At 40.8% G+C, this 288,358-nt stretch overlaps 2 protein-coding genes across 4 annotated transcripts; both read left to right on the top strand.

Annotated features, from left to right (window-relative positions):
* Window positions 1-14,201: 14,201 nt before the first annotated feature.
* On the top strand, window positions 14,202-34,977 carry LOC126425174 (glutaredoxin-related protein 5, mitochondrial). The gene is made up of 2 exons (XM_050088127.1): window positions 14,202-14,579; window positions 34,259-34,977. Exons 1-2 carry the CDS (start codon window positions 14,330-14,332, stop codon window positions 34,468-34,470), a joined length of 462 nt encoding a protein of 153 aa, XP_049944084.1. The 5' UTR covers window positions 14,202-14,329; the 3' UTR covers window positions 34,471-34,977.
* Window positions 34,978-116,165: 81,188 nt separating this feature from the next.
* Window positions 116,166-218,986, top strand: LOC126424816 (hypoxia up-regulated protein 1). Of its 3 annotated transcripts, none has more exons than XM_050087610.1 (17): window positions 116,166-116,467; window positions 132,393-132,524; window positions 149,965-150,230; window positions 156,981-157,186; window positions 161,320-161,497; window positions 166,384-166,570; window positions 172,552-172,701; window positions 175,252-175,449; window positions 179,051-179,229; window positions 180,964-181,223; window positions 183,103-183,451; window positions 186,313-186,478; window positions 189,884-190,138; window positions 194,226-194,333; window positions 194,434-194,500; window positions 200,226-200,480; window positions 217,971-218,986. In XM_050087610.1, the coding sequence occupies exons 2-17, from the start codon at window positions 132,402-132,404 to the stop codon at window positions 218,000-218,002; spliced, it is 2,979 nt and encodes a 992-aa protein (XP_049943567.1). In that variant the 5' UTR covers window positions 116,166-116,467; window positions 132,393-132,401; the 3' UTR covers window positions 218,003-218,986. The 3 variants fall into 3 exon arrangements, with proteins under 3 accessions (XP_049943567.1, XP_049943566.1, XP_049943565.1); XM_050087609.1 differs by having other exon boundaries at window positions 116,167-116,468; window positions 132,400-132,524; window positions 200,223-200,480; XM_050087608.1 differs by having other exon boundaries at window positions 116,168-116,467; window positions 200,223-200,480.
* The last annotated feature ends 69,372 nt before the right edge of the window (window positions 218,987-288,358 follow it).

A 288,358-nucleotide genomic window follows, 5' to 3' on the forward strand; every position in this document is an offset into this window, starting at 1 on the left:
ACTCATCCCATATCCATGACTGCCCTCCTGCTTCGTGGGATCTACAGAACACGATGAAAGTGTAAATGCAGAATAATGTATCATCTTCAGCAACACCACGTCTAGTGAATCGGTGTTGTGTTGAAGTGAAAATGCTTCCCGTATACTTCTGCTAAAGAAAAATGTCAAAAATTTCGGCCTCTTTTTTTCTCTGTTTCGAAACTGAAACAGATGCTAGCGCTATTGCAAACGTTGTCGCTCGACATAATCCTTTCAGGCGTAACATGGTTACAACATTACACCTCCTGACTAAAATTGAGAAGCTTTATTTATCTCTTACTGAAGTTCACATTGAAAACTAAAAAGTCGATAGTTTACTGAAAAGAAACGTGTCAATTTCTTCAAAATGTACTCAGTATCGCAGCTCACCTTTGTCTCTTCCAATTGGTGATCAATGAGGCACGGATAATGTGATTAATGTGATAAGTTTTCAATCTCATCTCTTTTTATAAGCAGCACTTACATATCAGTGCATCTTATCATGACTGCTATCAGGCGCTTCTGCGGGTGCTGTATCAATTACTCGAAACCCACTTCACTTATCGTGATTGAACTTCAGCGATCCATTTGGAAAGCTGTGTTTATACTAGATAATTTATGTCTCGTCGCTTCCTTCTGTTTCGTGACCATATCGTAGCTCTCTGTATTTCATCTTATACGACTTCGACATTTCAGGCGACATATTGCAGTCTGTGACTCTGATACCTATTCAGTCTAGTTCCGGTTCGACATCAAAACAAGTTTTGCATCACCCCGATTACCAGAACTCCTGAAGATAGACGTCGACTGTGGATACTGTATCACAGACATAGTCCATTTAACTGTTCAAAGATGACACTAAACCCGTCCAAAGATGTAAACAACCATGCATGAGCAGCGCCTATTAGACGTAGGGGGTCCGACAGCCGATCAGTTCCAGTCATTCCACTAGGAAGGAGGTACACGGCTCGTGTTCACTGTATTTTAACCATGCCCAGAAGGGTCAATACCGCGGTTCGATCGCGTCCGCGTCGTTACTTTGTGCCAGGAAGGACTCTCAACAACGAAAGCATCCAGGCGTCTCGGAGTGAACCAAAGCAACGTTGTTCGGACGTGGAAGTGATACGGAGAGACAGGAACTATCGATGACATACCTCGCTCAGGCCGCCCAAGGGCTACTACTGCAGTGGATGACCGCTACCTACGGATTATGGCTCACAGGAACCATGACAGCAACGCCACCATGCTGAATAATGCTTTTAGTGCAGCCACAGGACGTCATGTTACGACTCAAACTGTGCGCAGTAGGCTGCATGATGCGCAACTTCACTCCCGACGTCCATGGCGAGGTCCATCTTCGCAACCACGACACCATGAAGTGCGGTACAGATGGGCCCAACAAAATGCCGAATGGACTGCTCAAGATTGGCATCACGTTCTCTTCACCGATGAGTGTCGCATATGCCTTCAACCAGACAATTGTCGGAGGCGTGTCTGGAGGCAACCCAGTCAAGCTGAACGCCTTAGACACACTGTCCAGCGAGTGCAGCAAAGTGCAGGTTCCCTGCTGTTTTCGGGTGACATTACGTGGGGCCGACGTACGCCGCTGGTGGTCATGGAAGGCGCCGTAACGGCTGCACGATACGTGAATGCCATCCTCCGACCCATAGTGCAACGATATTGGCAGCATATTGGCGAGGCATTCGTCTTCATGGACGACAATTCGCGCTCCCATCGTGCACATCTTGTGAATGACTCCCTTCAGGATAATGACATCGCTCGTCTAGAGTGGCCAGCATTTTCTTCAGACATGAACCCTATCGAACATGCCTGGAATAGATTGAAAAGGACTGTATGGGTGACGTGACCCACCAACCACTCTGAGGGATGTACGCCGAATCGCCGTTGGGGAGTGGGTCAATCTGGAACTTGATGAACTTGGGGATAGTATGCCACGACGAGTACAGGCATCCATCAATGCAAGAGGACATGCTACTGTTTATTAGAGTTACCGGTGTGTAGAGCAATCTGGACCGCCACCTCTGAAGGTCTCAAATGGCTCTGAGCACTATGGGACTTAAGATCTGTGGTCATCAGTCCCCTAGAACTTAGAACTACTTAAACCTAACTAATCTAAAGACATCACACACATCCACGCCCGAGGCAGGATTCGAACCAGCGACCGTAGCGGTCACTCGGTTCCAGACTGAAGCCCATAGAACCGCACGGCCACACAAGCCGGCTCTGAAGGTCTCGCCGTATAGTGGTACAACATGCAATGTGTGGTTTTCGTGAGCAATAAAAAGGTCGGAAATGATGTTAATGTTGATCTCTGTTCCAATTTTCTGTACAGGTTTCGGAACTCTCGGAACCGAGGTGATGCAAAACTTTTTTTGATATCTGTATTAATAGAGCTCGGCGACTCCAATGGTTTATAAAGTAAAGAAAGCTGAGAAGTTAGCGATAAAATTTGGTTTGAATCTGCGCCCTCTGCTCTAACACAATTTCCAACAAAACACAGCTAGAAGGTTACATGAGTGCTGATAAAAAGCCCTAAATTGTTATAGTCGTAAGTTCGTTAACGGCTCTAACGACGCTGCTTGTGGGAAAAAAAGTGTGAAATTACCCGCTAAACGTATTAAGGCAAGACAGTTTCCTCGCATTACGTTATCTATGAAAAGAAAAGAAAGCTATTTTACCTGATTTAAAAGTTTTATACAAACGCAAATGTAAAATTATCTTCCAAGAATTGTTTAATCTGAGCAAATTGAGAGCACAACTGAGTTTCAGTTTGATTCGTGAATACGAAATTGTCGTACACGAACAGTTTAATGAGTCTTTGCAAGCAGTAAGTAATAAATACAACTAGACTCTGAATTAAAACACCAAAGATAACTTGAAGACATACTACCTGAACATAGGAATCAATGGAGAGGCCTGTTAAGTACGTGAGTTGTAATATGACCTGTAAGTAACTTTAAGTGTGGTTATGATACAAGCAACGTTCCTGTAGACATGGTCGTACTGTGATTGCTATGTTCGTTCCTATATCAGCCTTAACTTTTCGTACCCACCCAAGACATAGTCGCAGATTAAAGTTCACTGTAAGTGCCACAAAAAGATGTGACCATTGTTGAGGATAGTCCTCCATTGTCTGAAATTGAAGTTTATACACTGAGAAAGTAGGAAGGACAATGGAAATAAATGAAAATGTAAAATCTGCAGAAGCTATAAAATTCCTCGTCGTACACGAGCAAATATTGGAAATTGCGACATTTCTTGTCCACAGTTTCAGTCAAATGTTAACGACGCTTCTTGTAATATGGGCAGTTGATCTACTTTTCACATTTAAGAAACATTTTTTAAATTTTTTTCTCTCTTGGTATCATTTACAAATACTTCACCGGTTGTCTCTGACCACAAGGTTCTAGAACACAAATTTGTTGAAGGAGTTGGAGGTAAGGAAAATATGTGCTCAAGAAGGAAGCCGGATCGAGCTACGCAGTGCTTTTCTGGCATCCGCGTAACGGAACCACGTGAGCAGCGCTGACTACCCATCAGCCGCTTCGCATGTGCACGCGCAAGCACGCGGCCGGCAGTTTCCACACTCTATATCACGCGTTTTCACTCGGTATCAAGGCACAAAGGAATTAAAGACGTTAGCTGCCAATGGGCATTGAGTTATATCAATGGGGCGTGTGCCAGACCAGAATTCGAACCCAGGTCCCCTGCTTAGTAGGCAGGTACGCTGACCACTACGCCCTCTGGACACAGTGGTTACCGTAACTGCACGGAGTCCTCTAGCACACCTGCCGTCAAACCCAGATCCACAAGTTCTACCACACACTACTAACGTAGTGGCCCTAACCCATTAGCATCATTACCTGTGCAATCCCCGTAAGCGTTCCATTGGCAATGTCGTCACGGGACGCCCAAGTTTCACGCACCTTCAGGCGGTATGCGCGTTTGTAATAGGGCCGACAGGCGAAAGGCGACTCACTCGTTGTATTTTGGATGCAAGCAGCCAATCAACGTTCATCTGCAGAGATCTGACTGATAATCTAAACCTGCAGGTTATCGATACTCGACCTCTGTCAGTAGATGCGTTGGAAACTTCTTTGATGTCCGTGTCTCGCAGATTTGCGCATTTCGAGCTAAACAGCGCATGGAAGAACGCTCGTGTCTGGCTCAATGTTTCGAGAGTTTACGTATCACGAAACATCCGACTATGCCCAAGAATGTCAAGATAAATCAAAACATCGAGCATTTACAGTAGGCAGATCCCACTGAATGTGAATGTGACAACCCTGCAGAATTACTTATCGGAACGAAATAATGGACGACGCAGCACCAATACACATTACTCCGCCTCATGTATCACTTCTTGCGATAACGTTCCCAAACTAATGGGTAGGAAAAGTAGATTAGCGTCCATAAAGAAAATAACACTTACTAGCTTGAACTGCTAGGTGCCGGAATATTACACTACTGAAATGATAAATAAATCAAGACCCTAAGCTGCCGACAGGTGTTTATATACATCAACGGGGACAGTTGAAAATGTGCTCCCCAACCGGCACTCGAACCCGGGATCTCCTGCTTACATGGCAGACACTCTATCCATCTGAGCCACCGAGGGCACAGAGGACAGTGCGACTGCAGGGATTTATCTCTGGCACGCTCCCCGTGCGACCCACATTCCCAGCTTAATGTTCACACACTACATTCGATGTGCCCCTGCCAATTACACTCATTGCTCGCTGCAGATAATCTTACCGAGTCCGCGCAATGCGTGTGCATCCGCACAGAAGAAGGTCAATGACCGGTTAGCCTTAACTATATGAAGATGGCATCTTCTTATATTCATGTATTACACTACTGTCGCCGGAATATTACACTACTATCGCGAAGTGACAACTTCTAACCTAACAGAACGATACTTTGGATTAATTCTGTTGTTATCCTTGGATGGATAAACCGTGATCCCGCCATTGGAAAACGTTTGTATGTAACGGAGTGACAGAAACACAAACACTCATTACACCTTCTGAGTGGAGACTCTTTCAGGGCAAAGACAACTCATCAAATTTGGTTTCAAGAGGAGACACATCTCAGGCGTTGCAAACGCTGAACATCTGGTAGAGTATTCGACTATGAACTGTGATGTCGTCATAGTCATGGTGGTCCAATCATCACGCATCTACTACTCCTGAAAATTTTTTGGAAGCTAGGAAGTTTGAAAGTTTGTCGAGTCTGAATGAGTAAAGTCTGATTAGATTTATCTCTCAGAGACGTAAACAGATTCAGCTCTTACCGGAAACTATTACGAACCAGTGCTTCAGAAAAACTCCTTCACTGCAGAAGAGTTATCAGATGCTCGTCTTTATTGGATAGAAACTGCAGCAAGAAAGATCCTCCTCGTGATAGGTTGTAACATGTGCGACATAGTGTTTAGAGTTACTTCTTTAGTCGTTGTTCTCCCTAACAGCGCCAGTTTCCTCTGAAACCATAGCCAGAGCTTCTGATTTTCACTTCAGTGATACCTGTGCTGCAGTGTATCCATGACACAGATGTTGCATTTGTCGGTGTCTGTCAGTTTCACTCTGTGAAGCTTTTCCTCCGAGGCAGTTATTTAATTCATGACCCTGTACCAAGTGAATCTGACTTCCGTATCCAGAAACTTATTGTTTACGTTTTTCCATACTGTAGGCCACCGTATATGTGGATACTTGGTTTGCGTCCTCTTCCTTCTCACATTGTCATTCATATACTAATACAACTCTACAGTGGTTATATTTCCTAAAGTGTTGGCCTGCATACGAAGGACGTGGCTGAGCTATTGAGGGATGTTAGCCGCGTTGATAGGGGTCTGTAAACTAATCGGTCTGTAGACATTTATAAACGCGCTATGTGGGTGTTCGCGATAAAATTTATGTGTCCTTCTGATCAAGAGCGCTCTGCATTTACTGCCGACATCAACCACTTAACGTCCTGCTTTACTGAGTGGCAGTGTCGTTACATTTATTCCTACTCCAAAGATTCCCCCTTGCCAAAGGTCCCACCCCACAGCCCCCATAGTTCTGCTTGCTATTTTGTCGATTATCGATAGGATGCGGCGTACATACCACATTTCTCATAACATTTTAGTTTTGATGAAATTTGCTTTTTCTATTAAAATTTTTAGCCAGCTGTTGTTCTGATGTAGGCACGCTCTTGTCACTGTTAAAATATTCTTCCAGGCTGCAGCCGTTCTTTTCAGAGCACAGTTGTGTGTGTGTGTGTGTGTGTGTGTGTGTGTGTGTGTGAAATCTTATGGGACTTAACTGCTAATGTCATCAGTCCCTAAGCTTACACACTACTTAACCTAAATGATCCTAAGGACAAACACACACACCCATGCCCGAGGGAGGACTCGAACCTCCGCCGGGACCAGCCGCACAGTCCATGACTGCAGCGCCCTAGACCGCTCAGCTAATCCCGCGCGGCAGAGCACAATTATACATGGTTATATTAAGGGGTCTCAGGGTGTCAGTTCGATACTATTCTTCGCACTCATGTATGACGAATCCTTTCCGTAGTGGGATTAATTCTTTCCTGTATACAGAGTCGTGATCCCGACGCTTGTTCAGACTCGTGTCCTACAACCTTCACGTCACTTAGGTCCTGTGCAGAATTAAGCGTTACATCCACGTCGTCGTCATATGCGATGCATTTGATGGGACTGCCATTTATTCCAGGGAGTTTTTGGTTATGCCTCCTCACTAGTGGCTCTGGCAAGAACAAAAAGCGTCAGTGTCATTGAACAGCCTTGACGAACAGATTTCTCTATAGGAACTGGTTTTGTGAGATATTCACTTACTCTGATCTTCGATGTACATTCTGGAGTAGATTTTTGATCATTTTCACGTATTTAACCCCAAATCCTAGATGGGTGATTACTTCAAACAGGTAATAGTGTCTGATCCTGTCAAAGCCCTTGTTAAGATGTGGCGTCAAGTGCTATGTTCACTGACTGTGGACAGAAAAAGAGAGTTCCAAGTCACTTACAAAGATTTTATTACAAGTCTAATTGCAAATCAAAACGATTCTTCAGACACACATAGGCATCGTTCTACTAGCCACTTCTGAGGCCCACAATAAAGAAATTAAGGCAAAAAATTGTTCCAGTTCAAATACGAGTTACGGAAGACGGAAATTCGACATTGTCGTAAGTGTTAATCAACAAAACAGTTGCTCGAGTAAGCCTGAATGGGCACCGTTTGGGATGCTGATGGCGTGAAGACTTCCAGGGGGTCGCCGTGACGGCGCCTCGGCTGCTACCAGAAGCGGCTCACTCGATGTGAACACTTCCCGTGTCTCGGTGCCGACCTGTATCATACACCCGCTCCAAGATACATTGCTGACTACGTCCCGTCACGCGGTGTGCCGAAGAAAGTAGAACCGTAGATACCACGACCTCTGGTGGTGCACGTGAGGCCGCCTAGTGGCCGCCGATGAGAGGTTGCGTACACCGGGGGAGCGGCAAAGCTAACCCCTACTCGGTCCGGGACCCGCTTAACAGGTCCGTTCCGCGGGTGGCGGGTAATGCAGGCGCTCGGCGTAGACACGTTACTGAGAGATCTGCTTCTTCACTTGTGGCAGAGCATAGCCTTTGATATCTCTGTAGTCGGTCAAGCTTTTAAGAATCGTGCGCCCGGGAACCGCCGCTGTCTGACTAGTGCGTGTTATTTTATGAAGCACTTGTCTGATTCTTGCTGCCGTGATGCAGACTACAGTCTCGCAATTTGTGCTGAGCAAGGAATTTTGACGGATTTCGTTCAAGTCATTAGAGGGTTATGTTTAGGGACGAAGACTATGATGTCTTGCTGAAAACTATCGTTGTGTCCTTCTTTAACTTCGTTACATGTTTGGAGGAAACACGTTTCCAAAAAGTATCAAAACTGTCTGTAAGATTCTATTGGAAGTCCATCCCCCCCAGGTGATTTATTTCCCTGCGTAGCTTCGATCGCTGTTCTGATTTCTTGTGGGGTTACCTCCTCCACATCCTGTGTGTCCAGTCTATCAGATGGGCTATTTTGCATCTGTACCAGTGTAACAGACTCTGCATTGGTGGGTTACAAGGCACGGAGCTTTTTGTAGTATTCTGCTACGTACGTCTTTATTTCTCCTGGATCATTCAACTAATTCTCTGTCTGGATCACGAATCAATCTGCGCTGTGCGTGACGCTTCTCTTTCCCAAGATGCTATACCAAAGACGCTACTTCTGCCACGCGGTGATGGTCTCCTGGTTAAAATGGCTCTGAGCACTATGGGACTCAACTGCTGTGGTCATAAGTCCCCTAGAACTTAGAACTACTTAAACCTAACTAGCCTAAGGACATCACACACATCCATGCCCGAGGCAGGATTCGAACCTGCGACCGTAGCGGTTCCAGACTGTAGCGCCTTTAACCGCTCGGCCACTCCGGCCGGCGATGGTCTCCTGAGTGGCATAAATTACACTCTATTGTTCCCTAACTTCGCTTTGACTTTTTTAATTTTTTAAACGGTTTCTGCTGTCTAATTAGTGCTGTCATATAGTTCCCGGATTCAACGGAAGTAAAACTCGAACACATACTTTTCACCACGGTTTCGTTCATAGCAGTATCTTTTTAGGCAGCTGGCTGTTTTGGGTTTTCTCAGCTTTATGCCACCATGGGCACCTTCTATTTCTGTATTGTGCAATGGTAGTTTCGGCAGCATCTGCTGCAGGTATCCCATAGGTCTTCCACTTGCATTCTCAGACTATCGTCTTTAAGAATCGTTAAATTGAGTTTCCACGTATTTCTAATATGAAAGACATTTTGTCTGGTCATTTTCAGTAGACAGTGAGAAGCCAGGTGGTCAGAGAAATACACAGGCCATGTTTCAGTACCGCTAACATTTGCATTTAAGAATTGCATGACATAAATCCTATCAAGTCTACTAGATGATGTCGAGTTGTGGAATGTAAGATATCGATATTCTCCGTTAATAAGTTCCTATGTATCAACCAATCGCATCTCTCGTACTGTGCGGTCCAACTCCCCAATTTTATTAAAATTCCGGACTTGATCTTTTGGCTTGAGCACGCAATTAAAATCTCCGGCCAAAACTATTTGGTCTCTGGCCCTTCGTATTAAATAGAATAAGTCGCGGTCGTAAAAATGAGAACACCACTGCCCATTTTGGTGTCTTGAAGAGACGTAGATTTTTACAAATGTTATTCCGCTGATTAAACAAGACATTCTTCGGCCATTTTACATCTGTTGAATGTTAGATGCTATGATTCCATCTTTAATTAACATTGTGGAGCCAGATGCGCCACTTAACGTTGTATTTAAGATCGATTCATAACGCGTGATATTTATCTGTAGCCCACTGTCAACCTGTTGTAACATAGCGATATCAGCCTCAGCACAGTGTGTATAATTTCTTAGACTATCAACCTTCTGTTTCGACGTGATTTTAAGTATGTTTAAAGCAGCTATCTTATAAAATTGAAGACTTGACATTTAAGGCGACATGATCCAATTCATACCATTATCATAATTCACTAACGACTGCTTCAACTTCATAAACTTCATCAGTGAGTCATTAATTGGAAACTCGTGTTACGATAATTTGAAAATGAAAACCTCAGCAGTCAAGATTGTATTTATATCTCAGATCTTACAGTGGTTTCTGTATCAGCCACAAACATGAAATGGAAGAAATTTCAAATAAAATTATTTGTTTGAAATAGAATTTTTTATTTCTTTTTTATGTTCCAGCTCTCTAACTTCTGCAGAGTTCCTCTTCTCAGTGCTTTGTTGCTTATGCTGTTTATTTCGCAATCTTTTGCAATTGTTGTATACTTCTGTTTCACTTGCAATTTTGTATAGTTTCGGCTTCTCTTAACTCTGACGATGTTGGTCACAGAAAACACTGAATTAATTTTTTTTAGATATTGTATTGTGTATTTCATAAATGAGATAATAATTTCATTTCAATTTAAAATGGAAAATGCCTCTTCTATGACATCTGTTTAACTGCTCCATCATTTTCTTGTAAACTGATAACATTGCTCATGAGCTTAAAATAAAAATTATCTTATAAACTAGAGATTCCCCCTCTTAAATCACAATTACAATTTCACCATGTTCTTCTGTATGTTGTAGTGAGTGAGACTTTTTTCACTTATTTATGTATACACAGTTGATTGCTACATTTAATTTCATTGTAAGGAAGAGTTAAGTGTCGGCCTTTTTTCCTCTTTTTTTCCATTTTACCGTTTCTGGGTTCTGTAGTTCTTCATGAATATCATGGTGACTGTGGGGGTGCACGAAGTCTCCACTGTATTTCATCCTCAACAGTTGCCCCTACCTTAGCATGCATCAATGCTCAGCTATTCAACATTAGTTTAGGCAGTTTCTGGAACAGAATTTTTAATATGTTATCCAAAATTTTTGAAACATTCTTGTCTCAAGTATATCTTGTCACACTCTCCCTGTACATATCCATCATATTCGCATAGTCGATCGTTCCTTCTCTTGTTTATGACACAATTTCCTAATAACTGTAACATGGCATTATTTTTAGGACCAAAAAGAATGTTGCAACGTTCTTAAAGGAAAATCTTCTTTGTAATTCATTGAATGAATGCCTGAACTGGGAATGCATACAAAACTGGAGTTATCATGTAGCGTATTGTAGCTACAGGTGGTGTACTTCCTCTGTGTTAATGTTAGCAAAACCTTTATATGTACTGACTGGGCAATGCAACTCCCAATACCAATAAAGAAATACGGTCACTGCAAAATGCATTCCGCCCCTTAAGCACTGAGTCCTCTGGCCCTGTTCAAAACTGACAACTTCAGTCCCTGTGCACATAGCAAATAAATTAAATTGTCTTACCTCTAAAGCTGCAATGGTGGATTGCGATATATTCTGTTCTCTCATGAAGAAGAAGGACATATACTAGCTACAGGCTCAGTGGTGTGCAATCCTGGACGTATTACTTTGAAATGAACATGAAATTCCTTCGGCTGATAAATGAAAACATTTAAGAAAAATTCAATGTCTTTGAAACATATATGACCTGAACAGGGAGGTGGGATACTGAATTGGGTGAATTACTAAAACTAAATTGAATTCGAAGTATGGCTTTCCAAAACATCTGGCTATTGAAATTACATTACTCAGGAAAATTACAACCTTTTTCCTAATTGAGTCACGAACAGTGACATTTATACAGTAAGTATTATCTAAGCTCACTAAAAAAAAAGCATAAAGACAACTCATCAAGTTACATATACCTGTGTTAACAAATCTTAGGAGCATTACAAAAGGAAAATATCTAACTAGCCTTTACATCAAATCCGTTTAGGTACATTCTGGGGTTACTCAACAATTGCCAATTATCAGCTGACTCTTCTACACTAATGTGCGGGCAAAACGAGAGTCACAAATATTTAATAACTTTACCTTGCTTGTGGGAAGACTTCTGTTTCCACATTTGTAATTCCAATAATACATGTACTCATAATTCCTATATTATAATCCAACACTTGGTGGCTTCACAGAGCACACCACAAAAAATTGCCTCATTGCTATGAGCCAAGTTCTCTGTTACTCCAACACTACAACCTTAGACCAGAAACAATCTTTGACTCTGCGGTCGTGCACAGTCAGCGATCCACTTTATAGAGACCATCAGAGACATACATCACTTATAATTAATGGTTTCATTTCAGTTTACATTAGTGTCATTACAATATTGAGGCGCCACATATAAGTGTACGTCACTAGACTCCTTTTGATGTTAAGTTATTTAAGTTGATTTCCTTTCTGTTGCTTCTCTTGAGGAATGTAGCACGTTTCTTCACTGTGTTCCACATATCTCAAAAGCACTTACAAGTGAAATTATGAGTTAACATATCGATTGCATTGCATTTGGTACAAGTAGCAGTGTCACTTAAGCCTATTGACTGCAGCTTCCCAATAGTACTAACTATATTATTTATAACTTGGTACTGTGCCACTTTAACATCTATAAAAAGTAATTTGTTAGTTATATCCCTCCATATGAATTTCCAGTTTTTGCTTGGATACTTGATCTCCACCTTATTTCGGTTATCTTTTGATTTTAGTGCATCCATAAGCTGTCTGCTGTTCCTTCTGTTTCTTTCCACTATAATAATTTCTAAGTATCCTCAGTCTACGAAAATGTGCTAATGTGTTTGACCTTATAACTTTCTCTGTTTACATTTGCGGATGATACTATACTTTCAGGTTTAACTATTTCGGAAAGCTCTGCTGTTATACTACCCTGATACTTATCAATCACATGAGTAGATGGCTTAATAAATAAGGCTGCACTTTTGCTATGAATGTCAGTAAGACCGAGACCTCTGTATTCAGGTAGTAAAGTAGCCCTACTCGTTGCCACTCTAAAAATTTGCCCTTACCTGATATATCTGCAAATTTAACTGATGATACTTCTATTTCTGACGGAATAGGTAGCGTGTGTCCTACATATACTGGTCTAGACAGAACTGTTCAGCTCATAATTTCAATCTTTTGCGTAATGTTCAGATTAAGAGTTTTATATAGTGTTAAAGCCCCTTTAATTTGGTTCAACATTATCCTCCAGTGGAAGGTGACTGTATTAAGTGGGAATCTACAGAACATGACTCCTAATGATGTATGGTGGTCCACATTATTTTCCCATTCCAAGTGTGCATCCCTGAAGCCATTGAAGCTTAAGAAGGAACTCTTCACCTCGTTTATTTGAGTACCTGTCGCACTTCAGTAGAGTCATACAGTTGTAAGTCATTGAATGTCTTCCTCACTTCTTATAACAACTCCTACATCCTCAGTATAGGCATTGGTCACTCTACTAGCCACAGAAATCTTAATGCCCTCACATTCTCAGTAGCACTTCCAGTGCAGTTACATAAAGTAACATTGATAATGGGTCTCCTTGTGGGATGGCGTTGTTAATGTCAGCCGGTCGGGTATATTGCCCAGTTATTAATAGTCTTGTTTTGATTTCCTTCACAATGTTAGTTAAAGCGCTCACAAAATGTTTGATCGTTTACGTGTGCATTAAGAATCGAAATTAACATACACCACATTTTTCACTTGAACACATAACTTTTTTAGGTTAAGATCTAGGCCTCAAATTTCCGATATAGATGTTGTTTGTGTTGCAGATGATATGCTGCATATAGACATGAGATTAAAATGGTTAAACAGCCACAGAACGTTCATAATGTAACAATGAGTAACGTTCAATTAATTACTATTAAACTTCTAACTTGTTCGAAGCTTGTGGTTTCCAGTACAGTTACGGTTTCTGGCCACATATTCCGAGACATATCCCTGTTATTATATTTCTTATCCTCACGATGCCACTTTTTAGTAGTCAACTTAAAAATTTATCACAGTTCACTTTTCGTTTGCGGGAACGTCTCCCGATTCAATCTAAGAAAACAACTCATTTGAATTTCACAAATTTTCGACCTGTTCGGGCGTTGAGATCGGCTGGCCGCTGGACTGAGACCTTGTGCGAACTAGTGTACTAATTTGAAAAGATTGGTCATCTTCCGCCGATGCCGGAAGTCTGTGGAGTTCCTCAATACAGGTGCCATTGTGAACGCAGCCTAATGTGAAATTAAATTCGGTTATACTTTTTTTTAATTTCAGAATGTATTACGTTACCGGGATTAGAAGTTTTCTTTAAGAACTGAAACCACAACAGCCGAGAAAGTGATTACATGAGTAGCGGTAGACAGTTATGGTTACCACTGCTGCTCATAGGGTAACATAATACAGACAGCTGACACTTTCTGCACTCCGTATAAAACCATGTTTTCCTCACCCCCTTTGCGGAATTTATTTGAACTTATCGCTGTGTTGAAAGCACTTAGCACAGCATTACAGGCATATCGACTGTCGGTATTCTGGTACTACACACGACCGAAGTATAAGTAAATACAGCAACCCCGGATAAACACGTTTTATTAACGCTATATTATAGAACAGAACGGGCACATTTAAAGCAAGTCAATAACAAACTTGTGAAAGCCATCAGCCTCGGAGAGATGCTCGAGTTGGTAAGGTCGATAGTCGATATAATGTCAATCGAGCCATAACACAAATATACACTATGTTTACTTACGTAATGTTACATTACATACACTGATATTGGTAGTCAGCTGTGTTGACCGGCAATTGTTCAAAAATAGATGTTAAATTTGTGTTGTGTAAAGTTGTTGTGGGAGAATCGTTGAACAGATCCGAAGCGAAATGAATACAATTCTTCGTGCCACCCGTATTTCGAGACAAATTATTTTCAAACCAGCTTATTTTGCCACCAAACCGGCATCACAACCAGATATTGAAAAACTCGTAAAAAATAATAAAGTAGTTGTTTTTATGAAAGGCATACCAGAAGAACCGCGGTGTGGTTTCAGCAACGCTGTCGTCCAGATTTTGAGGATGCATGGCGTCAAATATGATGCTCATGACGTGCTTCAGAATGAAGATTTAAGACAAGGTAATGTAAAAAAAAGTAGTAATTTATTCACGCGTAGAAGGTTATATAATATGGATGAAAACAACTTAATCAACCAGTTGAACTATAGGTTGTCACACAAGAGCAGCTTTTGAGGACTGCAAATGTTGTGTGCATTAATAACTGTTTTCATTACAGATATACTACTTGACAGTCATTGCCATACTCTTTTTCGCACTTAAGAGACAACGCATTAGTTTTTGACATAATATAAAAAAACCACTGTGTTTCCAGAAAGGTTCTTTTTCTGTAATTATTCTATCCACTTTGACGCTATATGAATTTCGTGTCAGTTTCAACAATCTCTGTTCCTTTTCAGTGTCAAGGCCTTGATCCAATCCAGGTTAATATACTGAGGAATGTAAAAGTTAGTGCTACATTTTCCATTAAATTTCATAAGGATAATGGGCAGTTCAGAGCAGTCACTCATATACTATTTCCCGAAACTGCTCACAGCACCTGTGTTTAAAGTATTCAGATACCATAAAACAAAGAAGTAATTTCTGTTATGGGAATAAAGGTGTAAAATCATACATTTTGCTGGTGACAGTGTAGTTACTTCTAGTACAAAAACACCTTCACTGGAATCAACTAACAGAGGAAGTCTGAAAGTAGGCTGCAGCAGCAGTGTAAGGTAACCTTGTGTTACACATTGTGTCAACAAATAATATGCAAAGAATATCAAACTGTTTCAAATACGAAGTTTTTCTCACCTCTCATCAGGTGTTAGTACCCTTTCATTAACTGTGTGGCACAGATGAACTGCAGAGGGAAAGTGCCCCTGTTCTAAACTTTAGCGGCTCAAAAACCAGTAGGCATATCTGTTGAATACCTATTCCTCTAAAGTGATGTTAAAGTAAGAATTGCGTATCTGTAGGCACACCATGTGTCTTGTCATTTTCAAGTGTTCACGATGAAGGCTCTTATCTTTTATTTAAGGTTCTTTTGGATAAGATAGGATTGAAATAATGTTTGTTTACAAACTCAGTCCTGCCACACAGAGAGCTGGAGTATCAGTTCTGACATTGGCAGAGAGGGGACAAGGGTTCAGAACGTGTCCTGGCCATCTGGGATCTAGGATTCGTATGGTTTCACTGAACCGCTTGGGGCAAATCCTTTGAAAATGGCATGGCTTGTCTCCTTCCCCAAACAGTGCTCATTCACAGTGTGTGTTGTGTGCAGTCGCCAAATTATTTACCTGAGTCAGAATGTCTACTAATAAGTAAAGGTCAATGCCACATACTAAATAGATGCGAACTGCTATCAAGAGTTGCTTGGAAACCCCCTGTGTACACAGCTTATAAAAAGAGTAACAATGTAAAAATAATGTCACATAAAACATGAAATGCTAGAAGGTAGATAAAAACGTAATTAACAGAACAATGCACCCAGTAATGAAACATTAAGGACAGAGTAGCACACCCAGTTGTTCATCTGATTACACTGATAGGTTGACCTTTTAACAGCACCACGTACTGAAACCGTTAGTTGTTTGACAAATTAAAAGTGCGACAGTGGACTAATTTTTTTTCTCCATGTGTTTTACCAAGGACTGTGGGACGACAGCTGTTGCTATATATTTATGTAGTAGGGATGATACCTTTAGCTGTAATTGTAGGTCATATTTTGAGTCAGTTTCAGTGTTACATTAGACCATCTTCCGGTCTCTCTGTGATACCACATGTTTGTGTAGATACTGGATAATCGTCATTGTGCATCTTATGGTGGGTACAAAATAGCTATGTCTATGGTGCTGAACATTCTTTTGTGCCACACTGTGCCAGCACATCGGCAATCTCAAATGTACGACATAGCGTACTTAGATTTTTTATATCCTCTAGGAAATGTATGGCAATGATTACTCGGTATCCACATGATCATGTTACTGTAAAGAGAACTGAATATGGTGTAATATAACACTGAAATTGATTGCATGTAACATAAAAACTATGATTACAGGCAAAACTGTCATCCCTGCACGCAAAAAGAAACCATTCCCCCCCCCCCCCCTCCCCCCCCCCCTCCCCCCTCCGATCTCTCTGATTGTGTTGTTCAATATTCCAGCCTAAAGTGTCTTGGGAATGTAATCTACAGCATGTTTCCTTTCTGCCTTGTATTATGACTATTACTTTTTCATAATATACTACTAAAGGAATCTTTGTTTCTGTCTTTGTTCTATCGAGGCTGCCATTCATTCATTCGGCATGCTTTGTATACTCTATAAACAAGAAAGCACTTCAGGTGTGTGGATCAAGTCAAGATATAGAATACAAAGAGACAAGCAAATCATCAAAATTTAATCTGTATACTGTACTGATTATAAATCAGCACTGTACTGTTTAATACTTGTGCCCGCTAAATTTAATCAACCAAATTGGAAAAGAAAGCTGCTGATACTATGTCTTTAGTTTACCAAATAACTGCCCCAGAATGAATTTCCGCTGTGCAGTGAAGTGTGTGCTAATATGAAACTTCCTGGAATATTAAAACTGTATGTTGGACTGGGACTTGAATCTGGAACCTTTGCCTTTCACAGGCAAGTGCTCTACCAATTGAGCTACCCAAGTACAACTCACAACCCATCCTCACAGCTTTACTTCCACAAGTATCACATCTCATGCCTTCCAGACTTCACAGAAACTATCCTGCATAACTTGATGCAAGTTGCATAGGAGAATTTCTGTGGAATTTGGGAGGTAAGAAACAGGTACAAGTGAGAGTAAAGCTGTGAGGATGGGTTGTGAATTGTGCTTGGGTAGCTGAGTCGGTAGACCACTTGCCTGCAAAAGGCAAAGGTTCCAGGTTTGAGTTCCAGTCTGGCCCACAGTTTTAATGTTTTAATAGGCGCTGTTTACTTACAGCCCTTAGCTCAATACATTTTCTTGATTCCAATATTATTTTTCAAAGAAAATCTCTTTAAGTATTATGTAGATTGGATTAGGAAATGAGACAGTAAAAGTAGTGGATGAGCTTTGCTATTTGGGCAGAAAAATGACTTATGATGGCTAGAGTAGATAGGATATAAAATGTAGACTGGCAATAACAAAAGATTAACACTTCTGAAAAAGAGGAATTTGTCAACATTTTATATAAATTGAAGTGTCATGAAGCCTTTTGTGGAGTTGTTTTGTACTTCAGTCTTGTAGCGGGGAGAGAGAGAGGAGGTGGGGAAAGTTAAGGTTGTAAAGGGTGACCAATGCTTGAATGCAAAAAAGTAAGCAGCTTCAAAACAATGTAGGTTGTGGTAATTGTGCAAAGATGAAGGCACATACACAGGATAGAGTTGCATCAAACCAGTCTTCGAGTGGAAGACCACAACATCTCTAAATAAATACTGACGCATGTTTACACTACATAGTTGCATACTGTCCAGCTTTGAGTGAACACTGCTGCTTGCCTTGCAGCTACCTGGATATTACAATCTTAGAATCTTGATATTAAAACAGTTTATGAAATGAGTGGCTAATGAAGTATACTTTTAATTTTCTTTTGAATGGATAGGTATCCCCAATTTCATTTTACCTATTTCATCTTCTACTGCCTTCACTACTTTGTCTCTCAAAGGTATCCTTTCATCTGCTATTGTGTTTCTTTCCCTTGTTTCAGTCAGTCATTGCCTAATACTTCCTTTGAAACTATCAACTCTGGTTCTTTCTGTTTATCAGGGTCCCATCTCCTAAATTTCCTACCTTTATGCAATTTCCTTAGTTTCAATCTATAGTCATAACCAATGTCCGTACCTATCCCTAGAAATGTTTTGTAATTCAAAATCTGGTTTCAAAATCATTGTTGTACTATTATATAATCTGCCTCAAACCTACTGGTGTCTCTAGTCCCTTTCATGTATGCAGCCTACCCTTGTGATTCTTAAGCCAAGTGTTAGTGATGACAAAATTATGCTCTGTGCAACATTTTATCTGGCGGCTTCCTCTTTCATTCCTTTCTCTCATCTGTGCCTCCTACTATTTTTCCTTCTCATCCTTTCCCTGCTATCAAATTCCAATCTCCCCATCATTTAAAAATTGGTTTCTTCTGAATATTAGAGTAACTTCTTTTCTCTCATCATACATTCCCTTAATCTCTTCATCTGCAGAACTAGTTGGTAGAAACTTGTATTACTATGGTAGGTATCAGCTCCATGGAACTGTCTTTACTGTGCTGTCTATAGTCGCTTAACCACATTTCTGTTTCATTATTCATTATTAGACCTACTTTGCTTTTATATCTATACCATGCACGGGAGTCCTGTTCTTCATGCTACCACAATTCACTAATTCCCACTGTATGTAACTTCATCCTATCTATTCTAGCTTTTAAATTCTGTAATGTACCTACTTGCTTTATGGGGCAAATATTTTATGCATCTCTAGGATATTTTATCTGAACGGAGGCCATCACCATTTAACAATAAAGTAGCACTGCATACCCTCAGGAAAAGTAACAGCTCTCTAGTTTACACTCACTTTCAGCTGTTTGCAGTACCAGCACTGTGAGGCTGTATGGGGTAATGTTACGACACCAGAGCAGTCAGTCATCCAGGCTGTTGGTCCTGCAACAACTGAAAAGGCTGCTACCAAGAATAGATAGTGGTGGTCTTCATGCTACTGTGCAAGCCTCTTCATCTCCGATCCGAATAACCACTGCAACCTACAGCCTTCTGAATCTGCTTGCTGTGTTCATCTCTTGGTCTCACTCTATGTCGGGTGATAGTAGGTCTTTATTGTTTGTTTGAAAATGGATAGTGTGAGTCTTTGTGGGATTAAGAACCATTTGTATACCTGCTTAGCTATCATGGGTATGTTGCAGCTGAGTTTGATTAGTATGCATGTATCATTATCAAACATTACGTTTTTGAACTGCCGTTTGAAGTTACTGGAAGTTCACTTATGTGGGTTGAGTTGACCCAATATCGATCTCTGAGGCATTCCACATTGTGCAGTCCTCCATCTGAGATTGGTTTCATGATTGTGGCTCAGTCTGTTAATGAGACAATTTCTGTTATGAATTTAAGGCTTCCCATGCAAGAAGTATTCCATTAATGATCATAATGCTTTACTTTGCCAAGTAGAAAGCTGTGAACCACGCAATCAAAGGCACACAGGATACATCAGGATGGTATATTTTCTTTAGTTGTGCTAGCGCTTCGTCTGTGAGATCTTGCTGTGCTCTTTGTGTAGAGACATCTCTACAAAAGCCAAACTGAGAATTGCTTAACAAGTTCTGCTCAGTTAAATGAGTCAGTATTATATCATACCTTTCTGAAACACTTTTGAAAGGACTGGAAGGTGTGAATATGATAAAATAATAGGACCAGTGTTCTCACAGAGTAAGTATACGTGCGCCAAAGATGGAATGACCAGTAGCTGTGAAGCGTAAGCCTTCTCAGTAAAATGTGGTATCTCTGGTGCCTGTAGACTAATCATTGTTGCCCTAGCCTGCATTTAGAACTGTTTATGATGTTTTTCTGAAGGAATGATAAGTATAATAATAGAGCAACAAAATTATCATAGAGTGCCACATGGAACAAGTATTACTGAAACCTATCTTTTGCTAAAAGACGTGTATAGTGAAGATTGTTTAACGCAAACATGATCTTTTGAGTGCTTCAAGCATTTCCAAAATGGCTGAGGAGATGTTAAAGATGGTTCACGTGTAGGACATCTTTCAACATTAAAAGCAGATGAAAATATCAGAAAAGTAGGTAATCCAATTTTATCTGACCATCAGTTTAGTATTCAATAGATTTCTGAAATTTTAGGAAATGACAAAGAGTGTGCAAGGCAAATTTTACACAACCAATTTAACACGAGGACAGTATGTCCGAAACTGGTACTGAAAATTCTCAAAATCGAACAAAAATAAGCTCATCAAAATGTGATGAATCTTGATTGTCCACTAAGCACCAGTCCATGTATTAGAAGGGCCCAACTTCACCGAGAGTGAATAAAGATCACATGAGCAAATGAAGATTCACAGATATACATATTCACGGAATTGTGTATCTTCACCTGATTCCTGAAGGCCTAACCATTAATCAGCATTACTGCCTTGAGGTTCTTGCTCAACTCCAAGAGAAAAAAAGATACAAAATGAGGAAGAACAAATCATGGGTTCTGCATAAAGACAATACTGGGCTTATACCTCATTGTCTGTTACGAGGTTTCTAGTGAATTACAGAATCCTCCCCAGTAAAAGGAACAAGATTTCATTCTGTTGAAACAGTGAAAGAAAAAGCCCTATGCATCATCTACGATCTCACAGAGGTAGACTTCCAACACTATTTGCATCACATGTAGCATTGTAGGGGTATAGGAGGGAAGTATATAGGGAGTGCCAGCAACTAAATATGTATGTTTTTGAATTAAAATGTTTCACAGTAATAGAACAGCTATTTTATAGCCATACCCCATAAATCTATAATTAGAGGTAGTTTGCTCATCTCCAGTTTTATAGATAGATGCTACTCCAGCATATTTAAGGCTGTCAGGAAATACATTTTGATTCATTGACTCATTATAAAGAAAACATCAGGATAATTCTGTCAAGTCAGCAGAAGATTTTAATATTCTACTAGAAACATCATCATACTGAACACATTACTACTTTTTAGTGACATAGTGAATTCTGTAAACATATTAGCCATTGTGTTCGTGGAATTAGTGTCTGATGGTGGTGCACACAGTGTCTGCGTCTGTATTTGGTTGTTTAGTACTGGGTGCAGTGTTTGCAGCCAGATTTGAAAATATCCACCGTTTCTGCCAGAGTTATTTCCTGGGGGCTCAGTTGCATTTGTGTCACTATTTCTGCATGTTGTATGTTTAATAATATTCCAAATTGCTTTTGCTTAATTCTTGGAGTGTATTATTTCTGAAGCCTAGTGTGTGAGTGTGGCATCCCAGCCCTATGAGTTCAAAGGCCCCCAGAATGCATGGACCCAGAAGACAGCTGCTAGGCAGTGCTCCTGATATCTGCTGGCACTACTGTCACCACCTCAGCAGTAGGCATGGGCCACATTCCATGCGCCTACCTATTGGCGCCCATGGCCGTGCTATAAAGCTAGCAGTGCAGCGGCTCAGACCTCAGTCATGTTCTGACTGCCCTCTCATATTAATTGTTGTTTTGGTTCCCGATATTACTACGCACCTAGGCTCTTCATTTTACCTCTCTTTGGACTTGTCATTCTGCAACATTATCTCGGTTGTCCATCCATTGCTATTGTTGTCTTTCTGTATTTATTGGCAACTCACCATCGACACACTCATTCGGTCAGCCAGTGCCTCCTGGCCCTGTCCAATTTTGGTTAATGGGTGCAAAACTCGTGGAACAGCAATAGCAGCAACTGTTCCTGCAGCAAAAGTCACAGCAGCAAACCAACTTATTATGTCAGGAAATTCAGCTTTTATCTGAACATATGCAGGTTCAGGGTTCACAACTTATCCAGGCTGTGTTCGCTTGCCAGGCAGAGTCCACCATTTAATGACACAAAGAAGATTGGGTCACGTATTTCCAGCAACTGAGTAAGTGCATTTGAGGTTCCCATTTGATTCATCTCACATTTAGGCCTCAAAAGAGCCAGACATCTGACTTGACATAACCACAAGCAAAGATTGCAAATTCGTATTCCATCTGTACTGTTCAGAGGGCAATGGCTCACTACAGGATGCAAGCTCTTACTCTGGTGGCAGCATCGTACTTATGGTCATTCTGCTTGGCTCAGAAAAGTGGTATAACATAAGGTACCTCACTCTCTAGAACAAACCTTTCTGTATTGTATCAGGTACGACGGCCGTGTCCTCGTCCCAGACATTAAGACAGTGGGCCTCATTGAGTGCAATTTTCTGTCCACTCCCTGAGTCAGGAAAAATCAGTAAACTTTTATGAGAAATCATAAACTTTTCCCATGACCTTATCAAAAATTTAAGTGATGAACTTGTGATTCTTCTTTTAAAAGATGTAAGTCGAACCTCGCGTGACGCTTAACAACTTAGCAAACATCTCAATGCATTGCAAATGGATAGATGACATTCTTTCACCAGAATTCCACATTCTAGACTCCCTGGTGCAGTTTTATAGTGAAGTATGTATGTATGTATGTATGTATGTATGTATGTATGGGAGGGGTGGTGGTCTGTATGTGTGGGAGGAGAGGGGGGGGGGTGGGGGCAGTTGGCCTTCTATCAGTGGCACTCAGGTGTAGACTGTGTCATGAGTGATGTGAAAAACAATGCTGATAATTCATTCTAACACATTACTGCTCTGCCCCACCCCCAGACCAAACTACCGACTGGAAAGAAGGGGGAGGGGGAGATTGCCACATCGAAGCATTGCATTTCTGATCGCTGGCCAGCCATCCAAATTTATTTTTCCTATATTTCCCTCAAGTGCTAGTGCCAAGTGCCAGGATTGTCACTTTCGTATGTATGTGGCAGTGGTAACAATTTGGAACCATCACGCTCAGCACGAATGTAACTGTACTAGCCAGCTGGGCAGCTGATTCCCTGAAGAGGAATGAATCTCAATGCGTGAGTCAGTCCACAGTGGAGTAGGGAGTCTGGACAGCACATAGAGAACATGCACAGAGGAAAACACAACACCCCAGTGACAACTTCTTAGCATATGTAATAAAGCACTGCACGAAGCTGAGGCTCAGTCAGCAGGCATCGACATCAACATCAGAACTGCAGTGCCGTGCCAGTCATTGCTGGCAGGTAAACACCCAGATCATTGGTTCTGGTTGTGCCACGGTTTGCTTGCATCTCGTGTGGCAGTATTATTCCCCTGCAATAACTGCACCAGCTCCTGTGCACCCACCTCAATATTTGCTGGTGGGGATACTGAAGTTTCTTTGAAAAGGGCACAGCCAATTTTTTTTCCCCATTCTTTCATAATCTGAGCTGTTACTCCATCTCTAATGACCACACTATCAATGGGACATTTAATTCAAATCTCCCTTCCATACTTCTTTCATTAAATTTTCATCTGGCATAAAGTACAACATTAGGGATGCAAAAATATTTGGTTATGCACAGAATTCCTGTCAGCTGCATGAATGATTCTTCTATTCTTACAATGAGAGGTCCCCAGCAGTGCAGTAAACTTTTTTGACACTATACGGTGATGCATCACACTTCGCAGCCCTTCACCCTGGTACATCCTTGTTTGTGAGTAATTGACAAAAAAAACTGGAATTTTGCTTGACATTCAATAGACTTAAATAGTTGCACTATATAGTCTGGTTATGTGGTGTAATGAATAGTGTAACAGCTTCCCATGTAAGAGATTGGGGATTCGAATCCTATGAGATGCAAAGAATGTTCTTTTTAATTTTAAAATCTTTATCAAAATGACTTTACTTATCATTTTTATTCAATTAATTGATTTAAATATAATTTTTTTATTCCATTCCTTTGTCACATAATTTTAATTATAATATAATCTTCTTCATTTGCTCTCATTTTTTTCCTAACATTCTTTCTCGACTTGAAATCTTTTTTAATATGTTTTTAATTAATTTTATGTATTACTTCAATTTAATTTCTTTTGTTTTATCACCCAGTTTTTCCCGTCCCCTTTATTGTGTTCATTATATCTACTTCTCATTTTGCTTGAATTCTGTTGTAATTATATATATATAAAAACAAAGGTGAGGTGACTTACCGAACGAAAGCGCTGGCAGGTCGATAGACACACCAACAAACACAAACATACACACAAAATTCAAGCTTTCGCAACAAACTGTTGCCTCATCAGGAAAGAGGGAAGGAGAGGGGAAGACGAAAGGAAGTGGGTTTTAAGGGAGAGGGTAAGGAGTCATTCCAATCCCGGGAGCGGAAAGACTTACCTTAGGGGGAAAAAAGGACAGGTATACACTCGCACACACGCACATATCCATCCACACGTACAGACAAAAGCAGACATATTTAAAGACAAAGAGTTTGGGCAGAGACGTCAGTCGAGGCAGAAGTGTAGAGGCAAAGAAGTTGTTGAAAGACAGGTGAGGTATGAGTGGCGGCAACTTGAAATTAGCGGAGATTGAGGCCTGGCGGATGACGAGAAGAGAGGATATACTGAAGGGCAAGTTCCCATCTCCGGAGTTCAGATAGGTTGGTGTTGGTGGGAAGTATCCAGATAACCCGGACGGTGTAACACTGTGCCAAGATGTGCTGGCTGTGCACCAAGGCATGTTTAGCCACAGGGTGATCCTCATTACCAACAAACACTGTCTGCCTGTGTCCATTCATGCGAATGGACAGTTTGTTGCTGGTCATTCCCACATAGAATGCATCACAGTGTAGGCAGGTCAGTTGGTAAATCACGTGGGTGCTTTCACACGTGGCTCTGCCTTTGATCGTGTACACCTTTTGGGTTACAGGACAGGAGTAGGTGGTGGTGGGAGGGTGCATGGGACAGGTTTTGCATCGGGGACGGTTACAAGGATAGGAGCCAAAGGGTAGGGAAGGTGGTTTGGGAATTTCATAGGGATGAACTAACAGGTTGCGAAGGTTAGGTGGACGGCGGAAAGACACTCTTGGTGGGGTGGGGAGGATTTCATGAAGGATGGATCTCATTTCAGGGCAGGATTTGAGGAAGTCGTATCCCTGCTGGAGAGCCACATTCAGAGTCTGGTCCAGTCCGGGAAAGTATCCTGTCACAAGTGGGGCACTTTTGTGGTTCTTCTGTGCGGGATTCTGGGTTTGAGGGGATGAGGAAGTGGCTCTGGTTATTTGCTTCTGTACCAGGTCGGGAGGGTAGTTGCGGGATGCGAAAGCTGTTGTCAGGTTGTTGGTGTAATGATTCAGGGATTCTGGACTGGAGCAGATTCGTTTGCCACGAAGACCTAGGCTGTAGGGAAGGGACCGTTTGATGTGGAATGGGTGGCAGCTGTCATAATGGAGGTACTGTTGCTTGTTGGTGGGTTTGATGTGGACGGACGTGTGAAGTTGGCCATTGGACAGGTGGAGGTCAACGTCAAGGAAAGTAGCATGGGATTTGGAGTAGGACCAGGTCAATCTGATGGAACCAAAGGAGTTGAGGTTGGAGAGGAAATTCTGGAGTTCTTCTTCACTGTGAGTCCAGATCATGATGATGTCATCAATAAATCTGTACCAAACTTTGGGTTGGCAGACTTGGGTAACCAAGAAGGCTTCCTCTAAGTGACCCATGAATAGGTTGGCGTACGAGGGGGCCATCCTGGTACCCATGGCTGTTCCCTTTAATTGTTGGTATGTCTGGCCTTCAAAAGTGAAGAAGTTGTGGGTCAGGATGAAGCTAGCTAAGGTAATGAGGAAAGAGGTTTTAGGTAGGGTGGCAGGTGATCGGCGTGAAAGGAAATGCTCCATCGCAGCGAGGCCCTGGACGTGCAGAATATTTGTGTATAAGGATGTGGCATCAATGTTTACAAGGATGGTTTCCGGGGGTAACAGATTGGGTAAGGATTCCAGGCGTTCAAGGAAGTGGTTGGTGTGTTTGATGAAGGATGGGAGACTGCATGTAATGGGTTGAAGGTGTTGATCTACGTAGGCAGAGACACGTTCTGTGGGGGCTTGGTAACCAGCTACAATGGGGCGGCCGGGATGATTGGGTTTGTGGATTTTAGGAAGAAGGTAGAAGGTAGGGGTGCGGGGTGTCGGTGGGGTCAGGAGGTTGATGGAGTCAGGTGAAAGGTTTTGCAGGGGGCCTAAGGTTCTGAGGATTCCTTGAAGCTCCGCCTGGACATCTCCACCTGTCCAATGGCCAACTTCACACGTCCGTCCACATCAAACCCACCAACAAGCAACAGTACCTCCATTATGACAGCTGCCACCCATTCCACATCAAACGTTCCCTTCCCTACAGCCTAGGTCTTCGTGGCAAACGAATCTGCTCCAGTCCGGAATCCCTGAATCATTACACCAACAACCTGACAACAGCTTTCGCATCCCGCAACTACCCTCCCGACCTGGTACAGAAGCAAATAACCAGAGCCACTTCCTCATCCCCTCAAACCCAGAATCCCCCACAGAAGAACCACAAAAGTGCCCCACTTGTGACAGGATACTTTCCCGGACTGGACCAGACTCTGAATGTGGCTCTCCAGCAGGGATACGACTTCCTCAAATCCTGCCCTGAAATGAGATCCATCCTTCATGAAATCCTCCCCACCCCGCCAAGAGTGTCTTTCCGCCGTCCACCTAACCTTCGCAACCTGTTAGTTCATCCCTATGAAATCCCCAAACCACCTTCCCTACCCTCTGGCTCCTATCCTTGTAACCGTCCCCGATGCAAAACCTGTCCCATGCACCCTCCCACCACCACCTACTCCAGTCCTGTAACCCGGAAGGTGTACACGATCAAAGGCAGAGCCACGTGTGAAAGCACCCACGTGATTTACCAACTGACCTGCCTACACTGTGATGCATTCTATGTGGGAATGACCAGCAACAAACTGTCCATTCGCATGAATGGACACAGGCAGACAGTGTTTGTTGGTAATGAGGATCACCCTGTGGCTAAACATGCCTTGGTGCACAGCCAGCACATCTTGGCACAGTGTTACACCGTCCGGGTTATCTGGATACTTCCCACCAACACCAACCTATCCGAACTTCGGAGATGGGAACTTGCCCTTCAGTATATCCTCTCTTCTCGTCATCCGCCAGGCCTCAATCTCCGCTAATTTCAAGTTGCCGCCACTCATACCTCACCTGTCTTTCAACAACTTCTATGCCTCTACACTTCTGCCTCGACTGACATCTCTGCCCAAACTCTTTGTCTTTAAATATGTCTGCTTTTGTCTGTACGTGTGGATGGATATGTGCGTGTGTGCGAGTGTATACCTGTCCTTTTTTCCCCCTAAGGTAAGTCTTTCCGCTCCCGGGATTGGAATGACTCCTTACCCTCTCCCTTAAAACCCACTTCCTTTCGTCTTCCCCTCTCCTTCCCTCTTTCCTGATGAGGCAACAGTTTGTTGCGAAAGCTTGAATTTTGTGTGTATGTTTGAGTTTGTGTGTCTATCGACCTGCCAGCACTTTCGTTCGGTAAGTCACCTCATCTTTGTTTTTATATATAATTTTTCCCACGTGGAATGTTTCCCTCTATTATATTGATATCATTAATTTGAATCCAACAATTACGTTTGTTATTGTCACTGTTGCATTTCGAAATCTTTTCTGTCGTCTTATTTTCCTCTTTCTGTTTTCGCCAGTAGTTTCACTTTGTATTCACCTTCTCCTTTTTACCGTAATCTGCTATACTATTTTATCCCGCCTATATATGCTAAATAATACGTAACCCACTTCCAAACCATAACCAAAAAAATTTTTTTGCCGCTTTCAGCACTACCGCCGCTATAATATCCACCGTTTCTAGTTCACAAACAGCTCCTTTCACCTTTTAAACAACCAGTTCGACCAGTTCTAATAACTTTCGCTTTATTTCCATTTCCGTTTTTCCCACATCACTTATAATTTTTAGCCGCTTCCCACAGGTTTTAACGTCATTATTTCTTCGTCAGACAATTGTTAGCCTCATTTTCATAATCTGCCACCACAATACCACTCCTTTTAATATACTACACGCAGTTTCTTCGAAATTTTCCCGAATCTCTCCGTCCTTTAACGTGTTTTGGCGGCAACACAACCACCTAACCTTTATGCACAACGTTGTCTATCAACCCAAGTCCAGCATAGCCCAGCTGTAACCAACAACTTTTCGCCTTTTTTCATTCCAGATCTCCAGTTACTTTCCGGTTCACCTTTATGTCTCCCCATATATTTTTATTTTCATTTTCATTTCACCTCATGTTACACTTTCCACCTTCTAATACCATGTCACCCTCACAACACCCCCACAACGACCCCTTTAAGTTTTATTTACATTCCCTCCGCAAACATGCCTTCGCCCTAGCCAGATTACGCTCCCATATTCTATTTTCTCAGGCTTATCTGACATTTGGCATCACCCCCAAAGGCCTCACACTTAAAGTTCCCATCTCTGACTGCAACCCTTCCTTCCATCAGTCCCTATACCAGTTACAAACTGAACAATCCATTGCCCTCACCCACCTAATCCTTCACCTACACATCAACTCAGCCAATGAACACACCCGTCAACTCCTATCCTTAATAAAAGTCCTTAATCTTTCCTCTCCCACATCCACACCGGCTGTTCAGAGCATCCTCCTACAGGCCAACCGTAAATTAGAACAGCATGCCACCCTCCACCTCAAAAAACTATCCAATCTCCTGGTTTCCCACCTCCGGAAAGGCAACTCACTCACCCTTCACAACCTTTCCAGCAAACCTCAACCTCCTCTCATTGCACACAAACCCAGTCTCTCCCATCTACTCAATCTCCCACTTCCAGCTCCACTCCCTCCAAAACCTCAAAATTCCGATCAACACAATCTGGAACCACAACACCCTAATTCAGTAGTTAACCTTTCCTCCAAACCTCTCTCCCAATCCGAAACCTCTGTCCTGTCCAAAGGCCTCACCTTCAGCCCCACTCCCAGATTCAACCAAACAGCCCTCGTCAAAGATTTACTGTCCTACACTCGTACTCTCTGCTGGAAGTATCACTTTGCCACGAAGAAAAATGATCCTAATCCTACTCCTAATGATCCGACTCCCCAAGACACCATCCAAATTGAACCCTGCCTGGAACAGTTCCGTCCTCCGTCACAGCGGGACCCACCTCCTCTTCCTCAAAATCACCCTCTCCAAACCTTCCAGGAATTTCTGACTTCCAGCCTTGCATCTCAATCTTTCTTAAAAAACCTTAATCCTACACCCAACATCACCACTGCCGAAGCCCAGGCTATCCGTGATCTGAAGGCTGACCGATCCATCGTCATTCTTCCGGCGGACAAGGGTTCCACGACCGTGGTACTTGATCGTCGGGAGTATGTGGCTGAGGGACTGCGTCAGCTTTCAGACTACACCACATACAAAGTTTGCCAAGGTAACACCATTCCCGATGTCCAGGCGGAGCTTCAAGGAATCCTCAGAACCTTAGGCCCCCTGCAAAACCTTTCACCTGACTCCATCAACCTCCTGACCCCACCAACACCCCGCACCCCTACCTTCTACCTAAAATCCACAAACCCAATCATCCCGGCCGCCCCATTGTAGCTGGTTACCAAGCCCCCACAGAACGTATCTCTGCCTACGTAGATCAACACCTTCAACCCATTACATGCAGTCTCCCATCCTTCATCAAAGACACCAACCACTTCCTTGAACGCCTGGAATCCTTACCCAATCTGTTACCCCCGGAAACCATCCTTGTAACCATTGATGCCACATCCTTATACACAAATATTCCGCACGTCCAGGGCCTCGCTGCGATGGAGCATTTCCTTTCACGCCGATCACCTGCCACCCTACCTAAAACCTCTTTCCTCATTACCTTAGCTAGCTTCATCCTGACCCACAACTTCTTCACTTTTGAAGGCCAGACATACCAACAATTAAAGGGAACAGCCATGGGTACCAGGATGGCCCCCTCGTACGCCAACCTATTCATGGGTCGCTTAGAGGAAGCCTTCTTGGTTACCCAAGTCTGCCAACCCAAAGTTTGGTACAGATTTATTGATGACATCTTCATGATCTGGACTCACAGTGAAGAAGAACTCCAGAATTTCCTCTCCAACCCCAACTCCTTTGGTTCCATCAGATTCACCTGGTCCTACTCCAAATCCCATGCCACTTTCCTTGACGTTGACCTCCACCTGTCCAATGGCCAACTTCACACGTCCGTCCACATCAAACCCACCAACAAGCAACAGTACCTCCATTATGACAGCTGCCACCCATTCCACTTCAAACGGTCCCTTCCCTACAGCCTAGGTCTTCGTGGCAAACGAATCTGCTCCAGTCCGGAATCCCTGAATCATTACACCAACAACCTGACAACAGCTTTCGCATCCCGCAACTACCCTCCCGACCTGGTACAGAAGCAAATAACCAGAGCCACTTCCTCATCCCCTCAAACCCAGAATCCCCCACAGAAGAATCACAAAAGTGCCCCACTTGTGACAGGATACTTTCCCGGACTGGACCAGACTCTGAATGTGGCTCTCCAGCAGGGATACGACTTCCTCAAATCCTGCCCTGAAATGAGATCCATCCTTCATGAAATCCTCCCCACCCCGCCAAGAGTGTCTTTCCGCCGTCCACCTAACCTTCGCAACCTGTTAGTTCATCCCTATGAAATCCCCAAACCACCTTCCCTACCCTTTGGCTCCTATCCTTGTAACCGTCCCTGATGCAAAACCTGTCCCATGCACCCTCCCACCACCACCTACTCCAGTCCTGTAACCCGGAAGGTGTACACGATCAAAGGCAGAGCCACGTGTGAAAGCACCCACGTGATTTACCAACTGACCTGCCTACACTGTGATGCATTCTATGTGGGAATGACCAGCAACAAACTGTCCATTCGCATGAATGGACACAGGCAGACAGTGTTTGTTGGTAATGAGAATCACCCTGTGGCTAAACATGCCTTGGTGCACAGCCAGCACATCTTGGCACAGTGTTACACCGTCCGGGTTATCTGGATACTTCCCACCAACACCAACCTATCCGAACTCCGGAGATGGGAACTTGCCCTTCAGTATATCCTCTCTTCTCGTCATCCGCCAGGCCTCAATCTCCGCTAATTTCAAGTTGCCGCCACTCATACCTCACCTGTCTTTCAACAACTTCTTTGCCTCTACACTTCTGCCTCGACTGACATCTCTGCCCAAACTCTTTGTCTTTAAATATGTCTGTATGTGTGGATGGATATGTGCATGTGTGCGAGTGTATACCTGTCCTTTTTTCCCCCTAAGGTAAGTCTTTCCGCTCCCGGGATTGGAATGACTCCTTACCCTCTCCCTTAAAACCCACTTCCTTTCGTCTTCCCCTCTCCTTCCCTCATTCCTGATGAGGCAACAGTTTGTTGCGAAAGCTTGAATTTTGTGTGTATGTTTGTGTTTGTTTGTGTGTCTATCGACCTGCCAGCGCTTTCGTTCGGTAAGTCACCTCATCTTTGTTTTTATATATAATTTTTCCCACGTGGAATGTTTCCCTCTATTATATTGATATAATTATATATAAATATATGATTATAATAGAGGGAAACATTCCACGTAGGAAAAATATATCTAAAAACAAAGATGATGTGACTTACCAAATGAAAGTGCTGGCAGGTCGACAGACACACAAACAAACACAAACATACACACAAAATTCAAGCTTTCGCAACAAACTGTTGCCTCATCAGGAAAGAGGGAAGGAGAGGGAAAGACGAAAGGATGTGGGTTTTAAGGGAGAGGGTAAGGAGTCATTCCAATCCCGGGAGCGGAAAGACTTACCTTAGGGGGAAAAAAGGACGGGTATACACTCGCACACACACACATATCCATCCACACATATACAGACACAAGCAGACTTTTTTCTCACCATTGCACAAATATAAATAGATTATTTTGTCTTTTATTTTTTAACTGATAGATGGGAATTTTCAAATAATTGAATATTATAGAAGATAAACATAAGGAAATTCATTTTTATAAAAATTCCGATTGGCAAAAGAATTATATAAAGAAAAAATGAGGCAAATGAAAAAATTCATGCTGTGATTAAAGTGATGTGACAAAGAAATAGAAATGAAAAATTACATTTAAACCAATTAATTGAATAAAAATAATGATCAGAGTCATTTTTATAAAGATTTAAAAGTAAGAAAAGTCATTGCACCTCAGGAAATTCATACCCACAACCCCATGAATATCAAGCTGTTGCACTATCCATTATACCACACAACCAGATGATATATAATGCAGCTTTCCTTAACACTGTTGAGTGTCGCACAAAATTCTAAAGTTTTGTTCGTCAATTACTCACAAACGAGGGCCCACCCGTGTAAATGGCTATGATACCTGGGATTGTAACCTATATCACCATATGCATGGTTTCAAAGAGTCGATCACACTGCTGGAGGCCTCTCCTTGTTAGAATGTGTAGGTAATTGTTATTTGTGATAAAAGATAATTGTATATGTAATAAATGAGCTTTCCAACCAGTTTCACTATGTTAAATTTAGCCTGAGCTCAAATAGTTTTTAGCAGTTGCATGCTAAATAATTATTAATGCAGTTAGTAGCAGTTGACTCTGTTCGATGGAACCCCAAGAATCCAGTGGCTCACTATGCTGCGAGTTCACACAACAATGACTCTCCAATTCTTGCATGTCAAAAACAATGAAACTGACTGATTTTCATCTAAGTGACAGTTGTTTAAATTTATTTGACAGTGTAGCACCGTCCACACATTCGAAAGCCCGTAAGTCATGAGAGTCATGAGAAGCCTTTAATGTCTGCAGTCTTTTCAGTCAAAATCTTTTATCTTGTGCAAGTAGAAATGTAACTTTTGCAGCTTACGAGCTGTTGCTGCATCCAGACTAGAAGTTTGCTGAGCTGATCAACTTGTGGCTGCCTTTTCAGACATTTCTGAGGACACAGCTGACAGAGACACTGGCATGTCCTTGTAATATTTGTGAGCGTCCCCTTTCTTGTGGAGAGATATCATCACTGAGTATTTAGCTCTGTCTGCAAAGAGAAACCTAAAATGGTGTGTTACATAAGGAACTCAGTACACTGACAACATAGTTTGTATCATCCCTTACACTGCATTAATTCAGTAATTGTTTCAATTTCTTTGCTAGTTGTCCAAAAAGACCCATCTGGGTGGTTTCTTTACAAACTGTTTAATAATAATAATAATAATTGTGAAAAAGAAACTGCGATCAGATTTACCGTCATTTAAAGGGTCTGTGCAAGATTTCACATGTTTCCGTAATTTAATTCACATCTTTATTTTTACATTTCATCCATTTGTTGCCCTGACAAATTCATCATCTTATTTTATTCTGAGACTAGTATAGTGTTTTGCTGTGACTTGCTCTCTTAACCTTCTAATAACATTTGTTAGGGTTTTAACACTATTATCTATAGCTTTGCTACAATTCCTGTTTTATTTATTTATTCTCCATGGACAAATATGAAATATGTTTTGGATTGTGGATTCGTGTCATAATGCTCTGGGAATAATTACAAAACACACTACATCTCAATTGCTTATAAATAATATAGTGCATAAGGAGGTAATACACTCTTATAAGAGGTATTTTTAATACTGCATAAACTTTTATTAAAAAATACTCCCTCAAGCAGCTTCCCTCTCAGTGGTTATCATACATTTAATAAAGAAGTTGATCCTGATGTCATAGGGGCTGTTGCCTGCAGTTATGTCTTACCAGGTAATAGTCACAATCGTTTCTAGTGTTACAGACATGTACATCTTTCTTCAAGTTGTTGTACTTGTTGAATCAAATGATGGAAACTCAAGTGTTGGAATATCAACAGTATAAAGAAAAGATAGATTGCTACTCACTATAAAAATGACTCACTGAGTTGCAGACAGGCACAACATGTGAGAAGGGTGTTTGCTTGTTTGTGTTTGTGTCATGGTCATGGTTATCAGCTGAAATATTGAAAGGTGATGTCTTGCTGTCGGAGATGCACATGTGAAAGATGACATAATATACTGCTGTCTTGTTTTGAGCATCTCAGTGAAAATGACCCATCATAAATAATTGTATGTTACAGTATCTAATAAATACTTTGTTAACTTTCAGGCATCAAGGAATATTCAAACTGGCCGACTATTCCTCAAGTGTTCATAAATGGAGAATTTGTGGGAGGCTGCGACATAATGCTGCAGATGCACCAGAACGGCGAACTGGTGGAAGAACTACGCAAGGCTGGAGTCAAGTCTGCCCTCCTCGAAAAAGCCGAGAAGGATGCCGCAGCACCTGACAGTGGGAAGGGTCACTCTGCTGACAAGTAGTTACTTAGCTTCCAGTATGGTGCAAACGTATTTATTTTGCATGCTTGTGCACACTTTCCCTGCTGTGGTGTGACAGTTATTAAGAAACTTTGAATGTGTAGTCTTAGGGAAATTTAAGACTCAGAATGCATACATATTACTTTGATGGGAAGGATATTTTTTCCCAGTCTTTCTAAACCAAGTAATGTGTATATTAACTCAAAAAGCCAGTATCATATTACCTTTTGCCAAACATGTCCTTCAGTCGGAGATTGGTGTGTACAAGCAGTGATGTGCGCAAAATTGGGTTCCTAATAAACTCTCCTCTACAGTTGTGGAAGCTATTGTGTTTTCTGAGACATAAGGCTCTTTCTGATCTGGCTCAGTATGGACACTGTAGTAAAATGTCATCAGAGTGCAGCTATTTTGTTTGATTAACAAATTTGTACAAGGATCTTGGAGTCACTGTTATTGTTGAAGACTGTATGAACTTAATATTTATTGCGTTAAATAAAAGCTGATAAACTATTGCATTTGTTCTCTTCAAAAGTTCATCACACTTTCATCTTCCAGACTCTTAATATATCAAAAAAAAAAAAAAATTTAAAAAAAAATATTGTGTTTTTCAGCCTCGAATGGCAATGTAGGTATTCATACTTTTGACTGAACTGACCATTCATTAGTGTACAGAATGTTCTAATTCATGAGTGTAATGTAGACACAAATAAAAAAGAGCCATACAGGTTATGCGAGTGAGCTGAGGAGGTCCATTACTCGGGTTACACCCACAGTATTTAATGTTAGCAGGTCACTAGGCACATTATAGTGTGGACTTATCTGCTTAGTCCTCTCCCAGACAACCATTAACATGAAAACATTTTGTACACTGTTTCATTACCTCTGTAGAGATCTTTATGTGCAGAATTGGTACATTAAGTACCACATGAAAATCCTGATCTGATAGTAAATTTTTGCTGTTTAAAATATATTGTAATTAACTAGGGCTGGTGTGGGCAGATGTGCTAATGTGAGTGCAGGCGTTCTTTTGAACTTGTACTGCTTGCCAGTTGGCACTGTGAGCCAGCAGGTCCCCCTCCGCCTTGCTGTTAATGACACACATGTGGCAAGGTGGGCCCCTTCCCTGCTTTGTGCCGTTAATGTCAAAGTCTCATTGGCATTTGTGGTAGAGCAAAATTAATGAGAAGAAAATGGCTGAGAGGGGCTTAGATCCTCAAAACGGAAATGATGACCCCCAAGAGGCATTAGTCCTGCATTTACAACTGACCTTACAGTGTACCTGAATGTCAAGAGTACAATTTTGCAGGGTAGCCACCAAATGATCATAAGTGTTTTTGAGGCCATTTTGGGTTTTAAATGAAAACTGCTGTTGTGGATAAAGATACTTTCAGAAAGGTTGAGTGAATTGAAATTGATTTTAGTATATTTACAGCTCTTCCTGCAATGGGCACTTGAAGCACACCTTTGATTTGCTTTCTTCACGACATAATTATCATTGATCACACAGCACAAGGTTGATCTTTAAGGCTGCATTTCCTCAAACAATATGCACATGTAATGTTGCATCATACATATTCATTGCACTCTTCTATTGCAACAATTACAACAATGCAAAGAATACTTCTAACGTGATTACAACCTTGAGTGTCGGCTGTTGATTGTCCATTATCGGCAGTCTTCAGTCCTGTATGCGAGTAAGAGAATGCGAGCTTTGCACGCATGGTGCCTGCATGGCAATACGAATGCCACACGCCTGCGGGTGGCCTAGCCAGGCAGCTCCTGTGCCTAGCCCTGAACTAGAGATTAAACGGGATGATTTTGAGCAATGTCTAATGACTGCAGTAAAATACTCTTGAATGGAAGAATCAGTGACCATGTGTCCAGAAATGCATTGTCTCTGTGTTACTTTATTTGTACTAAACATCGCAGTGTAAGTGTATTCTAGTGGATCCACACTGCCGTGTGGCCCTCACATGTCTTGAGGCACCTGCGGCTGACATTTCGGCCAAATTCCTCGACTCCCCACACTCTTATGATCTCTGTCAAGCTCTCCTCTCCCAGAACTGCCCCACAGATCACGCCTCCTCTCACACTCTGCCAAATACAGCTCCCACTAGTCAGGTAGCTGGTATTACTGCACCTCAGTAAATTACTCCACTGAGGCCATGACTTTCCCACGGAACGAGATCCTTTCTCCTCAATGTTCTTCTCGCACTGTCCGGTCATCCTCCGTGACACCATAGTGAGATTTATGGCATTCTCAGACTGTTATCACTATTCCAAGGTTCCTGAGCCTGCAACTGTGCTCTACTGGTGTAAGTCCTACCTGTCCACCTGCTCACTGTCACTTTGGACCCAGCAGTGCCTAAGTCTACAACATCAACAGCAGAACAACAGATGAAACCACACATGTTGTTTAACCATTAAAATTCGTTCACTTGGTGGCTTGTTATATTGGAACAACCTACACTAAGTACAGTGGAGACTGGATTAACCGGATTAATTATTATTGTAAGTCATTTGGACAATTGAAAATCCGTATACCAATTTATGTACAAAAGCGATTTTTGTATTATTAAGTCTAGAAAGATAACCTAAGTCGTTTTATGTATGGTTATCTTTTAGGTATGTTGTAATAAGATTATCTTTCTAGGGTTAATACATAATGTTTATGCATTAATTCACGAAAAAAATAAACTTATTAAAATCAACAAAAATCAATGTATGTTTGTTAAGAGATTAGAGATGTTATCATAGATACGTATATATTTTCTTAAAATTACAGTGGTACAACAACCTAAATCAAGAAATACCTAAGAAAAGTCACATAGGACAGTCGATGTAGTTTAATTATGTTTAAAATATTTTATCATTTGATGTAAACAACTTTTTCTCTTCAAAAATCAAACAATGGAAAAATCCAGAATGAGGAAAGTTGCTGCTCACCATATAGCAGAGATGCTGAGTTGTATATAGGCACAACAAAAAGACTGTCACAAATAAAGCTTTCGGCCATTAAGGCCTCCATCAAATATATATATATATTTTGCACAGTGCATGGTGGGAGTGGTGACTTGGTGGGGGTAAGAAGGAGGCTGATGTGGGGGAGGGGGAGGGATAGCATGGTTGGGGCGACCAACTGTGAAGTGCTGCAGTTTAGACGGGGGGGGGGGGGGGGGGCGGCAAGGGGAAGTAGCAGAAAAGGAGAGAAGTAAAAAGAAAAAAGACTGAGTGTGATGGTGGAAAGACGGCTGTGTAGTGCCGGAATGGTAACAGGGAAGGGACTGGATGGGTGAGGACAGTGACTATCAAAGGTTGAGGCCGGGAGGGTTATGGGAACATAGGATGTATTGCAGGGATAGTTCCCACCTGTACAATTCAGAGAAACTGGTGTTGGTAGGGAGAATCCATATGGCATAGGCTGTGAAGCAGTCATTGAAATGAGGATGTCATGTCAGGCAGCCTGTTATGCAGCTTATCTTGTAGATCACATGACTGATTTCACAGGTAGCCCTTCCTTTGATGGGATAGGTGATGTGACAGAACTGGAGTAGGTGGTAGTGGGAGGATATATGGGACAGGTCTTGCATCTAGATCTATTACAGGGGTATGAGCTGTGAGGTAAGGGGTTGGGAGCAGGGGTTGTATAAGGATGGACAAGTATACTGTGTAGATTCTCTTTGTTGCTACTACATCTCGAATTTTTTATAGTTGTAGGAATCGGAGTGTCAACACACTGTTTTTCAGACCTTTCCAGGGCTCGAAATGCTTCCACATTAAATGGCCCTACCTCATTTTATGCATCTATGTTTTCTTCTGGTTTATCCTCTTGCATTTCCTACTGTTCATTTACCGTGCGGCGGATAGTACACAAAGTAAATAGTAGAAATACTTGCGCATGGTTGACACACTGGATAATCGCGAACCTGTACAACTGAGTTCTGGATACTCGAGTCTCCTTTGTACAACTGAACATGTGAGTGGGTGTAGAAGAACTATGCACCATGGCGATCCCAATACTCAGTTGTGGAGCTCGCTCTGTAGGCTCTGAGCACCTGCTGTTTGCTGCTGCTGTGCCATACGGGACATTTGGATTCTCTCACCCAATAGTAGTTTCCCTGAACACAGGAGGTGGGATCTGAACAAACTGATAATGTTCAGATACAGCATCAGTAGGGTACTGCTAGACACAGTCACATCATTTAAATATCTGGGCATAACATTGCAATGTGATATGAAATGGAACGATCACAGTTGGTTTATTGTAGTAGGGAAGGCGAATGGTCAGCTTTGGTTTATTGGGAGAATTTTGGGAACGTGTGGTACATCTGTAAAGGAGACCTCATATAGGACACTGGTGCAACCTATTCTTGAGTTGTTGCGATCTGTACCAGGTCAGATCAAAGGAAGATGTCAAAGCAATTCACAGGCGCGTTGCTAGATTTGTTAGTGGTAGTTTCAAACAATGCACAGTTGTTACAAATATGCTTCAGAAAATCGAATGGTAATCGCTGAAGGGAAGACAACACTCTTTTCGAGGAACACCGTTGCGGAAATTTAGAGAACTGGCATTTGAAGCTGATTGCAGAACGATTCTGTTGCCTCCAACGTACATTGCGCGTAAGGACCATGAACGTAAGATACGACAATTTATGGCTCATACGGAGGCATATAGAAAGTTTATCTCTTATTCAGAATTTGTGAGTGGAACAGGAAAGGAAATGACTAGTGGTGGTACAAGGTACCCTACACCACACACCGTAAGATGGATTGTGGAGTATTGATGTACATGTAGGTGTAGATACGTCTCCATTTTCTACATTACCACCCTACATTTTGTCAAAGGCTGCCTCTGACAACTACTTCTTGTTGCCATTGTAACAAAGGTGGCTTTTATAGAGCTCTCCACACTACTCTACCTGGTGCAATCCTGCTCATCTCTGATGCAACCTACATCCAATTGAGCTCATTTTTGCAGTCAAGTCTTCATCCTCCTCTACAGTTTTTACCCTCATACTCCTGTCCAATTGATGATTGATTATGCACCTCCTTTCATCAAGTTATGCGATAACTTTCTTTTCTCTTCAGTTAGTACCTCCTCATTTGTTATCTGATATACTCATCCACCCCTTCATTCAGCCAAGTTCTGCAATAATTTATTTTCTCACCAGTCTTACACAGTGCCTCCTCATTAGTTATCTGATGTACCCATCCAATTTTCAACTCTATTGTATAGCACCAAATTTAAAAAGCTTCTTTTCTCTGCTCATCTGAACTGTTTATCATCCATGTCTCACTTCCGTACAAGGCTACACTTCAAATATCTTCAGAAAATACTTTGTACCACTTAAATTTATATTGGTACTAACAAATTTATCTTTTACAAACTCTTTTCCTGCTACTGCCAGTCTACTTTTAATATTCTCTCAACTTTGGCCAGCATCAGTTATTTTACTCCGCAAATAGCAAACCTCATCTACTACTTTCTGTGCGTCATTTCTTAATCTAATTCTCTCAGCATCACCTGTTTGATTTCGCTACATTTCAGAATATTTTTGTCTTCAATCACAATATGTGATTGTCATACGTTGGAACTGCAGTTTCTTGTTCGATGACCACAATGACATTGTTTGATCACTGCATCTGCTTCTGTTTCGTCAGTTTCACAGTTGTTAGTCTTTACGTAGAAAAATGTCTCAAAGAAAATAACAAACTAAAACAAGGATTTTTTAGTTATTAGTTATTATTAGGTCATAAAACGTTCATCTGCTGCATTGGGGAAACAGTTCCACATTTGCACTTACACTTCAAATTGTGTTACATGTTTGTGGCTGTACTACATCATTCATGTGGCACATTTTAATTTGACATTCTAGGATGTATTACGCAAGCAAACATCATATCATTGTTGTTTGCATAAAAGATGAAATGAACGAAATTAAAGTAATTCAAGATAGTGCCAGTTAAAAATTATTTTTGTATTCACTCCTTGCTTCATTCATTATGTTCTGTAGATCCCATCAATAAGAAGACCATTCACAGACATGGAATGAGTCGTGTGTACATTACCATAAGATAGAGACATAACAGGAACTTAATCTGTGTACTGCATTGACAGTAAATTATCACTTTAATGCTTCATGTTTTTCACACTTACGCGACCTAAAATTGAGTACACTGGTAAGAAATCTTCTCCTTTTAAGAAAGCTGCTGCCCCCCCACCCCCCTCAGTTATACTATAGAGCTGCTGTTTAGGTGCCATTAGTAGCTTAATATTTACTTGATTACAATGGTATTTTTCAAGGAAAATATTTTTACATGTGTAAGTACTGAGTCCTGTTTATAGTACGCAAGCAGCAGACAGGCCCAAAAGTAAACACAATAAGTGCTGATTAAAAACTAAGGAGAACTGCGAGAAAGAGAATCTAAGTACGGAAAAATATGTTTTGTTGTACACAGCTTCAGCAGTACCCAAGAGCACTAACAAAGTAAAAAACAATAATATTCCTTAATATTTTATTACTAGCATAGTGCCCGCTGCATAGACTGTATGGTCAGTACATATTTACTTTGTTTTTTGTTAATAAAATTTTTATATTGTTCAAAAATTGCAACATCTAAACTTTCCATGCATATTAAAGCCATAGAAGCATGGTCTTTTGTGACTGTAACCGTGATAAAAATCGATTCTGGTAGCTGGAGTCTAGGGTTTTCATTAGTTGAGTTCTTGAGCTGATATTTCCATAAAAACTTTCATCCCCTAATTATATTTCTTTAGACCTAGCCAAGAAGTCAAATACCAGTTTTTCTGGATTTAGCTGTAAAAATGTTTTAATATAATGAAATATTTTCTTATTAATTTTCATACCCTATTACACCACCTTAGGGGTTGAATTTCCTAAAACAAATAAAAAGATATATGTTTCACTGTAACTGAGAAATCAAATACCTATTTTCATAGATATAGTTTTAAAAATGCTTTTGTAGTTCTTTAATAATGTGTGTGTGTGTGTGTGTGTGTGTGTGTGTGTGTGTGTGTGTGTGTACAGAGGGGCCCAAAAAAATGTATCCACTGTTTAAAAGTCCATAACTTGCATACTAATTGATGGAGTTGTCTCATTTTTGGTGAAAGTGTAGCTTAAAGTCCAACTTAAAGATATCACTATAGGTGTTCGAAATGGTCACCATTAACATCCACACACAAACGATGCCGCCAAACTGCAGCACGAACTACTGATTGCAACATGTTCAATTGGATATTTGCACATGAATGTACGATGGATTCCCATACATTGCTACACATTGCCATATTCGCTAGTCTACTACATAGTTTCCACAAAATGTTGGCTCATTTCAACTTCTGCCTTGTGTCCCATATTTTGATTTATAATGCATATAAAAGATGTAGCACGTAACATCAGTTGCTCTGTGAGGCTGTAAGCCGACAACCAGTATGATTACAATACCACAAGACCATATGAAATGCATCGAGAGATGAAGAGGACTACCGATTGGAGCAGGAATTTTTTATTTATTTACTTATTTATTTATTTATTGTTTATTTATTCATTGTAGTCTACTTTCTTCATAACCACAATCAACAATTGCATGTGAATCATAATGACAAATACAACCCCCCCTCCCAAATATGAAGCTAAATTTACACCTATTATATTACTTCTCTAAGACTCTTAATAATTATATGACTGTCAATACACTACTCTACATCCATTCAGTGGCAGTTTCTTCCACCTTTAGGCCTGTTCTTACCATGTCCAGTGAGGTAAGAGTAAGAATTAACCTCCAATAAACTTTACGGTCAGAGTAAACTTACAGTAAATTCACTTTGATTCTTACCTTCTAAAGGTAGAGTTTTACTGAATAAACCTGTACAAAATTTGTAGCAGTTAGTACAAATGTATATTATTGTGTACCAGATGTTTTCATTGTTTTGAAAGTTTTGTGAAGGAAATATATCTCACAACTGTTCGATCCAATGGCAAACTGTGAAAAGAGGACAAGGCTGGCTAATTTTGCTCCTAAGGAAGAAGAAATTCTACTAAAAGTTAGAGAGAAGAAATGTCACATCACCGAAAATAAGAAAATCATTTCTGTAGCATGGCAGTAGAAACACTAACTCTGAGATGAAGTGGGTGAATGGTTTGAAGCTCTAAGTGGCCCAAAAAGACCTATAAAAATATAATAGATATATATGACAACAGAAAGAAAATGGCAGGTAAAAAGAAAGAACTTTTTCTTTCGGGAGGGGTAGTAAATCAGCCACAAACATGACAAGATTACAAAAATGCTACAGGACTTAATGAGTACTAGTGCTGTTGGACTGGACAATACATATGATGGAGGTGCAGTTGATAAGTTTATTGTTACAGTTTCATTCATTTTGGTCAGTATTTTATGTTTTTGTCATCATCTGTCACTTTAAAGAACTAATACCTCACACCACTGTCTTTTAAATATTTGTGTATAGTGTTAGCTAATTTTATATTTTAATTTCAGATAGTGAAAAAGGAATGAGTGGTTGGTCTGCAAAAATCTTCAGCCCCACTGAGGTCAACAATAAGCCTATAAGTGAAGCTATTGTTATAGAAATGACATAGGAGCAGAATGAACAACACGTGTGGTCACTCTGGTTACCTGCACACTTTAAGGCTGTTACAAGTCGCACACTAACAGTTGAGGGTAGCCTGAAAAAATGAATATTGAGGAAGCTAATATAGATACTTTGCACAGCAGAAACGCATTTTATCAGAAGAAGAAAAGTGTGATAAAGAGAGACATTAATGGGAAAGGCAAAGACGCAAGTAGGAAAGAGAAAGCCATGAGTTGGCTTGGTTAGAATGTGAACAGAAAATGGAACTACTGAACATGAAAATAAATTTGAAAGAAAAGACAAGAACCTGTAAACAAATAATATAATTTACATTGTAATGGCACATCACTGTACTATGGATAACTACAGATGTCAAACAATTTTATATATGTTCTAGCAAGATACGATTTCACAAAATTGAGTGGAATAGTCTTCAATCAGTGAAATCCTTGCCATATCTTGCTGAATGTCCTCCACAGTGGCAGATGCGTGAATATTGTATGTTTGTAAGGTGATATTTGGCTCTTAAGAGGCTCATCGTCTACTTTTTTCTGAGCTATATTGTGTAACACAGCACAAGCAACAATAATAGTCACAATTGTTTGTAATTTAATTCTCAAGCCTAGTGATAATACCAGAAATCTTTGCTTTCAAACACCAAAATACCTTTCTATTACATTTCTGGTACAAATTTGAGGTTCATTATAGAGCCTTTCTGCTTCATTACTACAGACATCAAGTGGTGTCATTAAATAGGTTTTTAGTGGATACACACTGTCACCTAATATCTGTTATAGTCTCTTCTTTCTAAGTGTACTCTTAACCTTTAAATAAAGTTGTGCGGTCCCTGGGACTGCACTGCTTTCCACACCCCTGTTTCTAGAAACGATATTGAGCTGGTCTGCCCAGTAGCTTCCATATTCTCAGTCTGCTGCTTCTTGCCACAGTAGTCATTGTTGAAAGTGCTCTGTTAGCTTTCGTTTTGTTGAAACGATGTCCAAGGGACGGCAAGACTGTGTTAGTGTAAGTCAGCGACAGACTGAATATTTTTCTTGTTTGTTGTGTTTGTTTGTTTTGTTCTTCAAGTCTCTTGGTGACAATATCTCTGGAACTATGTCAGGTAACGCTGGTCCATCATATGTGAGACCATGCGATCAATATTTTGAAGAAAAGCTTTCATGAATTATTGATGAAGTGGGGCATGACATTTCCGTCTTTATGGTGATTTTATACACAGCAAACATGATTCAGAATCCAGCGTGTATGGCAAAATACTTCTATGGCAGAAATAGGTTCAAGTGGTCAGCAGTAGAACCAAACAGGAACATCAGTATTCCAACTCGTAATATACTGAAAATACCAGCACGTCAATACACTCTCAGAAGATACAGGTCGACCCACTCACTTCTTGGAGCTATATTTTCAGTGATGATATGCTGAATGAAATACTCACATGGACAAATGAAAAACTGAAAAAAATGGGGGGAAATACATGGATATGGAGAGAAATTGGCCTTCTAATGTACACTGCTGTATTCAAACCGAATAACAAAGACATACCATTCTCCCTTTTGTACTGATGGGACTGGCCATGATATTTTCTGTGTAACTATGTCATCAGTAAGATTTGCTGTAATTCTCAACTGCTTGAAATTTGACAAACGTGATGATATGGAGTTATGTAAGATTTCTGATACAGCGGCTGCTATAACAAACATTATACATAAATTCAATGAAAATCTGCAGTGGTCCTATATTCTTGGGGCTAAGCTATAGTAGATAAAATGCTCATCAGCCTTAGAGGATGCTGTAAGTTCAGAATGTGTATTCCATCTAAACCAATGAAGTATGGCCTGAAGTTTGAATGCCTTGCTGATTCCAGGAGTAATTATGTCTTCAACACCTATCTCTACTGTGAAAAAGATACTAATTAAGCAAGACATTCTCCCGATGAGAAGAAATAAGCCATTCCCACTCAGGTTGTCCTCAGATTGCACAAACCGACAGCACGTAGTAACCAAAACATTAACACTGATAACTGGTATGTGTCAATCAAACTTGCAGATGTGCTGTGGCAAAATGGTTTGAACATAGTGGGAATAATGCAAAATAACTGAAAGGAAACTGCAATATCTTCCCATGGACGTGAAGTTGCAACAATGCTGTATGCACTTACCAAACACTTCATGCTGTGTCCCACATACCTAATAAAGGAAGAGCAGTAATTCTTATATCAACAATGGGCCTTCTTTAAGCAAAAGAATAATGAAGAAAGACCTTCCACAAGAACTGAGATTTTCTATCAGTCGAGTTGTAGGCGCTGAGATACATCCCCATGAAGACATGGAAAACGAGGACAGACAACGTACGGATGGAAGGAAGACATGTCGCATTTGTCCGCCATAAAAGAAGAGGAAGACAAGCTATTTTTGTTGCATATGCAATGTCCTGAATTGTTTGGAATTCTTAAGTAAGATGTGTCTGCAGTGCTGGTAAGATGATGCAAAATGTGGCCACTTTTAGTAATGCAGAGTTTTTTCTGTATAATTCACTGTGAAGAACACTGACTAATTTCAGCACTGATGGTACCTGTTTAACATTAACCTGCAACGTCCAAGTTTCACATAAGGAACTGCGATTAACTATTTCAAAATGTGTACATCACAGTAAATTTCAGTGAGAATATCAGTGCAAAAGGAATAGTCCTTGACCAAAGCACCAAAACTATGTCTTGTACACATGTTACCATTTATGTATAAGTGAAGAATAAATACATCTAAAAACAAAGATGATGTGACTTACCAAACGAAAGTGCTGGCAGGTCGATAGACACACAAGCAAACACAAACATACACACAAAATTCAAGCTTTCGCAACAAACTGTTGCCTCATCAGGAAAGAGGGAAGGAGAGGGAAAGACGAAAGGATGTGGGTTTTAAGGGAGAGGGTAAGGAGTCATTCCAATCCCGGGAGCGGAAAGACTTAACTTAGTGGGAAAAAAGGACGGGTATACACTCGTACACACACACATATCCATCCACACATATACAGACACAAGCAGACCTAAACTTAGTGGGGTCGTTGTGGGGGTGTTGTGAGGGTGACATGATATTAGAAGGTGGAAAGTGTAACATGAGGCTGAAATGAAAATGAAAATAAAATATATGGGGACAGATAAAGGTGAACTGGAAAGTAACTGGAGATCTGGTGTGAAAAAGGCGAAAAGGTGTTGGTTACAGCTGGGCTATGTTGGACTTGGGTTGGTAGACAATGATGTGCACAAAGGTTAGGTGGTTGTGTTGCTGCCAAAACACGTTAAAGGACGGAGAAATTCGGGAAAATTTCGAAAAAACTGCGTGTAATGTGTTAAAAGGAGTGCTTTTGTGGTGGCAGATTATGAAAATGAGGCTAATAATTGTCTGACGAAGAAATAATGACGTTAAAACCTGTGGGAAGCGGCTAAAAATTATCAGTGATGTGGGAAAAATGGAAATGGAAATAAAGCGAAAGTTATTAGAAATAGCCAAAATGGTTGTTTAAAAGGTGAAAGGAACTGTTTGTGAACTAGAAACTGTGGATTTTATAGCAGCGGTAGTGTTGAAAGCGGCAAAAAAAGTTTTTGGTTATGGTTTACGTATTATTGAGTAGATATAGGCGGGATAAAATTCTATAGCAGATTACGGTAAAAAGGAGAAGGTGAATACAAAGTGAAACTACTGGCAAAAACACAAAGAGAAAATAATCATCTTTGTTTTTAGATATATTTTTCCCACGTGGAATGTTTCCCTCTATTATATTGAAGAATAAATACGTAATACTAAATGCAAAAAGTAGTGTTAGATGGTGGTTTTTATGTATATTTCCCGTCTCCCTGAAAGCAGTCCACAGGAACGCACGAACCGTAAGGTCCCCTTAAATGGGTCAGGTGTGCACTACACGTCAGAGGTTGCTCCTCAGGTACCTCACCATGTGTTGGGTGCACACAAGAGTTTTTTAGATTAGGTGACTCTGCATCCAAACCAGATAACAATAGAGGCAGGAAACCAAAAGGAACAATGTAAGATTGAAAGAAATACCTCCCATAGGCAAGCACTTTTCTCGCACGAAATACTGAAAGCTTTTGATCAAAGCATCTGGTAGATGCTGGCCATCACATCTGTAGTGGTGAGAGGTCCCTATCGAAATATACCGAACACCTCACTGAGGCCTTTACAGACCGTAACTACCCGACCAACCTTGTACAGAAACAGATCTCCCACACCTTGTCTCTCCAGTCACCTCCCCCCCACCCCCATTCCAAAGTCCCACTCTCTGGCCACAGAGGAGCATTCCCCTCGTGAATCAGTACCACCCAGGACTGGAGCAGCTGAATCACATTCTCCACCAGGGTTTCAACTATCTCTGATTGTGGCCTGAAATGAGGAATGTCCTACCCACTATCCTATTCACCCCTCCCACAGTGGTATTCTGCCACTGACCAAACCTACACAAGACCCTCACCCACCCCTACACAGCCCCTGCTCCCAACCCCTTGCCTCATGTCTCATATCCCTATAACAGATCTAAGTGCAGGACCTGTCCCACACATCCTCCCACCACCAGCTACTCCAGTCCGATCTAATTATCACCTATCCCAACAACAGCAGGGCTACCTATGAAACCTGATGTGATCTACAAGCTAAGCTGCAACTGCTATGCTGCATTCTATGTGGACATGATAACCAACAAGCTGTATGTCCGCATGAATGGTAACTAACAAACTGTGCCCAAGAAACAGCTGGACTACCCTATTGCTCAGCATGCTGTCCACCACAACACTCCTCATTTCAATAACTGCTTCCAGTCTGTGTGACCCGGGTCCTTCTCACCAACAGCAGCTTTTCTGAACTTTGCAGGTGGGAACTCCCCCTGCAATGTATCCTACATTCCTGTTACCATCCTGGCCTCAACCTTAGTTAGTCATTGACCTTACCCATCTTGCCCCTTCCCTTTTCCCATTCCAGCAGTGCAGTGCCTTCTGTTCCATCAACACACCAACAGTCTTACTTCTCTCCTTTTCCGTTACTCCCCCCCCCCCCCTCCTGCCCTTCATCTAACGTACCGACTGCACCTAGTTGCCCCACCTCCTCTCCACCTAATGCTCCCACAAGCAGCACTTTACCCTCTCCCACCCCAACCCTGCTATCCCTCCCACTTCCCACCCCAGCCTCCTCATTACCCCCACCATCTGGTAAAAAAAAAACCATCATGGGCTGCTGCTCCTTGCATCAGGCTTCAGCATCCAGAGACTATGGTCATGTGTGTGTGTGTGAGTTGCATTTGTGTGTGTATGTGTGTGTGTTTCCATTCTTTGATTTTAACTGTGTGTTATGCAATTTACTGTCAAAAGTGTTCATGTGACGGAATCTCAAAATACTGTCTCTTAAAGATTAAGCTTTGTGATAAATATGTTTATTTAGGTTAATAACAATATTATGAAAAGGCTACATTGCTACTCACCATATAGTGGCAATGCTGAGTCGCAGACAGGTATAATACACCTTGCATAACCACAGACAGACAGTGGTTTGTGTGTGTGTGTGTGTGTGTGTGTGTGTGTGTGTGTGTGTGTGTGTGTGTGTTTTGTTTTTTATTATTATTATTATTTAGAAGAAAGACTTTTGACTTTTGGCCAAAAGCTGAGTTGTTTAGCAACCTTTTCCTTTTTTTTTTTGCCCCCCCCCCCCCCCCATCATATGCACTGTATGGTAAGTAGCAATCTATTCTTTTCATAATATTGTCAATATTCCAACCTGGATTTTCCACTGTTTATTTTATGCAGGTTAAAAAAAAAACACACACACACAATTCAATTCTTGCAGTCTGTTTCTGCATTAAAATACGCCAAAAGAAGAGAAGCCTGCAAATGAGGAAAATACTAAATCACTCCATCCGAGCATTGACTGGAACAGACCAACACAGCCTGGGTGGAATCCATTTCCCAATAACCTGCACAGGTGTTCCAAGAAGGCACATTACAAAACTTGTGGCTTTAGAATTTCCCCAGAGTTTTCCACAAGTTTCCAGGACTGCAGCCGCATGATGCCAACTTCTCGCCTCCAGATTTTAGTTGACAACTGGGCAGCCACATCGAGGTAAGTTTTATGTCTAGAGATTGCTGCATTGTGTTGCAGCACTTATACCAGAAATTGGCACACTGGTGCACCCTAGTTTGGCTTCATATGCACCTTCTATCAAATTCAGCAAACTCTCTCTCAAAATTTTATGCATCTGATACATCACAATGCAAGCATAATAGTGATAGCACACATATGCCATCTGTCAAATTATTCATTTTTATTCGATGTTAACAAGTTACTCCCTTTATTAGTTTGCATTTTATATTCTCCCCAATTTGGACATTGCCAATAAATTTTTTGCCCAAATAGCAAAACTTATCTACTACTTTTAGTGTCTCGTTCCCTAATACAATTCCCTCAGCACCAGTGATTTAATTCAGCTACATTACTTTACCCTAGTTTTACTTCTTCTGCTATAATCTCTTTTGCAAGATGTTATCAATTCCATTCACCTATTGTTCCCAATCCTTTGCTGTTTTTGGCAGAGTAACAATGTAACTGAAAAACCTCTGACTGTTTATTTCTTCTTCCTGAAATTTAATTAATTCCTCTTCCAAGTTTCTCCTTGGTTTCCTTTGCTGCTTGCTCAATGTGCAGAATGAATAACCCTGGGGGTGAGGGTACAACCCTATCTCACTTCCTTCTAAACTATAGCTTCCTTTTCATGTCCCTCAACTCTTTTAACTACAAAAGCTATCAGTTCAACTAAATACCTAGGAATTACAATTACAAATAACTTGACCTGGAATTTTCACACAGAGAATGTCATGGGGAAGCAAACCAAAAACTGTGATTTATTGGCAGAACATTTAGAAGAGGCAACAGATCTACAAGAGACTGCTTATACTAGGCTTGTCCATCCTCTTCTGGAGTACTGCTGTGCAATATGAGGTCCTTACTAAATGAGATTGAGGGAGGACATCGAAAAGGGCAGATTGTTTCATGTTATCATGAAATAGCGGAGAGATTGTCATGGATATGATGGACAGGCTGGGGTGGCAACCATTAGAACAAAGGCATTTTTCAGTACAGCAAGATCTTTCCATGATATTTCAATCTTCAGTATCCACCTCCCATTGCAAAAATATTTTGTTGATACCCGCTCACATAAGGAGAAATAACCACTGTAGTAAAATAAGAGAAATCAGATCTCCCCCCAGAAAAATACTGTTCCCACACCTGCCTCCCAACAGTTTCCACCCCCTCTGCCCTATCATCTCCTTCCCATTCTCATCTCCCACCCTCTTTCCTTGCTGCCTTCTGCCGATACACCCGCAAATCTTTCCCCACTCCTCTTCATTTTTGCTCCTAGTTTCCCTACCTCCCTGCCTCACAACCTTCTGACACCGTGCCTGTAGCATTCTAGTCCCTGCACACTCTGCCAGACAGCATTCCTTTCTCCCCCCACCCATACACTACTATCCCCTCCCTATCCCTTCCAGATTGCTGCTTCTATCCCGTCATAGCTGCATTCTGGCTCGAGCTGCCAGAGTTGGCAGTCATGTGTGTGTGAGGTGCTTACTTGTATGTATGAGTGGTGTTTGTTTCTCTTTTGCTGATGAAGGCTGTGATCGAAAGCTTTGTGTAAATGTCTTTTAATTGTGACTGTCTGCAACTTAACGTGTCATCTTTTCAATAAGTAGCAATATTTTTTCTTCACTGTTAAAGTTTTGTTGTTGGGTAGTTCACATAGTAGACGTGTTGGCCAAATGTTGTAGGATAAACTAGGGTCAAGTTACCAGGTCACAAGTTTTTTTAAACCTAGTGCAAGTCTGGGTCAAGTGACAGAGGAAGTAGGTTCACTTTGCAAAGACTTCACAAAGGAAGACACCATGGTAATAGTGGGTGGGGCCGATAACAGCATAAACAGAAACACTAATTATTCAATTGAGGGTTACATGGTAAAGATAGGGCTTCAGCAATTAGACATACTGGTGATGGGCTTATGGCTGTTCTGATGTGCCATGACCTGCCTCATTTAAACTCTTGTGTTAGGAGATTTAATTTAGAGGTGGAACGGCTGCTTGGATCAGGTATGGGGTCTCATATTGGTGTCACTCTTGTTCACTCTATCTGTAGGTGTGACTATACTAGGCATGGCCTTCCACCTCAACAGGAAAGGGACAGGAAAACAAAACAGTTAGGGCTAATAGCAAATTACTTACGAGGTGCACTATCACACACGGTAATGTACCAGTGGTTATGAGTGACAGAACAGCAATTTTTGAAGGGTAGGGAGTACAAAAAGAAAAATGTTCAGAGGCAGGTTGAAAATGACATTCACACTGATAAAACAGGCGGCAAGAAGCAAATTTTAATGTATACATTTCATGCAAACGGCCTCTAATTGAAACCAAAGATGTACAGCAACTGACAAAAAAATTAGGTTCGTCCAGTTGTAATTCAGCCAGTGCACAAACTCAGTTACCTTCATTGCATCAGAATTATCCAAGGACTGATGGGGTAATGTTAATGAGCTGCTTACTTGTGTTGAAGAATTACAGTTGAACAAACTAGTTGATATAATCTGCCTCTCTGAACATCATGTGCCACTGGTATAGATATGTTAAATGTTACAGAATTTAAGTTAGTTAGAGTAAATATGGAGAAAGGAGGCATTGCCACATCTGTCAGAAACTGTTTTAATTTCAAAAATACTGATATAAACAAATTTTGCTAAGAGCAGCACTTAGAAGCTTGTGAAATAAAAGTAGTACTTCATAGTAAGCCCTTTATAATAGTAACTAAATACAGAGCACCTTCTGCAAACTTTAACCTCTTCATAAAAAAATCTGGAACCTCTGTTGTCCCATCTAACAGTAAAAAACAAGGAAATAGTGGTCACTGGTGATTTTAATGTGGATTTATTGAAAAGCTCTCAGTGAACAATTTAATTCCTACTGTGAACTTTGCAATTAGGGTATGTAAATGCTCTGAGGCTGCTATTGATAATATCTTTGTACAAAAATCTAGGGGAAAAAGTCATATCACAAAACCAGTAGTAAATAGGCTATCTGATTTTGACAAGCAATATTTTATGTTAAATTTGTCAGAATATAAAATCTATTAAACCTGAGTGCAATAGGGTGATAAATCAGTCAAAAATTGAGAATTGCTCAAAGACATGAACTGGATAGATGTTTACAATACTTCTGACTCAGATGTAAAATACAAAGGATCCATTAACAACATTACTTTCTTATTTCAAAATTGTTTTCCCCCAAAGGTAACTCAAATCAAACAGAAGTCAAAAATAAACCATGGATTACATGAGGAATAAAGGTATCACATGGGACAAAGAGGAAACTGTATCTACTATCTAGGAACAGCTCTGATGTTAGCATTACAACGCACTACAAAAAATACTGCAAAATATTGAAGCAAGTAATCCAAAACTCCAAACAACTTTATTATGAGAAAAAGATAATTACATCAGGCAACAAAATAAAAACTGTATGGGATATAGTGAAGATAGAGACAGGTGGGACCAGAAAGAAAGAGAACCAGATAACTCTAAAAATAAATGAGATGTTGGTAACAAGAGCATGTAGTGTTGCAAACCTCTTAAACAAATACTTTGTTTCTGTTACTGACAACTTGGGGTTATCAGGTTCAGTAAACGGTGCAGTGGAATATCTGATTCCAGTCAATACAAATAACTTCAGTAAAATGGAAATGACACTCAGTTCTCCCAAAGAAGTAGCATCAATCATAAAAATCCTTGAAATCAAAGTATCCTAGTGCTTATTATAACATATCAATGAAGTTAATCGAAGATCGTTCATGTGAAATGAGTTCTGTCTTATTTACGTCCCTTTACAAGAAGAGGGATAAAAAGATACCACCAAACTATCAACCAATTTCACTTTTCTACATCTACATCCATACTCCGCAAGCCACATGACGGTGTGTGGCGGAGGGTACCTTGAGTACCTCTATCGGTTCTCCCTTCTATTCCAGTCTCGTATTGTTCGTGGAAAGAAGGATTGTCGGTATGCCTCTGTGTGGGCTCTAATCTCTCTGATTTTATCCTCATGGTCTCTTCGCGAGATATACGTAGGAGGGAGCAATATACTGCTTGACTCTTCGGTGAAGGTATGTTCTCGAAACTTTGACAAAAGCCCGTACCGAGCTACTGAGCGTCTCTCCTGCAGAGTCTTCCACTGGAGTTTATCTATCATCTCCGTAACGCTTTCGCGATTACTAAATGATCCTGTAATGAAGCGCGCTGCTCTCCGTTGGATCTTCTCTGTATCTTCTATCAACCCTATCTGGTACGGATCCCACACTGCTGAGCAATATTCAAGCAGTGGGCGAACAAGTGTACTGTAACCTACTTCCTTTGTTTTCGGATTGCATTTCCTTAGGATTCTTCCAATGAATCTCAGTCTGGCATCTGCTTTACCGACGATCAACATTATATGATCATTCCATTTTAAATCACTCCTAATGCGTACTCCCAGATAATTTATGGTATTAACTGCTTCCAGCTGCTGACCTGCTATTTTGTAGCTAAATGATAAAGGATCTATCTTTCTGTGTATTCGCAGCACATTACACTTGTCTACATTGAGATTCAATTGCCATTCCCTGCACCATGCGTCAATTCGCTGCAGATCCTCCTGCATTTCAGTACAATTTTCCATTGTTGCAACCTCTCGATACACCACAGCATCATCCGCAAAAAGCCTCAGTGAACTTCCGATGTCATCCACAAGGTCATTTATGTATATTGTGAATAGCAACGGTCCTATGACACTCCCCTGCGGCACACCTGAAATCACTCTTACTTCGGAAGACTTCTCTCCATTGAGAATGACATGCTGCGTCCTGTTATCTAGGAACTCCTCAATCCAATCACACAATTGGTCTGATAGTCCATATGCTCTTACTTTGTTCATTAAACGACTGTGGGGAACTGTATCGAACACCTTGCGGAAGTCAAGAAACACGGCATCTACCTGTGAACCCGTGTCTATGGCCCTCTGAGTCTCGTGGACGAATAGCGTGAGCTGGGTTTCACATGACCGTCTTTTTCGAAACCCATGCTGATTCCTACAGAGTAGATTTCTTGTCTCCAGAAAAGTCATTATACTCGAACACAATATGTGTTCCAAAATTCTACAACTGATCAACATTAGAGATATAGGTCTATAGTTCTGCACATCTGCTCGACGTCCCTTCTTGAAAACGGGGATGACCTGTGCCCTTTTCCAATCCTTTGGAACGCTACGCTCTTCTAGAGACCTACGGTACACCGCTGCAAGAAGGGGGGAAAGTTCCTTCGCGTACTCTGTGTAAAATTGAACTGGTATCCCATCAGGTCCAGAGGCCTTTCCTCTTTTGAGCGATTGTAATTGTTTCTCTATCCCTCTGTCGTCTATTTCGATATCTACCATTTTGTCATCTGTGCGACAATCTAGAGAAGGAACTACAGTGCAATCTTCCTCTGTGAAACAACTTTGGAAAAAGACATTTAGTATTTCGGCCTTTAGTCTGTCATCCTCTGTTTCAGTACCATTTTGGTCACAGAGTGTCTGGACATTTTGTTTTGACCCACCTACCGCTTTGACATAAGACCAAAATTTCTTAGGATTTTCTGCCAAGTCAGTACATAGAACTTTACTTTCAAATTCATTGAACGCCTCTCGCATATCCCTCCTCACACTACATTTCGCTTCGCGTAATTTTTGTTTGTCTGCAAGGCTTTGGCTATGTTTATGTTTGCTGTGAAGTTCCCTTTGCTTCCGCAGCAGTTTTCTAACTCGGTTGTTGTACCACGGTGGCTCTTTTCCATTTCTTACGATGTTGCATCTAACGCATTATGTACGACGGTTTTGAACTTTGTCCACTGATCCTCAACACTATCTGTACTTGAGACAAAACTTTTGTGTTGAGCCAACAGGTACTCTGAAATCTGCTTTTTGTCACTTTTTCTAAACAGAAAAATCTTCCTACCCTTTTTAATATTCCTATTTACGGCTGAAATCATCGATGCCGTAACCGCTTTATGATCGCTGATTCCCTGTTCTGCATTAACTTTTTCAAATAGTTCGGGTCTGTTTGTCACCAGAAGGTCTAATATGTTATCGCCACGAGTCGGTTCTCTGTTTAACTGCTCAAGGTAGTTTTCAGATAAAGCACTTAAAAAAATTTCACTGGATTCTTTGTCCCTGCCACCCGTTATGAACGTCTGAGTCTCCCAGTCTATATCCGGCAAATTAAAATCTCCAACCAGAACTATAACATGGTGGGGAAATCTACTCGAAATATTTTCCAAATTATCCTTCAGGTGCTCAGCCACAACAGCTGCTGAGCCAGGGGGCCTATAGAGACATCCAATTACCATGTCTGAGCCTGCTTTAACCGTGACCTTCACCCAAATCATTTCACATTTCGGATCTCCGTCAATTTCCTTCGATACTATCGCACTTCTATAAACACGCCTCCCCCTTCACTGTCCAGCCTGTCTCTGCGGTATACATTCCAATCTGAGTTTAGGATTTCATTACTGTTTACGTCTGGTTTCAGCCAACTTTCTGTCCCTAGTACTATATGGGCGTTGTGACCGTTTATTAATGAGAGCAGTTCTGGGACCTTTCTGTAGACGCTCCTGCAGTTTACTATTAGCACATTAATATTGTTATTCCCTGTTGCATTTTGCCTACTCCTACCTTGCCGCGTCTCAGGAGGCGTCTTGTCGGGCCTAGGGAGAGAAGTATCTAACCTAAAAAAAAACCATGTGCATTCCACACGTACTCCGCTACCCTTGTAGCCACTTCCGGTGTGTAGTGCACGCCTGACCTATTCCGGGGGACCCTACATTTCTCCAACCGACAGCGGAGGTCGAGAAATTTGCACCCCAGATCTCCGCAGAATCGTCTGAGCCTCTGGTTTAAGCCTTCCACTCGGCTCCAAACCAGAGGACCGCGATCGGTTCTGGGAACGATACTACAAATAGTTAGCTCTGATTTCACCCTGCAAGCGAGGCTTTCCGCCTTCACCAATTCCGCCAACCGGCTGTACGAACTGAGGATGACCTCTGAACCCAGACGGCAGGAGTCATTGGTGCCGACATGAGCAACAATTTGCAGTCGGGTGCACCCAGTGCTCTCTATCGCCACCGGTAGGGCCTCCTCCACATCTCGGATGAGACCCCCCGGCAAGCAGACAGAGTGAACACTGGCCTTCTTCCCCGACCTTCCCGCTATTTCCCTAAAGGGCTCCGTCAACCCGCCTAACGTTGGAGCTCCCAATAACTAATAAACCCCTCCCCCCGTGTGCCTGCTCGGACCTTGCTGAAGGAGCAGCCACATGTCCACTCACAGGCAGAGCGGGCGATGCCACACGGCCAGCCTCCACATTGACCCTCCGCCTCGTGCGCCGCGAACGCCGCTGAACCCGCCACTCCCCTTGGGGATAGGGTGGCCCAACCGCGCCCAGTACACGCGAAGATGTCTCGACAGCAGGGACAGTGGGTGAAGCATGTAACACCTGGGGTGTACCTTGCGATGCACCAGACTCCCCACTGCCGCTACACTCCGAGGCAGCAGCCTGAAGACGGCTGACCGCGGCCATCAACACGCTCAGCTGTTCGCGAACAGTGGCCAGCTCCTCCTGCGCCCGTACACAGCAGTCACACATCCTATCCATCCTAAGGAATCAATTTACTGAAGAGAGTTAATCAACCTTTAACTAGACTGCTAATTCACTAAAGGCGGCTGTTTATTCACTAAACTGTGGTTGCTAGGCACTTCTTGTAGAAAACAATGAAAATAGCACTACCTGTCTCTGGACTGTATTGAAAACAAATACTAGCACTACTGGCACTATGGTTGACTAAAGGGACTCTCTGACTGTGTTCAAAACAAACACGAAATCTATGGAACTATTAATAGCACTCGACAATTAAAGCTTCCTAAAAGCAAATACACACGGAAGAAGAAGTGACAAGTAAGAAAAATACAGTTAATACTTAAATTAAGGTATCTCGCTGCACAGCAGACGTGAAGCAGACGGCAGTTACGACGACACTGACTCTACTGGCACTATGGCTGACTAAAGGGACTCTCTCTGACTGTATTCAAAACAAACACGAAATCTATGGAACACTATTAATAGCACCCGACAATTAAAGCTTCCTAAAAGCTGGCTTTTTCAAAAATATTTGAAAAGGGTGTATTTAAGCATTTTCTGAAGCATCTGACTGCAAATAATATATTGTCCAAGTCACAGTTTGGGGTCCTCAATGGTTCTGATATAGAGAATGCTATTTACACGTACAGTGAGAATGAACTTAATTTACCAGATAACAAATTAGAGGCTTCTGGCATTTTCTGTGGCCTGTCAGATGCCTTTCATGGTGTGAATCACAGCATTCTCTCAAGTAAACTATAATATTATAGTGTCATTGACAATGCAGGAAAATAGTTCAAGTCTTACCGAACTAACAGGAAGCAGAGAGTATCATTGAGAAATACCTGTGGAGTAAGCAATCATTCTTCATCTGATTGGGAATTAATTACATTTGGTGTTCTTCAAGGTTCCAGCTCAGTCCATCACTTTTTCTTGTGTCATTAATTATCTCCCATCTGTTACATTACCAGATGTTAAGTTTGTTTTCTTTGCAGGTGATACAAACATTGTAATAAATAGCAGGTCAAGTACAGATTTATAAATGGCACTAATTAAATTTTCACTGACATTAATAAATGGGTTAAAGCTAATTTACAGTTATTAACCTATGAAATGACCTACTATATGCAGTTCAGAACTTGTTGATTTTTCTTTCCAGCATGTGTATAATATATGAAGACATGCAGATAGAAGAGGTTGACAGTGTTAAATTTCTGCGATTACAACTCAATAATAAATTCATCAGTGTGAGAGATCAGATAGTGGAATTTTAGATTGCAGAGCATGAGAATTTTATGCACGGAGAAAAGGTATTGCAAGGAGGCTTGAGCCTCATTTACATGATTTTGCAGGACTAGGTCGTTGAGGGCTATAGACAGGAGTAATTTGAAGAGATGGCGGTCACTGTTAAAGGATATGGGTGAATTGAAAGTAATGCCATTTTGAGGGATTCCATGAAGCAGGCAACAAGGCAGGAACAGTATGTTGGACTGAGTTCTTACTAACAATAAGGAAACTTTTCTGTATTGGCACAGGTAGATGGAGGGGGAACTATGGTGGATGATAAAAATACATAAATTGCATAAAAATATGTGTGAAACAACTCACAAAAATACATGAGAAACATCACAAAAAAGATAAATCGGATGCAGCATGTGGGAAAAGGGTGAAACCTGAGGGAGTTGACCCAATGGTGAAAGGTGAAAACCAACTGAAACCGACATGAAAACACAATCAGATCAAAGAGAAAAATAAATAAAAGGTGATAATGAAGGATGCAGGTTGATGGGAGGATATGTATGAAGAGAGAGAACAGATGTGACCCAATTAGGAGGTTACTAAGTGCATATTGGAATAAGAGAAGTTTATGTGCTACAGGAATGTATGGAAAATAGCATTCAAAAGAACCCAAGTGTGAGGCATGAAGAGCGATTAATTTGAAAGTCTAGGATTAATTATATCAGCAGAAGTAATGTGGGACATGAGATGCTGAACCAACAATCAGTATGGTCTTATAGCCATGTGTTGTGCACAGATGAGACAATTGATACAGTGTTGCTCGTAAGTCAGAATGTGTGCAGTATTATTATTTATTCTGAAGTAGCAAGCTAAAGTAAAATTCTTTGTTAGAGTATCAGTTCTTACAATTAATTGAAAACTAAAACAATGAAAAATTGCTGGGAATCTAAAAAATGCCCACAATTTCATCAGATGAAAAAATTCCCCAGGTTTTCCTGGGTTTCCCAATTGACCCAGGGTGTATACACCCTGTCTATCCAACAAGCCACCTTCCTCAGCGTAGACCTCCACCTCAAAGATGGCTACATCAGTACTTCTGTCCATGCCAAACCTCCAAATCACAAGCAATACCTCCACTTCAATAGCTGCTCCCCATTCGATACCAAGAAGTCTCTTCAAAACAGCCTAACCAGCAGTTGTCATCGCATCTATACTGGTGAGTAGTCCCCTCCAAATATACCTAGGGAAGCCTTCACAGACTGAAATTACCCTCCCAACCTTGCACAAAAAAAGATCTCCAGTGCTTTGTCTCTCCAATTACCTACCACCTCCCACCATCTGGCCACAAAGGAGCATTTTCCTCACAGCTCAGTATCACACAGGCCTAGAGCAGCTCAATCACGTTCTCTCCCAGAGTCTCGACTACATCTTGTCATGCCCCAAAATGAGGAATATCCTACCCACTGTCCTTCCTGCCCCTCCCACAGTCTCTACAATATTCTTGTCCATCCTTTCTCCACACCTGCTCCCCAACATCTTGTCTTTATGGTCCATAACCCTGTAACATGCCTATATTCATGACCTGTCCCATACATACTCCCACCACCACATCCTCCAATCTGGACACAACCATCACCTATCCCACCAAAGGCAGCACTACCTGTGAAAGCAGTCATGTGATTTACAATCTAAGTTACAACCACTGTGTTGTGTTCTACATGGGCACGACAACCAACAAACTACCTGTCTGTATAAATGACCACCGACAGTCTGTGACCTAGAAACAGCTGGACCACCCATTTACTGAGCACGCTGACCAACATAATGTCCTTCATTTCAATGAGTGTTTCACAGCCTGTTCCATCTGGACCCTTCCTATCAACAGCAGCTTTTCTGAAGTGCACATGACAGAATTCTCCCTGCAATACATCTTTCATTCCCATAACCCCTCTGGCCTTCACTTCACTGTCCCTGTCCTTCACGCACATATCATCTTTCCTGCTCCCACTCCAGCACCACACAGCCTTCTATTCCACCAATGGGTTGTATGAATAAAACGGAGACTATACTGTATACTCAGAAGTTCGGAGAAAGTTTTCTGGTTGGCATGAATAAAGCGAGTCTGAGAATATACTTCACTCGAGTATGTTCACAGTGTGGGATGAAGGGTGGGGAAAGTTCCTCAAAACAAAGAATATTCTTCGATGAATAAAACCAGAGAAGTTTCTCACAAGCTGAGAACATTCTCTGTTTTTGTGAGTGCTCTCCATAGCATACTTTGAGCTGAGTAAGTAGTGTTGTGGTTAAGTGTTACCAAGTGTTTTTAGTGAAAATGGCGTAGTTTATGTTTCTTGAAAGGCAAAAAAAGATATACGGAGTATGAAGGAACACAGAAGAAAGGGACTGTAGGCGTTTATATAAGATTTAACACTGAAAACATTATTTGGCTGACAAATCGCTTTCTTCCCGAAAATCACGAAAGAGGCGGCGGCACCCTTTCCAACGAATGCAAAATGAAAACATTTTTGCGCTATTTAGCAGATCCAAGCTTTCAGATTGGTGTAGTAGAAGACTTGGGAATACATCCGACAACAGTATCACTAACATTTTTATATGTTCTGTAACAGGTTAATAGAAAAGCACCGTTGTGGATCTGATTTCCGAGAAACGTTAACGAACTAGAAACAGCTAAAGTTAAAGGGCAATCGAGATATGAGTCTCCATGTGCGGTAAGGGCCCTAGACTGCACTCGCATACCTATAACGAAACCTTCTGCACATGGAGATGAATATGTTAATCAAAAGAGCCTTCCATCTATAAATATGCAGGCCATGTGTTGTAAGGGTACAGTACCCATACATAGTATCAACTGTGCACTATGCAGCGATCATAAAATAAAGCAAAGACTGCAGTGCAGTCAACAATGTGCGAGTGGGTGAGTGGGAGTTGACTGTTGGAGTCCGTGAGTGGAATTCGGGTGTGTGAGAGGCTAGAGATAGCTGCTCGGTAACGAGGCTGGAGATTAGTGTCAGAATGTAGGTGTAGTGGCACACAGTGTTTGATTTCTGTTGAGTGTTTATAAATGTTGGTTTACAAAAAGGATGTTTTAACTAATAAAATCCAGTATTTGTGAAAGGAGATGTTATCATCTAGTAGTTTTCCTTAGATGTCACAAGAACAGAAGGGCACGACCATGAGTTTCATGACGATGAGCTATTACATATTATGCTAAATTAATTAAATATAACTTCATCTTCAGCATATGTGAATAATAAAGTTCATTGGGAAACTGGGGGGAGGTTATAGTGTGATAACAGTGAAATGTTTATGAGTGTAGATGCTTCATGGCCTGGGTCTGTACATGACGCAAGGATATGAAGAAACTCGAATGTGTACAGTATATTGCGAGAGAACCAGTGCAATGCCTTAATTTTAGGAGACGTAGGTTAATGATACCATTCCAAAATCCCAAAACACCCAATGAGAGGGCGTATAACATACATCACTCTAAGGAAAGGGTAATCGAACGGTGATTTGGACATGCAAAAAAGCATTTCCCAATTCTGCAAAATAAAATACAGCTTGTCCAAACAAAAATCTCCAGTGTGACAATAGCCTGTTTTGTTTTGCACAATGTAGCAAAACATATAGAGGATAAGGATTTTGAGGCACCTGGTGAAGATGACAACAACCTTCTAGTATTGGGAGTAGAGGAAGCAGCAAACATACGTGTACGTGGAACAAACAGAAGACGGGAAATCGTTAAAATAATATGTCAACTGTAGTGTATGGGAGTCTGTCAAAACTTAGAATAATGAAACCCAATTTGTGTATTTTTTGTAACTACAATAATTTTTTTCCCGATGAAAATAAAAAACAGTGCTCTTTATTTATTTATTTTATTTATCTAGCGTATGGCTATTACAGGTATCATACAATTAAATTACATATACATACTGACACACAAGGAACTTAAGTTTGTCTTTACAACTGAATATCCAGTCCTTCAATCCAGCGCACTGCATCTGGAGTTGCTAGCAGGAAGTCCCATTCAGCACCATGATAGGCTCGAATCCTGCATTCACTGACAATGTGGTGAACAGTCTGGTATGGAGCCCCGCAGTCACAGGCTGATTTGGGCAGCTTCTTTCACTTAAAGAGAGAATCTCTGCATCAGCCATGGCCGGTACGGATTCTGTTGTAGTCCAGGTCTTGCGTGGTAGATCAAATCCACTTGGAAGTTTAGCACCTGAGAAGGTGTTATGCAGGTGCACATCTGTCACTGCTTCCCACTGACCTTTTCATTCTTCGAGAGGTTTGAAATCCTTAGCAACCATGTCAGCAGCATCACACAGAGTTGGATGGCATAATTTCAGTCTCTTACGATTTAAAAGTGGCAGGTCGCTATGCACGGGTAGGTTAGAATTCCTGGAGATCTTGTGGAATTCTCTCATAACAGACAGCACATCTGCATAGATCAGGAGACATTATACCAGTTACAGTGGTAGCCAATAAACTGGAGTAGATCTGATTGTGCCAGATATTATGCACATTGTCGTGTTCAGCTGGGTGTCAACAAGCCTTGTATGATGACTGTTCATCCAAACAGGTGCACAATACTCAGCACTGGAGTACACCAAGCCCAGAGCTGAAGATCGCAGGGGGGTTGCTGAAGATTCCCAGGTAGTTCTGCATAGTGTATGGAGGATGTTGTTTCGAGTCCTCAACTTTTGAGCTATGTTAAGAAGGTGTTGTCTGAAGCATAGTGTACGGTCCAGGATGACACCAAGATATTTTGGTTTCCAATTATGATGAAGATTTCTGCCTCTGAAACTTACTTCCAGTTTTATGTTTGCCAACCAATTATTTAAATGGAAGCAACATATTTCTGTTTTACTCACACTAGGTTGGAGTCTCCAGATTTTGAAGTAATTATCAAGAGCAGACAGGTCATTGGTTAGAATCTCTTCTGTTATATTCATTTCCTTGTGTCGTATGGCTAGAGCCAGGTCATTGGCATAGTGGTATTTTCTGGAAGAACTGTCAGGTAGATCACATAGATATAGGTTGAACAGTAATGGTGAGAGAACTGATCCTTGAGGCAATCCATTGTTCAGCTTCCTCTCCTTACTTATGTTGCTTCCAGTGATTACCCGGAACTTCCAATCACTTAGCATGCTGCTAATCAGTTGAGCCATTGTTCTGCAGGGTATGATGCAGAGAAATTTGATGTTACATAATAAAATGCAGTTTAGGCCTACTGTTTTTCTTCATTCTCTATCATCGATTTTACTTTCAACAAAAATTGTTTAACATGTAACAATTCAGACTGGAACAGAATTTTCAGATACTACAGTAAATGCACAAACTGTCTAACCTGCACAATTTAAAATAGAAACAAGTTACTCTTTTTGTTTTACTTCCCCAAAAATTTTTCAAGGATGTGGTGAAGGTATTTGCTAGGTACTACAGTAAATAAGTGCACAAACTCTGTAACCTGCATCATTTAAAATAGTAATAAGTTAATCTTTGTGCTTTACTTTACCAAAAATTGTTTCAAGGATGTGGTGAACGTATTTGCCTGACACAACAGTAAATAAGTGCAAATTGGGTTACTGGTATGTTATTCCTATTGTATCATTGAAAAGAAATTTGTACTGAATAATTTCTGTAAGAGGATATGGAATTTGGTAAATGAGGAATATAAATGAACATTCACTTAAAAACAAAAGACACGTTTCTATTCATAAAAATCAGTGCTGTAATACATTACATAATTTGTTTTATTGTTTATCTTTTTCTTCATGTATCAATTTCTGCTGCTTTCTTTGCAGTATATCTAACTAGTATAATAGCACCAGCCTCTGCAGCTCTGAATTGGACAAATTCACGGTCTCATCAGTTTCCATACTCAATCTCCACCATTTAGACACACTCTCATGCTCCATGACAGGTGATTTAGCTGTTATGACAACTTCGGGCCCCATCAAATCTGTATGGTCTGCTGTGACAATTTGTGGTTGCTGCAGAATTGATTCTGGTTCGAAGAATGTGCAATCTTTATCAATTACCTCCGAACCCCCTTGGGGGGGGAGGAGGGGGGGGGGTGGATGTTAGAGGTGGTGGCACCTACTCCACAAGCTCCCAAAAAAAAAAGTAATAGTAGCGCGTGTCATGATTTGATTTTTAGTTAGTATATACAGCAAGCAAGTTTACACAGAAATGTGGGCGGAGTTTTTCCAATTTCATGCATAGTACACTGTGATACTTTCACAGAAAAGTGGTCAAATATCAGACGAAATTTACCAAACATGGTTTCATTTTCATGCGTTAAAAATAAGTATTTTTCTGATTCACAATTTCAAAACATTAAGCACACAAAAAAACGGAAAGTACGGGACATACCAGGAACTCTGTGGATAGCTGGGTTGCAGTCATCTCCGTCCAAAAACTTCAAAAAAATCGTGTTTCCAATTTTTTAGGAAAATCTTAATGTTGCCTGTCTTATTTACATCCATCTTGGCCTTGATGCGTGATTTCATATTGTGCAGTTTTTTCATAATCTGCCCGTCTGAAATTTCTTTCCCAAAAGTAACCCTGTAACAGTGCTGTATTTCCGTAATACAATCTGCCTTCTCCTTTCTTGCAGCTGGAGTTTCTGATTTGCTGATGATAGCTGGATAATCTTTTATAACATTCTTAATCTTCCATTTCGGCACAGAAATAATGTAAGAAAAATTTTTGGTATCACAAAACACACGCAAAAGAAACAAACTGAGAACCAAAGATGTTGGATTTTAATCCCTATGCTGAGAACTTACTCAATAAGGGAGGGGGGGGGGGGGGGGGGGTAGAGAGAAAGTACTCCCGGGTCAGACATTATACTTCCTAGTTTTTATTCACACAAAACTGAGAACTTTCTCTGAGAATGTGCTTTTGCTCTGAGTGTCTACTCTGGAGAATGTTCTCGTTTTTATTCATACAACCCAATGCACTCACTAGTCTTTCTCTCTCTCTCTCTCTCTCTTTGCCCCTCTTCTACTCCTTTTTTCCTCTCTCCTCCTCTAACATCCTCTCCATCCTTGGCCCCCTTCAAACCTCCCACAACAAACCACCCAACTGCACCTAGAATTCCTACCATATCTCCACCACATTCCCACATGCTCCCACAAGCAGCACAACACCCTCCCCTACCCCTGCCCTGTTATCCCTCCCTCTCCCCACCTCAGCCTCCTCCTTACCCCCACCATCCAGACTGCTGCTCCCATCAGGCTCAGTTGCCTGCAGTCCAACAATGTTGGGCAAAGACAGTGGTCATGAGTGTGTTAGATGTGCTTGGTGGATGTGTAATGTGTTTTCTACATTAGAAGGCATTTTTGCCAAAAGCTCACATGTTTAACAGTCTTTTTGTTGTGTCTGTATGCAACTCAACATCTTCTCTATATGCTGAGTAGCAGTCTACCCCTTTCATAATAGTATCCTACGAATATAACACTAGTGAATCACAGTTGTAATCTGTAAACTCATACAAATACTTGGGAGTAACTTTTAGTAGGGATACCAAGTGGGACAATCAAACAGGCTCAGTTGTGTGCAAAGCAGGCAGCAGCCTTTGGTTAATTTGTCGAGTATCAGGGAATGCAATCTGCCTACAAAGGAGATTGCTTACAAATCACTTGTGTGACCCATTCAAGAATATCATTCAAGTGTGTGATAGCCGTACCAAGTAGGTCTAGCACGGGATATTGAATGTATGCAGAGAAGTGCAACACGAAGGGTCACAGGTTTGCTTGACCCACAGGAGACTGTCACCTAGATGTTGAAAGAACTGAACTGGAAGATAGATAGAAGTAAATATCCTGAGAAAGTCTACTGAGTTTCAAGAACTGGCTTTAAATGAATGACTCTAGGAATACACTACAATGCCCTACATATTGTTCCCATAGAGATAGTGAGGTCTAGATTACCTGCAGAATGTGCAGTGGCATTTAAACAATCATTCTTCCTGCATTTGACATGTAAATGGAATGAGGAAAAAGCCCTAACTGGTACAGTGGAACAAATCCTTTGCCATACACTTCACAGTGGTTCACAGATTATAAATGTACTACCATGCTAACCTTGCTTGCTTCCTCTTTCTAGTCTGGATTTCGCATTATTCTTAGGAAGTCTAAGGGAGCTGTAGTACTACACATATCTGCTTCGGTTTATCAACTGTATCAAAAGAAAAATTCTTTTCACAAATTTATAAAACTGTTATTGTACTGGGTCCGAAGAATGGTTTGATGTAGCTCTCCACACTTGTCTATCATGTGCACACCTCTTCACCTTTGCATAACTTCTGCAACCTACATTCAGTTTATGCTACTTAGAATATTCAAGGTTTCATATCCCTCTATAATGTTTAGCCAACACACTTTCCTCCATTGTCAATTCAATGATTCTTTGATGCCTTAGAATCTGCCCTATCAACTGAGCATCCCTTCTAGTCAAGTTGTATCATAAATTGTATCATCTACCCATTCTTTTACTTGGGACATAAACTTTCTTCTTCTTAGATTCCCTTCTTCTTTATTAATTACACAGTCTACCCATCTAATATTCACTTCTGTACTACACTCCAGACAAACATGTCCAGAAACGACTTCCTAACACTTACATTTATATTTATATTCAGTGTTAACAAGCTCCTTGTACCAGAAATGCTTTCCTTGTAATTACCAGTCTGTGTGCTCTCTAGTTCATGCACTGTCATTTATTTCACTGCCCTAATAGCAAAATTAATCTGTTTAAAAAGAGCAGCTACAGCATACTTCATAAGTAACACATATTACGCAGTTAAGGATTGGTTAGAGGACCCAGAGAAGTGGATGACAATGAAAAGGAATAACTACAACACTCTGTCACATCACAATACATGATCACAATGCAATGCTTTTACAAGAAAATCGCGTACCAAGATCTACAGTGCACAATAGTACAGTCTTATCATTTTTCTGATCCCAACATCTCATTCTTCATGAGGTTATGTGACATTACAAGTTGTCTGGAACAAATAGTTTGTAAATAAGAGAGAACTGTACAACAGGGGCCAACCAAATGAGACGGAGTTCTTAAAACACCAACCTCATAAACAGGAGCATGGAGTTTGCCCTCTCCGTCCAATCTGACTAAAGTTTTCCTACAGCATTTCAAGCAAATGGAGCGCTGGTTCGTTCAGCAAGGTCACGGCTGATCTATCTGCATAAAATCATATTTATATATCTGCGTGTATGGGCATTTTGAGAGATCTATTTTAATTGCTCTGTGACAAATACTATACAGGGTGATTCAAAAATGCATGTAAATATTTCAAGGGTGTATTTGTGAGGTAAATATAAGACAAAAATGTTCTATACAATTTTTTCCATACTTGGCTTATTACAGAGTTATGAACAAAACAGGATAATACATTCAATACAACGTAAGGTATTTAATTCCCAGAGTTCACAGTTTAATTACAGTGCATTTGGACTAACAACGCAAACTGATAAATAAACGTGACGTAACAAACTGAAACAATTCCTCGCGAACACTGTATTAATTTAGGTCCTGTTGACCGAACTACAGCAATGCACAATAACTAAGGAAAATTGAAGCATTTTACAGACTGTACTGTACTGTATTTGCACAAATCTTAATGCAATGCATGTTCAAAATGCTGTCCCTGAACTTGCAGACAGACCCGTGCTCGTCGCATCAATGATCTCTGCACATTACACAGTCCGTTCAACTCTCCACGAATAATTTCACAACCACCTTCAATTCTTTGTTGTAGCACTTCTCTGTTCGGTACTGCAGAAGAATACACCAATGTCTTTAGTCGGCCCCATAAATAAAAGTCTAAAGGGTTCAGGTCAGGTGATCTGGCTGGCCAAGCAATTGGTCCTCCGCGACCTATCCATCGATGTGGATACGCAGAATTGAGGTACGCCCTTACGTTGCGGCTGTAATGGGCGGGAGCACCATCGTGCATAAACCACATGGTGGCTCGTGTTGCAAGAGGGACATCCTGTAACAATCCAGGCAATTCTCCCTCCAAAAATTCGCAGTACGCGTGCCCATTCAGCCTTGGAGGCAGAACATGAGGTCCGAGTAATTCCCCACAATACCACACCAAATGTTTATGGAGAATTGATGTTGATATCCACGCACAATTCTCGCGCCAGGATTCTCGACAGCCCACTGGTGCATATTATGCGAACTGATTACACCCGCACGAGTAAACATGGCCTCATCTGTGAATATCCGCCGAATGAACATTGGATCATTCAAATGACGCTCTTGTAACCACTGGCAGAATTGCTGACGGCGAGGATAGTCTTCAGGTGTCAATTCGTGCACTTTTTGCAGGTGAAATGGATGCAACTGTTGTCTCCGAAGCAGCCGCCATACAGTAGATTGTGGAAGTCGTACAGCTGCACTAATTTGTCTCGTACTGATAGATGGATCTTGGTCTACCAGGTCCAAAACATGTTCCTCGACGTTCACTGCATGCTCAAGTGGTCGACCTGAATGTGGCCCAGGACGAATGCCATACTCCCGCATACGTCTGTCCACAGATACAAACGTCTGATGACTTGGTAACCGTCTTCCTGGAAACAGCTCACTGTACCTTCGTCTTGCTGCAAGTGCATTTCCATCTGCTGCACCATACACAAGGTGCATATCAGCATACTCACTGTTTGAGTACATCATGTGCACGAAACCTTTAGCCTTCCGACGATGAATGAACGACAGGACGTACTTTTCCGTTACCAACAACATCAGCGCCATCTTCCGTACAGTAGGAGTAAATATCACGTGCAAACAAAAACAAACACTATTCATGCAGTTTCGAATCAACTGTTGGGAGATACGTATGTGAATTACGTACCAGAATATGGCATCCTGCTGCTTGCACTGCCGTCGTTTTGATACGGACATGACTTTCGTATTTAACGATAACTCTGGAATTAAACGTTTATGGAAAAACATTTATAGAACATTTTTGTCTTATATTTACCTCACAAATACACCCTTAAAATATTTACATGCATTTTTGAATCACCCTGTATTATTGTGAGACAGCTCAGCTGCTGGATGAATAAATGAATCAAATCAAATAACTTTTAGTGTCTCACTTCCTACTGTAATTTCCCCTGAATCACCAGATTAAATTCAACTAAATTTCATTACCTTTGTTTCAATTTAGTTGATTTCATCTTATAACATTTGTCCAGTACTTATCCTGCTGCCAATAAACACACATAAATATACATATTATCCACCCTTTTGGAACTAATAGTTCCTTCCTCGGCCGAGAAAGAGGAATAGGTTGTGTAAGGTTGAAAATGAAAGGCAGGTCACTCACGCTCCAGAATGAGAGTTAATATCCTTTAGTGCTACCGTCCATTTTGAGCAACGTGAAAATGTTGCAACATAACAAATATAACCTATAAATGATGGTATAATCTCACATTAGCTGAAGTATACAGTTCATAGAATAAAGATAGCTTTCACTGATGTGTTTGAAATCACTTCGCCAACTCCAAAACCAAACTGTCACCTTCAATTTAAACTAGACCATGAACTACGCTACAGATCCGTATGTCAGCACATCTAAAATTTCGTTTTGACATATGTTAGCTTCGCCAATTCACAGCTCATAGGCGGTTCTGCACGGGGCGTTGCAATGCGTATTTGACTAAGAAAGTCAGTAAATGTATGGGGAATAGACCAAGGTCCGTGCGCTTGACCTAATGTATGAGGTCAATTTTAAATGGCGAGTTGCTCTGCTCTTAAGTAACATACGTTTTTATTGACAAACCCCTGCCAAATATTCCCAAATTTTTCGAGAACTAGAACGTACATTGACTTCTTTTACAGCTCTTACTCTTGCCGTCCGTAATTTTTCTCACCGCTAATTGCTTTCCTGTTCACACTTGAAATTTACCAGAAACATATTCCGACTAAAACTCTTTTACCACGAACCATACTGTTGTCGGGTCTCTACCACTCTCACTCTGTCTCTGTGAGCTCAGAGCTGGGAGCTCACTGCCTTAAACCTTTATTATTAAACCCATTGCTACCCCCATAAGACATAAACGTAAACACACGCAACATTGGCAACAACTTCAAAACAAAACAAAGTACTCAAGATATAAAGATAAAACTATATCCAAACTAAGTCGAAATCTTCAATTTGCGGCCATGCTTACATATTTGCGAATAAATTTTCATGATTAATTACAAAAAAGTATTAATAAAATTACGCTAATATTACCAATGCTCTGTTATGGGATAACCAATAATTCTAATAGCTACAAATTGTTCAGTTTGGTAGTTCATCCAGAAAACGTCTTCCAGCACATAATAGCATTTCTTCCCCACAATGTCATGCAAATTTAATCATGGAGTGTCAGGTACACATGGAACCGATTTTGCCCATTCTTTTACTATAGATTTTCATTCCATATACTGTAAAGTCTAAGTGATCAATTTTTATTCATTAGGCTCTGTATTTTACAAGAAAGTCTAATTCCACTTGCTGTGTGGGAAGATTACAGGTATATTTATTTCTTGTGTTTGCATCCAAAATTATTTTAGTCAAATAATTTTACTTTACTGTATTAGAAAAGGATAATTTCGTAAATATATGAGTATAGGACACTTGGGAGTTGTAGTTATCGCAATAGTTTTGCAGCACTTTTCCTTTAGCAAGCGAAAATTATGTATCTGACAATTTCATTAATTAGGCTTCTCTAGAAAATAATACCAGTCCTAACGATAAGTCCAAACTAATTGTGGTACGCTATTTTCCGAGCACTGACGTCAATAGATTTGTGGTATTTCCGCTTCAAGGTCAAAAATGATAAATTTATTTGAAAGAAATTCAACTTACATTAAAATTCCTGTCTCAGTTTAATTCAAAAAATATACCTGCAATGAAATTTCACAATTTTATTGCTACAATACTTTTTTAATATTTTGGTGTTTTTCAGTATTTGCTTCTTTAATGTATTACATCGCTTTGTTGTGATGGTGGTTTTAATCAATTTTTTTTGGAACCGGTTTTCTAGGATATTGATGGCGTTCAGAACAGAACCAGGATGTTTCCGGTGTTACTGCCTTTAATTAATACAAATGTATCACCTGCAAACAGAAATGATGATCGATTTCTGTATATGGTCACTTGACTTAGACACAATATAAAGTTCGTCCTTTAATCGCTATGCAGACTTTGGATATGATCACGTAGCTACTAGAAACTGATTCCTTTCAAAAGTACTGTGGAATCTGGATGTGAATTTCATGTGTGTCTCGACAGTTTGCACTGGATATCTGGATTGAAGTTGAATTAGTGCTCTGAAGAGGTATATGCAAGAACTGATTACTACATGCAAGGAAAATGCCATCATTTAACTGACAAGACTCCAACAATAATGATATCATTTTGCACAACAGCCTAACAACACAGAGACATCTTTAGTCAGAATGGAGTATTTTATTCAGAATCATAGTGTCCACTCAGTATTAGAGAGTACATGGATGCTATATATTGAACCTTTAGAATAAAATTATAAAACGTGCATAAATCACCGTAATCAACCATTTATTACACGTTTCTACTTCTGTTTGAAAGTATTTCTGCTGTTTCTTTTTTTCTTTTGTCATGTACCTACGGAAGAAACGTCCTGAGGGAGATAGAAACGTAGACCAAGAGACGGACTAAGAGTATAGGAGAACAGAATGTATCGATAGAGCGTGGTGTATTAGTGACAATTCACATAAAAAATAGCGTTTTCATTTTAGAAAAAAATGATTGTTAGTGTTTCAGTAGTGTGTTATCCTAGCATAGCTTTTTATATACTTTGCTTTTATCTGTAAGGTTATTAGTACCTTCATCTGCCATTTTTTCTCATTAAAATTTTCTTCACGTATCTCTATACCTTGTTGGTAATTTATAAAGTGACTGCATATTTTGTTTAAATGCGTGTTAATCATGGAGCTAAAAATAAGAGGAGTTGTCATGACATCACAAACTTGAAGTCGACCCAAATGAAGGTCCACCATGTTAGCTACACCAAAACATTCGCTTCTGGTGGTTTGATTCCGTGTAGTCGTGAAGTGTTTTGATAAAAAATGCCGGCTAGCGACGCTTACGGGTGTACTAATCGTTCTGATTGTAGTTTTAAGTTTAAACAAATCACATTTCATTCGTAAGTGGACTTATTTAAGTGTTATTTTCTTATATACAGGGTGGTCCATTGATCGTGACCGGGCCAAATATCTCACGAAATAAGCGTCAAACGAAAAAACTTCAAAGAACGAAACCTGTCTAACTTGAAGGGGGAAATAGATGCCGCTATGGTAGGCCTGCTAGATGGCGTTGCCATAGGTCAAACAGATATCAACTGCGTTCCTTGAAATAGGAACCCCCATTTTTTATTACATATTCGTGTAGTGCGTAAAGAAATATGAATGTTTCAGTTGGACCACTGTTTTCGCTTTGTGATAGATGGTGCTGTAATAGTCACAAACGTATAAGTACGTGGTATCACGTAACATTCCGCCAGTGTGGACGGTATTTGCTTCGTGATACATTACCCGTGTTAAAATGGACCATTTACCAATTACGGGAAAGGTCGATGTTGTGTTGAAATACGCATATTGTGATCAAAATGCCCAACGGGCATGTGCTATGTATGCTGGTCGGTATCCTGGACGACATCATCCAAGTGTCCGGACCGTTCGCCGGATAGTTACGTTATTTAAGGATAACAGGAAATGTTCAGCCACATGTGAAACGTCAACCACGACTTGCAACAAATGATGATGCCCAAGTAAGTGTTTTAGCTGCTGTCGCGGCTAATCCGCACATCAGTATCAGACAAATTGCGCGAGAATCAGGAATCTCAAAAACGTCGGTGCTGAGAATGCTACACCAACAGCGATTGCATCCGTACCATATTCCTATGCACCTGGAATTGCATGGCGACGACTTTGAACGTCGTGTACAGTTCTGCCACTGGGCACAAGGGAAATTACGGCTCGCTGACAGATTTTTTGCACGCGTTCTGTTTAACGACGAAGCGTCATTCACCAACAGCGGTAACGTAAACTGGCATAATATGCACGATTGAGCAACGAAAAATCCACAATGGCTGCGACAAGTGGAACATCAGCGACCTTGGCGGGTTAATTTATGGTGCGGTATTATGGGGGGAAGGATAATTGCCCCCCATTTTATCGATAGCAATCTAAATGGTGCAATGTATGCTGATTTCCTACGTAATGTTCCACCGATGTTACTACAAGATGGTTCACTGCATGACACAAGGGCGATGTACTTCCAGCATGATGGATGGCCGGCACATAGCTCGCGTTCGGTTGAAGCAGTATTGAATAGCATATTTCATGACAGGTGGATTGGTCATCGAAGCACCATACCATGGCCCGCACATTCACCGGATCTGACGTCCCCGGATTTCTTTCTGTGGGGAAAGTTGAAGGATATTTGCTATCGTGATCCACCGACAACACCTGACAACATGCGTCAGCGCGTTGTCAATGCATGTGCGAACATTACAGAAGGCGAACTACTCGTTGTTGAGAGGAATGTCGTTACACATATTGCCAAATGCACTAAGGTTGACGGACATCATTTTGAGCATTTATCACATTGATGTGATATTTACAGGTTATCACGCTGTAACAGCATGCGTTCTCAGAAATGATAAGTTCACAAAGGTACATGTATCACATTGTAACAACCGAAATAAAATGTTCAAACGTACATAAGTTCTGTATTTTAATTTAAAAAACCTACCTGTTACCAACTGTTCGTCTACAATTGTGAGCCATATGTTTGTGACTATTACAGCGCCATCTATCACAAAGCGAAAACAGTGGTCCAACTAAAACATTCATATTTCTTTACGGACTACACGAATATGTAATAAAAATGGGGGTTCCTATTTTTAAAAACGCAGTTGATATGCGTTTGACCTATGGCAGCGCCATCTAGCTGGCCAACCAGAGCGTCATCTGAATTTCCCCATTCAAGCTAGACAAGTTTCGTTATTTGTAGTTTTAACGTTTGACGCTTATTTCGTGAGATATTTGGCCCAGTCACAATCAGTGGACCACCCTGTATACTTGAAATTTTGACTCACTGTCAAGTTTTACTGTATGGTTTTATTTCTATGATTTGACTTTAGATTTCCTATCAATCCAACGTGAAGAGCTCTCTGGGCGACTGCTTTGAGAATGAAAGATTGGAAACCAACCAAGTGCAGTAAAATATGTCCGTAGCACTTCCAGGTGGAAGATATTGATCGAACATTAGTTTCGTCAGTTAATTAAGTCTTCCGTAAAATGTGGGGAACACCTGTCACAGTGGTTAAATTATAAGTACTTAAAGGGTTATATATTTGTCAAAGCAAAGTTACCAGTCTAAGTCCAGGCTATTTAGATCATTACATTAATCACTGTGCTGTCGTGTTACCCTGTAAACTGCTGTTATTTAGCACACTGAATGTCACTTGGTAGGTACAATTTCAAAACAAAGCATATACGTAAACAACAATGGGCATGACAATCTTAAATTCCGTTCTTTTCCTTCATAATTTAACGAATTTCTCACTTTCTTGTGATGACATCTGGGTTATTTATATCACCCCTGCATATGTCTATGGGACACCATATGAAATAAGGTAAGTTTCTTGCAAACTTGAACCTTTAAAATTTGCATTTGACTTGAAAATGCAACGAATACAAATCGGTGCCTCTAAACTATCAATCATTGCTTTTGGAGTTCTGGCTTTATCAATTATCGACACAAACACAATGAAAGTGAATTGAAATGGATTATGAAAGCATGATTTTCATGGCACATACTTCTCTTCTCCATTATTCGAAGTGTATAAAGGAAGAGGAATCACAGTACTGAGGTCAGAAGCGTCATATTTTCGTGTAGTATTACTGTATCGAATACACGTCTACGACCAGAAAAACGTGTGAAGTTGCGTTCCCTAAGCTGTCTTGTTCACTAAAACAGTGTAACATTTACTATACAAAACAAATATCAATTCCACACGACAGAAATAACGAACAAGAATTAATTGTAAACACTAGTCAGCTAATGTTTTGGGTAATCCAAGATGGCGGCAGGGCCCGCCCACTGGCTTCAAAACAAGGTACAGCGTAAGTCAGTAGCGCCATCTCCCCTTATTCTACCTCAATGGTAGTAACATTACGTGTCTAATGTCAACATAAAACATGATCTGTAGATGAAGAAACTACAAGCATTTACATCTACATCATACTCCGCAAGTCACCTAATGGTGTGTGGTGAAGTGTACTTTCGGTACCACTATCTGATCCCTCCAATCCTGTTCCACTCATGAATAGTGCGTGGGAACAATGATTTCGGTAAGCCCCTGTATTGGCTCTAATTTCATGAATTTTCTCTTTGTGTTCAATATGCAAGATGTATGTGTGGGGGTGGGAGGAAGTAATATGTTGTCCGATTCCTCCTAAAAAGTGCTGTCCCAAAATTTCAATAGTAAATCTCTCCGCGATGCACAACGCCTCTCTTGTAACGTCCACCTGCAGAGTTTGTTTAGCATCTCCGTAACACTCTCCCGCCAGCTAAACGATCCATTGGTGAAAAGCGCCGCTCTTCGTTGGATCTTCTCTATCTCCTCTAACAGTCCTACCTGATAGGGATCCCAGACAGATGAACAACACTCAAGAAAAGGGCGAACAAGCGCCTTATAAGCCACTTTCTTCGTGGATGAGTAACGTTTCCTGAAGATTCTTCTGACAAATCTGACTCTGGTGTTTGCTTTTCCCACTATCTGTTTTATATTGTCATTCCATTTAAGGTCGTTCTGGATGGTAACGCCTAGATATCTTCTGGCAGAAGCTGTCTCCAGCTGTTTGTCATCGATAGTGTAGCTATGGATTTCTTTTCCTATGTATGCACAGCATGTTACAATTATTTATTTTCAGGGTCAACTGCCGGAGGTTGCACCGTTCATCGATTTTCTGCAGGTCGTTTTGCAAATTCTTACTGTCTTTTGGCGTTGCTACTTTGATATAAACAACTGCATCATCTGCGAATACCTTGAAGAGTATCCAGCGCTTTCTACTAAATCATTTATATATATTGTAAACAGCAACGGGCCTCTAACACTTCCCTGTGGTACTCTGTATATTACCTTTATATCTGTCGATTTAGTTCCGGTAAGAGCGACGTGTTGAAATCTATCTGCAAGAATGTCTTGAATCCAATCGCAGTTCTGCTCCGATACTTCGTAAGCCCGTTTTTTTTTTCATTAAACGGCAATGTGGGATGGTGTCAAATGCCTTACTGAAATCAAGGTACGCGGTATCAACCTGAGCGCCATTGTCCACTGCGCTCTGGACCTCATGGAGGAACAGGGTGAGCTGAGTTTCGAAGCATTTCTGTTTGCGAAATCCATGGTGGTTTTTATAGAGAAAATGTTCATTTTCCAAAAACGTGATACTTTTTGTTTTGTTGTGGTCTTCAGTCCTGAGACTGGTTTGATGCAGCTCTCCATGCTACTCTATCCTGTGCAAGCTTTTTCATCTCCCAGTACCTACTGCAACCTACATCCTTCTGAATCTGCTTAGTGTATTCATCTCTTGGTCTCCCCCTACGATTTTTACCCTCCACGCTGCCCTCCAATACTAAATTGGTGATCCCTTGATGCCTCAGAACATGTCCTACCAACCGATCCCTTCTTCTGGTCAAGTTGTGCCACAAACTTCTCTTCTCCCCAATCCTATTCAATACTTCCTCATTAGTTATGTGATCTACCCATCTAATCTTCAGCATTCTTCTGTAGCACCACATTTCGAAAGCTTCTATTCTCTTCTTGTCCAAACTATTTATCGTCCATGTTTCACTTCCATACATGGCCACACTCCATACGAATACTTTCAGAAATGACTTCCTGACACTTAAATCAATACTGGATGTTAACAAATTTCTCTTCTTCAGAAACGCTTTCCTTGCCATTGCCAGCCTACATTTTATATCCTCTCTACTTCGACCATCATCAGTTATTTTGCTCCCCAAATAGCAAAACTCCTTTACTACTTTAAGTGCCTCATTTCCTAATCTAATTCCGTCAGCATCACCCGACTTAATTAGACTACACTCCATTATCCTTGTTTTGCTTTTGTTGATGTTCATCTTATATCCTCCTTTCAAGACACTGTCCATTCCATTCAACTGCTCTTCCAAGTCCTTTGCTGTCTCTGACAGAATTACAATGTCATCGGCGAACCTCAAAGTTTTTATTTCTTCTCCATGAATTTTAATACCTACTCCGAATTTTTCTTTTGTTTCCTTTACTGCTTGCTCAATATACAGATTGAACAACATCGGGGAGAGGCTACAACCCTGTCTTACTCCCTTCCCAACCACTGCTTCCCTTTCATGTCCCTCGACTCTTATAACTGCCATCTGGTTTCTGTACAAATTGTAAATAGCCTTTCGCTCCCTGTATTTTACCCCTGCCACCTTTAGAATTTGAAAGAGAGTATTCCAGTCAACATTGTCAAAAGCTTTCTCTAAGTCTACAAATGCTAGAAACGTAGGTTTGCCTTTCCTTAATCTTTCTTCTAAGATAAGTCGTAAGGTCAGTATTGCCTCACGTGTTCCAGTGTTTCTACGGAATCCAAACTGATCTTCCCCGAGGTTGGCTTCTACTAGTTTTTCCATTCGTCTGTAAAGAATTTGTGTTAGTATTTTGCAGCTGTGACTTATTAAGCTGATAGTTCGGTAATTTTCACATCTGTCAACACCTGCTTTCTTTGGGATTGGAATTATTATATTCTTCTTGAAGTCTGAGGGTATTTCGCCTGTTTCATACATCTTGCTCACCAGATGGTAGAGTTTTGTCAGGACTGGCTCTCCCACGGCCGTCAGTAGTTCCAATGGAATATTGTCTACTCCGGGGGCCTTGTTTCGACTCAGGTCTTTCAGTGCTCTGTCAAATTCTTCACGCAGTATCGTATCTCCCATTTCATCTTCATCTACATCCTCTTCCATTTCCATAATATTGTCCTCAAGTACATCGCCCTTGTATAGACCCTCTATATACTCCTTCCACCTTTCTGCTTTCCCTTCTTTGCTTAGAACTGGGTTTCCATCTGAGCTCTTGATATTCATACAAGTCGTTCTCTTATCTCCAAAGGTCTCTTTAATTTTCCTGTAGGCGGTATCTATCTTACGCCTAGTGAGATAGGCCTCTACATCCTTACATTTGTCCTCTAGCCATCCCTGCTTAGCCATTTTGCACTTCCTGTCGATCTCATTTTTGAGACGTTTGTATTCCTTTTTGCCTGTTTCACTTACTGCATTTTTATATTTCCTCCTTTCATCAATTAAATTCAATATTTCTTCTGTTACCCAAGGATTTCTACTAGCCCTCGTCTTTTTACCTACTTGATCCTCTGCTGCCTTCACTACTTCATCCCTCAAAGCTACCCATTCTTCTTCTACTGTATTTATTTCCCCCATTCCTGTCAATTGCTCCCTTATGCTCTCCCTGAATCTCTGTACAACCTCTGGTTCTTTTAGTTTATCCAGGTCCCATCTCCTTAAATTCCCACCTTTTTGCAGTTTCTTCAGTTTTAATCTACAGGTCATAACCAATAGATTGTGGTCAGAGTCCACATCTGCCCCTGGAAATGTCTTACAATTTAAAACCTGGTTCCTAAATCTCTGTCTTACCATTATATAATCTATCTGATACCTTCTAATATCTCCAGGGTTCTTCCATGTATACAACCTTCTTTCATGATTCTTAAACCAAGTGTTAGTTATGATTATGTTGTGCTCTGTGCAAAATTCTACCAGGCGGCTTCCTCTTTCATTTCTGTCCCCCAATCCATATTCACCTACTATGTTTCCTTCTCTCCCTTTTCCTACACTCGAATTCCAGTCACCCATGACTATTAAATTTTCATCTCCCTTCACAATCTGAATAATTTCTTTTATTTCATCATACATTTCTTCAATTTCTTCGTCATCTGCAGAGCTAGTTGGCATATAAACTTGTACTACTGTAGTAGGTGTGGGCTTCGTATCTATCTTGGCCACAATAATGCGTTCACTATGCTGTTTGTAGTAGCTTACCCGCATTCCTATTTTCCTATTCATTATTAAACCTACTCCTGCATTACCCCTATTTGATTTTGTGTTTATAACCCTGTAGTCACCTGACCAGAAGTCTTGTTCCTCCTGCCACCGAACTTCACTAATTCCCACTATATCTAACTTCAACCTATCCATTTCCCTTTTTAAATTTTCTAACCTACCTGCCCGATTAAGGGATCTGACATTCCACGCTCCGATCCGTAGAACACCAGTTTTCTTTCTCCTGATAACGACATCCTCTTGAGTAGTCCCCGCCCGGAGATCCGAATGGGGGACTATTTTACCTCCGGAATATTTTACCCAAGAGGACGCCATCATCATGTAATCATACAGTAAAGCTGCATGCCCTCGGGAAAAATTACGGCTGTAGTTTCCCCTTGCTTTCAGCCGTTCGCAGTACCAGCACAGCAAGGCCGTTTTGGTTATTGTTACAAGGCCAGATCAGTCAATCATCCAGACTGTTGCCCTTGCAACTACTGAAAAGGCTGCTGCCCCTCTTCAGGAACCACACGTTTGTCTGGCCTCTCAACAGATACCCCTCCATTGTGGTTGTACCTACGGTACGGCTATCTGTATCGCTGAGGCACGCAAGCCTCCCCACCAACGGCAAGGTCCATGGTTCATGGGGGGGACGTGATACTTTATAATTCATAATTCTAGAAGAAATTGACATCAATGATATAGGTTTATAATTGTGTGGATCTGTCTTACGACCTCTCTTAAAAACTGGAAGGACCTGCGCCTTTTTCCAGTCGTTATGTTCCTTTCGTTGCTCAAGCGATCTAAGATAAATTACTGCTAGAAGGGGAGCAAGTTCTTTCACATAATCTTTATAGATCCTTATAGGTATTTCATCTGGTCCTGGAGCCCTTCCACTACTAAGCGATTGTAGTCGCTTTTCAATTCCGCGATCGGTTACCTCAACATCTGCCATTTCGATGTTCATACGACGACTGACAGGAGCCACTGTGTTACGATCTTCCACACTGAAACAACTTCAGAAGATCGATTTCAGTATTTCGGCCTGAAAGAATGAATAGATGATTTTGACCAATTTACTGATTTTACGTATGACCAAAATCTATTAGGGTTTTTCTCAGGTCGGTTGACAACGTCTTACTTTCAAAATCATTGCCCTCCTTACACTTATTTTCTCTTCGTTCAGCTTTTGCTTGTCAGTTAGGTTTTTTCTTCTTTTGTATCTGAGATGAAGTGCTCTTTGTTTATGTATGGCTTTTCTAACATGGCTATTAAACCATGGTCGATCTTTCCCACCCCTAAAAACCTTACTCAGAACATATTTGTCTAGGGCATATTGAACCCATGTCTTCGAATTTTTTTTCCGTTTGTTCTCGACATCGACCTCATCACCGAATATTTGATGCTGACTGCTGAGATATTCTGAAATTTGTATCCTGTCACCTTTGCTGAGCAAATATATCTTCTTACCTTTCTTAACATTCCTTGTAGGACCTGTCATCGTAGATGCTGTCATAGCCTTGTGATCACTGATACCTTCCACTATGTTAACTGACTCGATAAGTGCAGATCTGTTTGTTGCCAGGAGGTCTAAGACGTTACCTTCATATGTTGGTTCTCTAACTGTCTGCTCAAGGTAATTTTCAGACAAGACATCCAGAACAATGCCACAGGATTCCGTGCCTCTGACACCTGTTTTGATGGCATAACACTCTCAGTCTATACCTGGCAAGTTGAAGTCACCCCTTATTACAATGGCATGATCAGGAAAATTATTAACGATGGTTTGCAAGTTCTCCCTGAAGTGCTCTACAACTACAGGTCCTTACCCAGGTGGCCTATAAAAGCACTTGATCGCCATTCTTGACCTTCTTTGATACTTAATTTCACCCAGAAAACTTCTCATTCGGAATCCGTGATAACCTCGCTAGATTTTATTGAATTGTTTGCTGCAATAAACACACGGCCACCATTGGCGACTAACCTATCCTTATGATAAACATTCCATTCTGTGCTTAGGATTTCATTGTCATTGACATCTAATTTCAACCAGCTTTCTGTTCCCAATACCATCTGTGCATTATAAACTTCAGTAAGTGATACTAATTCTGGGACCTTTCCTTGGATGCTCCTGCAGTTTACTAAAATCATATTAATCTTTTCTGTCTCTGATCTGCGAGGACCAAGATTCTCTGAGGTCGCTATGCCTGATTTAACAGGCAAAACGTCTTTGATCCCAATGGAGCGTTTCCCTAACCTAAAAAATTCCCATGGGCATACCACACGTACTCCGCTGCCCTAGTAGCCACTTCCTGCATGTTTTGCACGCCTGACCTATTACAGTTCTGCACCTGATACCAGAGATCGAGCAATTCGCATCCAATACCGTCACAGAGTCGTCTGAGCATCTGGTTTAGAACTTCCACTCCGTTCCAAACCAGAGAACCTCGATTAATCCTGGGTACGATGCTACAAATAGACAGCTTAACTAACACCACGCTTGAGTTGCTAGTTGCCTTCACCATATCAGCCAACCACCGAAAGGAGCCGAGGATGGTCTCAGAACCCAAGCGGCAGGTGTCATTCGCGCAGCCATGTGCCACTACATGCAGCCAGTTGCACCCAGTGCGCTTGATAACTGCCGACAGTGCGTCCTTCATATCACGGATGAGACCTCCCGGCAAACATACTGAATGCACACTGGAATTCTTTCCCACCTTGCCTGCTATCTCCCTGAGGGGCTCCATCACCAGCCTAACATTGGAGCTCCCAATGACCAGCATACCCACCCTCTGTACTTGTCCAAACTGGACAGGAAAATCGACCGCTGGCCCAACAGGAGAGGCATCCTGTGCTGGCTCAGAATTATATTCAACAATGGGAAGCACCTCATACCTGTTGGTAAAATGTAGGGAGCTAGCCACATGGTCTTCTCCCTCTTTCGCCTTCCACCCAGTGACACACAAACCCACCACTGTCTGCCACCCTTCCTGGAGTGTGGACAAACTGGTCAGATGTCGCATATCAGAACCCGCTGTGACGTCTGGGCCACCAGGGTATTCCAGTGGCACCAAAGGTGTTGCAGGTCTCGTCACTGGCACGCCGACATCAACACAACTTTGAGCATTAGCTAGAAGCCTGTCGTCGGTAGCCAACACAGCTTCCAGCTGTTTACAGACACCAGCCAACTTTTCTTGTATCCGCTTACAACATGCACGGTCCCTAGCCGCATTGTGCTGTGTATAAATAGATATAAGGTCTCAAATGGCGCTACTGAGTTTGAAAATATACCATAGGAGGATAACATAACACTAAAAGTTGCAGTGTAGATTTCTCAGTGTACTCTGAGACCGTCAGCTATTAAACAGAAATAAATTTCTCTACTGAAGTTTAGTATTAAAGATACCTGATATTAGAAATCCTGTTTGCCGAAAAGTTACTGCATGAGATAAATATTCAAACTAGAATGCACTGATCTAAACTGTGTGCTGTCTACTAGCAGAAAATTAAAACTTAGTGGCGTGATGTAGGTTCTGGTGACGGGAAAATTTACACTATGGAGCTGCACTACACAAGGATATTCATAAGACTTACGCAAAAACAAAAACTATGATTAATTTTCTAACCACTAGTCTACACAGTAAAATACACACATACAGTTCACTTCTTTGCAGAAGCACATGGACAAAAAAACAAAGACTAAATAAATTCACAGTTTACCCGATAAGTGCTGCTGCTGTGCATATTCTCGGCTTGGCGACTGTCGCTATACCATTAAGGTATTTTGCTTGTTTGTGATGAGGACCGCAGCTCATATAACTCCATATTGTATTATGGGAAAAGAATAGATAACCAAATACATATTTGATGCTTTATACAATACTTGAACATGTATCATTGTTTAGTTCTTTGTTTTTAATTGTAAGTTTTGTTATTGTTATTGGCATCGTTGTGATTTAAAATGCAGTCAGCAGTGAGTATCTTGCTGATATAAGGTCCATTCACTCTTGACAAAGCAGAAAAAAATATTACAGAAAAAATAGTACACAATGAATTTTAAATGACAGCTTTCTCACAGATCATAAAAGGAACAGAATGGAATGGAACGAGATGCCACCATCAACATTTCCGGGAAGAAAGTTACGTCTTCGAAGGTGATGAGGGGAGAGTGGCATCATTTGCTAACGTTAGAAGATAAAGAAAGAAATTAGTTTCCTGTATTGACTGTTGTTTTTATCAGAAATGTCGTTGCATAAAAGATAAAATAGCTACAAAAAACAGCCACTGCATGAGACTGGCTTCTTTTAGGAAGTTTATCATGGCCGAGGACTCTATTTTAGCTACATTTAAGAGCTAATCAATTCTCGCAACGCTCACTAACGCTTAGTAGTGAATTTAGTACTTTTATGTCTTCTTAGTATCTATTTTATTGTTTGCTTTGGTTCCACGAGACTTTATAAAGGTTCCATTATTAGTGTTTCAGTAGCATAGCTTTTAGTGTAATTTACTTTTATCTGAAAGGTTATGTGTTTTTACTGTCTTTAGTACCTTTATCTGCCTCTTTATCACATTACAATGTTCTTCTTGTAATTCTGTGCCTCATGGGTAATTTATAAACTAATTGCATATTTTGTTTCAAAATTACATGTCTAATATCAATGCAAAATGTCTATCCTATGAGTATTTTTCCCAAAGATAGAGAATATATCCATTTGATTCTTCCACAAAATGGTCAAATACCTTCAAGTGGAAAATGATTTAGGTTTTATAATACCTGGGGAAACAAAGACCTATTTAACCAACTACAGCTCATCCCTGCCCGCTAAAGAGATTCAATGAAGTAGTTAGGCAATACCCTTTTGTTTTTAAGGTCAGACACCATGAACTGAAAAACCTAAGTTAATACAAAAAGTAGACAGAATAAAGAAGATTATCCATCCACTCGTCCACACAGAATGATGCTATGTGTCACTGTGCATGCACAGATGTTGTTATCACACAGCCCTCTCCTCCCCTCCCCCATCACAGGTACAGTGGAGCTCCAGGAATGTAGGGGTATTTATATTTCACCTGACGCCCAACTCTCATGTGTACTGAAGGCATTGCTTGGACAGTGGCAGTACCACTTCCTTTTATGGCATCAAGACAGGATCCTCCTTGTCCAGCAGTGTGGAAGGTGACACTTGGTGTTTGGCGTGTACGTCCTGTTTGTTTGGTTTCACCCGCTTGGCTCTTTCCATTTTGATCTATATGCATGGTATGTTCATACTGGGAGGGCGCTCTATAGGGTCCAGAATATGAGGGCTGCAGCAACGACTTGATAGCGTCCATCCATAGCATCTTATGTGTACATGACCGTAGACCACTGTGCGTAATCATGGTTACCACCTAATGTCTCAAGACAGCACATGGGCGAAGTCTGGCCATGTGCTCGATCACCGTTTTTGCAGTACATACGGGAATTCGGTCTTTCGTGCCCCGGTTTGATCAGCGAAGAATTCTGAGGGCATTCGTAAGCGTTTACCTTACATCAGTTCTGCTGTGGATGCTCCTAAATCCGCTTTTAATGCTGTACAAAGGCCCCACAAAACCAGTGGCAAAGCTGACGATCAAGATCACGCATGACACATTAATGCGGCTTTTAAAGTCCTATTCCAGCGTTCCACCATTCTATTGCTTGTTGGGTGCGACGTCATGGTATGATGATGGTGGAAACTCCAGAGGTTGGCCAATTCTTAGAACAATGTTGATTCAAATTGACGCCCCTGGTCTGTGGTGACATATGAAGAGCAACCGAAACGTGCAATCCACGACGAAAGAAAAAGAGGTGCCACCATTTCTGTGGAGATATCCGATAATGGAATCGCCTCCGCCCGTGTTGTGAAGCAGTCCACTGCAGTGAGGAGGTAGCGGTATCTTTCTGATGGCAACAGACGTCCCGCAATGTCCAGGTGCACTTGTGCAAAATGTCGCATCGTAAGTTGGAGGTCTCCTACCGGTTTGTACACGTGTCGTCCAACCTTGTCCCTCTGATGATCTAACGAGGGAACCTCCCCATCGCACCCCCCTCAGATTTAGTTATAACTTGGCACAGTGGATAGGCCTTGATAAACTGAACACAGATCAATTGAGGAAACAGGAAGAAGTTGTGTGGAACTGTGAAAAAATAAGCAAAATATACAAACTGGTCATCAGTCTTGGCCACATAGGCAACATAGGGGAGGATGTGAGCTTAGGAGCGCCGTGGTCCTGTGGTAGAGTGAGCAGCTGCAGAAGGAAAGGTCCTTGGTTCAAGTCTTCCCACGAGCGAAAATTTTACTTTCTTTATTTTTGCATAGTTATCTGTCCGTTCGTTCATTGACGTCTCTGTTCATTGTAATAAGTTTAGTGTCTGTGTTTTGCGACCGAATCGAAAACCGTGCGATTAGTAGACGAAAGGACGTGCCTCTCCAATCGGAACCGAAAACATTTGATCGCAAGGTCATAGGTCAACCGATTCCTCCACAGGAAAACACATCTGATATATTCTATACGACACTGGTGACGGCATGTGCGTCATATGACAGGTATATGTTGTCGACCCACCTAACTTGTATACTTGGCGAATGGGTAAAAAGATTCTTCTACCTTGCCCGATTTAGGTTTTCTTGTGGATGTGATAATCACTCCCAAAAAAGTGATGAAAACATAAGAGTTTGTCACATAAACTGAAAATAAAAAATTAAAGTTTTTACTCGATAGAAAATTTGAATCAAGGACCTTCCTTTCCGCAGCTGCTCACGTTACCACGAGATCACGGCGCTTCTGCGGTCCCAGCATTCTTAATGTTGCCTATCTTGCCATGAACTACTCAGTTTGTATATTTTGCTTATTTTTTCACAGTTCCACACAACTTCTTCCTGTTTTCTCAATTGATCTGAGTTCAGTTTTTCAAGGCCTATCCACTGTGCCAACTTATAACTATATCTGAGGGGGGTGCGATGGGGAGGTTCCCTTGTAAGTACGTTTTTATCTAACTATGGTAGTCCTTATTTATATTGGGCCACAAGAAACTGCCTGTCGTCAGTTTGACGCTGGGCTTTATTCCCAAGTGAGCCAGCCCGTGGATGCTGTCAAATAACTGCCATCGCAATTTCTCAGGTGCAAAAGGTCTCTGTTTTCCTTATGATATGTCGCACAAAACTCAGAAACGTTCACCGCAGACGTAACCCAGATGTACTATTGCAACGGAATTCAGAGAGTTGTTGGTCGGCCAGTTAAGAAGCACCTAACTCCTTGTAGTCAATAACCTGAGAGAGCAGAACCAGGTGGGAAAGAAAATCCGCCACAATGTTCTCAGCTCCTGTTATACGCTGCTGATCTGTCATGCATCAGACGATGAATTCAAGTTACCCAGACTGTCACGGTAAGCAGTCGTCCTTGTTCCTACTGAAGGTAAAAGCAATTACTTGTGGTCTGTGAATATTGTGAAAGGTCTGTCTTCCACTTGTGGCCAGAAGTGTCTGGCATTTTCCAAAATTGCCAGCAGTTCGCTACCGGAAGTGCTCCATTTAACTTGTGACGACATAAGCTTAGAAGCCCAGGGGCTCCCAGTGGCCTTTGACTTGCTGATGTAGAGCTATGCCAATGGTTTGCTGGCTAGCATCGACAACTATTGTCAGTTGCGCCTGATAATCCGGGTGTACCAACATTATTGCCTGATGTAGACACACCTTGACCTTATCGCATGCCATCAGCATCTCTGGTGTCCCATGCAAAGGTTGCTTGTCCACTGCTGACTTGTGCTTACGTCAAAGCTGCCTGGATCGCCGCCGCATTAAGCGGATGTTGCCTATAGACATTAACTGCTCCAAGGAACTGGCAAAATTGTTGATAATCGACGGGGCGAGCCATCTCTTCGTTAATGGTTGCTGTCACTGAGTAGCCCAAGAATGGCACCTGACATTGCGGAGTAAACACTTTGATTTATTGACTGAAATACCGTATACATTAATGTGTTGGAAAACAGCCTTTAAATGTCGTTCGTGCAATTTCTCAGACACCTAAACGACCAGGATGTCGCTGAGGTCTGTGCAGCGGTACAGTAAACCTCTCAGTACTTGTGTAGGCTTCCGCGGCCAGAGTTGGTCGACATAAAAGTTTTCTGGGTTTGGTACCGCGTCATAATGTAAACGTTGATTTTTCTCTAGCAGCAGTAGTTTTTACATTATGACACGGTACCAAACCCAGAAAACTTTTATGTCGACTCTCAGTACTGCCAAGTTTGTGCCACATTTTTCAAACGAAATGGCATGCAGATGTGTTCGAATAAGCCAAATGATATCTCGACAGCCATCTTCGGAGCAGGTGCAGCTGGTATCTGGTAAAATGCTTACTGGCAATCAATGACACTAAAAATGATTGCGCCTGCCAGTGCTGGCATAAAAATCCCTAAAAACGGGTATCTGATAAAAATCACTAATGGTACTGATATTGAGTACCCAGTAGTCTCCACATGGTTTCCAGGTCCCATTTTTCTTCTTTACTACATGTAATAGTGATTGGTTCTTGGACGACTCCAGAGTGCAATAGTTCTTCAAATTCTGCCTTTGCCACAGTGAAACGATCAGGAGCTAACTGGCGCAGACACTGAGATGCTGATTGACCGGGCATAGCCCTGATGTAATTGTCCAAATTGTGCTTAACTGTCTGTAAACATGGTATGGATTCGCAGTTTGCTAAGTGTGGCTTCACCCCCTGTATGTCATCGAATGTAAGCAGAGAACCTAGTCCTAGGGTACCTTTAGTGCACTGGGTGCCCTGACGGATGATCGACGAACCAATAGCTACTTCCACTGCATAATGGTTCAAATGGCTCTGAGCACTATAGGACTTAACATCTGAGGTCATCAGTCCCCTAGAACTTAGAACTACTTAAACCTAACTAACCTAAGGACATAACACACATCCATGCCCAAGGCAAGAATCGAACCTGCGACCACAACAGTCACGCGGTTCCAGTCTGAAGCGCCTAGAACCGCTCGGTCACAGCGGCCGGCTCAACTGTATAATGAAATAAGAAATCCGCGCCCAATTTTGCATCTGACAACAGCAATCACGAAAATCCATGATAAACGGTCTTGGAAACCGAAGTCTTCATGTATCTGGCATTTTTCATGAGTCATTATTGAAGTCTGATTTGCGACTGTGAGATTTGATTGGGTTGGAGGAAGCTTCACATCGCAACTTCCAACAGGCAGTGCACTGACATCCAAACCTGAGTCTATTAGATAACCATGGCCGGATATAACGTCTGTGGCAAAAAGTCGACGGGACAGCGAGGGTAAAGAAGAAAAGTTACAGACCTCTAGTTGCTCGTCATGCCTCTCATCTGACAGTGGTAGCCGGTGACAGTCGAACTCGAGATACTCCGCACCAATCGCCGGCTTCTGTCGCCTTCTTGGGTGGGTGCAGGGTGATGTGCATCACATCGCCTTGTTTCTGAAGCGACGGTGGCAAAAGCAGTTATGCTCCTTAGGCACGTTTCCGTCTTCCCTGCTCTTCCTGTATGTATCTGCATTGCCTCTGCGCAACGTTGATGTCTGCTGTGGCCGCAAGCCGTCAATGAGATTCAGGCTCGTTCAGTTGTTGAGAAACGTTCGGTTATTGAAGTCGTCATGTCGCTACTGAGGGTACGTACTGCTGAAACGTCACAGAGAATTTATGCCCTGCATCTAACGAGGCATAGACCTTGTCGGCTACTGAGAGCTGTGATGAAATATTGCATGCTTTTGAAAGCACCATAGCTGTTATAACTACCTCTGAGAACTATGCACCCCATAGACGTTGCAAGGTCGATCTGACAAGTCGGTGTCATCGACTAGGCTTAGCAGGTGCTACTGTAATTCCGACGGTGACTCCACTGTGTAGTGGTAGGTGGGTATGTTGTTCCACCAGCCAGTCAAAGAGTCACAGTTTAAAATGCGTATACTTCTGGATGTGAGGAGGGCGGGCGGAGTATTACATCTGAGCTGATCGTTACTGTTTTATTGTCGAGCACACTAACGGCGATCATAAATTTGGTATCTTCGTTTACAATGCCGTGGTGCTGGTAGGTCAGATCGAGCGTTGCAAGCCATAATTCAGGTATATCAACAATGAACTGCGGTGGGCTTGTTTTCATTTTGCTATCCACCAAAGAGCCGTTCCTTGATTCAACAGAAAAGCTTAACGCAACGTTTTCCTGGTTTTCAATGTCGCACCGTAAATCTTCGAAGTGTTTCAACAAAGTGTCGCGCCGATCCTTAGTACCCTGTTTCTCGCACGAATGCGCCGACTCTGCTGCGGATGATTGTGGACGTTGCTGCACTTTTTCGTTTACTACGGAATTCAATATACTGGATCACCACTGTAGACAGCTACAGCTTATCTCTGCACACTAAAGAGATTCAACGAAGTAGTTAGGCAATAACTTTTTATGTTTAAGTTCAAACACGATGGACTGAAAAATCTAAGTGAATACAAAGAATAGTAATAAAAATCAAAGAGTAAAGATTGTCCATGTGCTCATCGCCACAGAATAATAACGCACTTCACTGTGCATTCACAGAGGTTCTTCCTGGGACTCCCACACCTACACTGACGTAAATAAAAACATAAATGCATGAAACAATTTGCATTATACAATCTTTCTTTAAACAGTGAAAGAATCAGCTCTACTGGAGTATAATAATATGTTTTGAAATTATTAAGTGGTTAAGAAGAAAGAATACAATGGATGTGCTAAAAAGGTTGTATGCATTACCTATTAAATTCAGTGTGGTGTATTTTTTTGTATTTGTTTTCTGTGTCAAATAAATTTCAGTATTCCCAGAATGAAATTTTCACTCTGTAGCAGAGTGTGCACTGATATGAAACTTCCTGGCAGATTAAAACTTTGTGCCAGACCGAGACTCGAGTTCCAGCACACAGTTTGAAAAGTCTGGATAACACTTTTTCGATTGTTTCGCTTTTCAACAGTTTACCATTAGAAGTGTCTCAACTAGATCTATTGGAAATTTTGCTTTAGCCATTAATAATCTCGATCATTGCTAGTTTCTTAATTCTAATACTATTTTCCAACAGTTCATATCATTCACTCTTTGATGCTGTGCTAAGTGATCTGCTGTTGTGTTGACATTCCATCTAATGGGAACACACCTCCACATCACGGTTACATAGCTTTCTATTCCGTCCTGTCTACGTTCAGTGCAGTGTGAATCGATCTATATTAATGCATTTCTGACAAAATTGTATTCTTCACAATAGAGTTCATTAATACCTACCATATTCATGCAAGATTGTTTGAAGTAGAATCAGTATGAAAGATAGGCATAACAGATAATTCCGTTCTTTTGCCAAACCCACAATGCACGTCAATATGCATGAAAAATTCTGAGAAAACCTCTACTCGGTAATCCATGTTTCCCCTTGTCAGTGTCATCCTTGAAGGATAGCTTAATGATCCAACACTCGATTGCAGTAATCACAGTTTTGTAATTGGAGGGTATCAGAAGATATTCTGTTAAACAATACAGAATACTTCTTCTGCAAACGAGACTTAGAAGCCTGTTCACGAGAGAAATATATTACATTAGATAGCAACAAATAAACTTGACCTCTCTGAGGTACCAGTGACCTTTAGGCAGTTGTAGCAACAATGACTATCAAAACACAAAGAGCAACTGAACTAAGTAGAAAGATTTTTACGTTTCAAGTGAAATATGTCTCAAGTTTAAAAAGATAGTTCATGAAAGATATGTATCTAGCGGAATGCTTTGTGATGGGAAAAACTCACCTTGGCGTAGTTTTCTGCGAAAAAACAAACTACTACTCAAGAGCTGTAAAACAAAATGAATGGCTATAGATAGAGAGACGCTGAAATCCATCAAGTTCAGCTATCAAAGCGTCAATGCAGCAAGTTTTTAACAATGACCATAGCAGAATGTTATTAAAAGATCTCTCACAAACTGTAGGAAATTCTGGTTATATGTAAAGGCTGTCGATGGCACCACAGGTAGTATTCAAAGAGCCATGAATGTCAGAAGAAGTAAAACTGACGGTAGCAAAGCAAAAACAGAAATAAGAATGATTACAATGTGCAGCAGTAACCAACGACAATATAGTATTGGTTTGCTATTTTGAGAAAGAACGGTCACTGTTTTCGAATTTACACAGTCATCATCAAGTGACTTGTATATTTTTATTAAAATAGATGGTACACGGATTTATAGGTGATTTGCCATCAACTGACCACCTGAAACATTTGTTTTCATTGTCTGCCACCAAAAAATGATATTCACATTGTTCTTGATGTTTTTAAACTCATTCTCAGTGATAATTATTGATGCACATTCACGGGCAACAAGACAAATAATAGAGATGCACCACTTGCTCTGTTTGACCAATACTAGATAAAAATAAATACAAATTGCTTAATTTTGTTTCCAAATATTCCTTCACAAAAGAGAATCAAACAATACCGCTACACTTTAATTCTCACATCACTTCAAATATAAGTAATACACATATTAATGTCAACAGTTTGGAGAGACAGCTAAACTCGCTGAAATTGGACAGAATAAGATGACGAGATCAGATCCTTATCAGATTCCACAAAGTATGCAGCTATGCTAGCCTCTAAAACCACAGTACACTATAGATACTACAAACAAAGACTGTAATTACTAGTGAGAAGAAAGCAAAAGAAGGATAACAAAAGTAATCCATGAAATTACTATCCAGTATTACTTATACTATTGGAGAAGCTCAGAAAATCTTCTGATCTCAAAAGCAATAAGATATCTCAAATGGAATTACTTCCGCAATGTCGACCAACATGGAGTATGTAAACATTGCTCATGTAAAACTCGACTCGCGCTTTTGATGCATGACATCACTGTAATCATGAATCAAAACATTACACAAATGCATCATCTCTTGCCTTCGAAAAAGGTTTTGGTTCAGAACAACATCCTGTGGGATATCAAATGAAATTTGTTATTAGATTGAGGATTTCTTGGTAGGGAGGGCATAGCACATTACTTTGGGTGTACTAACTTCAGGTGTGCCTAGGGAAACGTGTTAGGAGCCTGGTTGTTCATGTTATATATTAGTAATCCGGTGGGCAATATTGGCAGTTACCTCAGATAGTGGAAGATCATGCAGTTATCCATAATGAAGTATTATTTACAAAAGTGACTTAAATCTTCAGACATGTCTTGATAAGATTTCAAAGAGGTGCAGTTATTGACAATTTGACACTGTCCAATAATGTAAACCTGTGCACTTCACAAAACACAGCCTATTGGGGGAGGGGCAGTAAATTATTAATTGTTTTATGTTCATTTATTTAAATGTTTAGTCTATCTGTCTCCGTTACGGTTTATTAAGGTATGTGCAATTCAAATTGAGAAACAGTAATACAAAGGGACAACTTTTATTGTGTCTCAATTACAAAGCAAAGTGTATTGAATGGAAGACACACCACAAAAAAAAACAAAAGGGGGCTAAGCCCAAGGAACATCAAAAGAAATGTGACTGATACCACCAGTATGTTAGGCAGGGAGACTTTAAAAGCGAATATAATGTTTCAGTTTTAACACTCCCAATGTTTGGTCATCTTAAAATCTATTTCTGATAATGTTCAAGTTTGTGCACAATATTACAAACCTCTCTTTGCTCAATGGCTTACTGAAATTGTCCCCATACTGCTTTTCCCTTGGAACATACTTGGTAATGATTGCTCCATCTTCATATTTTCTGTTATGAAATGATATCCGATAACAGTATGTTTCAATATTTTAAGATATTCGGGATTTTTTACGACTTTTATCTTGTCTTCACTATTTCTGTACAATATACCAAAGTTTCTCATGACTTGCATGTATTTGAAAATGCGTATGACGGTTTGGTCGTGATTATCATTGCAATTGTTCAAATATTTGCTCTCTGTATTCACAGCGAAAGCCAGGTCTAGTCAGCTAGCTGTCACAAGAAACAAAAGTGAGCCAGCTGCATCCCTGAACGGAAATTTCGCTATAACTGACACATATTCCTCCGTTGAGCGCAATTTCATATTTGAATCCGCTGGAATGGATAAAGGATTCGAATTTTCCATGTCAAAACGATTTAGGATTTGCGTCGTATTCGAATTTCGGTACACAAACGACTTTTTTTCTTGTCTGTTTCACTCAGTTTCCATTCCACAAAAGATTTTCACTTCGGAAACAGTTATTACAAGCGTTTTCGTCATTCATCTACAATCTTCTTGAGAGATTGTTTGCTTTTCCAACCAATAGTCCATCATCTGCAAACAAAGTCAAGACGACCAGATCATTTCCAACTTCCCCAGTGACAATACATTGGTTTGTGTCTCTGTCTTTGAAACTTAACTTCTTCAAGAACTTGCAAAACGGTTTATTCCAACGACAGGAAGCCAGCCTTTTTAAGTTTCCATTTATATTCGTTCTTATCTAGCATCAGAGCTTGCAGCACCAAATATAAATTTTCTTGTTTAGTGTCCTATATAAAAACGCTGATTTTACGTCGAATTGTAACATTTAAAAATCTTTTCGGCCTAAATCGCATCCAAAATAATAAAATTCGCAATCTGTTTGACATTTATGCGATCTAATCTTTCGAAACCTTTCGTCATACAAACACCAACACAACATAATTTTTTCCTGATTTTGTGGATGTACAGCATATACTCAATTCTCTGGTCTTCACAATGCTCATTTACGAATTTCTTTATTTTAATTGATCTGAATCCCTTTGATGGACAATTAACGTTATCTCCAAGTGAAATTGCAACCTTTTGCCATTTGTGAATTTCACTGAACTATTCCCGCGGAATATGTGCCACAAGGCCTCACCCTCAGTAATCCAAATATCACTGACATCAGCATTCAGCATACGCTCACAAATCGCTTTATCATTTTCGGGTGGCACTCCATTGTTAACCACGAGCGCATGTACTACATTACCGTTCTTTTGCTCACTACTTTGCTTCATCTCAAAACGACAATTTCTCGACACACGGTCTTCCTTTTGTAGGTACAGCAAGTAAATTTTCCTTTTGAATTTGCCTGATTCAGGTTCTTCTTCGTGCCCATATAATCTTTCTTCCAGTGTTGACATAAAATCACTGGCAGAAAGTTGGATGACTTGTCCATGTCGTTCAGTGGTTTTATTTGTGTTCATTCAGTACTCACAGAAGTTTTTCATGAGTGAGACCTTGGTTCACTTCGGATACTTGTTCCTGAAGCATACCCAAGTCCTCCCACATTTCGTGTCCAGTAGTGCATGTTATCAAAATTTCGAGTAACGTATACTCAAACACAGTCGAAATGCAAATGAGCATTTTCATTTCCCCAAAGTTTTCCAGCAGGGCCGTCAGATCACTGGGTATTTCTCTCTGGCCGTCCATAGGTGTTGAACAAAGCCCAAATTGAAATTTCCATAGATGGGAATTAGATCCGCCGAATTTCACTATGATTCTCGTGTTTCCTTCATTTGACACGGCACAGGAAACGACGCACTAGCCGCCTCAAATCACATAGCAAACATAAGACGTAATAAACTGTGCAGAGATTTTGCGACTATACTGGGCCCATAAGCTTTTAACGGTTATTTAATTCAAATTCAGACACGGGAATAGAAAGGAACTACTTTCACACTGAAGAGCCAAAGAAACTGGTGCATCTATCTAATATCGCGTAGGGCCACCACAACTACGCAGAAGTGCCGCATCACGACGTCGCATGGACTCAACAAATGTCTGAAGTACTGCTGGAGGGAACTGACACCATGAATCCTTCACAGCTGTCCATAAATTCGTAACAGTACAAGAACTGGTGATCTATTCTGAACAGCAAATTGCAAGGCAACCCAGATATGATTAATAACATCTGGGGAGTCTGGTGGCCAGCGGACGTGTTTAAACTCAGAAGAGTGTAGCAATTGTGGATTTGTGTCTTGTCGCATTGTTCTGCTGGAATTGCCCCTGTCGGATGCAAGTGATCAGAGAGAATGTTTACATACATGTCACCTGTCTGAGACGTATTAGCGGTCCCATATCACTCCAGCTGCACACGCCCCACAGCATTACAAAGTGTCCATCAGCATAAACAGTCCCTGCTGCCATGGGGGGGTCCATGGATTCATAAGGTTGTCTCCATACCCGTACACGTCCATCCGCTCGATACAATTTGAAACGAGACTATCCTGACCAGGCAACATGTCTCCAGTCATTAACAGTCCAATGTCGGTGCTGATGTGCCCAGGCAAGGCATAAAGCTTCATGTCGTCCAGTCAACAAGAGTACACGAGTTTGCCTTCTGCTCCAAAACCCCTTACTGAAGATGTTTTGTTGAATAGTTCACATGCTGACACTTGTTGATGGCCCAGCATTGAATTCTGCAGCAATTTGTGGAAGGTTTGGGCTTCCGTCACATTGAATGACTCTTTTCAGCTGTAGTTAGTCCCATTCTTGCAGGATGTTTTTCCAGCCACAGCGATGTCAGATATTTGGTGTTTTACTGGATTCCTGATGTATGCAGTACACTTGTGAAATAGTTGCTACCTCGGACATTCTGGATCCCATCGCTCGTGCGCCGACTATAACACTACGTTCAAACTCACTTAAATCTTGATCATCTGCCATTGTAGCAGCAGTAATCAATCCAACAGCTACGCCAGACAGTTGTTGTCTTATATAGGTGTTGACGACTGCAGCACATTATTCTGCCTCTCTACATATTTCTGTATTTGAATACGCATGTCTATAGCAGTTTCTGTGGCGCTTCACTGTATTACATTGTAATGAGTCCTTCGTCAGGCAGCAGTGAGCAAATATGAAAATGATAAAGTTAGGTGAGTCTGCTCAATAGTATGAAGTGCATAAACTAAAGGCTTGCCATCGAATGAGAACATCACATGAGCTATAGCATGATGTACTGCATGGGCATTCAGATATCTGAAAATATTAATTGCCTCGTTGGGTATTAATGTGAATTTCTGTAAGAAAAGGAAAATGCAATCACTGTTGCTTAGTGATTGGTGATTGTATCAGGTCGCAGGTGCTGATGGTTGTATCATTGTTCGATAAGCTAATTGATCATGAAAAGTATAACTTAAATTTCTACCATAAATAGTAGTACCAAAACTGAATTGGACTTCATATTTAAAGATGCAATTTCTGTTTGGAGTATAATACTACTTCTTGACACACCATCTCTAAACCAGGAAATAAACAACCCAAAAACATATATGAGGGATCCATAGGTGACCACATTAACGGTACTTTTGATAAATGCGAAAAGTTATTATTGAGATCTATATAAAGTACAAGATTTGCCAGTTACTCATACCAACGTTTATTTTGAGAGGATGGACAAATGAGAGTGAGTGACAGGGTGGAGCTTCTTCCCTCAACAAACTTCTACTGTTTGACAACTGATAGTTTTCATTGTATATCGATATCTTGCCTTTTTACTATTATTGAATCGTCTATTCTCTGTTAATTTCACACGTGGATGGGTGTACATTGTATAATGACAGCGTGAATAAATAAAATGGAATCCACAGGAATTTACTTCTTACACTTGAATGTCTTAACACAAAGCAAAGTGTATTGAATGACAGACACACAACGAATAAGCAGAAGGAGCATGAAAAGAAATCCAATTGTGGTGTCATGAGAAAGGGCATAGGAAGAAATGGTGGAACGCTATACCTAGTATACGCTCATGCCAGAATTTATTGAACAGCATACTGATTCTAATGCAGGGTTGAAATGGAAAATACAGCTCATGTGCATGATTAAATAGCTGATATATCCTTGTAGTAAAAGCACCAGTTCTCACTTGGAATAACCCAAAACAATATGTATCTTATAATTAGTCCGTTGAAGAATGAATAATAGTAAATATTCATAAAATGTTTGATGACATTAAAACACCATTGCCCTCAAATGTCTGAAATCTGTTAGTGGTGACATGCGATTTATATTCCACAGAATGGAATGCATATAAAATTGTCCTAAATTCCTCACTTTATTACATTTATCAAAATTATTTAGTTCTGGCTCGATGTAACTGCTTAAAAGAAAAGTTCAACACGGCTGCGATAGTTAAAGATTGCACCACAGAATTACTCAAAATGTCCGTACAGTGCAGCACACCTCAAAGAAAGTGTGAAACCTGCCAGAATATTTTAAAAGCACTTGTTCAACATGTCACTACTTGGCCAAAAATATTCTAAGTCTGTAACTTTTTCACTTCCCGCAAGTCAGAAAATGGAGAGGCATGGGCTCGATGTTGCTTCACTGCTGACTAAAACTCTGCTGCTCTGCCCACCACAACTCATATAATTTTATATTATACAAATGAGGTGGACCACATACAAAACGTTTCTTGCTTTTTAGGTTTGCACAGACCTTGTAACGGTCAAGCATTTGCATGATGAAGCACACACTACCCAATCCGATCATAGCTAACTCACTGAATTTCTGCTTAAAAAGATGAAACGTCCCCTTTGAACAATTTATACACGACTGTGCTTAACCTGACACACAATATTTTTAGCGCAACGCAATCTGACTATCAAAGATCCCTGCAAAAGAATATCCATGAGTAACATAAAAACTATACCTTTCAGAAATCACTTACCTCACAAAAATCTTCATTACTCGAACTACTGCAATACCGCTAGCGCCACTACTGCCAGCTAAATAAAAGATTCAAACTACGGAAGGCACTAACTACTGATAGGGATAGTTAGCAAATGAAAGATATTAATAGAGAACAAACAATGTATTTACCTTAATATCATCATATATCTAGCAGTTCATGACAAATTACAAAACTCCGCCATCTCTCTCCCCACATCCACCACTGCTGGCGGCTCACCTCCAACTGCACAACGCTACGCGCTGTTCACATCCAGCTGCCGCTGCTCAACACTACAATGGCAGACAACAATGCAAACTAGCCACAGACTGCACACAGCACAGCCAGTGATTTTCATACAGAGCGCTACGTAACGTTGCCAATAAGAAAACATAAACAGCCTACTTACATAGCCCCCATGCTCCCCACAAAAAATTTTACAAATTGTGTTGGGCAGTGGCCAATAATGATTTGATAAAATTTTTCATAATTACAATATCAAAGATATCAAATGCGCACACTTATTGATACAATGTTGGTCAACAGCTAAAATTTTCTCACAGTCCATAAAGACAGTCCTGATCGTTTATTACAGTAAAATAGCAGTGTTTCTCTCAAAGTCTGAGCAGTAAAAGAAAATGCACACAGAAGTAGTAGATTTCCTCACAGACTTGAAGAAGTAGTGTTGTCCTTCAAACGGAAAGACAGTACTGACTCTTGACATGCAGACAGGTAATGGGCCACAACAGAGCAAATCCACAGCAGAGTCATTCGACGTTTTGAAGAATATTGGTAGGTAGGTCATCACAGAGCAGACCCACTGTAGTCCTGGTAGAGAGTATGGTATTGGTGGGCCACCAGAGATGCAGACCCACTGTAGTCCTTGTAGAAATAATGGTATTGGTAGTCCTTGTAGAGATGGCTAGCAGGTGCACAATCGCCATAGAAGATTCTTGCAGAGAATATAGCAAGTCCATAACCACCACTTGTGCACTCACAAAGTTTTTGGAATTGTCCTTAGAACCAGCAATACTGTTATCCAGTCCCTTGCTGAATGATTAACACATGTGCAAACACTAACAGTCCCTACTTCTCACATATTGTCCATATACTATGACCAACAGAAACGTGTGCAGTGAAATGGAACTTACAAGTAACTTAATTTGATGACCTGATGTCAATTACAATTCTATAACATAAGAAAACAATAACAAAGGTACAAAATACATCATTAAAGACATAATAATACAGATAACATTTATAGTAATACAGGCTTTATAAAAGAATAGAAATAGATATATACATCAGTACTACAGGAATTATGACATAAGTAAATACATAGAAGATCAGAATAGCTTTTGAAACATCAACTTCACACATGAGCATTAAAACAGACCAGAATAAATAATGTCTAAACATCTTTACAAAGAAAATAACATATTATAAATGCAAATTTTTTTTTTGAGGATAACAGTATTCCTCATCATAGTGAATGTACACTCCTGGAAATGGAAAAAAGAACACATTGACACCGGTGTGTCAGACCCACCATACATGCTCCGGACACTGCGAGAGGGCTGTACAAGCAATGATCACACGCATGGCACAGCGGACACACCAGGAACCGCGGTGTTGGCCGTCAAATGGCGCTAGCTGCGCAGCATTTGTGCACCGCCGCCGTCAGTGTCAGCCAGTTTGCCGTGGCATACGGAGCTCCATCACAGTCTTTAACACTGGTAGCATGCCGCGACAGCGTGGACGTGAACCGTATGTGCAGTTGACGGACTTTGAGCGAGGGCGTATAGTGGGCATGCGGGAGGTCGCGTGGACGTACCGCCGAATTGCTCAACACGTGGGGCGTGAGGTCTCCACAGTACATCGATGTTGTCGCCAGTGGTCGGCGGAAGGTGCACGTGCCCGTCGACCTGGGACCGGACCGCAGCGACGCACGGATGCACGCCAAGACCGTAGGATCCTACGCAGTGCCGTAGGGGACCGCACCGCCACTTCCCAGCAAATTAGGGACACTGTTGCTCCTGGGGTATCGGCGAGGACCATTCGCAACCGTCTCCATGAAGTTGGGCTACGGTCCCGCACACCGTTAGGCCGTCTTCCGCTCACGCCCCAACATCGTGCAGCCCGCCTCCAGTGGTGTCGCGACAGGCGTGAATGGAGGGACGAATGGAGATGTGTCGTCTTCAGCGATGAGAGTCGCTTCTGCCTTGGTGCCAATGATGGTCGTACGCGTGTTTGGCGCCGTGCAGGTGAGCGCCACAATCAGGACTGCATACGACCGAGGCACACAGGGCCAACACCCAGCATCATGGTGTGGGGAGCGATCTCCTACACTGGCCGTACACCACTGGTGATCGTCGAGGGGACACTGAATAGTGCACGGTACATCCAAACCGTCATCGAACCCATCGTTCTACCATTCCTAGACCGGCAAGGGAACTTGCTGTTCCAACAGGACAATGCACGTCCGCATGTATCCCGTGCCACCCAACGTGCTCTAGAAGGTGTAAGTCAACTACCCTGGCCAGTAAGATCTCCGGATCTGTCCCCCATTGAGCATGTTTGGGACTGGATGAAGCGTCGTCTCACGCAGTCTGCACGTCCAGCACGAACGCTGGTCCAACTGAGGCGCCAGGTGGAAATGGCATGGCAAGCCGTTCCACAGGACTACATCCAGCATCTCTACGATCGTCTCCATGGGAGAATAGCAGCCTGCATTGCTGCGAAAGGTGGATATACACTGTACTAGTGCCGACATTGTGCATGCTCTGTTGCCTGTGTCAATGTGCCTGTGGTTCTGTCAGTGTGATCATGTGATGTATCTGACCCCAGGAATGTGTCAATAAAGTTTCCCCTTCCTGGGACAATGAATTCACGGTGTTCTTATTTCAATTTCCAGGAGTGTAGCTTAGTACTAGAACAGAAAAAAAATTCTATGAAACAGTACACAGAGACAGGAAGAAAAGAAATACACAAGGGTACACAAACACATAGCATAATAATACAAAAGGAAAGGACAGGGTTTGTTTTACTGCAGTATTTTGCAAATAAAACTTTCTTTACTTCTTGGAGATCTCCCTTCATTCATCATTATTCCCAAAAAGTCCTATCTATACCTGCTTTCTGTATTCTATTAATATTTCTTTCAAAATAATTATTTATCAGTGCACAATACTCATTTTTACCAAATCTGTTTCTTATATCTTCTCAATGCGTTTCTTCCAATTCATCGCAACTCATTCTCTTATATAGTCTACCCCCTCTTAAGCTAACTTAAATCTACTGAGCTCAGATGCTAAACTAAGGGACGAGGCAATGCAGCAGCACAAAACAAGTAACACAAACATCAATGACAAAAAATTCAAACTGGCAAAGCAATTGCAATATTACAACTAATATAAGGCAACGTGCAGCAAACAAGAAAAATAAATCTGGCTTAGCAGAGTAACACAAATTAAAATTCAGTAGCACTACGCCTAGCAAACAGCAGCTTATATCTAAACATGACAAAGCTCAAGCAGAAAAAATAGTACACTGAAAATGACAATGTCTAATACCTATGTCACATCTTAACACTAGAGTGATGCATCACAATTTATTCTAGAAAAGAAATTACCAAGTCATTAAAAATAGTATTTATGCAATTCCTGTGAAGGGAAATGTCTATTTGTGCTCTCTTTTCCAAGAAAGTTTATCAGAAACGTATTCTTTACTGGGTCTGTAGACAGAAAATAGTGATATTAGTACATCTATTAAATTTTATAATAAGCAATGCTGCAGTGCAGCTAGAAACTAGATATGAAAGAAAATGAGCAAATATGTACAAAGGAAGGCATGAAACATCATGCATTAGCCATATGGCATTTCATAAGGTAGTAAAAAATTCTCTCAATTCTCGAGAAAGACGCTTGTCATAATCAGGTGTGCAGATGCAGACTTTCCAAGTAATGAGCGTGTCGTATTTGCGGTGCTTTCTACAAAGGAATGTCGATAGCGAGGATAATGGCCTCCCCTTTTTTTTTCTTCCTGTGCTCTGAAAAGGCACGCGCTAATGGCTTTTTCTCCAGGTGTCTGACACAGCTGGGTGCCCACGAAGCATTACGTGCAGGTGGTCACTTAATTTTCTTACGGAAATATTTACGACAGCAGTTTCTGCTACAGTGGCAGTCTCATATAAAAAATTTCAGAGGTCGAGAATTTGCGTTGCAAATGTGTAGATACAAAATCTTATGAATATAACAGTGTCCAAAAAATTTTCACCGGCATTGTGATACATTCACGCATTTACACACATTTCATAACTCTTAAAGTACGATTCTTGGTTTCCATCATCCTTTTCCACAAATCAGAGTCCCTAACCACTACTCATTATTCCTTACCTTACTCGTCGACACTTCTACAATATTTCATCATAACAGATACGTAGCATAATCAAATAACTCATATAGCATCAGCTTATTGATCATAAACATACCGCAACAGCATAATACACATAGTCATCGTAATAATAACATCATAACACCTCAGTCAACTCTCAAAATCGTCGTAGCTTCCTCCAATAATTTCAAAACCTAAAAAAATTCACTGCTCATGTCAAAAGTGTCATCTGCCTCAAACGCACTTCAAAAATCATGATCCCATACCAAATACATCATTCAAAGCTCTCATAGTATCACAATGGTTCCGAAAAAATATGAGCAGTTTACAAAGTACAGTTTCATAAGTGTGAAGTTATCCAACTGTGTAATTGCGTAAACATCTGTCACTGACGTAGTAAAAAGAATGTTTGTTTCTCTGTCAAATAATCAGATAGCTGTGTAATTCTGTGTTATTTAAATATGGTACCGATGTGTAAAGTTGTGTAAGCATATACCATATTAGCTAGGGCTCCTTGTGCTTGCCAAACACATGATACACAAAGTAAGCGTGTACCCCCCTGAGGATAAATGTAATTATATCCTCAAGTGTTACAGATTACAGCAATGGAATGAAATGTATCACGGAAAACTTTCTTTGTAATTCAAAAATCTTGAAAAATAAATAGTTTAAGTACAAAATTGATCACTCAAATGCGTGTCCTGTAGCGCTAAATGTGCGTATTGCCGTAAGATAATTCTGTGGAAGTGTCGTAGTTATCGTCCTCTGTAAGCAAAGTTCTGCTGAAGTCAATGTACTTACCTCATCATAAACGAAAGTGAAATGCTTTGCGAATAGATATCGCAGTTATTATGTTTATTGGCGTGATGAAGAAATTACTGTACAGTAACGTATTGTTGTGCCACGAAAAAGGCTGTCTCATTGTTGTTGTACCACAAAAGTTACTACTAAAACATGTTTTACTTTCCAGAAGAATTCAGAAAAACTGTGCAGATATAAAACAGATACACCGCAAAAGCAACAAGGTAAATTGTGTCACACATAAGTAGCGTCGTGATATAGTCGTGTAGCTGTCACATAAACTAACCACTGTGTCATCTGGTATCTCACAGAAAGTACTTTAAATCCAGAATGTATTTTCAAGTAAACCAAAATGTTGCATTAAAATCTCATTAGCAGTACTGATAAATGTTCTATGTATGTGAGCCTTATAGTCATTACGTAAACGTGCAACTAACAAGCAAGAATGTACACACACAATAACGCTGTGTCGTCAGTTCACTATAACAATGCATTCGTAATTTCTGTTTAAATAAGTTCTCTTGGTTCTTGACTGGATATTTAACTTCAAACATTGTTGCGTATTAACAGATTCTAAGTCTGACAAAGCATACTAGTAATGTAAAGTGAAAAGTTATATGGCAAAGACAACGTTAAAAAGCAGATCATCTTTCAATAAACGGTTTTACATGTGAGATGTGGTGTAAACCTTTACTCTTCCTAGTACGCAGAGTTTCAACTTCAACGCAATTATCATGTGGTATACGTCGAATTCTGTAAGGTCCATTGTAAACTAGAAAGAATTTGTGACTCAAGTGTTTCTTCTTATGTGACAATGAATGAGCTTTAATGAGAACTTTCTGACCAATATATAATTTCTTTGCATTTTCTTTACTGTGTAGTTTTCTCCTTTTGTCTGCTGCAGATTTTATATTTATAAGAGCCAAATCAATTATGTCTTTGTGTCGAAGTTTACGTGTATTCGGGAAAGATACAAGCTCTCTGATTCTGTTCGGTGGTTCTTCATTCTTCAGTACAAGAATAGGTGGTAAAGCAGTGGAATCATGAGGCATTTCATTCAGCACATTTTGAAATAAGTGTAAATATCTGTCCCAATGTTGATGCTTTCTGTGACAATAAAGTCTGCAAAGCTTATTGATTTCTTTCATAATCCTTTCAGACGGGTTGCAATGTGGTGAGTACAATGAAATAAAAACAGGTTTGATTTTATGATTCCGAAGCATGCGTGACCAAACAGTAGATCTGAATTGAGGTCCGTTATCTGAAATGACTTTGCTGACATGTCCAACTTCACGTAAGAAATTTTTAACAAAGGCGTTGGATACAGACCGTCCAGTGGCTTTACGTAACGGTGTGAAAGAAACAAATTTTGAAGTAAGTTCAACAGCGACTAGGACATACGAAAATCCATTAGATGTTCTGACAAGCGGTCCCAAGAGATCAACAGCAGCAACTTCTTTTAATTTAGAAGGAATGATAGGAAACAACGGAGCACGATGTGAGATAGTACACTCCTGGAAATTGAAATAAGAGCACCGTGAATTCATTGTCCCAGGAAGGGGAAACTCTATTGACACATTCCTGGGGTCAGATACATCACATGATCACACTGACAGAACCACAGGCACATAGACACAGGCAACAGAGCATGCACAATGTCGGCACTAGTACAGTGTATATCCACCTTTCGCAGCAATGCAGGCTGTTATTCTCCCATGGAGACGATCGTAGAGATGCTGTATGTAGTCCTGTGGAACGGCTTGCCATGCCATTTCCACCTGGCGCCTCAGTTGGACCAGCGTTTGTGCTGAACGTGCAGACCGCGTGAGACGACGCTTCATCCAGTCCCAAACATGCTCAATGGGGGACAGATCCGGAGATCTTGCTGGCCAGGGTAGTTGACTTACACCTTCTAGAGCACGTTGGGTGGCACGGGATACATGCGGACGTGCATTGTCCTGTTGGAACAGCAAGTTCCCTTGCCGGTCTAGGAATGGTAGAACGATGGGTTCGATGACGGTTTGGATGTACCGTGCACTATTCAGTGTCCCCTCGACGATCACCAGTGGTGTACGGCCAGTGTAGGAGATCGCTCCCCACACCATGATGCCGGGTGTTGGCCCTGTGTGCCTCGGTCGTATGCAGTCCTGATTGTGGCGCTCACCTGCACGGCGCCAAACACGCATACGACCATCATTGGCACCAAGGCAGAAGCGACTCTCATCGCTGAAGACGACACGTCTCCATTCGTCCCTCCATTCACGCCTGTCGCGACACCACTAGAGGCGGGCTGCACGATGTTGGGGCGTGAGCGGAAGACGGCCTAACGGTGTGCGGGACCGTAGCCCAGCTTCATGGAGACGGTTGCGAATGGTCCTCGCCGATACCCCAGGAGCAACAGTGTCCCTAATTTGCTGGGAAGTGGCGGTGCGGTCCCCTACGGCACTGCGTAGGATCCTACGGTCTTGGCGTGCATCCGTGCGTCGCTGCGGTCCGGTCCCAGGTCGACGGGCACGTGCACCTTCCGCCGACCACTGGCGAAAACATCGATGTACTGTGGAGACCTCACGCCCCACGTGTTGAGCAATTCGGCGGTACGTCCACCCAGCCTCCCGCATGCCCACTATACGCCCTCGCTCAAAGTCCGTCAACTGCACATATGGTTCACGTCCACGCTGTCGCGGCATGCTGCCAGTGTTAAAGACTGCGATGGAGCTCCGTATGCCACGGCAAACTGGCTGACACTGACGGCGGCGGTGCACAAATGCTGCGCAGCTAGCGCCATTCGACGGCCAACACCGCGGTTCCTGGTGTGTCCGCTGTGCCATGCGTGTGATCATTGCTTGTACAGTCCTCTCGCAGTGTCCGGAGCAAGTATGGTGGGTCTGACACACCGGTGTCAATGTGTTCTTTTTTCCATTTCCAGGAGTGTAGATGGTTTAGCCTTTTGACAAAGTTTACAAATAGACAGGACTCTTCGAATTCTCTTTTCCATATTGATAAAATAACAAGTCGTTCGAAGAATATTATAACATTTTCGTGGACCAAAATGTGCGTAGCTGAAATGAATGTACCAAATGAGCTTATTAAGAAAATCGTCAGGAATGCAAAGTATCCGTAGCTTGTCATCAACAGTGCAGCGTTTGAACAGTATGTTGTTTCTAACCAGATAATAATGCCGAATCTGTGTGTGTGTCTTTTCATGCCATTTGCTCTTGATGTCTTTCCAAATCGGATCTTTATCTTGTTCATGAGCAATGTCCTTTAAACATGTGGTGATGAAGTTTTCAAAGGCGACTTTCTGAATGTAAAGAATACTGAAATTTTTCTCGAGGTTGCCTTCTGTGTTACTTTTCTCAAGCCCAGCCGGTGCGCGTGACAGTGCGTCTCCAACAATGTTATCCTTCTCGGGAATGTAGACTATTGTGAAGTGGAATTCTTGCAGAAACAATGCCCAACGTTTTAACCTGTCATGATTTAATTTTGAAGACATAAGAAATTGTAATGCACAATGATGACTGTATACTTTTACGTGCTTACCAGAAAGAAAGAAACGGAATTTGTTAAATGCCCAAACGATTGCTAAAGCTTCTAATTCAGTAACGGAATAATTTTTTTCGGATTTTGTTAGCACTCGGCTAGCAAAAGCAATGGTTTTCTGAACAGTAGTGTCATTTTCTGTGGCTTCTTGAAATAAGTGGGCACCAAGACCGACTTTAGAAGAATCCGTGCTAAGGCAGAAATCTTGTGACAGATTTGGATGAGCTAGTATTGTCGCGTTAAGTAGCGATTCTTTCAAAGAATTGAATTCCAACTGTGCTTGTTCGTCCCAGTTCCAAATAGTATTTTTTCCAGTGAGAGAACAAAGTTTAGGTGTAGCCAGAATTTGCATATTCAGAAAACGACGGTAAAAATTTATGAGACCTAGAAAACTGCGGACTTGTCTTTTTGTGGATGGAACTGGAATGGCTCTGATTGCTTCTAACTTTTCAAGATCCGGCTGAATACCTTCAGAAGAAATAATATGTCCCAAAAACCTCACCTTTGACCTACCGAATTCAGACTTTTCCAAGTTAACTGTAGTTCCAGATTCTGCAAAAATACGTAACAAACTGTTGAGGATGCGATTATGTTGTTCCCATGAAGCTTCTGCTATTAGAATATCGTCCACATATAAGGTGATGTGACGTTTTAAGAACTCAGGTAATATGGAATTTAGCCCGCGAATGAATGCTGCCGAAGAAATGTTCAAACCAAAAGGAAGATTCCGAAACTGATAACAAACGCCGAAACAAAGAAAAGCTGTGTATTTTCTACATTCTGGATGAAGTTCGATCTGATAAAAGCTGGATCTGAGATCAATGGAAGACAACACTTTTACACCATTAAAATTTTGAAGAAGTTCTTCCATCGTCTGCGGCCTGTCTGTTTCAGGAATAATGATAGTATTGATTTGTCTCGAATCTAAGACAAGCCTGATCGATCCATTTTTCTTCTCAACAACATGTAATGGATTGTTTTATGAGCTTACTGCAGGCTCAATAATGCCCTCGTCAAGCATAGATTGTATTTTTGTTCTAACACGGTCCCTATAATGCGCCGGAATTATGTATGGTCTAACACAAAACTTAGTATGCTCACGAACACGAAATTGGTATTGAAATCCCTTGATTGTTCCTGTTTTGTGAGTAAAAACTGTGGAATGTGCTTGTAAAATCTCAAAAAGGTCCTGCCTATCAGTGTCATTACAATTCTCAATTGTTTGAATTTTATTCTGAATTAACTCATTAATTTCAAATATGCCGTCGATATCATCCCTGTCAGTACTTGCAGAGCGATTGTTAGTGTCTAGTTCCGTAGAAAATTCCGAACTGTTGTCCAACAGAAGGTAAAGCCGATTAATTTCTTCGTCATGGTTTGAGAGCCAATCTTCAAATTTCAAAGCTATTGACTTACCTTCCTTCTCTAAACTTATTTCAGCATCGTGAAAGTTTAAGATTGCTTTCTATTCATTCAAAAAGTCTACTCCCAATATAATTTCCGTCGACAATAATGGAACAATAAGAAAGTTCATAGAGAAGCTGTGGCTTTGGCAAAGGAATTCTAAATTGGTTTGTTGGCGTATATCTACACTTTTTCCAAAGATTGCACCTTGTAATTTAATCTTACGTGACGGAAGTGTGGGGCAATCGTTCGATTTGTTGCACTTGCTAAAAGCTGTTTCACTAATTACTGAAATGGGACTACCAGAGTCAACTACTGCCGTAAATTTTACGTCATTTACTGTAATGTGAATCACAGGATATGCAATGTTGTTATGTTTTACGTCGTGTTCCTGGAGTAAGATGTCCCTAATGTCTTCCATTTTTACGTAATTACTAGCTACGGCAGCTGCGTCGTCAGTTTCATAAGTATGTTTTGTGGCTGCCAGCGGTGTGAGTCATTGCCTATGGTCTCTTTGTTGGCGCGCGTCGTTATTGGGATTTGGAGACCTAACTTCTACAAATTCCCCATGACGAGAGGGCCCTGCCCTGTTTGAATCTCGCCAGTTCTGATGCAATTCAGGTCTGTCGTTACGATCATATCGTCTGTCGTCATGTCGGTAGATGCCATAGTTTCTTTCTTGTCGGTCACGTGGTGGAGAATTTCTCCCTGAATCATAACTGCGTGCTGGACCGTTGCATCTAAAGTTATTCTGTCTCCCTTGATAATAATTATTTTGGTTCCCATATTGTCTGTTTCTCTGATTGTCTCTGTGATAGTCATTACCGTGGAGAGGTCATCTTTCCCTGTAATTATTACTACTCTGCCAATGGTTGTCATACGGATGGTGTCTGTTTCGGTCACGATTTTCGTTGAAAGAATAGCCTTGTCGTGTCCAGTTATTATTTCTTTCATCGCGGAATTGTGGCAGATGTGACCTGTAATTGTTGTGTTCCTGTTTCCGCGTTCCCCGATTGTCAGTGTCAATTTCCAGTTCTTGTAACAGTCCCTGAAAAGCCTCAATGTCTTCTTTGCAACGTCCTGCTAAAATAATATGCCGTAAATGTTCAGATAATTTGATTAAGCAAATGCGGATGAGTTCTGAGGGGCTGTATGGGTTTGAAAGATACTGATTCTTATGCAACATGTCTTCAAAATATTTCACAAGACTGGAAAATTCTGATTGTTCGAAACGTTTCATCATTATGATGCCATGTTTTACTCGGTCTTGTGTAGCTTGAGACCAATATGCTGAGAGGAAGGCATGGTAAAATTCTCCTTCACTGTGGCAGTCGTGAATGACCGATCGCATTCTTACAGCTGGTTCATTCTCTAAGTAACCACACATAAATTCTAATCTGTGTTCTAATGACCAGTTGGGAGGAAAACAATGAGAGAATTAATGGAGCCATGCTTGTGGATGAATGTCGTTGCCAGAATTCTTAAACGTTTTGAATTTACGTGTAGTAATGAACAGCTTATAGTCAAAGTCATCATGTCGGCGAGTCGCATATCGGTCATTGTTACGTCGTTTCGGCGGTTCCATTTCAAAATTCGGTGCACCTTGCCAATTTCTTTCATAATTTCCGAAATGCGCTGTGTTATTATTTTGTGGCTGTTCCGTATTTGTATGTCCCTCTTCCCGTATTGGGGCGCGAGTGTCCTCTGAAATACGTAATTCTTGTATTACCTGTGTCAGCTGATCTTGTACTTCGTGGATTTCTCTTTGGTGTTGCGTATTAATTTGATTCTGATTTTGTTTGAATTTCCTAATTTGTTTGCACTCTTTTGTGGCATTCAGATTGTCATCTACCTTCGTAGATAAATTAGTGACCTGATCCGAAAGTTCGGCTACTTTCTCCGATAGTGAACACATTTCCTCAGTGTGTTTTTCTGAACCAAGTTTCGGAGTGTCCATTTGTGTTGAAATCGAATCTACTGTGTCCTTTAAGTTTTCTTGAGTTTTTGCAAGTTGCGTAACCGAATCGGTAGATGCAACTGAGTCAATTTTAGCTTGCAAGGTGTCGTGATTTTCATGAACAATAGTTTGCAGTTCTTTTATGGCTGCTTCGTGATTCTGTAATGCATTTTCATGACGCGAAAAAATAGGTTGGAAATGCTTTTGTGTTTTTACGTCATTACAGACTTTTTGACATTTCGATTCAATGTTATGTAACTCAGTAGTTAAATCTTCACGTGTTTGTTCAAGCGTGGTGTGAAGATTTTGTTCCATTGCGTCTAACTTTTTAAGATTTTGTTCTACTGTGTCTAACTTCTGAAGCTTTTGCTGTGTTTGTCTCTGATTTTGTTCCATTGTGTCTAACTTTTGAAGATTTTGTTCCATTATGTCTAACTTTTGAAGATTTTGTTCCATTGTGTCTAACTGTAGCTGTGTTTGTCTCTGAATTTGTTTCATTTGTTGCATTAATTGCAATAATAATGTATTAGTGTCTGGAATCTGTTCCTCTATGCTTTTCGGCAGTGCATTTGCACCGGCAACATTCACATTTTGACAAACAGAAAATGTGTCTTGACTTATTTGAGAAAACGGTGAGGACCCAAAACCTAAGTCTACAGTATTTGCAATATTGTGTTCTGTCATTTCGGATTCCTGAGGCGAGCTGTTGCCGACCGATCGATCGATAATGCTTCCTTGTTCACTACCTGTTTCACTGTCTACACCATTATTTGCAACCCGCTCCATTTCCCTATGCGCAATTACCGAATTACTACTTTGAACATTAGTTAATTCATTACTCTGCGGCGCTAACACACTGCTTTCGTCTTCACTGTCATTTCTCAGTTTACTTTGGAGCCTAGTATTACGTTTTTCACACGCCATAATTGTCACAATATTTCACACGATAACACAGAAAAGCACAATTTGAAGGGCAAAATAAAATAACATAGCAATGGAAATAATGTCTACTTAATTGCAAGCGCAGCTGCAAAATACTTGGTGCAAATCTACATGCACACCACAACTGTTTTACTGTACAACAATAAAAACTACAACTACAATGGAAACTCTCTCTATAATTACACGCTAGCAATAAACAAAAGCTACACTAATTACACAAACTACAAGAAAAAAATCAGAAGATTCCAGTGAGGTGTCCTCGGCTAAGGGTCGACATATGAAACGTCGCCTTTGAACAATTTATACACGACTGTGCTTAACCTGACACACAATATTTTTAGCGCAACGCAATCTGACTATCAAAGATCCCTGCAAAAGAATGTCCACGAGTAACATTAAACTATACCTTTCAGAAATCACTTACCTCACAAAAATCTTCATTACTCGAACTACTGCAATACCGCGAGCGCCACTACTGCCAGCTAAATAAAAGATTCAAACTATGGAAGGCACTAACTACTGATAGGGATAGTTAGCAAATGAAAGATATTAATAGAGAACAAACAATGTATTTACCTTAATATCATCATATATCTAGCAGTTCATGACAAATTACAAAACTCCGCCATCTCTCTCCCCACATCCACCACTGCTGGCGGCTCACCTCCAACTGCGCAACGCTACGCGCTGTTCACATCCAGCTGCCGCTGCTCAACACTACAATGGCAGACAACAATGCAAACTAGCCACAGACTGCACGCAGCACAGAGCGCTACGTAACGTTGCCAATAAGAAAACATAAACAGCCTACTTACAAAGAGATCACTTGCTTTCCCCTTAAGACAAAGCGTATCTCCCTATATATATAAAACAATGTCCACAGGAAATGAAAATAACTCAAAAACTATTATTCCAAAACGAAAATCATTATGAAACAAAGTCCCTTCTTGGCATGTTTAGATATCCTGAACATAGCCCTGCAATGAAAACAAAAGTCATTGTGCAAAACATTTTCAATAATCACAAAATAATTTATAAATGGTGGTGTCATTAGTAACTGGTCACTCTTTGGCTATAAAAGCCAGACACTTATATCAATGGTCAAATGGACCTTATAATCCCACAATATCACTACGATATCAGCGAGTCACAATTGGAATCCATGAGCTGACATCAATACCTGAGTGTATGTGAGATCAAGGAGAGTAATGGTCAAATAGGCACAGTCGGACTCTGCAAAGAAGGCAGCTTGCAAGATATTCGTATGATCCATCCTCTAGTATTTCTCAACTGTGTAGACTAACAGGGAGTATTGAACCTATACAAAGAAGACAGCACATTTGTTAACAGTTATGTAGAGCACTGGTAACCTCAGTGTTAAGCCCCTATAGGCTCCAAACCACCACCCTCGACCAATACCCCCTGCTCCCATGCACACAGCTATGTTTGACCAATGGGAGTATGTCCGCTGAACGGGCAGGTGCTTGAAAGTAGGTGGCAACTATCCAGTGAAAGCCTACTATAAAATTTCCAAAAACTAGTATTAAATGAGGACCTTGAAATACAGTACAGTCATCTACATATCGCTCCCACATGACCGCAAGAACAAGATTCGACTAATTACAGCACTCATGAAGGCAATTAACCAGTCACTCTTTGCACGTGCTGTATGTGAATGTAATAGGAAGGTAACCTTATACATGGAGTCAATGGAGAGTATCGTCTGCCATGCACTTCACATTGGTTGCAGACTATGGATGTAGATGTACAGTTTCTCCTACTGATATGATAACTTATCCATGAAATTTAACTTTTTCTTCTTTGATGCACTTCGATTTACATCCATAATAGCAATAATTATTAGAAATAAAAATATACAAAAAAGGACAAATGTGAGTAATATCTAAGTTGCAGTTTTAACAAATAATGTAAATAAACTTTGTTATGTCAAAATAATTTCACAATCGTGGTTTGAAGCTGATGTGTGCATGGTACACTACACTCAGTCCACAGGGATACCTACTTTATGGAGAAGCTTCTAATACAGCGAGTAAATAGAGAATACCTAAGAACGAAGCCTAACAAAATTATTTCTGTTCTTCTGAATTAATTTTACTTCTGTTGTTCATCTGTGCTAAGCTCGCAATTTCTTGGCAAGGTTTCAATTAATGAAGTGATCTGGCTTCTCTGACTTCAAAACCAAAGTACCAAACAGACAAAATCTATGCCTGATTAGCTTATGTTAAATGTAAGAATGTCTATAAAAATCCATTGTGGAACCCCAAAAAGCACACAATCTCAATAGCATTGAGAAATCCACCATTAAGTGTAAAGCTGCATGGCAACTAATAAACAGTGGTGATAAAGATAAAAAACAACGAAATTAATATCTCCCCCCCCCCCACTCCAAGAATTGAATTTTGAAGCAATTCAGGAAGTAGAAAGTTCAGTTATCATGGTTCATCCAGTGTATCAGGTTTATTTTCACAAAAATGTTTGTACATTGTGACAAAAAAGTGAAGCACCAAAAAGATGTGGTTGTATATCATAAGCAGGTACGACTAGGTTTGCAGTTCTCTGTGACAGATAGAGCGGCCACAAGAGTGTGTTGATGTTGTTCACATTCAAGGTTGTTAACAGGCCTGTAGAGTATATAATGGCAGTGAATGATGTCAGATATTGACGATCAGTATGAAGGGTATAGAGACTCTTAGTTCTCATTTAAGTTAGCGGTATCAGCATTTTACAGAGTCTGAAAGAGGCCTCAGATGATCTAAGTCGCTATCGAATTTCTCTTTAACTGTTTTGGTATACTCTTCATCAGTTTCAAAATCATGTGGACTGGTTCCTAATTTTATTTTCATAAAATCTTTTACATAATTTTCAAACAACATGGTGCTTTTATTTCTAAAATCCCATACTTCGTAGAAACCTAAAATTTTATATCTCATTTCCACAGCCAACGTTACTTCATAAGTAACCCAAGTCCCAATAAAACTTCTTTATTCGTCGTTGTGATTGCATTTACTTACCTTCTCCTCTGCACATTTGACATACAAAGGATCATGCAATATCCAGGGTTCTGGGACATTTAAATATGACAGTGGCTTGATGTTGGACTGTGTAGTAATGCAAGGGCAAGTAATTCTTCATCAGTTTTCCAGTGGACCATGTCTGACAATCACAAAGCAGGAGAGGCATATTATGCACCAAGCACATCATAAGCCCACTTCATCTGTACCTGCCATCTGAGAACAAGTAATGGACTCCCTCCAACATTCTGTGCCATACTGCACTGGGATCGGCGACTAGCTACAGCCAGGTTAGTGAATTAACATTCATTGTGTACGCTATTACCAACACTACAGGAATGTGCCATGAATGGGAAGCATAGATTGCTGATGAATGGCGTCACATCGTCTTCGTTGAGTAATTGTGATTCCACACTACCTTGGATGGCGATAATTGGCAAGTAAGGCGACGATCTGGGGAAAGGTCATGTTTTTCCAATGTTTGTGGATCCACACTGGTGTTCATCCTAGCAGCATGATGTGGGGAGCCATTGAGTATAATTTCAGGTCATGGCTAGTAGTGAGTAAAGGAATTCTGCCAAAGAAATGGTATGTCACAGACGTCTTGAATCCACATGTGTCACCTCCCATGCGACATCATCGTGATGCTGCTTTTCAACAGGACAATGCTTATCCACACATGGCACATGTCTCTATGAACTGTCTTCGTGACATTGAGATACGCCCAGGGCCAGCAATACTTTCGGATCTGTCTCTGATAGACTATGTGTAGGACCAGCTTGCATGTAAACTAAACTCTTTAGTTGTTATCATAACCAAAGACATTGTCTGAACCTAAACATGTTCCCTCTGGTTTTCCTTTGAAGCTTTTTGTAGAATTTCTATGTTAAGTTGAAGAATGTGGGGACATTCTGAAAAATGTCAGTGTATTAGCAGCTATATGAACCTATTTGAACAGATGTATTGGATATTACATCTATTATACGCTTTATAATCAATATTATCTTAATAATGTTTGGTATAAAATATTTTTCACTAATTGATGACTCTACTCTGGGATGGAAATTTCATGCACACTATATCGCATGATTGAAACTAAACTATTTCAGTAAATATTCGTAAACATTATCATCATATTAATGTATTTTCACTTGCAATAATTCCATTTTTTGTATTTTTTCGAGATGTTGTAATCCACCGACTCTGACGAAGGACGTGAGGTTTTGCTTGGTTGTCAAGCGAATACCCATACAAAATAAGACAAACAGGGGGTGTCGAATGGATACAAAAAAAGGGCAGCACAAATGGTCACAGGTTTTCTTGAACTGTGGGAGAGGGTCACGAAGATCCTGAAAGAGCTGAGTGCTAGGTATTTGAAGACAGATGCGAACTATCACAGGAAAATCCACTTACAGGTTTGTAGAACCACCTTTGAGTGGTAAATGTAGGGATGTATTACAACCTCTACATTTGGTTCATTTAGGGGTCGCGAAGACAAGATTAGACAAATTACAGAGCGCAATGAGACATCTAAGCTGTCATTGTTCCTGCGCTCTGTAAGTTGATGGAACGGGGAAAAGCCCTAATAAGTGGTGCAATAGGCCGTCCTATGTATCAATCATTTTACAGTGGTTTCCAGATCATAGATGCAGAGCGCTGGAACTGTAAACCTTCTTCCAAATATTCTCAATTGGGATTCCATCTGTCCCACTTCCAGTCTGCTTGGATGTTTGACTGAAAATTACCGCGACTCCGTATTAGGATGGATATCAAACATTCCGATCTGCCCCTAGTAGCGGAATGTGAGAAGTGTGGAAATAGCGTCCACGGCTGGAACTGCACAAGAACTTGTGAAGACGAACACTGAAATTCATTGTCCGCAACGTGGCTAAGATAGTAGTGCAGCACATTGATCTGAAGATGGCAGTTTTTCATAAAAAGTGAAACATTTTCAGACTTGCTACTTGTGTTCGTGCGCTACACTTGAAACTAGGTGGCATTCAGATGATAACAATTTTAAATTTGTGGCTGATTACTCTTTTTGTAAAAAAAAAAAAAGTCTCTCACATGCAGCGATGACATTGCAATTTTTATCGCAGATGCTATTGTTCTTCATTTTACCTTCATACATGGGAAAACTATGGTAAAGAGAGTATGGTTAGGTCATGTTGATGAGAAGTGTGTAACCACATACAGCTGGAACACGTAGCTGCTCATTTGAGGCAACACGCTGTCGTATCTCTTTCTGTAACCAATCACAAAGCAACACACCGGCAACGTGGTCTTTAGTCTTTGGTTGGCGTAATAGAAACGCTCCGCATAATGGTACAGAAGCGTGTGTAAAGCAAAGTGAAATGTGTTTCGTTTAATAGTACTTGCGAAAATTAGTTTTAGTGTCTTTCGTCGCAGTGGTTCTTCGTTTGCTTGAGTAATTAAAGATCTAGGTATGTTATGTTCACCATGCGGCTGCAGACTATGCAGATGTCAAGTGTGTCGTCTGTTTAGAATTTAAACGCCTTATGTTTAAGAATTTTGTAGTAAATTAGACTGAAGCTGTGCTGTAATTTGTACAACTAATGAGTACTGAATGTGAATCCTAACTGCTTTTCATGTAACTGGTTATTTTGAGAAATTCATTTGAAATGTCATGTTCTTACAACGTCCTACTGTTTGAGTGACAGGTACTAACAGAACCCTTTTCATATTGAACTAAGGCGATTGTTGGGAATCGTGTATTGTGGTTGTCGTGTTGCGCCCTCCAGAAATAAAGTCTCTGTACTGACTGAAATAGATTTTTGAAAGTTGAACTATTTTGTTTACAGAAATACTGCTTTCAAATTTTCGTATTGGGAGGGAAACTTATTGTAAAATATTTGGAGCTAAAATATTTTTTTATTTTAGAACTGCTGTAATTGTTGAGTACTGTGCTTCCATTAAGACGTCAAAAGTCTGAAGGTTCTTTACTAGGAACGGGTAATCGCATATTTAAAATTTCATCACACAATAACAGTAAGAACAGAACTGACAGTGTTTCTGTGACAATGGCCAGGGTTACTTTCATGAACAGCAAATTCAGGCTTTTATCCGTATTTGAAAAATTCAGTTTGTCAAGCGTGTCAATAAAACATTTGTATAACTTTAAATTTATGAATGTCATGCAAGTGCTAATCGTCTTGTCGTATTATAGAGGAATGTTTTTGACAGTTTTGATATCATGACTGTCAGTGGGAGATATCTATTCTCCTCCAAGTACGTATTCTGCTGTGTTTTTCCAGAATTTTGTGTGTACATGACTGATAACGGAGACTCCCGAAATTTTGAAATATTTCAAATTATTAAGGCACCAAAGGTCGTTATTTAGCCCTCTCTTAGTAATTTCGAAGTGTGCACTTTAGTTGTACAATGAGTGCACAGCTGCACTAAAGATGTTGCTCCTGCTGATGTAAGATATTAGTGCAGGTGTAATTCATTCAGCCAGTGACAGTGAAGTAATTGTACTTATTTTGTTTAATGCTTTCTTGAATTTAGCTTGTTTAAAATAAACTACACAGCTTCTGATTAAGCTACTAAGGGAACTATTGGTATAGGTGCACACTAGAATAAGATGATTATCTGTGCTATTATATTTAGAGGCAATATGTTAAATGGAATGATTGGCCAGGTATGGATCTGATAGCATGTTGAATGTTTTATTGTAAATTTATACTTTTTTCCACACTTCACAGTTGCAGTATCTTCCAGTAAAGTTAATGTGTGATGTGTAAAATTTTTTGATAGTGTTGAAAGCAAAGTTTGGTATGAAGTCCATTATGGCTGCATAACTGATAACTGCACAGTTGTTTAAAAACATTCTGTTAAATACATTCCTGCTGTTGGGTTGATAGTAACCATCATGAAATGAAAATTCTTGTATTTGTCATTTGCTACAAAAATCTATGCCAGTCATGAAAAAAAAATGTTTTATACTTGTTGTTAGACCAGAAATGGATGACCAGTCCCACTCACTTCTTAAAGTACACTCTACCTTTGAGTGGAACTTGCCAAAAATCTTGGTTTACCATGTAGTTTTTTGCAAGAGGTGGCACCTGCTTTCTTTCTTTCTCCTGATAACGAGAAAGGAGAAAGAAAACTGGCGTTCTACGGATCGGAGCGTGGAATGTCAGATCCCTTAATCGGGCAGGTAGGTTAGAAAATTTAAAAAGGGAAATGGATAGGTTGAAGTTAGATATAGTGGGAATTAGTGAAGTTCGGTGGCAGGAGGAACAAGACTTCTGGTCAGGTGACTACAGGGTTATAAACACAAAATCAAATAGGGGGAATGCAGGAGTAGGTTTAATAATGAATAGGAAAATAGGAATGCGGGTAAGCTACTACAAACAGCATAGTGAACGCATTATTGTGGCCAAGATAGATACGAAGCCCACACCTACTACAGTAGTACAAGTTTATATGCCAACTAGCTCTGCAGATGACGAAGAAATTGAAGAAATGTATGATGAAATAAAAGAAATTATTCAGATTGTGAAGGGAGACGAAAATTTAATAGTCATGGGTGACTGGAATTCGAGTGTAGGAAAAGGGAGAGAAGGAAACATAGTAGGTGAATATGGATTGGGGCTAAGAAATGAAAGAGGAAGCCGCCTGGTAGAATTTTGCACAGAGCACAACATAATCATAACTAACACTTGGTTTAAGAATCATGAAAGAAGGTTGTATACATGGAAGAACCCTGGAGATACTAAAAGGTATCAGATAGATTATATAATGGTAAGACAGAGATTTAGGAACCAGGTTTTAAATTGCAAGACATTTCCAGGGGCAGATGTGCACTCTGACCACAATCTATTGGTTATGACCTGTAGATTAAAACTGAAGAAACTGCAAAAAGGTGGGAATTTAAGGAGATGGGACCTGGATAAACTGAAAGAACCAGAGGTTGTACAGAGATTCATGGAGAGCATAAGGGAGCAATTGACAGGAATGGGGGAAATAAATACAGTAGAAGAAGAATGGGTAGCTTTGAGGGATGAAGTAGTGAAGGCAGCAGAGGATCAAGTAGGTAAAAAGACGAGGGCTAGTAGAAATCCTTGGGTAACAGAAGAAATATTGAATTTAATTGATGAAAGGAGAAAATATAAAAATGCAGTAAGTGAAACAGGCAAAAAGGAATACAAACGTCTCAAAAATGAGATTGACAGGAAGTGCAAAATGGCTAAGCAGGGATGGCTAGAGGACAAATGTAAGGATGTAGAGGCCTATCTCACTAGGGGTAAGATAGATACCGCCTACAGGAAAATTAAAGAGACCTTTGGAGATAAGAGAACCACTTCTATGAATATCAAGAGCTCAGATGGAAACCCAGTGCTAAGCAAAGAAGGGAAGGCAGAAAGGTGGAAGGAGTATATAGAGGGTCTATACAAGGGCGATGTACTTGAGGACAATATTATGGAAACGGAAGAGGGTGTAGATGAAGATGATATGGGAGATACGATACTGCGTGAAGAGTTTGACAGAGCACTGAAAGACCTGAGTCGAAACAAGGCCCCCGGAGTAGACAATATTCCATTGGAACTACTGACGACCGTGGGAGAGCCAGTCCTGACAAAACTCTACCATCTGGTGAGCAAGATGTATGAAACAGGCGAAATACCCTCAGACTTCAAGAAGAATATAATAATTCCAATCCCAAAGAAAGCAGGTGTTGACAGATGTGAAAATTACCGAACTATCAGCTTAATAAGTCACAGCTGCAAAATACTAACACGAATTCTTTACAGACGAATGGAAAAACTAGTAGAAGCCAACCTCGGGGAAGATCAGTTTGGATTCCGTAGAAACACTGGAACACATGAGGCAATACTGACCTTACGACTTATCTTAGAAGAAAGATTAAGGAAAGGCAAACCTACGTTTCTAGCATTTGTAGACTTAGAGAAAGCTTTTGACAATGTTGACTGGAATACTCTCTTTCAAATTCTGAAGGTGGCAGGGGTAAAATACAGGGAGCGAAAGGCTATTTACAATTTGTACAGAAACCAGATAGCAGTTATAAGAGTCGAGGGACATGAAAGGGAAGCAGTGGTTGGAAAGGGAGTAAGAAAGGGTTGTAGCCTCTCCCCGATGTTGTTCAATCTGTATATTGAGCAAGCAGTAAAGGAAACAAAAGAAAAATTCGGGGTAGGTATTAAAATTCATGGAGAAGAAATAAAAACTTTGAGGTTCGCCGATGACATTGTAATTCTGTCAGAGACAGCAAAGGACTTGGAAGAGCAGTTGAATGGAATGGACAGTGTCTTGAAAGGAGGATATAAGATGAACATCAACAAAAGCAAAACAAGGATAATGGCATGTAGTCTAATTAAGTCGGGTGATGCTGAGGGAATTAGATTAGGAAATGAGGCACTTAAAGTAGTAAAGGAGTTTTGCTATTTGGGGAGCAAAATAACTGATGATGGTCGAAGTAGAGAGGATATAAAATGTAGGCTGGCAATGGCAAGGAAAGCGTTTCTGAAGAAGAGAAATTTGTTAACATCCAGTATTGATTTAAGTGTCAGGAAGTCATTTCTGAAAGTATTCGTATGGAGTGTAGCCATGTATGGAAGTGAAACATGGACGATAAATAGTTTGGACAAGAAGAGAATAGAAGCTTTCGAAATGTGGTGCTACAGAAGAATGCTGAAGATTAGATGGGTAGATCACATAACTAATGAGGAAGTATTGAAGAATAGGATTGGGGAGAAGAGAAGTTTGTGGCACAACTTGACCAGAAGAAGGGATCGGTTGGTAGGACATGTTCTGAGGCATCAAGGGATCACCAATTTAGTATTGGAGGGCAGCGTGGAGGGTAAAAATCGTAGAGGGAGACCAAGAGATGAATACACTAAGCAGATTCAGAAGGATGTAGGTTGCAGTAGGTACTGGGAGATGAAAAAGCTTGCACAGGATAGAGTGGCATGGAGAGCTGCATCAAACCAGTCTCAGGACTGAAGACCACAACAACAACAACAACAACAACAACGGCACCTGCTACATGTCCTCACTAAGATGCCCTCAGAGCTGGTGTGTAACATTTTCGCATGGGTTTCATGAGCCAATCACAACTCCTATTGCAAAGTTTTTGTATTGAGGTTAAAAGAGCCATACTTCACAGTAATTTTCATGTAAAATATTTCTGTAGGTTTCCTTGGTTTGAGTACTAATTTTATATTGAAGCCTTCAATATCAGTTCGCCAACTTGCAAACAGTCACCTAGACCTTAGGTTATGCTGAAGATCAGTTTGGTGGCACAATCTACATTCTAAAATTTAACATAGGCTTTTCACTGTTCAGTTCTCTTTTTGTTTGCTTATGTATGACATCACATGCCACAGTACTATTGCATCATGGATCTAAGTTGGCATCCAGTGTCAGTAGTTCCAGTTGACATTTCTGTACTACGCTTCTCAGCTCTTCCACTTAATATCATTTATGAACACTGCCATTTTATATTTAATTACCGCTGCTTAAAACGTTTTTGGTGCTATCAGTTCCTTGTGCAGGGTAAGTAATACATTATATTTAGTAATGTCTTCTCTTGAAACATAGTTGCATTCATCTACATCATATGGACAAGCCACCTTTTAGTGTGGCAGAGCATATATTTTGTGCCATACAACATTCTACCTTCCAATTCCTTTTGCATGTAATATGTGGGCAGAATGACTGTCAACAGACCTCTGTGCAACAAAATTTTTTCTGCAATGTTTGGAAAGAGTTTTGACTCTTATTGGGTTATACAGTCATGTAAACACTAAGCCTGTATGTGACACACAACCATGTACCTATACCATCATTGCCTCAAAAATTTTCAATGTTTTTGTGACACTCTTTGGTTGACTAAACAAATCTGTGACAAATTATCTCTTGGAATTCTTTGTAGGGGCTTTCTTTGTGTTAATTTAAGACCTATCAAACGGTACCCAAGATACTGACTGACACAATATGAAAGTGTGAAGACTGATGTTTCTAACCTATATTTTATTTGCAAAACTTCAGGATACTGTGAGTTTTGATCCATTGTTAGAGTTTCAATTTCTGTGAAGCCATATAGACAAGTCTGTGTGACAAAGAGAATGTCTAGTTATTTACAATCACCTCCATTTGCCGTAGTTTGCAGGTGCCTGTAATTCTGAAGTTGATCAATGGTGAAACCTCTCTTGGGTAAGAGTCAGGGTCAGGATGGAGCCATTATTCACTTGTTTGGCAGAGCAATGTTGCCAACTTTCATCGTCATTTGTGATCGGAAGGTAATGCAGTGTACCAGTAGTGTGTTGCAAGTGCCTTCTGAGAGGGTTGCCCAGTGGAGTTGAATTGTTTCAAATCATACTGTAAATATTACCACAGAATCCATAATGTATTCAGAAGTGCAGTGCCAAAACTTCTGAATGTTCATACAGTGTTCGGTATAACCATTAAAATAATTTCCTAATTCTGCGGACACTACTACTTGGACTCTTAATTATAGTAGCGGGGGTAATTTTGGGATAACTAAAAATAGAACTTTTTCTCATTGCATCGCATTCAGTAGCATTGCTAAATCACAATGGAACTAGCTCATTCCAAACTAATGTAGCCCTCATGCTCAGACTGTCACTAAGACACATTTCAAGAAAGTGGGTGGGAGGGGAGTGTGTATGTGGGGGTTGTATGGAAGCTGTGGTGGCATCTATAAGGCAGACTTTTATGATCTAGTGTAAATAATCTGCAATGAACATCAAATGATTCAAATTCTGGTTGTCAGGACAACCTTTTTTCTTATCCATCTTTAAGGATACAGGGTACTTCTCCAGCTCAATGTTATGTAAAAATCAACACCTATTTCTTTCAGGCTCTGTTAATTTCTGTATATGTTTCACAGATTTTTTGGTTGATATCTGGTAATGCAGCACACTTTCTAAACAAATTAGAAGTATTTTGAATATTTTTGAACCAGCTTAGGTTTATTAAAAAAATTACAAAGAAATTGATGCAATTTTTTTCCAAAATGCTTCCTCAAATTGAGGTAACATTTAATCAAATGTTATACATTTGAAGGAGACCAAATTTTTACCAGATATGCATGGCATGGTGGCTGAAGTAATAGACCTGTTTAATTCCACCTTTTATGTATATTACAAGGATAAAAAGATCACATCTTACATTTTAATTTTTATAATTTTTTCATAATAAAATGTTATTTTTCTATAATATAGTTGATTCTGCAATAAAGGTTAGGTCTACTACATGAGTATGGACTATTGCAAGTTATAGAAAAAATCAGAGCAATGCTTTATAATCTTTAGGAAACATTTGTACATGAATTCTGAAAAATACAACTTGTGGTAAATTGTGAATGAAGATAAGAGTCCGATTAAACTGTGCCTCAGAACATTCCTGAAGATAGTCTTCATTCTGCAGCATTTCTTTATCGTTAAGCTTCCTCTTGGCATTCCTTTTAGCACTTATTGCTCCTTTGTAACTTGAAGAGCAAATCTTCCAACTTCATGCACCTGTTGTCTCACACGCAAGCAATTGATCTTCCCTAAGAGAGCCACATTTTATGCCTAAATTTCTCAGAACTTCCAACCTTCCCATCACTCCATCATTGAAACATATCACTGCATCTAGTACGGAGACTTTTAATGTATTTAGTCCTACAAAAATATTCTTGAGTAATCTTTCCCATATGCAATGGTTGAAAATTTCATTTGTATTCTGAGTGCCCTCATGCAGACATTTACTAAGCACAACAGGGTCACTCAGGTCTCTAAAAACTGGTTTTATTTCATTCATAACAGGCTCAGGAAGAGAATGCTTATGATGGTATGTTTGACCACTTTCTTTTGCTTTTTGGTAACCACACCAAGAATCTGCTCCTTTAGTGCAAAGTCTGTGAACAGGGTTTTCATCTGTGGTCAACTTATGAACGTAGGTGGCCCATACAGCTTTCTCATTGCTGTAACATCATTCAGAGGTGCAGTTCGTCTAATGGCCAGTCCATAATAACTCTGAAGGAGGTCTAATTCAGTTTCTGTCAGTCTGCCTAGGGCAGACAGAGATTTTCCATCAGATAGCAACTTTCATTTCTATTTGTAGCTTCCTCAGTCTAGCACCCCATCCTCTTTTGCACATGTCCACAACACTCCAGTTTTGTTAGCAAGGTATCACCATAAACATTGAACTCATTTATTTTATTGAAAGGTACTTCATATATCTAATGTTACAAACAGGCACTGACCTCTGAAATATTTGTAGAGTTCCATCGCACTCCATACATCCACTGTAACAATCATTCTTAGAACACTGATGTTCAATATGTCCTTCAATGTTACCATGGCAGGTGTGTAAGTACTTAGATAATCACTCAACGTCAACAACTTTTCCATTCACCAGAGAAGCAGCACTCACAACACCATTCAAGGAGTGATGACATTGCCATGTCCCATCAAGAGCAACAGCAATGTCCCTGGTTCCACTAATATTTGCAGTCCTTTAATTTACCAGCTGCCCTTCCTTTAATTCTTGGTGACGATGCCTCTATAGTTGACTCAGTTTTACGTTTTATCAGTACAGCTGGGTTTTATCACTCACTCTAGTGTGGGCGCTCTCGCATGATTTCTCAGGGTACACCCACTCCAGCGACTTTTGTGACGTGGATACCAAAATAGTGCACTGGACTCGCATTCGGGAGGACGACGGTTCAATCCCGTCTCCGGCCATCCTGATTTAGGTTTTCTGTGATTTCCCTAAATCATTTCAGGCAAATGCCGGGATGGTTCCTTTGAAAGGGCACGGCCGATTTCCTTCCCAATCCTTCCCTAACCCGAGCTTGCGCTCCGTCTCTAATGACCTCGTTGTCGACGGGACGTTAAACGCTAACCACCACCACCACCAAAATAGTGTCTTTTATGGTAAAAAGTTGTGTTGGTACCTCTCTCAACGCTTTCCAGCTGGAGGTTCTTCGTTTGTACTTGGGTGGTTGACCTTTTACCTGATCCATCAACCACTGTCGTCTGTTTTACTCTAGTCAACTATTTGCTCTGCTCCTTTTAAGTGTCATCTATTTTGTGTTATTGCAGTGTTCATTTTTGCTCTGTACCCCTTAGTGTTCCCTCCCTCTGGGTGCAGAGGTTACGCTTTTACTGTATAGGCCTTTTACAAGTATGTCTGTTTGGAACAGGGGGCTGATTACCTCGATGTTTGGCCCCCATCGAACTCCAAAACCAACCAACCACCAATATTTACCAGTTGCTTCTACTGCATGTTTCATAGATGCTTTAGACATAACCATCAAGGCGTGTAAAAGTATTTTTATGTACTTGCTGAACCTACTGGGGGGGAGGAGGAGGAAGGTCCATCAAACCACAAAATGTTTGAGCAGCCTTTTTTCCTTTTCCTGTTGCACGCATTGCATACACTAACTTCAAATTCACATCATATGAATTATGCCCAATGTTCGCAGTAATTTACGAGGTAATTTATAGGTCATATTCATTTGAAACCCTATAATGTATATATCAGTGTAATCAGGAAAGACTATAGAATTTAATAAAGTCATAAAAATTGTTTGATTTTTCCACCATTTATAAGTACCCTGTATCCTTAACTATAATTATCCTTCCATTGGCTGCACGAGGTATGTTGTGAGGTTAGAGGGAAAATGTTCTGGTTGGCACACCCTTTCATAGACCTGAAGCTGAACAGACAAAAGCAATGGCTTGATGAAAATAATTTTGAATGACAGTGGAATTATTGGCATAAAGACTTCATTTTTGTGTTTATAATGTAAGAGACTTAGAACAGTAATTTCCAAGAATGTTTGCCTATCAAAGCTGGGGTTCCAAAACAATAGATATTGAATGTGCGATTCTAAATTGATCGTGTCGCTGCAACTGGTGGCACGTGTTATGAGCAGTGTTTGCATTGGTCACTACGGCAATGACAAAGAACAACATTGACTGAGATACTTTCAATTATGAAGGAAATAACTTGTCTCACTCGTCATCAACATTATCATCATGAAAAAGTCTAATTGATGTGTATGCTACAGGAAGCATTCCCATTTTGCCATAATGTGGGTACCCGCTGCTTAAGTCATGCAAAAAGATGGATAAACTGTCATATGCATGAACTTCTCCTTGCAGCTGCAAGTTACGGAAATATAGATAGTGAAACAAGTAGAGTTGGTCTCTTTCTCCTGGATGCCCTTCTTTTAACCCTGTTGTTCTGTTAGTCTGTATGACCCAAAATGGTTATAAATTTCGTTTCTTATTATTTAAATATCAAAATAATTTTATGAAATTTGGTGACTTTGCCTTAAAATGCAAGGGCAGTAAGTGGTTAAAAAAGTTTTAAAATATTTTTAGTCATCTAGTCATAAACCTTAAGAGTTACATACGTTATGTTCGGGTCAATGTGACCCAACCATGATTGTTCTAAAGTCAAATACTTACTGGTTGTCTCATATTTTATAGTAATAACTTTCATTGTTCACACATACTATCAACATTCAAAAGTCAACAAAGGTGCTGTGTTTACAAGAATGGACTTGTCATTACAACTTGTCCACTGTTTGAGTTGTTCATTGTTTCTGTTCAGTTTGTGTTCTCTATTGTTTGTGGTCAGTCTGAATTGTGACATGGTGATTACATCATTGACTGAAACTGAGTTGGAAAAATTCGCATCTAGATAAACAGTCTAAGGCTCACTTTCAAAGTTTGAAGATCATGTCAATAATGCATATGAAAGCGAGTGTTCTGATGACATTGACGACAGTCCACAGCCTGTTCAAACTAGTGTGCAGACTTCTTTTTCTAAATCGGGAACATAGAATGGAAATTGCAACCACCAGCACAACAAGACTGCCTACCTGCTCCAAACGTCTTCAGTAACACTCCAGAAGTTACCAGGTATGCAAGCAGCAGAATAAGTGATGCATAAAAAGTTCATTTGAAGTATTATTTTCTACAGCACTTCAGAATGAAATAATAGAGAAGTCAAATATTGAGGGGCAACGAGTTAATGGTAAGCAATGGAAAAGCATTGATGATTCTCTTTTTCACGCATACTTAGGACTTCTATTCCTTGTGGATGTTTATCGCTCACATGAGGAATTTACAAAAAGTTTGTAGGATAAGGGTGCTGGGCGGAACATATTTTGAGCAACTATGTCAGTAGAAACATTCTGTAAAAATCACATGTCTTGAGATTTGATAAGAAATCCACTAGAGAGGAAAGACGACCTACCGATCAACTCGCCACAATTCACAGTATCTGGGAGAAGTTGAAAGAAGGCCTTTTTAAACTGTATAATTCAGGAGAAAATTTGACTGTCAACAAACATCTGGTAACATTTAGAGGCCGCTGTTCATTCAAGCAGTACATCCCAAGCAAACTGGAAAAATGTGGGGTCAAGATATGGACTGTGTTTCACAGCAAATTTTCATATGTACTGAAAGCCCAAATTTGTACAGGAAAAGAGTGGAGCAGTTTCAGAAAATTATGGAGTGAGTAGTTTCTGATCTTACCTGTGATTTGCAAGGTTGGAATGTAACGTGACAATTTCTTTGTCATACAAATTGGGCAGCTGCTCCTGAAAAGGAAACTGACAATGTTAAGAATCTTATGTAAAAATTAACCATAGGTTCCACAAAATATGACAAACAGGGAGTGACTAGCTCTTTCATTTACTTAACAAATGACACTACAGTGCTCAGTCATATTCCTAAGAGAAATAAGAGTGTTGTACTAATGAGCACTCTCCAAAAGTGATTTTAGATTATAATTGAATCAAAGGGGCTGTAGACACTCTTGATCCTCCAATAGGTACATATATATGCAAACGAAAAACCAGTAGATGGCCCATGATAGTTTTCTATAATAGTCTTGATGTTGCTGCTTATAACGCATATTTGTTATGGACTTCGATTGAGCCTAACTGGAATGCAAGAAAATTGACTAGAAGGAGAATATTTTGAGAGCAACTTGGAAAGTCACTGGTTGCGGAGCACATTACATCAAGGAAGCATTTTCCAAGAATGGAAGATTCTTTGAGAATGGTCAGGAGCTTCCAAGACCCTGAGGGGAGTGGCAGGTTGGGCTAAATCAGGATCAACAAGAAACTCTACTAAACGTGCATGCTGTTAAGTTCTGTCCTTCAAGCAATGGCAATGAATCAAATATGTTGTGTAGAAAGTGTAATAAACATGTATTCAAAAGGCACATCACTTACTTGTGTAAACTACAGTGAGTAAGAAGGAAAGAAAGTAACATGGGCAGACAGACAGATGGTTGCTGAGAATGACTTTTTGATGGAAATGTCTGTTGTTCCTGATACATGCTGCATGAATATTAAGATAATACATTTTCTTTAGTGAGGTTCTATGTATCATTACCATCACTATGATCATTAACAACACACTGTAATATAACAACAATGTCGATGGCTTGCAACTGTACAAAAAATATGTGTGAGTAGAAGTTTTTTCTTATTATGTCGGGCCTTATTGGCCCAGACAGTATATTTGTGTGGTAAAAGTGAACAGGACAGCAGAGTTAATAGATATGTTTATTGATTTCCACAGTCTTGATGTTTCGCGTGTGGACACTGCAATCGTCAGAACACGTGGACTCTACACAATGGTTCATGAACTCGTGGTTGAATCCTTCTGGTCTTAGTGTCTTGTAGGATTGGGAGCCGTCGTTATCACTTTGCTACTGGGCAGTATAAAGTACTTTATCAAACCAACTAAAGTTACCTTGTCTGTGACTGAGTGAGGTGGCACAGTGGTTAGCACACTGGACTCTGATTCAGGAGGATGACAGTTCAAACCCATCTATGGCCATCCTGATTTAGGTTTTCTGTGATTTCCCTAAATCATTTCAGGCAAATGCCAAGATGGTTCCTTTGAAAGGGCACGGCCGATTTCCTTCTCCATCCTTGGGCTCCATGTCTAATGACCTCATTGTCAGTGGGACGTTAAACACTATACTACTACTACTACTACTACTACTACTACTACTCCTCCTCCTCCTCCTCCTCCTCCTCCTCCTCCTCCTCGTCTCTGGAGAACACTCTTACCACAGAGCACTTCTGGGATTCAGGTTGTATACCACTGAATACCCAAATATGTTAGATTTCATTTTTTAAAGGTCGTCCTCTCTGGGTTTTCCTTCTTGCTTTGTGTGTCTCGTCTACTTCAACAACTTTGTTTGGTCCATTGCTCAGTACACTGTTTTTCGTCACTATTACATAACAGACTTCTAAGAAAAACCAGAAATAGTTGCACATGGTATTGGTAGGTAACTCACTTTCTGATGCTGTTGCTTACAGGGCGTACTCTCTAATCCAGCGAGCTACAAGAACCGTGGTATGGACTGATAATTTTGAATGGTCAAGCCATGTATTTTTCCTGATAGTCCTTCTTGTATCACAGTTTTGACAGTGAAATTGTAAAGGTATTTCACTATCGCAGCTGTTCTTATGAACTTTTATAGACTTCGCTCCACCGCATACCTACACGCTCTCTCCTTTAGTCATATTTCCATCAGAAGTTCAAACTATTCTCTATATTACATAAGCATGGAATTAGATTCTTCTCCTTCAGGCGAGTGGTGGAAGAAACTTCCTAACATCCAAACCTCCAGATGTTAAGACATTCAGATCGGTACCGAACACTGTGTTTTGATACAGTATCAACCGGAACACCGATTTAATTCGTGTTGTGTGCTGTCATTCAGTAGAAGAAGTAACACTAGAACTACAGAGTATAGCTAAACTGTATCTGTGAGCTATGAATATTAAGATCTGCTGTGAGTGAATTGGTAGTGTCAGATCGTTGTACTAAAGTTCCTGATTTCGAAACCCACTGGGGGCGGTCTTTTATCAGTTTACATGTGAAAGTGTTATGTGGGAGATCATTTTTCTGACATGTAAAAGAATGTTTAGGAGTTTCTAGCACTGTTCTTTTGGCAGTCTGCTTTAGATTGACTAGTTGAAAGTAAAAAACCTGTAGCATACATTTGTATAGGTAGGTCTGGTGTTGTGTATACAAATGTATGCTATAGGTTTGCTTCTTCCAGCTAATGAATCGAAAGCATACTGCTAAAAGAACAGTGCTAAAAATTCTGAATCATTCTATAACATGTCGGGAAATTGTTCTCCCACATAACAATTTCACATGTAAACTGTTAAAAAAAGCCATAATTGAGCTTCGAACTAAAAATATCTAGTATGGTGATCTGGTGCTCTATCAACTCACCTGCCAGTGACAATGACAGATGCAGTTCACAGATACTCTTTTTCCTGTATTCCACAGTTCTGGTGTTACCTTTTAATTACCATTGACACGTGTTCTGCTGGGCAACAGCACAAACTAAATTGGTGTTTTGGTTGATACTGTATTGGCACACAATGTTTTGCACCAATCTTAGTGTCTGACATCTGGAGGTTTGGGTGTAAGACACCAGACATCCCAACTCACTGCCATCATAAATCATATAGTTTTTCGTGGCAACTCTCAAATAATGTATCATACACCTCCCCCCCCCCCTTCCCACCACCACCACATTCATGTGAGAATTAAGTATGAAAATTTAAGTTTGATATCACATCAGCTCGCAGATTTAACTTGGTGCTATAGCTACATTTTGGCCATTACATTTAGGCCTATATGGTAACTATGCAGTTCCCAGTCAAATGCTTGGCAGAGGGGCTAAAGCCACTTCAGCTATTTCTCTACCCTCTCAAATAACTTGTGGAAAAACTGAGCAACAGATTTTTTTTGAGAGATCAAATTCCTATTTTATTAATACAGTCATTTCTCTCTGTGTAGGTGGGAGTTAGCAAAATATTGTAGCATTTGGAGGAGAATGTTGGTGATTGATATTTCACGAGCATCTCTCACTGCAGTGAAAAATATCTTTGTTTGAATGACTGCCACCCCAACTTGTGTAACATCTCTGTGACTCATTCTCACGTGTTCCACTATAATACAAAATGACTTGCCCTCGATTGAACTTCAGTGCTCTTCGCCAATTATATCTGGTTAGAATATCGTACTATGCAGAAATCCTCCAAATGACAGCCAAAGACAGTATAAGCAAGCTCATTAGTATATTTGTTACATTTTCTAAATTCTGCCGGTAGTATTTCGTGTCCGGAATGAGATTTTCACTCTGCAGTGGAGTGTGCACTGACATGAAACTTCCTGGTAGGTTAAAACTGTGTGCCAGACTGAGACTCAAGCTCGGGACTTTTGCCTTTTGCGGGCAAGTGCTCTACCATCTGGGCTACCCCAAGCATGACTCACGCCCTGTCCTCACAGCTCCAATTCAGCCAGTACCTCGTCTCCTATCGTCCAAACTTCAAAGAAGCTCTCTTGCAAAACTGCCAGGAAGTTTCATATAGCACACTCCGTTGCTGAGTGAAAGTCTCATTCTGGAAACCTCCCCCAGGCTGTGGCTAAGCCATATCTCCACATTATCCTTTCTTCGAGGAGTGCTAGTTCTGCTTGGTTCGCAGGAGAGCTTCTGTGAAGTTTGTAAGGTAGGAGATGTACTGGCAGAACTGGAGCTGTGAGGACGGGGTGTGAGTTGTGCTTGGGTAGCTCAGCTGGCAGAGCACTTGCCCGCGAAAGGCAAAGGTCCCGAGTTCGAGTTTTGGTCCAGTGTGCAGTTTTAATCAGCCGGGAAGTTTCAGTATTTTGTGTGTTGATGTACAGTATTTTGTGTGTTGATGTACTGTAGTTGTTCCCGATATTTAACTTTTTTTTTGCGTGTTTGTGGTTGCAGGTTTTGTGTGAGTGTGGTTCTTCTCTCTCTCTCTCTCTCTCTCTCTCTCTCTCTCTCTGTGTGTGTGTGTGTGTGTGTGTGTGTGTGTGTGTGTGTGTGTGTGTGTGTGTGTGTGTGTGTGTTTTCTGCTGCAGCAGCAGCAGTTGTGGGTCATTACATGGAAATTAAAGGTTTTGTTATATTCGTAACACTTCCTGTCCCTTTGTTTAGTTTCAGATTGACACAGTGCTCGTCTTCAGATCTGTTTTTTAATTTCATGTTAATGCTTGAAACTAAATGGTGCAAATGTTACATCCTTCATAATCATGGCTCTTAGTGATTGTTCAAAAAAATGGTTCAAATGACTCTGCACACTATGGGACTTATCTTCTGAGGTCATCAGTCCCCCAGAACTTAGAACTACTTAAACCTAACTAACCTAAGGACAACACACACATCCATGCCCGAGGCAGGATTCGAACCTGCGACCGTAGCAGTCGCGCGGCAGTGATTGTTGGAGGGAACATTAAAAACATTTAAAAATTGAACTAGACTGCCCATCTGATAACTAATACCTTTCTGTTCCAGTGATGCGGCTGCTGGCGGCCATTTCCGTTGTGCTGTCACTTCTGCATGCAGTGCAGCATGCAGACGGCATAGCTGTGATGAGTGTGGATTTGGGCTCCGAATGGATGAAGATTGCTATTGTATCGGTAAGTTTCCTGACACTTGTCATGTGCTATTGGTTTCTTTTACGTAGTGACTCTCCCAAAGTAAGTAAAGTAACCCCCTTCTTACGCTTTTCAGCAGATTAATTTAGAAAGGTGTAAAATTCAGGAAAGATAGGAAACAAGACAAGTAAAAATTACTGTATTACTATTACTGTTGTTCTCTTTATATTGTTCAACATATCTAATTTAAGAAAAATTAAATTTTGCTTATTTAAAAATCTGAAATAATTGTTTTTGCTTCTTTCTAAAGGCAATTAGCTCTACTCTTTTGTGAAACTATATGAAAAAGATGTGTGTGTTGTACTCAGAGACTTTTTAGTGATAATCGTTATAAAATTACAGTAAATAAAACTTGCGACACAATCTTGGTTAAAACACTAAAGTTGTCATCAGTCTTTGTGAACAGAGAATGGGCACACAATCTTCAGCTTGTTGCCTTCATGGACATCCTGTGTGTGTGTGTGTGTGTGTGTGTGTGTGTGTGTGTGTGTGTGTAGTCTGCATTTTGTGCTTTATGCCAAGGCTGACTTTGAGAAGGAAGACGATACTTTTTGCAGAAACCTGTAGGAAAAAAAGGTAATGGTAATAGTGTCCAAGAAAACTTAAAATGTGAAAAATGGTGTAACACTGAATTGTTAATGATGGGGAAGCATTGTTTTGGACTAACAAGACTTCTGCTTGGACCGAAAGAAATGAACTTAAATAGCAGGAACACACAAAATATAGGAACGTAAAAACTTGGTTTTACTGTAGTTGGAAACTGATCATCTTTTTGTATTTTCAGACATTAATGAACGCTACAAAATAAAGGGTGCAACTGTGCTAGTGTCCTTTATCGGTTGCTGCTTCCTCTCGACAGATCCTGTCATACTTGCAAATTTCCTGTTAGAGGGGGCCATTCTAAAATTTCTCAGCCCAATGCAAGACTAACACAAGAATGATCAGAACACTATGATGTGTGAGATGCACACCTAATGCTGTTATGTTGTGCAATAAAACTGCAGCAGTAAAACATAAACCAGAGAATAACACCAAAATAAAACTCTGTTCCAAAGGAAACACGCCATTTACATCATCAAAACACGTTGCGTGCACAAGGGTCAGCAGACAGCAAAATGATGAAGAATATGCAGTAGTTCGTAACAAAAAACTGCTTTCCATGAGTGTGATGTCTACATTTCTAACAGGTTGTGAGAAATATTGCGAATGGGTTTTGAAAAATGTTAATTTTAAAGTAAGTTTCCTTTTACGCAAGGCGAATTCTATTATGTGTGAGAATGTGTGATGAATTCCTTGAATCGTGGAGCATTTACTTTCATTCAAAACTTAACACTGGGGACCAGCCACTTAGAAAAATTGACTGCCCAGAAGACCAACCATTTATGTCATTATTAAAAATTTTACTGTCACATTTGTGTTTGATATGTCCTAAACAGCAGCACATGGTAAATAGACCCACGCTTCATTGTTATTTTCTCATATTTATTTTAGTTCCTTCGTAGATTACAAACTATGAAATAATGATGGCAAAGGATGTAATTGTCATAAAAAAGTGCTTGATGGAATATTTATTCAGCCAGATACTCTATGCAATGTTGGGTACAAAGCAGTGAAATTTATGATTTTGCTTGGTAGAAATATTCAGCTGCTGCAGTTTAAGCTATGCTCATAGGAATCTGCCTAATGACACCCTTGTGGAAAAAGCAAAAAAATTTTGATGAGCAATATTATATGTGAAAGCTTAGCTTTTCTTGTTGCTATACTGCATGTACATTAATTTAAACCATTAACTTTCCCTATGCTACTTACCAGTGGTGCTGCTGTTGGCTGACTTATCACAGGCCCTGTGTTCTGAATGTCTGCCATGATTGGCTGGCGAAATCATGTAACATGAGTTATGATTGGCTGACAAAAGCACATTGTAGTCTCGACTTCAGTGCTTCAGAAGCTACAGACCTCCCAGGGGATCCACAACTCTTTTGTGGATACGTGCGTAGCGAGCACGGGACCCCGAGCTAATGTGGCCTTCCTTCCTTTCCGGGCTGCATACCTTCCCTTTCCGCATCCTTCCCCATCCCCCATCTCCGCCCCCCCCCCCCCCCCCCCCTCACCTCTGGCTCTTTCCTTCCCTTTCTCCCCCTCTGGGAGTATGGTTTGTGCCTACGTCCGGAGACGGACACTTGTAAATGTACCGCATTCTTCGCCTTCCTTGCTTGTATGTCTTCATCCTTCCTTTGTCCTTCTCTTTTCCTTACCTCCTCTCTTTACCCTTTTCTCCGCTGCAGGGTTTGAGACCTCTCTTCTTTCCTTTCCATTTCTCTTTCTTCCTCCCTGTGCGTGTCTGAAGGCCGACCCACGCACTTCCATGCGTAGCCGGTGACGGGGTAACGCGTAATTCCTTGCCCCGGGTAGACAGGTAGGACACGTATGTACCCCCTGGTAACTGTCAGGCCCAAGGAGGGGTGATTACCCGAGCTGATACCTTCCGAAAGTGCCGATTGGTCCCTCCGTCCGTTTGTCGGGAGGTGTGAACAATCACCTAAGGCGGGAGTACCCTCAGAGAGGGCCCCCACAAGGGAGGAGCGCACCATCGGAGACGCCGGTAATCATGGGGGATTCTTCCGCAATGGTTTCCTCACCTTCCACTATGTCTGCTCACAAACGTAAGTTCACTGAGTCTCAGCCACAGTCAGTTCTTCCATCGTTGCCACAGTTCCTTGTTGTTTCTCGGTCTGACGAAGGTCACGACTTCTCCACGGTCAACCCTTTCATTATTCAGAAAGGTGTCGACGCAATTGCAGGTCCTGTAAAGTCTTGTTCCAGATTACGGAATGGCACCTTGTTGTTAGAAATAGTCAGTGCCCTCCAGGCACAAAAATTGCTGCGTACCTCACTACTACACACCTTCCCTGTCCGGGTGGAATAGCACCGTACTTTAAATTCCTCGTGCGGAGTCGTTTATACACGCTCCCTCGATGGATTGTCTGATGAAGAAATTCAGCACTACCTGTCTGACCAGGGCGTAACGGCTGTTCATAGGGTTATGAAAAGGGTTGACACGAACATCATTTCAACCCGCACTGTCTTCTTGACATTTGACAAAGTAACTCCCATCGAAAATCAAAGCAGGCTATGAGATAATTTCCGTTCGCCCTTACGTCCCAAACCCTACGAGTTGCTATCGGTGTCAGCGGTTCAATCACACCAGCCAGTCCTGTTCCAATCCGGCCGAATGTGTTACGTGTGGCAAGGATGCCCAAGAGGGTGCTTGTCCACCTCCATCCCCTCGCTGCATCAACTGTATGGGTGACCACGCTGCTTCCTCTCGAGATTGTCCCGTTTTTAAGGACGAAAAGCTCATCCAGGAAATTAGAGTAAAGGAAAAGGTGTCGACCTTTGCTGCTCGAAAATTATTCACCAGTCGACAGCCCACCGTGTCTCAGAAAGGAAAATACAGCACTGTCCTTGCTTCTCCTCGGCCAACAAAGGAGGCGGCCACGCAGACTTGCAACCTCACCTTTAGTGCCACGGTCGTCAGATCAACCAGTGCAAAGATCGCCCGTTCAACCTCACCACTTTCGCCTGCCCACTCTCTGGCTCACCCTTCGTTGAGTTCTGCTAAATTTCGAGCCCAAACGTCAGACACCAAGACTTCGAAAAAAGAGCATACTCGTGAAGAGTTTTTACGTACCCCAACTTCACAACCATCGGTTCCTCCTTCCTCTAAACATCATACTTCCAAGAAGGCTACAAAGAAACCCAGTTCCTCTCCTTCTCCGCCAAGGCGTGTCCCACCTACAGCACCACCTGGCGGAAATTGCCCTCGGCCGTCCTCTGTGTCGCCGAGGTGCACTGCTGGCGGCCGCTCAACCGGCCGATCGCTGGTGGCAGGAGCTGCTCCTGACCAACCTATGGATCAGGATCTTCTGCCTTCGGCTGAATGCCACTCCATGCTGTTGGTCGCAAGCTCTGAGCAGTCGTTGAGTTGACAGCGATCTTGGTCACATTCCTCCATTTTCTGTTCACCCTATGTCCATTATCCACTGGAATATCCGCGGCATTCGAGCCAATCGGGATGAATTGTCGGTCCTCGTACGATCCTACTCACCGGTCATCTTCTGTCTTCAGAAAACAAAGCTGCGTCCCCATGACCGCTTTGTTCTCCCTCATTTTCAGTCCATCCGATATGATCTCCCCTCTGTTGAAGGCACTCCAGCCCATGGAGGACTCATGATTCTTCTCCATGAAACTCTCCATTATCACCCAATCCATTTAAACACTTCCTTCCAAGCTGTCGCCGTCCGTCTTTCCCTTTCCGGATACACGTTCTTTCTTTGTACTGTATACATTCCATCGTCCACACCAATGGCACGAGCTGATCTCCTTCATCTTCTTGGTCAGCTTCCACCCCCATATTTGCTAGTTGGGGACTTCAATGCCCACCACCCGCTTTGGGGATCTCCACATCCTTGTCCACGTGGCTCACTATTGCTAGACGTCTTCCACCAAGCAGATCTAGTTTGCCTCAACACTGGGGTCCCTACATTTTTGTCTGCCTCCACGACAAATTTATCTCATTTGGACCTTGCGGTCGGTACTGTTCCGCTAGCTCGGCGCTTCGAGTGGTTCGCCCTTGATGATACACACTCGAGTGACCACTTTCCATGTGTCCTTAGACTGCAGCCTCAACTGCCCTACATGCGCCCGCGATGCTGGAAGTTTGCCCTAGCCGATTGGACACTTTTTTTGTCTCTAGCGACTTTCGATGACCGTCACTTTCCCAGCGTCGACGATGAGGTCACACATATTACCGACGTTATTCTTACAGCTGTGGAACATTCAATACCACGCACCTCCGAATTGCCCCGGCGCCCCCCAGTTCCTTGGTGGAACGAGGCATGCCGTGATGCAATACGTGAGCAGCGACGTGCTCTCCGCGTTTTCCGCCACCATCCTACTTTGGCCAACTGTATCCGCTATAAGCAGTAACGAGCGCGATGCCGTCGTGTCATCTGCGATAGCAAGAAGGCAAGCTGGAAATTCTTTATTAGCTCATTTAACGCCTTCACTCCCTCCTTGGAAGTTTGGAGTCGGCTTCGACGGTTCTCAGGCGCGCCTAGTTTCTCCCCGGTCTCTGGGCTCACTGTCGCGCATGGCACATTAGTGGACCCCGTCGCAATTTCTAACTCGTTGGGTCAGCACTTTGCTGAGATTTCGAGCTCTTCAAATTACCCGCCAGCGTTTCTCCCGAAGAAACGTGCAGCGGAAGTGCGACCTCTTGCTTTCTCCTCTCAAAATCGCGAAAGCTACAATACTGTTTTCTCCTTGCGGGAACTCCAACATGCACTCTCTTCTTCTCGCTCCTCCGCCCCAGGACCGGATGGTATCCACGTCCAAATGTTGCTGCATTTATCAACCCATAGTCTGCGTTACCTCCTTCGCCTTTATAATCGAATTTGGACCGACAGTACTTTTCCCAGACGATGGCGGGAAGCTATCGTCGTTCCTGTTCCGAAACCTGGAAAGAACAAACATCTCCCCTCTAGCTATCGCCCCATTTCTCTCACGAGTAGTGTCTGTAACGTTTTGGAGCGTATGGTGAATTACCGTTTAGCGTGATGGCTGGAATCCCGCAGTCTTTTAACACCTGCCCAATGCAGATTCCGAAAGCATCGTTCTGCAGTTGACCATCTTGTTGCTCTTTCCACTTATATCATGAACAATTTTCTCTGGAAACGCCAAACAGTAGCAATATTTTTTGATCTGGAGAGAGCATACGATACCTGTTGGAGGACAGGCATCCTCCGCACACTGTTGTCTTGGGGCTTTCGCGGTCGGCTGCCCCTTTTTCTTCGTGAATTTATAGCAGAGCGCACATCTAGGGTGCGGGTGAACACTACTCTCTCCCGTACCTTCTCCCAAGAAAACAGGGTACCCCAGGGCTCAGTGCTGAGTGTTGTACTGTTTGCCATTGCCATCAATCCAATTATGGATTGTCTCCTTCCTGATGTCTCCGGCTCCCTCTTTGTGGACGATTTTGCGATCTACTACAGCTCTCAACGGACCAGTCTTCTTGAACGACGTCTTCAAGGATGTCTCGATCGCCTCCACTCTTGGAGCATCGAAACCGGCTTCCGTTTTTCTCCCAGTAAGACCGTTTGTCCCCCCCATGAACCATGGACCTTGCCGTTGGTGGGGAGGCTTGCGTGCCTCAGCGATACAGATAGCCGTACCGTAGGTGCAACCACAACGGAGGGGTATCTGTTGAGAGGCCAGACAAACGTGTGGTTCCTGAAGAGGGGCAGCAGCCTTTTCAGTAGTTGCAAGGGCAACAGTCTGGATGATTGATTGATCTGGCCTTGTAACAATAACCAAAACGGCCTTGCTGTGCTGGTACTGCGAACGGCTGAAAGCAAGGGGAAACTACAGCCGTAATTTTTCCCGAGGGCATGCAGCTTTACTGTATGATTACATGATGATGGCGTCCTCTTGGGTAAAATATTCCGGAGGTAAAATAGTCCCCCATTCGGATCTCCGGGCGGGGACTACTCAAGAGGATGTCGTTATCAGGAGAAAGAAAACTGGCGTTCTACGGATCGGAGCGTGGAATGTCAGATCCCTTAATCGGGCAGGTAGGTTAGAAAATTTAAAAAGGGAAATGGATAGGTTGAAGTTAGATATAGTGGGAATTAGTGAAGTTCGGTGGCAGGAGGAACAAGACTTCTGGTCAGGTGACTACAGGGTTATAAACACAAAATCAAATAGGGGTAATGCAGGAGTAGGTTTAATAATGAATAGGAAAATAGGTATGCGGGTAAGCTACTACAAACAGCATAGTGAACGCATTATTGTGGCCAAGATAGATACGAAGCCCACGCCTACTACAGTAGTACAAGTTTATATGCCAACTAGCTCTGCAGATGACGAAGAAATTGAAGAAATGTATGATGAAATAAAAGAAATTATTCAGATTGTGAAGGGAGACGAAAATTTAATAGTCATGGGGGACTGGAATTCGAGTGTAGGAAAAGGGAGAGAAGGAAACATAGTAGGTGAATATGGATTGGGGGACAGAAATGAAAGAGGAAGCCGCCTGGTCGAATTTTGCACAGAGCACAACATAATCATAACTAACACTTGGTTTAAGAATCATGAAAGAAGGTTGTATACATGGAAGAACCCTGGCGATACTAAAAGGTATCAGATAGATTATATAATGGTAAGACAGAGATTTAGGAACCAGGTTTTAAATTGTAAGACATTTCCAGGGGCAGATGTGGACTCTGACCACAATCTATTGGTTATGACCTGTAGATTAAAACTGAAGAAACTGCAAAAAGGTGGGAATTTAAGGAGATGGGACCTGGATAAACTAAAAGAACCAGAGGTTGTACAGAGATTCAGGGAGAGCATAAGGGAGCAATTGACAGGAATGGGGGAAATAAATACAGTAGAAGAAGAATGGGCAGCTTTGAGGGATGAAGTAGCGAAGGCAGCAGAGGATCAAGTAGGTAAAAAGACTAGGGCTAGTAGAAATCCTTGGGTAACAGAAGAAATACTGAATTTAATTGATGAAAGGAGAAAATATAAAAATGCAGTAAGTGAAACAGGCAAAAAGGAATACAAACGTCTCAAAAATGAGATCGACAGGAAGTGCAAAATGGCTAAGCAGGGATGGCTAGAGGACAAATGTAAGGATGTAGAGGCCTATCTCACTAGGGGTAAGATAGATACCGCCTACAGGAAAATTAAAGAGACCCTTGGAGATAAGAGAACGACTTGTATGAATATCAAGAGCTCAGATGGAAACCCAGTTCTAAGCAAAGAAGGGAAAGCAGAAAGGTGGAAGGAGTATATAGAGGGTCTATACAAGGGCGATGTACTTGAGGACAATATTATGGAAATGGAAGAGGATGTAGATGAAGATGAAATGGGAGATATGATACTGCGTGAAGAGTTTGACAGAGCACTGAAAGACCTGAGTCGAAGCAAGGCCCCCGGAGTAGACAATATTCCATTGGAACTACTGACGGCCGTGGGAGAGCCAGTCCTGACAAAACTCTACCATCTGGTGAGCAAGATGTATGAAACAGGCGAAATACCCTCAGACTTCAAGAAGAATATAATAATTCCAATCCCAAAGAAAGCAGGTGTTGACAGATGTGAAAATTACCGAACTATCAGCTTAATAAGTCACAGCTGCAAAATACTAACACGAATTCTTTACAGACGAATGGAAAAACTAGTAGAAGCCAACCTTGGGGAAGATCAGTTTGGATTCCGTAGAAACACTGGAACACGTGAGGCAATACTGACCTTACGACTTATCTTAGAAGAAAGATTAAGGAAAGGCAAACCTACGTTTCTAGCATTTGTAGACTTGGAGAAAGCTTTTGACAATGTTGACTGGAATACTCTCTTTCAAATTCTAAAGGTGGCAGGGGTAAAATACAGGGAGCGAAAGGCTATTTACAATTTGTACAGAAACCAGATGGCAGTTATAAGAGTCGAGGGACATGAAAGGGAAGCAGTGGTTGGGAAGGGAGTAAGACAGGGTTGTAGTCTCTCCCCGATGTTGTTCAATCTGTATATTGAGCAAGCAGTAAAGGAAACAAAAGAAAAATTCGGAGTAGGTATTAAAATTCATGGAGAAGAAATAAAAACTTTGAGGTTCGCCGATGACATTGTAATTCTGTCAGAGACAGCAAAGGACTTGGAAGAGCAGTTGAATGGAATGGACAGTGTCTTGAAAGGAGGATATAAGATGAACATCAACAAAAGCAAAACAAGGATAATGGAATGTAGTCTAATTAAGTCGGGTGATGCTGAGGGAATTAGATTAGGAAATGAGGCACTTAAAGTAGTAAAGGAGTTTTGCTATTTGGGGAGCAAAATAACTGATGATGGTCGAAGTAGAGAGGATATAAAATGTAGGCTGGCAATGGCAAGGAAAGCGTTTCTGAAGAAGAGAAATTTGTTAACATCCAGTATAGATTTAAGTGTCAGGAAGTCATTTCTGAAAGTATTCGTATGGAGTGTAGCCATGTATGGAAGTGAAACATGGACGATAAATAGTTTGGACAAGAAGAGAATAGAAGCTTTCGAAATGTGGTGCTACAGAAGAATGCTGAAGATTAGATGGGTAGATCACATAACTAATGAGGAAGTATTGAATAGGATTGGGGAGAAGAGATCTTTGTGGCACAACTTGATCAGAAGAAGGGATCGGTTGGTAGGACATGTTCTGAGGCATCAAGGGATCACCAATTTAGTATTGGAGGGCAGCGTGGAGGGTAAAAATCGTAGAGGGAGACCAAGAGATGAATACACTAAGCAGATTCAGAAGGATGTAGGTTGCAGTAGGTACTGGGAGATGAAAAAGCTTGCACAGGATAGAGTAGCATGGAGAGCTGCATCAAACCAGTCTCAGGACTGAAGACCACAACAACAACAACAAGACCGTTTGTGTTAATTTTTGGCGACATAAGGAGTTTCTTCCTCCCTCCTTACATCTAGGTCCTGTCAACCTTCCGTTTTCAGACGTCGCTAAATTCTTGGGTCTTATGTTTGACAGAAAACTGTGCTGGTCCTCCCACGTTTCCTATCTTTTGGCTCGCTGTCTGCGATCCCTCAACACCCTCCGTGTCCTGAATGGTACCTCCTGGGGAGCGGACTGAGTGGTCCTCATCCGCCTCTATCGCGCCTTAGTGCACTCGAAATTGGACTATGGAAGCATAGTCTACTCCTCTGCTCGGCCGTCTATTCTTCGGCGTCTCGACTCTATCCACCACCGTGGATTACGTTTAGTGTCTGGAACTTTTTACACCAGCCCTGTGGAAAGCCTTTATGCTGAGACTGCTGAACCTCCGCTGTCCAACAGGCGAGCAGTCCTTCTAAGTCGTTATGCTAGCCATCTGTCTTCCATGCCTGCTAATCCAGCCCATGACATTTTTTTCGACGCCTCCTTTGATGTAGGGTATGCAGGCCGCCCCTCCTCCCTACTACCACCGGGAGTCCACTTCCGTCAACTGCTCCATTCTCTTTCCTTCCACTTTCCTAAAACCTTCTTGACAACTTGGGGTACAGCACCGCCTTGGCTCCGTCCCCGGATCTGCCTGCTCCGTGACCTTTGTCAATTTCCCAAGGATGGTACCTTTATCGTCAGGCATTTGCTGCTCTATGTGCACAAATGACGGACGCCACATTTATTTACACCGACGGCTCGAAAACATCGTTAGGTTTAGGGAGTGCCTATATTGTTGGCGACACCCCGAATCACTTTCGGCTTCCCGACCAGTGTTCGGTTTATACTGCGGAGCTTTACACTGTTCTCCAGGCTGTCCACTACATCCGCCGCCATCATCGGATACAGTACGTTATCTGCTCAGATTCTCTCAGCTCTCTCCTCAGTCTCCAAGCTCTTTATCCTGTGCACCCTCTGGTCCACCGGATTCAGGACTGTCTGTGCTTGCTCCACCTGGGGGGCGTCTCGGTGGCGTTCCTCTGGCTCCCGGGACACGTTGGTATCTGTGGAAATGAGGCGGCCGATATTGCAGCCAAGGCTGCAGTCTCTCTTCCTCGGTCAGCTGTTCAATTGATTCCCTTCGCTGATCTACGGAGCGTTCTATGTCGACGTGTTGCACACGCATTGGTCGACGCTTACCCATAATAAATTGCGGGACATGAAAGCTCTTCCTTGTGCTTGGACCTCTTCCTCCCGAACGCGTCGTCGGGAGGAGGTAATTTTAACTAGCCTCCGGATAGGGCACTGTCTTTTTAGCCATCGACATCTTTTAAGCGGCGATCCTCCCCCACTCTGTCCCCACTGCTCTCAGCTGTGGACGGTAAGACACCTTTTAATTGAGTGCCTCTATTTTAATCCGTTACGCTCCCGTCTACAGCTATCGCCTGATATATCGTCGATTTTAGCAGATGACACGCGCTCAGCTGACCGCGTTCTCAAGTTTACTAGTACCAGTGAAATGACGTCAGTCATTTGAAGCTTTTTTTGGGGACACCCAACCCCTTTCTGTAGTGGATTTTTAAGCCTTCCTTCTGCTTTTAGTTTCTCCAATTTTATGACTTTCGTTCCCATTGCTGCTGGTTTTCAATTTCGGCTTTTTACTGTTTCCTAAGTCATGGACCGGGCGCTAATGACCATAGAAGTTTTGCGCCCCCCCCCCCCCCCCCCAAAAAAAAAAAAAAAAAAAGAGGCTACAGAGATATATCTGGTGGAATTTGTATTTATACGTCCATAATATGTTAATATGCAGTGTACATGTTGCTGCGCATCAAAGATCTTTCCAGAATGCATCGTTTAGTTTCCTTAAGTGCCGGGTTGTTCCGCATAGCTGCGTAAAACCTTTACCATTCTGATGATTTGTATGTTCTACAGCTGCAATGGGAAGCATATTGTCACTTAACACGGAAAAAAAAATGTTGTTTCATTTGGGGAAAAGTGTATTTTTAACTGGGAAATCCAGGAACTTTTTTCTTGTCTGCATATATACCTTGTGGGAGGATTGGAATTGGCTACATTAAGCCTCGTGAGACTAGTTGAGTGGCAACAGACTGGGAAAACTGACAGCGGAGGGGAGAGCTATGTGCTGACTGCCCCTCCATACTGCATCCAGTGAAAATGTTAGTGAAGGGTGACATGACAGTCAGTATAGAGGGGGCCCGCCAGGTCCTGTGCATGGAGTTCACATTTATGTTATGCCAAGTGGATAATATGGTCTTTCAACCAATGTGGAGGATGTCAGGAAGCCAATTCACTTGACTTTACAGTGGAGAAATTTCACATTATTGGATTCAATTATCATTGATAAAAGGTGTGAAAGATCATAGATGTTGCAAAGGTATCTGTAGGCTGTGCCCATCACATTTTACATTCAGTTTTGTGTACAGTATCAGTTTCAGCTCAACAGTTGTGACATGAGTCCAGGCATGTCCTGATACCAACAAAGTATTGGAACGATTCAAATGAGTGGTAGCAGAATCCTGTGATACTACTTGTATGATAGCTCGAAAAGTATTGATACCTACTTGTATTGATAGTTAAAAAAAATTATTAAAGGGAACTGATTCGGAGTGTGTGAGAGGTTATTTAATTGCTTTTTTATGTAGTCTAATAAAACACATTACACATTACTGTTTAAAAAAAAAACAAAAAAAAAAACAGTATTTCGGAATGTTTCCCAATAATAGCAATTGATGTCAATATTTAGGAAACAGCATTTTTCTGTTCTGAGTTGTTGTTGTTGTTGTTGTTGTTGTTGTTGTGGTCTTCAGTCCTGAGACTGATTTGATGGAGCTCTCCATGCTACTCTATCCTGTGCAATTTTCTTCATCTCCCAGTACTTACTACAACCTACATCCTTCTGAATCTGCTAAGTGTATTCATCTTTTGGTCTCCCTCTGTGATTTTTACCCTTCACGCTGTCCTCCAATGCTAAATTTGTGATCTCTTGATGCCTCAGAACATGTCCTACCAACCGGTCCCTTCTTGTCAAGTTGTGCCACAAACTCCTCATATCCCCAATTCTATTCAGTACCTTCTCATTAGTTATGTGATCTACCCATCTGATCTTCAGCATTCTTCTGTAGCACCACATTTCGAAAGCTTCTATTCTCTTCTTGTCCAAACTATTTATTGTCCATGTTTCACTTCCACACATAGCTACACTCCATACAAATACTTTCAGAAATGACTTCCTGACTCTTAAATCTATACTCAATGTTAACAAATTTCTCTTCTTCAGAAACGCTTTCCTTGCCACTGCCAGTCTACATTTTATATCCTCTCTACTTCGACCATCATCAGTTATTTTATTCCCCAAATAGAAAAACTCCTTTACTACTTTAAGTGTCTCATTTCCTAATCTAATTCCCTCAGCATCATCAGACTTAATTAGACTACATTCCATTATTCTCGTTTTGCTTTTGTTGTTGTTCATCTTATACCCTCCTTCCAAGACACTGTCCATTCCATTCAACTGCTCTTCCAAGTCCTTTGCTGTCTCTGACAGAATTGCAATGTCATCGGCAAACCTCAAAGTTTTTATTTCTTCTCCATGGATTTTAATACCTACTCCAAATTTTTCTTTTGTTTCCTTTACTGCTTGCTTAATATACAGATTGAACAACATCGGGAAGAGGCTACAACCCTGTCTCACTCCTTTCCCAACCACTGCTTGTCTTTCATATCCGTTGACTCATAACTGCCATTTGGTTTCTGTACAAATTGTAAAAAGCCTTTTGGTCCCTGTATTTTACCCTTGCCACCTTTAGAATTTGAAAGAGTATTCTCGTCAACAATGTCAAAAGCTTTTTCTAAGTCTACATATGCTAGAAACGTAGGTTTGCTTTTCCTTAATCTTTCTTCTAAGATAAGTCGTAAGGTCAATATTACTTCACGTGTTCCATCATTTCTACGGAATCCAAACTGATCTTCCTCGAGGTCGGCTTCTACCAATTTTTCCATTTGTCTGTAAAGAATTCGCGTTAGTATTTTGCAGCTGTGACTTATTAAACTGATAGTTCGGTAATTTTCACATCTGTCAACACTTGCTTTCTTTGAGATTGGAATTATTATATTCTTCTTGAAGTCTGAGGGTATTTTGCCTTTCTCATACATCTTGTTCTCCAGATGGTAGTGTGTTGTCAGGACTGGCTCTCCCAAGGCCGTCAGTGGTTCTAATGGAATGTTTCGACTCAGGTCTTTCAGTGCTCTGTCAAACTCTTCACGCAGTATCGTATCTCCCATTTCATCTTCATCTACATCCTCTTCCATTTCCATAATATTGCCCTCAAGTACATCGCTCTTGTATAGACACTCTATATACTCCTTCCACCTTTCTGCTTTCCCTTCTTTGTTTAGAACTGGGTTTCCATCTGAACTCTTGATATTCATACAAGTGGCTCTCTTTTCTCCAAAGGTCTCTTTCATTTTCCTGTAGACAGTATCTATCCTACCCCTAGTGAGATAAGCCTCTACATCCTTACATTTGTCCTCTAGCCATCCCTGCTTAGCCATTTTGCACTTCCTGTCGATCTCATTTTTGAGACGTTTGTATTCCTTTCTGCCTGCTTCATTTACTGCATTTTTATATTTTCTCCTTTCATCAATTAAATTCAATATTTCTCCTGTTACCCAAGGATTTCTACTAGCCCTCATCTTTTTACCTACTTGATCCTCTGCTGCCTTCACTACTTCATCACTCAGAGCTATCCATTCTTCTTCTACTGTATTTATTTCCCCCATTCCTGTCAGTTGTTTCCTTATGCTCTCCCTGAAACTCTGTATGACCTCTGGTTCTTTCAGTTTATCCAGGTCCCATCTCCTTAAATTCCCACCTTTTTGCAGTTTCTTCAGTTTTAATTTACAGTTCATAACCAATAGATTCTGGTCAGAGTCCACATCTGCCCCTGGAAATGTCTTGCAATTTAAAACCTGGTTCCTAAATCTCTGTCTTACCATTATATAATCTATCTGATACCTTTTAGTATCTCCAGGGTTCTTCCATGTATACAACCTTCTTTCATGATTCTTAAACCAAGTGTTAGCTATGATTAAGTTGTGCTCTGTGCAAAATTCTACCAGGCGGCTTCCTCTTTTATTTCTTAGCCCCAATCCATATTCACCTACTATGTTTCCTTCTCTCCCTTTTCCTACTACTGAATTCCAGTCACCCATGACTATTAAATTTTCGTCTCTCTTCACTATCTGAATAAATTCTTTTATTTCATCATACATTTCTTCAATTTCTTCGTCATTTGCAGAGCTAGTTGGCAATATAAACTTGTACTACTGTGATAGGCATGGGCTTCGTGTCTATCTTGGTCCAGTAATGCGTTCACTAAGCTGTTTGTAGTAGCTTACCCACACTCCTATTTTTTATTCATTATTAAACCTACTCCTGCATTACCCCTATTTGATTTTGTATTTATAATCCTGTATTTGCCTGACCAAAAGTCTTGTTCCTCCAGCCACCAAACTTCACTAATTCCCACTATATCTAACATTAACCTAACCATTTCCCTTTTTAAATTTTCTAACCTACCTGCCCGATTAAGGGATTTGACATTCCACGCTCCGATCCGTAGAATGCCAGGTTTCTTTCTCCTGATAACGACGTCCTCTTGAGTAGTCCCCGCCCGGAGATCCAAATGGGGGACTATAATACCTCCAGAATATTTTACCCAAGAGGAGACCATCATCATTTAACCTTAGAGTAAAACTGCATGCCCTCGGGGAAAAATTACGGCTGTAGTTTCCCCTTGCTTTCAGCCGTTCGCAGTACCACAAGAGCAAGGCCGTTTTGGTTAGTGTTACAAGGCCAGATCCGTCAATCATCCAGACTGTTGCCCCTGCAACTACTGAAAAGGCTGCTGCCCCTCTTCAGGACCCACATGTTTGTCTGGCCTCTCAACAGATACCCATCAGTTGTGGTTGCACTTACTGCACGACCGTCTGTATTGCTGAGGCATGCAAGCCCCCCCACCAACGGCAAGGTCCATGGTTCATTGGAGGGGGAGGGGGGGTGTTCTGAGTTATAGTTACAGATTTTAAAAGTAAACATTTACTAAGGCAGATGTTGCAACAATGATAAGATATTGTTGAAGTTTCACTGTACTTTTCAAAGGATGACACTTCTTAGTCCTAACTTTAAAACTCACAATGATGGATAATTGAAGCTACATAGTGAATGAAATTAAATTAATTAAAATAATGACTTGTGATCTAAAAAATAATCCTCCACAGATATAACTACATTGTATCGGAAGATATCAAAAGAGAATTTTAGTAGGTTCATACACACCTTTAGTTTATTTTGTAAGGCTCAGAGGCACTGCTGCCGACTTTCTGTTGTTTTCATTCTACAATAGTACAGTGAGTACTGACATGTTTAAATTGGCCGGATTGCTATGAAACTGCATACTTTCAAAACATTGTTTGCACTTTGCAGTGGCGTCATTCATTTTAGTAAAATGAACCATGTGTCAGATTTTTGCAGTGCCATAACAGAATAAAAACTAACAGACTTTCGACAATAAGTATGCACTGCACAATTGCAGACCACAACAAACAGTATGGCCAGTGAAACAGGTGAACAGGCCTGATGGACGAAGAGTTGCACAAGTGGCAGAGGACATTACCATAGACTCTAGCAGTCAGTCAGTATTCAGAATTGCTTAAAATTGATTCGATACAAGTGCTTTTCTTTCATATTTACTTCTTCTGGAACATCCCTGCATGTGGGTGAGCCATTGACTTAAAATGCATGAAATGACACATTTTGTGCAAGTGGTGGAGCTGTTGAAACACAGGGTGTCGTACTGTGAAAGTGCCCCGGGGTGAGTGAAAATAGTTTCATCTGGTGATGAAAGTAATGACTACTGTTTTTGTATTGTGGCACTTGGACTACATCTAGAATAGATCCCTCACTGGCAAGAGTTTGGCTTACATGTATCTCAGTTTCTATTTGGTCTAAATGTGCACATCTTGGATAGAGTTTAAGTTCTTTCCTATGACAGTAATGCACAGTCAGGTTTGTCTTGATTTCTTGCCATAGAACTGTGTGACCTTCACATGGCACTGTTTGCTTTAAACTCCTCAATATTTATGAATATGGTTCCCAGTTACTACTGTGTTCTCACATTTGAAGTGACTGTGTGGATGAATATTTGTGTTAATTTATGAGACTGAAAGTGAGAGAAATGTTTGTATTGTGTTGTTGGAGAAGCCCTATTTTGATGAGGGTGTTAAAAGCTGTGAAGTGTTTGGACTAAACGCATTGACTTTATAATGTTACTGTTGGGGGGGGGGGGGGGGGAAATAAAGAATTTTTATTTCATTCTCACACTGTCACGTTAAACTGATTGGGAAATTAAATAAATTAACTGCTGCCAGACACCATTATTGAGGGTGTATATGTTTTGAATTAAGTTTTGTAATTTTGACTCATAAGAACTGGTACTCTAACAAAGAATTTTGCTTTAGCCCACTACTGCAGAATAATACTACAGCAATAAACATAAATGAGAGACTAACACCAAAATAAAACTTAAGTTGCAAAGAAAATATGCCATTTAGAACAACAAAACACAGTGCACTCACAAGCATATGCTGACAGCAAAGTGTGCAATAGTCAGGAAAGCTGGAAGAGTCATATGTGCAATAGTCGTTAGAATGAATGTGTACGCACATTTTGTTCTGACACATGTAAATCCACTGTATGATGGAGGTTTAACCATTCGTTACACGTTGTGGATGTAAATAAACAGTGACTGGTAACAATAGTTTCATTCAATTACAAGTCACCTGCAATTGTCACATTTAAAATTAAATAAATTGAAAAATCTAATACTTTTTCATCAGTAATTTGAAATGTTTCAGAATTTGTACTTGTCTTTCTTCCAGCCTGGTGTACCGATGGAAATTGTACTGAACAAAGAATCGAAGAGGAAAACACCTGCAACTATCGCTTTCCGGGATGGAGAGCGATCGTTTGGTGAGGATGCACTCGTGGTTGGAGTGCGGTTCCCCCAGAACAGTTACAGCTACCTGCTCGACTTGCTGGGGAAGAGTGTGGACAATCCTTTGGTACAACTCTTCCAAAAGAGGTTTCCATATTACAAAATAGAAGGGGACCCTGACAGGGGCACGGTAGTCTTCAGGCATGACAGGTAATTGTGTGGGAAGTAGTGTTCTGTTTCTGCCTCCGTAAAGAAATACTTATGTAAATTTAACAGATGAAAGAGAATTTGGAAACACTCTACAGGACCACAGTTGTTTCACCCAGTGTAACATAGGGTAACCATTGGAATAGGAAAAAAAAATGTATTTGCCTGACAGAATAAAAATTAGGAATAATTTGAGTATTGCAGTTATCATTAAATTTGCCACACATTGATATGGTTGTACAAATCTGACACCTCCAGTCTATGGAGTCTACATGTGAATTTGATTAGTTCATGGACAATCCCATGTCAAATTAACACCCAATTTACCTCATCATTTTAGATTTTGCTAAATGTGGTGCGCTCATAGTGGGCATTGAGACTAAGAAAATTATCAAATTCCATTTTATCTCAAACTATTTTCTGAAGTATGACTAAGCAGAGCTTTCAAACATTGGCAAAAAAGCATGACCAGATTAGGTTTAAATTGCTCTAGGAGCTGTTCTAATTGAGCTAGAGAATTGGGGAATGGTTGATTTTGCATAGTTTTTAATTCTGTTTCCGGCGATGTACAACAGATCATGGGTTCTAATTAAGAAATTTTTATCCTAAAATGCCTATTGAAATTTTGATTTAATTTTTTTTGTTGAGAATACATAATTTACTATTTTCAAAGTAGTTAGATAGATACTTAGTACTTTTGTAAATAGAAGTATGGGATGATGAGTTCCTTGTTTAAAAAATTGTTCATATCTCTTTTTTCACTAGTAGCTCTGTTTTGACCAAACTTACCTTTAACAAACACGCATTTAATTAAAATACACAAAGGCAACTACAAAATCAGTAATATCAAAATATTGTAATCTTAAAGAAAAACCAATCAGCATATTCTAAAATTAAATTAAGTTAATCGCTTTCTTTTATTTTAATACAATTTTAACTACTAACCTACACTACTGGCCATTAAATTTGCTACACCACGAAGATGACATGATACAGACATGAAATTTAACTGACAGGAAGAAGATGCTGTGATATGCAAATGATCAGCTTTTCAGAGCATTCACACAAGGTTGGCGCTGGTGGTGACACCTACGACGTGCTGACATGAGGAAAGTTTCCAAATGATTTCTCATACACAAACAGCAGTTGACCGGCATTGCCTGGTGAAACGCTGTTGTGATTTCTCGTGTAAGGAGGAGAAATGCGTACCATCACGTTTCCGACTTTAATAAAGGTGAGATTATAGCCTGTCGCGATTGCAGTTTATCGTATCGTGACATTGCTGCTCGCGTTGATAGAGATCCAATGACTGTTAGCAGAGCATGGAATCGCTGGGTTCAGGAGGGTAATACGGAACGCTGTGCTGGATCCCAACGGCCTCGCATCAGTAGCAGTCGAGATGACAGGCATCTTATCCGCATGGCTGTAACGGATTGTGCAGCCACGTCTCGATCTTGTCTGCCTCAGTACTGGCGCCCCGACTTTCCTCTCGGACTCGACTCATATCTACTTCCAATTGGACCTCTCGGTCTGTTCTACCACTCTTGCCAGTCAGTTCGAGTGGTATGTCCTTTCTGACAACTATTCGAGTGACCATTTCCCCTGTGTCGTTCGTCTCCTGGACCCCGAACGCATTTTCTAAGAGCCTCAATTTCTCCGAAGATATCCTCGATATGCTGTACAAAGAACATGGGCTTGGAGGTGGCGAATGTCCCCCATCGGTCCGAGAACAGACTAAATTGCGGGGGAAGTATTTTGTCCCAAGCCAGCGGGCCTGTCCTTCCTCCCAGGGAGTGGCCAAGGGAGAAAGGCAGAAGTACCAGAACCAGAGACAGAACCTTTCCTCTTAGGAGACATGGCCGCAGAGCGACCTGATGCATGTTGACGTTTCATCTGCGAAACGTCCGCCCCGATGCCACCCATTCCAACCAGGGGCTCTCCCCACGGGCGCCACCCAGCCTCAGCAAGGGCCACCTGGCACGATGACCGTTGTCGGGAGTCCTGATGCCCCAGGTAGATGGGCATCTACTCCTTGGCTTACGTGGGGAGGGTGCACATCAGGTATCGGCAGTACGATCCCTGTGTTGTCAGGGGGCTACAACCTAGAGGGTACGTGACGACACCACCACAATGGGCTGGCTACCGTGCTGGATTTCGGGTGCCATGGAAAGTCCATCATGATCGTAGGTGCAGATGGGGACGCACTATGGGCGTAACTTGTGCAACCCATCAGGTGTTTATGCCCAAATTGATGAAAGTGGGTGCAGTTACGACGCCGTGACAATGATGAGTGCCAAGGTCTTAGTGCACTGAGGACCGGTGATACACCACATAAGGTGTCCTTCCCCAAAAGCCTTTTACTTCTGTGGAAATTTGAAAAATCGAGGTCAAACCTCGATGGGGACCATCACATTGAAGGCCAAAATGGTTGAAACTCCTTTTAGTCACCTCTTACGACAGGCAGGAATACCTCGGGCCTATTCTTACCCCGGACCCGCAGGGGGGCGGCAGCTCTGTGTTAAAGTACCCATGAACTTAACGATGAAAATGGGTAGGAGCCCTATCCTGCTGAAAGATGAACTTAGGGTCCGATTGCATTTGAGGCATCAGCCATTGCTGAAACTTGTCGAAGTAGAAATATCCAGTGACAGTGCTCTCGGCGAAGAAGGGCCCGTACAATTTTCGACGAGACAAGGCACAGAAAACATTTATCTTTGAGGAATCACCCTCAAATTCAATGCATTCGTGTGGGTGCTTTGTACCCCAGATTTGACAATTGTGCCTGTTCACTTTCTCATTAGTGTGAAAAGTGGTTTTGCCGCTATAAATTAAGCGATCAACAATGCCATCCCCATCCTCATCCTCATTCAATAGTTGCAACTGCAAACAAAACTCAAGTCTCTATCATCATCATTGAGCTTCTGCACTAGCTCCACTTTGAATCGTTTCATAGATAGCTACTGTCTCATCCACACTGTCAATGGAGCCATTTCAAGTTCACGGGATGCATGATGCACTGACTTCTTTGGACTCCTCATGAATGTCTCTCGTAAATGCTCCACATTCACTTAACTCACACTGGGACGTCCGCTTCTCTTTGCCACACACAAGCATCCCATCTTAACGAATTTGTTGTGCCAATGGTAAATGGCCTTCCTTTTTGTTCTAAACATCCGTTGAAGAGCTGTAGCACACTTGTTTTTGTCAAACTCCAACACACTGAAAGCCTGAAATCAACATGTTTGTGACTAGCGCTGACTGTCAGCAACTCGCCAAACAACGCTGTGGCAGTATACGTGAAAACCCTGTATTTAATAGTTGTGATCCTAGCATCATGGACCAAAGCCGTTAGATGAATACTTACACTTCTTTCAAACCTTACTTAAATTTATAGTCATAAGACACCATGCTCAATATTTTTGTTTTCCCAATTAATACACTACTGCCAATTAAAATTGCTACACCAAGAAGAAGTGCAAATGATAAATGGGTATTCATTGGACAAATATATTATACTATAACTGACATGTGATTACATTTTCACGCAATTTGCGTGCATAGATCCTGAGAAATCAGTACCCAGAACAACCACCTCGGACCGTAATAACAGCCTTGATACGCCTGGGCATTGAGTCAAACAGAGCTTGGATGGCTTGTACAGGTACAGCTGCCTATGCAGCTTCAACACGATACCACAGTTCATCAAGAGTAGTGACTGGCGTATTGTGACGAGCCAGTTGCTCAGCCACCATTGACCGGACATTTACAATTGGTGAGAGATCTGGAGAATGTGCTGGCCAGGGCAGCAGTCGAACATATCTGTATCCAGAAAGACCCGTACAGGACCACCAAAGAAGACGAAGTAAATATTCCTGAAATCCAATCAAGAACAACTGTCAAGAGGGGAAACGTAGAAGTACAGATCTTCGGTGTTGCAAAGCAGCTTAAATCACTTAATAAAGACAAGGTTTCTGGTCCAGGGTGTATACCAGTCAGGTTCCTCTCAGGGTATGCTGATACAGTAGCTCTATATTTAGCAATTATATACAGCTGCTCACTCACAGAAAGATCCGTACTGGAAAATTGCTTAAGTCTCACCAATATCCAAAAAGGGAAGTAGGTGTAACCCGTTGCATTACAGGCCCATATCACTAACGTTGATTTGTAGTAAGCTTTTGGAACATATACTGTAATTGAATGTTACGAAGAACCTTGAAGAAAATGATTTATTGAAACACTGTCACCAAGGATTCAGAAAATATTGTCCTTGTGAAACACAGCTAGCTCTTTATACTCTTGAAGTAATGAGTGCTATTGACAGGGGATGTCAAATTGATTCCATATTTTTAGATTTCCAGAAGGCTTTAGACACCGTTCTTCACAAGCGTCTACTAACCAAACTGTGTGCCTATGGAATATCGCCTCAGTTGTGCGACTGGATTCGTGGTTCGTGTCAGGAAGGTCACAGTTCATTGTAATAGTCGGAAAGTCATTGAGTAAAACAGAAGTAATATCCGGCATTCCCCAAGGAAGTGCTACAGGCCCTCTATTGTTCCTGATGTATATTCACGATATAGGAGACAATCTTAGTAACCGTCTTATATTGTTTGCAGATGATTCTGTCATTTACCATCTTGTAAAGTCATCAGATGATCAAAACGAATTGCAAAATGATTTAGATAAGATATCTATATGGTACAAAAAGTGGCAATTTACCCTGAATAAGGAAAAGTGTGAAGTTATTCACAAGAGTACTAAAAGAAATCAGCTAAATTTCGATTACGCGATAAGTCACACAAATCTGAAGGCTGTAAATTCAACTAAATACTTAGGGATTACAATTACAAATAACCTAAATTGGAATGACCACATAGACAATATTGTGGGTAGAGCAAACCAAAGACTGCGATTCGTTGGCAGGACGCTTAGAAGGTGCAACAGGTGTACTAAAGAGTCTGCTGACACCACACTTGTCTGCCCTATTCTGGAGTATTGCTGTGCGGTGTGGGATCCGCATCAGGTGGGACTGACTGATGATATCGAAAAAGTACAAAGAAGGGCAGCTAGTTTTGTGTTATCGCAAAATAGGGGAGGTAGTGCCACAGACATGATACGTGAATTGGACTGTCAATCGTTAAAACAAAGGCATTTTTCGTTGCGATGGGATCTTCTCATGAAATTTCAATCACCTGTTTTCTCTTCTGATTGCGAAAACATTCTTTTGGTACCCACACATAGGGATAAATAATCATCACAATAAAATAAGAGAAATCAGGGCTCGCACAGAAAAATTTAAGTACTTGTTTTTCCTTGTGTGCCGTTCGAGAGTGGAACGATACAGCTTGAAGGTTGTTTCATTGAACCCTCTGCCAGGCATTTTGTTGTGAATAGCAGAGTAATCACGTAGATGTAGACCCAAGCCTTACTGCATTTTCTGTTAATAGGGACATGGTTATATTCACTTGACCGATATATGTTGGGCTCTAATTGTGCCATCTGTGTGTGTAGTGGAGCTATTTTTATTTAAACAAGTGGCTCATTAAATGGGCGCAAACTACAAAGCATGCATTAAAAAAAAGGGGGAAGCAGTTTGTATTTTACAAATACAAAATATGTATATTTTAAGTATTTAAAATAAAAATGCATTTTGAATGCGTTTTGAAAAAGTATTTCAAGTGGAGTATAAAAATAGATATTTTGTATGTGCATTTCAGATATATGTATTTCATATCTCCGTTCATTCTTTTTTAATGTTTTACATGTCTGTGTAATTTGTAGGTGTGAAAAATAATATCAAATATATAATTAAATAATAAGTAATCTATACAGCAATTGGGAAACGTTTTAAGTTTCCACTTTCTCAGTGATGCGAGTTAAGTGCACATGGTCTTGCACATCTCTCATTTTTGTACCAAATAGGTAAAGGAAGTAACTGAAAATGAGCATCTTTGTCAAAAGTAATACTGAGAACTAGTTTTATTTGTTAGAGGAATCCTAATACAGCGTGCTCCTTGGATAGTTTTTTGATTTATTTAAATTAAAATCAAAACCTGGTTGTAACTGTCATTATTAGATGAAATATTTTCATTTAGAATACAAATTCCTGTGCTTCTAAAGATAGATGATGAAAACGTTTGGGAGTGGTTTAATACTGATGTCTGTAAACTGGAATTGCAGAATCTCTGTGATGCCGATATGGTACAAACAGTGTGTTCAGTAGAGGAAGAGACTGAAGATGAAACGATGAAGGAACATGTTATCACACATGCTGAGGCACTGAAACGTGTAGATTTGTTTTTAGAGTATGGGGTCAAAATTCATTTTACTACAATGATGTTTTGGATTTCTGGAAAATGAGATCTGTTGGGAAAAAAAGATTAAAAATTTGAAAAGCAGAAAATGGAAAATAATTTCCTGAAAATTAACTGAAAGAAAGTGAGAATGAAATAGATTGTGTTTTTAAGTTTAATTTTACAAACAAGTTGTCACTTTCTGGGAAATAATGCATAAGTTGTGCAGGGGCTTGGAAATGTGACCTGTGGCCCTTTTTTTTTTACATACAGCAGACACCAGAGCCCAGTAAAGAAAAAGATACATTGAAAATTGTATGTGTTTCTCGGGTAGCCATTAATCTGAATAATTTGGAGCTCGCTGTAATTTGGTTTACTGTTTTGCTTTTATTCTTAAAGTCAGTTTGCGCAGAACATAATTTTTGGGCAGCGAACTGAAATTACACGTGTGACGTGTCTGCAGCGAGTCGGTGTACAGCGTCGAAGAGCTGCTGGCACAGATGCTGCAGTCGGCGCGGCAGATGGCGCAGGCATCGGCGGGGCAGCCGGTGAAGGAGGCGGTGCTGACGGTGCCCGGCTTCTTCAACCAGGCAGAGCGCCAGGCGCTGCTGCAGGCAGCTGAGATGGCTGGCCTCAAGGTGCTGCAGCTTATCAATGACTATACCGCTGGTCCGTGCCCCTCTCTACTCTACATGTATCCTACTACTAGTGTGCATGCTACTGTTTGTGAAAATCTGCACTCCTACCAGGCACTCGGGGTGTCTGCCGAGGGGAATGTTCCATTCGGAACTCCCCCCTCGTTAACATCTGCTGACAAACGCGAGCCAAAATTTTGAGTTGTGAGTTCACTTGTGGACGACTTAGGTGTAGTATGGGCTGTGAAATGTACCTTCAGAACAAGACAGCCACCGAATGCCTCCACAGTTCGTGAGCAGCTGCCAGACAATGTATGGTGTGTATGTTCCCAGGCTGGCCATCTTTTTTAGCCTTGCTAGTGAGCCCAATCTTTTGAGAGCTGTCTGATGTAGTTTGAACTCCTTTGGAGGGGGCGGGGGGGGGGGGGGGGGTAGGTTAGAGGTTGGGTCTTGTTTATAAAGTTTTCCATTCATTTCACCAAGAATAGCTGCAAGGTCTCCCACATCACTACTAACACAACACCACACAGATTAGGCCTTAGGCCTGTTCCAGCTGGCGAATGGTTGCCCATGAGGCAATACGAGGAGTGATCTGTGATGGTGGGACATGTGATCTGCATGTTACCAGCCCCTTGGGTCATTGTTGACAGTAGAAGAATCCTGACAGTGCCACTACACTGCGATTCTTACGGAAAAACTAAATTCTCACGGAACTAGATTTTATCTGGAAAAATCTGGGAATTTTGCATTTTAAACGTAGCATTGAAATGGAATTTTATTGAGTATAAAAACCACAAACTTTAAAATACTTAATATGACGAAGTCTGTTAATTACATGAATATTATTCAATATAAAGTACCAGTTTAAAAACAGTGTTGAAACTGATGCTTATGGCTGGTATATAGCTCAACTAAGTGGAAAGAAGTGTCAGTCGTTATGGCATGCTCCTCCCCTCCCCCTCGCATATCACTATTAATTTATCAGGAGCTTCTTGACGCTTCCTCCTGACATCTGGGATTCTCAGGGATATCCCCCTCCTCCCAACTTTGAGTGGCTCCCCTGCATCTGTATCGATTGCCTGTGACAGTCAATTGTGACATATCATTCCAGTTTCGATCATTATGAGCATATTGGAGGGAGTCACACCTGACGTTCCACGGAGGGAATGGGCCTTGGGTCATGAGAATACGGGATGTGATATGCTGTGATGGAGTCTGTGGCTAATGCGGCAGACATGGACTGCTCCAGTCAAAAGTACTTCATATGTCGAACAATATGTGGAAATTTTTGCAGAGAGTGAAGTAGGAACTTTTCTGTAGAATGTTTTTGAAGCTGTGGCAAAGTGGGACAGTGCTCACCAAAGTATTGCCAGGAACGTGAGGTCATGTAGCTGGATAACAGGTGGCATTATGTAACTGATCAGGTGCATTTTCTTATTGTTGGTAATCTACGCAGACGAGGGAGACCGCATATAGTGCAGTGCCGCGAGATGTGGAGGCTGCTATATCTTTGTGTTGTAGCTTTGCCAGATACTGACTTCATGTTCATATTATTTTTCTAGTGTATACGACATTCTAGAGACTAAATTTTGGTAATTAATTGGAACTCCTAAGGTGTTAACATTTTCAGAAACAGTAGCATTTCTTTGTTTTAAAAGTGCTATTAACTTTACCGAAGGCAACTTAGCAACAGTATTAATAAAACATTTAGTTACTCTGACATAAACATAATGAAAAATAAAATCGAACAATGGAAACTCCAGGTAGGAATATCAACAGTGTAGGAAAAGACAGATTGCTACTTACTGTAAAGAAGACAACACAGGTTGCAGACAGGTGCAGTTAAGACACTCACTTATAGCTTTCGGTCATAGCCTTTGTGTGTGTGTGTGTGTGTGTGTGTGTGTGTGTGTGAACTAGTTTCTTTATACCTTATGAAAAGAAGTTTTGGTACACATTCGCACAAATACTTTGACCTCCATGTTACTTCAAATGAAAATCTGAGAGAGCCAAATCTGGAGTGTAGGGAGGATTAGGAAGTACCTCCAACCCCTGTTTTTGAATGGTTCCTTGGGTAAGTTGGGCGATATGAGAGTGAGCATTTTCATGTAGCGATAAGGTGTCTTTTTCTTGTAAATCTGCAGTGTCTTTGTCTCAGTGCTGACTTAATATTATTTGTCAGTATATCTGAGAAGTACGCAGCGTTTATTGTGCACTAATCTTCTAATTAATCACAAGGCAACAACTTGGGCATCACAAAAGATGGCCTATATGACTTTTTCCACCTATGTGCGCATTCTAAATTTCTGTTGGACAGTGAGCTGGTGCGGTAGAATTCCATTCCTTGTCTTGTGGACTGTTTCATCATACGTTAAAATCTTTTTTAGGAAAAGTTCACTCCCTTTCATAGTGTTCTTTAAAAGTCTGTACACACTCTGAGTATCGTCGCTGTGTTAACCCTTTCGGGACCCACATAGTAACTGTTTTGTTGTACTTGAGGTTATTACTGATGAATTAGGAACTGTGCTAACTCTTACTGCAGCTGTTTTTGCTATATGTTTAACTGTAATGTGTCTTGTTTTCACAAATAATGTCACCAATGTGGATAACGAGTGAAAGAGTTGATGCGTGTCCGTGGCTCGTGTTCTTGCGGTAGCGTTCTCGCTTCCCACGCGTGGGGTCCTGGGTTCGATTCCCGGCGGGGTCAGGGGTTTTCTCTGCCTCGAGATGACTGGGTGTTGTGTGTCTATCATCATCATTTCATCCTCATTCACTTGCAAGTCGCCGTAGTGGCGTTAAAGAACTTCCGGAGCGGCGGCCGAACTGCCCCACGAGGGGTCTCCCGGCCACCAATGCCATACGCTCATTATTATTATTAGTTGATGCGTCAGCTGCGTGGCCAGGACTCTGCTTGTTAGTGTCTGAGGTTTGATTGTTTTGACTGTTCTGCCCACTTATAAAAATTTCTATGGACCATAAAACTTTCACCATACAGTAAAAACATTTGGTAAAAGATTTGAGGTGGTTTTTAACTTTCAGAAAGAAAAAAATGGATCACTGAACATTGTTCAACAAACAAGGAAACTTGAAGTGGTGACGCTATCATTAAATTCAGTATTGAGGCTGTAAACAAAAACATTTTTATCTGTCAGCTGTTCTCAGCTCATCCCAGTGATGCCAACCTAAAGTAATGGAAGTACAAAACTTGTTCATTTCTACATCAGTAGATCTGTTGAAGTATTGAATGTCCTTCATAACTCAATCACACGATGTTCTTGTAACCCTAGAACAAACGCACCTGTGTGTTAAGTGTGCCAATCACAAATATTATCTTTCACTGTTCCATTGTTTTACAACTGCAAGGCAGTGTCTAGGCCTTCATTATTGCCTCAGTAAACACAGTGGTAAGTTGTGCTGTCATATATCAAAGTGATCAACAGTAATATAAAATTGGCAGCGATGTAGGTGAGAGGAAATTCACAATTTGTGCTAGAAAATTACCCAGATTTTGAGTTAATACCAGATCCCACAATGAGACAGTTGTGTAAGAGATAATTAGCAATCGAGTAGGTGGTTGGTTGGAATCTGATGCCGCTAGAGGGGCTCATTACTCCGAGGTAACACTTGCTTACAGCAACAGAGTAATGTAATGAATGTTGTTATTGTTTAATGAAATAGTGATAATGTAAGTTTATTTTATTATTGTTGAATTAAACTTAGATTAAACTATGATTTTGCTCGTACATACTTAACTTGATAACATAATGATGGGTAATATTTACATGGGTACAGAGTATGCCACATGCCCAGTAGTGTTATAAAAATCAGATTGCTTGCTCTAGGGTTAAATGAGCAAGTCTGCACTTCAGCACATCTCATATGTGATGAGTAGTAATGTATCCTACTTTATAATATTATTCCTTCCCAGATTTTCCATTTTGTAAGTATAAACAGTGATGTATGTAGGGGCTGAGGAAGATTTGTCCATTCCCCTGTGAAACAGGATTATTTTTTTCTGTGCGTTTCGATCTGTTTCAGAACTAAGTTTGTTTCGAAGTTATGTTTTTATAGATCTTAGAACCAACGGTTGCTAATACATTGATGTTGTGAATCTTCGCTCGGTGCAGTAAAGTGATTTTAAAGTCATGTGGAACAATCTGTTTGCAGTTGCATTGAATTACGGCATATTCAGGCGGAAAGACTTCAACGAGACAGCTCAGTACATAATGTTCTATGACATGGGAGCCAGCAGCACAACAGCAACAGTCGTCAGCTACCAGATAGTCAAGACTAAGGACCGCGGCTTCGTCGAGACTAACCCGCAGCTTGCTGTACTGGGAGTTGGGTGAGACAGAGCTTCTTTTAGTTATTTTAAGTAATACAGTTGTCCATCAAGGAAACTCGCATTCTGTAAATTAGTTCTGAAAGGTATTAGAGTTAAATAGTTTGAATAGTGATATCCTTATGCACCTGCCTCGTTAAATATTCTTACGGACCAGAACATTACGTCCACTGCCACCATGTTGTTGAGGGCAACCCAGTGATGTGGAAGAGTGATGTCGTAAGGAACGTACAGTAAACCCCATTTTTACATTCCCACATTTTAAGTTTTCTGCTTTCTAGTTTATTTTTGTCGGTCCCAACAGGTATCGTATTCTCTCAGTACAGTGCTTTCCTGCGCCATTAGCGATTCCGTGTGAAAACATTTCTCCTATTTTAAGTTTTCTTTGACATTATCATGACCTTTAACATTGATTTGCATACAGATTTCTGCGAAAAGTGCACCATACTCCTGCTCAGCCACCCTTGGAACAAAGCAGAAAATGCATAATATACACAAAGATATTGATCATGCAATGTACCGGTAGTGTGGTAAGCAAGATTTTTATTGTCAGCATTTTGGGTCACAGCCTGCCTTAATGATAATCTGAGTTTGACGATATTGACTCTATAGTGCGTTTAAAATTAGTTGCAACTTTTGACAGTTCAGTACGGAGCAAGTGGAGGAGAGCATAGTTGCCAGCGTGCGCTGAAAGCCTCAGCAGGCGACGATAATGCCAGGCTTGCTTGGCGCGTAACCTGTCAGCTACCCAAGCTGACTGAATTGCAGTCTTTCTCAAATGGTTTTATAGAAGCTAAACGGTAATAAACTCTGAGTCTTGCATGTCTTACAGCTTCATTCGTCAGCTTCATGATGAATTATCTGTTGTTTCGTTAATGGTCGTAGTTACGATATTTCAGCATTAGCTAAACTACTGTAAGAAATTCTCAAAGTTTGCAGTAAAAAATAGGGGTTGCTATGAATTTTCATTTGGTGCGTGTTTGGTCATATGTTGCTCCATGAATTTTAGATATCATATTAAATTACTCTGTAAACCTTGAATGATATTGCTATCTGTCTCCCATGTTGGGAAAATGGAATGTATGTAAAGGGCTTAATCACAAAAGAACCCACCAGTGAGTAAGCCAGAATGAAATATTCGTAAATCCCTCGTATCTAATAAACTGTCAGAGATATCGAAACAAGATATTGGCAAATTATAGCACGCAGAGTATGTTGCCATATGATTAATATGCGAAACTTCCATATCTGCCACAATATTCAAGCAATTACAGATTTATTTAAAAAGAAATGACGAGATTCTGAAGGATCATCAGTAGCCTGTGAAACATGGATTGCTGTGGGTTTTGCAACAAAATAATTTATTTTTATTCTGAGAATGGGCTTTATCATAACTATAGATGTGTGTTGCCCTTAGCCGCTAGCATAATAATATGCTGTTTTAGGATTCTGCCGTAATTTCAACTGCATTAGAATGTTAGTGATATGTATACCTGTAAACTGTGCTGTGTTTAGGCAAAAGAAGCAGCAACAAGAGATGTAACATATTACTCAAAATTTGACACAGTCCTCCTTGAATCTGTCTCTCCTCCACTACATTCCTTGGTATGGTTGACAACTTGAGACCACTCCTGTCATGCAACATTTGCAATGACTTCTTTTGTCAGCATTTCAACCTCACTGAGTGCAAATTTTCTGTTGTTTTTGCCACATTACTTTTCACCTAGGCCCATATATCCTCTGTCTGATTTAAATGAGCATGATGTCGAAGGAATCCAGATTAAACCATGCTTTTTAGTGTTAGTCTTTTCGGCGACCTGGTAGCATGGAGATTTTAGCTTGTACAGTACCACAAGTTCCATTAACTTCGCCTTACAAAAGCTAGGTTCAACTTTATCCAGTTGAACATTTCTTTGTACCTAGGAAAAAATAGCCACTTCCTTCCGCTGCATTATTGGACCTTAATCCATCACAACCGAGAAGTATTGCACATTGTCCATTACTGTTATTGTCGAATTTGGAGGAATATTTTGCAACAGAACATAACCTTCACAGCTGGTGAACAAGTTCTTGCACGACAACTTTTATCGAGAATTTCGTGTTCGTAAGTGCTGTGCTGTTATTAGTAATGCAAAGCCAACACGAAACACTCGTTCACAATGCCCGACGACTGTAGAACACTTCAAGCCAGAAAATACCACTTCACAACAAGAGCTAATGAACGTAGGTGCCTCTAATGCGCAATAACATGTGGTACAAATCAAACTGTGGAAAACCAGGGATGGAATGTAACAATATTGGAGAAGGAAAGTTGCTACTCACCATATAGCGGAGATGCTGAGTCGTGATAGGCACAACAAAAAGATTCACACAATAGCTTTTGGCCATTAAGGCCTTTGTTAGCATTAGTCACACACGCACACGCGCGCAAACGCATCTTGCACACACATCTACAGTCTGACTGAGGAGGAAAGCAGCTAAGGTAAACTTACTCCAGAAGACAACTTCTCATAAGAATTCCTGTAGTGTCATACCAGATCCACAACTGATTTAGTGGTGTGAAATTGTGCAAGCCGTCTGGGGTCAAGTCAGAAAGTATCGGTTCGTTATACGTAAAGATCGAGGAATTCGAACTAAACGGACAAACCTGTTTGAAGTTGAAATGCACTGGGACTGTTAGAGGGAGGTGTGATTACCTCTTGAAGTGCAGTTTCTGTGCATCTGCTGACTTTGGAGTGGGGAGCAGGCGAAAGAACCCATTCTTATGGAGTGCCCACTGGCAGTGTTTGGGTGGTGATCTGAGGACTCTACACCAAGTGACTGAGACTGCTGTGGGCAGGTTGTTAAATGTGAACAATTCTGGTTGATTGTAGATCATTTTGTATACTTCTACAACAATACTAATTTGTGTGTTTTTATCCATTGTTTTGTATGAAAATAATCTGGGACACATCTTAGAAAGAAATGCTTTGGTCTTAACTTTACAGTGGCTGAAATGGCACTAGTACTTGTAGGATGTGTAATGTTTGAATCTGAAAAAATTGTTAACCTTATATGAGCTGATTGGAGACAAGTGTGACAATGTAGGTGATAAGGACAACACAGTACCCTTCACTTAGCAGACACACTGCCGGAGTATTTATAAAGCAATTTAGCAATGTATTTGGGCCCAGCATCACACCAGTACCCTGTTATTCGTTAATGGAAGTAGAGCCTTCTCGTCAGCCCAGAATGGGAACTGGAGCTAAAGTTTTGGTTATGGTAGCTTCAAATTTTCCAGATTTATATGCTGCCTCCTGTAAACAAATATACCCTATGTAATCAAAAGTATCTGGACACCCCCACAAACATACGTATTTCATATTAGGTGCATTGCACTGCCAGTTACTCCATATCAGCCACCTCAGTAGTCATTAGACATCGTGAGAGAGCAGAATGGGGCACTCTGCAGAACTCACGGACTTAAAACGTGGTCAGGTGATTGGGTGTCACTTGGGTCGTACGTCTGTATGTGAGATTTCCGCTCCTAAACGTCCCTAGGTCCACTGTTTCTGATGTGATAGTGAAGTGGAAACATGAAGGGACGCGTACTGCACAAGTGTGTACAGGCCGACCTCATCTGTTAACTGACAGAGACTGCCAACAATTTAAGAGGGTTGTCATGTTTAACCGGCAGACATCTATCCGTACCATCACACAGAAATACCAACTGCATCAGGATCCACTGCAAGTACTATGACAGTTAGATGGGAGGTGAGAAAACCTGGATTTCATGGTTGAGCAGCTGCTCATAAGTCACACATCATGCAGGTAAATGCCAAACAACACCTTGCTTGGCGTAAGGAGCGTAAAATTTGATGATTGAACAGTGGAAAAACGTTGTGTGGAGTGACAGATCACAGTTCACAATGTGGCGATCCAATGGCAGGGTGTGGGTCTGGATAATCCCCGGTGAACATCATCTGCCAGCGTGTGTAGTGCCAACAGTAAAATTCAGAGGCGGTGGTGGTGTGGTGTGGTTGTGTTTTTCATGGAGGGGGCTTGCACCCCTTGTTGTTTCGCGTAACACTATCACAGCACAGGCTTACATTGATGTTTTAAGCACCTTCATGCTTCCCATTGTTGAAGAGCAATTCGGGGATGGCGATTCAATCTTTCAATACGATTGAGCACCTGTTCATAATGCACAGCCTGTGACGAAGGGGTTACACGACAATAACATCCCTGTAATGGACTTACCTGCACAAAGTCCTGATCTGAATCCTATAGGACACCTTTGGGATGTTTTGGAATGCCAACTTCGTTCCAGGCCTTACCGATGGACATGGATATCTCTCGTCAGGGCAGCACTCAGTGAAGAATCGGCTGCCGTTCCCCAATAAACCTGCCAACACCTGATTCAATGTATGCTTGCGAGAGTGGAAGCTGTCATCAAGGCTAAGGGTGGGCCAACACCATATTGAATTCCAACATCACTGATGGAGGGCGCCACAAACTTGTAAGTCATTTTCAGACAGATGTCCGGATACTTTTGATCACATAGTGTGTATTTTCTATTATAAACAATACAAGTGAGACTGCAAATACAAAACAGGCTAAGCTCTTACTTTGAGCTACATTTGTGATATGGTGACACTAATTTGACTCCTTCCACTGTTGATACATGATCAAATGTCAAGAGAGGATTTATTGTTGGCAAAATTAGTGTGTCATTCAGTGTGAGAATTGTGTGAACTGTATTTTTCACATTTTTTGCTATTAAAGAAAAATTCAGTGACTTGCATGTCAGTAATGTCAGGCGATAAAAGTTGCCCAGCTGTACTGTTAAATGTGAACACACAACGTGGTTTTACTGTACATGTGACTCCGCATCATATTCCCCATTCCAGATACGACCGAACATTGGGCGGCTTGGAGATGCAGCTCCGCTTACGCGACTACTTGGCGAAAAAATTCAACGAGCAGGGAAAGACGAAGAGCGACGTGTTTGGCAGCCCCCGTGCCCTGGCGAAGCTTTTCAAGGAGGCCGGTCGATTGAAGAATGTTCTGAGTGCCAACGCCGAGCACTACGCACAGGTGAGCTCACCAGCTGTTAGGGCTCTCCGGTTCCTCGCATTTCAGTGTTTCAGAACTTTTATCTGTCCGTTGGCCAGATTTATGGCACCTTCTAGCTAGTCAGGTGGTGGGTATTTGTTCAGAATGGGTGGCACTTAAAAGAACTACTAAAATATCACTGCTTCTGAATTGTATCTATTCAAATTAAAATATGTTCCGTACTAGACTGTTAAACGTTTAGTTGGGTGGCAGTCACTGATAGAGTTTTACCTGTTCACCTTGATTTTGCAGAGCATTGAAAAAACTGTTATTTTTATTAGAGGGCTTCCTGCCTCTGGTTTGAAAGGTCACTAATTTTAACCAGACCTATACCAATTGTGCCTCATCAGAGTAGTAGGTGGCCCCAGAGTTCAGTTTCGCTACACGGGCACGGGGAGCGCTGTGTATGTACAGAGTGTTTCTAGCAGTTTCAGAACTTTTAATTGCGGTCATCACACATCAAAAGCCATGGCTCATTAAGAGTTCTATCTGACCTGTGTGCTGTTAATGGTCAGAATGTATTCGTTCCTGCGGTAGTGTCAACAAGAGGGCCAACTGCCTAAGTTAAGCCCACATCATACGATGCACTTACACTGTACATCCCTGCAGCAGCGCCCCAAGCATATGTATGTGGAACTGCAGAAAATTCGTGGCACGAATCCGTGCACTCGCACTAGACGGCAGTAATGTGCGAAACTGAAAGGAGAATGACTGATTTTTTGTAAAGTCATTACTTTGAATTAAGCATTTGAGCACTTGAGGTTCATATTTATTAAGGTACTTTTGCTGTCTTAACTTGGATATCACAGAGTTATATTGCTACCGTTCTGAATTATGGGCTCAACTGTTAGTTTTATATTATGCCTCTTGCTTCTGCAATGATATATCTAAAGTGACAGTTGTGCAGCATTTTGGGTCAGGAGGATGCAGTTCGTTTTTGGAGCTATTGTCTTCGCTCTGTCCATTACCCTTAGAATTATAGCAAAATGACTATGAGAAGCCAAACATCGCATTCGTGTCTGGCAAAGGGAAGATGGCGAGGGGACATATTTTGTGAGAGAATTGAAGCCAGAAGATGTGAAAGAATTTTGGAATTCTGAGATATTGGACATTGCATTTTTTATGACAAGCTCCTGTGAGTGATACATGGAGGAATTTGCAGTAGTGCAAGGGGCAGTTTCATGTGTCCAGAAATAAGAATTCAACCACTTATTCCTTAATTTTGTGAGCAGACTTTCTTGCTAACTGTATCAAACTTCTCCTTAACTTGCTGAAATAAAGCAAAAGATGTAATCATATCAAATGTGAACTCTTATTGATTAAGGTGCTGTGTATACTAATTAAAAATAACACATGTAAAGCTACTTGACTCTTTGTTCAGAAATAAGGCCACAAGGATTGTGAAGACAATATTTTGAATGCTACTCACCATATACCGTAGATGTTGAATTGCAGATAGTCACAACAAAAATATGGTAAAACAAGTAAGCTTTCGGACAAAAAAGTCTTCTCCCTGATTAAACCACACACACACACACTCTCTCTCTCTCTCTCTCTTCTCTCTCTCTCTCTCTCTCTCTCTCTCTCTCTCTCTCTCTCTCTCTCTCTGCCACTGTCTCTGACTACCAAGGCCAGACTGCGAGCAGCTGATTATGACGGGAGAAGCAATCAATCTGGTGGGGGGCAAGGAGGAGGCTGGGAGAGGGGAAGGTTAGGGGTGGGGAATGGGAAAGTGCTGCTTATGGGAGCATACAGGGGTGAGGTGAGGAGAGGGTAGGGCAGCTACGTGCTTTCGGTAGGTTGGGAGGGGCGGGGGGGGGGGGGGGGGTGGCAGAGGCAATGGAAAAGGAGAAAAGTAAAAATATTGTGGGGTGTGTTGGTGGAACAGAGGGCTTTGTAGTGCTGGAGTGGGAACAAGGAAGGAGACCTGTGTGTGATGAACAATGACTAACAAATGTTGAGGCCAGGAGGGTTATGGAAACGGAGGATATATTGCAGGGAGAGTTTGCACCTACACCTATTATTAATATTTTCATTACTCCATGCTGGATTTTCTATTGTTGGCTTGTAAAGACACCTTTACTCACTGTACACACAGATTAGGGTGCTTAATGCTTGTTTGGTCCACTCTCTTTCTATAATAAAAAGCATGAGCTACAGAGAATGCTTTTTCCAAACAGCTTGCATAAGAAAAGTCTGCTGGCTGTATGAAAATTTCCTCACTAAAAGAAATGCAAAAGTCTCTAGTATAAAAACTTGAAGTTAGCTGCTGCCCACAAATGTCAACTATGATGGTACTCAGTAAACAATAACGAGCACAAAGCATGCTCAGACTTCTCCCTTCTGCACACATGTGTGTCATCTACACCTATACTCCGCAAACCATGCATGGCAGAGTCTACATCCCATTGTACCAGTTGTTAGGATTTCTTCCCGTTCCATTCACGAACAGAGCGTGTACAATAATTAGAATAATCTTATTCTCAAGATAGCTCTGTGAGTGATATGTAGGGTATTGTTGTATATTCCTAGTCATCATTTAAAGACTGTTCCTGAAAATTTCTTAGTAGACTTCTGTTGGATGGTTAATGTCAGTCTTCAAGAGTCTGGTAGCTCACTCTCTTCAGTATCTCTGTGACATTCACCCATGGGTCATAGACCTGTGACCATTCACGCTGCCCTTCTCTGTATACTTTCAATATCCCTTCATAGTCCCATTTGGTACAGGTTCCACACACTTGAGCAGTATTAGAGAACTAGTTACACGAGTGATTTGTAAGCAATCTCCTATGTAGATTGATTGCACTTCCCCAGTATTCTACCAATAAATTAAAGTCTACGACTTGCTTTACCCATGACTGAGCCTATGTGATCATTAAATTTCATTTCTGTACAAAGTGTTGCACCCAGGTATTTGTGTGAGCAGGCAGATTCCAGCAGTGATTCACTGACGTTATATTCATAGGATACTATGTTTTTTCATTTTGTGAAGTGTACAATTTTACATTTCTGAACATTTAAAAAAGCTGCCTGTCTTTGCATAACTTTGAAATCTTAGCAATATCTGACTAAATATTTATGCAGCTTCTTTCAGGTAGTACTCCATTATAGATAACTGCATCATCTACAAAAAGTTTGAGGTTACAATTAATACTGTCTGCAAGGCTGTTAATACACAACATGAACAGCAAGGGTCCCAACACACTCCCCTGGGGCACACAAAAAGTTACTTCTACATCTGATGTCTTTCCAGCCAAGATAACATGTTGTGTCCTCCCTACCAAGAAGTCCTCAATTCAGTCACAAATTTCACTTGATACCTCATATGATTGTACTTTTTACAATAAGCGTGGGTGTGGTACCGAGTCAGATGCTTTTTTGAAATGAATAAGTACTTTATTTACCTACCTGCCTTGATTGAAGGCTTTCAGTGTCAGCTTTGAGTGTTATTGCTGTCTACTGCTGTAATGGTACTTTGACTTCCGCTCCTCCGCCAATACAAAGATATAATTTACGATCGCGCATGCAGAAGAGCGCTGCGCCAGCGACCGATTTTTACAAATAATTTTGTTCTTTTTTTTTTTACTTTTGCGTAGGTTTTTGTGTTTAAGAACTAATTGATGGACTCTCTCTCTCTTCTCTTGATAAGAAAGACGTGTATTTTTCCGCACTGTGTTGAATGTGCCTTTGGGTGAAAATTAAAATTACATTACAAAGCGAGGTTGTTTCAATAGCTAATAAGATATTTGGTTATAAGAGGAGTTGCTATTGAGGCATATACACATTAGAGGAGGCATATACACATTAGAGGCGGCAGAGAACTGAACAGAATTATTTTCTTTAGGAGGCATGTGATAATAGTAATGTTGATATGAGTGATGGTGTAGTGACGGAGTGGGACTGAAAATTCAAGGCTGATGACAGTGTAAATTTTTGAAGAGTGTGGATTGGTATAATTCGCACTTGATTATCAACAACATTACTATTATCACATGCCTCCGAAAGAAAATAATTCTGTTCAGTTCTCTGCCTCCTCTAATGTGTATATGCCTCAATAGCAACTCCTCTTATAACCAAATATCTTATTAGCTGTTGAAACAACCTCGCTTTGTAATGTAATTTTAATTTTCACCCAAAGGCACATTCAACACAGCGCGGAAAAATATACGTCTTTCTTATCAAGACAAGAGAGAGAGAGAGTCCATCAATTAGTTCTTAAAAACAAAAACCTACACAAAAGTAAAAAAAAAAAATGAACAAAATTATTTATAAAAATCGGTCGCTGGCGCAGCGCTCTTCTGCATGCGCGATCGTAAATTATATCTTTGTATTGGCGGAGGCGCAGAAGTCAAAGTACCAATACACTGCATGTGTGTGGATTTGCAGGGTTTTAGAACTGGTATCTATTTCTGAGAATGGATAATGTGTCTGCTAATTTCTTCATTCCATGTGCGCTATCGCCAGATGGCTGTTGTGCTATATCTGTACCGTTTGTGGCAGACTGTTGTCTGACCTGCCCATTAGCTCATTATGATGCCACTACAATATGTGCAGGACCTGCCGTCTTCCCGTCAGGTCACTTGCAGAGCTTACACAGGATGGATTGCCTACGTGCTGTGTGGCCTTTTGCTCATATTAAGTGTGTGCACTTAGTGTATTGTATGGCCCGGCTGCCTGACTGCTCGCATCAGCTGTTTGCCCACTGTCGCCCAACTTTACCTGCAGGCAGGTGTTTTAGAGCTGGAACAACCTAGCCTGTGCGCAGAGTCATTCTGCTGTGTGAGTCATTCCGCCATTCCTGTGTGAAGTGGAGATGCGTTCACAGCTCCCATTGTTGTGAAGCTATGTTGTGAACAGCACTCATGTATCCTGCAAGTTTGGTATATTGTAAGACAGTGAAGAGTTGAAATCATTCAGCTTTTTGTGTAGTTGCTTGTGGTTGTCAAAAACAAATAAGAGAGTAAACATTGTTTCAAAGCAATTACATGTAACCTGAGAAAATGTTTGGAGAAAAAGCAACGAGAAGTAGATTTATTGATACACGTACAAAGTGCTACAGTAATGTGAACAGTTTCGCAAGCTTTGGCACACTTTGTGGCCTGCACGGAACGTATTTATAATTTAATAGGCATGTGGAATCTGTTATTTGGTCTTAACTTGAGTGTTGTAACTAATCACTTGTAATTAAAAGTTGAGCTAGTTTCTAGTATGGTAACTCTGTATTTTGAACTGAGAGCAACTACTTGCTGGTATATGTGTTGTATGCTAAACAACACTTGGCTAAGTGCTGTGTGTTCCACTCGGGTATAGAACAGATTCTTTTTAAGTGTTATACTCGCAGCTGTGACAATGCCGCAATCCCAGTGAGTAGCAGCTCTCGGTGCAGAAAATAGTATTCGTGTAAATGCCTATCTTCAGTGGCTCGAAAACTGGCTAACGGTTCAAATAAAGAGTGAAAAAAATATGAAGAGAAGTGAATAATACAAATGTAAAAAAGGGAAGAACCATTTTGGGTTGTGGCTTGAGAGGGGTCGGAGTTAACTCCTTTTGCTTTTAAACCTACACAGACCTGCCACTGTCTCCTGTCCAATTAAGTGGAGAGGGAGCAGTAGTGTCTTAGTGCAGTACTGGAACTTCACCTCCAGAAAGTATCGCGTAGCCATTCAGTCTCCTTTATAATTTTAGTTTTCTCAATTGAATTACCTATTTGCTAAAAGTAATTGTAAGGCTCAGGTGAAATATTTAAGGTAAATGGAAACACTTTGTGAATACTTTTCATGCTGGCAATTAGTTTTTTGTCAAATGCTTTATTAGCTTGAATGTATAGTTCCTCGTATTATTTCATATACTGTGTTTTAAAGCACACAACATTTTTATAATCTTATGACATGAAAAAAGCTCTTAAGTAGTCAGATTTTTTGACACAATTTCCTACTACACTGTGTATTTGTTAACATTCGCAGGTGGAAGGTCTTTTGGACGACGTGGATTTCAAACTGCTGGTGACGCGCGACGATTTCGAAGAGCTGTGTGCGGATCTGTTTGATAGGATACAAAAGCCAGTAGAACAAGCTCTCAAGGCATCTGGGCTCGACATGAATGTCATCAGTCAGGTTTGTAGACATGCAGAATTTTTATTACCATACTACACTAATTAATTAGTTAATTAATGTACCGTATTTACTCGAATCTAAGCCGCACTTTTTTCCGGTTTTTGTGATCAAAAAAATGCCTGCGGCTTAGAATTGAGTGCAAAGTAAGCGGAAGTTCTGAAAAATGTTGGTAGGTGCCGCCACAACTAACTCCTGCCGTCAAGTATATGTAGCGCTACACAGGGATGCTTTGCAGGCACAAAGATAAATACTGGCACTAAAACCTCTGCGTCATTAAATAAATTAAAATAAAAAAAAGGTGGAAGACGAGCTTTTTTCTCTGCCCTGACTTTTGACCACTGCATTTTCATACATTATGCAACGAAGTAAATACAAATTCCGTATTGTTCATCTTCGAATGTAGCAGCATTTCAATGTACTACGAAAATCCGACTGGCAAGACTGCTGGGATGTTTGTCAATATGGCCAACTCTACGTTCTCAATTTTTCTTACCTGTGAGAAGAGATGGGTGCTAATAGGAACTTTTATGAATTGTGAATCACATGCAGTATTCTGTTCCATAAGAATAATATGAATATAAACATTTTACCATGTATTCTTTCGTGTTTGCTGCTATCTCATTTAAATCCTGTTTGCCTAATAAACTACGAAACTAGAGTGAGACGACAGCAAACGCGGAAGAATATACATATCATGTCATGTTTATATTCGTATTATTCTTATGCCTAATAGTGATAGTCAGAAATGAAGCACGGCAATTGACTAGATTTTTAAATCTAAGATGACTCTTTAATTTCTGTGCAGAATGTAATGTACTAAAGAGGCGTCTGCAAAGATTTTCAAACGGAGAAAAATTTTCCCTAAACTCTCGTTCAGAACATCTTCTATCATACACAGTCTATTATTTGGTTCTTGTTGATCATTATCAAATAAAGCAGCAGTGTAAGTAACAACAAATAGCAGTCTCTTGCCATTGTTTCTCTTGTTTCTCTAATGAGACGATTCCTCTCTCTCTTTTTTTTTTCTTTTTTTTTTTTTTTTTTTTTGTTTTTTTTTTTTTAAAAAAAAAGCAGCGGTAGCGTGCACAAAAACAAAATATGCCGTGAGCAGCAACAGTCTGTAAACACTCATTATCAGAATGTGACAAACAATGCATTACACAGTACAGTAATGCATTTTCAGCTTAGTGACGTAAACACCTATAACAAAGAGAACGGCACTTATCAGATCAAAGAAAAGTAAGCAATCGATTCAAACCAGACGAACACTTGAAAAAGGAAGGGTACCCGTATAAATACGGATGGAGCGCCTGACAAATAGCAATGGCTACCTGGTAAAGCTTAACTGCTAAGCTTACGATTCGAACCAAACTACTGTAACTGTGTCGTCATTTATTCGACCTAATTGTGTCTCATTACAATGGACCTTCTTTGTTTCGATTTGGAGGTGCGGCCTAAAACTTTTCTCTCCCCTTGAATTTTGAGTGTCAAATTTCAGGTGCGGCTTAGATTTGGGAAATTTTTTTTCCCTTGATTTCGAGTCTCATTTTTCAGGTGCGGCGTAGATTCGAGTGCGGCTAAGAATCGAGTAAATACGGTAAATAACAGAAAATACAGGAATGGAGCAGACCTTCATGTGTCGTCCTCTTGCTCTGCCTCTGCCTCTCACTTTTTAATACTGACGGGTAGATAGGTGTGGGTGGGTGGGTGGAGACGGGGGGGGGGGGGGGGTGGATTATCAGGACATACTGATTAATGCATGCAGATGCACAAATGTAACAGATTGAGCATGTGTCATCCTTAACTTTTGTTTTAATTGACTGTGCTTGCAGTAACATAATGACGGTAAAGATGACATGGATTTGCAGACCGGCACAGTGAGAAAATTGTAACATATAAATTTTTGGCCATAGCCTCCTTCAGAAGAGAAATGCGCACACGTGTTAGACAAGCAAGCACATCGCACACATGACTGCTGCCTCGGCCTCTCTCTTCTTTGTACCTGAACAGCTGCGTGGGTGTGGGTGAGAGTTGTGGGCCAAGATACAGTGAATCACTTCTCATAATTTGTCAGAGACTAGCATCAGCCAAACATCTGATTCACTTTCATCTGCATAGGTTAGTATTAATAATGCAATGGAGTGTTTGGACTGCTGCCATATACAGTGTGTAGTAGTTTTGTACTGTCGAGAAAGGTCTTATTACAGTAATGTATTTAACAACGTGACACACGAGGAAGCACTGCGCCTGTGACATCAGGATTCACATCTCGGTACTCACTTCCCACACTGTAGTGCTACAAGTAACTCCTTTGTTCCTTTCCAAAATGTCGAAGGAAATAGTCTCCTTTCCTCAACATCAACTTGCAGACGACGGTCATCCGATGTAGTGCCGATGCGAGATTTGTTTAAATCTATAGGGACATTTTTGCGCGATCGAACCTTCCTGGCACTTCTCGTGGTACCAACATTTCCTGACATGACACTCCATACGGCCGAGAGTCAACACCTCGGCTCGGGAGGAGATGTATGGTCGGTTTTACAATTGCAGGTAATCCTTGTGGGGGCTGGGACACGCGTGCCGAAGGTGCAGGAGCGGCTGGCAGCAGCGGTGGGCCTCGAGCTGGGGAAAAGCATCAACACGGACGAAGCGGCAGCTCTGGGAGCCGTCTACAAGGCAGCTGACCTCAGCACTGGCTTCAAGGTCAAGAAGTTCCTCACCAAGGATGCCGTCCTCTTCCCCATCCAGGTGAGCTTGGCGCAGATATTATAGTGCAATTAAAATTACGTGATAGTTTGTCTCTCGCTTATTGCTACTGTGTGTGTAATTGTGGACCAATGTTGAAGGGGGCCACTGCGAGCTATGACAGAAATGGAAGGTGTTCTGTTGACAGACGATTTTTAAGTGACCAATGGCTGAACTGAGGTAGACCATGGGTTTTGTAGCCCTAAACTAACCTCAATCTTGTGGTGTGCAGTTTAACTGAGAAAACTGCGATCAACAATCTGTGGCACAATTAGAATCGATTGCTTTGTTCACGACACTTGACTACCCTGTATGAGTAAACTCGAGACAGAAAAATTTATTCTACAGTAGGATTTCAGTTGTAATAGTAAAAGCAAAACACAGTAAGAAAGAAAGCCAGACATGGAATTGGAAGTGAATTAATTGTTGTGGTAATTCGGCAACAGCGAATGGTACGGGCATGATGTTAACCACTCTCATTGGTGAAAACAAACTACAATGTATGAAGTCTCAGCTATCAAGTAATTTTTACCAGATTATAGTCTGAAAGAGAAGACAGCAAGCTCCCATTTATCTTCTGAGACTCCACGAAGAACCAAAGAAAACCATAGTAGCTCGCACTTTTCCCGTCGGCGACACAGTTTCCTTTACTACTACTACTACTACTACTACTACTACTTACCCTATTTTTACCTTGCTTTTCATTATTGTTCAGATAACTACCATGTTTTATGGACTATAAGATGCAGTTTTTTCATACAAAATTTGCCTTTGAAATTCAAATGCATCTTACACTTGAAATTAATATAAAAATGTCCAGCGTTCGGTTTAAAATTCCCACAAGTCTTAAAAATGGCCATATATTTGATGCTGTGGGAAACCTATCCCTGTCTGGCAACATTGGAATCAGCAAGCAGCAGCTGTGCACTGAAGTGATAAGCATGGATTGTGGCAATTCACAAGCTTGCTAACGCTGTCTGCCTCCTGCTGTGCAATCAGAAACCCAGAACACTGTCTAGTCTATGATGTGTTATTGCAGTCTGCAGTGCTAGTGAACTTGCATTGAAAGTTATTGGTAATAGTAAAATATTTTGTTAGTAGCTAATTTTATAATGCAAAAAATAAAAGGTTATCATATGATGCAGGCTATAAATTGAAAGTAATAGCACATGCAGAACATGGAAACAGCAGTCAAGTGGCGTTTTAGTCCTACACCAACAGGAAAAACCATTTGTGATTCGTGGGCTAGTAAAGGAGAAATGGGGGGGGGGGGGGGGAGAATGGCAGGACTAAATGTCTAAATAGATGACTGAATGCAAAATGGCCAAAACTAGAAGATAACGTATTGAAATGGCTTAAAGGACACTTTCAAAATGGCACTAGAATTAATGCAAAAATGATTCAAATACGCACTCTTCAAGTTAGCACTACAGTGGAACTTAAGACTGTAAGGGTGGAGCTGGTTGATGCTACACATTTATAAAGTGTCATGGACATAGCATGTGAACCAAAACCTAAGTGTGCCAGAAAATGCCACAAGAGGATGAAGAGAAAATATCCTTCCATCACTTTATTTGTCAACTTCGAAAGAAAGCCAGTGTGGAACTAAGCCAAGTAGCGAATGTGAACAAAACTCTTCTGACATTTTATGTTCTGCATAACAGAACTGTTGCTTTGAAAGGTGCTAAAACTCAAACTATAACAACTATATATAAAAACAAAGATGAGGTGACTTACCGAACATTTACATTTCCATTATATTGAACTGTTGGACGTGAAAAAATGCACTACAATGCTGTCCTTTGATGTGCTGATGATGCTAGACTTAACCCTGTGATCATTTTGAAGTGCAAAACAATGGGAGAACTTTCTGAAATACCACCAGGTGGTGGTGGTGGTGGTGGTGGTGGTGGTGGTGGTGTACATGACATGGGTTGAACAGATGAGGCTGGTATGAAATTATGGATTAACAGTGTGTGGGAAAGAAGGGAAAGGTGTTTAATTGAAGAAGTGTTCTCATGCTAGATCAGTCACTTGAAAAATTCTGTTAAAGAGAAATTGAGACAGGGAAATACAGAGCTTGCTGTTACTCTGGACTTACTTCACAATTCCAATTTTGACCTTTAAAATGACCTACAACCAAACAAGTGTGTCAGGAGATAAAACAGTCATGGTCTAGAGTGAGAGATAACATTATTAAATCTTTCAAAAAGTGTGGCATAAGTAATGCCCTCGATTGCAGTGAAGACCATCGTATATATGAATAGGACAGTGACGAAGAAGAAGAAGAAGAAGAAGAAGAAGAAAGTTCATATGACAATTTTTAGGGACTTTTAAAGGTCAGTTTGGTTTTATAAACTAAGGGTTTTTTAGTGTGGCTTTGCAATCTAATAATGAAAATGGTAAAAATGTTGTTTTTGAAAAATAATTGCAGAAAAACTAAGGTGCATCTTACAATATGAAACACAGTATTCGAAAATGGCCTTGGTGTCTGAAACTGGCCATGGTGTTTGAAAATAAAATTGCAAATGGTGCCACTATGTTTTTCCAAATATTGTAGTCAAGTTAGTATTGTAGTTGTAGGACAGTGTTTGCTTTGTTATTTTTGCATTCATCCCATTGATATAGAGCAGGTGACAATTTTTTCCAATGCTCACAAATTTTTGAGACCTATAGGAGGAAAAAACATTTGTTAGTCTTATTGTTGTGGTACCAATTGCTTCCATTCTGTACCTGACTTTTCTCAGTATGATAGTGAGATGATAAAAAAATGGTGTTGCCTATCATGTAAAACATGGTGCTGTTACATTTAAAGAAAATTATCAGCAACCAGAAAGCAGAAGCCAAGCTTGGAAAGCATATTGCAGATCTGGAAGGATGGAAGATAAGGAAAGATTTTTAAAATTACATTATAAAAAGGATAATCCAGAATATATGCTTTTAAGGGAAACTACTGTTTAATGAATTTACAAAACATGTTGCATGTCACATTTCAAAGAGCACTGCACTACTTTCCACAATACTTGTCAGAAACTGAAATTACTTACAAAATTACACGTAAGATGCTGTGCTCCTTATCATTGGCTTTCCGGTCACTACTGAGAAGTAATTTTCAAATTTATCTTTTGCGTCACTCACTTTTTTCTTGACAATGTTTTGCATTTTCCTGAGAGTCAAAACAGTTTTAAATGAATAGAGCTTATGAGACTAGATTATAGGAAGAGGGCAAAGCAAAAATATAGACAGAAAATTGGCTGTGAACGCAATACAAGGATAGTCTCCGCTTATACCCAGAAGTGAATAGACAGTAAGTATTTCTGGGATGATAAACAGTAGGATTTGGGACACAACATAGCCTTCTGGTGGTAAAAAATGAGTTATTTGTACTAACGTATTCTAGAGGAAAATATTCATTAAAATTGTTGCAATATACTTAAGGCTTTTTACCCTTGCTTTTTTTTAATTAAAAAAGTGTACGTGGATAATATCTCTCTCTCTCTCTCTCTCTCTCTCTCTCTCTCTCTCACTCACACACACACACACACACACACACACACACACACACATTCCTTATGTAAATGTTGTGTAATTGCTCTTCTTTCAGGTGGTGTTTGAACGAGAATTAGAAAATGGTGCTGGAACAAAACAGATTCGTCGAACCCTCTTTGGCCCGATGAATCCCTATCCGCAGAAGAAAGTGCTCACATTCAATAAGCATATGAATGACTTTTCGTTCTATGTAGGCTATGGAGACCTTGATAGTCTTCCTGAACATGAGATACGGTAAGTAGTCCACACATTATTTGTGAATTTTACAGTAATAGAAATGCAGGAGGGAAACAATTAATGAGGATGAGGTAATGTAACTAGTTTTTGCAAATGAATGACGTACGATAATTATATCTAAAAACAAAGATGATGTAACTTACCAAACGAAAGTGTTGGTATGTTGATAGACACACTAACACACACACACACACACAAATAAATTCCTTATGTAAATGTTGATATGTCTGCTTGTGTGCCTATATGTGCGGATGATATGTGCGTGTGTGCGAGTGTATACCTGTCCCTTTTTCCCCCTAAGGTAAGTCTTTCTCCTCCCGGGATTGGAATGACTCCTTACCCTCTCCCTTCAAACCCACATCCTTTAGTCTTTCCCCCTCTTTCCTGATGAAGCAACCGTGGGTTGCGAAAGCTCGAATTTTGTGTGTGTGTGTGTGTGTGTGTGTGTGTGTGTGTGTGTGTGTGTGTGTGTGTGTTTCTATCAACATACCAATGCTTTTGTTTGGTAAGTTACATCATCTTTGTTTTTAGATATATTTTTCCCACGAGGAATGTTTCCCTCTATTATATACATACGATAATTACTGAGATTCAGAAAATCCGACCAGCTTACAATTCCCCCCAACTCTCACTCCAACCCCCCAACTCCCACATCGGTTCCAATTTAACATGGCAGTTCTACTTTGGCCAGTTCCTGTACAGTGGCAGTTAAGTGTTTAATTACCTACATGTTGGGCTGTTACCAGGGGATTAGCAGCTCTTATGATGGTATTCTATCCTGTTTCTCATGTGTCTTGGCAGTGTCAAAGTATCTACTGTCTGTCACCTCACTAGGGCAGTGATACTAGAGCTAAAGCTTCTCCAGCTGCAAAGATGTTGCCTGACAGGTTTGTGTCACTGACTTAGGTCTGTATTGTCATCTTCAATTTTGCTCCATTTGGATTTGGCTGTTGCTACCAGTCTAACGTTGGGGCAGGGCTGGGCGCTATCCCTTCCAGAACTTCAGTCTTCTCGATTGGAGTCTGAAGTGAGAATCCTGTAACCTGGTGGCATCAAGAAAAATCTCAAGTGTGGTGAGATTAGTATCACACGGGGCGAGCATACTCTCTTCCTGAGTAACAAGAGGCTAAAGTCAGCTACCGAAACCTGAGACGCCTCGCTCGTCAACTCGCAACGTCGAGTTTTCGTAAGATATTGTTTTGTACCGAGACGTTAGTCACGTTGCTCCTCAAATGCTAGATTCTTATAGAGAATAACTCTGAGGTACTTAGGAATAGAGTAATAAGATTCACTTATTATGGCTGATCTTTTATTGAGGAAGCTCAGTGTTGAGAAATGCTCTTAACTGCAGTTACCAAGGTGGTGCTCCGTTTTGCTGAAAAATGATATTTTTGGCACACTTTCTCGTTCGTGGGGAAAAACTGGGCAATGAACGAACAAGTGATGCCTCTACTGGTAACTAAACTGGCTGTGTAAAAGTGCCACCAAGGTCAACTTTTAGTTAGTGTTGTTAAAACTGACCCCAAGTTTCTAGCTTTATTCATGTGTAGGATATAGTCTTTGAATGTGGCTGAACTTTTTGCTGTGGCAGTGAAAGTGCTACTGCCCAAACACAGTACTTTCGTACAGTTCAGATACTAGAGTAACAATATTCACAAAGAGCATGAATGTTTATCTGTTTGTGGGTAGTTAGATAACTGTACTTCACATTCATTGTCGTCATTATTTCAGAGCCCTCGGTTCGCTCAACCTGAGTCGTGTGGACCTTACTGGGGTGAGCGAGGCACTGTCCAAGCACAAGGACTCGCACGGAGTGGAATCGAAGGGTATAAAGGCGCACTTCTCGATGGACGAGAGCGGTGTGCTGCAGCTGTCGGGAGTGGAGCTCGCCCTGGAGAAGACAGTCTCCCCTGAGGAGCAGGAGGCTGAGGCTGCCGACGCCGAGGGGACACTATCGAAGATTGGCAGCACCATCAGCAAGCTCTTCACCTGTAAGTAGCCCCGCTGCAACTGGCAAGCTGTTTTATATGTCGAACAGGTACTGTGCGAGTCAGCCTGTAAAAGTACGGATGTGTGTTTAAGGAGTTGTAAAAATGTCAGTAATTAACGCTTTGATCACAGTAGTGTCCACGCTCATACATTGCTCAATATTGGTTGTTTACATGGCTGGCCAGTGTGGTAATGCAGTTTTTCAGTTAAATTGCTCTTTTGTGGGAGTTGTTTCTCAAACATTAACATCATCTTCAGCAATTGTTAACAGTGGACATTTATTACATGTAAAACCTTACTTTGAAATAGTTGTTGTACACTGCAGTCTCTCTTTGTTTTCAGCTATTCTGCTGAGAGAGAGAGAGAGAGAGAGAGAGAGAGAGAGAGAGAGTCTGAAGAGTGTGTGTGTGTGTGTGTGTGTGTGTGTGTGTGTGTGTTTCCTCTCTATCTCTTTCATAGCTGGATAAGCTTAAAGCTTAGTAGTCTTGTAAATATCTCTATGTGCATAAGAACCTCATGTATCTGGCCTTTGCTGATCTGGACTCCCCCCCCCCCCCCCCCCCCCCCCCCCCCCCCCCCCCCAGCTTGCACAAATGTGCAGTATAAGATTGGTACGGTACAGTATACACACAGTTATGTTGGCATTGAAGGTAGCACAAAGATCACTGGTCCAATGTTTTCAACTACTAATATTACTGTTGCTGTGGATATGTTCGTTACAGAGATAAGAAGCTGTACCTGTATTGTTTTTTTATCCCTATGTTTTGTGTGTGTGTGAGTGAATGAGTGAGTGAGTGTGAGGGAGAGGGAGAGGGGTGCTTCAGAGTGAAAGAAAGCACTAAACAGGATAGACAAATGAGAAATGCTGAAGAGCTTAGCAGCAATATATTGTGTAGCAACATAACTTTTCAGACTACAAGGAGAACTGAAAATAAATTGAAGATTTCTGCTTCAAACAGATCATTCAACAGTTTGCAGAACTGGGGAGTGGTAAAAAAATAAATCATGATGATGCATTATTTATTTGTTGGGTTCAGTGCAGAGAGTGTGATGTTCAGATATCCGATCATGTAGGAAAAGGCACTAAACTCGAACGGCAAACTACTCGATGGTGATCCTAACTTCACAGCCAGCTGAGGTTGGTTGGAATGGTGGAAAACTTGTCTTCCTACAATTGCAGCTGTTTTAATTATAACAAATAATCAGTCTCGCTATAGCTGTGGGAGTATATGTTTTGGTGTCTGTGCAATTGTGTGTGTTAATGCGTGTTCTTTTCCTAAAAGAAGAGGAGCAGCTCAATAGCCTGTAGGAATACTGTTTTCTTTTACATGTTTCTGTGCTTCACACATCAGTAGATGAGGGGTGGGCTTTCCCTTATTTTACGTACAGAACAGTATACATTTACACATTCATTGCTTCATATTTACCTAAATAGAAGTCATCATTTTATCATATGTCCTTCCCTTATTGGCCTTGAAATGCAAATTTGGAGTTTTGGTGTAGTGATTAAAATACAGAAGAATGGAAGGGGCAACATGTAGACTGCTACATTGTTTTCGATGTATCCACACTTCAGTACCCACAGCAATCGCATTATGTGACCCTTGTTGTTCCATTCCAGTACTGCATAAAGCTATTGCACGTTACTCATTCTTTTGTGTAGAATTTTATCAGTAAACACAGGAAGTCCAAGAAGTTATGTAAGTGGAAAATAAAAAGTTTAACTGCTTTGACTGCCTTGTTTCTCTAAGTATTTATTGTAAAGATAAGGAATGCAAAGTACCAAAGGGTAATATTCCTAAAAATTAGTGTTACATAAAATTCTGCAGTTGTGGTATCTAAATTGTAACATAATTTGGAAAACTTTTTTCCTTTGAATAGCTTCCGATGAGAAGAAAGATGAGCAAAAGCAAGAAAAGGATGAGAAAGCAGAAGAGAAGCAAAGTGAAGACAGTTCGGGAAAGGAAGGTCAAGAGGGAGGAGACGCTGCCAGACAAGAAGGTGAAGGGAAAGAGCAAAAGTCTGACGACGAGAAATCGGCTGGAGAGAAATCCGAAACTGAGGAGAAAAATGCTAAAGAGGGTGCTGAAAAGGCAGATGCGAAAAATGTAACGAAGCCGACGGAAAAGAAGCCTAAAATAATTTTACTGAAAGAGCCAATCAATGCAGCAGAAGAAAAGAGCGGTGTGCCAGCTCTTAATAGCGAGCAGTTCCAGTCATCGATCAAGAAGTAAGTAATGCTGGTGCTATGTGTAATGAGATGGAATAGGAGTGTGCTCTGTATCTCGCCTGTCTCACCTTAGTATTGTTACTCCTATAAATGTTCTCGTTGTCTGTATGTCTCGTCCAATGCTGGGTTTCTGGGGTGGTGTAAAAATGTGGCTGTGGATTTTCTGGAAGATACAGGTTAGTATGAGTGATGACACAATTCACATTTGTAACTGGATATCTTACATGGTCATTGGAATTGTCTTGTAAATTTCTACCCCTGCAGGCAAAGTCACATGACTGAAAATAAGCATAAGTAAAGTAAGTTTGATTGCAGGTGCTTCTTTTTACTTAGATTTTTGAAGTTATTTTTTTGTATTACTAGCTCAGCACCCGCTGCTTTCTCGTGTAAACTGTATAGCCTGCAGATATTTTTTGTTTTTATTTAATCAAGTTTTTATGTTCACAAATTGCAACATCTTCTAAGCTTTTCATGCTAATGAAGGCCATAGAAGCTTGGTCTTTCCCAAATGTAATTCTGACTGAAAAGCGATTCTGGTAGCTGGAGTCAAAAGTTTTTGTTAATCGCGCCTTTAGCATTCTAGTGGAGATATTTCCATAATAATTTTCACCACCTAACAAACATTTCTTGATCTCTAACCTAGAAATGAAACCAATTTTCATAAATTTAGCTTTAAATTTTTTTTCAATGTAACGAAATATTTTCTTAAAAATTTTCATCCTCTATTGCTCTCCTGTAGAGCTTGAATTTCCAGAAACATTGAAACACGGATTTTTTTAAAATTTGTAACCAAGAAGTAAAGCACCAATTGTCATAGATGTAGCCTTAAAAATCTTTTAGTAGTTCTTTAGTAATTATTTTAAAAAACTTTCACCCACTATTTTATACCCCCTTAGTGGTTGAATTTCCAAAAATGCTGAAACACATATTTTTGTTTTCTTACTGAGAAACCAAATACCAGCTTTCATAGTTCTAGCATCAAAATTCCTTTAATAGTGACATACTTTCGAAAAGCCTGTCACCCTCTTAGAAGTGGAATTTTGGACAATATCTTCCTATACCATGCTTTTAGTATAGTACCCACATCCTCTGCAAATTTAAAGTTTCTATCCTCAGTGGCTTGGTGATAATGAGTCAGTGAATCAGTCTGGCCCCATTTCACCCCCCCTTTAGGGGTTGGATTTCCAAAAACAGTGAAATATATATATATATATATATATATTTTGTTTCTGAGAAACCAGATTTAACTTTTCAAAGGTTTAGCTTTAAAAATGCTTTCATAATAAAATATTTTCATAAGTCATATCCTCTAACCCCCATAGGCGTTCAATTTCCAGAAACGCTGAAACATTTTATTTATTTATTTATTTTTTTTTTAATGTAACTAAGAAGTCTAATACCAGTGTCCACAAATACAGCTTTAAAAATACTTTAGTAGCTCTTTAATAATATATTTTCCAAAAAAGCTTTCCCCCTCTATTTCATCCCCAGGGGGTTAAATTTCCAAAAATGCTGAAACATGTATTTCTTTATTTGTGACCAAGAAACCAAATACCAGTTTTTATAGGTCTAGCTTCCAAATTGCCTTAATAGTAACATTTTTTTTAAAAAAAAAAATCTTCAGTCCCAATTTCACCCCCTTAGGGCTGAAATTTCAAAAAATTCCATCTTGAATGATGCCTACAGTAAAAGATCCACACATTCTCCAAATTTAAAGTTTCTATCTGTAGCAGTTTGGATTGAATGATGTGGTGTTGATTAACGTGTACAGAAATGAGTAAAATACTAGGAAACTAAATTACAAAATTAAATTATCCCTCCGTTTCTGTCTTGAAACCCAAACTGATTGTGATATCAATTGTGTGACCACAGGCTGAGTAGTAGTAGTAGTAGTAGTAGTAGTAGTAGTTTACAAGATAAGTCTCTATTCCTCTAAGGCAGCATACCTAGTATGTTTAAATACTAATTTGTTAACAATACAAGGAGAAGGATGGAATGCTGCACACCCTAAAGATGACACATTGAGTTACAGACAGGCGCAATGAAAAGACTATTCGCATTTTGATCTGAGCTGCCAGATATGTCGGCCATGTGTGCGTGAGGTGTGCTTGCTTGTGTGAATGAATGTGTGTGTGCTTAATATATGACAGTCTTTTCACTGTGGCTGTCTGCAACTCAACATGCATCTTTACAGTGAGTATATTGTTGATTTTCCAACCTGGAGTCCTAATTTATGTATGTACATATTAGTGAAAGTTGTGGTGATGTGTAGAGTAGTCAGAGGTGTAGAAAGGGCAAAGTGTGTCATGACACTACTGCTTCCCACTCCCCAGTTCTAAATTGTGTAATCTGTAATTATATTTACATCCCAAATGAAAACACCTATTCACTGTAGTGTGATATTTAATGGTTGGAATATGTGACAATATGACATGAGCCACTGTAGTAGTTGATAGCATCACTGGTGAAAGCTTTTCAGTATGTCTACACCTTACAGAGAATGTGAGCTAAAAATGTGCCATAGTGTTAATGTTTTGAAGCCGACTGTTTCTATTTCCTAATGTCAAAGTACTTGGTGGATGCTGTCTTCACCCCCCCCCCCCCCCCCCCAATAACGTGTCATGTTTCAGTGGTATTGCAACTTGTATTTCTTCCTTAGCTCTGTTTTATGGATTTCAGATAGCAGCTAAATAGGTGTAGTTCTTGAAAATTTTGTCATGTTTTGTAATAACAAATTGACACTAATTGAATGCATCACCATTTTAGTGAATAATTGCAGACATTTTGTGTGGGGAAATAGTTGAATTGCACCAGTGGCATTCATCTGAACAGTGAAATTTATTGCTGCCTTTCATACACAGATTGGAGTCCCTGAACGAATTTGACGAACAGAGGAAGCGCCGTGAGAGTGCTCTCAACGCTCTGGAGAGTTTTGTCTTTGATGCACAAAATAAGTTGTATGCAGATGAGTACCGAGCAGCTGCAACGGAGGAGGAGCTGGAGAAAATCAAGCAAACCTGTTCAGAGGTACGTAACACAGGTTTTAAACAATTAAAAAAATTTGAATGTGATATTTTGTCTCTGGTCATATAAATTTTTTATTTAACATTTGTATTCAGTCTCTTAACACATTAACATTGTATTTGGTCTCCGAACAAAGTGAGATGATCACCGGGCTTTAAATAGTGTAGAGTCGTGACATAATCTTGTTGTGTTACACTGAATGAACTCCTATTTTAGCTGAGAGTGATTAATTCTGAGGTGGGGGGAGGGGGGGGGGGAGAAAAAGAAATAAGTTTCCTAACTAAAATCAATAAAGCTGTAGTCATATATTCATGCTGTAACTTTAGACAACAAAAACCAGGATCAGGAAAGTTGAATAAACATTCCCTGGCATCAAATAAAATTGTCCCTAGTGTATAGCACCAGTTTTGTTGCACAATAAGAATGCACACACCCAGAAATGCCCTGTCACTTGAAATACACACACAACCAACCTGTGTTACATAATATTGTAAACAAAGTAGCCCCAAACACATTTACACCAGTTCTCATATTTGAATACAGTGCCTGTTGCAGTTCTTGGAACAGAGCACATTTGTGATAGTTTTGTGCGAATGCTGTATAATAGCAGTTTGCAAATCAGTCCAATCACAGTTTAAACTTTATTAGTTATTCCAGAAATCAGAATATGTGGAATGTGATAAAAGGCTCCAAATGAAAGGGAGCATGTGGGACTCCTATTTTACAAATTAACAGAAAATGGTATGGACGGTTGTCGAGCAAACACTACATTTATATGCTGGTACAGTATTGTTAGCTGCTCCAGGCAGATATGCTTTGCTGATGCTGAACATTTTTGCAATTTTGACTGAGATAAGCTGAAGCTGCAGTGTTCACCTTAGGCACACATGTGTAGAAGTTGCCACAAAGTCAGCTAACTAAAAAATGTGTGTGATTAGCACATTGATGTTTCTGTAAAAGGCAATATTGGAATTTTCCTTTGTGAAAGACTGCATGTCCTGGATTAATGTGCTGGTTTGAAATCTCAGATTCACATATTTTACTGGTCACACTTTTTCTGTATAATCTTTCATTGATTGTATCCTTGCTTGTGTCGTGATAAATTATGAAATTTTGAACTTTTGTAAGTACTGCAATAAGCATAATGTTGTTGTCAGTTGCAGGCTTAAATTTACTTGCACTCTTTGAAATTTTTGATAAGTTCCATCCAAAACAGTTGTTCCCTGATTTCAGTGTATAATGATGTCAGAAACAGGTTATCTTTTAGAATTTTCAGATGTTTACAAACCTGTTTTTTTTTCGTAGGTAATGAGAGTTGTGAATAACTTATTCCGTAACAAATCTGTGTTTGACTCTCAGCTAATGCCAAAGAACACATCACCCCCAAATTTCAGTGTATCTTAACGCAAATATACTTACCTTCCTGAGAATTTTTGGAAGTTATCATTGTCCAATGCTTGAATTAGTTAGTAGTATTGAATCAGTGTTAGTGATTTAGGTTACTGTAGCAGATACTGTAATTAATGTATTGGGTTGCATATACTTTCCCCTTTAAAGAGGGGTAGGATATATATTCTCTACATTTACAGTAAATTAACTGTATTTTTGAGTTGTTATTTAGTGTAATTAACCTCGAAAAGTTTTAGGACACCAGTAATTCTTACCACACATTTTTCTGTTGCCTTAATAGAGATCTCGTTTTGTGGATTTGCTTCATTCAAGGGAATTAGTTATTTTTTAGCTCAACACATTAAAAAATAGTCGGCAAATTTAAAGTCATTTGTTCAGTGTCCTGGAATACATTGCATCAGTCACAATGCAGCCCTTCTGTACATGCTGTTCTCAAATATGGAAGGAGCTAGTTGATGCTTGTAAGCAGCTGGAAATCACCGTGACTACTGCCAAGTGGTTGGCAGCTGCTGTGAATCTGTGTTGGAAGAGTTCCCGACAGTCGTGTACCTGTGGCACCAAAGATACCACAGCTACTATCCTTCCCTGTCCCCTGCAGGAAGTACTTGATTCGTCATTACTTGTCCATTTGACTGCGAGTGGTGTGCCAGTGGTAGGTCTAGAAGTTCTGTCCAGGGTAGATAGGGACCACGGGGGACTCAGGATGTTACAACCAGTCCCCATAAACAAAAGGTTTGAGGTGTTGTCTTTCACTGAAACTGAACTGAGCCAGTGGGACTCACTTTGCCTGTTTTTGAGAAACCTGCTTTGTCCTGTGTCTGGAGGAGGAAAACGCAAAAGTTTAGGGGTCTATTAATCATTGGCATGGTAAACAATGATGCTGTTTAGGGAAGTGGCAGCAAGGGACAGGAAGGAACATCAGTCACACCCAGTGTGTGTGCCTGGGGGCCCTTATTGAACATGTAGAAGAGGCTGTTCTGGCAGCTGTTGAGGGAACAGGGTGCAGCCAACTGCCTGTCATCTGGGCTCCAGGGTCATACTAGCATCATTCCACTGACTGAGGTTGAGAAGACTAGCCTTGCACATGGAGGTTCGATGAAGCTCACAGTTTGCAGCATTGTCCCCAGGAATGATCACCTTGCGCTGTTTGAGTCAAGTAGAAGGACTAACCTGGAGATTTCCAGGTTCTGTGACAAGCTAGGCTGCAACATCCTGGGCTTACGCTGTAGGGCTGATAACTGTAGGGCCCCCTGCACTACACATCGGTGGCAACCATCCAGGTAGCTGACTGTGTGAGGATTGTACACAAGCATTTTTTAGATTAGGTGACTCTCCATCTAGTTCAGATAACGACAGCTATAGTAGACCTGGAAATGTGTGTGAGGTCCAAAAGAATGCCTCCTCCTTCCCAAAGCGAGAGTTTAAAATTCTAGCAGTTAACTGGCAAAGCACTTATGATAAAGTGCCAGAGTTTGAAGCATTCGTGAAAGGCAGTGAGCCTAACATAATAAAAGGTGCCCCACAAACCAAACCTAACCAAATCAAACATCATTGATTAGTGTATAATTAATATCTGCAGCTACTATTGCTTTATGGAATAATGAGATGGTGTTGTAGACATACTGCTTCAGATTCTAAAGCTGCCGTTTGTGCATCTGTTCAGTAACTGAAGCCCACTGTGTTCTTACTCACTTGGAATAGGCATCCTTTCAGCTGCTAATTTAGAATGATGCATTCCATACTTCATGAAATTTTTCCATGTTCCCCTTTGTGTTTCTTTCCTATTATTATTATTATTATTATTAGTAGTAGTAGTAGTAGTAGTAGTAGTACAAAGTGTGAATTTATAGGTTTGGAACAGTATTAAAGTTGCAGTATTACCACAGCCGAAACAATAAATATAAAGACAGACAGCACTTTCTTAAGTACTCATTGTGGCAGTGGCAACTTCATACATCCATAGGTGGCGAATTTTGAACTCAATTTTTTTCCACTCAGGTGTCGGACTGGCTGTACGAAGATGGCTCGGATGCAGATGCGCAGGCTTACGAGGACAAATTGTCGGAGCTAAAGCAGCTGACACGGCCCTTGTTCCGCCGTGTCTGGGAACATCAAGAGCGACCAACTGCACTCAGTTCTCTTGGTGAAATAATAGAAATGAGCTCAAAGTTTCTAGATGGTGCAAAGAACGGTTCAGAAATATTTACATCTGTGGAACTCGAAACACTGGAGAAGGTCATCAAGGAAACAAAGGTAAGCCATGCGGTGCATGAGTGAGTGATATGTTGTTGGTTGGTGTTTTTTTTCCCCCCCTTTCTGTGTAATGTTCCTTTGAAGTTGAATTTTACATTGAAAATTATTACTTCCTACTTCTATTAACTTATTGTTGCAACATTACAATGGAACTCCAGCATTTGTGCTATGGAAGAAAATACACTTTGGGTGCTCCCTTTTGTTTGGGAAGACTGCCAATAAACTAATCACACAGCATAAAATGAGCTGTGGCTGCAAAATCTTACACATTGCAGAAAGAATGGAATGGTATTAAAGATTATATTCAAAATGAGTTCTTTTTTAATTTATTTTTGAAATCTCTGTAAAATGGAAAGCAAAGCAGTAAAAACTTCATGGCACACACATTTAAGGGAGAAATGAAGGCAGTTTTTGTGAAGGTTATGAATAAACAGTGAGAAGTAAATTGTTGCCAAAAGAGTGTGTGTGTGTGTGTGTGTGTGTGTGTGTGTGTGTGTGTGTGTCTTGGCTAAATATTAGGACAAGTTGGGGAAAACGGAGCTACAGGATTAAAAGTATGTTAAATAGAATAGGTACTATTTATTGCAGCTGCTCATGTGACCTTAGTTTTTACATGATGGAGCATTCAAACTCCCTACACTGTGTTACAAAATGGGCGCTACAAATGAAAAATATGGCTAATATTAAATCAGTTCTGTAATACATTTTCAGTAGCAAAAAATCACAGCTCTGTTGACATTAATCACAAAATTTATGCTGTAGATGAACTGATTGTGACTAGCGAAAGTGTCGTGTCATGGTGTTATTTAAGAATATAATGTGAATGGTAGACATAGCCATCTCTGTAGACCACAGCTAACTGGTACAGAAAAATGTTAAAAAAAATTGTGGGAATACTTCACAATATTTTGGCTGTCTGAAGACTTTCTACAGATTTATCAGGGGTAGCTTTGTAAGATTGTGATTAAACAAGTAAGTTGCAAAAACTTCTATGTTCATCGTATTCAAAAAATTCTTTCTGAGTACTATGAAACGTGATTAGTTGCTACTTCCCTTTCATTGTAATGCCAACATGAGAAAATCCACAGAATATAATTGAGACTAGTGATGGCGCCTCAGTATTCTTGTGCCGACATCAGTTGGTGAACCATACCGTGTCATCCAAAAACACAAGTCAGCTACTAAACTGGTCTGCAGAACTTAGACAAAAGTAACATTCGCATGTTTTTCTGGGCAAGTAACATTGCCATCCATTGAAAGATCTGCTACCGTATAGTATAGGAGGTAACTGAAAGAAACATGCGACAAGACGAAAAGGAATGATACTTTTGAATGAAGACAATTACACTGAAATCGCCACAGTTGGTGATGGTTCCCTGGACATTACAAAAGGCAAAAAGTGGGACATGGTTCTTCATGGGGTGTGTGATCCCCCTCTGTTGACAAAGTATGCTGTGCAACGTACTTCCATGTTGACCTCCACCAGCACCATTGACCATGCTGCTGTTGCGGCATGTGGACATTCTACAGTACGTTTCCCAACATGTCCCATATGCATTCTGTGGGATTTTAGTTGGGGGGGGGGGGGTGGCAGGCCAGGCCAGGCCAGACCAGTCTATTCAACGATGACTGGTGAGTTTACCATGTTCAAATATTTGCAGGTCAGTTTGCGCATGTTACATTGTCTCCCCTCATCATAACACATGGACCAGCAAAACCATCATGTTCAACAGTGTTCCTGGGTGCATTACATGGTCCCAACTCGATCCAGATGAGGGTACATCCACAATCAGCATTCAGACTGAATCTGCTTTGAGCCAGGTAGAGCACACAACTCCACTCTTCATTTATCTGGTCTCTATACCCTTCGCACTTTCACAAATCTATGATCTCGGTACACTACCCATCAGTGATATTGGGACACTATATTCAGTCATGTGCATCTTTTCAAGGGTGTGTTTGGCTGCGACTTCATTTTTATGGGTGATAATGCACAACCACATAAAACAGTGCCGGTGGGGCAGCTCTCGGAATGAGAGGATATTAGGCAAATGGACTGGTCTACCTGTTTCCCCGACAACTTGTAATGCCATCAAGCCTGTGTGGGAGGCATTGGGGATAAGTATTCCAGCACATCTACATTCACCAAAACCACCCAGCAGTTGTCAACTGCATTGGTGGTAACACCCTACCACAAGAATGCTCAGCAACCTTCTGCCAATGTGTGGGCATTCTGCACTGTATGTATTGCCATCTGTGATGACAAGTCATCCTATTAAGAACCATTTTCTACCTTTTGTAATCTCCTAGAGATCATCATAAATTGCAGTATCTTCAGTGTAACTATTTTTTACAAATAAGTGTCATTCTTGTTCATCTTAATGCGTATTTGTCAGTTAACTTCTGTACTACTTTAGCAGCTATCTGTGTACGGTCGAAGTTTCATTGAGCTGTGTTACTTCGCAGTGACACATAATGTGAATATTACTTTAGTCTCCATGTTGTATACACCTTTGTAATAAATAAATTGTGTTTGTGGATTTTATCGAATTTGCAGTCACAGTAAACACGAGCCTACTGTGAGACATTAAGAAAACCGAGAAAATGTGATCAAAGAGAGTTCTCTCAAGTACTGGTGTAGTGGTTTTGCACGAGTGCTCGCCCACAGAGAAACGTGACTGTGTATGCAGTTTTGTATGCAGTTTACTTACTTATATGCTTATGCTTTGTGTTACATTTTGTGAATACCTTTGGTGTTAGCTCTAGGTACATAGCGAGTGAGGTGGCACAGTGGACTCGCTGTGTTCAAATTCGTGTCCATCCATCCTGATTTAGATTTTCTGTCATTTCCCTAAATTGCCGGACCCTGGTCCATGCTGCGATCCTGCTGAATGAAATCGCTGATAGCATAGGCAAACTGGCTACCAGTAAGATGGTTTTTCAGATCTGTATTCTGTAAACAGATGTTCTCTCGGTGTTATGCTGTCGAGTTTTATAGATCTGGAATACAGAATGGCTCACTTTGGCTTCAGCAAACTAACTACAGGTGATGAAGGACCCTAAGAGTATGCGGAGGTTCTCCGTGCAGGCCTTTCACAAGGACTCTTGTCCTTCGCCAGCTCTGCATTGGCCATACTTGGCTGACTCCAGGTCATCTCCTCCTTCGCAAGGACCCACCCCACTGTCAGTATGGTACCCCTGTGACAGTGGTCCACAGATTTCTGGACTGTCCCAACCTACCCACCCTGTGGTGGACACTCTTAATCTCCCTGACTCGCTACCCCCTGGTGCTCAGGAGACAATGCCTCAGGGTCTCTCTTTGTTTTACATTTTATTAGTGAAGAGGACTTTTATCACTCTCTTTATGGTAGGGCCACAATCTTATTAGCCCATTGAGCTGTTGGCAGAACACTTACCACCTCTGCCCAGATTGGGCTTAGTAGTCCACCTCGGACTTCACACTACCTACTCTTTTGCTCTTCCTCCCCTCTCTCATATGGTCTGTTAGAATTGTTCATGTTTTGTCTCTCTGTGCTCATCTTACCCTGTCCATGCTGCTAGCCTTTCCTAGCCAGTGTCTGTGTGTGGTACCTCTGGTAAGTGGTGGGGGATGGGGAGGGAGATTCTTCCGGCTGCTCCCTAGATGGGGCACCTCACTTTCCTTTCTTCCTATGTCTTCGCCCCCTGCTATTTTATCCCTTATCTAGTCTTTGGTGACCTTTGGTAGACTTTCGGATTTTCTTCCCCTGTGTTTGGCGTGGTTGGCCATCTCTGATTTCCTCATTTAGACCTGTCTGAGGAAAGAGGGCTGATGACCTAGTAGTTTGGCCCTTTGTCATTCACCCAACCAACCAACCAAACAGTTTGCTCCAAGCAAATGTCTGGATGGTTCCATTGAAAGGGTACGGCCAATTTCCTTCCCCACACTCGAAGCTATCAGAGCTTGTTCTTCCTGTCTTATCACCTCGATGTCAATGGGATGTTAAACCCTAATTTTCCTTCTCTCTAGGTACATCTCATGCAATGTCAGTAATGCAGGTCTTGTTTACCATTTGAAATATAATGTGCTCTTGGTATATGATTTCAGGAGTGGAAGCAAAAGATGGAGGAGGACCAAGCTCAGCTGAAGTTGTCTGATACGCCTAAGCTTACAGTCAAATCCATAACGGACAAAATCTCTCTCCTGGACCGGGAGGTTGGTACAGATAATTTTGTGCATTGAAAATCCAGATGCTAGCTAGTATAATGAAACACTGAATGGTCTTTGTCTTTTTGTGATCCGATTTTATTTTCAGGTCAAATACTTGATCAATAAAGCAAAGATATGGAAGCCTAAGAAGAAAGATGACACCAAAGAGAAAGGTAAGTAGAACTGTGTGTTAATTGTCGCTAAGCTTCTGTGCTTTGTTTCTATGTGGAGGATGCAGAAAAATGTAATTGTAAGCCATGTGTAACTACTTTAAAATATATCTAGACATTCCATTGTTTCAGCTCCCTTTATGCTATGTAATATAAATTTTAGTCATTCTAACTAATGTCTTCAATTGTGCCTTTTGACTGTATCTCTCAGAAGATAATTTAGAAAACAAAATATGAATTTGTAAGTATTTCTAATGATCTTCATTGAAAAGTGGCCAGGATTCATAATTCTTGCACACTTATATTTACATAACAATCACTTGCTAACATCAGGTTGGTGTATCAACAATATGAGGAAAAGGATAGATTGCTATTACCCGTAAAGATGACACATTGAGTTACAAACAGGTATAGCGAAAAGACGGTTACATATAAGCATAAACGGTGAATGAATGTTACAGTTGCATTCCACTCCGAGCGGCTGGAGATAGGTCCTGTGTGTGTGCGTGCATGTGCTCGCGTTTCCAGATTATGTGGCCATCTGAACTTCCTCAAGGGGATCTGCTGAGGCCATTTGCCAGTAAAATTGCTTGGAGCTATTGTGTACAAAGCACTTAAATCTCCATTTAGTCAGTGTGTGTGTATAACATTAAGAACTAGGCAGATTTCTTACACTTCGATTAAAGGGATTACGTTTCAACAATTCCACAGTTTTGGTGTGGTTTCTCCCTTCACTCGCATGCCTGTGTCTGATTCATTAATTGAAATTAGTTTTGATGTTGATTTTACTAACCTGTTTCAACATGTCAACTTCCACTTTTTATTCAGTGGTCAGATCAGTGCACACACAGGTGGAGTTGTGATGGGAGTCCCTTCATGACCTGTTATTGCCAATCTGTTTATAAAAAGTTTTGAGGAATGTGTTGTGGAGTCAGTGGTGTAGAAACGTATATGCTATAGTAAATATGTGTATGGTACTTTCGTTGTTTGACTAGAAATGAGTATTTATACAGAGTTTTAGAGCCGGATTCATCCACCCGAACACCTACTTCACCAAGGAGATGGAAAATTGTGGCTGCCTTCCTTACTTTGAAGTATTGGTTGGGAGGAAGGTTGATGGTATTTTAGGACATGTAGTTTGTGGGAAGCCAACTTACTCCGATTTGTATCTTCAGGATGATAGTGACACCATCCAGCTCACTTTGAAGGGGTACTTCGTATCTTGGTTCGTAGACCATGAAAGTTTGAGAGTCGGGTTAGCCCACCTCAGTCACCTAGTGTGAGAATGGTTATAGTGAAAGATGGATCAGATGTGTGTTAAGATGCCGACTGAGTGGTGAAAATAAGAGGATGGCACCGAAGTGTCGCCTTTTCACCTTACACAGGTAACATTTCTGACGATTGTATTCTGCGGAAACATGGCACGAAGTGTGTTTCTGTACCACCATCTAAAATCGTGGTCTGTGAAGGATGATCTCAGTTTGCGTAAGGTGGAAGTCTGTTGTCTCTTGTGCAGTTGTTGCATGATTCATTGGTCAGACTGCGAAGGAACACTTTATTGAGCATAATCATCACACTCGTGTATGAGAACTGAGCAAATCTACTTTTGCAGAACATTTCCTTGGTACTGGTCATCTTGTGGAATATAACAACATAGAAGTTCTGGTGTGAACTTCGTCAGCTATTGGGACAGGGTTATCGAGGAAGCAATTGAGATTGAATTAGCATGTGACGTTTTTGATTACTTTCTGCTTGGGATCTCTCTCTCTCTCTGGTCAAAATGCAGCAGTACATAATTAATTGTGCCTCAAAACTGAAGGGTTGAGCACCTGTATAAAAATGGTGTCTGTTCAAGATGGAACCCGGCTGAATTCCTGCAAGTTCTTGGAACATTTTATATGCTGGGAGAAACTAGTTTTGCCCTGTATACATTGCATAAAATGGGAGCGCTGTTTCGAGCTGTTACGCGCACCACTGTCAGCTGACGAGATTTAACATTCTCTGATGCCTTGCTGTGAGTAGCACCAGGTGGCAATAGGTGCCTACTTCCATGCGTAATCGAATGCCGTGCAGTCACACTTCACTCAGCCTCTTTTTTTTTTCATAGAGATGCAATCCAATGTGATGCATACCATAGTGTTAATTCATTTTACTGGTAGAGTGGTCATATGTTGGACCTGCATTTGATAGGGTGGTGGTTGAAATTCCCCTGCAGACAGTCTGATTTAGGTTTTCCGTGGTTTCTCGAAATTGCTTAAGGCAAATGCTAGGATGGTTCCTTTGTAAAGAGCATGGCCACTTTCCAGCCGTACCTCCCCCAGTCTGAGTTGGTCTGTAACGACATTGTTGTCCTCGGGACGATAAGCCTCGGTCCCACCTTTTCTCGAGCTGTGTTCTCATGGGGCGTGGCTACAGAAGGTTACCACACTTTGGTACCGGTGTTCACGTGTGACTCTACCAGTTGTAGAAAGCTCACATGGACTCACGTATGTACGAAGACCTGGCAGAGTTATCACTAAAGACAGACAATGAATGTACCCAACTTGAACAGTGCTCTCAGATTGCTCTTATAAATTAGAGCTGATCTCACTTGTGTTTTTGCTGGCAGTTTTGCGCACAGAAAAGAACATCTGAAGAAAAGACCCTGATGGCTTCTGAGTAGAGTATCAGGACCAAATGCTTCAGCTGATATTTAAGCTCAGTAATAGACATCCAGCTGGTTTCAAAAACATAGTGTGTCTAAAGATCAGTTGGATTACCTTCTGGAATACATTTCCATACTGATTTCTAAATTGGACACTTAAGAGACGGATAGTATCTGTAAAAACAAAACTTCAAATGGAGTTACACAATTTAGCCTCAAGAAATTCTTTGAACAGTCTGGTTTTATTTTGTATTACAAAAAATAGCCGGTAAATTCGTACTTGATACCTACAAAGAGGCCTTAAAAGCTACTCAACCCATTAGTATTTGCATATGATTTTTTTTTCCACTTACCAAACTAGATTGTTCTGGCCATTGCTGAATGAACTGGTGAATGAAAGGATTCATTGGAGCAACTGCAAGACTTTTGGTATGTGAATGTCATCAGTGAAGGAGCCTGATTGCTTGCTGTCGGATACCTTCTCCAACTCCATGAAATAATGATTAAAGTTTTTAAATTTTGAAATCAACTGTATTGGTGATAATGTTTGCCACTGCCTTTCTTATGTCTCTGGAAAGTCTCTTGCTTGCAACGAACAAAATGAGTTTCCTGTGTACTCTCTTGTAATTTTACCACCCGAGCTGTCCTTCACATGGCAAAGGCAAACTTGTGACTGAAAATGAAATTGGTTTGATACAAGGTGAGAGTGCTCATGTTCACCTCTAACTTAATAGGACCTGAGCCAAGGGGCTTAATTCACGTGGGTCACAGTCCACACGACACTCTGCATGGAAACACGGCTTTATACGAAGGTCATGTCATGGCAATGTTTTTTATCTTGAAAACGGTAACAAATTAAAAAATTCTGAAATATGCAGATGGAGGGTTAGTTCATATGCAAACAGTGTGTAGGGGATGGATGAAAACAAATACCACCATAAAGGTATAGCACAAGAAAAAGAAAGGAAAATTGTGTCGTTACAAATGTGTTTCACCATCAGTTGCAACAGTACACAATAGTACATTACAAACTGCATGCATTCCATGGCATCAGGAGTCTCCCCAGGAGTCCACAGTAATGTGACATATGCTAGATGGCAGCCCTTTCCAGGAAAATGAAGCACGAAGGGAGACTGCATTGTGAATTGAGCGGCTGTTCAGGGTTGATGTTACCCAACTTGAACAGTGCTCTCAGATTGCAGTTGACAGTGGAAGGAATGTGTGACAGTGGCGTGAGGAGCTTGGTGGAAGTGGTATGAAATGCTGATCTACCATCCTGAACAGCTGCTCGGTGAGAAGATGCATTCAGGTGCTGCAGAGCCGTAATGGCTGACACGTGCTGATCTGGGCAGCCTGTCAGTGTGTGGTGGACTGTGCTCATATCCAGATTTTCCCACTGACAGAAGATGGGCACTAAAGGGATTACAGCGCCACATTGGTATTGAGAAGACAATAATCTACAGTATTTTACATGAGCTACACTTGTAAAGTTATTGCAAAGTGTGTGCGTCATGCACTAAATGTTGTGGAAAAGTGGACACACTGTGAAACTTCCATCTGCATCTAGCACATTAGGCGGTGGAGGGAGGCAATATGCTTCTGAGAATCGTTGTCATACATGAATTTTGGGCCAGGGACTATGAGCCAGAACTAAAATGCCAGTACACAGAATGGCGTCTTGTAGGTTCACCACAAAGGTAGTAATTTCGTTAAAATCCATGCCCTATGAAGTTAATGGGCATCAGAAGAGCCTATGACATTAGAGGAGTGATTGTGCCATTTTGTCCCACATGTCAAACTGTTAATGCACTGCTCTACGGTTGCACTTTCCTGCAATGGCACCTATGAAGGTCCATTCGGGAGAAACATCCTGAATATCTACATGATTCATTAATTCCTCATGGCAACGTGAGAGCACGTGCGGCAGAATGTGTGTGGAATCTGCTCGTGCGATGGGGGTGGGAAGTACTGGAGCACCCACCATATTCGCCAGACTTATCACCTTGTGATTAGGACCTCATACGAAAACTGAAAGAGTTATTGCATGGAACACACTTGTGAACAGATGAAGACATTCCCAAAACAGTGAAACAAGATCAGACAATTCACTCATGGTGAGGCAACTTGTATTTGGCATTTTCAACATTGTTGGCAGAGAGTGATGGAGTCGTTGGGAAACTACTTTGAGGGGCTCTAATATGTCAGTTCCTGCCCTTTACTATTGTGCACTATTGCAAATGGCAGTAAAACAAATTTTAAACAACATGATTCATTTCATCTTTTTTTCTTGTGCTACATCTTTTATGGCAGTGTGTTCATCTGTCACCTTACACTTAATGTTTACATATGAAATAACCTTTCAGTTGCATATTTCAGAATCTTTTAATTCGATGGCATTCTCAAGACAAAAAAAATTGTCATGACTAATGCAGTGACCCTCATAATATTTATTTAGTCCAGTATTTAGGAACATACAATTTCCAGTAAATTGCCAGCAACCATTAAAAACTTGGTTTCAGATAAAGCATGGTTTAAACAGAGTTTGAAAGACATTTTGGTAGGCAACTCCTTCTACTCTGTAGATGAATATCTTAACAATGGAAATGTAAATATTAGCACTGACAGTTTACTGTAAATATATTCACCTATTTTGACAATCTGCTGAAAAATGTTCGAGGTAGTAAGTATTATATTCAGATGTTTTATGTTTTTTACCTTATACTTTCTGACATGGTCTACACCCACGAGAGTCCTCTCGTTTTTTGGGTCTATGGAATGAATACTGCTTCTGATCTTCTAGTGTAAGTCAGTCCTATTATTGACACATGCTACAAGAAAACTTGGGTCAACTGTTAATGTCTGTCAATGTTGTTGCCATGTAGTAACATTGCTAATAATGCCCGCAAGACTACCAAGCACTGTAAGAGATGGAGATATTTCACAGATTACATTTGTCAGCTTGCAAATAGTTTGGGGCAATGGATTTTTAACGTAGGGCATGTTTGAAGGTGGAGCTGGTTTTCTGTTCAGAAAGGCAGACAGCTGTACTCGATAAGTTTTCCCCTAACTTTTGTTTTTCAGCAGAAGACATGTCATCTTCAGGAAGCAAAGACAAAAATGAAACTACCACAGACAAAAAACCTGAATCAGATCAACCAGTCCCCGACTCCACCTCTGATGATGGAGAAGAGAGGAGTCCGGACATGGACCCCGAGGCCGTTCCGCTTCCGGAGGACGTGACAGGTGGCGCTGAGGAGGGCGGACCGGTGGTGCCGGAGCCGGATTTGCCGTCTTCAGCAGACCCTCTGACCAGTGACAAGAAAGCGGATGTCGTGAAAGGTTAGTTTGTCTAGGGAGTGTGGCAGGGGAAAAGAGTGGTCAGCATTTGCCACATTACAGATGAGCACAGATTTGTTACATAATACACAACACACTTGTCACGTTCTCTCCTACACACACACACACACACACACACACACACACACACACACACACACACACGAATATACAGCTTTCCATTGTGGCAACTCCTTTCTTAAAATGAAGATTGAATTTGTTTAAATGTTGCTAGAGATTGCTTCCAACTGAAGCACTATAGTTCAGTAATGTAGTTATTGTAATTTGACTTGAGTGAAACACCACAGTAAGGGGCATAAGTTAAAAAAATTCTTTGGAAAAAAGACAGTTACCATATTGAAATCATAACTGAGCCTCTGGATTTAGTGTCTGACGATTTAAAAATGTTAATCGAAAAGAATAAATGTCACAGCTTCACAAAAATCTGCTGAAAGTCACCACTTCTACATGCATTCATTTGAAAAGCAAACTATTGATCAGTGAATTTAAATGCAAGATATTCTTGAATGACACTAAAGGGACCGTGCCTCATAGTCCAAAGTCTTCACAGAAATATTTGTGGTAACAACAATAGCTCTGGTGCATTTATAAACTGACCAGTCCATAATGAATACAGTATGACTACTGACAATATCACAATGTCATATTTATCTTGATGCTTGAGGCAGCAAATGCGAGTTGTGAATATCGTGCTTTTTAGATCTACATTCAGCATTTTCACCTTATTGATATCAGAAAAGACTCATTTATTCTTTAGTCTCAGTTGCACATTTTCTACTTACAGGATGCCCATAATTAGAGTTACTTTCAAAACACTGTAGAAATAGAACCACACATCAGAATGATGTTAAATTTGAACAACATATTATTGAAGCAATGGAAAACGTCATGGAACAAAGAAATCAATGGAAAATCCAGGATAGAATGTAACAATATTGTGAAAAGGAAAGTTGCTACTCACCATATAGCGGAGATGCTGAGTCGCAGGTAGGCACAGCAGAGACTGTCACAAATATAGCTTTCAGCCAGTAAGGCCTTCGTCAAAATTGGATGACATGCACGACTGCAGGGGCTTACTGGCTGAAAGCTGTATTTATGACAGTCTCTTTGTTGTGCGTACCTGTGACTCAGCATCTCCGCTGTATGGTGAGTAGCAACTTTCTTTTTCACAATAATGGAACAAAGTAAGTTCAATGTTAATTTTACCAATAAATTGCACTTTAAGCATCTTAAGACGAATGGGGTTGGCTACAAATGAGAAACAGTCGCAATACGGTGGCTGTGGTTTTAGTTGTACATTACAGCCTCCAATTGGTTGAATGTGCACAACTGCTCAAGTTCGGCAGTTAACTGTTGTATTGTTAGATAAGCACAGCCATAACAGTAAGGTCATACCACACTGGATGCGAAAAATCAGATTTTAATTGCCCTAGGGCCAAAAACTGTATAAAAAGCAAAGGGAAATTGGTTTTAATTTTTTTATTTATGAAAATGCATAAAAAAAGCAAACTCTGTTCCTAATTGTCGTGAGACTGCCACAAGACATGTTCAGTAACCTGTCCATAATTTTTTGCCATAAGTTGAAATCAAGAAACTGCATGTTCCACAACAGGTTGGAGTGTTTCAGGGGTCACATTCCATGTGTGTTGTGTCTTGTATGCCTTCAATTCAGCTACGTTCATAATTGGGGCATTGAATGTAACTCTTGCTGATAACCTGAGAGCCAGAAGTCACATGGTGAGTCACAGATGATCTGCATGGCCAGGTTGTAGGGAAGTGATGGCCAATAATTCTAGTGTTTCTGAAATGCCTGTGCAGTAGTGCTTCACTGGATGTGCAATGTGCGAATAAGCACCATGTCGCATAAAAATGATCCTGCCCACACATCCTGCTGTTGAAGGGCCATGACGGTGGTATGTCATAGCATTTACCAGTGACAGTACAGGCACAGGACTTGCAGGAGGCATTTCTTCACCCGTATTCTGCAATTCTGCATATTGATATGTTCTTGGTGGTGGAAATCGGCTTTCTGTCCACAGTATGTTCCATGAGTATTCATTGCCCAGTTTCGTGCAAGTAAGAAATTCCAGAATGAGTGTTTGTCTTGTTGGCATGACCTGCAGGAAGCAACTCCTGAATGTGGATGATTTTGTATGGATAGTAATGCAGGATTTTATGCACAGTGCTCACAGGAATGTCCAGTGTTCAGGCAGTTTCCCGTCCACTGAATGTTTGCCCACCACCACTTGACCCCTACTGCAATGCTGTGGCCACATCTTCGACAGAAGTCGGAGTAATGTCTCCTTAATCTTTTTGTATGTTCTTTGCTTTGCTTTTGTGACACATTGAAAAGTTATGCTAGATATATTGTTTTATCCTACTTGTGGTCTCTTACAAGATAGATGAAAAGATATTTACATATTACTGAGAAAAAGTCTACACTATGGAGAAATAAGAACGTGAAGAGATCAAATGTTTTAATTAAAATTATTTCAACCATGAAAAGGTCAGTTTTTGATGAGAAAAATGATTTTCAATGTTATTTGGCTCTTAGCAAGAAAATTATTAAAGGACAGCAAAAAGATGTTACTGCATTCTGGATATTGTTTGATGTATTGATACTTTGCAGGTATATATTTTCCCGAGCAAATAAATGTATAACTGTATGTTCCGAAATTTTGGATGGGATTTTCCATACTCTTACCACATGACCTGAATTCTGCACTGTAGATTGATAAGTTATCATTGCTTGTTCAGATATTTTGCCACAATGTTGTTGTTGTTGTTGTTGTTGTTTCTTTGTGAAAAGGATAGTCCCTCAATAGCTCACTATCACTGTTACGATGCCAAACTGCACAGCATACAGCTCTCACAACACAAGCAACTTTGGTGCCGATGTGTAAATAGAAGCGACCACTCGAAACAGACAAGACTCGATATAGGAATAAAACACCAGGGCGCTGCAGTAGTAGACCCATTTGTGTCGAGTAGCCAACTGTGCCAAGAAAATCTTATCACGTAAAAGCTTAGAGCTTTACTAGCAGTGCACAGTCCTTCATAGACAAAGTAATGTTGAGTGTCTTGGACACAAAATGCATACAGCTCTGTGCTGCGCACCTGTTGGTGTGCATGTTCTGACACTTACAGTGCTATCTGTTGGTAAAATTGTGTTAATTCCAGCTCCCCACCCCCAGTGACGTTTCCCCCTACATAAATAACAAGCTATTCAAATTTGATGTCATCATGAGAAGTGATATTGGAACTTCGTGACTTCCTGTACGTGACAAGTTTATTCTCCAATCATCTTTAGGTCTAATACTAAGATGTACCACTTAATATTTTCCAATAAGTAGAAAAGAATTTTATGTGAATGTAGAATTTACCTCAGTAATTGCATCAGCAACACGTTTTGTGCGTTCAGAACCTCATATCAAATACTGGGTTTGGGGGGGGGGGGGGGGGCAAGGGGGGGGGAAATGGGGTAAGGGTGACAGGGAGAGGGGAAAAGCAAGCAAGCAAGCAGGAAGGGGAGGGTAGGGACGTGAGTTCAACAAGAGCGGTCTTGCTAGTTATTTTAAGATACTTACATCTTTTACTTTTTATGCGCCCATTATACTGTACTTTCAACATTTCTTTCTTCGCACGCAATCTCCCTTGCTCCATTTTATAATTTTACTGTTTTGTGCCATTCAGTTTACGCACCCATTGTGCTATACTATTAACATTTTAACAAGAATTTTTATGTAACTATATTTTTCATAACCCCTCTACCACTCCCCCTCCCTGCTTCCTTTCCCTCCTCCCAATCACCCTAACGCCATTTTTTCCCTTCCCCCTTTCCCCCTCCCCTCCCCTCTCCTCTCCCTTATACCTATTTAAAACACTGATAACAGTTGCAAAACACAGTTCTCTGATTAGAGTTTCTAAACAAACAAGATGGTTTGCTGATGAAATTACTTAGGTAAGTTCCACATTCGTGTAAATTTTTTTCTACTTATTGTAAAATAGTTTCTTTATTTTAGAATGAAGATGTCTTGTAATTAGAAATGTGCAACTGAGACTAAAGAATAAATATAATTGTTTCAAATATCTATACAGTTGCCGATTCTCTCCGGTCAAATGTATATGCTACAGCGAAAATATTGATACCATTTTCCTGGGTACTACATTCTTCAGACTGGGCGGCAATTCGTACATTCTTTGCAGTATACATGCAACACTTTTAAAAAAAATTAATAACAAAAAGGATTTATTCACACTTACCACCCTTCTCCTGTCACTCAGCAACAGTTTAAGATTAATTATACTCTTTTTTTCCATTTGAAATCAATATTGTGAGGAATTAAAAAGTAGGTAATTGGTCTGTTACACTGATTATTTATTTTGATAATCGAACATTAGAGCACAATGTTTGAAAATATAATATGTATGCATAAAAAAATACTTACGAAATGGCAGCAGGAGAAAACGTACAAAAGATATGGAAAGATGGGCTTTCAGAACCGTTGGCTCTTCCTCCTGGCAGATAGGTTAAAGGAAAAGGAAGAGAGATGAAAGAAAGGACTTATGAGATTCAGGAAATAGGAAAAGTTCTGGAAAATTACCCAGAACCCTGGACCATGGGCCACTTACTGGAAGGGATAAGAAGGAATAGTATCTCCTCATCCCGTTAGTAAACCTTTGCAGACCTGGTATTCTGGGTGACTTTTCTGTAACTCTTCCCATTTTCTGAATCCCCCCAGTCCTTGTCTTTCATTCCTCTTCCGTTACCTTCAATCTTTCTGTCAGGTTGAGGACGAGGAGAGACAAGCTCCAAAAAGCTCACATGTTTCCACATCTTTTGTGTGTTTCCTCCTGTCATTCTTTGGTGAGTAAACTTTTTTGTCTAAGCTAATGAGCTGATCTTAATATGTTTGCTAAAGCTTTCACCATTTTACTCCAAAAGGAAACAAAATTTAAATGGCAAAAGCTTTGTTACTACACACACACTCTCTCTCTCTCTCTCTCTCTCTCTCTCTCTTTCTCTCTCTCTCTCTCTCTCTCTCTCTTCACACTGCTGTGACATATGCTGGTGTTTGAAATATAATAAACCTTACGAGTAAGTGCGGTGAAAATGCTACACAGAAAATCTGGAATGAATTTGGTGGAGATACAGTAAATTCAGTTGATGCACTAAAACTACATACCATTTGTTATTAGGGCAATTGGGTCCATTAATCTGATCAGAAATGCAAATAAACTAAAATTCTTTCAAATTTTTGCTGCTCATAGAATAATTTTCTCTTGCCAAGAAAAGACACGAAGGATACCCAGTGCTAATGGTGTGGTCTTGCAGGAATGAAGCCACTTCACTGGTACTTGACTCATAAAATTATTGCTGAAACAATGAGTTTCCTGTTCTTCTAATTCCCATTTTCCCCCAAGTTTACTTCTTTTTGTTGTGCTTAAAATAAGTCAACATTTGTATACATATACGTATTTGAAAGGCAAATCTATTTCAAGTTAATAATTACTGTCATGTATGGGGAGCCAGCAGTGATAAATAAGTTTACATTTAAAAAATATAGTCAATGTATATCAAGTTATCTTTCTATGTTTAGGTTCCCCAAAAGTTTATATTATAGTATTTCATAAAATCTCTCACATTTCAAGTTAAGTGTTCTGTTTCCTGAAGCAGTAATGACACAACAAATTTTTTTAAAAAAGACATTTGTTGAGGAATTTCAGACCTGCATTTATGGAATATTTATCTTTTTTATGGTAGCACTGTATTTTTTAACCTTCAGTATCCTTCTATTCAATTGAGAATAAGTGAAGTGGCTTATGGTTGTGGATCTTCATGGCTGAATAATGAAAATCTTTACAGACCTCTCTCAGGAGCAGCCTTCCTGGTTTGCCTCGGCTGTTGTTGTGTGTGCTATCCATGCCTTGTTTGCAATCATCGCTGCGTGAGATTACACGCACACGCGCACACACACAAACACAAAATGTATGTCTGCCGTTTCCTTATGTCTCATTTCTTGAGGGATTTACTAGCATGACCTATGTCCGTCACTAACATTGTAATGGTATATTGTTATTTTCATCTGTAAATATTACTGCTGGGATTGTAGAACTTCACTTTGGATCTCTTTTTTTGTAATGTGAAAGTTTAATTTAAATTTTACACACAAATTCTAAAAAAACGACATTAAGAAAATGTGGCATGAAAACTATTGTACAAAAGGTTTTTTAAAAAAATGGGGATATATATATAGGGGAAATGTTTGGCATAAAAATAATTCAATTTGAGTTATTTATGGATCTATATCTACAATTTTTCTCCTGTATTATTGAATCAGTTCAAACTATATTACACTTCATTAATACCAGAACAACAGTGTATCAGTAATTCATCCTCTCCAGGTGTGTGAGGTGTTGCCGTAGTAAAGGAAAAATTGATTGTAGCTCTCCTTCTTCCAGTTAAGTTACATCATTCTGGATTGGAAAGTTTTGTTGTGCTTGCAAGCCAGAGTACTGGGCAGTTCAAAATAATGATTACAAATGTTGGTTGGGTTGGGGAAGGAGACCAGACAGCAAGGTCATCGGTCTCATCGGATTAGGGAAGGACGGGGAAGGAAGTCGGCCGTGCCCTTTGAAAAGAACCATCCCGGCATTTGCCTGGAGCGATTTAGGGAAATCACGGAAAACCTAAATCAGGATGGCCGGACGCGGGATTGAACCGTCGTCCTCCCGAATGCGAGTCCAGTGTCTAACCACTGCGCCACCTCACTCGGTGATTAGAAATGTCCGCAACTATTTAATGCATAGTGATACATCGATGATAAATACAGAGAATGTAAAAGTTCAAAATATTGATCATTGCACAAATTCAGTGATTCGGTAGTTGGTGATACATAATTGAAAAGTAACAGGTCATAAATGAAAATGGTAGATTCCATGTAGAAGGCATCCTGGATGTTAGAATTCATCAATTGTCATAGTCCATGGATATCCATGTGTGAAGCTAGCAGGGAACCACAAACAATAATTTGGCAAGTTCTCCTGATAGAACTGAATGTAACTGAAATTTTACAGTAATTGAAACAAGAACACTACTTCATACATGCGAATTTGCTATGGCACTGCTGGAAGTCGGAGGAAGAAACGTTTACTACGTGCCTCATTTTTGCGATGATGCAGTCTTCCACATAAGTGAAGAGATTAACTAGCACTATATTTGAATATGGAGTACACAAAGGCCTGTAATTGACTTGGCTGCAGTGTCTTGTTGCAAAAAGTGTAGAATCTATTGTCTCTTCAGTGAGCTAAGTGCTTCTACATTTACTTGGACATGCTCAAGTAAAGGCTGATGCCACAGCTCAATACAGATTCCATGGATTAAGTCTTCCAGCAAGATTTGTCTGTGTAAAAAATGGTTCCAGAACTCAAAAATGTGGTTTCTAGTGCTCTCTCATCATTGACTCCATCTATGCTTTAGAATGTATGGTGGTCAGATGTGTTGTCCATGTGACTGAGGGTAGTTGTATAGTATACCTGTAAAGTGTGAGAAAAAATATTTTATTTTCTTCTCCATTCTCTGTAATTCTTAGTGATGTATCACCGTGCATTAAAATAGTTACAGCTGTGCTAAATGAGTTTTGAATTGCTCTTTTAAGTTAAGAACCAAATGTGAATGATTTCTTTAAATTTACAGATGATTTAAGGGTGTGGATTTGCCTTTCTTAAGATATCTTGTAATGCATGTTCCTAGATTTCCTGAAATCTAAACTTTTTTTGTTCTTCAGTTTGGCTTCTGCAAGCCTTTCTGTTATTCTGTAAATTGTTTGCATTACTCTTTTCCAACTGTGACGTATTAAACATACGGTTTGGTAATATTCACACCTGTCAGCACCTGCTTTCTTTACCATCGATTTTATTACATTCTCCTTGATGTCTGAGGGTATTTCGGCTGTCTCTCATATCTTGACAGCAGGTGGAATATTTCTGTCTTGGCATACTCGCTCAAAATTCTCAGTAATTTTGAGTGGATGTGGTGTCAAGGAAATACTTTAATGCATCCCCTCTTATATTCCACCATTTCCTCTTTTGTAGGTTTTTGATGTTATTACTTGTGATCTCTTCATCAGTTTTAGTCAATTTGACAGGCTCGTATTTGTCAGTCTGTAATGGTACGCTGATGAACAGTATAGTCACTTTCCTTACTCAGTAGTGGATGGGTCCGTTAATATCGGAAGTGCGTCTACCCTACATATGGTACAAGATCAGGATATGTAAGAAAAGAAGGAAATTAGAAGTATTTGATTTGTAAATGATTTTTAGGAATGGTCGTCTGTTGGCGTATGTCATAATATTTTGGCGCCACTATTGAACTGTCACTGCAAAACCTTAAAAGTTTGTAATTTCACAGCCATTTTGGTTAATTAACTTCTTAAGTGGAATGGGGTATTAACAATTGAATGCAACAGACCTGGGCTATTTTCATTTTTACTGGTTGGGTATTCTTGGCTATAGTCCATTAAAAATTACTTGATAGTTGATAGCTATCACTTGTCGCTGCAGTGTTGCCCCATCTGCTGCCAGCTATCGCTCAGTAGTAGGTAACACAAACACAACAAGACACTTCACAAATGCTGTTAATTGGTAATGCAGAGCAATTTTGGAAGTGGCAAGAAAGAATGCCGGGCAGGGAAATGGAAGTGAGCTGACTAATTATTGTGGCTTTCTGGCAATGGTGAGTGGTTGGTGTGTGACTTTAGCACACTGATTGGAAGAAATCAGCTCCAATGCGTGAAGTGTCATCTATCAAGTAATTTTAATCAGACTATAGTCTGGGTTTTCCACAATTTTTTCTTGAGCTTTTCTTCCATACTTGCAAAGAAAGAACCTTTCTTTCTTTCTTAAAAAAAAAAAAATCATTGTAATATTGTGTTTCCTGTTGCTTCCTGCTAACATACTGGTTTACATGTAATCCTTTGTAACATGCTTGATAAAGACACTCTTTTACAGTTTGTATTACCAAATGTTAATTTCACTAAATCAGAGCCTAAATGTGTGTTGTTTTCATGAGCCAGTTCAAAGCTGTTTTTGTTGTCCTGGTTTCCTGTGGGAAAGGAGGTTTTTTTTTTTTTTTGGGGGGGGGGGGGGGGGGGGGCAGAATATTCACGTCTGGCGTAATGGCATGTTGCGATGGTAATGAGCAGTTGTCTGCAGATATCATTGATACCAACTTTTTGCCACAAAGAGTGTGTGTCATAACGATACTGGAGCAGTATTCATGCTTGAAGTATTATGATGATGAAAGAACTCACTACTGCCATTTGTAGTGGAATGGGATGAAAGAGGAATCCAATAGAAACAAATGGCAAAGTAAAAGGCAAAGATAGCAGACAGCTGTATTGGTGTAGGAACATTGTAGTGCTCTAAACTGGATAGTCAGTAAGAAAATACACCACTTACCCGTGTGATTGTGAACGTAGAACATTTGCTCATACAGTTGAGACATCTGCAACTTCCAGAGGTGGCATAAGTGCTTGGAATCCATTACAAAACCCATCCCCTCTCTGGTGATGGAGGGAAGATCCACGTATTGTAATAGTTGTAGCCCAGTCATCTGATGCTACATTAGTGCACAAATTGTGCTTGAGTTGTATCGGGACGAATACAGCCACGTGGCTGGACTTTGAATGAGAACTACTATTTTATAGTTTCATGCCAGTTAAGAAATAAGGTGAAAATAAAGTGGTGAGTTGTGGTGAAATTGAGAGACTGTTAAATGAGAGCAGTACACAAATTTTGTGTTCATTGTTCTAATGGCATGCTGGAAGGGAAGGAATTGAGGGATCTGTGCAATTTAAAGAAAAATGTTGCTCTCGGCCAGGCTGGAAAATTAATTGCAGTTGAGGCAGAAATGAGCAAGTGCAGCAGTGAATGTTTTGTTTTGGAGACCAAATTCCCATTTCATTTTTTGGATATAGGTTGTATGCGTGAAAGTGGTCTAAAATCCAATGCAAAGAAGTGTGAACTGGTAGTCAAACTAAGAAAAAAGGCTAGACCTACTGTAAACATAATATCAGGTGGTGAGAAGCTGAAAGCTGGGGAGTGTAATACAGGAGATTTCAAGAAATGACGAAGATATGAGAGAATGAGCAAGGTGATCTGATAGCTTAATGGGAAGTTTGGTAAGAATGGAATAAGAGACTCTTTCATAATTAAGAACATATTGTATACAAATTCTGTTGTATGCTCCATATTATATACAAATTTCATTGTATGCTGTAGAAAGTTAGGTCAAAAAAAGTGAGGAGTAAAAGTAAGGTACGAGCAAGTGAGATGAAGTTTTTGAGAAGTCTGATAGCAATAACAAGACTCCGAAAGATGAAATATGAAAGTGTTAGGAAGATGACAAGTGAGGAACCCGCACAAGAGAAGAGTGAGGAAGAAGACTAAAATGAAATTGGTTAGGGCATTTAAAGGAAACGGAGGAGACGATGATGCCGAGGAAGGTGCACAAAGATGAAGATAGAGGCTAGCAGAGTGAGGGGAAGGCCAAGCGACACTGACTGATTAGGAAAGGAAGAGAAGGCTAAGCCAGAGAGCGGGTAGGAAGACTTGAAAAGATGGACGGGCTCGCTTCGTATGCACCCCTTGCCGTTGGTAGGGAAACTCTTGGAGAAGATTGAGAAGGTGATGGTGGTGGCAGTGAAGATGGTATTTTTATTTATGAACAAATCCCAGAAAATAAACTGTATAGATACAAAAGCAGCTGTTTGGGGAAAAATCATTACTCGTGTAAAAGTTAGTAAAGGGGGTGAGGGTGTAATGTGTGCAGGAATTAATAAAGAAGAAAGCAAAGGCGTAGCTCTTACTCTGAAGCAAATGACTTGATTATTTTCTGCAAGACTGATCATCCTTTCACACTACATAATTAAGAGTAAACAAAAAATTGTGGCTTATAAAATGATGTGTATTGTGCATAAACTATGATGATGCACAAACTGAAGGCAGGAGCACTTGGGCACAGAAATGATGTGACGTATGGATACTTTCCGGTGTACTGTAGAATGATTTGTATAAGTGTTTTAGGTACCGTCTTCTTCAGCAGCTAGAAATGATATTCATTATCAGCAACTATACAGGTGAATTCCAAGTAGAATGTGAGATGGAGGAGGAGGGGAAATACATTTGTGATGATGATATAATCGGAAGAGAAGTGTCCACTTGCTAAATTATGGAAGAGCAATGGAAAGGCAAATAATTTAACAATAGTGGCTGAACATTGAGTGTTTAGAACTTTCAGCAATAATGTTTCTCCCACTACTAAAATAAAAACTAGTTTCATAATGTAATGTCTCAGTTAACAGTGGAAAGTCCAGGGTGCAATAACAATAATCTCTTGAGGAGGATAGATTGTCACTCACCACACACAGGTGGTGTCGAGTCGCATACAGGCACAAAGAAAATACTAAAAGTATCAGCTTTTGGCCAAAGCATCTTCGAACATAGAAAATGCGCACACACACATTCACACAAGCGTAATTTGCACACACGTGGCCACTGCCTGCAGCCACTGAATCTGACTACGATGGCTGGAGACAGTGGCCACATGAATGCGAGTTGTACTTGTGTGAATCGTGTGTGCATTTTCTGTGTCTGAATGTATAGTAGTTTTTTCTTTGTGACTGTCTGAGATTAAACGCAACTTCTGTGGTGAGTAGCAATCTGTTCTTTCCATAATATTAATTTCTTGTCTAATATAGCACCACCAGGTGTCAGATAATGGGCAGTAGAGCGAGAATGGAGAATTGAGACAGGCGAGTTCGTAGAAACGCCACTCAGCTGAATCGTTTTCCACCGTCCACATGCCTGGCTGACACGTAGAGAACCCACGTGGGATCTCATTGGCTTCCACTGATGCCTTCCCCTTAAATGACACTGTGTGTCAGATGGTGCCCGGAGAATCAGACTGACTTGACTGCACCATCTGCAGTTGCTCAGCTGCTGAGAAAAATCTAGAGGCCATCGGATGTAAGAAGTGAGAAGCATCTCCTTACAAATGTGGTATATACAGTCGAGAAAATGAATATGGTGTGATGGAGCTAAAGCTCTGATGGGATTGTGTTAGTAATAACCTCTATGAATCTTCACTTGATATAATTTTATAATGTTCATTGTATATTGTGTTGTCCTGTTATATATAGAGATCACAAAAAAGACACTTTAAGGAATGAAAGCTATATATTATGCATCTGTTTTACATTTGAATACTGATGATGCATGCACTACAGTGTTACATTTAGTACACGGTTAAGTTAGATGTTAACAAGTGCACTGCTGGCAGCCAGACAGTAGAACGCTGAGTTGTCACCGTGGCTACATTGGCCAGTGTTTCACTGCAAATGCTGCTGTGATCTCCTGTCGAAGGTCCTCAGACGTATGCAGCTTAAGTCTATAGACTTGATCTTTCACAGTTCCCCCACAAGTAAAAGTGCATAGCTGTTAAATTTGGTGCCGGGGAGGGGGACCTCGCCAAGTCCAGTGTCCCTGCAGATGGTCATCTACGTAAGCTCATAGGGCTAGGTGGTGATGTGGTAGTACCCTGTCCTATTGGTAAAAGACATCAGCTCCACGAAGCATGTGTACTCCAGATTAAATTAATTTGTGTAATATATCCATACACTCTTCTCCAGTCACACATCATCAAAGAAAAAGGATCTTACTAAGCGCTTGGATGATATTCCACACCACAGATGAACTCTGGTACATTTACCATCTCATCCGCATGAACATGCAGGTTTTCCGGGGCCCAGTAGATGTATTTACGCTGATTCACTGTTCTGTTAACTTTAATCCTCTGCTTACCAGAAAATCTGTGTAGCGTTCCCTACCATCGGACCTCTCAGGCCCATGTTATTTAAATTCGCATAAATTAGTACTAATTTGACTACTTATGACGTGAACAAGTTTTGAAATATAAGTACTTTTAAAATAATTTTTATATTTAAAGTTTACATTTTAAAGAACATTTTTTATACTTTTTGTAGTGACTTTTATTCTTATTGCAAATTTGTTTGGGTTCCACGGACAAAAGCAGAATGTGCAGAGCATTCAGGTTTGGTGCACTTATAACATGTAATTTGACATTTCCTGTCTTTCTTCCGTACACAATACGCACATCTTCTACTCTTATTAGCTGGTGGTTTCACTGCTCTTCCTGGAACTGGTGCTACGAATAAATTCATTGACTTCCTTACCCCTCCTTGTTGCTTTCTCAAAGTGACACTGGAAGTCCAATGTCCCTTTTTTTATTGGGAGCCAGGATCATCCAAATTCATTGTACTTACATAGATCATATTGAAGAAAACCACGAATGGCCAGCACCTTGTTTCTCTCTCCACACTATAGCATCGCATCTTCTGATTCATGGTGCCGACCCACCGTTTGTGGCATTGTATGTCCTTATAACTTCAGTCTTCTTTAATTGTGATGGGCACTTACAGTTGATCAGGAAGAGAGCTGGAGCCAGTAACAATTGTAGTTTTCTTAGGAAGAGAAGAGGCTATTACCAAAAATAATGTAAGAGTATACTTCATGTGCATTATACGTTATGAGATCGACAGGCAGTTCACTTTTGTTTTTTCGGATAGTACTGACTAGTGCCAGATCTTTTGACAACAAATGATGAGCTAAATCAAGAGATGTAAAATTATCACAGGTGATATTGTGTTCAGACTTTTAAAGTTCAACCTCAAAGTCAATTGACTCTGATTACTTCCTCCTTCCTCGAATAACTTTCATTTTCAATAGTAGCTTGTTGCACTGTCACAAATTGCCTACAACTTTATTCTGAATCCACCACATGTTGCTGGGATGTACTGTCGAAATGGACAGCGACCTTGAAATGTGTTCGTCCATGGTCATGCACAATTCTGGAATGTAGGCATTGCTAAGGGTAATTTCAACATCTCGAAAACTTGTCTGATGTGTTCAAATTGAATCACTCTGCCTTTGTTCATGTTGGGCAGCTGTACTGTCAGAGCACAACACCCTCAGAATAGCATGGAATTGGTTGTGAGACATAATGTCACTGAACAGCCATTCTCAGCACTCCAAAGCTGATTGATGTCTTCATTTCTTGATACGTAAACTCCAAGAACACCAAGAAACACTTTCATTTCATGCATATCTATATCCACCCAGTCATTGTAAACGATTTGACCTTCCTTGTTGGTCCACATACACATTTTGTAATGAGGGGTGCACAAAAGAACAACATGATAAAAGATTCTTCATTATTACAGTTACTAATCGAATAATTTGTAGGTCCCTGGTTGTCTGCTAACGAAGCAGGACACATTGCTGTTGGTTGACTTCAAGGTTTTCCTTCATGAATATCGCAAATCTTTCCATCTGCTTCAATCAATAATTTGTTTGATTGTTATGTGGGGTGGGATGGGGATACTATTTCAGACACCAGCCTCCAGTGATACTGCACTTAATGGGCATCATAAAATTTGATAAACCACTTCAGAATGCATATACACTGATCAAACGTTGAGCGTGCTCCAGCCATTTGCAGATAAACGACAATATTGGATTCAAGTCGGCTGACAATATCACTTTACTGTACACTAAATTAAATAATAGGGGGGCACAAAGTGGACATTGTTTTCTCTATTAAGAGCTTGAGGTGAACTAGCAGTACTCAGTTGAATCAATAGAATTTTGGAAGTTATCCTCATTCATTGACGAATTACCTGTGCATATGATTCAGCCAGTGTGGCATCTGCATTTCCCGCAACTAGTGTCATCATTGCCCCCACCTAAAGGTGTCCAGTCCACATATTTCTAGATATTTTACAAATGTTGCTATTGTCATGGTATGCACTGCTTTTTGTGTGAAATTTCATTAGGGAGGCAGATTTTACTTCAAACCACTTAATTATATCGCTGCGGGTATTGAAAACTTTCTGCTCAGCATTCTCAAAGTTTGTTACTGTTTGGTGAGAGATTATTGTGGTTGTCATGTACTAGTCTGTTTCATTGTAAATTATGTAAAAACTAAAATTTATGAAAGCATTATCCCATGCAAATGTAGCACCCACTAATTTCTCTCCTGCCAATTAAAACTGTGGCGTACTGGGAGGACTGCCTGTGTACGTTACATTCTACTACAGAACGCACAAATTAGCATTTTAATCCACGGAATGCTTTTTATTTTTCAGGAAACTTAATTTACTGCAGAAAGGCATACTTGGTCAATTATTGCACTATAACTTACTATGTGGTCCATGTTATTTGTACCCAAAGTGATGCCAGTAAAAGACAGATAATCCGTGTTTGGCACTGCTAGTTTTCATTCACAAACAAAAAATCTCACTATCAAAAAATTTACAGAAATAAAACAAAACAAAAATGACTCGGTAGGTCCTCAGTGTTCTCTTTGAGGCATGTAGTTCATTGTGTTTGCGCCTTACAATTTGGTGATAGCAGTTCTGCTTGCCAGAGTACATCCACCTGAGATCGGGCTTGCTCAAATTATATAGATAAAAAAATTCAATGAATGATGCTTCCCCATATACAATAATGTAGCTTACTCATTTATAAAGGCGGCTACTTCTTCGCCTAATATGGTTAGATGTTCTTCTCTCATCTCAACCAGTGTCATGCAATGAATTCTTCCATATTTATCATCAAATTGAAATGGCGATTATCAAATACTGTGTCACAATTTTCTGATGCAAGTAACACTTCCTTTTCAATTACTGGTTGCACGAAAGTGGCCGTGGCGGTCCAGCAAGCAGAGAACCACACTGCAGGCTCAGAAGTCCTACAATTTTTTTCCCTTCATTCCAGGTGGCTCAAAGTCAACCAGAAGAGTGCGTTAATCGAAAACAAATAAGTGTTACTGATTATAATTAGGGAAAAACTGTTGTTCATCTAATTACTCAGGTGAGCACTTTTCAGCAGTCAATTGAGAAAGAGAGTAAAACAGTATTGAAAGTTAGCATACAATCTTTTTGAATGTGTTATACATATTCCAAGGTATGACAGGATGGAAAGAGTCACTCACGATATTTTGGAAACAGTTGGCAGTTGTGCTCACACGGCATTCACGTGAAGGAACTCCATTCATTATCAGTATGTGAAGAAGCAAACACTGGCTGCACAAAAAGGAAGGAAACGTACATAAAGTGCATAGGTATTGTTTTGAATGACAAACACATAAACATGTGGGTGCAATGCAGCTAGAAATTTAATTAAAATATCTTTTGTAGTGCTTGCAAATCTGATTACATTCGTGTACTGTATGTTTTAAAAAACTCCATTAAAATTATAATATTTGTTACTGCTGTTTCTGTCCACTGATCATCAAAGTGAAAAATACACTATCAGACCCAGGGGATTGATATTGCCCAAACAGCGTGTCGACTGTCAGCCCCATAAGACTGAGTGTGCACTTAACATGTTAAGAGTGCTTAGATCATAAAATCTTCTAAATTGAACCCTTTATACCTGCCCCTTCTTTCAATTGTTTTTGAGAAATGCGTCATACAGCTTCAGAAAACTGACGTCTGGGCCATGACCTTCAAATCCTAAAAGTATGACAAAAATTGAAGAGGTCCAAAATTGCTCAGCCCTTTGTAGTGTGCAGAATAATAATTTTACAACACTTGTTAGTTTTATTGTACCAAGAGGTAATATGCGTTTCCTTAACAATTACATTTGCCAGACAATCACATCACATCATATTGTTGTGCTTAGTGACCACACATACTATTGGCTACTCACTGGATGTCACCTGGTGACACACCAGTGGAGCTCTCTACCAGTTTTCCTGCAATGCTTACTTTTCTGTGCCAGTTGTGTCGATCTCTCTTGCACCAAGATCTCTTCTGCATTCAGTGCTCCTTCCCTTATAGCAAAAGTGCCAACTGTTCAGCAGGAAATACTTCTGCTTGTGCAATTAACCTTGACCGATCTCTGCAATTGACTTATTTCATGTATGTCTGTGCTTCATTGCGTTAATTATAATCTATTGACATTTCTCTAGTAACAGTAGTGTGCACTTATCATAAGGTCTACTTCGTTTTATTGTAGTATGCAAAATATTTAAATGTTGTGTGACGGGGAGGATAAATTTCTTACTTGTTAACATGCAAAGATGTTTCTCAACACACTTCACTTACATACACTCTTTTCTCTGCATGAAGCTTAGTAGTTGTGGGGAAAATCTGATATTAAATTTCTTAGTTTCTTGAGTTTTGCCTGTTTTTAGTTTTTTATGAAATGTAAATACAAACAGCCATCCCTGTAAAACAGTAAAGTGACATAAGTAATACAAATATAACAATGCAGTAATTGTGAGAATATTTGACTGTCTTTAGTAAAGTTGTTGGGCCACCATATTTTTCTGATGGCTCTTGCTGTTTCATTGTAAAAAATCTTATCTTTTCTTTTTTTGTCTTTCAGAAAAGGACGGGGAAAGCCACACAGAACTGTAACGTTTGAAGACTGTAGAGTTCCTTACCTCCACTGATTTGTGGAAGGTGTGATTTAATTCCGGAAGATTAAAACACTTCGTCGTCGCATTTAGTGGCCCCGGTGTGGGGAGAGAATAAAGGGACCTAAACTGTACAGACTTAATTGTAAGGTGCGAGTGAGTGCGTGTGTGAGATCTATCTGTTGCACAAACCGTGTGTTTGTTTTTCTTTGGAGTCCTCCCCTGCTGTTGTTCTCACCCCTATTTTTATTCTGTATAAACATTTGTCACAATTATTTATATTATTTATAAAAGACATTTTTGTCAGCATCCAGTTGTTTAAAATTGGGTCATGTAGTTATACAATGATATTTAAACATTGTCACATTAGAAGTGTGTGGAATGTCTGCAAGTTTTTTGTTTGTGCAATCTTGAGCACATCTCACGTAACTGTGGGAGAGATGTCTTTTTTTCCAGTGTCACAGGCTCACTCGCCTGTGCATTTATGATAAATTTTTCATGTTGTTTGTCTTGTTGAGAAGTAGCATCCTGTAAATATTCATCTTGTGTGATGTTAGTTGTCATTGGCGTGAAACAAGTTATCACTTGTAGAATCTGTTGAACAAAAATTATGCATATAACCAATTTTGGCAGTGCACACTGCACCTCGTGTGTTTCCTTACCCGTTTTTGCGAAAGTATTCGACCACCTGATTAAAGAGCAAGAAAATTGTTTGCCTACCAATTATGTGGCAAGGAAAATGTGTAACCGAAAATTGTGCGTTGTGGTTTATTTTGAGAATTGCAGACAAAACAGATGTAATTGTTATATTTATTCAGATAAAGTGTCAATATTTTTTTTGTATTGCCCTTAATTTGAGTAAGTGTTTAACTGTTTGAATATCTGTAAGATCTTTGCCGTGAATACCTTATTTGTACATATTTTGATTTAAATTCCTGTGTGTGTTGTACTTTTCCTTCAGAAAATATAAATGTGGGATCTCAATATTACGTTTTGTTTTTCATTGAAATATTTTCTTTTAGTGATGAGTATTTTGATTTTACAGTTGCAAGGAGGCAGTCTAAAGCATAACTATGTTTGGCGTGCAAGGAGGGGGGAAAAAATTGTCATGGCCACCATGTAGAACCTTTTGAGGGATGTGGCAATCTATTATTTGTACGAAAATGTTTTAGTTTCTCGTAGGATTCACATACCTACAACGCGTATGTTTGCAAACCAGTCTGTGACAATTCCTGCTGTGAACTTAGTGTGGTTACACAACTTCCCCACTCAGGTGTATGTTGTCTCATTTTCACTTTAAGTCCTGACATGACCATAGAGTGCTGTCATTGTAGGGATGTAATCCATTAAATAAAAACTAAACCTGTGTCATTTATTTAACTGTGACTTCCTTCAATATTTAAAGAACATTACTCAGCCACACTGAGTCTTCCTTCAGCTGCACCAACGAATGCCTGTTTCATACCATCAAGTCTTACAGACTTACTGTGCCAGGCACACGATGACGTTTAAAATTCTATATGCAGGAGTGTTTTGTGACCGATAATGGTAGTGTGTACTCAAAATATTCATAAGTGTTTTTCTGCAAAACAGTTCCCAACATTTTTTCTTAAATTTATTTCATTTGGCTCAACAAAAATTGCATCCAACAACTTCCCAGTTGTCTGTGTGATTTTTGAGGGAAAAACAAAAGCCTGAAGTTTGCTGCTGCAATCAGAATATGTTTCCGTAAACTCTTATCTAGTGACTTCTGTTTCATTGCCAGAAGTTGATGGAAAATCCAATCCCACTGGCAAATACAAGGTGTGTTCAATAAGTAATGTGACCAAATTCATAAAATAGCATTTATTGAATATATTCATACAAATAATCAAAAATTTTCAAAACAGCGACCTCTTGCTTCGATACACTTCTGGAGGCAGTGTTTCCATGCCTGGAAGGCATCCTGGAATGCGTTGTCTGGAACGTCCTTTAGAGCTGATGTAACGTGCGCCTGGATGCTTTTAATCGTGTCCCAACGTTTTCCTTTCATGACTTTTTTTAACCGAGGAAACTAAAAAAAGGCGGCGGGAACCAGGTCAGGACTGTAGGGAGGCTGGGGAACCAATGGAGTTTTGATCCCGGCCAGGAAGTCGTTGACAATGAAGGCGCTGTGGCTCGGTGTGTTGTCGTGGTGAACTTTCCATGTGTCCTTGATGTTGCTTGGGCAGCGCAAGACTCTCCTTTGAAGTCTTTTGAACACTTCAAAGTAGAAAGCGGAGTTCACTGTAGACCTGGTAGGTATGAATTGATGGTGGACAGTGCACTCGGAAGTCTGCCTTTTTTTCTCAGGGTAATACTAAAAAATCCACGACTCGCCACCAGTGATAACTGGGTTCAAAAAATGAGGATCATTTTCACAAATTTCCAACATTTCTCGGCACCGAGGCACTCGCATGTGCTTGTGTTTGTCAGTCAACACTTTTGGGACAAGTTTGGCACACGCGTTTCTCTTGTTCAAATCTTCGGTCACAATGCAGAAAACGGTTGTTTTTGACGTGTTTAGAGTTTGTGCTATCAAATGGAGGCTCAGCCGTCTGTCAGAGTTCAAAGAGTCGCACACATGCGTCACATTTTTGTCGGCTCATGCGGTTGATAGCCGTCTACTGCTAGGTTCGTCGGTGACCTTGTCGGCCCTCCATGAACGACTTCTGCCATCGGAAAACTTGTGATTTGGACAAGCAATCAGTCCTAAAGGGCATGCTGAACTAATGGAAACATTTCGGTGGCGGACTTCCCAAGTTTAACACAAAATTTGATAGCGTACCATTGCTCTACAGAATGATCCATTGTGCCGTGTTACATCAACTCAAAATGGGGTTGATGGAAACGCACGTCCTGACTCTCTGGCAGCTCGCAATCAAATGAGACAGAGTGTTTTGAAGCTAACAGCCCCCTCCACTTAGCCCAGGCAGTTACAACACGCTGTTGTGTACCGTTGCGTCAGAAAAAAATTGGTCGCATTACTTGTGGAACGCACTCTGTTTCTCTCAGGTGTGCACTCGGTACATAATTATTTCTTCTTCTGAGATTTAGGCTGCTAATTGTAAAGCTATCTTAAAGGCGAGTTGGTGACTGAATTAAAACCACTTGATACAAATAACTGTGGAATAGATAAGATGATTGGAACAACAGCATTATTTGTTGATAAAATTTCATTTCTAAGAATGAATAAAAATGTCTAGTCAGCATATCCATAGTGGCGGAAAAGAATTTGGTTAATTGTTAAAATGGACAGCAGAACAATAATGCCCCTGAGACAACAGAAGTGGTCCTATTCCATATTCCATGCCTTTTTCCTTGATGGTGACCTAATCCTCAAAGAGGGTCAGCTATACACTTCTGTTCACATTACATGTAAAAACAAACAACAGTACTTGCATTTTGAGAGTTGCCATCCTGTCCATGTCCAACATTCCCCTCCCGTACAGCCTTGGCAATCGAGACAAATATATTTTTCTTTATTATGGAACCTGCAGCATATATTATGTCACAGTAGGATATTATGCAGAGAATTAGTAGACAAAATGCTGCCGACATACAATTTTTGTATATAAACTTATTTTGGATTTATTACCTTCATCAGTACACATCCTGATGTAGGCAGACATACGTGAATTTTGAGTTAACTACGAGGGTCACTCCAAAAGAAATGCACACTATTTTTGTAAAAATACAGTTTTCATTCTGCATGTGTGAAAGTTATACAGTGTGTAGATACATCCTTCCCATTCATTTTCAAACTTAGTTAAACCTGTTCCTGTGAGTGGCACCGTCACAGAATGTCTTCAAGATGGCTGCTACACTTGACATTTGTCAGAAGCAACGTGCTGTCATAGAATTCCTGTGCTGTGAAAACAAGACAGTGGGAAACATTTACAAGAGGTTGAAAAAGGCATATGGAGAAGCTGCTGTCGATCACAGTACAGTTAGTCTGTGGGCAAGCAGGTTACGTGATGAAAGCGGGCACGGCTATATTGAGAATTGTCCTCGCAGCAGCAGGCCTCGTACTGCACATACTCCAGACAATGTGCAGGGAGTTAATGAATTGGTGACTGCTGACAGACGCATCACAGTGAACCAATTGTCACTCTACATTGGGATAGGAAAAGGAAGTGTTTGCAGAATACTGAAAGTGTTGGCTTTAAAAAAAGGTTTGTGCCAGATGGGTTCCCAGGATGTTGACAGTGGCTCATAAAGAAACAAGAAAAACGGTATGCAGCGAACTTTTGGAACAGTACGAAAATGGTGGAGATGAATTTCTTGGAAGAATTGTGACACGTGATGAAACATGGCTCCATCATTTTTCACCAGAGACGAAGAGGCAGTCAATGGAGTGGCATCAGGCAAATTCACCCAAGGAAAAAAAAAAAAAAATTCAAAACCACACCTGCTGGAAAAGTTATGGCTACAGTGTTTTTAGATTCTGAAGGTCTCTCGCTTGTGGACATCATGCCAAGTGGAACCACCATAAATTCTGATGCATGTGTGACGACACTGAAGAAACTTCAAGCTCGGCTGAGTTGTGTTCGATCACATCATCAAAAGCAGGATGTTTTGCTGTTGCATGACAATGTACAGGTACATGTCAGTCAAAAAACTGTGGAAGCGATCACAAAACTTTGCATGACAATGTACAGGTACATGTCAGTCAAAAAACTGTGGAAGCGATCACAAAACTCGGATGTACAACACTGAAACACCCACCTTGCAGTCCTGACCTGGCTCCATGTGACTATTATCTCTTTGGGAAACTGAAAGACTCTCCTCATGGAACAAGGTTTGAAGGTGATGACTCCCTTATACACGCTGTCAAACAGTGGCTCCAACAGGTTGGTCCAGAATTTTACCGTGCGGGTATACAAGTGCTGGTTCCAAGATGGTGTGAGGCAGTTGAGAGGGCTGGAAATTATGTGGAGAAATGAAATTATTGTTCCTAAAGGATGTATCTGCACACTGTAAAACTTTCAAACATGTAGAATAAAAGATGGATTTCAAAAGAAATAGTGTGCATTTCCTTTGGAGTGATCCTGGTATTACTTCTGTCTGTACATGTTGGATGTATATTCATTCAGTGACATTTTAAAGTTAATTGATGATTTGATGCTGCATGTGTATTATAATACCTTTTTATTATTCTGGCAGTCATAAAATCAGCTACTTATCAAACTATAAATCCTATGACTGTCAAAATAATGAAAAATGTATTATAATTTACATGCATCATCAAATTGTCAAATAACTTCATAATGTTACTGGAAAAATATTGCATCTAACAACTACGGACAGCAGTAATAGTTTACTCAGAGCTAACATATGTTTGTCTAACAATGTCAATATCTGTACTGATGAAGGCATTAAAGGCGAAATACGCCTAATTACAAAAATAAAATATCAAGCATCATACTGTCTAATACTAATTCTCTGTAGATGTATTTGTTCAGATTTGTAACCTTTACAATAATACAGCACCATCTTCACCTCATCCTTCACTGGACATAACTACACCACCAGCCTAGTTCAAAAGCAATTTCCCGGGACATCACACCCAACCTTGGAACTGCTGATCGCTCCAAACAACTACTTATAAGCACAGCTCTTGTCACCCTATACTATCCTGGTCTTGAATGTGTTAAACAGGTACTCTGACATGGCTATTACCTCCTAAACACATGCCCTGAACCAATGTCCATTCTGTCTGCCATTTTGCCCTTCTGTATTGGCTGTCAGTTAGGGTGATGGGCATTAACAAAGAGTGTATGCTGACAAAACATGTCATGTTGCAGAGCATGCTCCACAACATGACGGTTGTGATCTCGGTGCCTGTTTCATCGCATGTACCATCAGGATCTGCACCTCCCGCCCTCCAAGGGACACCAGTTTCTCAGGACTCTGCAGGTGATTAGACCATGCTCTTGATTCTCACCACTCACCTGGTCTAAAGTTATGTTAGTTTCTGTGGTCTCAGTATTTCTTGTCATCAGCTGTTTCTTTCCTTCACTCCCTTTTTATTTTTCTATATATTTTTTTATCTCATTATTTTTGCCCCCATTGCCATCCACCCACAACCTGTCTACTATGTATAATGCATTTAGCTCTTTGCTCTTATTGACTCTTGCATGATGTTTTTCCAGTAATCTATGTCTTCCCAGTTACCCTATCTTCCACCTTTAAGCTCTCAGGTTTTCAAATCTCATCCAGTGCAGTCCCCAAGAATCGGTCTTCCCTTCTCATCCTGTCTGGCAAGTCTCACACAACCTGGGGTTCTGGGGACTTTCCCATAACTCTCCCCATTTCTTAAATCTCGCTAGTTATTTTCCTTCTCTCCTCTTCGTTATCCTCTAACCCTTCTGACACATGAAGAACCAAATGTACTGGTACTGTGGTTGCTGCAAAAGTTAAAAGCAAGGCTTTGTTGTTACAGGAATCTCACTGGATTGTGTTTCACGTGAGGTGGAAGCCAGCTATCTCGAGTGTCAAATACAATAATACAGATAAATTTTATGCTGAGTGTTACGTACACGTCTACTGGTTTTTAGATACAGTGGGGGACAAATAGTGTTATGGGGTGACGAATACCCTAACTTGGATCCAGATCAATTTTATTGGGTTCAGATTGCAGCTGTATGGTAGCAACTGTAAAAATGCAGCATTTCTATGGTGTGCTCGGTGCTGTGAAAACTATTTTCCATATTTCTACAACACTTACCATTTAGGCTCATATGAGACCACATCTGTGCAATAAAACAATGGACGCAGTTGAAATAAAAAGTATTGTCATTTAATTTTTGTCACAAAAATTTGTTTTCTTCTTTTAAATGATCTTTATTAATAATCTTTTATAAAATTTTGGTAACTTCAAATTTATATCTACAATGAAAACGGTAATTTGTGGAGTGATACATAATTAGAAACAAGGAGATGCATTATTCAGAAAAATGATAGATAAATAGCATCATATAGTTAATCCTTTTTATATATAAATTCTGGAGGTATTCAAATAGAACAAAAAAAAGAATGCCAGAGATGATTCCAACCAATAAGGCACAGAATAAACGTTAAGCATTCAGTTATGCTGCCGATTGAGCCATGCATTTCTGAAAACTTCTTAAAATTGATTGCATTGGTACTAGATTTCCTCAGAAAACTTAAAAACCGATTTCTCTGTAAACTTGTGAAAATTTTTTTAATAACCTGCATCCCACTGTTTTTAACTGTGTTCCATGCTTATGTTTCACTAGGAAGCAGCATGTCATTTTCATAGTATGTATTAACAGCGCGACAATCAGACCACAATTACACTAAAAAGCCAAAGAAACTGGTTCATCTGCCTAATATTGTGTAGGACCTCCGCAAGCATGCAGAAGTGCCTCAACACGATGTAGTATGGACTTGACTAATGTCTGAAGTGTTTCTGAAGGGAATTGACACTGTTTCTGCAGGGCTGTCCATAAATACAAGTGAGTACGAGAGGATGGAGATCTCAGGAGACGCGTTGCAAGGCATCCCAGATATCCTCGATAATGTTCGTGTCTGGGGAGTTTGGTAGCCAGTGGAAGTGTTAAACCTCTGAAGAGTGTTACTGGTGCCACACTGTACCAATTCTGGACCTGTGCTGTGTCTCATTGTCCTGCTGGAATTGCCAAAGTCCGTTAGGCTGCACAATGGACACGAATGGATGCAGGTGATCAGACAGGATGCTTACGTGTCACCTCTGAGATGATCAGGTCCTATATCACTCCAGCTGCACACTCCACACTGTTAGAGCCTCCATCAGCTTGAACAGTTCCCTGCTGACATGCAGGATCCATGGATTCAAGAGGTTGTCTCCATACCCGTACATGTCCATCCACTCGATACAATTTTAAACTAGATTTGTCCAACCAGGCAACGTGTTTTCAGTCATAAACATTCCAATGCCAGTGCCAGCAGGCCCGGGTGAGGTATAAAGATTTGTGTCGTGCAGTCAAGGGTACACGTGTGGGCCTTCAGCTCCATAAGCCCATATTGATGATGTTTCATTGAATGGTTCGCAAGCCGACACTTGTTGATGGCCCGGTATTGAAATCTGCAGCATTTGGCGTATGCCGTCGCCATACAAAATTACACGAACCAAGGTATGAATTGTTGCCACACCCGCCATATTCACCTGATATGGCTCCATCAGACTGCCATCTCTTCCCAAAACTGAAATTTTTATTGGTGGACGAGGATTCACTTCAAACAAAGAATTGATAGCCGGAGTTGACAACTATTTTGCAGGCCTGGAGGAAACTCATTTTTGAGATGGGATCAAGGCATTGGAAAATCTTTGGACCAAGTGCATTAATCTAAAAGATGCCTAGATTGAAAAATAAAACAAAAAGTTTGTGATGTAAGTACTTTTTTTATTCCATTCCGAGAACTTTTCAAACCACCCACATACGAGTGGAAATTAAGGTTCTGTGGTGCCTCTCGTGCTCCCAGTCAACTGGTTTGACGACCTACCCCCTTACAAAAGCTCACAATTAATACTGGGTGAGATTGTGACCAGGAGAACAAGAGCTCTTCAGAAAACTTGCACACTTTATTAGCTATTAGCTAATAACTTTCTCTTGTGTGACATAAAATTAGATGTAGGTATCATAAAACCAGTAAACAAGAGACAAGCAAGCCAGTATCAGATTTCGTCAATCCTTAGGTCCCAGTATTTGGTCTCTGATCTTGCTACAACTATACTCGGTGTGATTTCCTTTCTGCGAAAGAATCTATTATTTTATCAAAGTTCGTCAAACGTTTTGTTACATGAAAAATCAAAATATTGAGAAAAGCTGTTAATATGAATAGCACCCAAGACTAATATGGTTTCTCGATTTGATTAAGTCTATTTTGCCACTGTCTGGTATATAAAACAAAATAAGTCTTTCTAAATATTGCAGCAATTGCAACACACGTGAAACAAACGAGACTGTTTTTTGTGTACCACATTTACATAATTATCACGACAGAATATAATTCACCAAGTATCAATGTCAAATGCCTTTTAGGCCCACTACAAGCAAAAAGTTTGTTAGGAAGTAGTTTCGTATTTCATTCATGCACTCCAGCTTCTCAAGCATGAGATCAAAAATTATTAGTACAAAATTTTTGTGTAAATTTGGAATCGTCATATTCTTCTATATAATTTGATTGGTATCCCACTTTCTTCTTCTGCCTCGTACTAACAATGTTTCATCACTAATTCTGTAACTGTTGATGCCATTCTCCGCTAACTTCACTAACCCTGCCGGAATCCCGCGTTTATTCTTCGTTTAGGCGTTGTTACATGCTCATACAACGCGTTTTCCGCGCTATTCCGAAAACAGAACTTGCATGGGTGCTAACCGAGATCTGGGCCTAACTAGTGTAGCGATCTGGCAAAAATTTCCCGCCCAAATTTTATTTTCTTCGATACACCGAGTAGACAATATGTATTCTTTCTTGCTTGTTATTCCTGTTAGTCGTTTATTTACACTTTGGCAGACTGAATCTATGGATTTCGCAAATAATTATAACAACGCTTATCATTCGCATATCTGATCAACCACATAGTTAAACAGTGGTTGGCACTCACCCGTTCGGGTTTATTCGGCTCAGTTAGTAATTAGTATAGCCCCGCCACCTTTTGTGTGCGGGAAAGTTCCTTGATACGATGGGATTTCCCCTTCCAGAGACATCTTGTACACTATGCACGCATTCAAAGATCGACCTATGATTCGTTCAGAAGTCAACTTTGAATGTGTCAAAAATGTTGAAAAACCAACAGGGAAGCGTTTCAAAACCATACAGATAATCGATACACTAATGTGTGCTGGATGCTAGTCACTTTGTGAAAGGAGGTTTTTTTTCCTCCAAAAATATGAACTTGGCGCCCCCCACCTCTGAAATTGCCGTCCGGGGCACATATCCCTGTTTGACCACCCTACCCCACCCCCGTCCCTTGAGCCGGACCTCTGTGAGCTCTACATACTGGTGAGATCAGGATCTGTCTAATATCTAATCTAATTGTGGCTCACAATTGGTTCACCTCTTACTTTAGCAACTTAGCAACAGACAGCAAAAGGTCATTATTCACAATGTTGATAATGGCTGTGACGTGGGATATGAGTTGGGGTCCTGTCAAGTGGGGTGTGCCCCAGGGATCAGTGTTGGGCCCACTTCTGTTCCTTATTTATATAAATGACATGCTCTCTAGTATTACGGGTAACTCTAAAATATTTCTGTTTGCTGATGACACTACCTTGATAGTAAAGGATGTTGTGTGCAACATTGGCTCGATTTCAAATAGTGCAGTACATGACCTCAGTTCATGGCTTGTAGAAAATAAACTAACGCTAAATCACAGTAAGACGCAGTTTTTACTGTTTCTAACAATTCAACAAAACCTGACGTTTTATTTTCACAAAATAGGCATATGATTAGTGAAACTGAACAGTTCAAATTTCTAGGTGTTCAGATAGATAGTAAGCTGTCGTGGAAAGCCCACGTTCAGGACCTTGTTCAAAGACTTAATACTGCCATTTTTACTATTCGAATGGTATCAGAAGTGAGTGATCGTTCTACACGAAAATTAGTCTACTTTGCTTATTTTCATTCGCTGTTGTCGTATGATATTATATTTTGGGGTAACTCTTCTCATTCTAAAAGGATATTTTTGGCTCATAAATGGGCGGTTCAGGCAGTAAATGGTGTTAACCTCTTGTCGACCTCTGTTCACGAGTCTGGGTATTTTGACGTTGGCCTCTCAATACGTATATTCCTTATTGTCGTTTCTTGTTACCAGTATTAGTTTATTCCCAAGAATAAGCAGCTTTCACTCGGTTAATACTCGGCGGAAATCAAACCTGTATTTGGATCAGACTTCCTTAACTCTTGTGCAAAAAGGTGTGCAGTATACTGCTGCATCCATTTTCAATAAGCTGCCACTCGAATTCAAAAATCTTAGCAGTAACCCACGCGCTTTCAGATCGAAACTTAAGAGTTTCCTCATGGGTCACTCCTTCTATTCTGTCGAGTAGTTCCTTGAAAAATTAAGCTGATTTTTGTTGTGTTTGCTGATAGCGATTACTTGAACTTATGGACTGACTTTTTTAAGGTTCATGAACATTTATTTTTATCTGTTATTACGTTTATGTTGTAATTTCATGTATTGACACATTCCATGACCTTGGAGATTTGCTCCTCAATTTGGTCCTACGGAACTTGACGAGTAAATAAAATAAAATAAATAAGAATTCGGCAGAATTTATATTCCTCAGTCCAACTATTCAGATAAACAGTGACCCATACAAGAAATGGTAAGTATTCAGGGATATGACAGAACAATCACTTGAAGCAAAAAGTGTCTAGTAAACACGGGCTTTGAAAATCATACTGAAAGAAATACTAGTACCTCTTCAGTAGAAGAGATGTTTCACAATAACAAAGATGAACAAGGAGCCGATGCTTCCTAGAAGTTTTTTTGTGTCGAATGAGCTTTGTGTCATAACCCTGAATATTGATGATTGCTCTTGGCTCAAATGGCTCTGAGCACTATGGGACTTAACATCTGTGGTCATCAGTCCCCTAGAACTTAGAACTACTTAAACCTAACTAACCTAAGGACAACACACACATCCATGCCCGAGGCAGGATTCGAACCTGCGACCGTAGCAGTCGCGCGGTTCCGGACTGAGCGCCTAGAACCGCTAGACCACCGCGGCCGGCAATTGCTCTTGGGACACACTGATGAGAAATATGGCTAAGGAGTAGTCTTTTCCTTTGTGTTAAAGTAATTGGTGATTCTGAATTTCCTGCATTATGTACACTGGCAAACCAGACTTTTGCACCAGAATATAAAACCTGGTTCTGAATGCCAGTGAGGGATGTATAGCCTATGTGGAAGTTATTTATTCTGGTAGTATTGCGGTTGTGAATTGCTGAGTTTATTGACTCGTTATTAATCACAAATACCAGTAGCGAGTACAGTGGAACCTCACTTGATGAGTACCTCCCATAACAAGTAAAACAAATTGCAGAAAAAATTACTCGCTTAGCGAGAGATGTTTCACGTACTCAGTGACGACAGTTTAGTGTGACGTCACCAGCCGTTCGCGTGCGGCTGGGGAAATTTTCAACAATACGAACACCTTTCATTGTCGGCAGCAGCATATGAACAATGTCTTTAGCACGAACTGCAGTCTGGGTTTAGCGCTCTTTCTGCTACCATCATAGTGTAGCTTGTGGTCAACGTTTTTTTTTTAAACTTGTGTTCACACGGTTTTTTTGTGAGCAAGTTTTAATAACCTTCGTATAAATGTCCCCGAAGAAAAAGCCGCAAGAAGACGACCATAAAAGAAAGAAAATTATCTTAGAAATGAAACGTAAAATCATTAAAAACGCGAACGTGGAGTGAGTGTTGCTGATGTAGCAGGCACACACAATTGCTGTACATCAGCTGTTCGCATTGTCCTCAAGAACAAGGACAAGATTAAGGAGACAGGTGCTTCAAAGGGAGTGACAAGAGTATCTAAACAACTGTTTCATATTCTGGACAATATCGAAAGGTTGCTCCTTATACGGATAAATGGAAATCAATTGCAAGGCGACACTATTAACGGGAACCTCATTTGTGGGACAACGAGAATGATTTTCACCGACCTCTTTAAGATCATCAGCGGCTGAAGAAGTGTTTAAGGGAAGCCGTGGGTGTTTCGAGAAGCTTTAAGAGAAGAACTGGCATCCACATTGTTGCGAGGCACAACGAAGCAGCCAGCTATGACACAAAGGCAGCACAGAACTCCATCAGCAACTTCAAGATGCTCGTAAATTCTGAGAGGGTTATCTGCTATAACAGGTTTTTAATTGTGGCGAGACGGGTCTATTCTGGAAAGAGATGCTGAAGTTTATCTTTATAACAGCAGAGGAGAATGCACTGTCCAGTCACAAGCCAAGGAAAGACCGTCTCACACTGCTATTCTGTGCCAATGCAAGCGGCGATTTGAAAATAAAACTGCTGCTTGTTTACCTTTCAGAAACTCCACGAGCCTTCAAAGTGTAAAGCCCAGAAGAACAGGTTAAATGTGATGTGGCGGTCGAACAACAAGGCTTAGGTGACACATGATTTTTTTTTTTTTGTGATTGGATCAATGAAGTGTTCGGTCGTTTGGTGAAAAAATATTGGCTTGAGATGAATCTGGCATTCCATGTCTTGCTTATTATGGACAACGCTCCTGCCCATTCTGAAGGCCTACAAGACCACCTCCTTGAAGGATTTCAATTCATCAAGACCCAGTTTCTGCCTCCCAACACCAGTCTGTTACTCAAGCCTATGGACTGGCAGATTATTTCTAACTTTAAGAAGCTCTGCAATAAAGCACGCTTCGAGCATTTGCTTTGAGATGGCTGAAGCTAGCAATCTCACACTCTGAGAATTTTGGAAATATCATTTCAGCATCGTTGCCTGTGTCAAGATGATCGAAAAGGCGTGGAACGGGGCTACCAAGAAAACTCTTGACTTCTGCTTGGAAAAACCTTTGGCCGAAGTGCGTTGTCAAATGTGACTCTGAGGCATTTGCGTCAGTACCTGTGGAGCCTATAGTCAACGAGATTGTGTCTTCGGCCAATAACATGGGACTAGAAGTGGATAACAGTGATATCGAGGAGCTTATGGAAAATTACAGCCCATAAATGACTACGAAAGAGCTAATGGAGCTGCAGTGTATGTCACAGCAGGAAGTTGTAGAGAGGAGTTCTTCAGGGGAGGAGGCGGAGGCGGAGGCGGAGGAAACAGCAGAGCAGCAATCTTCTTGCGCAATAAGAGAAATGCTGAAAGCATGGGAATTTGTTGCAACTTAGATTGAAAATCATCACCGCAATAAAGCAGTAGCTACACGTGCTACAAATTTATTTGACGATAATTCTGTGTCGCATTTTCGCCGAGAGTTGAAGTGTTGGCAGAAACGAATTACTATAGATAGCTTCCTAGTAAAAAAGAATTTGTTATGTATCGTGAATAAAAAAGTACATAATACTGTATGTATAATTTTCTTTAAATAAATGGCGTGAATAAGATAAAACTTTTATTAGTTTTTCTACATGTTATCCATTATTGCATTCTTCATTAATATATATGGGATAAATTGTTGCCCCCCCCCCCCCCCCCCATGAACCATGGACCTTGCCATTGGTGGGGATGCTTGTGTGCCTCAGCGATACAGATGGCCGTACCGTAGATGCAACCACAATGGAGGGGTATCTGTTGAGAGGCCGGACAAACGTGTGGTTCCTGAAGAGGGGCAGCAGCCTTTTCAGTAGTTCCAAGGGCAACAGTCTGGATGATTGACTGATCTGGCCCTGTAACAATAACCAAAACGGCCTTGCTGTGCTGGTACTGTGAACGGCTGAAAGCAAGGGGAAACTACGGCCGTAATTTTTCCCGAGGGCATGCAGCTTTATTGTATGATTAAATGATGATGGCGTCCTCTTGGGTAAGATATTCCGGAGGTAAAATAGTCCCCCATTCGGATCTCCGGGCGGGGACTACTCAAGAGGATGTCGTTATCAGGAGAAAGAAAACTGGCGTTCTACGGATCTGAGCGTGGAATGTCAGATCCCTTAATCGGGCAGGTAGGTTATATAAAGGCACATTTGCATGCCGAGCGTGAGTTTCCTCGGAAACGCGAGATATTAATTAAATAAATAATCAGTGACAAATAAATAAAGCCTATGGCACACAACTGCAGCGCTGTGTCGCTGATAAAACAAAAGTACATTTTCGTTAGTCGTATGTTTGAAAAAAAAAAAAAGGAAGAGCTCTCGTTGAAGTGGTGCGAGAAGCACGTATTTTAGTTTATTGTCTGGCACACCGCCATATTTCATGATATAGAAAATTGCAACCATACTAGGCACTCGATTCTGTAAAGAATTTATATTTATAAAAGTAAGTAGGATTATGAACTGTAGGCTTATTCATTGAATATATCTGATTTAACTAACTGTGTAATTTTTTGTTTAGTAGACAATCACCTCTGTACGACGTTTTGGCATGGCTGGCAAATTATTGTAATATTGAGATTTAGATTATGAGTCCGCACCTACCGCAGCAGTCTTTGGAAACGATTTAATTACGAAGTCCGATTATTTCAGTTTTATTTCACGGTCAACTACGGGTAACATTGCCTTTACGAAAAAGCCATTGTCAAGCGTCTGATACCGAATAATCAAAACCTGACGACTCATAGGAGAGCCAATCAGACAGATAAAAATAATTAATATTTTATTTTATTTTATTTTATTTATTTTATATTGGCGACTGCGTGTCGGACTTGTTATTTTGTCATTTGTTACATTGTTCTCTTTGTTTCATGTGAAAAATCAACCTTCTGGTCCTGGACTTGACTATATGAGAAATAAAAAAAAATCAGAAGATATTTGCCAATTATAAAATTTTGCGGGAAGACGCAAAGAAGCTTCCAGCAAAATAAGGTAAGACGCAGCATCTTTGCATTAGCAGGCTTGACCAGACGTATAATTCAGTGTATTAGCTTTTCAGTAAAATTCTGTAGTGTTTCTTTTCCGCATAACAGTTTCAGTGATAAATTCCATTCTCAGTATTTTTCCTTAAACAATAACGTATGCAACAATACCAATACACGAGTGTACAATATGGCCGACTTCTGTACGATATCATGTAACATGGCCAGCAGCCATTACCAATAATCTCAAATTCAGTTTATATTTTTAAATTAACAGACAGCCATTGTTGCTACGACCGATTCATGCTCAACTGCATTTTATTTTAAAACCAGTGTCAAACATTAATTTCTTGAAATATATAGCACGTGTGGCATGGTAATAACTAGAAAACAATACGCAAAAATGGAACAGCAAAGACGTACTATTCAGACGCAATCCGACTCGGACGAGAGACAAATGTTAGAAAATGACTTTACGACAGCAACCGGTAGTGACGATACATCAAATATTGACGCAAGTGTCAACGGAAATTTTGACAATAGGCCGTCCACCACAAAAATTTCAAAGTCTCAGTCAGAGCCCATGTTAATACATGACGTCACGTCTAATGACGCGGCGGGGGCAGAGACCTTGCAAACAGTAAACATTGCCAACATGTTACAAATGCTAATGAAACAAAACGCAGAAAATATGGCAACCTTAAGGATGCAGAACGCGGAAAACATGGCAACCTTAAAGACACAAAATGAACAGTTAAAGACACAAAATGACGAAATTAAATCTGATCTCATAGCAATCAAGGCATGTAATGACACTTTGTGTAAACGTGTGGAACTTATAGACGCCACACTGACCGAACAGATGATTGAACTCAGTACGAAATTTTCCAAGCTTAATACGAGACAAGAAAAGACTACAAATGACGTAGCACTTTTACAGAAACAATTAAAAAACCTTAATGTCACGTGTGAAGCTCTTACTGAACAAATTCAAACATATCCTTCAGTACACGACAACCTTGAAAAACGAATTACTGACGTGCAGAATAAATTTGACGATGTTGAACAACACCTGACTGACATCTTACAATCTGATGCCACAGCTCATTTTCAAAATATTAATAAAGAATTTCATGATTGGGTAGAGAACAAAGACAAACATTTTGATAGATGCATACGTGAAAATTTACCAACAATTGTGCACGACTCCGTAGCGGAATACATCACTAATAACAAACAGCTGATTAGTGACGCAGTACAATCCGTCACTGCACCCATGAGACAATTCACCGATCAACCACAGTCTGAATGTAACGAAAATATCAGTCAAAATGTACAGTTCAGAAACCAATATACATTCGAGTATGACGCACACATACCGCACACCACAAACACACAAGAACAAAACACACCACGACTACAACACATACCACGACGTGCAACCACAAACACAAGCTATTATCATGGTAAACCACAGCAACATTATCGTAATTACTCGCCAGCTGAGCATTGCAGTAATTACAGTGGAACAAATCCATATCATAATGCAAAGGAAGAAGAAAGCTTAATAAAACACAGGCAATTTCAGGCTTTTATCCCAGAGAAACGAACCATTCATCCGGTGATTTTTCTTAAATCTTTTAGTAACGCATTTCCACGCACTTGGAGTGACCGGAAAAAGATTTCATATATTGTCGGTTACATCCAAGGCGATGCAGCTGTCTGGGCATACAGTCAAGCTGACGTATGTACCACGTACAGTGAGTTTGAGCGTGCCTTTCTGAACAAATTCTGGTCGCAATCCGTCCAGGAGCGACTCAGGAGACAAATTTTAGAACCTGAAACTTTTAACAGTAAAAATGGTAACTTACGCAGATATTTTGAAAAATACTTGAACATGGGACATTTTTTAGACGAACCAGTCGCAACACGTGATATACTCCGAGCGTTGAAGGCCAAATTGCCTTTCAACATTAAGGAAAAACTTCTACATATCCCGGATGACGATTCAGATTATTTTTTAACAGCTTTAGATTCGGTTGACATGTTACTTGAAGATCAGCGCTTCGCGCGGCAAAACAGCAGCCACAATGTTTACACTAGTGGTATGCAAAACATGCAGGCTTGCCAACACAATTCTGGCGCGCCCACAGTTGGATACGCGGTACAACAAAAACAGCAAACTCACATGCCGTCTCAGTACGGAAATCAAAATCAACACGCGTATTCCAATACGAACAATAGTTACAACAGTAATAACATTTCATGCGGCAATCCATACGAAAGGCACCGCGGTAATAACTGCAACGGTAACAACGGATACAAAGGTAATAACAAAAACACAAACAGAAATAGAAATAATAATAACTACGAGCCAAGACAGCATCAAGGTTGGACTCGTAACGATCAGTACTTTCATTCAAACTCTGCTTTACCACAGCAGCCACCAGGTCAAAATTGGAGCATACCTTACGACCGACAGGTAAGTTATAATGCGCAACAGCAACAACAACCGCAAAAGTTTGGAGATCATAATAGGCAATATCCGAATGTGAATATAATAGAAATGACACCTGATGCACAACCTCAATCTGTGTCAGTACCTAGTACAAATGATAATCCAACAAACTAGAAACAGTCACTACTTTGCCCCAGGTCGTGGCTGAAGAATCCTTGGGGGGCGGCTTCAATGTTAATCAGTTATTTGACACCACACTTGAACAACAGAATAATGATATGCCGAGTAATTCTAAACAAAAACTACCTGTTTTATTTATAAGATACAACCACAATAACAATATATCAGATGAACTTTTACAAGACAGTACACAATGTCGTTTAAACACAAATGAAATTGTTTTAGCATCCACTACTGGTGTAGTAGGTGGGATTCCAACTACTATTATCCTAGATACAGGTGCAGCTGTGAGCGTTTTATCTTTTAATTTTTATAAAAAGATGTGTGAATTGGAACCTGTGCCTGAGTTTCCTGCCCAAAACTGTAAAATAACTACTGCACTAGGTAATAAGTCATGTAGGGTTACGAAGCAAGTTTTTGTAAACGTTAAAATAGGTAATGGAACCGTACAATGGCCATTCCTGGTTGTACAAAACCTTGTGACAAATTGCATATTAGGAATAGATATTATGAGCGAGAAGGACTGCATTATAGACTTCTCCAAAGGTAAATGTATTTTAAATGATAAAGGCAGTGTAATTATTATTGATTTGGACAGGAGAACTCTAAAGCATGACAAACACTGTACAGGGTACAAGGTACAGTTAGTACTTGACAAAGACATTCAAGACATGCAAACACACTCATCTGACAGAGAGCTAATGGACTTGAAAACATTGCTTGATCATAAGATAAGTGAAGCTACAGCTCTCAGTGTACATGAACGTATAAAACTACAGGAAGTGTTATCCAAATATTTACAAGTTTTTACCAAACGATTAGGTGTTATCAACACGTATGTGTACAAGATTGAAGTTAAGCCTCACAAGATCTTCTACCATAAGACATATAACGTACCGTTATCTCAACGACCTGCTGTGTGGCAAGAATTAAAACAAATGTTAGACTGGAAGGTCATTGAACCATCCACCTCACCTTATTGTAGTCCTCTACTTGTTGTCAAAAAATCAAATGGAGGCATTAGGTTAGTGTTAGACGCACGAGCTATTAATGAAATAATTTTACCGGTTCACACAAAACCTGAAAATTTAGAAGAGCAATTACAGAAATTTCTAGATGCAAAATATTTTTCCACAATAGATCTCGCTAATTCGTTTTGGCAGGTGGGTATCACTCCTGATTCTCGGAAATATACTGCATTTATGTTCGGGGGGCGAACCTATCAGTTTTGTGTTCTACCCTTCGGACTGAATGTCAGCTCTGGGGTATTCATTACAGCCCTGGATACCGTGCTTGGCGACGATTTAGTTGAGACAGTCACACACTATGTAGATGATATACTGATAGCTACACAATCCTGGAATGAACACGTTGACACACTTCAAAGAATTTTAGAAAAATTTGCACAAGCTGGAGTCACAGCCAACCTAAGAAAATCAAAATTTGGTTGCAGTGAGATAAAGTATTTAGGACATATCATTAATTCACAGGGCATACGTCCGGATCCCAGTAAATTAGATGCTATCAGAAACTTTCCTAGCCCTCGAACTAAAAAGCAGTTAAAATCATTCCTTGGGCTATGTTCATTTTTCAGACGTTTTTTGCCACAACCACTTTTGAACAGTAAACATCTGCTAAATCTACTCAGAAGGAATCAAGTTTGGATCTGGTCGGAACAGTGCCAGAATGACTTTAATACAATTAAACATGCTTTAGTGAATGCTAACATTTTGAGCCATCCAGATTTCAATTTAGATTTTTGTATGACTTGTGACGCTTCACGTACTGGCTTGGGCTGTTGCTTATTTCAAGTTGTAAAGAATAAAGAGGAGGAACAGATAAGAATTATTGGGTTTGCGAGTCGCACTCTAACTGAATGTGAGCGTACATACTCCACTACTGAGTTAGAAACACTTTCCATAGTATGGGCATTCAAGAAATTCAATTATTATTTATTTGAAAAACATACGGTAATTTACACCGATCACCAGGCCCTGACATTTTTGTTAACTTGTAAACTTGTACATCCTAGACTATCACGATGGGCAGTTACACTTCAGAACTACTCTTTTGAAATTAAGTACATAAGAGGTAAGGACAACACCATTGCAGACACTTTGTCTAGACTTCCACAAGGTATGAATGATACCAACAGTGACTTAGAAAATATAAATGACTACAGGATTCTCTTAATGCAAGACAAGCAGTATCACCAATATTATATTGATATGTGCAGAAACATGGCTGAATTACAAAAATCTGATCCTCACTGGTATAAGATAATAACATTACTGGTAGAAAAACACAACCATCCTTTGACTCAGTATTACAAGTTACACAATGATGTGTTATTTTACCGCCGACATCCAAATGCTACTAACTGGTGTGTATGCATTCCCAAAGAGTCTGAACGTAATCTAATTTGGCACACACACTTAGTTTGGGGTCATTATGGGACGAAAAAGTGTTTGGCAAAGCTCAGTACATACTGTTATTTTAGCAATATGAGAAGAAAAATTTACAGGGAACTAAAAACATGTGTCATATGTCAAAAATCAAAACCTCAGAATTTATCCACAAAAACAGATTTACATTCTATTTTACCTGGTAGACCCCTGGAAATTCTGTGTACTGACATTAGTGGACCGCATCCAGCAAGCTCTGGAGGCGTCAAATATATCTTAGCTTTTTACGATATATTTTCTAAACACGTAAAACTTTATGCTTTAAAATCCGCCACTGCAAATGCTATAATACGAAGATTCTCAAGTGATTACCTGACGCACGTGGGAAAACCTAAAGCAATTCTGTCAGATAATGCAGCATACTACTCTGGGTACAAATGGAGAAATTTCTTGAAGGACAATAACATTAAAAGTATATTTATTTCGAGGTTTAGTCCACAATGTAACGCGACTGAGAGACTTTTCCGAGAATTAAATCGATTCATGAGGACCTATATTTCATCAAAACATACTAATTGGGTGTCCTACCTAAGTCTTTTCGAAGACGTACACAATAACTTAAATATTTACGATACAAATTACACACCTAACGAGATCATGTTCAATTGCAAACAGAACGATCAGTGGATAGAACCATTACCTAAGTTGTCAGACAAGGAAATCACACCTGAACAGAAAATAAAAGAAGTATTGACTACGCTGACACATCACGCACAGATACGAAACAAACATCACAGAAACATAATAAAAAGAAAACAAAAATTCGAGGTAGGAATGCTTGTACTACTTCGTACTCATCATAAATCTGTTGCACTCAAACGACGCAACGCTAAGTGGCGTCTGCTATATGAAGGACCTTATATAATTGTTAACATACCGCACCCTGGTGCGTATCTGTTACAACATCGTAGAACTAACAAAATTATTGGGCTATACGCACACCGAGATCTTAGAGCATTTCATGCTGAATAATGTAAAAGCCATACCCATCAAAATATTGCTAAGCAACTCGAAAAACTCTGTTGCTACAACACAGATAATAAGTAGTATAGAAATTTTCATTTCAGCGTTCCAGAGTCGCAGTTGAAGACAGAAGAACTTTTCTTTCAACGCCGCGGTTCCACCGAGAAGACTGAATATTAAAGTAAAATTTATGATTACGTAGCAGTGAATGATATATAAATTTTTCACGGAACATTTGTGACTGTAGGTACCACTGACTTGCTATGACACCTGACGAACCGACAGACGTCATCTGTGAAGCGATCTTTTACTTCGAGAAATAGATTAGACGCACATCTCTCAGCAAGAAAAGCATCTACCAGTAGTCAAGGCCACACAGACACACTACACACACGCACAAAACGCGAGGAATCGAACATTTTCTCTCTCTTACTATTTTGAATATTTATTGAGTAGTGAAAACGCCTGGTCTTGCCTACTGATGTAATGAATGTTGTGTCTAACCTATCTTAATTTCAGATGACATCACAAAAAACATCGATAATATCCCAGCAAAACCGCTAAAGAGGATGTAAATATCTGCAATTCATGTAATCAAATATGACACAATGTAATAACCTATAGCTATGTAATGATGATGTAAACATGTTTATGTGCAACTGTATTATGTTTATGCTAAGAAAATATGTGACGTGTGTATGTATTATTACTTATGTTTTTTTTAAACTGATGTATAATGTAACTGTTACTGTGTGAAAATTTGAACGATAACGAGTGCCAAAATGTGAAAAACTTTTTAAAAAAAAAAAAAAAATTGCGTAGTGAACCACTATTCACGGACATTAACGTACATTACTAAGACTGCAACTACGCAGAAACCTATGTGAAAGAAACTGTTAATGACATTCATGATGCATCGTACCTTTGTTAACGCGATGAACGATTTCTTCGATGAGTAACCACGAACATTTAGGTGAGCTATATTTAAAAAAAAAAAAAACTGAATATGTGAAGTGCATAATTCGTGCATCGTCTAGCGACATTACTACAGTACCCAACTTCAAGATGTTAACTGGATTAAATGGACACAAAGTGCCTGTCCAGAAAACAACACGACGGGTGGAAGAATTTTGGTTGGAACTTCAGGGAATGAAATGTTCTCGAAATGTGACGGACACGCTTACCTGGACTGTCCAAGGATCGACGCCAGCTATGTGCCGTCCGAGGTTCTGCAACCAAGCTTCCACGGAATATCGAAAACGAACTGCATATGGACTAATTACTCGACGGGTCACGTCTGATCTGTAATAAACAATGCTTTTTGTCACAACGAACTGCATCACAACGACTATAATGGAAATAGGAAATGGACATGCTTATGTATCAATCACGTTGTTATACAACGATGTTACTGTGATCAAAAAAACTTTACCACGACGATACTAACCTGTAAAAAATTATTGTGCAGCAGATGAATATGAAATGTGATAACGACACCATGTGTATAGGTCAACGCACCTGAAAAATACGGACATTTTTCTTTGAAGCATTTCATTGCAATGCTATGTAACTAAGAACATTCAACAATCTAAAGTTGTATTGTATTATAACAAATATTGTAATTTTAAAACTAAGTTACCTGTCATAGAATGTAGTCTTCATATGTAATCTTGGTGGAATATTTTCTTTGTGCAACGACTAAGAAATGCGCGCGCACACGAACAATATGAACTGCAATACTGTGCCGCGTGATCTAAATTTACGAAATAACGGCAGTGCCGGAGTTACACAGACGCTTCTGCGCATGCGCGCACTCTGTTTTGCCAACATAAGAACTTTTTCGGCGCACGCGCGTCATTCAAATTTTGTGTATAATATACAGTATAATGTAAGTCATGTAAATAGTTGTAGATAACTTAGATTTTCTTGTGCCTTTAGGTGAATTGCTCGCCTGCAGGTGTGTCCTTTCGCCTCGCAATTCAGGGGGCAATATAAAGGCACATTTGCATGCCGAGCGTGAGTTTCCTCGGAAACGCGAGATATTAATTAAATAAATAATCAGTGACAAATAAATAAAGCCTATGGCACACAACTGCAGCGCTGTGTCGCTGATAAAACAAAAGTACATTTTCGTTAGTCGTATGTTTGAAAAAAAAAAAAAGGAAGAGCTCTCGTTGAAGTGGTGCGAGAAGCACGTATTTTAGTTTATTGTCTGGCACACCGCCATATTTCATGATATAGAAAATTGCAACCATACTAGGCACTCGATTCTGTAAAGAATTTATATTTATAAAAGTAAGTAGGATTATGAACTGTAGGCTTATTCATTGAATATATCTGATTTAACTAACTGTGTAATTTTTTGTTTAGTAGACAATCACCTCTGTACGACGTTTTGGCATGGCTGGCAAATTATTGTAATATTGAGATTTAGATTATGAGTCCGCACCTACCGCAGCAGTCTTTGGAAACGATTTAATTACGAAGTCCGATTATTTCAGTTTTATTTCACGGTCAACTACGGGTAACATTGCCTTTACGAAAAAGCCATTGTCAAGCGTCTGATACCGAATAATCAAAACCTGACGACTCATAGGAGAGCCAATCAGACAGATAAAAATAATTAATATTTTATTTTATTTTATTTTATTTTATTTATTTTATAGTTAGAAAATTTAAAAAGGGAAATGGATAGGTTAAAGTTAGATATAGCGGGAATTAGTGAAGTTCGGTTGCAGGAGGAACAAGACTTCTGGTCAGGTGACTACAGGGTTATAAACACAAAATCAAATAGGGGTAATGCAGGAGTAGGTTTAATAATGAATAGGAAAATAGGAATGCGGGTAAGCTACTACAAACAGCATAGTGAATGCATTATTGTGGCCAAGATAGATACGAAGCCCACACCTACTACAGTAGTACAAGTTTATATGCCAACTAGCTCTGCAGATGACGAAGAAATTGAAGAAATGTATGATGAAATAAAAGAAATTATTCAGATAGTGAAGGGTGACGAAAATTTAATAATCATGGGTGACTGGAATTCGGTAGTAGGAAAAGGGAGAGAAGGAAACGTGGTAGGTGAATATGGATTGGGGCTAAGAAATGAAAGAGGAAGCTGCCTGGTAGAATTTTGCACAGAGCATAACTTAATCATAGATAACACTTGATTCAAGAATCATAAAAGAAGGCTGTATACATGGAAGAGGCCTGGAGATACTGACAGGTTTCAGATAGATTATGTAATGATAAGACAGAGATTTAGGAACCAGGTTTTAAATTGTAAGACATTTCCAGGGGCAGATGTGGACTCTGACGACAATCTATTGGTTATGAACTGTAGATTAAAACTGAAGAAACTGCAAAAAGGTGGGAATTTAAGGAGATGGGACCTGGATAAACTGAAAGAACCAGAGGTTGTACAGAGTTTCAGGGAGAGCATAAGGGAACAATTGACCGGAATGGGGGAAAGAAATACGGTAGAAGAAGAATGGGTAGCTTTGAGGGATGAAGTAGTGAAGGCAGCAGAGGATCAAGTAGGTAAAAAGATGAGGGCTAGTAGAAATCCTTGGGTAACAGAAGAAATATTGAATTTAATTGATGAAAGGAGAAAATATAAAAATGCAGTAAAAGAAGCAGACAAACGTCTCAAAAATGAGATTGACAGGAAGTGCAAAATGGCTAAGCAGGGATGGCTAGAGGACAAATGTAAGGATGTAGAGGCCTATCTCACTAGGGGTAAGATAGATACCGCCTACAGGAAAATTAAAGAGACCTTTGGAGATAAGAGAACGACTTGTATGAATATCAAGAGCTCAGATGGAAACCCAGTTCTAAGCAAAGAAGGGAAAGCAGAAAGGTGGAAGGGGTATATAGAGGGTCTATACAAGGGCGATGTACTTGAGGACAATATTATGGAAATGGAAGAGGATGTAGATGAAGATGAAATGGAAGATACGATACTGCGTGAAGAGTTTGACAGAGCACTGAAAGACCTGGGTCGAAACAAGGCCCCCGGAGTAGACAACATTCCATTGGAACTACTGACGGCCTTGGGAGAGCCAGTCCTGACAAAACTCTACCATCTGGTGAGCAAGATGTATGAAACAGGCGAAATACCCTCAGACTTGAAGAAGAATATAATAATTCCAATTCCAAAGAAAGCAGGTGTTGGCAGATGTGAAAATTACCGAACTATCAGTTTAATAAGACACAGCTGCAAAACACTAACGCGAATTCTTTACAGACAAATGGAAAAACTGGTAGAAGCTGACCTCTGGGAAGATCAGTTTCGATTCCGTAGAAATGTTGGAACACGTGAGGCAATACTGACCATACGACTTATCTTAGAAGCTAGATTAAGGAAGGGATAACCAACGTTTCTAGCATTTGTAGACTTAGAGAAAGCTTTTGAAATGTTGACTGGAATACTCTCTTTCAAATTCTGAAGGTGGCAGGGGTAAAATACAGGGAGAGAAAGGCTATTTACAATTTGTACAGAAACCAGATGGCAGTTATAAGAGTCGAGGGACATGAAAGGGAAGCAGTGGTTGGGAAGGGAGTGAGACAGGGTTGTAGTCTCTCCCCGATGTTATTCAATCTGTATATTGAGCAAGCAGTGAAGGAAACAAAAGAAAAATTCGGAGTAGGTATTAAAATCCATGGAGAAGAAATAAAACTTTGAGGTTCGCCGATGACATTGTAATTCTGTCAGAGACAGCAAAGGACTTGGAAGTTCAGTTGAACAGAATGGATAGTATCTTGAAAGGAGGATATAAGATGAACATCAACAAAATCAAAACGAGGATAATGGAATGTAGTGGAATTAAGTCGGATGATGCTGAGGGAATTAGATTAGGAAATGAGACACTTAAAGTAGTAAAGGAGTTTTGCTATTTGGGGAGCAAAATAACTGATGATGGTCGAAGTAGAGAGGATATAAAATGTAGGCTGGCAATGGCAAGGAAAGCGTTTCTGAAGAAGAGAAATTTGTTAACATCGAGTGTTGATTTAAGTGTCAGGAAGTCGTTTATGAAAGTATTTGTATGGAGTGTAGCCATGTATGGAAGTGAAACATGGACGATAAATAGTTTGGACAAGAAGAGAATAGAAGCTTTCGAAATGTGGTGCTACAGAAGAATGCTGAAGATTAGATGGGTACATCACATAATTAATGAGGAGGTATTGAATAGGATTGGGGTGAAGAGAAGTTTGTGGCACAACTTGACCAGAAGAAGGGATCGGTTGGTAGGACATGTTCTGAGGCATCAATGGATCACCAATTTAGTACTGGAGGGCAGCGTGGAGGGTAAAAATCATAGAGGGAGACCAAGAGATGAATACACTAAGCAGATTCACAAGGATGTAGGTTGCAGTAGGTACTGGGAGATGAAGAACCTTGCACAGGATAGAGCAGGATGGAGAGCTGCATCAAACCAGTCTCAGGACTGAAGACCACAACAACAACAACAAATTGTTCGCTTACAGTAACGATAGTTTCGCACTACCAGTAAGATTCTGGAACGAATTATGGGAGGTTCCACTGTACACGAATTATCAGGTAAGTGTATTAATCTCTAGGTCGCTAAAGATGCTTCTCCAAGAAGTTTGCTTATCCTAATGTAGAATAAAAACGTTTTTCACAGTGCTTGTGTTCTTGTGACATAAGATTATGTCACAGGGAAGTTTTGAGGAAAGAATGCAAAGTTTGTACAATTCGAATCTGCAAGTTAGCACAGTGAGGGAGATTCTGTATGCAAAGCAGGCAGATCTGAGCTTTTTGGTAAACTTATCCACATGCTAGCGCCACCCCACTTTATTATCCAGCTGGATACCCAGGAACTTCGCACATGGAACGTTATACACTGTATTTATATTGATCTCTGCTTCGGGTACCTTGAAGTCAGTTTTGATTGACATTGCATAACATGCCAATTGGCAAGATTTAGGTTTACGTTGATGTTGGTGAAACAGCTGTAAAAGTGTTACACTTTTCTGGCTGTATCTGATAGATGAAAAATGATTGTAAAGTCCGGTGAAAATTGGACGAATCTAAGATTCAGTCTCAGTTGTAGAGTAAGGCACACACATTATTATGGGTGTAGCAGTAATACTAAGCGGAAAACATCGTTGTCCTCAAACATTCACCTTGCTCCCCCACATTGACAGCTAACAATTATTTTGCACTGCTCAAATTATTGCGGCATTCTGTTTTTAATTAACTGCCGAAGGAATATACACTTTTGAGCAGAAATATTATCGCCAGTGCCTGTCAGACTACAATGTGTCTGCTGGAACACTGTAGTCTCCTGACGGTGTAAGGAAAGTATGTGAGTGGAGCAGACACATATGGGGAGGCAGTCTATCGATGATGCAGAGAGGAACTGTGGGAAACCCACATAGGTGAGCAGCTTTGACAAATGGCAGATTATCACGAACCAGTGCCTAGGAATGAATATATCGGGAACAGCAAAGCTGGCCAGCTGTCGTTGTGCTGCTGTCATGAACATATGTGGTGTAAGGTGGCATGGTCTCCTGACCATTTCTTACATATTCCGACCTCACCATCATATTCTGCGTATCAAGATGTTACATCCAAGCCCTAACTCGATAAGATAGAGTCAATTTTACATATTTCCATTTAATAAATATGCAAATCTAATAAATAAATCCAAGTGTGCAACGAGATAAAAAAGCCGAGGCTGGCATACACAAACATTCAAGACACGATGGCCACAGGAGTTTTTGTTCGGTGGAGGCAACCAGCCCACTGGAAAGTCCGTAGGAGGGTGAGTTAGCACGCAGCAGCGCTGGCCGGCTGACCACCCAGGGACCAAAACAGTTTTTTGCCAGAGAAAGGGGATAATGGCCTGCGTATTCACCTTAAAAGCAAAACCCACTGTATTTTTTGGGTGAGCCACAGCATACGCATTTTTGACGGACCTAGTGCGCAGTTTCAGAGTTCTCACAGGTGGACAGTAAATGCCTAACGCAGATGCTATATATTTCCGGATTGGTTGGCTTAAACGGAGCGCCATTCTCCCGTTTGTTAGAGTAACACTGATTGGCGGACTATTTCTGAAGCAATGAGCCGGAGGAATGAGGGAAAGACAGCGGATGATATACCCTTTCGCTTTTTGCCTAGAGAGGGGTCGTTCCGGTGATGCTCTTGAAGTGGGAACACGTAGCAGGAGCGAGTGCGCTCGTGGGTGTACGCAGAGAGTGAGAAACGAAGTCTCTACTCAGTACTGCACTGAGAGAGCACCTCTGTCGCTAGTGAATCGGAGTGATACTCTATATTGAGTCGCTCACGATTAAGTGTTTGTTCACTGTGTTGGCCACAACATATAATGTGCGGTGTGAACACAGAGTATTAGTTAACGCCTGCGAGCGAACATTGAATGGCATCATGGTGGACTGGTTATCTGACCGGTGTACCACACCAATTGACTTCATCAAGGCGTAATGAGAGTTCAACTGGCGAAGGTCAACCCAGATAGAAAGAGATAGTTTTGTTATTTTTCAGTGGCAAATGACGCAGGCAGCAGTCATCGCAGATCATGGTATTATGCGCTACAATGTAGGCGAGCCCCATCTTTCCTCCATTAGATATAACATACTTCATTCCCATCACTCCATAACATTTCTCATGCGACAGCCTTGACTGTACTTAGAAAAATTCAATCGGATAATTATTCAAGTTGAGTAGGTGTGTCTCAGCCATTCTGCCAATTAAATAAAATTCTTAAAGAAAAGGGATAAAAGGGCTTTCCCACACTATGTATATAAATTTCATTAACAGGATTCCTATCCATAAGAGGTAACCTCCTATTCCGAAAATAACCCGGAAATTTGTGTATCAGTTTATAAATAAAAGTTTCACTTGATTTTCTCAAATTTTGCAATAAATAATATTTTCTATTCATTTCATGTTTCTCTTAGACTAACTAGCAATACTCCAGTACCCAAGTATCCCACCAGTTACACGAGAAAATAGAATATTTTTGTGTCTTTTCCTTACAGTGGACGACTGCAGAAGATATTTATTGCTGAAAGTTTTTCAGGCATTTCTTTTTGGTACGTTAGGAGCGTCTGTCGAGTCGCGTGGGGTGGAAATTGCTTCTTGCAGAAGTCGAAGGGTACTTGTCAGATCAATCTGTTGCACAACTCGTCAGCATAACACCCACATACTGACAGTGGGAAGTGGTTAAACGACAGTAAAATCGTGACTAGGTGACAGTGTCTTATGTCCACACCACATTGTAGAAAGTGGAGATCAGAATCTCACTTTCTCTATAAAGAAGGATAGGTGGCAGTCTGTGGTGGACATGACGATAGCGTACAGTGCTTGAGCAGGCAAAACATTTCGGAGGACGCCATTTGGAATACACTACTGAACATGCTCTGTATGTTGGAGTCGTAAATTGAGATTACAGTGGGTATGGGAGCTTCGAGATTAGACCATGTAGCAATGGAGATGTGTCGCCGGGTTGGACGAATTCTGTTTCTTTTTCTAGTACACTGATAGGTATCCAGATGAACAGGTGCTCGAAACGGGCATCATGCGACAGACGCAGGGCAGTAGGCGCAGTATTTTGCTACTGGGGGCATTTCACATGGGTTTCCGTTGGACCTGTGGCAGTCGACTGCTGTTAATCACGTGAACATTATTGCGGACCATCCACTTCATTCACAAATTCTTGACAGCGTCAACATCTTCCTGCAGGGTAACAGGCAGTGCTGTGTCCATAAATTTCCTCAGTATGTTATAGTCTTAGGCGGAGATTTCAATTTACCAGATATAGACTGGGACACTCAGATGTTTAGGACGGGTGGTAGGGACAGAGCATCGAGTGACATTATACTGAGTGCACTATCCTAAAATTACCTCGAGAAATTAAACAGAGAACCGACTCGTGGAGATAACATCTTGGACCTACTCACAACAAACAGACCCGAACTTTTCGACTCTTTAAGCGCAGAACAGGGAATTACTGATCATAAGGCCGTTGTAGCATCCCTGAATATGGAAGTAAATAGAAACATAAAAAAGGGAGGAAGGTTTATCTGTTTAGCAAGAGTAATAGGAGGCAGATTTCAGACTACCTAACAGATCAAAACGAAAATTTCTGTTCCGACACTGAGAATGTTGAGTGTTTATGGAAAAAGTTCAAGGCAATCGTAAAATGCGTTTTAGACAGGTACGTGCGAGTAAAACTGTGAGGGACGGGAAAAACCCACCGTGGTTCAACAACAAAGTTAGGAAACTACTGCGAAAGCAAAGAAAGCTTCACTGCAAGTTTAAATGCAGCCAAAACCTCTCAGACAAACAGAAGCTAAACGACGTCAAAGTTAGTGTAAGGAGGGCAATGCGTAGGCGTTCAGTGAATTCGAAAGTAAAATTCTATGTACCGACTTGACAGAAAATTCTAGGAAGTTCTGGAATTACGTTAAATCAGTAAGTGGATCGAAACAATACATCCAGACACTCTGAGATGATGATGGCATTGAAACAGAGGATGACACGCGTAAAGCTGAAATACTAAACACCTTTTTCCTAAGCTGTTTCACAGAGGAAGACCGCACTGCAGTTCCTTCTCTAAAACCTCGCACGAACGAAAAAATGGCAGATATCGAAATAAGTGTCCAAGGAATAGAAAATCAACTGGAATCACTCAACAGAGGAAAGTCCACTGGACCTGACGGGATACCAATTCGTTTCTACACAGAGTACGCGAAAGAACTTGCCCCCCTTCTAACAGCCGTGTACCGCAAGTCTCTAGAGGAACGGAAGGTTCCAAATGATTGGAAAAGAGCACAGGTAGTCCAAGAAGGGTTGTCGAGCAGATGCGCAAAACTATAGACCTAAATCTCTGACATCGATCTGTTGTAGAATTTTAGAACATATTTTTTGCTCGAGTATCATGTCGTTTTTGGAAGCCTAGAATCTACTCTGTAGGAATAAACATGGATTCCGGGAACAGCGATCGTGTGAGACCCAACTCGCTTTATTTGTTCATGAGACCCAGAAAATATTAGATACAGGCTCCCAGGTAGATGCTATTTTCCTTGACTTCCGGAAGGCGTTCGATACAGTTCCGCACTGTCGCCTGATAAACAATGTAAGGAGCCTACGGAATATCAGACCTGCTGTGTGGCTGGATTGAAGAGTTTTTAGCAAACAGAACACAGCATGTTGTTATCAATGGAGAGACGTCTACAGACGTTAAAGTAACCTCTGGCGTGCCACAAGGGAGTGTTATGGGACCATTGCTTTTCACGACATATATAAATGACCTAGTAGATCGTGTCGGAAGTTCCATGCGGCTTTTCGCGGATGATGCTGTAGTATACAGAGAAGTTGCAGCATTAGAAAATTGCAGCGAAATGCAGGAAGATCTGCAGCGGATAGGCACTTGGTGCAGGGAGTGGCAACTGACCCTTAACATAGACAAATGTAATGTATTGCAAATACATAGAAAGAAGGATCGTTTATTGTATGATTATATGATAGCGGAACAAACACTGGTAGCAGTTACTTCTGTAACATATCTGGGAGTATGCGTACGGAACGATTTGAAGTGGAATGATTATATAAAATTAATTGTTGGTAAGGCGGGTGCCAGGTTGAGATTCATTGGGTGAGTCATTAGAAAATGTAGTCCATCAACAAAGGAGGTGGCTTACCGTTTCGTCACAGGGTTATTTGGTAAGCATGATAGCGTTACGGAGATGTTTAGCAAACTCAAGTGGCAGACTCTTCAAGAGAGGGGCTCTGCATCGCGGTGTAGCTTGCTTCCCAAGTTTCGAGAGGGTGCGGTTCTGGATGAGGTATCGAATATATTGCTTCCCCCTACTTATACCTCCCGAGGAGATCACGAATGTAAAATTAGAGAGATTCGAGCGCGCACGGAGGCTTTCCGGCAGTCGTTCTTCCCGCGAGCCATGCGTGAGTGGAACAGAAAAGGGAGGTAATTACAGTGGCACGTAAAGTGCCCTCCGCCACACACCGTTGGGTGGCTTGCGGAATATAAATGTAGATGTAGATGTAGATAAATATGCTGCAGTAGTTTCTGTCTCGGCCATCAAATTCACCTTGTTGGAACACGTTTGGAACGTTATTGGGTACCATCTTTGTGTTCATAAGCCACCAGCCCGTAATTTCCGGGAATTGCGTGACCTGTGCATAGACATCTGGTGCTACATACTTGTCGAAGCCGTGCCATATGAATTACTGCTGTACTGTGTCCCAAAACTGCACCAACATGCTGATAAGCAATGACTGCGCGCAAAAGTATTGCTGCTTCAGAGGCTTCTCAATGGTTGAATCGAAGCTCATTTAGCATAAACATAACAGCCCTTAATTAAACCAGTGTACTTGGAATAGCTTGCTATCGTTTTAAACAGCTATGGGCGATTATTGTATCAAAATGTAAAATACTTTGTCAGTGCAAAGATCTCAAATTACAGTGAAACAAACTGACAGCTTCTTTATGAGATGTGACCTGTACATTTTATTTTGAGTATACATTCTTTCTCGACGTCGCCTATTTGTGAGGGACCCCTTGAGTGGTGCCGGAAGCTGCATGACGTAATTGTTGTGAAGTAAAGGCGTCTGCTGGCGAACTCCAATTGCTGCAACCCCCCCCCCCCCCGCCCCCTCCAAAGGAGTACCTCAAATAAGTGTCAGTACAACAGAGACAAAAATTTGTACTAACATGCAGTACCATAAACAAAAACGCAGGTCTGTGTGTGTTTATATTCAACGAGGGTGCAGAAAACTTTGCACCTCCGACTTAAGGAGACTGAAACCCAATCTCGTGGCCAGGTCTTACGCAATCAACTCTTGCGTCCAATGTTCAGGGTTGCCACATGTTCAAATGGTTCAAATGGCTGTTAATAGGACTTAACATCTGAGGTTATCAGTCCCCTAGAACTTAGAACTGCTTAAACCTAACTAACCTAAGGACATCACACACATCCATGCCCGAGGCAGGATTCGAACCTGCGACCGTAGTGGTCGCGCGGTTCCAGACTGAAGCGCCTAGAACCGCTTGGCTACTGCGTCCGGCTTGCCACATGTTCATCTTTTCTAAGGCTTTTTTAGCGATAAAATAGGAAATGCGAAGCCTAAAGCTCATTCAGAGCTAATGGCATAAAGCCAAGTTTCTACAGGCATGAATTTTTTACGTGTGCATCGTTCTGACCCCCACCACCACCCTTACATGTTAATTAGAGTTTCCACACGCCAAAGTTGTAAATGCTACTTACCCGACTTTGTAGATTTCAACAAATGAAATTATTCATATGGGAGTTTCGCAGCTTTCAGCCGAAGGACTTATAGTGACGTTGATTAAGTGAAAACGGACCTACGAGTTCAGTTGTTAGGTATGGAAATTGGCATCTCGTAAGAATTGTTGGCGAACATTCAACAAGGGAGCTATCTGTCGAGGACGCCGTTCCGTCCGGAAATCATTTTCGAATGGGTAAAACCAATTTTGAAATACCTGTGGCTTTGTACGAAAGTCTAATATACATATGCAAGATTCTGTGCCAGCTCCCATTAAATTACAAGTAACACTGAAATATATGGCAGCTGCAATCACATCAGTATGCGTATTGCGCTCTGAGGAGCACTATTTTTAAGTTTTTACTTTATCTAAAATACACTGAAGGTACACCAGAAAATGTTTTTGTCCCAACAGTTCACCTTTTCCCACATTTCAGAGATGCTCAAGGCTCTAATAGGGCACGTGCTGTAAATACGAGGGAAGACCGGAAAGTAATGTACAATTTTACTACCAAAACGTTTAATACATACACTACTGGCCATTAAAATTGCTACACCACGTAGATGACGTGCTCCAGACGCGAAATTTAACCGACAGGAAGAAGATGCTGTGATATGCAAATGATTAGCTTTTCAGAGCATTCACACAAGGTGTACCTGACGACGAACCTGGGTGCACGAATGGCAACACGTCATTTTTCCGGATGAATCCATGTTCTGTTTACAGCATCATGATGGTCGCATCCGTGTTTGGCGACATCGCGGTGAACGCACATCGGAAGTATGTATTCGGCATCGCCATACTGGCGTATCACCCGGCGTGATGGTACGGGGTGCCATTGGTTACACGTCTCGGTCACCTCTTGTTCACATTGACGGCACTTTGAACAGTCGACGTTACATTTCAGATGTGTTACGACCCGTGACTCTACCCTTCATTCGATCCCTGTGAAACCTTACATTTCAGCAGGATAATGCACGACCGCATGCTGCAGGTCCTGTACGGGCCTTTCCAGATACAGAAAATGTTCGACTGCTGCCCTGGCCAGCACATTCTCCAGATCTCTCACCAACTGAAAACGTCTGGTCAATGGTGACCGAGCCGGCCGTTGTGGCCGAGCGGTTCTAGGCGCTTCCGTCTGGAGCCGCGCGACCGCTACGGTCGCAGGTTCGAATCCTGCCTCGGGCATGGATGTGTGTGATGTCCTTAGGTTAGTTATGTTTCAGTAGCTCTAAGATCTAGGGGACTGATGACCTCAGATGTTGGGTCCCATGGTGCTCAGAGCCATTTGAATGGTGACCGAGCAACTGGCTCATCACAATACGCCAGTCACTACTCTTGATGAACTGTGGTATCGTGTTGAAGCTGCATGTACACGCCATCCAAGCTCTCTTTGACTCAATGCCCAGGCGTATCAAGGCCGTTATTACGGCCAGAGGTGGTTGTTGTGGGTACTGATTTCTCAGGATCGATGCACTCAAATTGCGTGAAAATGTAATCAAATGTCAGTTCTAGTATAATATATTTGTCCAATGAATATCCGTTTCCCATCTGCATTTCTTCTTGGTGTAGCAGTTTTAATGACCAGGAGTGTAGTTGCTAAGAATCCCTGCAAACACATCTGTGTTGAACTGATGTGATGACATGCCTCAACCATTCTCCCCAAGGATTGTCTGTAGCCCACAGATGATGATTATGCAGATTGATGATGCTAGTTCTGGTAAAGGTTGTTTCGTCGGTATAAAGAGGACAGATGACAGAAATCTCATAACTCTAATGGTCTGGTGCAAAAACCATCGACAAAATCCTTCCCATAGAGGGAAATCCGCTGCTCAGAATCCCTGCAGACGTTGCAGGTGATAGGGATAGAGTGCACCTTGTTGGCAGGGGACTTGCCTGGACCTCATACTAAGGTTCATCTCAAGATCCTGCAGAACTCGGTCGTCCATATCTGGTATGTGCACAGTCCGCCACTCCATGCATGTTCGTCTGTCTGAAAGTACCCATTGTGTGTTGTGTGTTGTGTTTATTGAACCAGGGACCTAGAAATGATGGAGAGGCTTTGTCCCACCATAACCCTCAGTGGTTCGCAACCCCACGACAGGCCACAGCAGTCCACTCACCCTACCGCTGCCCCATACCGAACTCAGTGTTATTGTGTGGTTTGGCCCCCAGTGGACCTCCTCCCCCCCCCCCCCCCCCCCCACCCAAGTAACGTCTCATACTAGATGAGTGTAACCCCAAACGTTTGCGTGGTAGAGTAATTATGGTGTACGCGTATGTGGAGACAGTGTTTGTGCAGCAATCGCCGACATAGTGTAACTGTGGCAGAATAAGGGGAACCAGCCCGCGTTTGCCGAGGCAGATGGAAAACCGCCTTAGAAGCCATCCACAGGCTGGCCGGCACACCAGACCTCGACACTAATCTGCCAGTCGGATTCGTGCCAGGGACCGGCACACCTTCCCACTCGGGAAGCAGTGTGCTAGACTGCGCGGCTAGCCGAGTGGGCAAAAGTACCCATGATCACACAAACGCTCAGAAAGGGCTTCCAATGTTACTGGATGTGGTTGGTATCTGTGAGAGTACATGTTTTCGTATATCTGTGCTGCCTAAGGACCGTTTCCACATGCTTGTCCGTACACAAACACCACCTAGGCTTATTCCCGACATGAATACTGGATCATTCTTTTGTTTACAGTACACTGCGTCAGTCACACATGGAACACACGGTACGTGGTCAGAGAGGCTTTCATTCGTCAGCCCCATCTACTGTGGCAGCGATGTATTTCCAGACATATGTTCATAGGGCTTTTTTTGCTTCATTTCCAGTCAGGAATCCGTCGCTGCAGTTTGTCACTTTTTATCAATACCTTGTATTTCATTCTACAAATATCTATGTTCTTCATTTCACAATTACTTCCTATTCACAGCATTCCAAAATCTTCGTCTGAGTTATTTTTCCTCTGCCTCTGGCTATTTTTCCTTGCCCACCGGACAAAGTGGCCAATTTGAAGACTTTCACAAAGACCAATTTTCTGCTAAAAGAGGTAGATTTAAATAATAGTAAAATGGTTTTAGAGTTACGGAAGGTATGCAGTTTATATATATGTATCCTATAGTTATACGAAATGAGAGCAGAGAAAAACACTTTTTCTATGGTGCCCACTTTACCCAGCTTCCCACTTATTCAGTTTCCGTTTTGCGCCTCCAAAGTAGCAAGTTTACGATATAATTCAAAGATACTGTCCCCCACGCTGTGCACTGAGGTTAAGATGTATTTTACCTCTCTGGATGTTCAGTCGTCTTCTTCTTCACGGAGACGAAGACTACATCAGAGAGAACAGTGTTGTGTTCGTCAGCTTGCTGAATTACACGGTTTTTAAACGAACTCCACCGCACACAATTAGCCGCCATCACAAGAGGTATAAGTACTTGAATACTACTGTGAAAGAAGAAACTAAAGTCAAACTTATCTAGAACTGGATTAAGATTTCACGCTTGGAGCTGTGTTCTAAGCAATAATGAACCAAAAGCCAAAAATAATTCTTCTTCCGTTACTTTTATGGTTATTAATGCATTCAGAAATTTGTGTTCCCAAATTAATTGTCCACGGAGGGATGGAAGTAAAGAATATTATTTGTTATTTTCTCTTGCCCCATCAAAACAGTCGACACGGTATTTAACTGTTTGAAAAATATTAGATGTGGAAATTCGGGCATTTATTATCCAAACCAGATAATACGTGGGACATTTAATAAATAAAGCACACATTTTTTTTTTACTTACACTTTTATTGTTTTCAATATGTCTTAACAGTCCTTCAATATAAATGTTCAAATGTGTGTGAAATCTTAACTGCTAAGGTCATCAGTCCCTAAGCTTACACACTACTTGACGTAAATTGTCTAAGGACAAACACACACACCCATGCCCGAGGGAGGACTCGAACCTCCGCCGGGACCAGCCGCACAGTCCATGACTGCAGCGCCTAACACCGCTCGGTTAACCCGCGCGGCCCTTCAATATAGTCTCCCTGCTTCTCTATAACTGAATTACAACGCCTCGGAAACTCTATTATTCCATCCAGGACACCACTTCCGTTCATTTGCCCAATTGCTCGAGTAACGGTGATAGAAACCTCTTCCAGAGAAAGATAATGTCCACGCATAGGTTTTTTCAGCTTTGGGAACAAGTCGAAGTCTGATGGACTCATGTCTGGGCTGTAGGACGATGCAGCAACACTCCCCACTCGTACATGTGCAGTTTTTGGGCATCAACAATGTCGATATGCGAGCGAGCACTTTCGTGAAGAATGTGCGGCCGAGCCTCGAGCATCTGAGGTCGGGTTTGTGGATTTTTCTGCACAGGTTTTGCGTGAAGTCTGCTGTGACACTTGTTCCACATGGGACTCTATTTGTCACGATGATTCCTTGGTGATCATTAGCAAAAGTCATCATTTGCCTGAGCTTTGATTGAGCACGTAGAAATGTTTCTGTACGTGGAGAATCTGAAGCTCTCCACTCATTGGACTGTGATTTGACTCCGGTTCAAAATCTTTAATCCACATTTCATCAATAACGACGATTTGACACAAGAATCCTTGACCTTCACGGTCGAATCGTTGTTTGAGCAAGGTTGCAATGTCCATGCGTTTCTGGATCTCGTCAACAGTCAAACAGTGTGGGACCCATCTCGCGGAAACTTTTTCTTCTTCAAATTATTTATCAGAATGCGGAATGCTAATGTGTGAATTACTGTGGCTTCAGAGTTCCTCGCAAGTGGTACTGCGATCTTCTTCGAGAACGTCTGGCACAAGTTTCACACTTCGTTTATCTGTTGACTTTTTGGCTATCTAGTTCTTACGAGGGTTGCCCAGAAAGTAATGCACCGCATTTTTTTCTTCAACGATTCTTTATTCAACATAATGAGAATTACACACACGAAAGAATGCTGTTTTATCTACACACCCTATTTTTCCACGTAATCTCCATCCCGTTCTATAGCCTTCCTCTAACGCGAAACAATGGCGTGTATGCCCTGTAGTGAATCACCTTATCATCCTCAAAAAGTCTTCCACGAATGGCACCTATTAATGGCCCAAACAAGGAGAAGTCTGAAGGGGCTAGGTCATTGTGTCAGGTGTGACAGCCGTAGATTGTCTCCCTGACCTCTGCAAATTGTGGAGCTCCGCCGAACCGACTTCTGCTGACCTCACCCTCCGTGTCCAGCAACTAACAGTATTTCTGTTGACAGCAGACGCTCCATAGACTTTGCACAAGTGTCTGTCAATATTTCCCACAGTTTGTTTCTCTGCAATGAGAAATTCAATGACAACACGCTGCTTGTAACGCACATCACCTACACACGCCATTTTGAAACTGTCCTGCAGCTACGCTATCTGTCGGAAGTGACAGAAACGTGACGCGCTCATTCAGAAGACTTCAAATAATATACACGTGACGTTTCGCATTCGTAGCATTGTTTACGGCTGAGAAAAAATGCGGTGCATTACTTTCTGGGCAACCCTCGCAGATTATCGTCTATGCTGATACGACCACCATGAAAACTACTAACCCAACGTGAAACTGTTCTACGGTCCACTGTGAGCTCACCGCAAACTTCACTTAACGCACTGTGGATTTCTGTCGGAATCTGCCGCGTAGTTTCGGTCTTGATGTACGACATCTGGCCTTCAACAGTTACAGTACCCGAAATCCCTGCAGGGTCCATTTCTACCTCGCCAATTTATATGTTACACAGCAAAAAAACAAAAACTCCCGCGTCTTCCTCAAGTACCCAACTGCATCTGACGTAATTTTCATTGTTGTTGCATCAATCAATCAACCTTTGCATTATTTATGAAATGTCCCTCGTACTACCGTCTTACAGACATTTCCTGTTGCCACTCAGAGAAGTGGCCTGCATTACGAAGCATGTTCAGAAAGTAAGTATACTAGATATCTAGAACTTTTTTTTTTTTTAGAAAAAATGCGTTTCAAAAAATCACACGATATCGTTGATACACTTGTTGACTGTTTCTTCATATAATCGCCATCACCTTCAATCCATTTGGTGATCCTTGGCACAAGCTTCTTTATGCCCTCTTCTCAGTGATCTCCCGCCAGCTGCTTTCCCCATTTCAGAATCTCTTTTTGCATCTGCTCTTCGGTTGAAAATTTAATTCTACGCACGTGTGCCTTCAGCGAGGTGAAAAGATGATAAGCTGAAGCCGCCAAGTCTGGGGAATGCAGGGGGTGGTTCAAAACATCCCAATCAAATGAGCCCATGAGTGCATAAGTGGCTAAGGCTGTGTAAGGACAAGCGTTGTCGTGCAACAAACTCAAAAGTCTCGTCAGCCTTCCCCTCCTTTTGCTCACAATGCTCCTTTTGAGTTTTATTAGGGCCTCACAATATATGGTTTCCCACTGAGGCGGATATTCGACCAAAGTATTTCCTTTTTGCTCCCTGATTTTTTTGCCCAAATTGTCGTTAATTTTTGTGGCAGATGGGGAATCGGCGTGACGCCACTGTGACGACTGTATTTCTGTCCCAGCCATCTAATGAGCCACCCACGTGTCATCTCCAATCGCTATAAAGCTCAGAAAACCCTCACCTTCCAATTCACGTCGCTCTAAAAGCTTGCGGGCGCTACTAACCCACCTGGGTGCTATTCTGTCGTGGGCGTAGTTTCTGATATTACAGCGTTTCTGTGAGTGTCTCATATAAGAGAGTCCGGGAAACATCGCAGAAATCTCATCCACTGTCAATCGGCGGTCTTCAGGAACGGTTTCCTCGCTATACCACGACACAGGGCTGCGCCAGTCGTTGTCTGAAACGGTTTCATATTCGAGGTGTTTCACAAATCATTTACACACTTCTAGCGGTTGTGGAGGCGACTTAGTAGATCAAGTTTTACGTAGGAACCCATTTTCGGAAACGTCATCCAAGGACACTACAGAGCGCCGAAGTTATAGGCGCCAGCGCCTCTAATGTACGGGGATATTTCGTGATGATGTTACAAACTTCCTGGGATGATGGAGACGGATAAATGTATCACTCTGAGGTAAAGGGGGTTGGGGAACGAACGAGTCAAAAGCGAAAATAATTCTGATACCTCTGACAATGGAATACATATACCAGTACTGTTGTTGCCAAGAATGTAGGGTATGTAACTTTCAGGTGTAGTAGTATGGATTAAAATAAGAAAAAATGACCAGTAAACATGGGTCTAAAATGCGTACCTAAAAGAGCTAGGAGCACTTGTTCAGTTGAGGAGATCTGTTTCACATTAGCGAAGATAAACAAGTGGTCATAGCTCCTCAGGCATGCCTCTTACAGCCCATGTTTACTGTATGTTTTTTATTGTCTTGATCTGCGCTACCACCTCTGAAAGTTACAAACCCTAAAGTCTTAACAACAACTGTATTGTATTATTGTATTGTATGTTAACCGGGGACCTAGAAACGACGGAGAGGCTCCATCCCCGCCACAGCCGCAGTGGTCCACAACCCCACGACGACTACCGCAGTCCACTTCACCCCTCCGCTGACCCACACCGAACCATTCTATCAGGGTTATTGTGCTGTTCAGTCACCAGTGGACCCTCCCAGGGAAAGTCTCACACTAAACGAGTGTAACCCCTATGTTTGCGTGGTAGAGTAATGGTGGTGTACGCGTACGTGGAGAACTTGTTTGCACAGCAATTGCTGACACAGTGTAGCTGAGGCGGAATAAGGGGAACCAGCCCGCATTCGCCGAGGCAGATGGAAAACCGCCTAAGAACCACCCACAGACTGGCCGGCTCACCAGACCTCGACACAAGTCCGCCGGGCGGATTCGTGCCGGGGACCAGGCACTCCTTCCCAATCCGGAAAGCCGTGTTTTAGAGCGCACGGCTAACCGGGTGGGCTAACAACAACAGTACTGGTACATATATTCCACTGTCAGACGATCCAGAACGGTTTCCTCTTTAACTTTCGACTCGCTTGTTTCGGATACAGGGAGGGACCTGTACCTCAAATTGATACATTTATCCTTCTCCATCATCGTTGAAAGTTTGTAGCATCATCACGCAACCATCCTGTAAATACAGGGTTATTACAAATGATTGAAGCGATTTCACAGCTCTACAATAACTTTATTATTTGAGATATTTTCACAATGCTTTGCACACACATACAAAAACTCAAAAAGTTTTTTTTGGCATTAACAAATGTTCGATATGTGCCCCTTTAGTGATTCGGCAGACATCAAGCCGATAATGAAGTTCCTCCTACACTCGGCGCAGCATGTCCCCATCAATGAGTTCGAAAGCATCGTTGATGCGAGCTCGCAGTTCTGGCACATTTCTTGGTAGAGGAGGTTTAAACACTGAATCTTTCACATAACCCCACAGAAAGAAATCGCATGGGGTTAAGTCGGGAGAGCGTGGAGGCCATGACATGAATTGCTGATCATGATCTCCACCACGACCGATCCATCGGTTTTCCAATCTCCTGTTTAAGAAATGCCAAACATCATGATGGAAGTGCGGTGGAGCACCATCCTGTTGAAAGATGAAGCTGGCTCTGTCGGTCTCCAGTTTTGGCATGAGCCAATTTTCCAGAATGTCCAGATACATGTGTCCTCTAACGTTTTTTTCGCAGAAGAAAAAGGGGCCGTAAACTTTATACCGTGAGATTGCACAAAACACGTTAACTTTTGATGAATTGCGAATTTGCTGCACGAATGCGTGAGGATTCTCTACCGCTCAGATTCGCACATCGCGTCTGTTCACTTCACCATTAAGAAAAAATGTTGCTTCATCACTGAAAACAAGTTTCGCACTGAACGCATCCTCTTCCATGAGCTGTTGCAACCGCGCCGAAAATTCAAAGCGTTTGACTTTGTCATCGGGTGTCAGGGCTTGTAGCAATTGTAAACGGTAAGGCTTCCGCTTTAGCCTTTTCCGTAAGATTTTCCAAACCGTCGACTGTGGTACGTTTAGCTCCCTGCTTGCTTTATTCGTCGACTTCCGCGGGCTACGCGTGAAACTTGCCCGCACGCGTTCAACGGTTTCTTCGCTCACTGCAGGCCAACCCGTTGATTTCCCCTTACAGAGGCATCCAGAAGCTTTAAACGGCGCATACCATCGCCGAATGGAGTTAGCAGTTGTTGAACTTCGTCCTGAAGTGTCGTTGCACTGTTATGACTGACTGATGTGAGTGCATTTCAAGCACGATATTCGCTTTCTCGGCTCCTGTCGCCATTTTGTCTCTGTTGTGTCTAGACAAGACAGCCTAGACACAATGAGAGGAAGCCGAAAGGCACGCGCTAAGCTAAAGCTGGATGGCGTGAGGTCTGAAATAGGATACGTAATGAATGCTATAAAGAAAAGTACGTAGCTGCTGGAATACTTAACTTTAATCCATCCTTGGTACATCGCTATTGACGATATAAGTGAGACTCCATAGATACATGCAATAAACTACTAATGGCGCCTTGCTAGGTCGTAGCCATGGACTTAGCTGAAGGCTATTCTAACTATTGGCTCGGCTAATGAACAATGCTTCGTCCATGTAGTCGCTAGCAAAGTCGTCCGTACAACTGGGGCGAGTGCTCGTCAGTCTCTCGAGACCTGCCTTGTGGTGGCGCTCGGTTTGCGATCCCTGACAGTGGCGACACGCTGGTCCGACATGTACTAATGGACCGCGGTCGATTTAAAGCTACCACCTAGCAAGTGTGGTGTCCGGCGGTGACACCACATTCCTCCCCCACAAATCGGCGAACGGTCGTGTTATAAGGCTTCCGCCCGCCGTGGGGAGGGCCCCATGTTGACGTATGCGATGAGGTGGGGAGCCTAACAACAGGCGAGGCTGTGCCACCCGCACCCGGCTATTCGGTCCGAGGGGATCTAGGAAACGCCTGAAAACCTAGTCCAGGGTGCACGTCAACATGCGGTGTATGCGCCCGTAAAGAGACAGGAGGGGCCGAAGGGTCGACCTCCATTGCGTCGGGGTATCCGACGCGCGATGACGTCATGTGATCCGGAGCAGGCAAGAGTTCCATGGCGGAGGACAGCTGGTCACGGGAAGCGATCGACGGCGCGTGACCCAAGGAGGCGCTTGGCGGCTGCAGCGAAGCGTCCACTGTGGGCGGCGCCGGCTGGAGGACCGGCGGATGCGGCGGCGGTGGCGGCGGTGGCAGCGGTGCGTCGCCATGGGGCAAAATGGAAGGTATCGTCGGTAACACCTGGGGATGAGGCGAGCTAGTAGATGGGTCCCCAGGGTGCTGACCGGACGGCACCGTCGCTGAAAGCAGGCGGGGAGCGGCAGAACCCGTGCGCCGACAGAGGCGTAGCTGATTGAGATGCCGATGCACCTCACCAGAGGCCCCCAAAACCAAATACATTGCGCGGCCGAGGCAGCGAAGTATGCGCCCTGCGAGCCAACGCCGTGAACCTCGATAGTTGCGATAGAATACAACGTCGCCTGGAGCAAAAGCAGAAGTCTGCCGCTGCACAGGAACCTGATGCGGCGGGTGCAGCAAAGACATCAAGGTTCGATGAGGACGACCGTGGACCAACTCAGCCGGCGAGCGACCATCTCGGGGCTGAGAGCGATACGAAGACAAAAAGAGCAACAACGCGTCCTCCCGGGAATGCGACTCTTTCAACTTCAACATCTGTGACTTGAAAGTCCGGACCAATCGTTCAGCGGCACCGTTTGACTGAGGCGAAAACGGCGCGGATGGCAGATGTTGAATACCATTGGCCTGGCAGAATGACTGAAATTCTGCGGACATGAATTGTGGGCCATTGTCGGAAACAATAGTCTGCGGAAGACCTTCAATGCAAAAGATAGCAGACAACGCTTGGATGGTGGCAGTTGACGTCGTGGAAGACATCCAGACAACAAAAGGAAAATTACTGAAGGCATCTACCAGAACCAACCATCGAGCATTCCAGAATGGACCAGCAAAATCGATGTGCAACCGTTGCCAAGGGGAAGTGGCTTTTGGCCATGCAAAGACTTTCCGCGGCGGTGCGGATTGTTGTTCGGCACACGCCATGCAAGAAGAACACATATTCGTAATTGCAGCATCGATTCCGAACCAAGTACAATGCTGACGAGCAAATTGTTTCGTTCGCACTATACCCCAATGTCCTCGGTGAAGAAGCTGTAAAACAGAGGACTGTAACGAACGTGGGACCACGACTCTGGACTGATCATTATCAGAACGCAACAACAAAACACCACATCGAACAAAAAGTCTCTCCCTGTGAGCAAAAAATCGGCGAACCAACGGATCCTCGATCCGATACTTTGACAAAGGCCATTGCGTAGCAACAAAACGCAAAACGGTAGCAAGGACAGGGTCAGCAGCTGTGGCTGTAGCTACACGACGAAAATTAATCGGAAACGAGTCGACCACGTCATCGGTGTCCGAATCAATGAACATGCAAACAAGTTCAGAAGAATCGAATGCGCTATCCTCAGCAACAGGCAAACGGGACAACGCATCGGCGTTTCCGTGCTTAGCAGTGGACCGATACAAGATATCGTAGCGGTACTGCGAGAGGAAAATAGACCAGCGAATAAATTTTTGCGCTGTAAGCGGAGGTACAAGCTTGTTCGGATGAAAAAGCGACGTCAAAGGTTTGTGGCCTATGATGATGGTAAAGTGACGACCATACAAGAAATCATGGAACTTAGTAACACCAAACACGAGAGCCAAAGCTTCTTTCTCTATCTGTGAATAATTTCTTTGCGCAGACGAGAGCAAGTTGTACGCAAAGGCAATAGGGCGATCATGCGACCCATCTCTGTGCGCAAGCACAGCACCGATCCCGAAATCTGATGCATCTACCATCAACAAAAGGGGTTTCTGGTGATCGAATGGCGTAAGGCAAGTATTTGAAAGCAACGCCGATTTCAACTGGCGAAAGGCGCGTTCGCATTCTGTCGTCCAGACGAACGGAACACCTGTACGGCGTAAGCAATGAAGCGGAGCTGAAAGGGAAGAGGCATTGCGCACATTCACTCACACCTTGTGAGTCCAAATCATGTAATGTTTCTGCGACCTCATCACGCAATGCGTGGGGAACATTGCGCGCTCGGAAAAATTTCGGTTGCGCGTTGACTTTCAGTTCCAAATGTGCTTCATAGTTCTTAGCGCAACCTAAGCCCGGTGCAAAAATGTCTGCAAATTCTTCACACAGACGAGAAACATTGTCTGAAGGCACAGTCTGATTCACAGATAGGACCTGATTTACAATAGACAAGTTAAACAACTGAAATAAATCTAAACCAAACAAGTTCACTGCAGAAGAAGAACGAAGAATGTAAAATGACACAAGTTTTGTTTGTCCCTTGTATGTTGTAAGAAGAGTGCACTGTCCTAACACAGGGATATTCTGACCTGACTAACTATTTAACTGAACATTTGCGGCACGCAACGGGGGTTTGCCCAGTTGTTTGTACGTGTCGTGATTGAGCAATGAAACTGCAGCTCCGGTATCGAGCTGGAATGGTATGACCTTGCCATTAAAGTCCAAATCTACAAGAAGTTTATTGTCCTGCGGACGACAAGAGCGACTGTCTCGTTCAAGTTGAACTGACACTGATACAGAAGCACTTGCGACTTGACGCGATTTTCTGCGACGTCGACGCACAGTATTTGTGGGACGAACACAGTCACTGTTAGAGACAGTGGCACTGGACGAAGTGGAATTAACGACATGAATGTCCATTGGCGAAGGTTCACGAGCCTGAGTATTCTTGGTTCGATTCCGGCACGAAGCAAAGGGCCTGGAATGGTTGTGATTGTCTGATCTAAGCTTTTTCTGACAAACACTTTGAACATGTCCTTTCTTATTACAGAAAAGCAAATAGCTTGGCGTGATGGGCAATTTTCACGCGAATGTCTAGTAGCACACCGCGGGCATGATTTCACTGCATTTGTATGCTGGCGCGGCACAACTGGTTTAGAGCGTGGCGGCCGCTGCGTGGACGTTCGCGAGGGCAGTTTACTGGTCCGTGCAGCGCGCCCGGCGGGCCGGTTAATGTTACACACGGCTGGCGAAGTTGCAAATGATTCCTGAGCAAAGTCAAGCGTGTCTTGTCTATCCAATATGTCTATCACTTGTTGAAGGGAGGGATTGACGAGTTTCAAAATCTGTTCCCGTATGCGAACATCAGAAACGTTCTGTGCTATTGCATCACGTACCATAGTATCTGAATAAGGGAGTCCACATTCACACTCAAAAACACAATCCCTTGTAAGGCCTTGCAATGTTGCAACCCACTCCCTATTAGTCTGACCGGCCGTACGTTTCGTACAAAAGAAAGTATACCTTTTTGCAACTACATTAACTGTTTCCTTGAAATAGGCGTCCAATGCCGACAAAATTTCTTTGTAGGACAGAGTTGCTACGTCGCGTCGGGGGAAATAATTTCACTATCACATGGTACGTTTGCACCCCTACACACGACAGTAAATGAGGCTGCAGCTCGTTACCTTGAATTCTGTAGGCGGCGAGATGAAATCCAAATTGGCGTGACCACTCCGTCCATGTTTCCGAAGCTGGTTCATAGGGACGAAATGGGGGTGCAACTGCATGTTGTGGTTGCGGTAGCGGTGAAGCGGCGGCGGCCGCATCGTTTTGCAGTGCACGTTGACCCTGGACGAGCTGTCCAAGGGCATCCAATAACGCCTGCGTCTGCTGATTCTGCAAGCGATAAAATTCGGACAGTACATCTGGCGAAGCCATGACACAATTAAATTAGAGCAATACGAACGCGAAATCCTCCTTTAAGTCTCGTCGCCAAAAATGTTGTGTCTAGACAAGACAGCCTAGACACAATGAGAGGAAGCCGAAAGGCACGCGCTAAGCTAAAGCTGGATGGCGTGAGGTCTGAAATAGGATACGTAATGAATGCTATAAAGAAAAGCACGTAGCTGCTGGAATACTTAACTTTAATCCATCCTTGGTACATCGCTATTGACGATATAAGTGAGACTCCATAGATACATGCAATAAACTACTAATGGCGCCTTGCTAGGTCGTAGCCATGGACTTAGCTGAAGGCTATTCTAACTATTGGCTCGGCTAATGAACAATGCTTCGTCCATGTAGTCGCTAGCAAAGTCGTCCGTACAACTGGGGCGAGTGCTCGTCAGTCTCTCGAGACCTGCCTTGTGGTGGCGCTCGGTTTGCGATCCCTGACAGTGGCGACACGCTGGTCCGACATGTACTAATGGACCGCGGTCGATTTAAAGCTACCACCTAGCAAGTGTGGTGTCCGGCGGTGACACCACAGTCTCAGTGCGCTCTCGAGCGCTCTGGCGGCAGAAACCTGAAGTGCGGCTTCAGCCGAACAAAACTTTATGAGTTTTTCTACGTATCTGTAGTGTGTCGTGACCATATGTCAATGAATGGAGCTACAGTGAATTTATGAAATCGCTTCAATCATATGTAATAGCCCTGTACATACGTTACGGCACCTATAACTTCCACGCTCTGTAACGTCATTATATGACGTTCCCGGACATGGATTCCTGTGTAAAACTCGATGTACTACGTCCTCTCCACAATCTCTAGAAGTGTTTAACATGAACTGTGAAACACAATGCATGACTGTACATTCGCCAACATCTGTTCACTTCAGTTTCGTTGTTTTGCAGGTGCTGCGATCGTATGTACACTGAAAGTTTTGGCAGCTGCACGAGTTGCGGAGTTAATGACTGCGTGAAATCTCTTCCTGAGAAAAGAAATAAGAAACGTGTTTGGGTTCCTGGCTGAATAAAGAAAGGACGACAGCTCGGTTGCTCAGCGATCTTGCTGAAAGAAAATGTAATGGGAGACCCAAGAAGTCATTTTAATTATCTCAGAATGCCACTAGAACGGTTCATGTTTAAGTAGTTAATACTGCAGTAACGAAGAAAAATATTGTAATGTGTAAACCATTGTCGCCACAACTGAAATTACAAATCACAGAACTCTCGTCCTGCTAGAAGGTTCAGTTTTAGTAGGTGATGACGCATTTACGTTAACACCATATTTAATTAAGCGTTTTTCAACACATGGCCCACTGAATTTCAAGAAAATAATAGCTCACTGTGTTTTAGAAAATGTATATGGAATTCTGGTTTCCAAATTTCTGTTATTAGAAAAACCAATACGACTACACCTAGAAGCTCCCCAGTAATATGTACAACCACAGCTAATAGACCAGGGGCATTCCGGTAACGGGAAAATGGCTCTGAGCACTATGGGACTCAACGTCTGAGGTCATTAGTCCCCTAGAACTTAGAACTACTTAAACCTAACTAACCTAAGGACATCACAAACATCCATGCCTGAGGCAGGAATCGTACCTGCGACCGTAGCGGCCTCGCGGTTCCAGACTGCAGGGCCTAGAACCGCACGGCCACTTCGGCTGGCCCCGGTAATGGAGTTTATCATTAAGGAACAAGGAGCACCATAAATGCAATGTAGCAATAATTATTCGGAACAGGCCATATTAAGGACAGAAGGGATTGCAAACTAGTTTCTTGAAGATTAATCTTTACCACGGCAACATTTCAGAGTTCAGTCATATCATTTTATGAATGGGAAGCACTACTGTGACTTTTAGATAAAACAAAGAATTCAACTTCTATGGTTTGTGTAGCTTTTCATCCTGTTAACAACTTTCCTTAAAAAAATCCGCGAACTAGTACCACAGGATTTTAGTTTTGTAGAATTGAGCTGTTCCACAGCCAAATGTTTTGCATGCCTGTATTTTTCTTAATTCATTTATGTGTGTACTGCTTGCTGAACGAATTTTGCTCTCCAGCTCAGACACTTAGAACCGATCCATGTTCCAATCGCGTACGATGGTCTCAAGCACAGCAATACGGTGCTGCTTGTCTGTGTAGTCAGCATCATTTAAATCCCACAAACACATATGCTTCACATAGATAAACAATAAGGAAAAAATTCGTCCATTACCCACTTCATATTTCAGTCTGTTTACACTCTACCGACATATCTAATCTCAAGACTCGCGGAAGTAGTGTCACCAAAGTTGGAACAAGCTGAAAGTGTTTGGTTTCACAAACGATTTGCACAAACGCACGCCGTGCAGTTGCGTGCAACTCAGTGTCGTTGTGTAAACTGTGTTTAAACACACTCATTCTGTTCATAGAGTCCGCACAGAATACAATGGCTGATAGATGCTATAACGGTATTTTGCGGGCAGGCGTGTCAATTAGCATCATATTAATTAAAATCGTGGAAGAATTAAAAAGGGGAAAGTAACACGAAACTTTAATAACTGCACAGTATTACTAAGAAGCAATATAATAAAAAGCAACAAAAAGCAAAGTAGCAAAGACCAAGCGGGACAGAAAGATATAGGGGCGCGTTTGTTTTTTAATACATATAAAAGAACATGTAACACGTTATTGATCTCTCTACCTTCAGTTATCGCGATCGGGCTAGTCGATGAAAAAGTGGTACGCGACTGCGAAATTCGTTAAGGAGATTATTTAAAGACTCTTCAAGCACGTTTAAAATACATTACGCGTGACGAAGTGATCAGAGACGTTTATTGTCGGGTGAAGCGAAAATGATTCCGACTACATAATTCGAACTTTGTGTTAGCTGGGAAAAATACTCTTGCGGAACTATTATGGTTGTGGAACCCACGAAAGTTGTACGCAACGGAAAGCTATAGTTTACGTAATTCTGCATTTTATGAAATTGTCAAACGCGTGTGCGCGGAACATTAAGAGGATCTTATCCTTGGACGGTTGCGGGGGTAACTGATACAAACAACGTGCCAGCGTAAAAATGGTTCGCTTATTAACTACCAGATATTAATTAACGGGGACCTATAATACTAAAACAGTGCATACACCGTTAAATTGAATCCTGCGTGTGAAAGACAATCACATCGAACAATTCGAGAGCAAAGAATAGCCATTTAAGTGCCGAATTGATAGCCTGGGTCGTGTCGATATTTGGACATTATATGACACGCGTTATTCAGAACACGATATCGACCATTTTAATACTGGAAAGAAGGATAGGATCATCACCCCCAATCCCGATTCATATTTCATATTTAGTTAGTGAAAAGAAATGTGTTAATAAACAAGCTACATTTCAATTTTATCCACGATTTTGGCTTCATCACGTAGTCTTGACGACATGATAAACAATATCTGTGGAAGCTGTATGCAACGTATCGTCATAATTCCAGATCACGTAAGAAACAGATTGCCTGATCGCTTGGCCTAGGAGGCAACCCTTGTCAGGGAACGGCCACCAGGCGGCAACAGCGTCACACCCTTACTTGTGGCACCAACCACTAGATGGCACTCCGTTCTGTGAAATGTGTGGCAACATCGTCCGAACGCGTGCAGCTTTACACCATTTGGCGTCTGTGAAGTACAGCTGTTTCTGACATACCGGTGGTAGTTGATCGAGTCGTCATACCGAGGGCCTGCGAGTATATCAACTGTGGAAGGAGTAGACGGACAAATCCTGAAATAAATATGTTCAGATTTCCCGTCAAAGATAAAGAAATTTTACATTCAGGTAAATCAATAAATTAGTTAAGAGTAAGAATTAATAAAGAGCCCTAAGCATTCTATCCTATCTAAATTTTGTTGATCTTATATTCTGATATGACGTGGCAGCCCATCCTGGACAGTAATCATTTCATACAATTTTTAATGAAATCCTTGCTGCGATTTGGACTTTTTTAAACTGTTTATTCACTTCACTATCGTAATTTTGGCTGTAGAGGCATTTTTGTGTGCAATGTGAAAACTGAAACCAATGTAAGATATGGATAATAAAATGCAAAGCTTAGTGTGGTAACATTTGGTAAACAATTTAAGAAGCATTACCTTACAAGACCTTTCCCTTGGTACTTGAAAATGGCTCTAGAGCTGAAATCGCAACAGTGAAATAAATGAATAATAGTGTAAGGGGTCCGTAGGCCCTTACTATAAGTTTTGCGACAGCACAGGTCGACAGGACAAACAATCAATAGTGTGTGTCGGGTTGCGAGAGCGAGAGCGAGTGTTGGGTCAGTGTGTGGTACGCGCTGCGGGCCGAGCCGGGTGGAGTTCTGTTGCTGGAATGCAAGACCGTACCGCCAAAGGGAGTGGCCATCGCCGTGGTTTAACCCCTTTGCGTTAGAAATATACGGGAAAGTGAAAAAGTATAATTACTAGTGTGATTCAGTGACATTTTTGTGCCGATATTGTAATTACGCGTCTACTGCGCCGGCAGCATTTGGATTACAGTGTTGGATTGCAGTGTTGGATTATAGTGTTGGATTACAATGATTGAAATTGCGTGTGACGATAATGAATAACTAAAGGGCCTGTGCTGAGATTAGCCGTTATTAATTCTGTACGACGAAGGCAGTGGCTTCTCCTTACTTTGTGTTTTTGTGATGAATATAGGTCATTGATTAATGAAGCTGTGTTGTCGTTCTTCTTGGCACCAGACATTTCTTTATTACAGCATTTGAGAAGGACACAATGGAATGTAACATCTCCGTAGCAGTCCAATCCGATTGCCAGCCCCATTAGATACACGGTCACATTAATTATTATCTATTTGGGCTGCTATCAGATCCCGATCGAGCGGGATAAGTCAGTAGATTAAACCGGAGTGTTACACCCTTGGCTTACCGTGAAAGGACAAGTGCAATTTTCGGACGAATCATAAAGAACAATAAGTAATATTATCTTATTTAACGTGAGAGAAAAATTTTCCAATGTTGGATCGAGACAGAGCATAAACTTTAATATCGCGATAAGAAACAGTGCATTGTGAACAATATGAAGTAATAGCACCTTACGATTGTGACTAAACTTTTTCTTGCCATTTTAGATGAGAATAATAGTGTCAATAAACTGTGTTATAATGTGCAAACGCATAAATCCGCACGAAAAACTGTGAAAAATGAACACCAAAGAAAGACTCATGTGAACATTATCACGACAAACGGGCTAAGAATTCGTCACGAAAGCTTTACAGAAGTGTTTAATAGTAATATTGTGGCTGAAATTGTTTTTTGAATAGTGAAATTCAGACAGCTTCATGTGGACCCATAAACTGTTATGCAGGCGACAATTTATGTGGCAACGCAATTGTTGAGTGACGTCACACAGACCCTTGTAGCAGCTGCGCCAAAGAGCTTCAATCTGCGAGGTGATTTCACACGTCATCCCAACTACCTGTGCAAAGAGTAGTTCAAGCACAGACGCACTACACCGAGCGCCGTCCCAACATCTAGCAGCCGAACTACAAACTACGCCCGCCTGCAGCGCCACGAAGCGGCCGACGGAGAACTACGACGTCCAGCCACAGCGAGCAGCGCGACTTCACGCGGTTCCGGCGGCAGTACAGCGCCACGCCCACTTCAAACGTCAAAACATCGCGACTCGTGGTAACGTCGGTTGGTGAGTGGAGACGACTGGTTGACATAACATTAAATTGCAATGTGCAGTTTTCGCGGTAAATAAACGTTTGTAAACTGAATTGCGTGTTAGGAAAAGTGCCCAATTGCAGTAATTTCCGAAAAGTTTGCGAAAAATACTCTGAAATTGAGCATACTTATTTATGCATATTGCGCTGTCTAAATGATAATTATACAGATATGCTTATTGTTTTTGGCGGATTTTATATGTATAGATTTTATGAATAGTATGATTTAGCTTATTTAAAACATTTTACATAAGCTGTGTGTGTGAAAATTGATATTTGAAGTGATTAGGTTTTGAGAGTTGTTATGTTCGATGCTCTTGCATATTGTATCAATTTAGGGATTAATTGAAAAATACTTCAGGTACTGTTTGATTAGTTTCATGGTAATTAGGAGTGTTTTGGGTTACTAGAGGTTATTCTATATTACCTACCTGTGCATTAAAAATAAACAAACATGTCTACTGAAGATAAGCAGGTTTGTGAGGCAGTAGTTAAAAGGAAAGGGATAGGACAGGAAGACAGAGATGATTCAGGAATCAGTGATTATGAATTGTCATTAGATAGCCCATTAGCACACTCAACTAGTTATCCCGAGACACCGGGACAAACAACGAGAGATAAGCCAGTTTCCGAGGGTGCAGATATACGGTCGATGTTGGCAGCCTTGCTAAAAGAAAATAACGCATCATTAGAGAAAAGTTTACAAGAAAACAACGCATCACTAAAGGAAGATTTACGAGAAAGGGAAGAAAAGTTCCTCAAATCAGTAGAGAAAAGTTTACAAGAAACTAGAGAAGAGGGAAAAATATTACGAGAATCATTAGAGAAGGGTTTACAAGAAAATAACGCATCATTAGAGAAAGGTTTACAAGAAGCTAGAGAAAGGGAAGAAATGTTCCGCAAATCATTAAAGGGAGATTTACAAGAAACTATAGCACTAGAGATCAAAACATCGCAGATGAAGATGGAAAGTAATCTGAAGAAGGAAATGCAGGAGTTACAAGAACGACTGAAGATGGACATCGACGAGAGAGAGAGGAAGCTACAGAAGAGCGTAGACCAAGTCCAGGGAGACATGGAGAAGATGTAAAGAAAGTTGACAAAAAAGATAAAAGACGATGTTGGAGAAACTAAAGCCGAACTGGGAGAAAGGATCGCCGAGGTGACGCAGATGCAGAAACAATGCAATGATGCAGTTAAGGGGATAGGAGATAGGCAAAACCAACTGGCTGTCAATCTGAGAAATGCTATAGCCGTGCAACGGGAAGAGGATAACAAGAGGGTTGCAATGGAGGTCAGGCAATTACAACAGGGAGTGCAGCAATTGGAGAGCAAGACAGAAGAAATTGATAAACGAATTAGCAATGCCACTTTAACCGTTGGGGAAGGTAAAGTCGTTACCTTGATGAGCAGTGATAATCGGTACGTCCAAAATAATACAGGGCAGAAATTTAGACCGAAAGGAGGGTTGCACCCAATGATATTTATGAAGTGGTTAAAAGGAGTTTTCCCAGCACATCTTAAAGACTCAGACAAGATTCAATTTGCAATAGATAGAATGGAAGGTGAGGCCTTCACTTGGGGAGTCAGGAAGAAGGAAGGGACTACTAGTTATGATCAGTTTGAAGAGGAATTCTTGAAGAAATACTGGTCCAAAAGTCATCAGTGTGCAGCAATTGAGGACCTACTCCACCGCAAGTCACTTAATACAAGGAGAGGAACGTTGAGAGAGTTTGCCGAACATTTGTGGGAATTGAACGAGACCTTGGAACAACCCCTGAGTGATGACATAATGATATCAGCAATAAAAAGAAGAATGAGCCAGAGAATGCAGGAAACTGTATCTGGGAGCCTAATTAAAGATAGGGAGGCCTTGATGGAAATACTGGAACAGTTGGAATCTGTTCGATCACAGGAACACAATCAGGCTAATGATCAAAACCGAGGGGGAAGTAATGACCCAAGGAGTCATTTTGGTAATTCATCAAATTATAGAGGAAGAGGTGGTGGCCATAGGTACAGGAACCATGGTGGTGAACGGCAATGGAGAAATGATTGGAGAAGGAGTGAAGAAGCAAGAGATCATGAGAGAGGATGGGATAGGCGAATGAATGACACAGTGCATATAGAAGAGGCGGAAGGACCGGAAAACTGAATGACACTCCAGATGAGGTCCGGTCAGGAGTGAGAGCGACAAGGACCAGAGTAAACCTACTAAGACACGACAATGGTGGAGATCTGAGAGAAGATCTACTGGAAGAAGGAAGTAGGATTCCCAAAGAACCCATGCTACCCATGATAGGAATAAAGCTATGTGGACTGAATATTGAGGCATTAGTCGATACAGGAAGTGAAGTATGTGCAGTATCCAAGAGGTTATATGAACAGGTACTAAAAGCAAACATTAGCTTGCCTAGTTTCCCGGTGAGTGGAGTGAGGATTGTGAATGCGTTGGGTGCAAAGAGTAAACCTATTAAAGAACAAGTGTTGATTACCTTCGAGGTAGAGGGAGAAGAATACGAAGCAACATTCTTGGTGGTGGCTGGATTGAACACATCAATTATTTTAGCAATAGATTGGTTGAACGAAGTTGATGCAGTAGTGAATTTTGATGAAGGTACTATCAAAGTCAAAGGAAGAAAGGGAGAAGAGAAGAGATTAAGGTTTGCTGGGGGGAGTGCAATCGAAGAAGAGGAGGAATTCAGAAGGATAAATTTGTGTCATGAAGAGGAACCCACAACGGGATACGGGGAAGAGGAACTAGGAAAAGAAGTGTTGATGTACTTTGAGGGATTAGCACGAGAGGATAGACATGAAGAAGATAAGATCAATAAAAAGTTGGAAGAGATGACACACCTAGATGAGGGGACTAAGAGGAAATTAGCCACAGTATTATACAGGCGTTGTAAGGTATTTTCTCAACGGCCAGGTGTCATGAAAGGGGTGGAATGTAAGTTAAAGATAAAGAACCATAAACCATTCAATATAAAACAGTATTCCATTCCCCAGGCGAAACGAAGAGCAGTAGATGAAGAGATACAGAGGATGATGGATCTTGGTGTTATAGAAAGGGCCAACAGTCAGTATAACAACCCCCTATTTGTTGTTGATAAGAAGGATGGAAAGGTGAGGATAGTTTTGGATGCACGAACAGTGAACAAAATCATCGAGCCGGAGCGGGACAAACCTGAGACTATAGAAGAACTGATTCAAAAATTCCGAGGAGCAAAGGTGCTTAGTAGTATCGACTTAACTGCTGGTTACTGGCAAATACCATTGGCCACAGAGTCCCGCCAGTATACAGCATTTACTTATGGAGGGAGGTGCTATCAATTTAGAGTGTTGCCATTTGGGCTTAATGTGTCAGTGTCTGAATTCATAAGAGCGATGGATAAGATACTAGGCGAGGAGTTACTTAAAAAGGTCACCGTCTACGTGGATGACCTCTTGATAGCAAGCGAATCATGGGAAGAACATTTGAGTAGATTGGACGCAATCTTAGCAGCTTTTGAAACCGCAGGGGTAACTGTAAACCTGGACAAGTCGGAATTTGGCAAATCAAAGATAAAATTCCTGGGCCATATAATATCCGAGGAGGGTATCTATCCTGATCCTGGTAAAATGGAGGCTATTAGAAATTTTCCGACCCCCCATAGTAAGAAGCAGTTGCGAGCATTCTTTGGGGTCTGTGAGTTTTATAGAAAATTTGTCAAAGGATCGGTACTTAATGCCCCGAGTATGAGGGGATTGACCAAGGCGAGGATGCCATGGCATTGGAGTGCAGAGTGCCAAACCGAGTTTGAGAATATCAAGGAAGCACTATATAGTGCAGACATATTGTACCACCTGGATTTTTCCAAGGATTTTTATTTAGGAGCAGACAGCTCTGACTATGGACTAGGAATACATTTGTACCAAATGGAGAAGAGTGGAAATGGTGAGAGTGTAAGAACAATAGCGTTCGGTAGCAGAAGTTTAAACGCTTGGGAGAGGAAATATTCGATTACTGAAAGGGAGGCATTGGCGATTGTGTGGGGGTTTAAGCGTTTCCGGTATTATTTGGCTGGGAGGCATGTGAAAGTCGTGACTGACCATAAGGCCCTTACATTTCTGACCACAAGCAAGTTGAGGCATAGCAGACTAACGCGATGGGCCCTGGCATTACAAGACTATGACTTCGAGATAATTTATGAACCAGGAGCAACACACATAGTACCGGATGCTTTGTCAAGATTACCAGCTGACTCGAGAGGAATGTTGGTGGACAGGCCAGAAGGAGGAGGAGTTAGAATTAACCTGATGAAGGGAGTACAATATCAAGAATTCATAAGGAAATTCCTGAAGAATGTACGCAGGGAACAGAACGAGGACGAGAAACTAAAGACAATTAAAAACAAGTACAGGTGTGCAGGAGAGGAAAGGATTCACACATTTTATTATATTCATAATGGGATACTTTATAAAAGAAACAAGGAGAGCGAGGAGAACTGGAAACTCTGTGTGCCTGAACATGTGGTAGAAAAATTAATTTGGTATACGCACTATAGTAATGCGCATTATGGACCGAAGAAGTGTCTGGAAAAGTTGAAGTTAGATTGTGCATTCAACAACATGGGAAGGCGTATACGTGAGATACTGAGTACATGTGACACCTGTCAAAAATCCAAAACGACTACAGTACAGCACAAAGGATATATGCATACAATTGTACCAACAGCAATTAAGGACATAGTTGCAGTGGATCTCTTTGGGACACTTCCTGCCTCACGAGGGAATTACACGCAAATCTTAGTAGTGGAAGAACTGGTTTCCAAGTACATAAAATCTTACCCGTTGAAGAAAGCTACTAGTAGAGCCATTATTAACCATTTTGAGAAAGAGTATTTTCAAAAGGTGTGTATTCCTAAGCGAATTTTGAGTGATAATGGGTCACAATTTAGGTCAAAGGAGTGGACAGAGATGCTAAATGAGCACGGAATAGAGCAAATTGCCATTTCTAGGTATAGGCCAGCTTCTAACCCAGCAGAACAAACAATGAAGGAATTGAACCGTTTATGCCGAACATACTGTCATAGGAAGCATGGTTCGTGGAAAGAATATCTGGAAGAATTTGAGCGGGTCAGGAATCACCTCCCACATGATTCTACAGGGTTTGCACCATGTGAAGTACTGCTCAATCAAGAACCCGACAGTATTTTTCGTGAGTTGCTAGTCTACCCACCAGGAAGTTCATTGACTTGGGAAAGGAAATTGGAGCTAGTGGAATTAAGTATGAAGGAGAAGGCTAGGAAGAGACAGGAAAGACACGACAAGCTAGTGAAACCGATAACTTACCGAGTGGGAGACTTGGTACTAGTAAAGGTTCATGCAAAATCAAAGAAAATAAACTCTGAAATAAATAAATTCAACCACGTTTATAAGGGACCATACAGGATTATAAAAATTGGTCATCCCAACACTGTGGAGTTGGAGTATGCACGGACAAAGAGAGTGCATGGTAAGGAACATGTGGAAAACATAAAAAGATACTACTCACACGAGAACAGGGATAATCCAGATGAGGAAGAGGTACGAATTGAAGAAAGTTAGGTGTAGGGAGCCAACAACTCTTTTGCTGGTATACCAAGTGGCGACTGGTACACTCCCAGCTGGGTGAGACTTTACTTCTAATTTCAAGTTTCACTCCTCTACCATCTTTCTCTATCCTTAGGTTAAGAAAGTTAGTGTGTAGTAGTTAGAATAGGTAGTGGTTGTACAAATGATAGTTAGGAATCTTGTAGCAAATTTATAGTTCACTCATATATGGAGAAGTAGTTAAGGTGTAGGGAGCTAGCAACTCTTTTGCTGGTATACCAAGTGGCGACTGGTACACTCCCAAATGGGTGAGACTTTATTTCTTATTTCAAGTGTCACTCCTCTGCCATCTTTCTCTATCCTCAGGTTAAGAAAGTTAGTGTGTAGTAGTTAGAATAGGTAGTGGTTGTACAAATGATAGTTAGGAATCTTGTAGCAAATTTATAGTTCACTCATATATGGAGAAGTAGTTAAGGTGTAGGGAGCTAGCAACTCTTTTGCTGGTATACCAAGTGGCGACTGGTACACTCCCAGCTGGGTGAGACTTTATTTCTAATTTCAAGTGTCACTCCTCTACCATCTTTCTCTATCCTTAGGTTAAGAAAGTTAGTGAGTAGTAGTTAGGATTGGTAGTGGTCATCCAAATAATTCAGTCAGGAACCACGTAGTAAATTTATAGTTGACTTAAAATAAGGATAAGTAGTTACTGTTGATGTAGTGTGTGAGGTGTCAAAGAATCAATAAGTTGAAAGCTCAGTTTAGTGTGAGTACATTACAAAGTGAATAGTGCCAGAAGTAATAAAATGAGAACCAGATAAAAAAAAAGCTAATGTATACAAAATGTCGTGGGAAGCTAATTGGTCAAACAAGATTTTGTGTAATCTTATAGAGTTGTTTTATGAGACATGAAAAGGTCAACTGTGGTAAGAAAATTGAAGTAGTGTATCAGCTTGTAAGTAGATGAACATATAAAGAAACAAATACATGGGGAGATAGTTGTTCGAATAAATGATGTGAAATAATGATGTATATTGAGTATGAGATGTTTGAAGTATTGAAGTATATGGGGGATTGATATAGGTTGAAGATATATATGTATTTGCAGTTGAAGTTGGTGTTAAGTTATGTGTAATGAAGAGTATGGAGTATGAGATGTTCGAAATATTGAAGTATGTCATTTAGCACATGAGCAACATCTGTTTGCAAGTTATTTGTAGGTATACATGTTTATCTGAAGTATGCTGATAAAACAAAGTGTAACTAATGAATAATTAGTAATTCATGTATCCAATTAGCTATCAGAGTCAATTATGGTTGTACGTAGGTCAAGCTTTAGAAGCAGGATTCTGGCACTGAGTAATGAATGACAAATATCCATATAGTGGATTTGAATTAGTGTGAATGTAACAGGAGATATTGTACCTCTCATCTAAGCTTTCTTGATAACAATTCACATATGGAAGTAATGTTTGGCAAAATGAAATGATCAGTAGTTTAAAATTTTTCATTGGGTGACCACATTAGTTGTAGAGTTGCAAATAATTATGTAAGACATGCTTAGCGGTACAATGTAGCATTTAAATTTATGGAATCTGTAATGAACAAGTTGTGAATTTCTTCCTTAATTTTTATAAGTGTTGGCCAAGTGAGTTATAAATTAGAGTGATAGTAGTATGGACGGCATACCAAAGGGGTAGCTGGCATTCAATGTATAAATGTCATATTTTGTCTCAATTTCAATTTGCTTGTGTTAAAGATTTAAATAAATTGTGATTTTTTCTTCCTTAACTTTTATATGCGTTGGGAAGGGAGTTATAAGTTAATGTGGTAGTAGTATGGACGGCACGAACCCCGCTGAAAGGACGGCATACCAAAGGGGTAGCTGGCATTCACCTAGTTTGTTTTCTTGTCTTTGCAGTAGCAATAAGTTGTGGATTTCTTCCTTAACTTTTATAAGTGTTGGCCAAGTGAGTTATAAGTTAGTGTGGTAGTAGTATGGACGGCACGAACCCCGCTGAAAGGACGGCATACCAAAGGGGTAGCTGGCATTCAACTAGTTTCTTTTCTTGTCTTTGCTATAGCAAGTTATAACAGATATGTAGTTAATGACTCGTACAAACCTTTGAAAGTGAAGAATTTTTGGAAATTTTTGGTAAGATAAGTTTATAAAAAATATTTACCATGCTATGTTAAGTAAGTAGGACTGAAGTTGTGTGTTATTTGGACAATGCCATATTTTTGAGATGTAATAACTTTTTGTAGAATATTATTGTAGAGGCAGCCCACTACCAGAGTCAAGGATTTTCTTGGTGATTGTAATTTCATTACTTATTTGCACTGTGTGTTTTGTTCATATGTAGTGATGTCTAATTCCCTAACCGATTCTTTTACGCCTGTGGCTTCAAAGAAGTTTTCGAGGGCGGGGATGTAAGGGGTCCGTAGGCCCTTACTATAAGTTTTGCGACAGCACAGGTCGACAGGACAAACAATCGATAGTGTGTGTCGGGTTGCGAGAGCGAGAGCGAGTGTTGGGTCAGTGTGTGGTACGCGCTGCGGGCCGAGCCGGGTGGAGTTCTGTTGCTGGAATGCAAGACCGTACCGACAAAGGGAGTGGCCATCACTGTGGTTTAACCCCTTTGTGTTAGAAATATACGGGAAAGTGAAGAAGTATAATTACTAGTGTGATTCAGTGACATTTTTGTGCCGATATTGTAATTACGCGTCTACTGCGCCGGCAGCATTTGGATTACAGTGTTGGATTGCAGTGTTGGATTATAGTGTTGGATTACAATGATTGAAATTGCGTGTGACGATAATGAATAACTAAAGGGCCTGTGCTGAGATTAGCCGTTATTAATTCTGTACGACGAAGGCAGTGGTTGTCTCCTTACTTTGTGTTTTTGTGATGAATATAGGTCATTGATTAATGAAGCTGTGTTGTCGTTCTTCTTGGCACCAGACATTTCTTTATTACAGCATTTGAGAAGGACAAAATGGAATGTAACATCTCCGTAGCAGTCCAATCCGATTGCCAGCCCCATTACGTACACGGTCACATTAATTATTATCTATTTGGGCTGCTATCAGATCCCGATCGAGCGGGATAAGTCAGTAGATTAAACCGGAGTGTTACAATAACCGTCATTTAACTGCTAGGTCATCGGTCCCTCTAAATCCTGGTATGTACTAGAGCAAACTAAGTGAACGAGTGTAAAACCTCGTTTACATTGCTGCAAACGAGTATTCATACATAATTCGCCAATGTTCACTGCCATTCGTTTATACTTGTGAACAAGCGTTTATACTGGAATGAAGGGAGGAGAATAGAAGAGAACGAGCATAGCATGCAAACTATAGACGCTGACTATTTTAATTTTTTTATCTGTGCGCTAGTAAGCCTCACACAGCTTTCACTCGAAAACAACACTACTTATAGTAACAGGTCTGCGCGAGTGCGGATATCCCCAGTAAAAACTGTGTTGCAGATAAAAGCGTACGTCTGTTGCGAATATTTGCGGGTTATCTTTAAACTGTACAAAGTAAATTTCTAACATAATTACGGTTTGCTGTCTTCGGCTTTTAAAAGTTGACACCGCCAAAATATGCTCGAAAAACATGCTTTCACTTGTATATTACCACGTTTGCAGCCCCGTTTCAACAACAATACAAAATTCATCGTTTTGTGCCACACTCATATCATTTACGATAAGTTACATGCAAAGTAAAAAATTTAAATTTGAAATGACTGTCACTGAAATATGACCAGCCTTAATTCCCATCATAACCGAGTGCGGATTTGGAAAACTTTCTGGTGTTAACCTGCACATGGAGATCTTTTTTACCACCATAATCCGTATCAGAAGAGCTGTATAGCAAAGAGGAAATAGACAGCATGGAAGGCGAATGTAAAACCTATGCGACTGCAATACAGTCTGCATTTAAACAGTAACTCGCGAGAAATGTTTGTGTGTTACTTTTAATTTATTTCATTTCGCGTATGATTGTGAGAAATAAACTTGGTTTGTGGAATTACAGGAGCTAATCTACATTCTTAGACTGAAAACTCGGGAAAAACCACAGCCAATCATGAGCTACAGTCAGCAGTGTGACGAATTCATTTCGCGCGCAGCGCTCTAGCCGAACGCAAATCAGCGTCATTCAAGTCACGGAAGATACAGCGTTGCCAATTCCGCGACATGGACAGCTCAGTTAGCATTGTAGCGTACCCTACGACATCTGTTGACAGACGGGAAAACTATTTTTACGGTTGCCTGTTCCGCCGTAAGGACGGTCAATCTGTTTCTTACGTGATCTGGGGTCATAATATTTAGCCAACCAATATTGTGGGGCATCAAAAATGTAAATACATAAAATTGTTCTTACAGTGGATGTATAATGTGTGAGTGCGACGAACTATATTGAGAAACTGAACATTCATTATGTACTTGCATGTTTATCTGCGAAAATGGTCCTTGTCGGTACATCAGCATAGAGTTCGAATAGAATCGCTGGAACACTGCAAACTATTCGGATTAATCGAACATCTAAATACGCATAATGCTGGTATCACCAGGATGTGTTCTTTCTCCTCCGTGGCAGTAATTGAATTAATAGTCAGCCGGGAAAAACATTTAAATCAATTGACGATAATTGAGCTAGCGTCACGAATTTTCAAACGTCCACTGCCATTTATGAAGGCGAGTGACACCACGAGTGCTAACGTCGATCGAGCGGTGCCGTCGTGATCGTATTGAATGACATTGAGCGGTCACAATGCGAAAATGCACGCGTGGGGAGAGCGATGCAAAATCGTAGCGACCTCTATTTTTCATTGCAAACGTTTCTGAATTTCACGCAGAGTCTTAGCTCCACGTAAATATCACAATAACTATGGCCATTTTCGAAATTATGGGCACACTATCATGAACCTGAATATAAAGCTGTAAGTGTGTAAGTGAGTTACATAACATTGAATCGAAATGTCAGAAAGTCTGTAATGACGTAAAAACACAGATTTGTGAGCATTTTCAACCTAGTTTTTCGTGGCATGAAAATGCATTACAGAATCACGAAGCAGCCATAAAAGAACTGCAAACTAGTGTTCATCAAAATCATGAGACCTTGAAAGCTAAAATTGACTCAGTTGCATCTACCGATTCGGTTACGCAACTTGCAAAAACTCAAGAAAACTTAAAGGACACAGTAGATACTCTGAAAATTGGTTCAGAAAGACACATGGAGGAAATCAGTTCATTATCATAGAAAGTAGTTGAACTTTCGGATCAGCTAAATAATTTATCTGCGAAGGTAGATGATAATCTGAATGACACAAAACCGGTAGTCTTTAATGACACAGAGGAATATGAACAAATTAAGAAATTCAAACAAAATCAGAATCAAATTAATACGCAACACAAAAGAGAAATCCAGGAAGTACAAGATCAGTTGGCACAAGTAATACAAAAATTACATATTTCAGAGGACACTCGCGCTCCAACACGGGAAGAGGGACTTACAAATACGGAAAAGCCACAAAATAATAACACAGGGCATTTCGGAAATTATGAAAGAAATTGGCAAGGTGCACCGAATTTTGAGATGGAACCGCCGACACGACGTAACAATGACCGATATGCTACTCGCCGACACGATGATTTTGACTACAAGCTGTTCATTACTACACGTAAATTCAAAACATTTAAGAATTCTGGCAACGTCACTCATCCACAAGCGTGGCTCCATCAATTCTCTCATTGTTTTCCTGCCAACTGGTCATTAGAACACAGATTAGAATTTATGTGTGGCTACTTAGAGAATGAACCAGCTGTAAGAATGCGATCAGTCATTCACGATTGCCACAGTGAAGGAGAATTTTACCATGCCTTCCTCTCAGTATATTGGTCTCAAGCCACACAAGACCGAATAAAACATGGAATCATAATGATGAAACATTTCGAACAATCTGAATTTTCCAGTCTTGTGAAATATTTTGAAGACATGTTGCACAAGAATCAGTACCTGTCAAACCCATACAGCTCCTCAGAACTCTTCCGCATTTGCTTAATCAAATTACCTGAACATTTACGACATATTATTTTGGCAGGACGTTGAAAAGACGACAATGAAGCTTTTCAGGGACTCTTACAAGAATTAGAAATTGACACTGACAATCGCGGAACGCAAAAACATGAACACAACAATTACAGGTCACATCCGTCGCAATTCCGCGACGAAAGAAATAATAACTGGACACGACAAGGCTATTCTCACAATACAAATCGTGACCAAAACAGACACCACCCGTATGACAACCGTTGGCAGAGTAGTAATAATTACAGGGAAAGATCACCTCTCCGCAGTAGTGACTATCACAGAGACAATCAGAGAAACAGACAATTTGGGAACCAAAATAATTATTATCAAGGGAGACAGAATAACTTTAGACGCAACGGTCCAGCGCGCAGTTACGATTCAGGGATAAATTCTCCACCACATGATCGACAAACAAGAAACTATGTAAACTACCGACAAAACGACAGACCTGAATTCCATCACAACTGGCGAGCTTCAAACAGGGCAGGGCCCTCTCGACAAGGTGAATTTGTAGAAGTTAGGTCTCCTAATCCCAATAACGACGGGCGCCAACAAAAAAACAAACAATGACTCGCACCGCAGGCAGCCACGTGCGCCAGCAGGCTCAGGGAAAAATAACATAGATGCTAACCTTGAGAAAAATTCCAGTATTCCTTACTGACATATACCACATGATAATTGTGTTAAAGTTGAAACTCTGCGTACTAGGAAGAGCGAAGGGTTACACCACATTTCACATGTAAAACCTTTTATTGAAAGATAGTCTGCTTTTTAACTTTGTCTTTGCCATAAAACTTTTCACTTCACATTTCTAGTATGCTTTGTCAGACTTAAGAAATTGTTAACATGCAACAATGTTTGAAGTTAAATATCCAGTCTAGAACCTAGGGAACATTTTTAAACAGAAATTACAAATGCATTGTTATAGTGAACAGACGACACAATGTTGTATTTGTACATTCTTGCTTGTTAGTTGCACAATTACGTAACGACTATTGGGCTTACATACTTAGGACATATACTGGTACTGCTAATGAGATTTTAATGCAACATTTTGGTTTACTTGAAGATACATTCTGGATTTAAAGTACTTTCTGTGAGATACCAGATGACACAGTGGTTAGTTTATGTGACAACTACACGATTTTATCATGACGCTACTAATGAGTGACAATTTACAATGTTGCTTTTGCGGTGTATCTGTTTTATATCTGCACAGTTTTTCTGAATTATTCTGGAAAGTAAAACATGTTTTAGTAGTAACTTTTGTGGTATAGCTACAATGAGACAGCCTTTTCCGTAGCACAACAATACGTTACAGCACAGTACTTCCTTCATCACGGCAATAAGTGTAAGAACTAAGATATCTATATGCAAAGCAATTCACTTCGTTTATTACGAGGTAAGTACATTGACTTCAGCAGAACTTTGCTTACAGAGGACGATAACTACGACACTTCCACAGAATTATCTTACAACTTACAACTAGACGCACATTTAGCGCTACAGGACACGCATTTGAGTGATTAATTTTGTACTTGAACCATTTATTTTTCAAGATTTTTGAATTGCAAAGGTTTTCCGTGATACATTTCATTCCATTGCTGTAATCTGTAACACCTGAGGGTATAATTACATTAATCCTCAGGGTGGTACACGCTTACTTTGTGTACCATGTGTCTGGCAAACACAAGGAGCCCTAGCTAATATGGTATTTGCTTATACAACTTTACACATCGGTACCATATCTCTCTAACACAGAATTACACAGCTATCTGATCATTTAACTGATAGAGACAAATATTTATTTTACTACATCAGTGACAGATGTTTACACAATTACACAGTTGGGCAACTTCACACTTATGAAATTGTATTTTGTCTGTACTTTGTGAACTGTTCATATTTTTTCGGAACCATTGTGATACTATGAGAGCTTTGAATGATGTATTTGGTAAGGGAGCATGATTTTAAAGTACGTTTGAGGCAGATGACACTTTTGACATGAGCAGAGAATTTTTTTTTAGGTTTTGAAATTATTGGAGGAAGCTACGGCGATTTTGAGAGTTGACTGAGGTGTTATGATGTTATTATTACGAAGACTATGTGTATTATGCTGTTGCAGTATGTTTATGATCAATAAGCTGATGCTATATGAGTTATCTGATTATGCTACGTATCTGTTATGATGAAATATTGAAGAAGCATCGACGAATAAGGTAAGGAATAATGAGTAGTGGTTAGGGACTCTGGTTCGTGAAAAAGGTTGTTGGAAACCAAGAATCGTACTTTAAGAGTTATGAAATGTATGTAAATGCGTGAATGTATTACAATGCCGACGAAAATTTTTTGGACACTGTTATATCAATAGGATTTTGTTTCTACAGATTTGTAACGCAAATTCTTGACCTGTGAAATATTTTTATATGAGACTGTCATTGTAGCGGAAACTGCTGTCGTAAATATTTTGGTAAGAAAGTTAAGTGACCACCTTCACGTAATGCGTCGTGGGCACCCAGCTGCACGACAGACGCCTGGAAAAAAGCCATTAGTGTGTGCCTTTCAGAGGCACAAGTGGAGAAAAAAAAAAGAGGCCATTATCCTCGCTATTGACATTTCTTTGTAGAAAGCATCGTAAATACGACACCCTCAAACTTGAAAACATGATTACACTGTAGAGTTCTTAATTTATGATATTTACTGAAATGAAATGATGAGAAACATTTCATGTCTATTGTCTTGCTAGTTGAAAGATTGTTTACTGCATTATGAAATGCCATATGGCTAGTGAATGACGTTTCACGCCTTGCTTTGCCTATATTGTTTAATATCTAGCTCCTAGCTGCACTGCAGCACTGGTTAACATAAAATTTTATAGATGTACTAATATAAATATTTTATGTCTACAGATCCAGTAAAAAATAACTTTATGATGGATGTACTCCAAAAAAAATGTGGGAGCACAAAAAGACATTTCCACTTCACAGGAATTGCATACATAATTTTTGTCAGTGACTTGGTAACTTGTCTGCTAGAACAAGTTACAGTGATGCATCATTCTAGTGTTAAGATGTGACATAGGTATTAAACATGGCCATTTTTACCGTAATATTTTTTCTGCTTGAGCTTTCTCATGTTTAGATATAAGTTATTGCATTTGCTGCTGCTGTTTGCGAGGCATAGTGCTACTAAATTTCACTTTGTATTACTCTGTTAAGCTAGTTTTACTACTGATTTACTTTTCTTGTTGCTGCACATTGACTCATATTAGTTGTAATGTTGCATTGCTTGGTTAATTTAGATTTACTGTAGCTTGCTTTGCAAATTTCCATTTTTTTGTCATTGCTGTTTGTGTTAATTGTTTTGTGCTGCTGCATTGCCTCGTCCCTTAGTTTAGCATCTGAACTCAGTAGAGTTAAGTTAGCTTAAGAGGGGGTAGATTATATAAGAGAATGAGTTATGATGAATTGGAAGAAATGCATTGAGAAGCTATAAGAAAATGGTTTGGCCAAAAAAGTAATGTACAGTGGAGAAAAACTATTTTTGAAAGAGGATGTGAACAGAATACAGAAAGCAAGCTTGGATAGAATTTTTTTGGTGGAAACAAATGTTGAAATAAGAGGAAAGATATATGGAATGAAGTTTTGGGGTAGACTGCAGTACCAAATGTCACACTGAAAACAAACCCTGTCCTGTATTTTTGTGTTATTATACTATGTGAATTTGTGTTTTTCCAGTTAATGTGTTCAGCTTATAAGAGTTATGTCGTAGAATTTATCTGATAATATGTTATTTTCTTTGTAAAGATGTTTAGACATTATTTATTCTGTTTTGTTTTAATGCTCATGTGTGAAGTTGATGTTTCAAAAGTTATTCTGATCTTTTATGTATTTACTTATGTCATAATTCCTGTAACACTGATGTATATGTTATTTCGATTCTTCTGTAAAGCGTGCATTACTACAAATGTTATCTGTATTGTTATGTTCTTTAATGATGTATTTTGTTCCTTTGTAATTGTATTCTTATGTTATAAAATTGTAATTGACACCAGTTCATCATATTATTAACTTGTAAGTTCCATTTCACTGTACACGTTTCTGTTGGCCATAGTATATGGACAATATGTGAGAAGTAGGGACTGTTAATGTTTGCACGTGTATTAATAATTCAGCAAGGGACTGGATAACAGCATTGCCGGTTCTAAGGACAGTTCCAAAAACTTTGTGAGTGCACAAGTGGTGGTTATGGACTTGCTATATTATCTGCAAGACTCTTCAATGGTGATTGTGCACCTGCACAGTCGCAATGGATGGCTACTGCCCGTCTCTACAAGGACTACAGTGGGTCTGTATCTTTGATGACCCACCAATACCATTATTTCTGGAAGGACTACAGTGGGTCTACACCTTTGCTGACCATTATTTCTACAAGGACTGCAGTGGGTCTGCACCTCTGGTGGCCCACCAATACCACAATCTCTACCAGGACTACAGTGGGTCTGCTCTGTGATGACCTACCTACCAATACTCTTCAAAACTTCGAATGACTCTGTTGTGGGTTTGCTCTGTTGTGGCCCATTACCTGTCTGCATGTCGAGAGTCAGCACTGTCTTTCCGTTGGAAGGACAACACTACTTCTTCAAGACTGCATGGAAATCCACTACTTCCGTGTGCATTTTCTTTTACTGCTCAGACTTTGAGAAAAACACTGCAAATTTACTGTGATGAATGATCAGGACTGTCTTTATGGACTGTGAGAAAATTTTAGCTTTTGACCAACATTGTATCAATAAGTGTGTGCATTTGATTTCTTTGTTATTGTAGTTACGAATAATTTTTTCAAATCTGTATTGGTCAGTGCCCAAAACAATTTGCAAAATTTTTTGTGTGGAGCATGGGGGCTATGTAAGTAGGCTGTTTAGGTTTTTATATTGGTAACGCCATGTAGCGCTCTGATGAAAATCACTGGCTGTGCTGTGTGCAGTCAGTGGCTGGTTGGCATTGTAATACTCGCCATTGTAGTGTTGGGCAGCTGGATCTGAACAGCGCGTAGCGTTGCGCAGTTGAAGGTGAGCCGCCAGCAGTTGTGGATGTGGGGAAAGAAATGGCGGAGTTTTGAAATTTGTAAGACTGGATGTCATAAACTGCTATATATATTATGATTTTTGATGATATTAAGGTAAATACATTGTTTGTTCTCTATTAAAATCTTTCATTTGCTAATTATCCCTATCAGTAGTTAGTGCCTTCCGTAGTTTGAATCTTTTATTTAGCTGGCAGTAGTGGCGCTCGCTGTATTGCAGTAGTTCGAGTAACCAAGATTTTTGTGAGGTAAGCGATTTGTG

This window comes from Schistocerca serialis, chromosome 10 (assembly GCF_023864345.2).
Source record: "Schistocerca serialis cubense isolate TAMUIC-IGC-003099 chromosome 10, iqSchSeri2.2, whole genome shotgun sequence".
Classification (NCBI taxonomy): domain Eukaryota; kingdom Metazoa; phylum Arthropoda; class Insecta; order Orthoptera; family Acrididae; genus Schistocerca; species Schistocerca serialis.

What these genes read in the sequence shown, in the direction of transcription:
- LOC126424816 (XM_050087609.1), top strand. Translation starts at nt 132,402, where the DNA reads ATGCGGCTGCTGGCGGCCATTTCCGTTGTGCTGTCACTTCTGCATGCA. An exon ending in AGGTCATCAAGGAAACAAAG is followed by an intron (nt 190,139 to 194,225) that starts GTAAGCCATGCG and finishes ATATGATTTCAG; the next exon opens with GAGTGGAAGCAAAAGATGGA. An exon ending in GAAAGCGGATGTCGTGAAAG is followed by an intron (nt 200,481 to 217,970) that starts GTTAGTTTGTCT and finishes TTTGTCTTTCAG; the next exon opens with AAAAGGACGGGGAAAGCCAC.
- LOC126425174 (XM_050088127.1), top strand. Translation starts at nt 14,330, where the DNA reads ATGAATACAATTCTTCGTGCCACCCGTATTTCGAGACAAATTATTTTC. An exon ending in GAATGAAGATTTAAGACAAG is followed by an intron (nt 14,580 to 34,258) that starts GTAATGTAAAAA and finishes GTTAACTTTCAG; the next exon opens with GCATCAAGGAATATTCAAAC.